Source organism: Triturus cristatus, chromosome 9 (genome assembly GCF_964204655.1).
Source record: "Triturus cristatus chromosome 9, aTriCri1.1, whole genome shotgun sequence".
Lineage (NCBI taxonomy): Eukaryota > Metazoa > Chordata > Amphibia > Caudata > Salamandridae > Triturus > Triturus cristatus.
In genome coordinates this window covers 1108805981-1109094338 of record NC_140592.1, presented here as the reverse complement: position 1 = coordinate 1109094338, position 288358 = coordinate 1108805981, and the positions used below count along the sequence as shown (strand labels likewise).

Below are 288358 nucleotides of genomic sequence, written 5' to 3'. Positions count from 1 at the left end.
GTGACAGTGGTGATAATAACGACATCGATGTCTACAAAATAGCGCTGAAAGCCCTGGAAGAAAATTTTGGAAGAAAAATAAGCATAGTAGTAGAACCACACAAATTTTTTTCCCAAGCTCAAAAGCAAACTGAATCCATTGAACAATATGTATCCAACTTACGTAAACTTGCAGTGAATTGCAATTTCAAAGACCTGAGAGATGAACTCATTAGGGATCAAATGATCAATAGATTGTATAATCTCAAGATTCAGGAAAAATTGCTTGGTATGAAGAATCCTTCATTAGAGAAGTCAATTTCTACAGCAAAAAGAATGGAGAATACATCTAAATACGTAAAAGAATTAAATGAAAGTTCTACGAGTACAAATGTGCAAGATGAAGCCATCCACAGTATCAATAATCCAAACAAACATTACAATAAACAAATCCAGCCAAAGGTCGACGAGAGAAAGTTAGATCAAACCAGATCTAAGTCAAGATACTGTTTTAGATGTGGTAGTCCTAAACATACTGCTGATGCCACTCATTGCCCAGCCATCAGGAGCAGATGTTATAGATGCAAGAAAATTGGGCACTATTCTAGACTATGCAAAGGGCCTAATTTTCAAATGAACAAGAAAGCTATTAACTTCGTAAAAGAAGATGAAGTCTCAAGTGAAAGTGAAAATGACGATATAGAATTACTAATGATTGATTCTTCACAAGTCTGCAATTGTGAAGGATCCAAAGACTCTTATCGTCCTCCCAAGTATCTAGTGAAAATTAATGAGTCAGATGTACATATGTGGGCGGATTCATGTTCTCCTTTTTCTATAATTGATAAATCAATTTGGGAAAAAATAGGCTTCCATCCAAAAGATTTGATACCCACCGATGTCACACCAGAGGGTTACTGTGGCAATAAACTACCTGTCATTGGCTATTTCTCAACTGAGATTAGTTTCAAAAACAAGAAAACATTAGCCAAATTATACATTGTAGAAAAAGGAAAATCTCTTTTGGGATGGAAAGAACATCGAGCTTTAGACATCATCTTAAATCCCAATCATCCCGATCAAGTATTGAACATAATTCCTTCCAACAACAAATGGGTTACCAAGTTTCCAGATCTCTTTAAAGAATCTTTAGGATGTCTTAAAAAATGTAAACACCCTATCATCTTAATGGACAGTGCTGTACCCAAAGTACACAAAGTAAGGAACGTGCCAATGATCTTGAGACAGAAATTGAAGGACGAATTACAAAGACTATGTAAGGATGGCATAATCGAGCCGATAGAGGCATCGGAATGGTTAAGTCCGGTAGTTTTGGCCAAGAAACCCAATGGCAAGATCAGAATGTGCATTGATTTGAGGGACTTAAACGAGTGCATATGGATTGATCGTCATCCGCTTCCTAAAATAAATGAGATGTTAGCCAGCATTGAGGGTGGCACGCATTTCACCACATTAGACTTATCAAGAGCATACCACCAAATTCTTTTAGATGAAGGAAGCAGAAATCTCACTTCTTTCATCACTCCTGAAGGTGCATTCCAGTTTATACGGATGCCATTCGGTCTTGCTTCAGCATCCGCAGTCTTTCAAAGAGTAATGCAAACGATTTTAGCGGGGCTTAAGAACACATTAGTATTTCAGGACGATGCATTGGTTTGGGGCAGTGATAGTGCTCAACATGATGTCATACTAGAATCAGTTTTGTGCAAACTGGATAATGCGGGGCTTACGATAGGTTTGGAGAAATGCAAATTTTGTATGCCTGAAGTGGAATATTTAGGGCACACCATAACAAAAGAAGGGATTAAGCCTAAAATTAGTTTAATTGGTGCCATAGAAAAAGCTCCTTCTCCAACAGAAAAGACCAGTTAAGATCTTTTTTGGGTCTTGTTGAGTACTACTCTAAATTTGTTAGCCATTTTTCTGACAAAATTCAAATCCTAAGAAATCTTATGAAGAAGGGAATAAAATTTAACTGGTCTAATGAGTGCCAAACAACATTTGAGAGCATAAAAAAAGCCATTGCAAAAGCAGTTTGTTTAAAACCATTTAATCCTAATGACATGACTATCATATCCACAGATGCTAGCAATCATGGTCTGGGTGCTGTCCTCATCCAAATACTCGAGGGAAAAGAAAGAGTACTAGCATTTGCTTCTCGTACTTTAAAGGGTGCAGAACATACTTTTTCCACAGTCGAAAAAGAAGCTCTTGCTTGCTGGTGGGGTGTCCAACATTTTCGCATATATGTTTGGGACATTAGATTTACGTTAAGAACTGACCATAAACCATTGGTGAGTCTTTTCTCTACAAAAGGATCAGCTAAAGCAACTCCCAGAATTGCCAAATGGTTTTATCGACTTCAAGAATACTCTTTTGATGTTAAATATGTCCCTGGTGTAAAAAATGTAAATGCCGATTGTCTGTCTAGATTGCCGATTGATAATATTAGTGTGAATGATGACGATGAATGGATGATAGCTGACATTAATGACATGTGTAGTGCTATATCTGAAGAGGAATGGATATCTGCTGCCAAAGATGATATCACTATTAAGAACCTCATGGAAGCTCTTACAGACATTCAAGGGTGGAAGTTGCATCCGGAATCCTTAGAGCCTTTCACACTTATATGGTCTGAATTTACCATTGTAAAAAATTTGGTGAGAAGAGGTTGTCGTCTAGTAGTTCCACAAAGTCTAAGAGGTAGACTGTTAAGTCTCATGCATGAGGGTCATTGTGGCATGTCTGCTTTGAAAAGACGCATCATGGAAGATTTCTGGTGGCCAGGTATGGATACTCAAATAGAAAGATTTGTATGTGATTGCGTGGCTTGTGCCTTGAGTGACAAATCACATACCACCCAAGAGTCCACAATTGATCCTATACCTTTACCTGAATCACCCTGGGAAAAACTAGCCATTGATATATGTGGTCCATTTGAAACTCTTGGTACCAGTGACAGATTCGCTATTGTCATGATAGATTATTTTTCAAAGTGGCCTGAAGTAACATTTGTAAAAGAAGTAAAATCCAGTATTGTAATTGCATTTTGCGAAGATATTTTCAGAAGGGAAGGTTGTCCAGCTGAAATTGTCTCAGACAATGGTTCGCAATTCATTTCAGCTGAATTTAAACATTTTCTAAATACATGGGGAATTAAACATACCAGAACTCCGTTGTATCATCCTAGGGGAAACGGTCTAGTAGAGTGCTGGTAGAAAGTATACAACTTGCTAGCAAAAGTGGTTTAAATTATAAACAACAGGTGAGAAACATGTTATGAAGTTATAGGACTACTCCTCATTCTGTCACCAAAGAAACTCCTTTCAGCATTCTCAAAGGTAGAATACCTTGCACAGTAGCTGTACCGGCGTGGAAGAAGAGAGCACGCAAGAGTGTGGTAAATCATGATGATATTAGAGTGCGTGTTAAGAAACATCAGGATTCTTATGGTCATAGACACAATTCTCAGATTCACAAGGTTCCTCGATTTTTTAGGACAGGAATGTGGGTTAGAGTCTATATAGGTGACAGATCTAAAAAAGGCACTTCTAAATGGTCATGTCCCAAGGAGATTGTACATGTCAAAGGCAATTGTGTAAAATTGGCGGATGGTAATTGGTGGAATACTAGAAAGATCTCCATATGTAATTCCACTGAACAAAATGAATGGCTAAGATGTACATCTTCTAAATCCATTCGCGGAAAAGATGGTGATTCCACTTCTGATATGGATTTATCACGAAAATGTATTCTCAATCCTGTTAGTACTCGTCAATCTTCTCATACGATTGTCAAACCTAGATTTCTTAATGATTATATTTGTGATTAGTATTTAGTGCTAATTACATTTCAAGTTAATGTTTTTATTCTTGCAGGGGGTATGTGCATAGTTAAGTTTTTTTTATTATTGTTAGAAGGGAGATATGTTATAACCATACTTTGATGAAGTGTTGTCTTTCAAGTATGTTGATTTCCTAGCAACTGCACATGGGGGAATTCTAGAATGTAAGCGGAGAGCAGCGGAGAGCAGTTGTACTGGGAGCAGTGCTGGGTACATCGAGGGCCTTTTCATCTTACTGAATAAACTCATCAAAATATCACACGGTGGCATGACTTCATTTCTACACCTTTATGCACCGCAGCTTAATGGTATTGCGGAACGCATGAACAGTATGGTGAAGGCCAGTGTTCAGAGAGCTTTGAAGTCCAGAGTACCACTTAGAGGAGTGCTTATGGACATGTGGTGGGTGTATCGAACTGCTCCCAATTGTATCACGCACAAGTCACCTTTTGAGTCTGTGAGGTGTTGAGCAGCCACTTCCAAGTTAAACCCCTCAGTGGTTGCCTGTCAAGTGTGCTTTTATCCTGGACAGAGAGGAGGTGGGTGCCAGAATCAGGTCCTACCAGCAGAGGTATAAGCTGGAAAGGAGACCGTCACTGGGCATCTAGCGCTTGCAGCGCGCACACGCTCATCTGTTGGCTGCTCTTATTGATTTTAAGCTTCCTTGTTGTTTATTTTGGTTCATTCTCATTTTCGTTATTCCTTGCTTTTATCGCGGGGTTTCCCTTCCCTGGCCCTTATCTGCACTGTAAAATCATCAAAACACGCACCGCTGTTTTGGCGGGCCCGGGCTCACGGGGCTCCCGCGCGCACTTTGGCCGCCATCTTGGAGCGGGTTGGGACGCTCCTGCAACATCCAGGTGAGCGCTCTAGTGCTCCGCCTGTCACTCCTATATAACATCACTTCCGCAGCGCAGCGGTCACGCGCAGCGGTGAAGCGCCTTCACTACGCCTGAGTCTCGCCAGAGTCCTGCCCGTCTGCGTCCGTCAGCGACTCGGAGGCGACGGAGCGGCGGGAGACTCTGGCCAGACCTGGCGCCCCGCTAGGATGATTTGTTACTCTTCATCCATTCTTCATGCTATGCGGACTTCCTCTCGCTCCTGTCGGACAACATTCCCGGGACGCTACAAGGGGAAATGATGGTGCCCGGGTTGTGGCTGGTCGCCTACTTGGGCTCCGGTGGCCGCCCGCCGACCAGATGAGGCTTGTGCTATCCATTCTTGCCTTTTGCTTAACACCAGATCATTAGGCAGCCATGCCTTGGACATCTATGATCTGTTGGTCAGGGAAAGCCCTTTATGCCTCCTACTGATCGAAACTTGGTTGGGTGAGACGTCTAACCCGGACATCTTCGCGGCCATCCCTCCGGCCTATAACATCTTCCGGCAGGATAGGGTCAAGGGTAGGGGAGGGGGAGTAGCGGTGGTGGTGAAGAAGAGTGTCTCCTGCTCTCTTCTCCCCCTGAATCCTCTCTGTGGTTCTGAGGCTCTTGCTTTCTCGCTTAGATTGTCCCCGCACCAAGCACTGAAAGGGCTACTGGTATACAGGCCTCCAGGTCCTGTGGGTTCCTTTTTCGAGGACCTGCAGATGGCCTTTTCCGAACTGGCCCTGTCCACACAGCACTGCTTGTTGGCGGGTGACTTTAATTTCCATCTGGATGTGGAGGACGACTCAGACGCAATCAGATTGATGGACATTACGTCTCCGCTGGGTCTCGCACCCTTTGTCACGGGCTCCACCCATGAGAGGGGTCACACTTTGGACCAAGTGTTTTCTTCGACTCCTCTTGTCGACATCGATACTGTGCCAGTGCTATGGACTGATCACAGGTTGATTAAGTTCTCTATACCGGAGGCAGTGTTCCCACATAGCGACACCCCTATACAACCTAGTTCAGTCTCAAGGGCACTGCACAAAGTGACGCCTGAGATGCTGGCGCAGGCGCTGGTGGACCATCCGTGCTCCCTCACGGGCGATCTGGAGCGGGATACCGAGGCCCTGCAGACCTGGCTGGCAGAAAGGCTGAACGATCTCGCCCCTGCAGTTGCCCCTCGGTCCACGGCCAAACGACTATCCGCGCCGTGGTTTACAGAGGCGCTTCGCCTATTCCGCTGCCAGTGTAAGGTTGCGGAGAGGGCCTGGCGCTTCCAATATGACGAGGAGGCTAAACTAGCCTATAGGGCGGCAGTGAAAGTGTACCATCGTGACATCTTGTGTGCGAAGAAGGAATACTTGGCCAGGAGGATAGAGACGTCTATGAACTCCTGTAAGGAGATCTTCACTGTGGTGAGGGAGTTCACGACCCTGAGATCCAACGCGCCCCTTCCAGCGTCATCTGACACATGGGTCTGTGATCTTGCTAGCTTCTTCACTGAGAAGATCAAGGCCATCCAGGCCTCTTTTCCGGAGAGGTCTGGTGAGGGGGGGTGCAGCATTGGGGTGGGATCTGTTTCATCGTCCATGCCAGCTGTTGTGCTGGAGGAGTTCCCCGCTATCTCCAACGAAGCTTCCCTGATGCTGCTAACCAATCTTAAATCTGGTTCGCCATTGGACCCCTGCCCGGCCAAATTTTTGGCCAGGGTGGCATCGGTGGTGAACCCATTGGTTAATCCTCTCCTTAATGCCTCCTTGAGGGAGGGAAGGGTCCCATGCGCATGGAAGAGGGCGATGGTGATCCCCCTCTGAAGAAGCCTGGACTAGACGCCGAGGTGTTGGCCAACTACAGGCCAATCTCCCTTCTCCCGGCCCTAGCTAAGATCACGGAGAAGCATGTCCATGGCATCTTGTCTGGTTTCTTAGAAACCAACCATCTCCTGCATCCATCACAATCCCGGTTCCGTCCCAATTTAAGTACTGAGACGGCACTGCTGGAGGTCTCGGAGGTCATCCGGGAGACGCTGGATGTAGGAGGCAAGGCCATGCTTGTCATGCTAGACCTGCCGGCGGCCTTTGACACCGTCCCCCATGAGGCGCTTCTCGCCAGGCTTTATGACATCGGTCTTAGGGGGACGGTGTTCAAATGGTTTACATCTTTTCTCGAGGGCCGCCGCCAAACAGTCTGGGTTTCCCAAAGCACCGCAGAGATTCCGCCATTGGGAGTCGGAGTTCCACAGGGATCTGTGTTGAGCCCGACTCTTTTTAATATCTTTATGGCCCCTCTGGCGGCATTGGTGGAGGCTTTTGGGGCCCAGATTGTATCCTACGCAGATGACACTCAACTGCTCTTCACATGCGGGAAAGATCAGGCATTCGATGGAGAGTGTATTCGGGGCTGTCTGGGGATGGTCTTTGACTGGTTCCAGCTGAACAGCCTTAAGGCCAACTCCAGCAAGTCAGAGATCCTGTTCTTCGGATGCACCACCGACCCTGAATGGCAGGTCTGGTGGCCTATGGATATGTGTCCCCCTGCTCAGTCTTCTTTGGTCGCCAAAAACCTGGGAGTTAAGCTGGACAACAAGCTTACGTTAAGATCACATATCCTTGGTTTGGTCGGCACCTGTTTTGGCATTTTGAAGATGCTCCGCAAATTTCTACCATTGCTCTCTGAGGAGCACAGGCTCTAATAGGCTCTAGACTGGACTACGCCAATGTCCTCTTTCTGGGGCTCCCGGACTACTTGGTCCAGCGCCTGCAGGTGGTGCAGAACGCTGCGGCTCGCGCTATTTTTGGACTCCATAGGCGAGCGGGAGCCTCGGGGCTGGTGCAGGCGCTGCATTGGTTGCCTATCCGGAAACGGATCATGTTTAAAACCTTGACCCTGATGCATAAAGCTCTGTTTGGCACAGGGGCAAAGTACTTGCAGCGGAGGTTGACTTTTTATCGCCCAGCCCGCTCTCTACGATCAGAAGCTCTATACCTGGCCTTGGTGCCACGTGTAAGGAAAGCCCGTACTGGGGGGCGTTCTTTTAGTTTGAAAGCCCCCCAGCTTTGGAACTCGCTGCCTCTGGTTCTACGGAGCACGTCTAATTTGCTTCTGTTTAGGAAGAGCCTTAAGACCTGGCTTTTTAATCTTTAGGTTTTTTTCTTCTGACTTTTTCCGTTTTGTTTCCATGTTGTTATGTTATTCTCGCTGAGCTGCAAGTGAAAAGCGCCGGGACACTCTGTCGGAGTAGCCGTGCGCTATAGAAATTCTATATAACATAACATAACATAACATAACATAGGTATCATGAGAAAAACTCAATAAAAGGCAAGAAATGGAAAGTGGGAGATCACATTCTGATAATGAAACCAAGATGGAAGAGGAAGGAAGTAACTGAGTACATGGGTCTCTTTATCATCACCTCTATCAGGAGAAATGTGGTGACAGTCCATACTGGTAGCACGTTGAGCATGTCCAGGCTGTTGAGGTACCTGGGTAACAATTTGCCTAGAGATGTGGGGATAAGTCCTCCTGATGATCTTCCCTTGAAGAGGGCTGGAGGTCAAGTTGATCCCACTCATTCTGCCCCAAGGTCCAGAAGGGTGCCGTCTCATTTAAGCGATTATGTTAGCATTTTGGGCTGGACTGTTCCCATTGGGGTAAGGTTAAGAGTGATTTCATATGGCTGGGTCCAAACTGAGGTGCCATGGTGGGCAAAAAACAACGTATTGGGATAAGGCCCGAGCAATTGCCAGTGGCTGAGATGAATTCAGGCATTCTATCCATCCCCTTGCTGTTGTTGCAGTGGATGCCCTAAGTGTGATGGGTATTGTTAGACGTGGGTCCCATGCTCACTGCACCACTGGATTCAAGCTAGCATGGCTGATGAGGGGTGATGCCTCGAAACTGGTCCCAGGATGCTTGTTTCCAGGCCAGGGAGCACCTGGCTTGTCAGTTTGGGCTGGACTGCTGTTATGAGGAGCAGGGTCAAGAAAGATTTGCATGTGGCGGGGTACAGACTGGGGTGGCGTGGTGAGCAAAAGAATGATGGATTAAACTCAGATCTTTGTGACTGGGAGTGAATGTTTGCATTGTTCAGCATTCGCCCTTTTGCAGGGTCATACCACAACATTTTGCCTTCCTTTTGTATTTTTTCTGACCTGTTTTTGTTGGTTTTATGACTCTGGGCACATTACCACTGCTGATCAATGCATGTGCTCTCTCTTGTAAACATGGTAAGATTGGTCTACACCTGTTTGGCATATTTAATTACATGTAAGCCCTTTATAGCCCCTGTTTTCCCGCCACTGCGTCCTCTGCGTCCCCTGCGGCGCCGCCCCCCGCTCGCCCATTCGTCCGCTCCCTCCTCCCAGCTGCCTTCTCCCTCCTACCTCCCCTTCTTATGGCAGCCGCTGTGCGGTGAGGAGAGCGACCCTTGACACTTTCATAGTCAGGTCGCTACCCACGCCGCACAGCAACACCTGTGTGTCTTGCCCTTAAGCCCCAGCTGCCGCTGCTGAGGAGAGTTCGAGGCCCACCTCCACCCGCAGGCTACCACGTGCGCCTCATCCCTGGTGGCCAGTGGTAGGCCGTAGGTTTGTTTTGCTGTAATTGTTTTGCTTCTGTCTTATTCGTTTATTTGTTTCTTTCCTCCTTGTTCCTTGTTTTATTTCTGTGCCCTGTGCCCTTTTGCCTTCTGTTTCCTTCGCCGTTCCTGCCCCTGTTTTCCCGCCGCTGCGTCCCCGCTCGCCCATTCGTCCGCTCTCTCCTTCCATCTGCCTCCTCCCTCCCACCTCCCCTTCTTATGGCGGTCGCTGCGCCGAAGGCGTGCCTAAGGCAAGCCCGTCTGGAGCATGCCCAGCGCCAGAACCCCTGGCCCATGCGAACGCCACAACGCCCTTCTCCACTACGACGCCAACACCCTCCACGCACTCAACACCAGACGAGCGCACACCTGCTTCCTGGCCGCCCCGAAGTGCACCAAAGGACCCTTCTCCTGCCGAAGCTGCAGCTTCACCAGTCTCCGAGCCACCAACCCGCCCACCAGGACAGGACGCAACCACCTCAGATGCATACTACTGAACACCCGCTCCACACGCAAACACACCGTCGAACTCTGGGACCTGCTCGACACATCCTCCACGGACATCGCCTTCTTGACAGAGACCTGGATGAACGATTCCTTGGCACCAGACATCGCCATAGACATCTCGGACGGCTACAAGATCACCCGCAGAGACCGCACCAACCGAATAGGAGGGGGAATCGCCATCATCCACAAGTCCACCCTCAAGGTCTCGACCAACTCCGATGACACCCTCAGCACCGCCGAACACCTGCACTTCCAGATCCACACTAATCCCAACACCACCCTCAGAGGAACTCTGATCTACAGACCCCCCCGGACACTGGCCTCAGTTCAGCGACTCCATCGCCGACTTCGTCAGCACACACGCCATGACCTCCACAGACTACATCCTCCTCGGAGACCTGAACTTCCACCTCGAAAACAACAACAACACCAACTCCACCACCCTGATCGACAACCTCGCCAACCTCGGGCTCCGACAGCTCGTCACAACGCCCACCCACTCCGCTGGCCACACGCTTGATCCCATCTTCTCCGCAAGCTCCCACGTCTTCTTCAGCCACACCACCGAACTCCACTGGACCGACCATCACTGCATCCACTTCACCTTCCAGAAACCCACCACGCACCACCACACCCAACAGATCCCCCGCCGCTGCTGGAGCAAAATCACCGAAGAACAGCTAAACACCGCCCTCGCCCGAAGCCCATCCGCCGACCCCACCGCCAGCAACCTCGGGCGTTGAATCGACGACTGCGCCAACACCCTCGCCCCGATCAAGAAACCCTCCAACAGACACACCAACAAGAATGCCAGTTGGTTCTCCGCAGACCTCCAGAAATCCAAACAAACCTGCCGAAGACTAGAGAAGAAATGGTACCGCGAACAGACACCGGAGAACCACGCAGCCCTCAAGAACGCTATGCACCAACACCATCACCTCATCAGTTCTGCCAAAAGGACCTCCTTCAAGGACCGCCTCGACAACAACGCACACAACAGCAAAGAGCTCTTCAACATTGTGAAGGAACTCTCCAACCCCAGCTCCAATGACATCCCACCATCGCAAGACCTGTGCAACTTCCTGGCCACCTTCTTTCATCACAAGATCACAGACATGCACGACAGCTTCGACAATCAGACCACCACGACAGCCAACGACACCTCAGACCCCACGACCACCACCCACTACGACCACCTGCTCACCTGGACTAACATCAACGATGACGACACCATCAAAATCATGAACACCATCCACTCTGACTCCCCGTCAGACCCGTGCCCACACCACATCTTCAACAAAGCCAGCGCCACCATCGCATCCCATCTCCGCAAGGCCATCAACATCTCCTTCGAGACCGCGACCTTCCCGGAGAGCTGGAAGAACGCCGAGATCAACGCCATGCTCAAGAAACCCAAGGCAGATCCGAGGGACCTTAAGAACTTCCGGCCCATCTCTCTGCTCCCGTTCCCGGCAAAGGTCATCGAGAAAACCATCAACAAGCAGCTGACCCGCTACCTCGAGGAGAACAACATCCTGGACCCATCCCAGTCTGGGTTCCGCAGCAACCACAGGACCGAAACTGCCATCATCGCCGCCACCGATGACATCAGGGCCTTGCTGGACAACGGCGAAACCACAGCCCTCATCCTCCAGGACCTATCAGCCACCTTTGACATGGTCTGCCACCGCACCCTACGCACACGCCTCCACAATGCAGGGATCCGAGACAAGGCTCTGGCAGAACCCAGAGCTTCTGCCTCCCCCCTTTCCGTTCCGAGGCCTCCAAGATCATCTGTGACGTACCCCAAGGATCATCCCTCAGCCCTACATTGTTCAACATCTACATGGCCCCGCTCGCCCACGTCGCCAGACTGCACGACCTCAACATCATCTCCTATGCCAACGACACATAGCTGATCCTCTCCCTCACCAAGGACACCCTCACTGCCAAGACCAACCTCCACGAAGGAATGAAAGCCGTCGCCGAATGGATGAAGAACAGCCGTCTGAAGCTGAACTCAGACAAGACGGAGGTTCTCATTCTCGGCTCGACCCCCTCAGCCTGGGACGACTCCTGGTGGCCGACTGCCCTGGGAGCAGCACCAACGCCCACCGACCACGCACGCAACCTGGGGTTCGTCCTCGACACAACACTCTCCATGACCAAGCAAGTCAACGCCGTCTCATCCTCCTGCTTCAACACCCTCCGCATGCTCCGCAAGATCTACAGGTGGATCCCCACCGACACAAGAAAAAGCGGTCACCCAGGCCCTCGTCAGCAGCAGGCTGGACTACGGAAACGCCCTCTACGCGGGAGCCCCGGTCAACCTGCTGAAACGACTGCAACGCATACAGAACGCCTCGGCCCGCCTGATCCTCGACATCCCTTGACACAGCCACATCACACCCCACCTGAGAGACCTGCACTGGCTGCCCGTCAACAAGAGGATCAGCTTCAAGCTCCTCACCCACGCACACAAGGCACTCCACGACACCGGACCAGCATACCTCAACAGACGACTCACCTTCTACACCCCGAACTGCCAGCTCCGCTCCGCCGACCGTGCCCTCGCCACCATCCCCCGCATCCGAAGAGCGACCTCTGGCAGCAGATCGTTCTCCTACCTCGCCGCCAAGACCTGGAACCCCTCCCCATCCTCCTACGGCAGACCCAAGACCTACTAACCTTAAGGAGGCTACTCAAGACCTGCCGTTCGAGCAGTAGCAGCGCCCCCCCCCAGCACCTTGAGACCCTCACGGGTGAGTAGTGCGCTCTACAAATTCCTTGATTGATTGATTGATTGTTATCCCACATACCCAGGACCTGTAAATTAAATGCTACTAGTGGGCTTGCAGCGCCGCTTGCGCCACCCAATGAAGTAGCCTTTCAAGCCGGTCTCGGGCCTCTACCGCTGCAGGGCCTGCACACACAGCTTACTGCCGCAGTGAGGTGGCATGTAAAGTGGTTACCATGTCTGAAACGCCCCTTTTACTACACATGGGTCACCTCTAGGTTAGGCACTAGCTAGCCCTATGGGCAGGGTGCCTTGTAGGTAAAAGGTAGGACATGTGCCTTAACTGTGTGGCATGTCCTGGTAATGACAAACAGCCAATTTGGTTTCTCACTGCTGTGAGGCTGCCCTCTTATAGGTTTGCATTGGGGATGCTCTGATATGTGCTTCAGTGGTAATTTCTGATATGATAGGGGTAGCGTGACCATGCTTGGTATGTTTGGAAAAGTAGTGATAAATCCTGCTTATTGGTGAAAGCGGATTTGTCATTACTATTTTAGAAATGCCACTTTTAGAAGTGGGCATATCTGTGTGCATACAAGTCTCTGTACCCTGCCTGGATGTTTATTCACTGTCTGGGTTTGGCTGAGAGGAGAGAGGGGAAGTGCATTCACTCTAGACAGTCACAAGGGGGGTGGAGGTGTGTCCTGCCTTTCCTGGGTGACTCAGCACTGGGCTGAAAACCTTGGCTGCATTTAGAGTAGCAGGAGGAGTTTCCCTTGAACCTGAATAGGCCTGGTCTGCATTTGGAGTGGTGGGAGGAGTTGCACCTGCACCTGAATAGGGCTGCGCCTGCCTTCTACAATGCTGTCTCCGCCCCCCTGTTGTGTGTCGGGGGCCTGCGATGTGAATGGGGGTGTTGTGCACTTCTATACAGTGTTTGAAGTGCCCCCTAGAACAAAGACCTCTTGACGATAAGTACAGGGGCTGTGACCCCATGAAGTAGAGACACTGCAAGGAACTTGTACCAGAAGCTGCTGGTTCTACAGGCTGCACCTACCAGAGTAGACTGCTGTGCTACCAGGAGGAACCACCATTGGGACAGCTGGCTGTTGTGCTGGTCTACTGCCTACTGATTGTTCGGTGGTAGAAGTGACTGCCACCTTGCATCTGCCCTAATTGTGCTGACCTCCATGCCTTCACCAGACTCACTGATCGTGCCCCAAGTGTTCTCCAGAGAGCATTGCGTATGCGCCTGTCTCTACTTTCAGCGTGTGGTGAAGCACTGCTCAACGTCTTGGAGGTATGAACATAGGGCATTTGTAGCACTTTGCTTTCGTTGCCTTAAGCGAGCGCTCATTCTGCCGTGAAGCGCGTGGGGAGCGCTTGCTCTTCGGCATCGGCGCTGCACTCTCCAGCAAGAGAGAGACGCTGCTCAGTAAAGCCCACCCCAGGGAGGGGAGTTCATGCCAGAACTTTATGGGTAGGGCCTTACCGCCGGAGGACAGACTAAGTCAGCCTGGATCCCTGGCAAGGCAAGTCACATCTGCCTGCACATTGGAAGAGTCAGACCCCGCTGAAGCCGACACAGTTAGGATGCCGCCTGCATCCCTTCCCCGATAGGTACTGTGGGGGGGGCTGAGCAAGAGGCGCTGTTGTCCTGCATCACGTCAGAGGCAGCCTAGCCTCCCATTTTTTTTTAAGTATATGACCAGGAGTGGTTCAGTCCTCATTTCCGCACAGGCAGCCCCTCGGTTTTCTTTGTAAAGCCGCACTGCGGGGGGTGGCAAGCCTGACCAGAGAACAGCTACACCGATGTGCTGCAGCTGCCTTTCGGACATTCTCCTGGTGGGGAGGATCGAGGAAGGGTTCCCCTGAGGTGAGGGTGCCCTCCCCCCCTTTTTGTCATACACATACTTGGTCGCATTGTTTTTACTGGCATCTTGGGGTAAACCTCGACAGGGGCACCCGCTCCTCATCTGGGAATAGGAGGAGTATTGGAGGTCCTGATCAGGAGCGGTAATTGCCACATTCCCTGTAGTAGCTAGGCAGATGGCTCAGTAGCCTATGAGACCAGGAGCACCATATACCACATAGTAGGAGTGCAGGTTGTTGTGGCTCCTTGTGGTTGCCTGACCTGACTTTGTGATCCCCACGCTAAGGGGGATATATGGTGACTGTTAGGTGGCCTGTGTTTCTGAACAGGCACTTCCCTGCCTGTAATGTTTACGCTAAGGTTCATAGGGGGATCTGTTGATATTTTATGTGAGTGCCCCTAACCTGACTGCTTCATGCTTATGCCCTGTTGGGACGATGTATGTTGTGTTTCATTGCCAGGATGTGCACCATATGTATAGTATTGAGTGATAAGGTAATTTTCCTCATCAAATGTTCGATGTGTTCATGGCGATACTAGGGGATGAGGTGTTTCATACATATGGTGATTTTCTAATGTGTGCTTGGGTTTTACATGTCCTAACAGTGAAAAACTCCTTCAGTTGTTTTTCAATGTAAAGTCTATTTCTCCCATTGATTAACAATGGGTTACCTTATTACATCTAATATGTGATAACTTTGAATGGGAGTAGGTAGAGATATGTTGTTTACACTTGAATTGCAAACTAAAACCCTCTTTGATGGTGAAGTTGGATTTTAATTTACAATTCTGAAAACGCCACTTTTAGAAATGTTCTTGTCCTAACCATCTGTGCCTTCTGCCAGAATCCTTGGTCACATGACCGTGAATGACTCTTCAGTTGGGGGTTTTGTATTTCTCCCAGAGAGTGACACACAGGGGGAATAGGTGTGGGCAGGATGGGCCATCCTAACAGGGTGACTGGGAAGGGGCTGAAACCAGCTCCACTTGCCTTTCAAAGGGCTTTACTTTGTAACCACTCAAAGGAATCTGACACCGGTCCTGCCTGCCTGTCACCCCAAGTTTGGAGCCTTGGTCGAGGAAGAATTTTCCAGAACCAGATGTGGGGCTAGAACAGGGAGTCCCTTTCACACAAAAGGCTGACACCAGATATAAATATTGGACCTTCAGACCCACTCTTCCTGGACCTGTGGAAGTTGCAGAAGAAGGACTGCCTTGCTGCCAGAGGTCTGCCCTGCTGCTTGAGGACTGCCTTGCTGTCTCAGAAGACTAGACCTGTTTACCTTCATCCCAGGCTGACCCGAGTAATTCTGAGAGGCAGTTGGCTGACCACCTGCGCGAGCTACAGGGACACAACAAGCTTCAGAAGCCTTTCTGCAAATGCCCAGTTGACCTGTTGCAAACTGACCAGCTTGGATCTGCAACAGGACCTGCCCGAGCCCTGCTGGCCTCTGCTGGAGTGAGTCCCTAATCCCCAAGAGGTGCCTTCCCAGGTCCTAGCTGGCATCAGAGTTTACTCCTCTGCAAGAAAAGGTGAAAATTCTGATGTTTGGGCTCCTTGCGACTGAGAACAAGCCCGTTCGCACTACAGTGACCACCAGCGATGACCAAGAATGCGAGAGCCACACTTCGCGCTACAGCAACAACAGCCTACTGTGACCACAAATGCAAAGCAACAGTCTACAACGCTGAATGGCCTTTCAAGCTACAGTGAGGACAGCCCATGCCATCTGGGCTACTCATTGTGTTACATCAACAACCGTCCGCAACGCTCTACTGGATCCTCGTAGCCCTCTTCACCATGAACCACACTCCTAATACTGGACTCAGAAGGTAACTCTTTAATGGGACCAAATTGGTTCCTCTATCCAACCCACACTCCATAAGGGTGGCCTGAACTTGTGACTTTGTGACCAGATGACTGCAGGTGGCGCTTTATGCTTTTAGGTGCTATTTTCATGTAATACTTTAAAATTGGATATCTCCCGATCTACTGATTGGATTTTTGACTTTCTGGTATCATTTTATTTTTTTAATTTCTTCTATTTTTCTAAATTGGGATTTTTCCTGTGTTGTGTTTTCACTTTATTAGTGTGTGTATGCATGCACATGTGTGTGTGTGTGTGTGCACATGTGTGCGTGTGTGTATATATGTGTGTGTGTGTGCATGTGTGTGTGTGTGTGCTCTGCATGAATACTTTACGCATTGCTGTTGAGTCAAGTCTGACTGTTTTGTGCCAAGCTACTAGAGGGTTAAGCACAGGTCAATTTGGTGACTTTTGTGGCTCACCCTGACAGGGATTGTGAATGTTACCTGAGTGGGGCTTCCACCTCCCCTCAACCATTTCTTACAATAAATAAAATACTTTTGGGAATCCCCAGTGATGTAACCTTTAAAATATTTAATGAGAAAGATCATTTGAATCCCAAATGAAAGATAGCAAAACAACCAAGATTTCTAGTAGTGCATGTCCATCATCAATCCCATCAGTAAATGTAAATGTTACAGCAAGGTGTCTGATCCCTTTCTGAAGGCCACCAGGCAAACAGGGGAGGGGAAGCAAAACTTTACACAAGTTGGACAGTAGTCTTCCACTCCAGTGACACAGATGAAAAGCTCTGGTCGCAACTGCTGAATCACAAAACACTGTATGTTGCCCCACCACTCTGCATGCTAAATCCTTGAGATTTCCACACACAATAATAAGGGGAAGGAGGCCAGTCCTACTTCAACCTCCCATATCATAGACTTTACACACAAAGAGAAGTAGGAGTAATAAAATATCACTTTTTAGAAGAGTTAAGAGACAACACAGACTAGTTAGAAAAACTGACCTCACCCACAAAAATGTGTTGCATACTTCATTATAGGGCTGCTAAACACACCTCTGCGCAAGCCAACAACAGAGGTGGAGCATTAGGGTGGGGAAGACAATACAAACATAAAGAATAACGGGATCCAAAGCAAAGTGCAGAAAAACACTGTTAAAACTAACTCAGGGATCTACAAATGCCCCTTTATTAATGGACATACTGGTTAAGGTTAAAATGGTTTCTATCAACCTGTGGATGGTGGTATGTTGGTCTATAATGGACCACCTACCCCTTCACTCTGCAAGACTGTCAACATGTTTCAGCCGGATGCTGCGTCTTTACCTGCTTTCATCAGGATTAGATAGATCCCTAAATTACTCCCCCTATCTCCGACCTTAAGGAGAAGATCGGAGTCACAGCCTGTGTCAGTACGCAGGTCGTGCAGCTCTTGTAACCACACTACGTGAAATTACTTTAAGGAGCAGACCTGAGTCACAGCCTGTGTCAGTACACAGGTCATGCAGCTCTTGTAACCACCCTATGTGAAATTACTGAGTTCCACTGGAAATCGTGTTTGACCTGGTGGGGGAGGGAGAACGGATCCCTGTAGTCACACATTCATCAAGGTGAGTCCGTCTCGGAAACTGTGTCCCTCTCAGCGCTGGGTAAGGCATCAACCGAGTTGGTGGTTGTCAATCGGAGGGAACTTTTGTGGACGACAGCGAGGCCTCCTCCTGGGCGGTTGGGGCGGTCTTTTCTCAGGCTCTTGTATTTGTCGGGGAGGGTGGTTGCGATGTCGGGTGCAGAGCTGGCCTTGCTCCAGGTCACTGTGAGGAAGGTGACATCAAGCGTGTGAGTGTTGAGGAGGTCCCAGATTTCTACGGTGTGTATCTGTGGGGAGCGCACATTGAGGAGGATGCAGCTCAGTGGTTTGTGTGTGGTGGCATCCGGTGGACTGGGGGTTGCTGCTGGGGTCCGGAGGTGGGTGAAGGTGCGGCGGCAGTGTCGGCAGGAGATCGGGCCTTGGGTGTTGTTCGGCATGAGAGCTGTCAGTTGTTGTTGCTGCGTCCGGGGCTGAGTGAGTGGAGAGTGCTGGGGTCATAGCGGTGGGGGTTCGGGGGACCAGGGTCCCTGGCCTCAGTCGGGTCGCAGACGGGCGTAAATGGGCTTGCCTTTGCGCAGCTTCGGGGTGCCAGCGGGTGCCATTAAGTAGGGGTCACGGAGGGCGATCAGCTGGAGGCGGGAGTGACGCGCTTGGGGGAAAGGCCTCGGGGGCATCAGTGGCGGGGAGCGTGGGAAAGGGAGTGGGGAGGGATTGGTCAGCAAAGAGGAAGAGGTAAAAAAGAGAAAAACGGCAATAAGAGAGAGGCAAAAGAGAAAAGGCAATAAGAGAGAGGCAAAAAGAGAAAAGGCAGTGAAAAGAGAGGCAGAAAGAGAAGAATGACAATAAAAGCAAGGCAAAAGAGAAAAGTCAGTGAAAGAGAGGCACCAAGAGAAAAGGCAGTGATAAGAGAGGCAAAAAGAGAAAAACGGCAAGGAAAGAGACGCAACAGAGAAAAAGGCACAAGGACTGAGAACAGAGCGGAATAGCAGAAGAGCAGGCTGCTCTACCACTAGATCACCAGGGATGAGGCGCATGCAGGAGCCTGGGGTGGAGGAGGGCCACGAACACCTGCCTGGAAGGGGCTCAAGGTCAGAACCTTAACGGTGGAGCTGTGCAGGGGAGAGCTGTGACACTGACCAAGGAGGTCAGAGGTCTTGCTCTTCTTACCATTTAGCGGCTGCCATTAAGTAGGGATCGGGAGGGCGATCAGCTGGGAGGTGAGAGCGATACACTGGGGGGAGAGGCTACAGGGGCAGCAGCAGGGAGCACAGTAAAGGGGGCGAAGAGGGCTTGGTCAGCAAAGAGGAAGAGGTCAAAAGAGAAAAACAGCAATAAGAGAGAGGTAAAAGAGAAAAGGCAATAAAAGAGAGGCAAAAAGAGAAAAGGCAGTGAAAAGAGAGGCCGAAAGAGAAGAACGGCAATAAAAGCGAGGCAAAAGACAAAAGGCAGTGAAAGAGAGGCAAGAAGAGAAAAGGCAGTGAAAAGAGAGGCAAAAAGAGAAAAGCAGCAAGGAAAGAGAGGCACCAGTGAAAAAGGCTCAAGGACACAGAGCAGAACGGAATAGCAGAAGAGCAGGCTACTCTTCCACCAGGGATGAGGCGCAGGCAGGAGCCTGCAGGTGTAGGAGTGCCTCGAACACCTACCTGGAAGGGGTTCAAGGTCAGAGCCTTAACAGTGGAGCTGCGCAGGGGAGAGATGTGACACTGACCAAGGAGGTCAGAGGTCTTGCTCTTCTAGCTGTGCAGCGGCGACCTACTGGGTCACAAAACACTGTATATTGCCTCCACCAGTCTGTATGCTAAATCCATGACAGAGACAGTAGTACTCTGTCTTTTAATAGTACTCTGTCATTTAAATAAGAGCACACTTGGTGCTCCCCTGAAGGTCACAGGAGAGGTCCAGGTTCTTGCTCATGTCAAAGGACAGGCTTAGGCCTTTGAGCACACACTTGATGAGCGTGATGCTGGGGTAAAAATGCAAAACCAGGATACCAGATAGTTGCAATCAGGTACTCAGGACAGGGGAACACGTCTCCACAAACAGGACATCCCCTTTCCAATAAAAGGCAACAGTGTAAGCATCCCTTGCATACACGGGGCAGGCACAGCACAGACAAGAGCAGTGCAAACATCTCTACAGAAGTGGCAGCAGGATTGTGACCATTCCTCTCACAAATAAATACAGGTACAACATTAGGCAGCAGTAACACAAGCTTACCACACAGGTAAAACAGAAATAGAGCAGGCAGGAGAAAGCCAATCCTGGGAGCAGGGTCTACTTTGTGGGGTCTCCAGACGCCAACAGTGTGTGCAGGTACACGTGGGTGCAAGGCCTGTTTAGGGAGCTAGTCAGTCCCTGACAAGGTACGCCAGAGAGAGGGTATAAGCAATGTTGCACTATGAGGTCTTCCTGTCTCAGCAGTGTGTATTGAAGGGAGATTAGAAGCAGAGACCCGCTGAGAGTGTTGGGGAAGGGGGCTGCTGCTGGACCCTCTGTTTTTGATTCCCCAGAACACCTCAGTCATCCAGAGCTCTTCTGTAGGCAATCCAGCCCTTCATACATTTTGCACTGGCTCATTGGAGTACCTCAGCCTACACTGAAAAATACTCAGCCAGATGTTGATGACCTTCAACTACTCATCATGTTTCATCTACCGACACTCATGGGACTCTACTAAACCTTTGCATTACTTCAGACCTGCGTTAACCCTCATCCAGCCCATAAAGATTCTCTGCCAAACCTAAAAGATCCTAAGCTAGTCCAAGTCAACCTCAGAGAACCTCTGCCAGTTCTGAGGCACTAGCAGTCAAACAAGGACCAACAATCGCCCATCAGAATTGAAATGCTCAGCTTGCAGCCAGCCGTTGTTGTCCATAAGCCACCCTAAAATGTCCCTCAGGCACACTCTGCTCTGCCAGTGCTCAGAGTCTGTGAAGCTCCCTCTGCTTATCATCTGCCTTTCCTTAGACAATCTCAAGTTGGCCTCAGTCAACCATCTATTACCCTATGATGACCCCCATACGGGCCAAAGACCACCCTCAGATACCCTTACCTAACCATGAGGCCCCTTAGCTCTTCATCACATTCCATAAGGTGGCCCTCACTGACTATCCGCTGGCCATCACAGACCAGCACTATTCGCCTGCAATTATAGACCCTCACCAACCTCTCACAGACTTTCACACCCTGCCAGACACACTTACACACCCACTCATTCTTCAATATGCCTTTCCCTATTTATAATAAACATATTGAAACTTTACAGAAACACACAGACACTGGATGATGTCATCAGTGATGTAATCAGTAATGTCATTTGAGATGTCATCAGTGATGTCACTGACCATGTCATGAGTGATGTAATACGTGACGTCATCAGCAGTGCATTGCGGGGGCGCGAGTTATAGTTAGCTGAACTAACTATAACAGGGGAATTTCTATGATTTGTACGAGTGAAATGTCCAGCTAACTATAACACCCCTGAAACCTATGATTTTTTCCCGTGAATTTCTAAGGTTTTTTAAATGCTAATTCCTAACTATAACGTGCCTGAAACCTATGGTTTTTTAAGTGAATTTCAAAGGTTTTAAATAATAATTTCTAACTATGCCTACAGAGATAGGACATGTGAAGAAAGAAGTAAAAACACACAGAAAGAAGAAAAAGAAATGCAGAAAGAAGCTACAGAAGTCCTCAAAGACAAAGAAAAGTGCCAGAAGAAGGAAGACGTGCAGAAAGAACAAACAGAAGAGAAGAAAGAGTCTTTGTTGCAAAATCATCCTGTACCCTCAACTTTTTCAGATGGGTACTGGTGGTAACTGACTCTGACTAACCAGTCCTAGAGCCAGCGCTATGCTAAAAGACACTTAGAATACAGTTAAAACACCTACATACACTAGGGAACACTATGAGTTGGGGTACCCCTGTTATTAGCATGACCTCCTCTGTAAGTCCCTAGTACATAATAGGGCAGGGGTATTAAAACTACCTCTTCAAACGCGCCACAGGGCGCGTTTGCACACTGGTGAAGGGAGGGTGGGCTGAGCTGACATGTACAAACACGCCCTATGGCCCTTTTAATTTGGGGAATAAAATCACCTTGAATCCTGAGTGTCCCTTGGGTACAACTATCCCATCAGGTATCTCTAGTTAGCACCACAGAGCTGCCTTGCAGAGAAAATGGGCATGGCCTGGACCACCTCTCTGCAACGCAGCACAGTTGTGCTTACTGGAAGCACCTGGTGGACTAGTTGGCCCCCATGGGCCCTCAGGATTGAAGGGGAATTATTTCCCCAACTTAAAACGCGCCACAGGGCGTGTTTGCACATGTCACCTCAGGCCCCGTCCCTTCCCTTCACCACTGTGTAAACCCACCCTGTGGCCGTTCTAAGTTGAGTGATTAAGTCCCCTTGAATCCTAAGGGTCCCTAGGGTCAAACTACCTTACTAGGTACCTCCGGTAAGCGCCACAGAGCTGCGTTCCAGAGAGGTGTAAAAAGGGGCGTGGCCTCTGAACACCTGTCTGCAACGCAGCTCCCTGGAGCATACTGGAGATACCTGTTGAGCTAATTGGCCCTCAGGGACCCTCAGTATTAAAAAAGAGTTAATCCCCCAACTTAACACGCGCCACGGGGCGCTTTTGCACAGTGGTGAAGGAAGGAGGCGTGGTCTTAAGTGACATGTCTGCAAACACACCCTGTGGCTCAGTTTAAGTTGGAGAATTAATTCCTCCTCAATCCAGAGGGTCCCTGGGGGCCAACTAGCCCACCAGGTAACTCCAGTATGCGCCAGAGAGCTGCCTTGCAAAGAGGTGATCAGAGGCCACACTCCTTTTTACAACACTATGCAACGCAGCTTCGTGGCGCTTACTGGAGGTACCTGATGGGCTAGTTAGCCCCCAGGGACCCTCCGCATTGAAAAGGAATTAATTCCTGAACTTAAAACGTGCCACAGGACGTGTTTGCACACATATCACCTCAGGCCCCGCCCCCTTCCTTCACCACTGTGCAAACGCGCCCCGTGGCACAATTTAAGTTGGGGGATTACCCCCCCTTGAATCCTGAGGGTCCCTGGGGTGCAACTACCCCACCATCTACCTCCATTAAGCGCCACAGAGCTGCGTTGCAGGGAGGTGTAAAAAGGAGCGTGGCCTCAGAACACCTCTCTGCAACGCAGCCCCCTGGCGCATACTGGAGGTTCCCGGTGGGCCAGTCGGTCCCCAGGGACCCCCAGTATTCAAGGGGAATTCGTTCCCCATCCGCAAACGTGCCAGGGGGCGTGTTTGCAGAGTGCTGAAAAGAGGGGGCTTGGCCTCCGAAGCGATGCCGGTATTTCTTAATTTTTTTTTTTTAAAGGGGTCCTGGATAGCCCCCCTTCTTTTTCTTATTTTTTGGCCCTGGGGACCCCATCCCCCAGGGCCTGCCCCCTAATTCTTTTTTTTTTAAATTTACATTTGGGAAGGGGGCCGCGTGGCCCCCCTCCCGAGGCCTTAATCAGCCCCAGGCACCCCATCCCCCGGGGCATGGCCTTTTTGTTTTTATTTTATTTTTTTGGAGGGGGGCTGCGTTGCCCCCTTCCTCTGGCCACTAAAGGCCCCGGGGACCCCATCCCCTGGGGCCTGCCTTTCTAATTTTCTTTTTTAAATATTTTTTTTGGGGGGGGAGGGGGCCACATGGCCCCCCTCCTGGGCCACTAATAACCCCGGGGACCCCATCCCCAGGGGCTGGCCCTCTCCATTGGGGACCGTGGGGGGGTCCCCAATCCCCCCACGGTCCCGCCGGCTCCCCGCCTCCTGCGGGAGCCGGCATTGCTTTTCCACATGGGAAGCTGCTAACATGCAGCTCCCCGTTTGGAAAAGCAATTTGGTTTGAATTTTGAAAGAGAGAGCAGGTTTCCCTGCTCTCTCTTTCAAAATTCAAACCAAGTTTGCTATGGCAGGGCGGGAGCCGCAAGGCTCCCGCCCTGCCATAGCAAACAGCAGTGTCCCGGGGGTGGGCACCCCGGGACACTGCAGGAGCCGGCCCTGGGGGGTGGCGGTCCCCAGGGCCATCATTGGCTCCGGGGGGGGAGCCACGCGGCCCCCCTCCCACCAATTTAGAAAGCCCCGGGGAGTGGTGGTCCCCGGGGCTGGTGGGTCCATCATGGACCCCCCCCCAATTTACATATTTAGAGCCCCGGGGAGGTGGCGGTCCCCCCCACCACACAGGGTATTTCTTTCTTTTTTTTTAAATACACAAGCCCCGGGGGTGGCAGTCCCCAGGGCTGCGGGCGGGCCATGAGCCCCCCCCACGCAAATATTGTCACAAAGACCCGGGGGTGGCGGTCCCCGGGGCTGGGGGCCCCTTTGGGCCCCCAACCCAATAGTACCATAGCCCCCGGGATTTGGCCCCCCGGGGGCAAATTAGCAACAAAGCGCGGGAGCATACGCTTTGTTTTTTTTTATCGCAGGATCCGCGCACCCAGTGTGGATTTTGCCAATTTAAGAAAAAGTAATAATTTTTTTGGGGCCCTGGGGGTCCTTGTGGGACCCCCTAAGCAGGCCTAGGGGGTAAGGGTGTTTCTACCCTGCCCCCTTTTTGCGTTCTGAGTGTTTTTTCTTCTCTTTTCTTGTGCCTCGGTTCTACCGAGGCACAAGATGGCTGCCAACACTTCCTGGTTTGGAGTGTTGACAGCCAATTAGCATACAGCTCGTGCTCGGCAGGGTGCGCAGATCCACCGCGCCCATAGATATATCTATGATTTTACTTTTGATTTTCTCAGGAACTACTGAACGGATTTACACCTTTTAAGCAAAAGGCACGAGTGTGAACCAAGGGCTACCTTTTTGCCAAATTTGGTGTAATTCCGTTCAGCAGTTCGGGCTGTAGCTGCGACTAACGGTCCCTATGGAAAATTGCATGGGGAAAACATGTTTTGGGACCCCCCTTTTTTCTCGGCCCCTGCTTGACGAATCACCCCGAGACTTTCAGGATAGGAGCGGATCGGAGCAGGCCACGAGTTTTGAAAGTTTTGTGAACATTCGTCAACCGGCGCCAAAGTTATTCCAAATAAAATGTTGCGGATTTCCTATGGATAATAGGTCCTAACTCTAACTACCTACTGGTGACCGCCAGGAGGTAATATATATATATATATATATATATATATATATATATATATATATATATATATATATATATATATGTGCATACACCATTGCACTTTTAATTTAAGTGCAACTTGTTAAAACAGTATAATACCAAGGTTAATGAGGTTAATGTGCCTTCTGTACAGCACTGCTTACAACCTGCAGGTCACAGGTTCAAATCTTAGTACGATGTCCAATTGGGCACTTCAAGTTTGTTTGTGTTACAATTCATTTATATAATGGTTCTTACCAATGGAAAATGCTGTGGCGCTTTTGCGGTCAGGTTCCATACTACTCCTTGGGAGTGCCACGTATAGAAGGGTGTGTCAGCCACATGGCTATATGGGTAGTGTACATGGTGTGCAGGAGTGAAGGTCTTATCTTATTTTTGTCACTTCGCCTATGATTGAGCATGGAGTAAAATGTAGCAAGGGATATTTTTTTTAAGATTAGGAGACAGTATCATGCAAGCTGTCAGGCGTACAGTTAGTACAAGGGGTCACCTAAACCGATTACAATCCAGGAATAAACATACATCTGTGTTCTGTGTTCAACAGAGATCATGTTCAAACAGGATATAGGCAATTTAATTATATTTTAGCTCTAGTGGATTAAAGTATATTAAATATAGCAAAAGTAGAACACTATGGGCCAGATGTACGAAGCGTTTTACCGGTTGTAAACAGCCCATCGGACCCTTTGCGACCAGTAAAATGCATGTTGCCATGTACAGAAGGCAAAATGCGACTCGGTAACTTGTTACCGAATCGCGGGCCAGATGTACCAAGCATTTTACCGGTCGCGAGCGGTAAAATAAATTTTGCCTTGTACAAAAGGCAAAATGCGACTCTGTAACTTGTTACCTAATCGCATTTTGCTTTTCAATCCTGTATTAGGAAGGGGCGTGTTTAGGGCGTCCCTTCCTAATATCGAATAGTACTGTTATGTATGAATGTTTTGTGACAGGGAATGCGGTCGCAAAACATTTGCAGTTACCACCAACTTCAAGTTTATGGTAACCCATTCGCAAACAGGAAGGTGTCCCCAAGGGACCCATTCCCCTTTGTGAATGTGGGCGACGCCATTTTTTAAGAGCAGGCAGTGGTCCCACTAACCACTGCCTAGTCCTAAAAAATTAAAAGGTAGCTTTTCATTTTTATTTTTGAAATACATCCCATTTTCCTTTAAGGAATGACAGACATGGTGGTTTGCTGACCCCAGCGGGCCATCATCCCTGTGATTGTAGCAATTCAAGATGTGTCGCAAATTGCGACCAACCTCATCTATATTGATGAGGCAGGTCCATTTGCGCCCCACTGCGAATCGCTAACAGTGTCAAACACACTGTTGTACATTGCAGTTTTTCATTTCCTAACCGAGAATCGCTAAAGTTTGCTTTTAAGAAATTGCAAACAAGCTTTTTCGTACATCTGGCTCTATGTTAATAATTTTGCAGTGACCCAGTTAATGTAAACAGATTAATTACAAGCTAGTTATAGTCACCGTAGTAGAGTAGGCATAAGGAGTAGCACAGTATTTTACAGGAGAGGATGAGCAGTTCAGACAAGACATGGACAGATGAATTCGATTTTAATTCTTGTGGGCTGAGTGGATATATCTTTTCAAGACGTCTAAAGTTTAAAAGAATGTCCATTGGCCTTGTTCATGCAAGAACTTTAATTTTATTTGAGTTCTAGATTGCTTCATCAGAGAAGGCATAGTAAGATTAGCCTAATACTTTACAACTTTCCCTTGTGGCCAGATTCACAGCGGTAACAACACTTTAGCATGTTTCTGTCATGCTTGTTGGGCACGCAAGCGATCGGCGAACTTCTGAAATGGCTGTTCTCGCGACACACACATGCGCAGGTGACGGCAAGCAGGTTTAAAAGCACGCTACTCCCGAGTGAGGTTGCTTTGCGTTCCAGCATCACATATAGAGTTCCTCTTCGTGGTCCTCTCCTGAAACTTACGGGTCCAAGTTACATCGATCCAGCGTCAGTGACGTCATCCTTCGTCCGGCTTCCCTCCTTGATGAGCCGTCGTCTCCTGGTTTCCAGTTTCCCTCTTCTGCGCTCCAGGCAGTCTTCCTGTGTTTGTCTCGACATTGGCATGTAAACTCCAGCACGCTGTGCTACATCTCTATCCCCTGTGAAACGATTACCGAAAGAAAGAACGGCTGTGATTAGGTTCTACGGTAACAGCGCTTCCTGCGCTGAATTGATTGTTAATACTGCAATTTTAATTAATGCAAACTCCGTGTCTGTGGAGATCTGTTTTTTTCTAGTTTTGTTTAGTGCTGAGTATTCCTGATAGTAAGGAAATTCCCAGTAGGTCTGCCTGCAGTAAGGTGGATTGCCTACAGTTGCCTATAAAGGATGTCATACTTTTCAAGATGTTTCTAAGGTCAAGATTCATATAATTTCAAGCCATCATTTATTCATAGGTGGGTTAGGTTGTGGTTAATCCTAATTTTTCCTTCACTTGACCATTCCTCTGACCTGTTGTATTCACACCATACTTTCATCCTGTCACAGCCCAGAACACCCCTTTCCTCACACCCGGTTCCAGAGTTAACGGAAGAAGGGAATTATTCAGGTAGTCTAGATTTAAGTAATTGAAAATATTGTAGACCATAGAACTAGTAGTTCCTTGTGTACTTACCATGTTCTGTCCTTTTATTGGCAGATATTTCTCCTGGCTGACTGGTCCTGTGACTGTCCTTGAGTAGGGTGCATTTTTGGGATCCTTTTCCATTCCTTGTTTATTTTTTCCCTTCTTCCCTGGGTTACTGCTGGTACTTTGACTCTGTTGGGTTTTACTGGTGACCCAGGGAAGTAGGGGACCTTTTCATCCTTTGCATGGCGTTCCTGCGGAAACATGAGTAGAATCTGAAAGTTTCACAGTGGTCCAGGTTAGGCAATCACAGACTGTACATGCTCTGAGAAGTGCCCAACAGAACAACCATGGAGAAACACATAGGACTGGCATTATAGAATCCGCCATGATATAGACTGTGAGGGTCCACCCAGAAGTAGCAGAAGAGTAGAACACAGGTTTGGCTGTGTGCAACCATCTTTTGTATATGCTCTGAGAAGTTCTCCCAGGACTGACATTTACAAGCCTTATGCAGCCAGACATGGTATTCGGTCTGACGTGTCCAGCCTGGAGGGCCAGGCACATCCAACCAAGGTTTATCAGCTTAGGATCCACCGAGGAGCAATAGAGAGCAACTCATTGGAATGGGCAGTACACTCCAACATTCTATCTACTACAAACCATTAAATGTCTATTGTTTATAGCATAATGGTAAAGCCAGGCATGGTGCTGGGCATAACACCGGAGCCAGAGCTTGTGCCACAATGCACTCCCTACATAGTATGGTTGCCCAGTAGGGTCAATACCCATCAACAAAGAAATAAATCCCATTATGACGAATTTAATGGCTTGAAAATGGATGTTGTTTCTACTCATCAGTCACTTAAGAGTGCTGGGCAAGCTAACCTCTGTAGGGCACAACAAAGGGAGAAGGGGTGCAGGGTGAGATTTCTGATTCTTTAGTGTTAGGACTGAATATTATGTTTACCCTCAGTGCACCACTGGCCTATGTGGTATCCTGGGTTTTTATTTTAGCCCTTTCCTGTGACCTGGAGGGGGCACAGCAATCCAGTGGCTTAACAAGGGCCTCTGCAGTCCCCCCAGTACAGGGGAGGCCCTGTAACCTGGCCTGAGAGCTCCTACGTGAGTCCAGAGGGGGGGGGGGGGGGGCTCCATGTACTGTGCAGGGGGGGCCCCCAAGTTTTGTTATGTCCCTTCAGCAATCATACACTTTTTGTACAAACAGCGGACTATTGCCCCTGTCATGGGTTTAGTACCCACATTGGTAGTGACAGTGTACCATATTCTGTGAATCCAAACTTGTGACCAGACCTTTTTATCTGCGTCACTGGAGAGGAGGTCTACTGGCACATTTGTTTAAAATTCTGCATCTATGTGCTTACCCAGATTCTATCGCTAGCATCCCAAGTATTTGTGTGTGTAGTCTGCATGGTACATGTGTGGTGTGCAAGTCAAGGAGGGCTGTGGGATCCATTTTGAATGCCCCAGGCATGGCGTTTTGCACAAGATGGATGTGCAGTGGTTTACCCAGACTGTGGAAGTGTATTGCTGACATTCGTGAAGCTGGAAGGAGGACACCAAGACACTGAAGTGAGTGTAGAAGAGACAAGGTCCCTTTAAAATGTGATAAGTGTTTTGTTAAGCAAGGAGCAGCTACTGCTGCTGCTTAGTCTTCCTGGAGCACTGACATTTGGTAGATGGTGTGGGAGCGAAAGTTGGGAAGGTTCTGTTGTGCAAGGTGAAGCGGACTACTTGGGAAAGTCCCAGCCTTTTATCTCTTGCTATAAACTCGTTCAGTTTTACTGATGAAAGCCAGATGCAGAAAGTTGACACTTCTTTGTGACTCTATTGCGGGTACTACAGGCTAGAGACTATCCTGTAGTAAGAAGACTTTGTCTGGAGAGCAGTCTGAAAAGTGCACTTGAAAGGAAAATCACCTCAAACAGGTTCTGAAAACGGCAGACGTTTGATACACTTTTCCTATCTACTTTTACTGTATAAAGGTGGGACCCAGTGGCCCACTTGTTGTTTCAGTTCCCTATTCTATAAGACCAAGGAAAGGAGTGCTCCTCAGAGTAATCAGAGGAAAGCTGAGCAACCAGAGCTCGTGTCTGCCTGACTGCCAGCTTGCCAGAGGCAAGGAGACATCACTTCAGTTTTCCTTTTTTTGAAGAGTTCCTCACCTTCCCTGAAGCAGTTAGAAGCAAGTCTACCTGCTCAAAGATGGAAGGAACCTGCCAACACTGCATGAGGAGTGACCATCCAAAAGGAGCGAAGTGCAGCATGACCCCAGTGCAGCAGGTCTACAGAAAAGGATGACTGCAAAGAGTGAGCAGTGTGCCTAATGTTGGTGGGCACCAGCCTCTTCATTGTAATTCCTGTTGAGAATCATGTAGCAGTGGCATGAACTGAGAAACTGGACCCGGATCATGAAGCTGTGGCTTGATCTGAGCTACTGTACCCAATTGTGAAGCTGTGGTACGACCTGAGTCGTGCACGACCTGAGACCTCGACATAACCTGAGCCATAGTCCCCATCCAGGCAATGAGGCCTACACAAGGCTTAGCTTCTGCTTGAGTCTGGCCTGTGGGTGGCTGCATCAATCCAGACCTGACAGCCTGAGTGGAGCGATGGAGCACAAGCCAGACCAGTCATGAAGGTTCCAGCTCCAGCACCCCCCTGAGCAGCCATACCCGTCAGCTGAAGCCACCGCATCGTCACTCAAAAGACCACCAGGAAGACTAAGGAACTGCCATCTCAAATCAGACTGGTAGAGGGAGAAAGGAAGAGCACAAGAAAAGCAGAGAGGCTGTCAGAGAGCAGTGACGAGTCACACACTCAGAGACTCATTGGGATACATAGGTAATTTCCAATTCTGCTTATCTGAGATTGACTCAGGAAGTGAACAGCCTCAATTAAATCGGGGAAAGGGCCAATAGCAGGAAAAAAGCACAAACAACCTCAGGTGCTAGGGGTCTAAATTTCAACATGTGTATTTACAAATGTGTAGTATTTAACTCTATTGCACAATAGTGTGCAATAAAGTACTTACTTCATGAAAGTCAAGCACTGGCTTGAACAATTATTTGTTATACTAATGTGTGTTTGTTGAATGCTGAGCTTGAGCGTCCCCATGCTATCTCCTCAAGAAGCCTGTTAAAGATTGTGATTGCTACTAATGAGAGTTAAGTGCTGAAGGGTTAGTGTGAGAAATTGTGCTATGAGTTGCAAAGGATGAGAGTCCTTCACAAGTAATTAGTCCACAATTATATTTTCACTGGAAATTATGTACCTTATTATAGCACTTGAAAGTAGCAAAGCAGTGTAGTCCACAGCCTACTCAGGGGAGGTGGTGTGGGTTAGTAACCCAAGATTACTGGTACATAGCAATAACACCCAATAAATTGTTGTCCTGTTAGAGCTCTTTCTGTTGGAAAGGAAAAGTGTTTTTACTACACACATATGGATCACTGACACAATATCAAAGTAAACGATATCGTTTGTCTGAAATATTGTGTTAAAAATAAGTTTTTACCGGGGCATGGCCTGAAAACAGGGCTGACAGGATGTGAGCCCTTGAGCTCCCGGCCAGCCAAAATAAATATTACTAATAAATACTGCCTGCATCCTAAGAGAAATTGCCGATCTGGTGCGGCTCGGCATGAGACATACCTACTGTGGAGATTATACTGTGCAAGGCTGATATCGATTGTTCCTGTCCACTGAGATATCGATCATTCCTGTCCAGTGGTCGAAGTGGGGAAAAAAAGTAGGGGAACTGTGGGTGGAGAATCAGAGGGCGGGAATAACCCGAGGATGGGGTCAGTGGGCGGAGTTGGAGGTGTGGCCAGGATTGGCAAAACATCCCAATCATTAGTATTTGTTTGGCATTTTACTGACCAGTTACAGCTTATTATGTTATGTAATTCAACCAATGGACACACATCATTATTTAACGATTAATATGAGTTATTGACATTAAAATAAATTCACAAAGAGGGATATGTTTCTAATCACAGAATGTCCGAAATATGCTTAAAAATGGAAGCACAAGCCATTTGTTTCCGAGCCACAGAGTTTCTGTCATCAGCAATGTACACAGAGACAATCAATTTTCGTGTGTAAATCACTGTATAGGAAATGTTACATAACACAAAGGACCGCAAAATATAGGAGTCACATGACAACCGTATTAGTAGGCAGTATAGTTTAATAGTGATTGATCTGGAGAAACATAAACTCAGAATTTAAAACTTAATACCATGATTGGGGGTTCTCTTTAATAATCATTATTGATTTATATCCAAATGAACACTTTTTGCAACATTAGGATAATCTAAGGCTTAGGGAAACAACCATAAAGCTCTAGTTTATACCTTGCAGTTTGCTTGCAGCTCTTAGATGAAAGTTAATAGCTCACTGTTCTTTGTGAGGATTTTAAGTTATAAACTGCAAGTAACAAAAGGATCTTACTGACAAAAGCAGTAACCCACTGACCTATTTACAGTATGTGCACTTTGTGATGTGCATGGTATATTTTCTTTGCAGCAGGCACATTAACCCTCTGCGCTATCTTTTCATGAGTCAAAACTTCCACTAGACAAAACTCTGATCTCGCTCTAGGAAGAAGTTTATTCACCGGAGTTATCATGACATTTTTATTATTGCCGAAAATTGTTGTAGGCCAGGAAGGAGGCAGCAATTCCTTTATAACCATAATTTACAACGCCCCCACTCAAAGTCATCACCCGTTGCAGTCACACCGGTCGCACCGCCCTGGAGCCAGCTCTTCTCAGGGGTCCTGTGACCTCAGTGACAGTCACTGTTGCTCTAGGGTGTGCTACTTCGTAGGCCCACAAGACTGGAGGTGAACTTCAGTATGGATTGTGGTGGGCAAGCCTTCAAGGTGAACTCACACTTGCCACTGCTAGGGTCCACCTGCTGGTGCTAAGACACCAGGGCTTTTCGGGTTTTGCAGGGCGTTCTAAGGTCTAGCGTGGGAATGTGCTCCCTCAGGAGAGTGATCTGGTGGACTGGTCATGAAGGCTGAACCTGGTTCACTAGTTCTAATTTCGGCAGCTCTGCCCCCAATGCTACATCCGCTCCCTCACTGAACACCATACTGCCCCACTGAGAGAAATTCACACTGCCTTCAACCACAATCCAATTTGACCTGCTATAAACAACTGGATGCGACTCAATTTATATTACGCACTAGGCAAGAGCAATATGCTGCCTAAAGGAAAAAGTAACAACATCCTGGAAAAAGCAAACACTCATAGGGAATGAAAGATTAAATAAAGCATGTGAAATGTAAGCAGAAACAACATGGTGAACTTTAAGCTTTTACAGTCATTATGCAGAAATCAACGAGTATTTTTGCCTGAAAACTACAGGGCCCAGAAAGGATCCATTTCAATGTCCACTGCTTATATGCTTACAAAACATAAGCAGTATGGTTTAAAAAGACCACATTCATGAACACAAAGCCACCGTATACATTTTTTTTCCAATCCACCCATCAACCACGTATTGCAGTACCTCCAGGTTTGGCGCACTTCCCCACCAGGGGAAAACAGCGCTTCACTGGCAAATTCAGTAAAGGGACGCTGATGTATTTGGGGTTTGAATAAAACCAATCTGGCCACTTTAGAACACTCCGTCTTGTCTTTTTTTAATAGATTTTTATTTCCGAGGCTGCACTTTGGAATAGAAAAATGTAAAAACGGCATTTCCAGCAAAAGTTTTCTTTTTTGCATCCATTTGACAGGAGAACAAATGAACGACAGGAAGAAAGAGAGGGTGAGAACCATTTCTTGAGTCATGGTTTTCGGTAAGTGAGGAGGAGTTAGACATACAGAGAGGGAATAGGAGTAAGAAAGAGGGTGGGTGACGGGGCAGCTGCCAGCGGCGGAGGAGAAGCGGACACCTTATTTGTCTTGTCTGGGAAGGAAGCAAGAGAAGGAGACCTTTTCCTTCCCTGCTCCCCGCCCGTACCCGAACAGCCACTAAGGCCCTGGATATTTCTTAGTCCCGGGACGCACGTACAAAATAAAAAAGTTGGGGAAACGGAAGCTATAGAATTAAAGAAGTAGGAGCAGCCGTGCCCTGCCGATCCCGCCAACTTCGACCACTTTTCCTGTCCACCGAGAATGACACTGGCTGTGACTGGGCCTGGAATGAGGCCTATGCCACATTGCACGGTGGTCTACCGCGGCACGTAGCGGACGATGGAGATCGTTGCTTAGACCCTGCCGGTGGTCTCGGTAACCAGCGGTGGCCCTGACGATGATACAACCTGTCCCCGGAGCCCTGTTGGCATAGGACGGCGAGGTGAGCAGGCTTGGCATGGGCAGGGCTGCCTTTCCGCATTGGCTGGGAGCACCAGTGGTTGCGGTGCGGCCCTGCCTCCACTTCCTTGGCACGCTACAAGGACTGCCCTGCAAGAGGGGGCACCTGGAGAGAGCACCGGTTGGTGCCCCTGGAGGGCTGCTAAGTCTTTGTCGACTCGCCGTGACTCTGCTGGTGCCTGCAGTCTGTACTGCTGCTGCTGAGCTGGCCTGCCCTCTTTCCGCTGCACCACGGCTCTTCAAGAGCGTCAGCGACGGGTGTGTCCCTGCGGATTGCCGAAGCGCTGCGGGAAGCAGCACAGGTCCTCCACGCCTTCTGTATCAGGCCTACTGCTGTGCAGGAGATTTCACCAGTCTAGTGCCTAGGGGGGCCCCACCACCTCTCCCAGTCCCAGCGGAGCATCGGCAGACACACCTGCAGTGGACCCCTTGTTTGCTTCTCATGGGGGTCTGTTTCATATATGCCCTACAGGAGATTGGCTTGTCTCAGGCCTGCCTTGTGTCTACTGGGGCCCATCTGGGTAGTGACATTGACAAACTTGGGGCCTGTCCCCCCTGCACTGAATCACCTTTCGGAGACCTCTCTGCTCGACTCACCTGGCCTTGTCCTGCAAAGCCTCACGCTTTCCTCAGGGCGCACATCTGAGTAAATAGGGGCACACTCTGTTCCTTGCCCTCTGTAAACCACCCACGTTCTGATTGGAGTGCAGCTGCACTGTGCAACATCCCCGCTGCCAGGAGGACCCGTGCGGAGAAGCGCGGTAGTCAGGGTGCGTCACAGTTGGCGGGATTTCAAATACACTCAAAACTGTATGTGCTTTAGTGTTCTCTTTATTTTGGTTATTCCTTTTTGGGTTTAAATAAACAATGGCAATATACTGTTTCATCTTCTTTCTTTCACTTCCCAGGCTTCAAGGTCCTTCAAGATTCAACCACCTGGTCAGAGCGTGCCCTCGAACAAAAGAAAAGAAAGGCCAGGGCAGGGGTAAATCCTTTTGAATAGTTTATCCACAATATATAGGGATAGAAGCGATCCGTTCCCAAAGACACCTACACCCCTGTATGACAGCAAGTAAAGAATAGCTTCAGGGCAGAAAAGAAAAAATTAGAACAATGTAGAGGACTTAGTTAACTTCATGAAGTCCTTGTTATTGGCAGTCGAGATTAAAGTGCCCACTTTAATCTGATAGTTCACGTTCCCGTTTAATGTGTGCTCTATTTTCACAAAGAAACAGAGGGAAGAGAGAGACAAAACCTTAAGTCCCTCTTTCACCCTGTTAGATTTTGGGGTCTCTAGTTGGAAGAGGTAGGTACCTTTGACCAAATAGGGACCCTTGCGTCTAGTCAAGGCAAGGGGCTACACTCCTAAAATAACCCCTGCTCGCCCCCTTGGTAGCTTGGCACAAGCAGGCAGGCTTATCTCACAGGCAGTGTAGAAAATAGCTCAGTTCTCTCAAGTTGTAATGCAACACTTTACTCTCAAAGTACCTTGGATGCATAACGCAATGCAAACAAAAAGGTCACAGGGAAGGTGATGCGTCGGTTCCTTACACTCAGGGGAGTGGATGCGTCAGTTCCTTTTTTTATTTTATTTTTTGCATCTTTTATATAGCGCGAACTCGACCCAAAGGTATTGGAGCGCTGTACATGAGCACCGTATTTACATTACATATTCAGGCAAGGGGAGATTAAGTGATTTGCCCAGAATCACAGGATGCGGACGCGACCCCGAGGCTCGAACCCTGGTTTTCCAGCACCAAAGTCGGCAATCTAGCTGACGGACCACATCCTCTCCCTTACTGCTGGGCAGGGGATTTGATGCTCGCTTCCTTACTGTGTGGAGAGGTGATGCGTCGGTTTCTTTCTGCCCTCCGGTACGATGCGACAAGATGGCACCTCGATGCGATACTCTTCTCCGGTGCGATGCAACAAAATGGCGTCTTACTCACGAGGCGACAATGTTGATGCTGTCCGTGCACGCCCGTCGGCCGTGCGGCAACTCAATGATCTTTGGAGCCACGACAGGCCCTGCGACACGCTTCTCTGGTGATGTGACGGCAAACTCTGCGGCGGCGCTTCGGTGATACGATGGCGGCAGCGGCGGCTCACTTCCTTGGCGATGCGATGGCAACTGCTGTGGCGACGACACGCTTCTTGTTGTTGAGTCGCGCTTCCAGCTCCCAGCGACACGCAGTCTCTCAGAAGGCCCAGCACAACAGCAGGCACTTCAATTCCCAGCAAGGGAATTCAGGGGGGAGCTTGTTGGTGAAGTCTTGTATCCCTGAGACTTCAGTCAGGAGGCAAGCTCAAAGTTCAAGCCCTTGGAGATTCTTCTTCAAGTTGATGAAAAGCACACTCAGTTCTCTTCTCTTTTCTTTGGCAATGAAGCAACCACTGCAGGCCAACCCCCAAACACACAGCACAGGAGTAGTCTCCTCCTTCAACTTCCTGGTTCTGCTCCTCAGCAAAGGTTTGTCTTGATTCCCAGAAGTGATCTAAAGTTTTGGGGTCTGGGTCCCCCTTTTTATACACCAAAGTCCTTTGTCTCTGAAGGCAGAGAGTGTCTGTACCTAGTCCAAACCAGTTCTGTTCAGTCCTGGAGCAATATGTTTAGAAGACTCCTTCTCTTCTTTGTCAGAGTGGGCCAGGGTCCTCAGACATACCACAGGAGGTGGAGACAGCATTGTGGAAGGCAGGCACAGCCCTATTCAGGCCCAGGTGTTACTCCTCCCACCACTCGACATGTGGATGGGTCTATTCAGCCCTGTGCTGACTCACCCTGTCTCCTGGAATCCCCCCAGCCCTTGTCATTCACGAACCAGACATGGAATACACAACCTAGCTGAGGCAGGCTTGGAGGGTTAGGCAAGAAAGTACATACTTTCTAAAAGTGGTATTTTCAAACACAGAATGTTGAAACCAACTTTACTAAAATATGTATTTTATCATTCTGATTTCAGGCATACTAATAAACTCAAATTTCTACCATGTTCCCTGGGTCGGTTAGGATTATAAGGTGTTATAATCAAACTGCCCATTCTGGCCTATGGGGACTGGTAGCCTTGCAATAGTGAAAAACGAAAATGGCTGTAATTTACTATTAGGACATGCCACACACACCAGGAAATGTCCTACCTTTTACCTACAATGCACCCTGCCCCTGGGCCTACCTTAGGTGTGTCTGATATTCAGAAAAGGGAAGGTTTGGGGACTGGCAAGTGGGTGCACTTGCCAAGTTAACAGGCAGTACCAGACTGACACAGGCTCTGCAATAGTAGGCCTGAGACACACTTTACAAGCTGCTCTGGTGGGTGGCACAATAAGTGCTGCAAGCACACCAGCAGCATTTGATTTGCAAGCCCTGGGCACACGCCGTGCACTGTACTAGGGTCTGACAAGTAAACCAAATAAGCCAATCATGTAGTCACTAATCCATACATCAATTTAACATAGGGAGCACTTGCACTGTGGCACTGAATAGCAGTGGCACAGTGCCCAAAGCATCTAAAACAGCAAAAACACCAGATCAAAAGCAAAAAATGGAAGGGAGACCCACGCCAATGGTGCCAGGTCTAACACGTGTACCCTCCAGCTGAAATGTGGGGAGAACTACCCTACCTCTTGGGAGTTCTCATCACTAAGGCAGAAAAATCTGGACAGACCATCAGCATTGGCGTGTTCTGTACCAGGGCGGTGTTCCACCGTGAAGTCCATCCCCTGTAGGGAAATGGACCACCTCAACAGCTTTGGATTCTCACCCCTCATCTGCATCAACCATCTGAGGGGCCTGTGGTCTGTCTGAACCAGGAAGTGAGTCCCAAACAAGTATGGTCTCAACTTCTTCAGTGCCCAGACCACAGCAACTGCCTCACGCTCAATTGCACTCCACCTCTGTTCCTGTGGAAGTAACCTCCTACTAATGAAGGCTACAGGTTGGTCTAGGCCCTCCTCATTCATCAGTGACAGAACAGCCCCCACACCATGCTCTGACGCGTCTGTTTGGACAATAAACTCTTTTGAGAAGTTGGGTGCCAGGAGCACAGGCGCCGTGCACATGGCAGTCTTCAGGGTATCAAAAGCTTTCTGACAGGTGTCAGTCCAGTTCACTTTTTTGGGTTGCTTCCTGGAAGTTAGCTCTGTCAAGGGGGCCATGATGCTGTCATATCCCTTGACAAACCTCCTGTAGTACCCAGTGAGTCCTAAAAAGGCTCTCACCTCTGTCTGGGTCTTGGGAGGTTCCCAAGCCAGGATGGTCTAAATCTTGGGCTGTAGGGGCGCCACCTGGCCGCTCCCCACCTGGTGTCCCAAGTACACCAAGGAACCCTGCCCGATCTGGCACTTACTCACCTTGATCGTGAGGCCTGCTCTCCGCCGTGCCATCAACACTTCACACATGTGGTGCAGATGTTCTTCTCAACTGGCGCTAAACACTGCAATGTCATCCAGGTAGGCGGCACTGAACTCTTCCAGTCCAGCCAACACCTGGTTGACCAACCTCTGAAAGGTGGCAGGGGCATTCTTCATCCCAAAGGGCATAACCTTGAATTGGTAGTGCCCATCTGGTGTGGAGAATGCTGACCTCTCTCTTGCCCCATCAGTCAAGGCGATCTGCCAGTACCCAGACGTTAAGTCAAACATACTGAGGAACCGGGCAGCCCATAACCGATCAATCAGCTCATCAGTTCTGGGGATGGGGTGCGCGTCAGTCCTGGTGACTGAATTGAGCCCTCGGTAGTCCACACAGAACCGCAGTTCTGGCGTGACACCTGGTGCGGCAGCCTTTGGGACCAAGACCACTGGGCTGGCCCAAGGACTGTTAGAGGACTCAATCACCCCCAACGCAAGCATCTTGGAGACCTCCTCCTTGATGCAAGCTCTCACCCTGTCAGTCACTCTGTAAGTTTTGTGCTTAACAGGAGGACTGTCCCCAGTGTCCACATCATGGACGCACCAATCAGTGGCACTGGGAATCAGGGAGAACAGATCAGAAAACTGTCCCAGCAACTGGTGACAGTCATTCTGTTGCTCAGGGGTCAGGGTGGAAGAGAGGTTCACACCATCCACTGTCCCATCTTGCTCGTTTGCAGACAGGAAGAGGCTCATTCTCCTCCTCCATTCCAGCATCTGTTGCTAGGAGCATGCCCACTTCGGACCTCTCTAAGTGGGACTTCAGGCGGTTGACATGTAGGACCCACAAAGGGTTCCTTGGAGACCGCAAGTTCACCAAGTGTGTGACATCACTCTTGCGCTCCAGCACCTCAAATGGTCCGGTCCACTTATCCTGGAGCGCACAGGGCTCCACTGGGGCCATGACCCACACTTTCTAAACAGGCTGAAGGTCAACCAGAGTGGCATTCTGGTCATAGCACTGCTTCATCTCCTCCTGGCTGGCTTCCAGATTCGCCTGAGCGAGTTGTCTGAATGGCCTAGTCTGGTTCCTGAAGGCCTGCATGTAGCTATATACATCCTGGAGAGTTTTCCTGGGAGCTTGCTCCCATCCTTCCTTGACAGACTCAGAGGGCCTCTCACTGGGTGACCATAGAGAAGTTCAAAGGGGCTGAACCCTAGGGACTTCTGTGGCACCTCACGGTAAGCAAAGAGAAGGCATGGTAAAAGGACGTCCCACTTACGCCTCATAAGTTCCTCAAGACCCATAATCATGCCTTTGAGGGTCCAGTTGAATCTCTCAACCAACCCATTACCTTGGGGGTGGTAAGGAGTGGTGAACTTATAAGTTACCCCACACTCCTGCCACAGGGACTTCATATACTTGGAAATGAAGTTTGTACCCCGGTCTGACACCACCTCTCCGGGGAACCCCATGTGGGAGAAAATCCCCATCAGTGCACGTCCCACCACGGGAGCCGTCACTGTCCGGAGAGGGATGGCTTCCGGGTACCGGGTGGCATGGTCTGCCAAGACCAGGATGAACCTGTTGCCCATGGCTGTCTTGGGATCCAGAGGCCCCACAATTTCAAATGCCCACCCTTTCAAAGGGGGTGCTGACCACAGGGAATAGCTGGAGAGGAGCCTTGTGCTTCCTCCCACTCTTTCCACTTGCCTGGCAAGTCTGACAGGTCCAGCAATAAGTGTTTGAACTTTTGCGCATTTGGGGCCAATAAAAGTGGGTGACAAGCCTTTCAAAGGTCTTGTCCTGCCCCAAATGTCCTGCTAAAGGCACATCATGAGCCAGCCCCAGTAGGAAGGCTCTGTAGCGCTGGGGTACCACCAGCACACGGGCTGACCCAGGCTCAGCAACCTTAGGCTCACTATACAGGAGACCATTCTCCCAGTAGATCCAATGTGATCCAGACTGATCACCTGCTGTCTGGTTTGCAGGCTGCTGCCTCAAACCCACAAGAGGAGAGCACTTCTTCTGCTCCTCGCAGAACTCTTTCTTGGAGGGTCCTCCTTCCTGCTGCCAATGGGTCAGCTCAGGCAGGTCCCCCAGTTCAGCTACCTGTTCCCCTGTAGGTTCGAGGACATCCCCCTCAAGGTCTGCCTCCTCCTGGAATTGTGGGGGCAGGTTTTCCGTGCCCCAGGCCTCTTCTCTTCAAGGCTGTTACCTGGGCCACTCTTTCAAGCTCCTGGCCCTCTTGAACACCCTTACTGGCTGCCATAGACTGAGTGGTCACGCATGCCCACTTAGGCAAACCCAACATCTCTAAATGAGCACTTCGCTCCACCCTAGCCCAAGGGGAGCTCTCCAAATCATTACCCAACAGACAGACAATCAACAGGCATGGCTGGCCTCACAGCTACTTGAAGAGTCCCTGAGACCCCCCCCCACACTCAAAGGGAACCTGAGCCACCTTGCAGTGGCTCTGTGTGTTGTCAGCGGCAACAACTGGGTAAAATGCATTGGGGATTACCGGCTCTTCAGACACCAGCCGACAACTGACACCTGTCACACTGGCTCCGGTGTCTCTAAGAGCTTCTACCCTATGGCCAATGATGGTCACCCACTGCCTGTATTTCTTAGTGTTATCAGGCAGCTGGGTCCTGGGGACCACCTCACAGTCTCCTAAAAAGACTAGGGATATTTCTGTCGGACCCCACCCACCTTGGGCACCCATCTCCTCCCCCAGGGCTATACTAGCCATCTGCCGGGGCGGTGCACCAGTGGGTGCTGTCTTCCCATACTGGGGACATCTCACATCATAGGAACAGTGGCCCACTAGACCACACTTAAAACAGGTCTTGGGCCCCCTGTGAACTGGCTTTTCTGTCAGACCCCTCCCTTATTCTTTGGGGGAGGCTGGGAACCCTTCCCTTGGTTCCCTTGGGGATTACTTTGGTGCCCTTTCTGGAACTCCCTCTGTTTACCCTTGTCCCCCCCACTCTACTGCTGGGGACCCTGCCCACCTTTGGCGAAGTCTCCCACATGATCCTTTTGGACCCGGGTGCTCACCCAGCGGTCCGCCTCCTCAGCAAGCTTCCTAGGGTTAGTTAGCTTACTATCAATCTGTCAGGATCTGATCGTATCGCGCCTACCGCAAAGAAAGGACCACATCAGTAGATGAACTACACCTCCCAGAAGGCCATCCTTCTGGGAGGGATCCAACACATATAATCACGTACTATGCGGAGAGCGTTGTACGTGATTCTCTTTGGCGGTTGGTTTTTCCCATTGTCAGAGCGGCTGCTCTGACCGTGTCCTGCGAGATACCACGCCTGGGGATTGTACCCCGTTCTCTGCTGAGACGCGGACGGAGTCCTGAGGAGTACCGCGTTCTCCGCTGAGACGCGGACAGATATCAGGACATTACCGCTGAGGCTCCCGCGAAGCCGTCTGGCGCGTTCCGCTCGGCTGAGCGCGAGCGCCTTTCACGACCTGCAGTCTCCGAGGTCGGCTGTGCAGAGTATCCATGCCTCCCCGAAGGCTGCAGCGGAGACAAGCGAGCAGGATCCGGCTGTTCCTCGAGGGGAACTACATTCCGAGACTTTGATAGCTATCGGAGCTGAATCTCAAGTACCGGTAAGCTCCCCGGGCAGCCAGAGTGGATGTCCGATTACAGGAGCCCGTAGTGTCTTTTCTTTTCGAACTAACTCATCTGGGAATAGGGAACTCTTGGCTGGGACAGCTGTGCATTCCCAGGAGTCCTTATTTTGGCATTCTAGTGCCAGTACATTGGGAGAACAGTGGCTTGTGGAACTTGTTGATGCTCTTTTGATTTTACAAGCGAACTGTGCCTGAATACTGAGAACCTTTCCTTGGTGTTGGAGTTGGCCCATTTTCGTAGTTTTGTGGAAGAGAGAGTGGAAGACAGTGGGTATGTATGGGGTATGTCAGTGGCAGTTTACCATCATGGTACCGTTGTATGGAGCCTAATCATTTGTGTTCGCCCTTTAGGTGTGTGTACCTTTCCTATGGTGAGAGACGTATCCTGCCAGAGTGAGGGAAGGAGTCCACCTCGGAAGCACTCCCTTTTAGGTATGGTTGGGACGCTAGTGAGATTTACATTGTTGTAAATTGAAACCACGATGTGATTAAGCATTTACTAAAGACATGAATTCTCCTTCCTTAGAATGTCTCTTTCGTTATGTTGACTAAAGTTTGGACTCCATTTTGTATTGTCATGTCTCCACGTGCTCAACACGAGAAGAGTCCTATCTCCGTGTTAGTTGCTCTTGTAATCTGCCTAGTAACAGTCTATAAATAGTTCCTTTGTCCGCCTGGCGCATGCCCAGGCTTGACCACATCTGTTATCAGTTAGTCCTTCCTTGACCATGTTTTCGCGGGCTCAAGGAGTATGTCAGCTCCACCCACATATTGATCTTGTATCGAAAATGTCCATAAAAGGTAACATTCCTTGCCTCATGTTGTATCCTCCCACTTATGAGCCCCTCTGTTGTGTATAAAAGGGGACCGTGTACGCAAATTCTTTGTGCTACTCTATGCAATACTGAAGGGTATTGTATGGATTGTAGGACCACCCTTAAGGGTTAATAAACTTTGTCTTTGTACTTTGCAGTTTCCGTGCCAACTTCCTTATAGATTCCATTGCAGGAGAGCGAACCCTTGTGTCCTGCGGGCCTAGCTGAGGCCTGTATTCATCAATTGGCGCCCGTCACGTGGGGCTCATCGGCGACTCGGATGCTCGAAGGATTGGTCGCGACGAAGGTGAGGAATTTGGCCGGGGATGTGATCACTGCCAGAGGCACTTTAGTCCTGGCATCCCGAGGTTTTTCTTCCTTCCCTTCCGACCTGACCATCTGGGTGGCGCCAGTCCTCGACTGAGACCTCTTCTGTCGGTCCTGCCGTGACAGCCGTTTGGGCGAATTTTGGGAGCTTGGCAGTTGGAATCTGGACTCTTGATTGGTAAGAACCGTTGTACGGTACTTGCTCCGAGTTTTTGAAGCCTGGTTTGGCTATTTGAGTTTGATTTGTGATGACCGGTCATATCTTGTATTGATTATTGTGAGAATATATGCGTTGCAACACATATAGGCAGGTAATGTGGAGATATTTCTCCGGAACTGTGTAACTTTGAACGGCACAACGTTTAAGTGCCATTTTTTGATAATACTGCATATTCTGCATTATTTTTGAGCATGCCTGCTTTTAGCGCACTCCGTAAGTGGTGCTGCTACTTTGGAAACCGGTTAAACCTCGAGGACTCTGCTCCAGCTCCCCCAGAGGGGACTCCTAATAGGGATATGTATGTGAAGCATGGTCTTTCTTCCATAATGTACAGCACAGTATGGAGGAAATATACCAGAAAGGATCCTGAGTTACGGTGGCCGTTGTATGGGTCGTTTGATATGCGTAAGATTGAGTATGTGGAACAGTGTATGTGTAAGCGGCGTGCTCGTCAAGACATGTTTGAATGTGTGCGATTATGGGTGAAGGAAGTGCGTGAGCGAGAGAAGCGTGAGAAAGCGCTGTTTGATAAAGAGCAACGGAAGAATGATCATGTGAGAGCACAGGAAGCAAAGCGTCGGGAGGAAAGAGAACAGACGGAGAGGCAAGAGAAAGAGCGTAGGTTACAAGTCTCGGGTCAATATGCTGTTCGTCAGTCACTTTATCCTGTCCTTGATAATCATGACGATGATTTTTATTTATTAGATCGTTCTCCACCTCCTTATGTCGGCGCGTCTGCCCCGAGGCCACAAGATTCTGGATCGGGTTCGGGTAAGGTGGACACGCGGTCCATGTTATCGGCTGACCGAATGGGTGAGCTTCGGCAAGTTTCCTATCGTGCACTCAAGGGCAAGTTATCCCTTGCTGAGTTGTTGAATTCTTGGGAGTTGTGGCAGGATAGAGAAAAGTTGTATTTTCTGGGCCACTTTTCTGAGGAAGTGATTGCTGCTTTCCGGAAATATTCCAGTGTCTTTGAACCTGACGATGTGGTATTAGATGCTAAAGCATTGCGTAATGGTGTTTTCTCTCCCTCTAAGGCGCCTGATGCGGTTCGGCGGCTGTTTGCGTTACGGGACGCGGTGAGGGACCTTAAAGAGAAAGCACGCCAACAAGCTGAGGAGGAGAAGCAGTCGGATTCGCGTACCGGAGATGGCCATTCATCCACCTCTCAGTCAGATAAGAGCGACCTAGTGCATGCCAAACCAATGCGAGAGGCGGCGCCTTTGTATGTTCCTCCTAAAGGAGCGGGGACTAGCTCGGATATTACCTCCGCCGATGCTAAGGGATATTTTGTGTATAATTGGGTTTATACTCCCTGGCACAGGGCTGACGTCATGGCGTTAAAGAATGCGTTGCCTGATCCCCGCAAGAATCCAGCGGCCTTTTACGAAGAAGTCGAGGGGGCCTTGAATTCTTGTACTATGACCTTAGCAGATATAGATTTGTTCTTTGGGCTTATTTTACCACCAGATATGTGGCGATCTGTGCGGAAGGTGGATGATGTTGCCGTTTTTAAGGCTCGGTGGTCTGAGCTTGAGGATGAGGATCGGGAGAGGAAGCCCGCGCAGAAACCACCTCAGATTATCTTAGATCTCCCTGCTGCTATTCTGGCTAAGTTGAAGACAATCATTCCCCCTAAAAAGATTGACTGGAATATGCTAGCCTCGTGCAAGCAGAAAGTCGATGAATCAGTTGCAGATTTCTTTACGCGCTTTGAGGAGACGTTTCATGATTTTAGTGGTCAGTCACTTACGGATGATACGGGTCGACACCTCTTTGCTGATAAATATGTGGCGAATTTATTACCGGCGATCGCAGCCCGCCTAAAAGCGAGTGAAAGTTCTTGGTCCACTGCGACCCCGACAGCCCTCCTGACTATAGCTCAGTACTATGAGCGCCAGGAGCAAGAAGCGAAGGGGCAGGAGGAGAAGAAATCGAAGGATTTAAAAACGAAGGTGATGTTAGCACAAGTATATGGTCCGCCCCGACGGGGTGTAAATAGAGGTAGGGGAGGATTTTATGGTCCTCCCTCGGGCCGATCTGATTTGAACAGGAATCAATGTGCGTATTGTAAGCAATCGGGACACTGGGCCAGAGATTGCCCGGCGTTGCATGCTTCGCGTCAGGGACACAATCAGGGTGGCCCGAGAGGTAGAGGGGGTTTCTCGAATTTTAGAGGGAATTCTAACGATCACGCTCGTTTTGACCCTGCCGGGCAGCAACGAGATAGGCCTAATGTTTTCGATCGACAAAACCAGTATCAAGTGTCGGGGATTGACCGTTCTGGGTACCATGATTCTCTGCATGCATAGGAATGCGTTGGATGGGGGTTGGAATCAGTTGAGGTGCCGGTTGATCAGAAGGGTCCTTACGTATCAGCTGAGGTTTTGGGTTCTACTGATCAGTTCCTAGTGGATACAGGAGCGACTCGTAGTGCGCTGTCTAAACAATTGGTTCCGAGGGCTCCCCCATCTGGCTTAATGGTTACATCGGTAGGGTTTGATGGTACACTCTCCCGAAGCCCTCTTTCACGGCCCCTCACATTTCAGGTTGATTCTTTTTCTGCACCCTGTCCGTTTCTGCTTGCCCCGAACACGAAGGACAATATTATGGGCCTTGATATGTTGAAGCACTTCAGAGCTACGATCCGCTGCTCCCCTGCTGGAGTGCGGGTGATATTAAATGACAATTACCCCCTGTCTGAACGGATGTGTGTGGTTGCAGAAGATGCTGTGTTAGCTACCCTCCCTTGTGCTCTGTGGGCCACCTCGGATACTGATGTGGGACAGATGGTGATTCCGCCTGTTCACATTAGTGTCCAGGAGGGGGCGGTGTTACCACGCCTTCCACAGTATCGTATTTCGCAGGAGGGGGAAGAGGCTCTTATACAGATAGTGCAGTATTTGATTAAGGTGGGAGTAGTGGAAGAAGTTCCCTATAACGTCTGTAATAGCCCGATTTTACCCATTTTGAAAAAGGATACGGATGCTAAAGTCTATCGGTTTATAATTGACTTGAGAGAAGTGAACAAGATCGTGATACCTCAGTACCCAGTGGTTTCTGATATCACGACGTTGCTTACTTTGGTCCCGCCTACGGCGACCACGTTTTCAGTTATTGATTTGAAAAATGCCTTCTTTTCAATTCCTATTCATCCTGATAGTCGATACCTTTTTGGTTTTACTCTAAATAATAGGTCTTACCGATTTTGTAGAATCCCTCAGGGCTACACGGAAAGCCCTAGCATTTACAATCAAGCTTTGAAAAGACAATTGGACTCCTTTGTTCTGCCCGAGGGTGTCGCCCTCATTCAATATGTCGATGACATCTTGCTGGCGGCTGACACTCCGGAGTTGTGTGAAACGAGTACGTTGTCTTTGCTTTCCTTTTTGGCATCCCACAATCACAAAGTATCTCGGAAAAAGTTACAGTTCTGTAGACCAAAGGTGACTTATCTGGGTCACCTTTTGTCTAAGGAGGGGCGTGCACTCACACCAGATCGTGTCCAAGTAATTCTGGACACGCCGACGCCGTCCACGCAGAAGGACGTGCGTGCATTTTTGGGTCTTGTTTCGTTTTGTAGGCAATGGATACTAGGGTTTTCACACATAGCTAAGCCATTGTTAGCCCTTTTGACAAAAGACACACCTATTCCGCTTCCTTGGACGAATGAGTGTGACACTGCCTTTCAGAAATTGCGACAGGCTCTCTGTTCAGCACCAGTGTTAGGGACTCCTGATTATACCAAACCTTTTTCGCTGTATGTGCATGAGAAAGATGGATGTGCATTATCAGTTTTAGTGCAGATGCATGGCGACAAGCAGCGCCCTTGTGCATATTTTTCGGCTGTACTTGATCCTGTTGCCCGAGCATTGCCTGGTTGTTTTCGCTCGGTTGCGGCGACAGCTGTGTCAATACGCCAAAGCGAGGGAATTGTGTTATCTCATAAGCTGTTGGTATTAGTCCCCCATGCTGTTGATGCCCTGCTTAATCAGACAAAGACGCAGCATTTGACCAGTGCCCGTTTAACGGGATATGAGCTGACGCTTTTGGCTCCTCATATTACGTTAAAGAGGTGCGTGACGTTAAATCCGGCCACATTGTTGCCATACCCCGAGACTCAGTCTGAAGCACGGAAAGCACATGATTGTATTCTTGTGACTGAGGAACAAACAAAGGGTCGTATTGATCTCCAGGATACGCCCTTTCCAGATGTAGATGGAGAACTGTGGGTGGACGGGTCATGCCTGAAGCTACCAGATGGTACGACTTCAGCAGCGTATGCAATTACCACATTGCAAACAATAGTGGAGGCAGCACGCATACCACAGAAATCAGCTCAAGCAGCGGAACTGATAGCATTAACGCGAGCATGCGAGCTCAGTACAGGATTGTGTGTGAATGTTTATACAGATAGCCGGTATGCCTTCGGAGTAGCGCACGATTTCGGCCTGCTCTGGAAGGATAGAGGGTTTTTAACGTCACATGGAGTACAAATAATGCATGGTGAGTTAGTTCATAATCTTTTAACTGCATTGACATATCTGAAGAAAATTGCCATTGTTAAATGTAGCGCCCATAGGAAAGTAGTCGATAAAGTTGGAGAAGGGAATGCGTTAGCAGACCGGGTGGCACGGGAGACTGCGATGCAGCCCGGTGCTACTGCCATGTATGTAGTGAAGTCGCAAGTAGAAAGATGGCATGATGCGAAGGAAGAAGTGCGAGAAATACAGAGGACCGCTTCTGATAAAGAACGGGAGCAATGGTCCAGTGAGGGAGAATTGGATGATGAGGGTTGCTGGAGAAATAAGCAGATGGATAGATGGAAATTACCCACGGCTTTTGTACAACCTATGGTTCAGATGGCACATGGGCTAGCACATGTTGGAGCTTCCGCAATTGTAAAATTGCTTACCCAAGTCTGGGAGCATCCAGAGATTGCTAGCACGGCAAAGAGGGTGGTGCAGACCTGTATGATCTGCCTGAGGTACAACCCAGGAAAGGGTACTCGAACTCCAGCAGGAGGATTTGTAACACCTACTGCACCCTTTGAGGTTCTGCAGATGGATTACATCCAGCTTGAGCGCTGTAACAATTCGAAGTATGTTCTAGTAGTGGTTTGTGCCTTTAGCAAATGGGTTGAGGCATACCCTACGAAAGACAATACTGCAATGACTATCGCCAAGATGCTGTTGAAGGAGTTCTTCCCTCGATATGGCGTTTGTAGACTTCTGTGGAGTGATAACGGACCCCACTTTATAGCGGATGTTATAAAGTATGTTTTGAAGGGTCTGGGCATCACCCAGAAGTTCCACGCAGTATTTCACCCTCAATCTGCAGGACTAGTCGAGAAGTATAATGGTACACTGAAGCTCAAGATCGCTAAAATCCAAGCTTCGACGTCTTTGACTTGGCCAGATGCTTTACCGCTGGCGTTATTGTCAATTAGGTCGGTACCGCACTCTCGAACCGGTCTTACACCGTACGAGATTGTCTTTGGACGTCCAATGAATATTTGGGGTCCACCAAAACCCAAGACTGTGTATGATGTACCTTGTGTAATGATGAATGATTATCTGGCACAGTTAACGGATAACTTGGTTTCTATTCATCAACAGGTCCGGGAGGCGCTCCCTGATCGGTCCACCGGTGAAGGACATAGTCTCCGGTCTGGCGACTATGTCATGATAAAAATCTTTGACAGGACAAACAGCCTGGAGCCGAGATGGGTTGGTCCTGAGCAAGTCCTACTTGCAACGAGGACGGCTGTGCGAGTTTCCAACAGAAAGAATTGGATCCATTCCCTGCACTGCCGCAAAGTACCGCCCGGATTGGTGGAGCCTGCTGTATTGACCGATCAACGAGAGATTCTGACCACAGAGAAAGGCCGTGCTGTGGAATCGAACGACGCTGAGGAGCTCTTTCCGGACCACGCGACTCCTGGAGGAAAGCGATATCATCTGAGGCCAAGAAAGTGAATCCTTCAAGTATCGGGACATGTTGTCAGAACGGCCCTTGGGTTAGTGAAACGGAGAGCCAATGAGGCAAGGGGGGGGGATCAGCCCTGCATTAGTGTAGTGACACCCGTCTTGGCCCGTTGGTGAAGAAATCGACCGCTGCCTAAGGGGAAGAGTTCTGACAAACCTTTTAGTTTCAGGAAGATATTGATTCTTTATCTTGACATGGAGAAAAAGAAGATCCTTTGTGCAACAGGTTTTATGCTCACAGTAGCTATTGTTGGGATAACCACATGGTTTGTGGAGGATGTGACTCCTGCTCGAGAGTTACTTGTGTTGACCACTCCAGTGCCTGAGGAGCACTACTTCTATACCCTTCCGTATCAAGAATTGAAGCATCGTCAGTCTTATTTGAATAACACTTTCATCCAGATGTTGCATCATACCCACGTTGCCACGAATGCTACGAACTGTTGGATATGTGGTATGATGCCAGCTCATCAGAAGAAAGGAGGAACGCCATTCATACCTCTTCCTTTCTCTCATAATGGCTCTTGTAGAGCATGGTACACTTTGCTTTTTGCCACCCGGAAACCCACAGTGGGACGATTACTCTTCAGACTCAATAAAGAATGTCATCAGGATAAAGATGGATATCCGCAAGCGAATGGGACAATTTGGGAATGGGAAGAGTATCGACCAGACAATGAATCGATTCCTTATATTTTCACGAACACCAGAGACACTGTGGGAAAAGACAAATTTGTGATTCAAGTGGCACAAGCTCAAGCGGACCTGTGTGTCCAGAGTGTGGGTTATATTCCTGTTGGTGTTAGTGATTGTATTACCATATTAAACATCGACGGGTTGAATAACACTACCTTCTTAGCATCCCATAATACATACTTCGTATGCGGAAATAAAGGTTATTACCGTTTGCCAGCCGGTTGGTCCGGAGTATGTTATGTAGCATTTCTATTGCCTCCTGTATTTTTGGCACCTGCATCCTATCATAAGGATTTGAAGTTGTTAAAGAATGTGACTGTAAATAGGTATAAACGTACTCTATCAATTGATGATGTGGATCAGACTGACACCAGTCTGCAGCAGAACATTTATTTTAATTTAGGATTGCTTTTCTTCGTTGGAGCTGCCCTAAATAGTAGGAAAGTTCGAAGATTAACAAGAGTGGTAGAGGCTGTGACAAACCAAACCGCTGCTGCTCTTGGGAATCTTACGGAAGAATTGCAGATTACCAGAATTGTTGCATTGCAGAATCGTATGGTGTTAGATGTTATGTTAGCTGATCGAGGTGGAGCTTGTAAAATTATCGGGAGTAGTTGCTGTGTGTTTATCCCTGACCACACACCGTCAGTCTATAATGCAATCAACAGGTTGCATAAAATTGCAGCTGAAATCCATACAGAAAACGGCACTTGGTCCTTTTCTGGATGGTTTTGGGCATTGATCACTGCTTGGGGTTGGAAGGTTTTAACTGGTCTCTGTATAATTATAGCAGTTCTGTTTTCTTGCTGCATCTGTGTCCAATGTGGTCCTTTGCTCTGTTCCTTATGTGTATCATTCTGTATTCCCGATAAGAAAGCTATTGCCAATGTCACTTATCAGAAACGTTTAGCTAAGGAAGTAGAAGGAATGATGACAATTGACATATACGATGATTATCCTAACAAACCGGATGTCTTCAGTAAATGCTGAAAGGGTCGTCTGTTGTAAATTGAAACCACGATGTGATTAAGCATTTACTAAAGACATGAATTCTCCTTCCTTAGACATGTCTCTTTCGTTATGTTGACTAAAGTTTGGACTCCATTTTGTATTGTCATGTCTCCACGTGCTCAACACGAGAAGAGTCCTATCTCCGTGTTAGTTGCTCTTGTAATCTGCCTAGTAACAGTCTATAAATAGTTCCTTTGTCCGCCTGGCGCATGCCCAGGCTTGACCACATCTGTTATCAGTTAGTCCTTCCTTGACCATGTTTTCGCGGGCTCAAGGAGTATGTCAGCTCCACCCACATATTGATCTTGTATCGAAAATGTCCATAAAAGGTAACATTCCTTGCCTCATGTTGTATCCTCCCACTTATGAGCCCCTCTGTTGTGTATAAAAGGGGACCGTGTACGCAAATTCTTTGTGCTACTCTATGCAATACTGAAGGGTATTGTATGGATTGTAGGACCACCCTTAAGGGTTAATAAACTTTGTCTTTGTACTTTGCAGTTTCCGTGCCAACTTCCTTATAGATTCCATTGCAGGAGAGCGAACCCTTGTGTCCTGCGGGCCTAGCTGAGGCCTGTATTCATCAACATGAGAGTAGACAGAGCATTGTACCCTATTAATATTTGCTTATTTTGTTGCAGGTCTTCCCTCTTCCACCGCTGTTCCTACCCTAACCATATCCCTCGCTTGACTGCCTTTATACTCTGTGATCTTATTTCATCAGAGTGTGGGGAAGTCAGGAGGTGGACCCCTTTGAGCATCGCCCTGATCCTGGGGAGCTTGGTTGATCGTGACACAATCAGGTGCTGGTGTAGCTCTGGCAAACAGTTATTGGACAAGTGCTCCCATGTAAACAAATAATAGAGCGCCTCAAAATTATCCACTTTGCTACCCTTCACCCAACCATCCAATGCTCTGCAAAAGAAAGACACATATTCCACCCAAGTGGTAGACTCCAGTTTTTTGCAATTCCTAAACCTTTGTCTGTATAACTCTGGGGTCTACCATATCTGGACATTAGGGCTCCCTTCATGTGGGCATAGGACACCTGCTCCTCTGTCTCTAAATCTAACAAAGTGTCCCTCCCATCACTAAGAAAGCGACCCCACAACCTCGCTCCCCAATCCTTCTCAGGGACCCGGTGGGCCAACATTGCAGCTTCATAAGTTCCAAACCATTGACCAATATCCTAATTTTTGTGGAAATCTTTAACTACTTCTTTGGGGATGTAGGCTTCTTGCTTCTACAGGCACTGGCGGTGCGCTGCCACCAGAGGGAGGAACCTCTAAACTTTTGGCCTTGAGTTCCAATTCCTTCAACCCTCTCTCATGTTCAAAACGCATTTTCTTTTCCTCTAAGGCTAACTTCTTCATTTCTAATTCCATCCCAAGCTCTATTTTCTTGCTCTTTATGTCTTTCTGACCCCCATCTTGAGCCTAGCTAGCTTCAACTTGTGCACCCTCTCCCTCTCTCTGTCCTCCAGCTCTCCTGGGGACAGACCCTAGGAAGAAACACTGCTGCCTGCCCTGGAAGGTACTTTCTCCCCAGTTAGGCCCACTGGCCTCTCAAGCTGCCCATCTAAATCCTCTGCCTCCACCACTGGCTCCTCAGGATGCTCACTGGCATCCCTAGGTACCAACCAGGCCTTTCCTGGTGAGGCCTTTCACAGAGATTTTAAATTTCTTGCACAAAGCTTTAAGATTAGGCACAGTGTAAGCATCAATTCTCTCTTCTTCCAATTCGATGTCTACAGGTGCTATGGATGTTGGCTTACTCATGGTGGAAAAGACTGGCAGTTCTCAAGAATCAAAAATAGAAAAGAAGTTCCAAGGAAAAAACTCTACCAAAATGTATGTGGTTGCGTTATGGTCTGCCCTCACTAGTAGTGTACACCAATCACTGTATATTAGTCACAAATGCAAGTCCAAATCCCCACCGCTGACCACCAATGTTAGATTTGGGGTCTCCAGTTGGCAGAGGTACCTTTGACCAAATAGGGACCCTTGCGTCTAGTCAGGGCAGGGGACTACACTCCTAAAATAACCCCTGCTCGCCCCCTTAGTAGCTTGGCACAGGCAGGCAGGCTTATCTCAGAGGCAATGCGTAAAGCATTTGTGAACACATACAGTAATCCAGTGACAACACTACAGATGGACTCCACACAGGTTGCATTATAAAGATAAGTATTTTTATAAAGACTTAACACAAGACCAAATGACAAAAATCCACAGTACTGTACTCAAAAATAGACTCTAAAATAGTAGAAAATAGCTCAGTTCTCTCGAGTTGTAAATGCGACACTTTACTCTCAAGGTACCTTGGATGCGTAACGCAATGCAAACAAAAGGGTCGCAGGGAAGGTGATTCGCCGGTTCCTTACACTCAGGGGAGTGGATGTGTCAGTTCCTTACTGCTGCGCAGGGAAGTTGATGCTCGCTTCCTTACTGTGTGGGGAGGTGATGCATCGGTTTGTTACTGCTCTCCGGTACGATGCGACAAGATGGCGTCTCGATGCGATACTCTTCTCCGGTGTGATGCGACAAAATGGCGTCTTGGTCACGATGCAACAACGTTGATGCGATTTACAAGCCCTGGGCACACGCAGTGCACTGTACTAGGGTCTGACAAGTAAACCAAATAAACCAATCATGGAGTCACTAATCCATACATCAATTTAACATAGGGAGCACTTGCACTGTGGCACTGAATAGCAGTGGCACATTGCCCAAAGCATCTAAAACCAGCAAAAGCATCAGAGGCTACAGCAAAAAATGGAAGGGAGACCCACGCCAATGATGCCAGGTCTAACACCCCCACTTTTCCCAGATCTGGCCCCGTACCTGGCTAAGCCACCTTTCTCCCGAAACGTGGCGGGTCTGCGAGTCTGACCTGAGTTTCTGCTGCAGTCTTCTGTTACAGTCCCACAGCATAGACGCCGACCCCGACGTACTTTCCGCATCTTCTCGGGTCTCGCGTTCTTGAGTGTTGAGCTGCCATTCAGGTGCAGCATGCCTCGGAGTCGCGAACCCTCAGGCTGCTCCTCTATTCTGGAATTCTCTGGACAGAAACCAAGTGGGTTTTGGTTCTGTCCTGTGTCCTCGGGTAGTTGTCTTCAACTTCTGTGTCTTGCCGACCATTTTCTCTTCCACACTCAAACGCTCTTCTTCTGTATCCTCCTCTTTAAAGGGCTTAGCCTGTTCCGTGATTGATTCTTGGGCTTCCATGTGACCAGCCTCAGAGGGCTCAATGTCTCCCACGTGAACATACTCATAGGTCTCCTGGGGTGCAGGGTAAGAATTGTCTACCTGTCTGGGAGAGTTGTTGTTTGGCTGCAGGGACAAAGAAGATTGCTCTCGTAAGGAGGTCTGAATGACATGCCAAGGAATGTCTTCTTACTCTAAATCCTGCGTACTCATTCTACACATCCCCTCCCTAAAATGTTCCCGCTCGGGGAAAAGAAGCATCCGGGAGAGGAAGTCAGCATTGGCATGATCCTTACTCTTTTGATGACAAACCTCAAAGTGAATGGGTTGCAAAGACAAAAACCACCAGAGGACCCTGTGATTATTACCCAAGGTCTGATTCATCCAAGTCAAGGGGGCATAGTCAGTATATAGAATGAAGGAGTTGCCCTCGAGGTAGTACCTCAACTTTTCAATAGCCCATTTAATAGCAAGACATTCTTTTTCAATTATGGAGTATTTCTGCGCAAGGGGAAAGAGTTTACGACTTATGAAGAGAATAGGTACGTCTAGTCCCTCATTATTGGATTGTGAAAGAACAGCCCCAACCCCAACTTCAGAAGCATCAGTCTGAAGAATTAATGTTTTAGAGAAGTCAGGAGAATTAAGAATGGAGCTAGACGTAATAGCCTTTTTAAGTCCCTGAAATGCTTCTTTAGCTGTCAGGGAAGGATTCTGGAGAATCTGTTTTGAAATACTCTTTTTCAAAAGGTCCAGAATATTGGGGTATGAATCTACTATAATAAGTTAACCAAGAAGACCCAGAAAAACATGCACTTCTTTACGGGTTTTGGGAAAAGGGGTGTCGGCAATAGCCCAAACCTTCTCCTCCTGTGGTTCACTCAACCCGTTCCCTAACATATAGGCTAGGTATTTTACCTTAGTGAAACCGATACTGGATTTTTTTTGCACTGACATAAAATTGGGCTTGTTGTAATTCATACAGTATAACCTGAAGGTGTCGAAGATGTAACTCCCATGTTGAACTAAAGACCACTATATCATCCACATAGGCAGATGAGTACGCTTGATGAATCTCTAGTACTTTATTTATCAACTTCCTAAAGGTTGCTGGGGCGCCATGGAGGCCAAAACGTAGAACGGTGAACTCAAAAAGATCATCTGGTGTGGAAAAGGCTGTTTTATCCTGATCTTTCTTTAGGGGTACCTGCCAATACTCTTTTGTTAAATCCAGTGACTGAGAATGTATTTACCCTTACCTAGCTTCTCAATTAGTTTATCTACCCTGGGGAGAAGGTAGGCGTCACACTTAGACACTCAATTATCTGCCCTGAAGTCTATACAGAATCAGATTGATCCATCAGGTTTAGGGACAAGTACTATTGGTGAGGACCAGTTAATTATGGATGGGGGAATCACTAACATCTGTAGCATAGAGGATATCTCTTTTCTGAATGCCTCTCTCCTGGCTACAGGTATCTTGTAAGGTTTTTGCCGTACAACTGTCCCTCTCTCTGTAGTTATGGCATGTTAAATTAAACATGTACGACCGGGTAAGTCTGAAAAAATCATTGAGAAGGATTGTAAGACAGAGGCATGAGAATCTTTCTGTATTTTGTGGAATTCGTCATTAATAAATAGCTATTTAATGGTACTGTTTTGAGGGATCTCTTTTTGAAGAAAATAGCCCTTTTTGGTGGGGTTCCCAACCACTTTTTAAGAAGGTTTATGTGGTATGTTTGGTATTTCGAAGGGTTAGTTCTTATTTTGTGGGTGTTTTTTTCCTATTTTAACTACAGTTTGGTACGGGCCCTTCCATTCAGCCTTCATTTTTTTATTAAAGATGGGGAGCAGGACAAGGACCCAGTCATTTACTTGATCTTCTCTCCACTTCTTCCCCCATCATAGAAGTGCTTTTGTTTAGCTTTACTTTTCTCAAGTTGAGTGTGAGCTGAGTCCCTCAACTTACTAATACGAGACCTTAATTGTTGGACGTATTCTAAAAGATCCTGCGCTTCCATTACCACGTCCTTCTCCCAGGCTTCTCTTGTCATTTAAAGAAGGGTTCTGGGCTGTTTACCATATAAAAGCTCAAACGATGACCAACCCAAGCTGCTCTGAACTTACTCTCAAATGAAAAACAGAGCATGGGGTAGGAGGAGGTCTCAATTTTTTCCTCTCCCATAAGCATCTTCCAAAGGGTGAGTTTGAGAGTGCCATTATAATGCTCCACCAATCATCAGTCTGGGGGTGGTATACAGATGTTTTGATGTGGGAGAGGCCTAAAGTGGTATATATCTCTTGCATTAGTCTGGAGAGGAAAGTGGTGCCCTGGCCAGTAATAATTTCCTTAGGAAATCCCACTCTGGAGAATATTTCAATGAGGACATGGTCTTTGTTTTTTGTAGTGGCTGATATGAGGGGAATTGCCTCAGGATAGCGAGTAGCGTAATGGGCAACTATAAGGATATATGAATTACCACTCTTGGGACTAGATGTACGACCCTTACAATTTGTGAGTTGCAAATTGCGTCGCTTTGCGACTTGCAAAATGTAATTTACAACAGTGGTTCAGACACTGTTAGCGATTCCTAATGGGGTCACAAATTGCCTGCCTTATTAATATTCATGAGGTGGGTGCAATTTGCTACCCCATTAGGAATGGTTAGCACTCCCATGGATGGTGGTCTGCTGGGGTCAGCGGATCACCATGTCTGCGATAGCTTTTTAAATAAAGCAGTTTTTTTTAAACGCAGCCTGTTTTCCTCAAAGGAAAATGGGATGCATTTAAAAAAAGAAACATTAAATGTTTTTGTTTCATTTTTTAAGTGTAGGGAGTGGTCCGTCGGACCACTGCCTTCTCTTAAAAAATATTTTTGCACACACTCACAAAGGAGAAGGTATTCCCTGGGGACCCCTTCCTGTTTGTGAGTGGCTTACCACCAACTTGAAATAGGTGGTAACCTGTGAGTGTATTGCAACTGCAATTGCGGTCGCAAAACAATCATACATTAAAGTGAGACTTGCTTTTAGGAGGGGACGCCTTTGGCAAGCCCCTTCCTAATAGCGAGTTGCAAACCCTATTTTACGAGTCGGTAATAAGTTACTGAGTCACAAAATAGGGTTTCTACATTGGGCAGACCATTTTTTCAGTCACAAAAGGCCCAGTTTCCCATTTTCTAATGCAAAATATGGTCCTTGGTCTTCTGAAAGGGCCCAATCAGATCCATGCCAATACACTCAAAAGGTTTGCCAATTATAGGTAATGGTTGGAGAGGAACAGGTGGAGGCCTGTATGAATTTTGTATGCTGACAAACCTCACACTCTTGACAGCATTTATTTATTTTGGCATGAATATCTGGCCAATAAAGATATCTCCGAACCATTTGGGATGTTTTTTCTTCTCCTGTGTGTCCAGCCAGGAGGTGAGAATGAGAAATAAAAAGGATTTGTTCCCTGAATTCCTTTGAAACTAGGAGGTGGAGATCAGCCCCAGCTTTCCCAACCTATACAAAATACCCTTTTTAATGATAAAGTGAGGAAAGTGAGAAGGGGGCTTTTCCTCATTCTCCCTAGCTTCCCTCCAGGCATTTTGTAAATTTACATAATTTCTTTGGGCTAAACCATTGTGACACAGTGTTTTATTTCTCCTTCCTCTTGAGGTTTTAATGATTGAAGTTGTTTCTGAAACATGGACAGGAATTCTGTATTGTCTGTACCTAACATTAAATCCTTGGGGAGGTTTTGTAATAACCCTACTTCTACCTTTAATTCTTTCCCTGTTTGGGTAATCACTAATACTTTAGCTACCAGATACGTTTTTACATCTCCGTGTACACACCTAATATCTACTTTTCTATAGGGAAGGATCTGGGAGGGTTGTACCAACTTTTTTTTATAACTGATTGACTACACCCCGAGTCTAGAAAAGCAGTAATGTTCCGGTTCTTAATAAAAAAGACTTACTAAGAAACAATGACCCAGCTATTGAGTGTTAAGGAGGCCTGCGTGGTATAAAGCTGATATTCATGGGTTCCTCTGTAGACTTCTTTTGAGGGCAATACCAAGATATGTGTCCCCACTCACCGCAGACAAAGCACTTGGGACCTTTAAAGGTGGGTTGCACTGGTCTAAAGATTCTAGGTTTGAGACTTTCTGTGGGGCTTCGAATAAGTTTCCTATCAATTTTAATCTTACTGCTGGTAAATCCTCTGGGTTTTCTCTCTTGTTAACCAAAACTGGAACTTGGTTCAGTTCTAGCAAAAGTAGTGGCCGTTTCTACGGCTTGTTTAACTGTCAACCCAGTATGTTGTCTTAACCACTTCTGTGTCGCAAGGGGTAGGGCCTCCAACTATTGTTCTAAGTATATCGGATTCATGATCTCCTTTTTTGTGTTCTCCAGGGGTTTGAGCCACTTATCGGCAGCCAATTTCAACTTAAAGAAAAGGGTTTTGGGGTTATCCCCTGGCGCTTTTTTAAACTTCAACCGGTACGACTCAGCGTCCAAACCTCAGTGATCCAGTATGACAACTGGCAACCTTGATTTCTTCATATGATGTGGTGCCATATGAATTTGCTACCTGGTAAGCAGCTTGTGCTTCCCCTACTATCAAGAGGGTGACGAAAAAGGGCCATTTATCTGGAGGCCATGCACAAGCTTTAGCAGTGTGTTCAAAGTTTAATAAGAAAGCATCAGGGTCTTCCCTAGGTACGTACAGGAGGGAAAAAGGTTAGAAGTTAGTTGAAATTGGTCCTCTGCTACTTTATGAAGACTTTCTACCTGGCCCATCATAGAATCTTTAAATATCTCATGATCCGCTTTGGCAGAGGACATGTTTCTCTCAAGCGCCTATTCTAACTTACATTGGCTCTGTATTAATTGCTGTACAACGTTTTCCATTTTTATCAATGGATGGTGAAATTGCCCGCATTCTCCACCACTTGTCAGTTGACTGGATTTCTAATACACTATATTTTTACCACAAAAGAGCTACTCCTAGTGTGATAACCCAAACGAGTTACAAGAACGTCGTAAGTGTGGGCATCTCACAAAAAGATACGGACTGGTCTCACACACCACCTGGTGTCATGCTTCATCATTGACCAGTCCTACCAAATTTTGGTAATGTGTAACCACTGCGGGACCGTATAGGTTTCGGGACACATTGACCACAAGTTACAAGGAAACACAACTGTGGTTTCTCCCCCGCCCCTTCCCCCATGGGACAAGTTGTCCAAATTACTAGGGCTTCACTATTGGAAGCAGTTCTAAGACGGTGAAGTGTGACTAATGCCACACTCCCGCAGTGGTTACACATTACCAAAATTTGGTAAGAACGGAGCCCTTTATTCTTTATTTCTAGGTCCTGATGAATGCCACGGACCCTTCCGGGCGATTCAGGCAGAAACATGTCGACCATCCATTAGACCATTCACTAGACGGTTGGGAACAATAACCGTCCCAATCACCGTCACACCTTTATTTTAATATCATATAGTTTTCATTTCACATTAAAAAATTGCTACTGATTACTATAATGATTTTTAACTTCACTCACATAGTCACGGGCCCCCACTCAATCACTTAGAAGTGCATCCTTGTCGTCAAGTGTATGCCCGCCCTCCATCAAACGAAGGTTTTGGAGGGCGAGGACTGGTCAATGATGAAGCATGACACCAGGTGGTGTGTGAGACCAGTCCGTATCTTTTTGTGAGATGCCCACACTTACGACGTTCTTGTAACTCGTTTGGGTTATCACACTAGGAGTAGCTCTTTTGTGGTATATATATAGTATTGGAGGCTGCTGCTCCTAGAACCCCATGCCTCTTGTTCCCTCCTCCACACATCTAGTGGAGTTCTCTTGTGATTGGATTTCTAATACACTCACAACTATATGTGCTTTAGTGTTCTCTTTATTTATGTTATTTCTTTTTGAGTTTAAATAAATAATGGGTAATATAGTGTTTCTTCTTCTTTCTCTCACTTCCCAGACTTCAAGGTCCTTCAAGATTCAACCACTCGATCGGAGCGTGCAATCGAACAAAATAAAAGAAAAGCTTGGGGTAAGTCCTTTTGAATTATTTATCTCACATTATATAGGGATAGAAGAGGTCCATTTCCGAAGACACTTACACCCCTGGATGACAACAAAGTAAAAAATAGCTGCAGGGCAGAAATGAAAAAATTAGAACGGTGTAGAGGACTTAGTTAACTTCACAAAGTCCTTGTTATTAGCAGTCGAGATTAAAGTGGCCACTTTAATCGATAGTTAACATTCCCGTTTAATGTAAGCTTGCTGTTTTCGAGGGAAACAGAGGGAAGAGAGTGACAAAACCTTAAGTCCCTCTTCCCTCCCACTTTCCAGAGATTTTACCCTATATCTGGCTAAGCCACGTTTCTCCAAAAACGCCAACTCCGACATACTCTCTGCGTCTTCTCGTGTCTTGCGTTCTTGAGTGTTGAGCTGCCGTTCAGGAGCAGCATGCCTCAGCACCGCAAACCCTTGGGTGGCTACTCTATGCTGAAATTCTCAGGACAGAAACCAGGTGGGTTTTGGTTCTGTCCTGTGTCCTTAGGAAGTTGTCTTCAACTTCTCTCTCTCGCCAACTATTTTCTCTTTCACACTCAAACGCTCTTCTTCAATATCCTCCCCTTTAAAGGGCTTAGCCTGTTCCGTGATTGGTTCTTGGGCTTCCATGTGACCAGTCTCAGAGGGCTTGACGTCTCCCACATGACCACTCTCGTAGGTCTCCTGGGGAGCAGCGTAAGAATTGTCTACTTGTCTGGGAGAGCTGTTGTTTGGCTGCGGGAGTCAAAGAAGATTGCTCTGGTAAGGAGGTATGAATGACATCCCAAGTAATGTCTTCTTCCTCTAAATTCTGGGTACTCACTCTACAGGGTGGTATCGATGTAAGCAGCATTACGGGCTTTGCCTAAGCCAGAGAGCAGGTGCGCTTCCCTGTCAGGCCCAGTCGCAGTGGCTCGCATATCTCCCTGGTTCACCTGTCCAAAAGACAAAGTGACGACAACAGTCCTTTGCTCCTGGGGACCTCTCCAGGGCCCGAACTGTTGGCAGCTATCCAAGGCTCCCAAATGGCACTCAAACATAAAATAGAGACAGTATCATTAATGTTAATCTCCTGTGAGCGGACCTGAGGAAAGTTGCTGACCAAGTCAAGTGAAAATAGGTTAGAACCGTGAACGAGCACATGTAGGAGAAACATTTATTATCCATTGGAAGCAAACAGCTTTAAATGTAGTTCAATTAATAACGTATTACAACATAAAAATAAAAATATGAATTGTAAAATATTTTAATTAAATTGTCCGAAAAACGCAGAAACAACTTTTAGATTTGAAACCATTTACAGTATTAGTGTCAACAGGCGACTCAGTTTCACAAGTTAGTTTGCATTTGTTGGCTTCAAATTAAAATTGTAGTGCATTCTGGGAGTTGTAGTTCTAATTCACTTAACCATTTATTAGTCTAACACAATCTCATCTATATCACTGTACTTAACTTCACATTCCAATACTGAGTTTAATTCATATTGAAATATTGAGGTTTGCTATATTCACTACTGAGTTTTTGTCAAGTGTTCTGTGGCAATGGTTGTGCCTAAGAGTGTGATATGAGCGAACTGTACTTTTTCCCAGTTAGCTTCAAAATATTTATTTGCTACCGGTACTGAGCCAAGATGGAGCTCTATCTGCCAGTGGTTCTTGCCCTGCTTCATACGGTGCCGCAATCACATTACCACCATTGCTCTCCCTTTCAGCTGTATTAATGTACTAGTCCTTTCCCTTATTGTGTTGTTGTTCCTTATAAACCATGTTTGTCAGCTGCTGTGCACGAAAGGCTGAACAGCCGAAAATGTTTGAATAAACCAAAGTAAAATATAAACCCTGTGAGCACTGTACAACGGTTATCAGAAGCTTAGAGCAGCCAGACTAATAGGCTGACTGTACTGTTTGGATGGTCTACCTACAGTTCAACTAAACACACAGATTGTACATATTACACCTTTCAGATCAGCTACTTAGTGCATAGAGATACACAGAAATACAGGCAATGATGTTAGTATTACTATTCTTAATGTATACATAAATACATTATGGATATATAAATAAATTATACACATCTACATAATGCATATGCAAATACATACAAATCATTTGATAATCATCAGAAACAATACTATTTTATTGATGCAAGTGAAGTACTCAGATACTCATTTTCAAACCATCCTCAAATCATCAGAAATAGTCACACCTCGTTAAGTAATCAGATACTCATTTTCAAATCTTGCTCAAGTCATCAGAATTAGTCACACCTCGTGAAGTAATCAGATACGCATTTTTAAATCATCCTTAAGTCATCAGAAATAGTCACACCTTGTGAAGTAATCAGATACTCATATTCAAATCATCCTCAAGTCGTTAGAAATATTCACACCATGTGAAGTTATCAGATACTCATTTTCAAATCATCCTCGGGTCATCAGGAATAGTCACGTCTTGTGAAGTCCTCAGATGCTCATTTTCAAGTCATCCTCCAATCATCAGGCTCAAGTTTCTAAACTTTGCTGATGACTTCAAGAGATTGATGATGTCTGAGGACATGAAAATGACCTCTACAGTAGTCATTCAATAATTCTAGGATGGCTTCTAAAGTAATCCTGCTTGACCGGGTAAATAAAACAATCAATAGTTGCAGTTAAATGGGGGTCTCCCGCATTTTACACAAAGCGCTGCTCTCAAATCCTGCTCTCCCTCATTTCCATCCACCCGAAAAACTACAGAACAGAATGGAAGAATGCTTTCTCCGTCTAGTGAGCATGGCACCGGATCAACACACTGCTCAGCACAGCAGCTCTATCCCCTCGCCCTTGGTCACACTGGCACTGTGCTTCCACTTCCTCTCTGATGCAATGCAGGTAGATAAAAGAAACAGAAAAGGGACGGCACCAAACAAACAGTGCAAGAATTAACTTGTCGGCCATCAAACATTTGCAAAGGCAACCTGTTCCTAACTTATACATACAACCTCTCTGCAGGTGTGCACACCACCTTTAGAAGCCTTTATTTTTCTTGTTTAAGCCAACTATTGTAGAAGCAGACGAGACACTGAACACATTTTAATTTGTGTTGAAAGTAAAACATTTAAGTGGAGTTTTATATAGCGCAAACTTGGCCGAAAGACATCAGAGCCTGCTTTACGTGAGAACAAGATATTTTTACACTTGAGAGCCAGATGTTGCAATTTATTTTTAGGAAGAGGGAGGCAATGTGATTTAATCGGGATGTTGAACAGAAGTCGGGATTCGAAACACAAACTTGTTTCAACACTTCACTTATTCTTTTAATAAAACTGCCAGACATATTATTGTGGAACTGTGCATTCCTTTACTATAACAGTCACATACATATTAGTTTTTTTTAAGAGTATCTAAAATGATTAGTTTAAAAAAAAAAAACACAAACAGTTTATAAACTTCTGATACTTTATTATTAAATGTTACATGTTTTCCAGAATAGCAATGCATTTAAGGCTCTAATAATGTCAATTGATCTTAATAATGAAAATATATACACACACGCATGCACGTTTGTTTGTTAATACTGTGATATTATTAACCTAGCCATGCCATTCAGTTTAGCATTAAAAGTTTGGACAACATGCTTTGCACATACATTTTTTTAATAGTTCAATAGTAAGCACATAAGGTTCATAGTCGTATCAATCTCTGCATACTAAATAATTCAAATCAGCATGCAACACTTGAAAAGAAGAATGCGATTAGTAGTCTGGAAATATTAATTAAAGTCCAGTAGTATTCATATTCACTAGTTGTCCTGCATGGTAAATGGAGACTATACGATTAGCAAATAAGTATTTGATTAGTATTGTGTTAGTGTTCAAGAAGTATCACTCACATTTCAGCGGTCCTCAAACATTAGGCTTCACAAAAAGAATACTACTGAATACTAAAATTTACCTAAAATAGTCTTCAATTGCTATAAAAGGGCAGGTTAACCCCTAAATGTAGTATTCAACTTCGGTATGGGTGAGTGGCCGAGCTGGTTTTCTGATTACTTCTTGGTCCAGCATCGTAGGTCCTCCCACCTCTTATGACAATGAATGCTGCACAGCTTGTAGACCCCAGGGTCCGCACCTTCTTGGTGATGGCCTTCCAAATGGTCTTTTTCTCTGGGCTCTTGACCTGTATGGATAGAAAACATTTAAGGAAAAAAGATTTGTTTTATGACTTTTTATTTATCTGTATTGATATAACCCAATTTTACTACATCAATCACAAGGAACACTTTGAAATGTAAGAAAATTGAGCTAAAGTGTCAACTCAATAATTAAAGTAACACTAAATTTTATCATTCCTCCATTTAAAAGCATTTAGAAGCATCATTTTGTTCACAACTCCTAGTTTGGGTGACAAGGAATTATTTTTAAGAGTCAAATACCTCAGTGCTTCAACCCAAGCCTAGCCCATAAAATTGCCAGACCCTGCTTTCTACAGCCTGATTATCATGATGTCAAATTAACACCGCCTTCCCGTAGCTTTCAAAAAGAAAATATGAACTTCTGCTCATTTGAAAAGGAACTCAAGGTAGTGAGCTGCTCTGAAGATACCTGGAAGCTACTGGTAGCTCCCAAATGAACTGGTTGGAGACATCTGATCTAGACTGAGTGATTTGTGGGATAAAACACATAGCAAACATCATTTTAATTTGGTATGTAAAAACTTATATATATATATACAGTTGTAAAGAAAATATAATGTGTTTTCTAATTGTGCATGATGTGGAATTTCTATATGTCAAATTTTGGCAATGTGTAACCACTGCGGGACCGGGAGCGGACGTATAGGTTTCGGGACACATTGACCACAAGTTACAAGGAAACACAACTGTGGTTTCTCCCCCGCCCCTTCCCCCATGGGACAAGTTGTCCAAATTACTAGGGCTTCACTATTGGAAGCAGTTCTAAGACGGTGAAGTGTGACTAATGCCACACTCCCGCAGTGGTTACACATTACCAAAATTTGGTAAGAACGGAGCCCTTTATTCTTTATTTCTAGGTCCTGATGAATGCCACGGACCCTTCGGGGCGATTCAGGCAGAAACATGTCGACCATCCATTAGACCATTCACTAGACGGTTGGGAACAATAACCGTCCCAATCACCGTCACACCTTTATTTTAATATCATATAGTTTTCATTTCACATTAAAAAATTGCTACTGATTACTATAATGATTTTTAACTTCACTCACATAGTCACGGGCCCCCACTCAATCACTTAGAAGTGCATCCTTGTCGTCAAGTGTATGCCCGCCCTCCATCAAACGAAGGTTTTGGAGGGCGAGGACTGGTCAATGATGAAGCATGACACCAGGTGGTGTGTGAGACCAGTCCGTATCTTTTTGTGAGATGCCCACACTTACGACGTTCTTGTAACTCGTTTGGGTTATCACACTAGGAGTAGCTCTTTTGTGGTATATATATATAGTATTGGAGGCTGCTGCTCCTAGAACCCCATGCCTCTTGTTCCCTCCTCCACACATCTAGTGGAGTTCTCTTGTGATTGGATTTCTAATACACTCACAACTATATGTGCTTTAGTGTTCTCTTTATTTATGTTATTTCTTTTTGAGTTTAAATAAATAATGGGTAATATAGTGTTTCTTCTTCTTTCTCTCACTTCCCAGACTTCAAGGTCCTTCAAGATTCAACCACTCGATCGGAGCGTGCAATCGAACAAAATAAAAGAAAAGCTTGGGGTAAGTCCTTTTGAATTATTTATCTCACATTATATAGGGATAGAAGAGGTCCATTTCCGAAGACACTTACACCCCTGGATGACAACAAAGTAAAAAATAGCTGCAGGGCAGAAATTAAAAAATTAGAACGGTGTAGAGGACTTAGTTAACTTCACAAAGTCCTTGTTATTAGCAGTCGAGATTAAAGTGGCCACTTTAATCGATAGTTAACATTCCCGTTTAATGTAAGCTTGCTGTTTTCGAGGGAAACAGAGGGAAGAGAGTGACAAAACCTTAAGTCCCTCTTCCCTCCCACTTTCCAGAGATTTTACCCTATATCTGGCTAAGCCACGTTTCTCCAAAAATGCCAACTCCGACATACTCTCTGCGTCTTCTCGTGTCTTGCGTTCTTGAGTGTTGAGCTGCCGTTCAGGAGCAGCATGCCTCAGCACCGCAAACCCTTGGGTGGCTACTCTATGCTGAAATTCTCAGGACAGAAACCAGGTGGGTTTTGGTTCTGTCCTGTGTCCTTAGGAAGTTGTCTTCAACTTCTCTCTCTCGCCAACTATTTTCTCTTTCACACTCAAACGCTCTTCTTCAATATCCTCCCCTTTAAAGGGCTTAGCCTGTTCCGTGATTGGTTCTTGGGCTTCCATGTGACCAGTCTCAGAGGGCTTGACGTCTCCCACATGACCACTCTCGTAGGTCTCCTGGGGAGCAGCGTAAGAATTGTCTACTTGTCTGGGAGAGCTGTTGTTTGGCTGCGGGAGTCAAAGAAGATTGCTCTGGTAAGGAGGTATGAATGACATCCCAAGTAATGTCTTCTTCCTCTAAATTCTGGGTACTCACTCTACAGGGTGGTATCGATGTAAGCAGCATTACGGGCTTTGCCTAAACCAGAGAGCAGGTGCGCTTCCCTGTCAGGCCCAGTCGCAGTGGCTCGCATATCTCCCTGGTTCACCTGTCCAAAAGACAAAGTGACGACAACAGTCCGTTGCTCCTGGGGACCTCTCCAGGGCCCGAACTGTTGGCAGCTATCCAAGGCTCCCAAATGGCACTCAAACATAAAATAGAGACAGTATCATTAATGTTAATCTCCTGTGAGCGGACCTGAGGAAAGTTGCTGACCAAGTCAAGTGAAAATAGGTTAGAACCGTGAACGAGCACATGTAGGAGAAACATTTATTATCCATTGGAAGCAAACAGCTTTAAATGTAGTTCAATTAATAACGTATTACAACATAAAAATAAAAATATGAATTGTAAAATATTTTAATTAAATTGTCCGAAAAACGCAGAAACAACTTTTAGATTTGAAACCATTTACAGTAGTAGTGTCAACAGGCGACTCAGTTTCACAAGTTAGTTTGCATTTGTTGGCTTCAAATAAAATTGTAGTGCATTCTGGGAGTTGTAGTTCTAATTCACTTAACCATTTATTAGTCTAACACAATCTCATCTATATCACTGTACTTAACTTCACATTCCAATACTGAGTTTAATTCATATTGAAATATTGAGGTTTGCTATATTCACTACTGAGTTTTTGTCAAGTGTTCTGTGGCAATGGTTGTGCCTAAGAGTGTGATATGAGCGAACTGTACTTTTTCCCAGTTAGCTTCAAAATATTTATTTGCTACCGGTACTGAGCCAAGATGGAGCTCTATCTGCCAGTGGTTCTTGCCCTGCTTCATACGGTGCCGCAATCACATTACCACCATTGCTCTCCCTTTCAGCTGTATTAATGTACTAGTCCTTTCCCTTATTGTGTTGTTGTTCCTTATAAACCATGTTTGTCAGCTGCTGTGCACGAAAGGCTGAACAGCCGAAAATGTTTGAATAAACCAAACTAAAATATAAACCCTGTGAGCACTGTACAACGGTTATCAGAAGCTTAGAGCAGCCAGACTAATAGGCTGACTGTACTGTTTGGATGGTCTACCTACAGTTCAACTAAACACACAGATTGTACATATTACACCTTTCAGATCAGCTACTTAGTGCATAGAGATACACAGAAATACAGGCAATGATGTTAGTATTACTATTCTTAATGTATACATAAATACATTATGGATATATAAATAAATTATACACATCTACATAATGCATATGCAAATACATACGAATCATTTGATAATCATCAGAAACAATACTATTTTATTGATGCAAGTGAAGTACTCAGATACTCATTTTCAAACCATCCTCAAATCATCAGAAATAGTCACACCTCGTTAAGTAATCAGATACTCATTTTCAAATCTTGCTCAAGTCATCAGAATTAGTCACACCTCGTGAAGTAATCAGATACGCATTTTTAAATCATCCTTAAGTCATCAGAAATAGTCTCCCCTCCCAGATGCGTCAGATCCCCTCTGAAATCCTATTTCGCAAGGCCCTCAAAACCTGGATTTTTAATGCGCCTGACACGTTAGTCCTAAAACTAATCTAACCTAACTCTCCTTAGTTCTTTCTGTCAGCACTTTCCTTTTTCTTTTTCCAATGACACTTTCACCACTAGCGCCAAGATGCTCCTTGGAGTGTAAGTCGCGCTTTACAAAAACTACATCATATCATCATCACCTTGTGAAGTAATCAGATACTCATATTCAAATCATCCTCAAGTCGTTAGAAATATTCACACCATGTGAAGTTATCAGATACTCATTTTCAAATCATCCTCGGGTCATCAGGAATAGTCACGTCTTGTGAAGTCATCAGATGCTCATTTTCAAGTCATCCTCCAATCATCAGGCTCAAGTTTCTAAACTTTGCTGATGACTTCAAGAGATTGATGATGTCTGAGGACATGAAAATGACCTCTACAGTAGTCATTCAATAATTCTAGGATGGCTTCTAAAGTAATCCTGCTTGACCGGGTAAATAAAACAATCAATAGTTGCAGTTAAATGGGGGTCTCCCGCATTTTACACAAAGCGCTGCTCTCAAATCCTGCTCTCCCTCATTTCCATCCACCCGAAAAACTACAGAACAGAATGGAAGAATGCTTTCTCCGTCTAGTGAGCATGGCACCGGATCAACACACTGCTCAGCACAGCAGCTCTATCCCCTCGCCCTTGGTCACACTGGCACTGTGCTTCCACTTCCTCTCTGATGCAATGCAGGTAGATAAAAGAAACAGAAAAGGGACGGCACCAAACAAACAGTGCAAGAATTAACTTGTCGGCCATCAAACATTTGCAAAGGCAACCTGTTCCTAACTTATACATACAACCTCTCTGCAGGTGTGCACACCACCTTTAGAAGCCTTTATTTTTCTTGTTTAAGCCAACTATTGTAGAAGCAGACGAGACACTGAACACATTTTAATTTGTGTTGAAAGTAAAACATTTAAGTGGAGTTTTATATAGCGCAAACTTGGCCGAAAGACATCAGAGCGTGCTTTACGTGAGAACAAGATATTTTTACACTTGAGAGCCAGATGTTGCAATTTATTTTTAGGAAGAGGGAGGCAATGTGATTTAATCGGGATGTTGAACAGAAGTCGGGATTCGAAACACAAACTTGTTTCAACACTTCACTTATTCTTTTAATAAAACTGCCAGACATATTATTGTGGAACTGTGCATTCCTTTACTATAACAGTCCCATACATATTAGGTTTTTTTAAGAGTATCTAAAATGATTAGTTTAAAAAAAAAAACACAAACAGTTTATAAACTTCTGATACTTTATTATTAAATGTTACATGTTTTCCAGAATAGCAATGCATTTAAGGCTCTAATAATGTCAATTGATCTTAATAATGAAAATATATACACACACGCATGCACGTTTGTTTGTTAATACTGTGATATTATTAACCTAGCCATGCCATTCAGTTTAGCATTAAAAGTTTGGACAACATGCTTTGCACATACATTTTTTTAATAGTTCAATAGTAAGCACATAAGGTTCATAGTCGTATCAATCTCTGCATACTAAATAATTCAAATCAGCATGCAACACTTGAAAAGAAGAATGCGATTAGTAGTCTGGAAATATTAATTAAAGTCCAGTAGTATTCATATTCACTAGTTGTCCTGCATGGTAAATGGAGACTATACGATTAGCAAATAAGTATTTGATTAGTATTGTGTTAGTGTTCAAGAAGTATCACTCACATTTCAGCGGTCCTCAAACATTAGGCTTCACAAAAAGAATACTACTGAATACTAAAATTTACCTAAAATAGTCTTCAATTGCTATAAAAGGGCAGGTTAACCCCTAAATGTAGTATTCAACTTCGGTATGGGTGAGTGGCCGAGCTGGTTTTCTGATTACTTCTTGGTCCAGCATCGTAGGTCCTCCCACCTCTTATGACAATGAATGCTGCACAGCTTGTAGACCCCAGGGTCCGCACCTTCTTGGTGATGGCCTTCCAAATGGTCTTTTTCTCTGGGCTCTTGACCTGTATGGATAGAAAACATTTAAGGAAAAAAGATTTGTTTTATGACTTTTTATTTATCTGTATTGATATAACCCAATTTTACTACATCAATCACAAGGAACACTTTGAAATGTAAGAAAATTGAGCTAAAGTGTCAACTCAATAATTAAAGTAACACTAAATTTTATCATTCCTCCATTTAAAAGCATTTAGAAGCATCATTTTGTTCACAACTCCTAGTTTGGGTGACAAGGAATTATTTTTAAGAGTCAAATACCTCAGTGCTTCAACCCAAGCCTAGCCCATAAAATTGCCAGACCCTGCTTTCTACAGCCTGATTATCATGATGTCAAATTAACACCGCCTTCCCGTAGCTTTCAAAAAGAAAATATGAACTTCTGCTCATTTGAAAAGGAACTCAAGGTAGTGAGCTGCTCTGAAGATACCTGGAAGCTACTGGTAGCTCCCAAATGAACTGGTTGGAGACATCTGATCTAGACTGAGTGATTTGTGGGATAAAACACATAGCAAACATCATTTTAATTTGGTATGTAAAAACTTATATATATATATACAGTTGTAAAGAAAATATAATGTGTTTTCTAATTGTGCATGATGTGGAATTTCTATATGTCAAATTTTGGCAATGTGTAACCACTGCGGGACCGGGAGCGGACGTATAGGTTTCGGGACACATTGACCACAAGTTACAAGGAAACACAACTGTGGTTTCTCCCCTGCCCCTTCCCCCATGGGACAAGTTGTCCAAATTACTAGGGCTTCACTATTGGAAGCAGTTCTAAGACGGTGAAGTGTGACTAATGCCACACTCCCGCAGTGGTTACACATTACCAAAATTTGGTAAGAACGGAGCCCTTTATTCTTTATTTCTAAGTCCTGATGAATGCCACGGACCCTTCGGGGCGATTCAGGCAGAAACATGTCGACCATCCATTAGACCATTCACTAGACGGTTGGGAACAATAACCGTCCCAATCACCGTCACACCTTTATTTTAATATCATATAGTTTTCATTTCACATTAAAAAATTGCTACTGATTACTATAATGATTTTTAACTTCACTCACATAGTCACGGGCCCCCACTCAATCACTTAGAAGTGCATCCTTGTCGTCAAGTGTATGCCCGCCCTCCATCAAACGAAGGTTTTGGAGGGCGAGGACTGGTCAATGATGAAGCATGACACCAGGTGGTGTGTGAGACCAGTCCGTATCTTTTTGTGAGATGCCCACACTTACGACGTTCTTGTAACTCGTTTGGGTTATCACACTAGGAGTAGCTCTTTTGTGGTATATATATATAGTATTGGAGGCTGCTGCTCCTAGAACCCCATGCCTCTTGTTCCCTCCTCCACACATCTAGTGGAGTTCTCTTGTGATTGGATTTCTAATACACTCACAACTATATGTGCTTTAGTGTTCTCTTTATTTATGTTATTTATTTTTGAGTTTAAATAAATAATGGGTAATATAGTGTTTCTTCTTCTTTCTCTCACTTCCCAGACTTCAAGGTCCTTCAAGATTCAACCACTCGATCGGAGCGTGCAATCGAACAAAATAAAAGAAAAGCTTGGGGTAAGTCCTTTTGAATTATTTATCTCACATTATATAGGGATAGAAGAGGTCCATTTCCGAAGACACTTACACCCCTGGATGACAACAAAGTAAAAAATAGCTGCAGGGCAGAAATTAAAAAATTAGAACGGTGTAGAGGACTTAGTTAACTTCACAAAGTCCTTGTTATTAGCAGTCGAGATTAAAGTGGCCACTTTAATCGATAGTTAACATTCCCGTTTAATGTAAGCTTGCTGTTTTCGAGGGAAACAGAGGGAAGAGAGTGACAAAACCTTAAGTCCCTCTTCCCTCCCACTTTCCAGAGATTTTACCCTATATCTGGCTAAGCCACGTTTCTCCAAAAATGCCAACTCCGACATACTCTCTGCGTCTTCTCGTGTCTTGCGTTCTTGAGTGTTGAGCTGCCGTTCAGGAGCAGCATGCCTCAGCACCGCAAACCCTTGGGTGGCTACTCTATGCTGAAATTCTCAGGACAGAAACCAGGTGGGTTTTGGTTCTGTCCTGTGTCCTTAGGAAGTTGTCTTCAACTTCTCTCTCTCGCCAACTATTTTCTCTTTCACACTCAAACGCTCTTCTTCAATATCCTCCCCTTTAAAGGGCTTAGCCTGTTCCGTGATTGGTTCTTGGGCTTCCATGTGACCAGTCTCAGAGGGCTTGACGTCTCCCACATGACCACTCTCGTAGGTCTCCTGGGGAGCAGCGTAAGAATTGTCTACTTGTCTGGGAGAGCTGTTGTTTGGCTGCGGGAGTCAAAGAAGATTGCTCTGGTAAGGAGGTATGAATGACATCCCAAGTAATGTCTTCTTCCTCTAAATTCTGGGTACTCACTCTACAGGGTGGTATCGATGTAAGCAGCATTACGGGCTTTGCCTAAACCAGAGAGCAGGTGCGCTTCCCTGTCAGGCCCAGTCGCAGTGGCTCGCATATCTCCCTGGTTCACCTGTCCAAAAGACAAAGTGACGACAACAGTCCGTTGCTCCTGGGGACCTCTCCAGGGCCCGAACTGTTGGCAGCTATCCAAGGCTCCCAAATGGCACTCAAACATAAAATAGAGACAGTATCATTAATGTTAATCTCCTGTGAGCGGACCTGAGGAAAGTTGCTGACCAAGTCAAGTGAAAATAGGTTAGAACCGTGAACGAGCACATGTAGGAGAAACATTTATTATCCATTGGAAGCAAACAGCTTTAAATGTAGTTCAATTAATAACGTATTACAACATAAAAATAAAAATATGAATTGTAAAATATTTTAATTAAATTGTCCGAAAAACGCAGAAACAACTTTTAGATTTGAAACCATTTACAGTAGTAGTGTCAACAGGCGACTCAGTTTCACAAGTTAGTTTGCATTTGTTGGCTTCAAATTAAAATTGTAGTGCATTCTGGGAGTTGTAGTTCTAATTCACTTAACCATTTATTAGTCTAACACAATCTCATCTATATCACTGTACTTAACTTCACATTCCAATACTGAGTTTAATTCATATTGAAATATTGAGGTTTGCTATATTCACTACTGAGTTTTTGTCAAGTGTTCTGTGGCAATGGTTGTGCCTAAGAGTGTGATATGAGCGAACTGTACTTTTTCCCAGTTAGCTTCAAAATATTTATTTGCTACCGGTACTGAGCCAAGATGGAGCTCTATCTGCCAGTGGTTCTTGCCCTGCTTCATACGGTGCCGCAATCACATTACCACCATTGCTCTCCCTTTCAGCTGTATTAATGTACTAGTCCTTTCCCTTATTGTGTTGTTGTTCCTTATAAACCATGTTTGTCAGCTGCTGTGCACGAAAGGCTGAACAGCCGAAAATGTTTGAATAAACCAAACTAAAATATAAACCCTGTGAGCACTGTACAACGGTTATCAGAAGCTTAGAGCAGCCAGACTAATAGGCTGACTGTACTGTTTGGATGGTCTACCTACAGTTCAACTAAACACACAGATTGTACATATTACACCTTTCAGATCAGCTACTTAGTGCATAGAGATACACAGAAATACAGGCAATGATGTTAGTATTACTATTCTTAATGTATACATAAATACATTATGGATATATAAATAAATTATACACATCTACATAATGCATATGCAAATACATACGAATCATTTGATAATCATCAGAAACAATACTATTTTATTGATGCAAGTGAAGTACTCAGATACTCATTTTCAAACCATCCTCAAATCATCAGAAATAGTCACACCTCGTTAAGTAATCAGATACTCATTTTCAAATCTTGCTCAAGTCATCAGAATTAGTCACACCTCGTGAAGTAATCAGATACACATTTTTAAATCATCCTTAAGTCATCAGAAATAGTCACACCTTGTGAAGTAATCAGATACTCATATTCAAATCATCCTCAAGTCGTTAGAAATATTCACACCATGTGAAGTTATCAGATACTCATTTTCAAATCATCCTCAGGTCATCAGGAATAGTCACGTCTTGTGAAGTCATCAGATGCTCATTTTCAAGTCATCCTCCAATCATCAGGCTCAAGTTTCTAAAGTTTGCTGATGACTTCAAGAGATTGATGATGTCTGAGGACATGAAAATGACCTCTACAGTAGTCATTCAATAATTCTAGGATGGCTTCTAAAGTAATCCTGCTTGACCGGGTAAATAAAACAATCAATAGTTGCAGTTAAATGGGGGTCTCCCGCATTTTACACAAAGCGCTGCTCTCACTTCCTGCTCTCCCTCATTTCCATCCACCCGAAAAACTACAGAACAGAATGGAAGAATGCTTTCTCCGTCTAGTGAGCATGGCACCGGATCAACACACTGCTCAGCACAGCAGCTCTATCCCCTCGCCCTTGGTCACACTGGCACTGTGCTTCCACTTCCTCTCTGATGCAATGCAGGTAGATAAAAGAAACAGAAAAGGGACTGCACCAAACAAACAGTGCAAGAATTAACTTGTCGGCCATCAAACATTTGCAAAGGCAACCTGTTCCTAACTTATACATACAACCTCTCTGCAGGTGTGCACACCACCTTTAGAAGCCTTTATTTTTCTTGTTTAAGCCAACTATTGTAGAAGCAGACGAGACACTGAACACATTTTAATTTGTGTTGAAAGTAAAACATTTAAGTGGAGTTTTATATAGCGCAAACTTGGCCGAAAGACATCAGAGCGTGCTTTACGTGAGAACAAGATATTTTTACACTTGAGAGCCAGATGTTGCAATTTATTTTTAGGAAGAGGGAGGCAATGTGATTTAATCGGGATGTTGAACAGAAGTCGGGATTCGAAACACAAACTTGTTTCAATACTTCACTTATTCTTTTAATAAAACTGCCAGACATATTATTGTGGAACTGTGCATTCCTTTACTATAACAGTCACATACATATTAGGTTTTTTTAAGAGTATCTAAAATGATTAGTTTTAAAAAAAAAACACAAACAGTTTATAAACTTCTGATACTTTATTATTAAATGTTACATGTTTTCCAGAATAGCAATGCATTTAAGGCTCTAATAATGTCAATTGATCTTAATAATGAAAATATATACACACACGCATGCACGTTTGTTTGTTAATACTGTGATATTATTAACCTAGCCATGCCATTCAGTTTAGCATTAAAAGTTTGGACAACATGGTTTGCACATACATCTTTTTAATAGTTCAATAGTAAGCACATAAGGTTCATAGTCGTATCAATCTCTGCATACTAAATAATTCAAATCAGCATGCAACACTTGAAAAGAAGAATGCGATTAGTAGTCTGGAAATATTAATTAAAGTCCAGTAGTATTCATATTCACTAGTTGTCCTGCATGGTAAATGGAGACTATACGATTAGCAAATAAGTATTTGATTAGTATTGTGTTAGTGTTCAAGAAGTATCACTCACATTTCAGCGGTCCTCAAACATTAGGCTTCACAAAAAGAATACTACTGAATACTAAAATTTACCTAAAATAGTCTTCAATTGCTATAAAAGGGCAGGTTAACCCCTAAATGTAGTATTCAACTTCGGTATGGGTGAGTGGCCGAGCTGGTTTTCTGATTACTTCTTGGTCCAGCATCGTAGGACCTCCCACCTCTTATGACAATGAATGCTGCACAGCTTGTAGACCCCAGGGTCCGCACCTTCTTGGTGATGGCCTTCCAAATGGTCTTTTTCTCTGGGCTCTTGACCTGTATGGATAGAAAACATTTAAGGAAAAAAGATTTGTTTTATGACTTTTTATTTATCTGTATTGATATAACCCAATTTTACTACATCAATCACAAGGAACACTTTGAAATGTAAGAAAATTGAGATAAAGTGTCAACTCAATAATTAAAGTAACACTAAATTTTATCATTCCTCCATTTAAAAGCATTTAGAAGCATCATTTTGTTCACAACTCCTAGTTTGGGTGACAAGGAATTATTTTTAAGAGTCAAATACCTCAGTGTTTCAACCCAAGCCTAGCCCATAAAATTGCCAGACCCTGCTATCTACAGCCTGATTATCATGATGTCAAATTAACCCGCCTTCCCGTAGCTTTCAAAAAGAAAATATGAACTTCTGCTCATTTGAAAAGGAACTCAAGGTAGTGAGCTGCTCTGAAGATACCTGGAAGCTACTGGTAGCTCCCAAATGAACTGGTTGGAGACATCTGATCTAGACTGAGTGATTTGTGGGATAATACACATAGCAAACATCATTTTAATTTGGTATGTAAAAACGTGTATATATATACATACAGTTGTAAAGAAAATATAATGTGTTTTCTAATTGTGCATGATGTGGAATTTCTATATTTCAAATGAAATTCATACATATACATAGAAATATCTCAAAATACTCATCAAATAAACTGTAGGGCTTGAAAACACACAACACATGCTAATGTTGTTGTTTTCTCTAATCATACACTTCTTAAAAATTCATCCCATCATTGTTCTATGTAATGTAACTCACAGAAGACACTTCACTACAATCACTACACTGCACTCAGGAACTCAAAGGGACATTCTAGCCTGTGTTAAAAAAACAGACAGATTTACACTTTGTAAACATGTACCTGCTCCTCTGGTGAGGCATAGAACTGGCTGTAGAGGGACAGGACATCCATTGCCAGCAATTGCATGCTCCTCAGGTGGGAAGGCTGGGGCCTTGTCACCTTCTCATCCTGGCATAGTGGCTCCTAGAGGTCGGAAACAGCAGCAAAAGGTGAGGAGGTCTTGTTGGCTGTATTTTGAAATGCTGAGTACATGTACACTAGAGAAAATAATGGGCGACCCGGTGTCCCTCAGAACCTGGGTATAAGAATTATGTAAAAAGAATGGTTCTGTCGGGAATTCTCAATTTCTTTAGAATGTTCATGACACATATAAATTACATGTAACACATATCAATGAGCAAGAAAAAGATAACACACACCAATAAGAGATTTCAATTGGTAATTTAAAGGAATAACAAATATTCAAGGCTGTCGTGATGCATAAATTCAATTGAAAAAGCGGGATATGAGTGACTTGTGGTGAAAAAGTGACATGTGGTGATAAGTGATATAGACAGTACACTACATATAGTGCAAAAATGAATGTGCAATCAATAGGTAAGGGTGCAATTTCTGTTTTGTCCTTATGATTTTTCACATATACTTCGCGATCCTTTATGAATTAAGCTGTGATCAGAAGCGTTGTGCAGACATATAGGATGCGTCACCGTTTCGATCCCGTGTGCTACCCTTGCCACAGTGATGATTTTGCCTAAATTTCTATAGGTCTTTGTGAATCTTCTGCTTCCCCTTACTTCCGAGTTCAAGTGGAGACTCTGCTTGAAACTGGTATCTCTTGCATGGGCAGGAGGGCAGCCTCGGGTGGCATGGGAGACTCGTACGCTCCTGTTCGAGCAGGGCAATATGGGTGCGCCTGACATGGAATTGTACTACAGCTGCGCGCAGGCCCAATTTGGGTTTCCCTGGGTGTACCCGACCCTCTTTATGGCGCATACCACCCCCGAAAGTGACCTAGCGGACCCAGTCCCAATACACATGTTGCTGTTCCGCCCTCAGAATCGTCTGAGATCAGGAATCAACGCGGTGGGCTGCACAGATTGGGCCTGGCAGCAACTTTGCCGTAGGGCACAGCTAGACACTTTATTCACACCGTTGGTGCCGCTCACCAGACACCCAGCACTGCCTTTTTCGAATGAGGCAGGGGTCTGTCAGCAACTGCGCAAGCTTCGGTTGCATATGCTGGGCCACGCTTTCCCGGATGGTGTTTTTATTGAGTTGGACGCCGCACTGGGGGAATGAACATACTGGCCTCCTCGACAGATTGACTTACTTTCAACTACGGGCAGCTCTTAGAGCGCTATACACCTCGTTCCCGATTGCGCCCCTACTTTCCACGTTTTTGATGCTTTTTTAACTAACCCCTCGCCCCGTAGGCTTATATCACGCATCTATTCGGGCATGCAGCGTGAATCTCCAGTTAGCATTCCCCCCACCCAATGTGAAAGGGAGGAAAGCCTGGGAACCCCATTTGAGGAGGGAATATGGGCATACTGATGCGCACAGTCAAGAGATCTGTCACCCAATTACAGACTGTGGCTTATCCAGTCAGTCAGTCAGTAGGTCTTTATTCGATTCACATCATAAAAGACATTCTACACATATTAAAAACAGTTCATATATAATACAATTCATATTGCAATACAAGATAAAACTTCTAAAACCTTTAAAATATTACATAGAAACAATTAAAAAAAATAATCACAAGCATAATAAAATACAATGTGGGACACGCCAATTAACCTAATAGTTCATAGAATGGTGCTAGTTAATAGCAACTAAAGCCTTACAGATCACAAATCACGACTTAAGTTTCCTTGCCCTAAGGATCCATGCCCAACTAATAAATTTGGCAACACCTATTACTACAGGTTTTGATGTATCTGTTTTCAAGATTCTGCTGGCAACCTGTGCAGAACGAGTGCTCATTAATCTGCAGACAGGTCGAAGCCAAACGCGTCGAGGGAGTAAATAAATTGGGCAACAAAAAAGGAAGTGGTCCATGGTTTCAATCATGTCTACGCAGAAGGGGCACTTATCGCTACCAAGAGGACTCCAGCTTTTAGTGAGTCCTCGCAGTGGTAGGGCGCCCACTCTAAACTGGTGATACAGTTTACGATCAAAATACTTCAAAATAGTATCCCAGTAACTTTCATAGACACACTCGTCCTTAAAGACTAGGAATGTGGCAGTCATCGTGGTGCCTATGAGGGAAGCACATCTCCTGTTCTTAATAAAGCACCAATAGGCATCCTTAAGGACATTTTTCGGCGGAAAGACCACAGTATCTGGGTTAGCCCATAGGTCACGCATCCCAAGATCAATCAACAGGGTTTTAATACTAGACAACCAGGGTATCCTGTGCGAACCCTCCAGCCCTTTGACCTCCAAGAGGGCTTTTGCGTAAATCTATAGTTCAGGAGTAGTCCACAGGCGACGCCAAAACGCCAATGGTCTATACCCTGCACAATCCTCTATAGGCTGGATACCCAGATCAAACAATAGGGGGATGCGCGGAGTGGATTGCGGGAGCCCAATAGCTGACCGGAGAAATTTATTCTGGGCGGTCATCAACTTGGACAGGTTACTAAAGCCCCAGATCTCGGCACCATATAAAATGGCAGGCAGAATCTTGGAGCCATAAATCTTCATTAGGGGAGCTATTGGTTTTGTTAAGGAATGTTTATGCTCTTTCAGCAAAGCTCCACCTAATTGGGCATGTTTAAGAGCGAGAAGATCCAGCTGGTGAGACCAGCTGAAAGTCTCGCTGAAGGTAACCCCTAGATAAGTAAACACAGCCATTTGGACCAAATTGACACCACCCAGACACACCTGCGCCTTAATACGCCGGGGTCCACGAAAAACCATAAACTTGGTCTTCCCGACATTTATCTCCAACTCATGTTCGCGGCAAAAGGTCTCGAAGCGAGACAGGGCTAATTGCAGACCCTGTCTCGTCTTCGAGATCAAAAGGGTGTCATCCGCGAACATGAGTAGGGGAATCTTCATTCCAGCCAGGGTGGGTGCATCAGTAGGGTTGTTGGAAAAATAATTTATGACCCTATTAATGAATAATTAAAACAATGTAGGAGCGAGCACACACCCTTGGCGAACTCCTTTAGACACTTTAAAACTGTCCGTCACCTCCCCTGGTTTGCCCCAACGAACACGGGCATACGTATTTTCATGCATAGTAACCAAAAAAGATACCAATTCTTTTGGCATGCCCATCTCCGGAAGTGCTTCCCATAACTTATCCCTCGGCACAAGGTCAAACGCGGACCTTAGGTCCACGAAGGCCGCATACAGCTTACCAACCCCCAGAAAAACTTCCTTCCAATAAAGGAGTACTACCCTGAATGCTTGGTCCAGGGTCCCAATATGTGAGCGAAACCCTGCCTGAAGTGGGGACAGTACATCAAAATCAGACATCCAGATTTGAATACGACCCAGGAGAAGACGGGCTATAATTTTTTGTACTGCGTCAATAAGACTAATAGGTCTATAGTTGCCCGGGGCAGAGCGATCACCTTTCTTATAGATCGGCAATATCTCTGCCCCAAGCCACGAGTCAGGGACAGCAGCACCACCCGCTAGGGCGTTTGCCAGCAATGTCAAGTACGGGCTCCAAACATCTTGCTCCTGAATGAATAGATCAGCAGGAATACAATCTGGACCCGGGGCTTTACCACTCTTGATCGATCTTAGCACTAACTTAACTTCACAGGGGGAAAATTCTAAAGGATTTTCAACACCAGATGGACAAAAGGTGTGATTAGCCATCTTATCACCAACCTTAAACTGTTCCTCGAAATACGCAACCCACTGTTGTGGCTCAACTTGATTAGTGGGACGAATATCCGAGGGGCAGTTACCCCATTTAAGAAGATGCCAAAATTGGACCATGTTACGGTCATGACAAGCCTGATATAAATCCCTCCAGCGATCCTCATCCCAGTTTTGCTTGGCCTTAAATTGGGCAGTTTTATATACAGATCTACATTTTTGTATAGTAGGGGGAAAACCAGTTTTGATGGCCTGTATCAAAGCACTTTGGGCCTGTCTACAGTCCTTGTTGAACCACGTGCGGGGACTCAACTCTTTTCCTTTACCGGTGACGGGATGAATCTTTACAAAAAATGATTTGAGTTCGGCAAAGAGCATATTGTGGATATCCCGTATATTGTCCTTAATCAAGCATTAAGACTTCATCTGATTAAGTAAGAGCAGAGTATTGTTAATTAATTTTCTAATGGCTGCCCGTGAGGTTTCACAAGTGGCGATTTTCGTCCATCTCACCCTTCTAAGATCGTTTGTGAGGATAACATCCATAGGGGTACGGCCATCAAGAGAAGTAGGGGGGACAGCAAAGCTGTTATCCTTAATACACAATGCAAGGGGATTGTGGTCGCTCTCGACTCTACTTACTACCACCATATCGTCTATGAGCTGCCACAGTTCCAAGTTGACTAATATATAGTCAATTCGGCTCCCAGTTCTGCCATTGTCAAAAGTCGTCCTCCCCAACCTATCTGATTGTGTTCGCCCATTAACTGCTCTCATGCCCTGGTTTAGACACAAGCCTTTCATAAAGAGGGCAGTTTGAGTCCATTTACTTACAGGTTCCAGCTCCAACAGGGGAACACCATTCAATCCATTTCAAATTCCTCCATAGACTTTGTACGACCCTTGTAGGATGTGCAGAACGGGGCTAAGCAGGGATGCAAGATGCTTGTGCTGCGCTGCGCTGCGCCTAAGGCCTCCTTCCGCGCCGCCTCGCCGGATCCGTTGGCACCTACCTACTCTCAGGATCACTGCTGGCAAGTGGGTGGCAACTCCTCTCAGCCAATCCTGGCGCTGCAAGCAGCGCCAGGATTGGCTAAGGGCCCGGTTACTCTCCGCCCGCCTGCCCATTAGGAGACCGAGGTTTGAGCCTTTGCTCAACCCTCGCTCTCCTAATGGGCATGCGCCAGCCTGTGCAGCCACTAGTGCGCATGACTGGGCACGGAGAACATTTCTCCAACGGTCCCCACTCATGCGCACTTGTGCATTGTGCACTACTGCTGCATGCCTCTGGTGACGTCTGACTGACAATGCATGTCAGTCAACATGACGCCGGACCGCCCACCCCCTTCAGACTCTGAAGGGGGTGGGCGGTCCGACGTCATGCTGACTGACATGATTGTCAGTTCTCCCTCGCATCTCTGAACTTAAGTAAACTGAGAGTTTACTCAAGTTCAGAGACGCCGAGGGAGCAGCTGCGGGCGGGGGGGCAAGGCCCCAACGCCCCAATGGACGCACCGCGCCTGATCTATACCTTGCCCAAGGTTCAGAAGAGATTGGACAACCCTCCGGGCCTCCCTATTGTTAGAATCCGGGTTCTCTGGTTGGCACAGGTAGGTACTTGTGACAAGCAGGGAACCTTTCCTCCAGTCAGGGTAAGGGGTTACACTCCTAAAATAACCCCTGCTCACCCTCTAGGTAGCTTGGCGCGAGCAGACAAGGCTTATCTCACAGCGTTATAGGTTAAGCATTTGTGAACACATACAGTAACCAAGTGACAACACTACAAATGGACACCACACAGGTTTTTATATTAAAAACAAGCATTGGCATAGCCAATAGGTCTCGCCTTTGGGACCTTATAAGTGTTTAGCCATGCAACAGTTGATGTTGTTGCACCATGGATATTGTGCTACATAACTAAATACTTATAAGGTCCCAAAAGCAAGACCTATTGGCTGTGCCAATGCTTGTTTTTCTTTTTGTACAACCATTTCTGACTGATGAAAATGGGAAATAAATTTTTTTATTGTTGCCTGAAAATTGCTGGAGGTCCAGAATGCAGCAGTAGGTGCTTTAAAACCCATAATATACTTGCTAACACGGCGCCCAGACAAGCTATGGGAACTTGTGTGTGAGGGGCAGAGAGTGTACTTGTACCATATTAGGGGGTATGAGAGCAGCAGTCCACAGCTGGGCACCTAGTTGACCAATTCCTGGGGGCAGAACAGCGGAATGGTGTGGGATAGTTAGGAAACGCTAAAGAAACGGAAATTGCAATCTGAGAAATGTTATTTAGAAATGCCAAGGAAAGGGTAGAAACAAAGAAAGTCTGTACAGAACAGGGAAAAGCAGTTGGGAAAATATGGAAACGTGTACGTTTCTCTTTGAAAAACAGCAGTGTTTCACCGTGATGCTGTGAAACAGTAAAGCAAGGCAGACCGCATAGCACAGTGCTTAATTTTCGCAGTCAAGTCAGACCCCAGTCTTCATTGGACGGACTGACGCTTCTTGGCCTTCTCTGCTCCGAAGAGAGTGATCGTCTTTTCAGTGCTTGGTTTTAAAACGCAGCACTGACAACGAGTGGTTTAACACTCTAGCGTGATGCTGGAAGCGACGTGGCAGAAAAGTGCTGGCTTGACACTAGTGTCCAGCTTTAGAGCATCTGTACGAGGTGAACAAAAAATCTTCAAATAGATTTAAGCCACTGATGGAAGGGCGAAAAGAAACGGAGGGCCACAGAGCAGGGTACAGCAGCACAAAGAGAAGCCTTGCTCAGTAATAGAGTGTGGATGGAACAGGAGTTGTTTATTTCTGTTGAAGAAGAACAAGCAGGAAGTGGGATAAGGGAGGGGGTGGCAAATGGTGATCACTTTCGCGGCCGCTTTGATGTTCTCAGTGGCCGCGCGGCTCACTGAGAACATCAAAGCGGCCGCGAAAGTGATCAGGCAGGCTGCCAAATGGTGCGCGCGCCCGGCACACATGCACTGCATTTGGAGGCCTGAAAAGCACTCGTTTGCACTTCCAAATCCCCCATTTACAAAAGCTCTCGCGAGAGCAGTGCTAAAGCGCTGGCTCAGGCGAGACCTAATAAGGATTCTTTATATAGAGTTACCACAAGACCATTAAACGACAAAAATACACAATACTGTTACTTTAGATGGTAGAAGTTTGCTTAGTTCTCTTAAGTTCTTAAATGCGACACTTTAAGTCAATGTACCTTAGATGCGACATGCAGGGCAACGAAAGTGTTGCAACGATGCTGATGCGATGAAGTTTTTGGTGCAAAGAAATAAAGACGTGAAGATCTTCCAGATGCGTTACGCTTCTCCGATGTTGCGAGAAGACTCGACTCGATGCGTTAGCTACAGCGGCGTCACCCTTTACGCGATGCGACGACAGCGGCCTTTGCAGCGGCACTCTTCTCCGACGTTTGCGAGACGCTTCCGTTCGATGCGATGCTGCAGCGGCGACACCCCTTTACGCGATGCGACGACAGCAGCTCTGACGGCGGCACGCTTCTCTGTGGATTGCAGGCGCTTTTCTTGATGCGGTGCAATGCGACAGCTACGATGGCTGCGATGGCGACACGCTCCTTCCTCGATGTGAGACTCTTCTCTTGATGCGGTGCGATGTGTCAGCTACGATGGCTGCGATGGCGACACGCTTCTTCGGCGTTGCGAGACACTTCCTGGACGATGCGAGACGCTTCCGCTCGATGCGTTGCTGCAGCGGCGACACCCTTTACGTGATGCGACGACAGCAGTTCCGACGGCGGCACGCTTCTCCTTCTTGAGTCGCGCTTCCTGATCCTTGCGACACGCAGTCCCTCAGAAGGCCCAACAACAGCAGCAGGCACTTCCAAAGAACTCTGGGGACCTGGGGGGTGAAGTCCACTGGCCCTGGGACTTCGTTCAGGGGGCAAGCTCAGCACAAGCCCTTGGAGATCTTTTAAGCACAAGTTGAAATAAAGTCTTTGTAGCAAGGCAGCAAGGCAACCACTGCAGGCCAATCCCCCAGGTCAGGGACAGTACTCCTCCTTACAGCTTTCCTGGTTCCTTCTCCTCAGGCAGAGGTTCTTCTTGTCAAGCAGGATCTAATTTCTTGGGAGCGGGGTCCCAATACTTATACCTCTAATTCCTTTGTTCCTCTGGGGTAGAGGGGCCTTTGCCCAGTCCAAACCAGTTCTTTGTTGACATGACTCTGCCTTTCTATTCAGGGTGCAGGGCAGAGATATCAGCCGCTCCACAGGAGGTGGAGCCAGCATTGTGGTGGCAGAGCACAGCCCTATTCAGAGTCCAGGTGCACTCCTCCCACCCATCTGGATGTCAATCTCTCTATTCACCACCAGGCTACCTAGCCCTGCCCCTCTGGGTTTCCCCAGCCCTGTCACTCACACAAACCAGACAGGCAGATACACATCATAGCAGAGGCGGGCTGAAATGGTTAGGCAAGCAAATACCAACTTTCTAAAAGTGGTATTTGCAAACACAGAATATTAAAATAAACTTTAATAAAAGATGTATTTTATTATTCTGAGTTCAGGCATACTAAACTCGATTTTCTACCATGTTCCCTGGGTCTGTTAGAATCATAGGTTGTAACAATTCTAACAGCCCATTCTGGTCTATGGGAACAGGTAGCCTTGCAATAGTGAAAAACGAAAATGGCTGTAATTCACTATTAGGACATGCCACACACATCAGGGCTTGTCCTACCTTATGCTTACAATGCACCCTGCCCTTGGGCCTACCGTAGGGGTGACTAATATGAAGTTAAGAGAAGGTTTAGGGACTGGGAAGTGGATGCACTTGCCCAGTCAGCATGACAGTACCAGACTGCACGCAGGTTCTGCAATGGCAGACCTTAGACACATTTTACTAGGCCGCTTCTGTGGGTGGCACAACCAGTGCTGCAAGCCCACCAGCAGCATTTGTATTTACAAGCCCTGGGCACTCCTGGTGCACTTTACTGGGGTCTGACAGTAAACCAAATAAGCCAATCATGGAATCCAACCAACATATACATTTTAAATAGGGAGCACTTGCACTGTGGCACTGGTTGGCAGTGGCACAGTGCTTTAAGCAGTTAACACCAGCAAAACACATGAGGCACAGCGACAAAAAGTGGAAGGGAGACTCACGCCAAGGTGCCAGGTCTAACACCTATTGTATCTGGTTGCGGCTCTATTCTGGAGCCCCTGGGCCAATATGTCAACCATTTTATCAAAGACTTTGTCCCTCTCACTGAATGATTAATCTCATAGAAAACCATCCATTTGACCCCAATTGTGAGATTTTGTGTACATTGGACGTCGAGTCCTTGTACACAAATATCCCACAAAGGGACTGCTTACTTGTCATGGAGTTGGTCCTCAATCACAGACCCCGGCCACACACATTCCCCACTAACTTTATCCTACAACTTCTGGAGGTTTGTCTCACCAGAAATTTCTTTCTCTTTGAGGATCAATTCTACCAGCAAGTTAAAGGTACCTCGATGGGCGCTATTTTTGCCCCTAATCTGGCCATTCTCTACATGGACTCTCTTGAGGTCAACCAAATACAAGCAGACACTAATCCCTTTCGCTCATGCATTGGAAAATGGAAACGATACATAGACGATATCTTTATGATCTGGCAGGACAGTGAGATTATTCTTGAATCATTTCTCCACTGGCTTAACAACAACTGCGGTGCCTTGAAATTCACCCTTACGACAAAACATCCATCTCATTCCTTGACCTAAAAATTAAACATAATGAGGGCACGCTCATAACAGGGTTGTTTCGTAAACCAACGGAACGTAATACCTTATTGAGCTATGATAGCAACCATCCACGGGCACTCAGAGATTCACTTCCATTCTCTCAGTTCCTACGGATCAGAAGGAATTGTTCTCTAAAGGATGAAAATTTCCTTGAAGCCAAAACACTATGTACCAAACTGACCAGTAGAGGCTACCCCAGCAGACTTGTTTGTAATGCAATGAAAAGAGCATGGTACTGCCCCGTGAGGTTCTACTGGAGCCAAAAATAAAAATAAACTCTAATCGTCTGGTCTGCGTAACTACCTTCTCCCCAGTCTCAAATGCAATACGAGAAACTATCATAAAAAATTGGCCGGTTCTGAATGCTGGAACCCTCAACTTGGAACGTCCTATGTTCGCTTTTAAGAAAAGCAGAAACATCAGGGATCATCTTGTCCGTGCAGCATTACCCAGCAACAAGAAAAGCCACCCTACATTGAATGATCTCTGGTCCCTTCCACCTTTAAAGGGTCACTCGAAATGTGGTAACTGCGTGGTATGTGATTTCACAATTGAGGCTAAAGAGTTTGTATTCAAAGATATCAAAACTGAATTGAAAATGTTCACAAACTGTAATACATGCAATGTGGTGTATGCTGTCTTCTGCCTGTGCAACAAAATATACGTTGGACAAACAACACAAAAGATCCGTCTACAAATCTCCCAGCACAGGAGCAGAATCAGGTGCAAAACAGCGAATGCACCCTTGGATGAACATTTCAAACAAAATGGACACTCTGAAAACGATATCCGTTGGATTATTATCACTGTGGTGAAACTACCTCCTAGAGGAGGCGACATCTCCAAAATATTGAACAAAGAAAGCTTGAATACTGGATTGAACCGCCTTGAGAACTGGACCTCATTGATATGACATCATTCCGATGTGTATGACAGATACTGTTAATGTTCTCTAAATTGCCTAACAAGATATTTTACTTTGCAATTGTAAATTATATGTCATCATAATTCTGTTTATAAACTACAGGTCACTCTCCTCTATGCACAACCAACACTTCCAATATGGCGTCTTCACCTTGTCTCTTGCAAAAGTCCTTCTTCTATTAACACTCATTTGGGTCTTGTCCCGTAGTCCCTTACCAGTTTCTAGTACCTTCCCACCTGACCCAATTGCTCCAATCACTGCTCCCGCAGGATTACAAAAGTTGGTCATGTGATGCGCGCTCTGGAATCACACCCGGAAGAATCCTGCTATTCAGCAACTTCGCTGCAACATACTGGTAAGCACTGGCCCCGCTTCCCCCATTTATACCTCCCAATTGCTGACTGCACACTAACTTGCCTCCCCTTCCATAGGCGACTGAGCCGTTAGAGTACACGAAGGCGACTCCCCCCGTATCCGTGCTGGAATTCATCATATCTGGTGAGTTTCTTTCCCTTCACTCGGTCCCTCAACCATGTAGATCTGCGTTAAAACTTAGTTTCTTCCTTTAAAAAAAACACACAAAAAAAACGTAGTTTCTTCCTTTAGGAGCCGCCATTATAGCAGCCCTCGTCTCTCCGCCTAAGTTCCCTCATTCTGGAATTGCGTTAAGACATGACTTTACGAGCCCCAGTACATGCTATTCTCCTCACGTTAGCGCCTCCCCCTCACTTCTGATCACTTTTAACCACGCCATCCCTTATACTTAGGTACTGTACTCTATATGCACTGGCTATTCTCCATAATCCTATTGATGTTAATGTCGTCATCTCAAATTTATACTGTACTGAAGATTTTTATTTAGCAAGCGATTGAGACTATGTATGCAACTGGCTATTCTCCTTAACCAAAGTGATTCTAATGCCGCCATCTCGAATTTTCACCGTACTGAGTTTCTTTATTTAGCATGTAACTGAGCCTATGTATGCAACTGTCAGAACGTTACAATCGTCCAATTGTTTTCGAATTTTCACCGTACTTAGTTTCTTTATTTAGCATGTAACTGAACCTATGTATGCAACTGTCAGAACGTTACAGCCGTCCAATTGATTTTGAATTACTGCCTAGATGCTACCTGCGCACTATTTCGCCCTCCCACACACCTTGGTTAGACTCAACATCACCGCCAATACTATCGCACTAAGACGCTTGACTAATTATGTTACCAGGTCCTACTCAGCCTTGCTGCCTCCAATGTATAATTGAGTAACCTCCACAGTTTAAGCATGTTCTACAACCCTCCACCGTCACGATTTTAACCTATCTCGCAGTAAGTGCGCTCGCCTTGGCTGACACTCCCTCGTACGCTTGTCTGTGCGCTTAACTATTAAGCATGGCTCAACGTCTTGTCTAACTGTTCGTCTCAATGCCCCATCGTGGCCTTACCTTACTATGTTAACCACCACACCTTGTCTACACACCGTATTATATATATGGTCCATATACCACTTGAGCACACCAGCCTTTTTCACGTCCCATACTGCTCACAACCTACCTCTTCCCATGTTGCTCTCGTATCTTAATGCATGCTAATCAGAACTTCTAGAGTCTGAAGTGCATGCTTCTGTCACTGCGTTGCCATAATTGAGTTTCCTATGTATTTGTAATCCTCCTAACTGTTTTTGCTTATGTATCATCCTTCCTCTCTTGCTCCCCCAGGCTAATGAGGCTCTATTTAACAGGCATGTTATCAAAGTCCTGAGGATGATCCGCTCATCCTTTAAACGGATCGACACGCTGTCGACACCCTAATACACCTTATACGCAAAAAACCTTTTGTTCATTCCGCTGTAAAGGTGTTTTGTAGTGATTTGTTCTTGTAACACTGTATATACTCCTTGTGTAACAAACCGGAAAAGCTTTGCCTGAGCCCCCTGTTGTTCGTTTTCTCCCTTGTTTATGTACTCTACTGGCTAAGTAGGACACAGATTTGTCCCATTTTATGTATTGTTTTGTATGATTATATCCTAAACCTACAAGTAAATATCAGACCTCTGTCCGGCTGGACAAGTCCACTAAATATAGCTATGATTGAGTCTATATTCATTCCTTTGGTTTCCATTTCACTTTATGGGGACCACTGTTGATGAAAACACTAGTGGGCCTGCAGCACTACTTGTGCCACCCACACAAGTAGCCTCAAAAGGGAAACTCAGGCCTGCCATTGCAGGACCTGCGCACAGTTCGTTAAACTGCCATGTTTTTCTGTCAAGTGCTCTCACTTGCCAGACCTTAACCTTCTCTTTCTATGCACATCAGACACCCCTATGGTAGGTCTAAGGTACCCCCTGGACAGGGTGTAGTGCATGTGAAAGATAGGAAATGTACTAAGGTGTGTTATGTCCTGACAGTAAAATAATCTGCATTTCGTTTTTAACTGTTGAAAGGCCAGCTTGCCCATAGGACAGAATGGGAAGGCTGTGTAATATATTTTCCAGCCTATCTTCCCAAAGCCTTAAGATGGAAAGGTGAAGTTTAATATGCCTGAACTCACAGTGTAATAACACATATTTTTATGTAGGTGGTTTTTGCATTGTGTGTTCAGAAGCCACTCTTTTAGAAGTGGCTGAGTTTATGTGCTCTGACATTTCTGTGTGTCTCTGCCTGGCTGTGGATTGACTGTCTGGATTTGAAAGCGATAGGATCTGGGGAATGTCTTGACCCCGGGGAGAAAGTGAGACTGCAACAGGCTGACCTGCATCTGAAGTGTAGGGGGAGGAGAAGCCCCTAGAGGTAAAGAGGTCTTTGTTGCTGCTATAAAACAATTGGTTCATCTCCTGCTGAGTGATTGAGAATCCAGACCCCCACTAATCAAAGGAAGAAAGGTGTCACTGGCAGGGAGGCACCCAGAACTGGTTTGAAAAGGGGTCCGTGCCACCTGAAACACAAAAACTTCAAAGCCATTGAGGGATATAACTATGAGAGCTGAAGCCCCTGAACTTTTGAGAATGGCTTGATCAAGTTTGAACAAGACTGGAGCTACTTCGTGGTCAAGAGGACCTTTGCCAAGAAAGAAACAACTGAAGAGAGTGAATGATAGGACTGACCATTGCTGTGTGTTCTGGGGCTGTCCTGCAGTTTGCAGTTTTAACCAGGGAAAGGCTAAAGGGACTTTGCTGTGTGCTGTGTCCCCCTACTTGAATGACTTTGCTGTGTGCTGTGTCCTGAAGTAACTTATCCCCAAGGGCCCCAGGTGAGCTGGCTCCCTGTTCGGAAACACAGGAACATAAAAGTTGCCATGAGAGTCTCAGCGACGCTGTGAGTGCGTGCTTGTTGCAACTGAGACCCTCGTAAGGCGTGCCCTGTGATCGTGGACACCTGGAGTCCAAGCAAGGATCAGCGACTCGGTGTGCCTGTGCTTTGTGTAGCCTGAACCCCTTTGTGAGGATTGTCCAGTGATCGTGTGCACCGGAATCCAAGTCAGTCTCATCGATGCTGTGTGAGGGAGCGCTGGGCACCGTGAGACCTTCGAGAGGATTTGCCTTGTTATCATGTGCACCGGAATCCGAGTGAGTCTCATCGGTGCTGAGTGAGGGTGCGTTGTGCACCGTGAGACCTTCGTGAGGATTTGCCTTGTAGTCGTGTGCACCGGAATCCAAGTGAGTCTCATCAACGCTGTGTGCGGGTGCATTGTGCACCGTGAGACCTTTGTGAGGATTTGCCTTGTTATCGTGTGCACCGGAGTAAAGTGAGTCTCAGTGACGCTGTGCGCGTAATCTTCGTGCAGCCTGAGACCCGTGTGTGGAGTTCCCACTGATCGTGCACCCAAAGCATAAGGAAGACTCAGCAACACTGTGGGCGTGTGCTTTGTGGCAGCCTGAGATCTTTGTAACTGAAGCGGCCCGGACTGGCATTCCCGGAGGAGCTGAGTTGCCTGCCCAAGCCGGCGTTGCCAATTAACAAAGCTGAATTGGAGGCCCAGCCGCTGGACTGGGAGAGGAGAGTGGGTTTGCGCCCCCCAGGTAACGTGTATCGACCCCTGGGGCAGGACGCGGGCTCGGAGGGAGACGCCCTTGGCCTCTCTCTCGTGTTGGCAGCACGAGCCTCTGCTTCGGCTCGCATCGCGGCTCGTATTGCTAAGGGAGTGGCAGTACAGGGGCCGGAGTGCAGAGCTGCACTTTTGGATTACATGGTACCGTGTTGGGGGCAACTGTTCAGAGGCTGACTGCAAGTCAGAAGGAGAGGCAGAGAGACCGCCCTTGCCCGATGATCGGGCCTGAGTGTATTACGCATTATTCCATTTCTGCAGAACGGAGTACCTGACTGTTGTATTACACATTGCATCATTTCTGCATAACGGAGTGCCTGATTAGAGTATTACGCATTGCATTATTCCTGCATAACAAACTACATGATTAGTGTATGACGCATGGCATTTTATCTGCATAACAAACTACCTGATTGTCGTATGACGCATTGCATTGTTTCTGCATAACAAACTACCTGATTAGCGTGTTGTACATTGTATTGTTCCTGCATAACGAATTACCTGATTAGTGTATTACGCATTGCCTTATTTTTGCATAACGACATACCTGGTGGTTGCATTACGCATTGCATTATTTTTCCTTGCAAAGTGCCTGATTGTTGCGTTACGCATTGCATTCTTTTCATTGCAGAGTGTCTCATTGCTGCATTATGCATTACAGTATTTTTACATTGCAAAAGTGCCTTAGCATTACAAACTGCATGATATGATATTAGGAGTACAGAAGAATGTTTAGAAGTGCTCAGTGATATCACCAGAACTTACAAGGGCTAGCTGGCCTAACAACCGGCCAGGAGAAATATTACACAACCTCATATGTTGGATTTATATCGTGTGGTCTTATCGTATATCTTTTTACATAAAGTGTATACTCGTTTTTATAAAACTCGTGTGGAGTCTATTTGTGTGTCATCATTGGAATATTGTGAGCGTGGTTGCAAATACTTTACACATTTACCTTGAAGATAAGCCTGGCTGCTCGTGCCAAGCTACCGAGGGGGTGAGCGGGGCTATCTAAAAAGGTTACCTTCCTTTCCCTGACGATGGAACGCGGGTCCCTACTTGGTCTAAGGTACCTACCTCAGCCAACCAGGGATCCCAGGTCTAACATGGATAAAATGTTGGAGTGCAGGTTGGAGCACTCTCCGCTTTCTGCTTTGCTTGGGTATGTCAAAAACCTCCCAGCAGAAGTAGGCGATTGGCTACTATGTTGCTGTTATTAGCCAAGAGGCGTGGACTATCCGTTGGGGAGGGACGAATGGCTTAGGGATGTTGCTTTCTGCCATCACCAATTATCAGAGTTCTGGGAACTTATGCAGATACAGACTCGCCCTCATGTCATTTGGGAACCATTACAAAGTTTTTTACAAGCGCACTCTGATGATCAGCAGTTGAGGTGTGAAAGGCTATGCTGACGTGCGCGCTGTTGGTGGGAGACCGCCCCACACGCCAGAATACCCATCTTCCCAATTTAACTGTAGAGTTACCCTTCCCTTCCCCCTCTAGCTTCCCTTTTCTTCTTCCTCCTCCTCTTCTCGCTGCACTCCATTTGAGATTCCTTTCTCTACTCTATTTCTCCTCCTTTTCTTTTGTTGCTGGCCTGCGGCTGCTGTCACCCGGACTGGTACACAGACTGGCAAGACCATATATTACCTCGGAACTGCAAATGTATTGAGGAATGACAATTTTTTCATGCAGTCTGAATACTGTATAACATGTACAGCCTTGCACCTTTGTGTTTCCCCTATGTTCACACTTTCAGGGCAGTGGGCTGCAGCTTGTATCTGTTAGAAATCTATAAATAAAGTTTTTTTTCTAAAAAGAAGATTGAGTCAGCGTGGGTAGGAGAAGCCCAGCTGGAAGAAAATCTGAAATCTGAGTGGCTGCCATGGGGGCCTGGAAGACGCCGGGCCAGGTGACAAGCAAGACAACAAAAGATGCTGCGATGAGAAGAGCTGAAGCTGCTGTCAGAAGGTGAACAGCATTCAAAGCAGGAGAAGTCCAGAGCTCAGGTGAGTGGGTTTGGGTGATGAGGCCAAGCACTCGGTCAAAGCCTGGGGGGTTTAAATAGATAGTAGGTGCAAAGTGCGGTGCCGATGAGTCATCAGAAATTAGATTGGGGCTGGCAAGAACCAATCTGCCAGTCATCAGTAATTACCGATCAGTGCCTCATCCATCATTACCGGCAGGAAACAATCAGTGAGTCACCAGCAATGACTGACAGGAAACAATCAGTGAGTCATCGGCAATTACTGGCAGGAAACAATTAGTGAGTCATTGTTAGAATTGGGAATCTCTGGTTGGCACAGGTATGCACTTGTGACAAGCAGGGACTCTTACTTATAAGTCAGAGTAAGGGGATCACCCTTTCAAAAAACCCCTGCTCACCCTTTAGGTAGTGTGGCGCAAGCAGTCAAGACTTTTCTCAGGGCGTCATAGGTTAAGCATTTGTGAACGCATACAGTAATACAATGACACACCACAAATGGACACCAGTCAAGGTTGTATAAAAATAGGTTTCTTTATATAAGGCTTAGCACAAGACCAGAGTAACGAGTAAAAATGACCACAGTATTATTTTAAAGTTCAATGTTCTTGTAGAAAGGCTTAAAATACAATAATAGGCTTCTTTTAGTTAAAACACGCTTCTTTCACATAAGTACGCTTCTTTCAAGGCTCTGTACGGTTCGTACCTGGGTGTGCGACTCGTTGACATTCAAAACAAGGGATGTACGAGTCTAACAATCGTTGCGGAATCTGGGGTCCGTGGCATGCATGCTGCGGTGCGAACAGAACAAAGTACCTTGGTTTTGTAGAATCCGCGAAGGACAGTGCGGGACAAGTCGATGGGTCCGGGTCATAGCTCGGCAGCGTATTCGGATGCTGGTCGGGTCGCGGCGTCGGTACGCGGCGTTGGTATGGGACCTTCAGGGATACGTTGCGGATGGCCCGGATCGGCTTGCAGAGTCCGTGGCGTTCGGCGTTCGAGCCGTACCTTCGGTGCGGATAGGCGGCGACACTTCTCGGCGAGCCGTACAGTGTACGGGGAGGATCTGTGTGATGCGGCTTCTCGGCTCTGAGCACGGCACGGTGCAGTACGTCTTAGCAGCGTACGGACCGTACCTGCGGGACAACGAAGCTTGTGTCTGAGGTGTACAGGATTAGGCAGCCAGGGCTGTACGACTCAAATCGGCGGGGAAGGTTAGGTGCGATGCGGCCGGGAGGGATACAGTGCGTACTAACGCTTTTAAAACAGCGTAGGCACACGGTGCCGGGCGGCAAAGACACGGCTTCGCGGCGGATGGGGTACGGGTCGTACTGGGGGCCAAATCCAGCAGGAAACAAGCAAGAATTGTCCAGGCAACTCAATTTGGGAAGGAAGATGAGTCCAATGGTCCTGGGAATCAGTTCAGGGGGCCAGCTCTTCTTCCAAGCCCTTGGAGATTTGTTGAAACAAAGTGCAAAGTCTCTTTTAGTCCTTTCCTCTCCTTTCTCAGCAAGGCACCAACTGCAGGCCAATCCCCCAGGTTTAGGGAAAGTTACTCCTCCTTCAGCTTCTTCCAGGTCCTTCTGGTCAGGCAGAGTTCCTTCGTGGTTCAATCAGGATCTGATTTCTTAGGAGCAGGGCTCCTACATTTATACCAAGTTTCTTTTGTCTTTACAGGCCAGGGGGGCCTTTGCCTAATCCCAGTCCAGTTCTTTTCAGTGAGGAGCACTTTGTTGTTGGGACTCTGGCTTCTTCTTTCAGCAGGCAGGGCAGAGACATCAGACGCTCCCCAGGGGGTGGAGCCAGCATTGTGGTGGCAGAGCACAGCCCTATTCAGAGTCAAGGTGCACTCCTCCCACCCATCCTGGTGTAATCTCTCTATTCACCACCTGGCAGCCCCAGCCTGTCTCCTGGAACTTCCCAGCCCTGTCACTCAAGCTACACACAAAGAAGACAGCCCCTCCCAGCAGAGGCGGACTGAAATGGTTAGGCACGCAAAGGCTAACTTTCTAAAAGTAGCATTTGCAAACCCAGGATATTAAAATAACCTTTGCTAAAAGATGTATTTTATTATCCTGAGTTCAGGCATACTAAACATGAATTTCTACCATGCTTCCTGAGCCTGCTAGGATTATAGAGTGTTATAATCTAGCAGCCCATTCTGGCCTATGGAGAGCAGGTAGCCTTACAATAGTGAAAACCGAAAATGGCTGTAATTCACTATTAGGACATGCCGCACACTTCAGGGCATGTCCTACCTTATCCTTACAATGCACCCTGCCCTAGGGCCTACCTTAGGGGTGACTAACATGAAGGTAAGGGAAGGTTTGGGGACTGCCAAGTGGGGACACTTGCCCAGTCAGCATGACAGTACCAGACTGCCTGCAGGTTCTGCAATGGCAGACCTTAGACATATTTTACCAGGCTGCTTCTGTGGGTGGCACAACCAGTGCTGCAAGCCCACTAGCAGCATTTGGATATTCAAGCCCTTGGCACCCCTGGTGCACTCTACTAGGGACTGATAGTAAATCAAATAAGCCAAACATGGAAGTCAATTCACATAATATATTTTACCATAGGGAGCACTTGCCCTGTGGCACTGGATGGCAGTGGCACAGGGCCCTGAGCAGCTAACACCAGCACAAAAATACATTGAGGCACAGACAAAAATGGAAGGGTGACCCACGCCAATGGTGCCAGGTCTAACACGTGTCCCCTCCAGCTGAAATGTGGGGAGAACTACCCTACCCCAGGGAGTTCTCATCACTAAGGTGGAAAAATCTGGAAAGACCATCAGCGTTGGCGTGTTCTATACCGGGGCGATGTTCCACCGTGAAATCCATCCCCTGTAGGGAAATGGACCACCTCAACAACTTAGGATTCTCACCCCTCATCTGCATCAACCACCTGAGGGGCCTGTCTGTCTGCACAAGGAATTCTTTGGAGAAGTCAGGAGCCAAGAGCACGGGCGCCGTTCACATGGCAGTCTTCAGGGTGTCAAAAGCCTTCTGATAGGTGTCAGTCCATATCACTTTTCTGGGCTGCTTCTTCGAAGTCAGCTCTGTCAAGGGGGCAACAATGCTGCCATACCCCTTGACAAACCTCCTGTAGTACCCTGTGAGTCCTAAAAAGGCCCTCACCTCTGTCTGGGTCTTTGGGGGCTCCCAAGCCAGGATGGTTTCAATCTTGGGTTGGAGGGGCGCCACCTGGCCGCTCCCCACTTGGTGTCCCAAGTACACCACTGATCCCTGCCCGATCTGACACTTGCTTGCCTTGATCGTGAGGCCTGCCTTGCGCAGTGCCATCAACACTTCCCAGAGATGTTGCAGGTGTTCCTTCCATGTGCCACTGAACACTGCGATGTCATCCAGGTATGCGGCGCTGAACTCGGTCAGCCCAGCCAACACCTGGTTGACCAACCTCTGGAAGGTGGCAGGGGCATTCTTCATCCCAAATGGCATAACCCGGAACTGGAAATGCCCATCTGGTGTGGAGAATGCGGACCTCTCTTTGGCCCCATCAGTCAAGGCGATCTGCCAGTACCCAGACGTTAAATTAAACGTGCTGAGGTACCGTGCAGCCCCTAACCGATCGATGAGCTCGTCAGCTCTGGGGATGGGGTGCGCATCAGTCTTCGTGACTGAGTTGAGTTCTTTGTAGTCCACACAGAACCGGAGTTCGGGTGTTGCACCCGGCGCGGCAGCCTTTGGGACCAAGACCACTGGGCTGGCCCAAGGACTGCTGGAGGACTCAATAACCCCTAGAGCAAGCATCTTTGAGACCTCCTCTTTGATGCAGGCTCTGACCCTGTTAGTTACCCTGTAAGCTTTGTGCTTCACAGGTAAGCTGTCTCCTGTAGCCACATCATGGACGCACCAATCTGTGATACCAGGAACCAGGGAGAACAGGTCAGGAAACTGCCCCAGCAGCTGGCGGCAGTCATCCTGTTGCTCAGGGGTCAGGGTGGGTGAGAGGTTAACTCCATCCACTGACCCGTCTCGCTCTGCGGCTACCAGGAGGTCAGGAAGAGGCTCAGACTCCTCCTCCATCCCATCATCTGTGGCCAAGAGCATGCCCACTTCGGACCTCTCCAAGTGGGGCTTTAGTCGATTGACATGTAGGACCCTTAAGGGGTTCCTAGGAGACTGCAAGTTCACCAAGTAGGTGACAGAACTCTTGCACTCCACAATCTCAAAGGGTCCTGTCCACTTGTCCTGGAGTGCACAGGGCTCCACAGGGGCCAGGACACATACCTTTTGACCAGGTTGAAGCTCAACCAGAGTGGCATTCTGGTCGTACCACCGCTTCATTTCCTCCTGGCTGGGTTCCAGATTTGCCTCAGCAAGTTGCCTGAAACGCCTAGTCTGGTTCCGAAAGGCCAGCATGTAACTATGTACATTCTGGGGAGGTTTCCTGGGAGATTGCTCCCAGCCTTCCTTGACCAGACTAAGAGGTCCTCGTACTGGGTGGCCATACAGAAGCTCAAAGGGACTGAACCCCAGAGACTTCTGTGGCACCTCACGGTACGCGAAGAGAAGGCATGGTAAGAGGACGTCCCACTTACGCCTCATGGGCTCCTCAAGGCCCATAATCATGCCCTTTAGGGTTCGGTTGAATCTCTCAACCAACCCGTTTCCTTGGGGATGGTAAGGGGTGGTGAACTTGTAGGTCACACCACACTCTTGCCAAAGAGATTTCATATATTTCGATATGAAATTGGTCCCCCTGTCAGACACCACCTCTAGAGGGAATCCTACTCGTGAGAAAATTCCCATCAGTGCCCGTCCCACCACGGGGGCCGTCACTGTCCTTAGAGGGATGGCCTCAGGGTACCGGGTGGCATGGTCCACCAAGACCAGGATAAACCTGTTGCCCAGGGCTGTCTTGGGGTCCAGTGGCCCCACAATGTCAATCCCCACTCGCTGGAATGGGGTACTGACTACAGGGAAAGGTTGGAGTGGAGCCCTCAGCTTCCTTCCACTCTTACCACTTGCCTGGCAAGTCTGGCATGTCCTGCAGTGAGTGTCAGAACTCCTGCGCATTTGCGGCCAATGAAAGTGGGTGACAAGCCTTTCGAAGGTCTTGTCCTGCCCCAAATGCCCTGCTAACGGAACGTCGTGAGCCAGCCCCAGTAGGAAGGCTCTGAACTTCTGGGGTACCACCAGTGCACGGGCTGACCCAGGTTCAGCAACCTTAGGCTCTGAGTACAGGAGGTCGTTCTCCCAGTAGATTAAGTGAGTACCGGACTGATCACCATTGGCCTGGGCTGCAGCCTGCTGCCGCATACCCACTAGAGAGGGGCACTCTTTCTGCTCCCTGCAGAATTCCTCCCTGGTGAGGCCTCCTTCCTGCTGCCAATGGGTCAGCTCAGGCAGGTCCCCCAGTTCGGCTATCTGTTCCCCGGTAGGCTCCAGGGCATCCCCCTCAAGGTCTGCTTCCTCCTGGGCCGTGGGAACGTTAGGAGCCGGTTTCCCGTGCCTCCTGTGCTCTCTCCCTAAGACCGGTTCCTGGGCCTCTCCCTCAGGCTCCAGGGTCCCTTCAACACCCCTACTGGCTGCCATCGACCAGGTGGTCACGCACGCCCAATCAGGTAAACCCACCATCCGCAGGTGAGTTGTCTTCTCCACCTTTTCCCAAGGGGAGCTCTCAAAATCATTCCCTAGGAGACAGTCTACAGGCATGGCAGTTCTCACAGCAACTTGCAGAGTACCAGAGACCCCCCCCCACTCAGAGGGAACTTGAGCCATTGGACAATGACTCTCTGTGTTGTCAGCGTTGACAACACGGCAGAATGCGTGTGGGACCACCTGCTCTTGAGACACCAGGTGTTGCTTGACAGCAGTCACACTGGCTCCTGTATCTCTAAGAGACCCCACCCTTTTGCCATTTATGGTCACCCACTGCCCATACTTTTGAGTATTGGGGGGCAGTTGGGCCTCAGCGACCATCTTACCGTCTCCTAATGAGACTAGGGTCATCTGTATGGGATCCCCCTCCCCTTGGACATCTACCTCCCTCCCAAAGGCTACACTAGCCACCTGCTTGGGGGGTGAAGCACCAGGGGGTGCTGGTTTACCAAACATGGGGCACTTGGGATCCATGGAATAGTGCCACAGGTTGTTACACTTGTAACATCTGGGGGGCCCTCTTTGAACAGGGTTACCTGTCTGGCCCTGGTCTGCTTCGGGGGTGGGATGGCTGAGAACCTTTCCCTTGGTTCCCCTGGGCATTACTTTGGGGCCCTCTGTAGAACTCCCTCTGTTTACCCTTGTCCCCCCCCACTCTTCTGCTGCGGACCCTGACCACCTTTGGTGGAGCCTCCCACGTGACCCTTGTGGACCCTGGTGCTGATCCAGCGGTCCGCCTCCTCAGCAAGCTTCCTAGGGTTAGTTAGCTTGCTATCGATCAGATGCTGGCGTAGCTCAGGAAAACAATTATCAGACAAGTGCTCCCATGCAATTAGATCAAACAGCCCTTGGTAATCATTTACTTTGCTACCCTTCACCCAACCATCTAGCGCTCTGGAAAAAAAAGTCACATATTCTACATAAGTGGTACCAGGCTTCTTGGTGCATTCCCTAAATCTCTGCCTGTACAATTCAGGAGTTAACCCATACCTTGTCATCAGAGCTTCCTTCATGTGTGGATAGGATGTGGTGACATCAGAGGGGAGATCTAGCAGTGTGTCCCGCCCCTCACTCTGGAACCTTTCTCCACAATCCCGCTCCCCAATCTCTCTCAGGGACCCGGTGGGAGGACATGGCTACTTCATAGGCCCTGAACCACTGCCCAATATCATCCTGCTTGTAATACTCTTTCACCACATCTTTAGGAATGTGCACCCTTGACTCTGTTAAATTGCTGCCACCAGAGGGAGAGTGGTCTAAACTCCTGGCCTTGAGATCCAACTCCCTCATTTTTACTTCATGCTCCATGGCCAGCCTTTGTCTTTCCATTTCCATTTGAAGCTTTGCCATCTCCACTTCATGTGCTCTTGCAGCAATCCTGTCGGCCATCTCCTCTGGTGACAGGCCTCTGGCAGGCTCAGAAGCACCTTCTGGGGTTATCACCTCCAGCACATTCTCTGGGAACCTGGATTCGTACCAGGCCCTCAGCGCCTTTGTATACTGCTCCTTGTTTTTCAATCCAGTTTGGTTAATTCTGTACTTGGAGAGGTATCCTTTCAAGACTTCACTTGTGCACCTCATCAGTGCCTTCTCCTCCCAATCTATGTCATCAACCCCAGAGAATATAGAGGCCGCCCTGCTTCCATTGACTGAGCTAGGCATGGTTTCTTAAAGTGGAGATTCTTCAGCAAAAACAAAAATCAATACTGTGTGGCTGCGTTATCGGTCTGAACTCACTACGTACATGAATCACAAATGCAAATTCAAATCCTCACCGCTGACCACCAATGTTAGAATTGGGAATCTCTGGTTGGCACAGGTATGCACTTGTGACAAGCAGGGACTCTTACTTCTAAGTCAGAGTAAGGGGATCACCCTTTCAAATAACCCCTGCTCACCCTTTAGGTAGTGTGGCGCAAGCAGTCAAGACTATTCTCAGGGCGTCATAGGTTAAGCATTTGTGAACGCATACAGTAATACACTGACACACCACAAATGGACACCGGTCAAGTTTGTATAAAAATAGGTTTCTTTATAGAAGGCTTAGCACAAGACCAGAGTAACGAGTAAAAATGACCACAGTATTATTTTAAAGTTCAATGTTCTTGTAGAAAGGCTTAAAATACAATAATAGGCTTCTTTTAGTTAAAACACGCTTCTTTCACATAAGTACGCTTCTTTCAAGGCTCTGTACGGTTCGTACCTGGATGTGCGACTCGTTGGCATTCAAAACAAGGGATGTACGAGTCTAACAATCGTTGCGGACTCCGGGGTCCGTGGCATGCACGCTGCGGTGCGAACAGAACAAAGTACCTTGGTTTTGTAGGGTCCGCGACGGACAGTGCGGGACAAGTCGATGGGTCCGGGTCGTAGCTCGGCAGCGTATTCGGATGGTGGTCGGGTCGCGGCGTCGGTACGCGGCGTTGGTGCGGGACCTTCAGGCATACGTTGCGGATGGCCCGGATCGGCTTGCAGAGTCCGTGGCGTTCGGCGTTCGAGCCGTACCTTCGGTGCAGATAGGCAGTGACACTTCTCGGCGAGCTGTACAGCGTACGGGGAGGATCTGTATGAGGCGGCTTCTCGGCTCTGAGCACGGCACGGTGCAGTACGTCTTAGCAGCGTACGGACCGTACCTGCGGGACAACGAAGCTTGTGTCTGAGGTGTACAGGATTAGGCAGCCAGGGCTGTACGACTCAAATCGGCGGGGAAGGTTAGGTGCGATGCGGCCGGGAGGGATACAGTGCGTACTAACGCTTTTAAATCAGCGTAGGCACACGGTGCCGGGCGGCAAAGACACGGCTTCGCAGCAGATGGGGTACGGGTCATACTGGGGGCCAAATCCAGCAGGAAACAAGCAAGAATTGTCCAGGCAACTCAATTTGGGAAGGCAGATGAGTCCAATGGTCCTGGGACTCAGTTCAGGGGGCCGGCTCTTCTTCCAAGCCCTTGGAGATTTGTTGAAACAAAGTGCAAAGTCTCTTTTAGTCCTTTCCTCTCCTTTCTCAGCAAGGCACCAACTGCAGGCCAATCCCCCAGGGTTAGGGAAAGTTACTCCTCCTTCAGCTCCTTCCAGGTCCTTCTGGTCAGGCAGAGTTCCTTTGTGGTTCAATCAGGATCTGATTTCTTAGGAGCAGGGCTCCTACATTTATATCAAGTTTCTTTTGTCTTTACAGGCCAGGGGGGCCTTTGCCTAATCCCAGTCCAGTTATTTTCAGTGAGGAGCACTTTGTTGTTGGGACTCTGGCTTCTTCTTTCAGTAGGCAGGGCAGAGACATCAGACGCTCCCCAGGGGGTGGAGCCAGCATTTCGGTGGCCGAGCACAGCCCTATTCAGAGTCAAGGTGCACTCCTCCCACCCATCCTGGTGTAATCTCTCTATTCACCACCTGGCAGCCCCAGCCTGTCTCCTGGAACTTCCCAGCCCTGTCACTCAAGCTACACACAAAGAAGACAGCCCCTCCCAGCAGAGGCGGACTGAAATGGTTAGGCACGCAAAGGCTAACTTTCTAAAAGTAGCATTTGCAAACCCAGGATATTAAAATAACCTTTGCTAAAAGATGTATTTTATTATCCTGAGTTCAGGCATACTAAACATGAATTTCTACCATGCTTCCTGAGCCTGCTAGGATTATAGAGTGTTATAATCTAGCAGCCCATTCTGGCCTACAGAGAGCAGGTAGCCTTACAATAGTGAAAAACGAAAATGGCTGTAATTCACTATTAGGACATGCCACACACTTCAGGGAATGTCCTACCTTATCCTTACAATGCACCCTGCCCTAGGGCCTACCTTAGGGGTGACTAACATGAAGGTAAGGGAAGGTTTGGGGACTGGCAAGTGGGTATCAGACTGCCTGCAGGTTCTGCAATGGTAGACCATAGACATATTTTACCAGGCTGCTTCTGTGGGTGGCACAACCAGTGGTGCAAGCCCACTAGCAGCATTTGGATATACAAGCCCTTGGCACCCCGGTGCACTCTACTAGGGACTGATAGTAAACCAAATAAGCCAAACATGGAAGTCAATTCACATAATATATTTTACCATAGGGAGCACTTGCCCTGTGGCACTGGATGGCAGTGGCACAGGGCCCTGAGCAGCTAACACCAGCACAAAAATACATTGAGGCACAGACAAAAATGGAAGGGTGACCCACGCCAATGGTGCCAGGTCTAACAGTCATCAGCTATTACAGCCAGTGAAGGGATTCAGTGGCATACAGCAGTGTAAATACATGAATGTCTTATAGGAAATTGTTCTTCTTTTAAAGGTCAGAGGCATCTTAGGGGGCAACAAAAGCACTGGTGAAAAAAAGAACCACAGACGTATTTGCGTGTATGCTACCATTGCTATTAGAGAATTCCTCCTCCAAGTAATGTCTTAATAGGGGGGGGCACACTAGGAACAATGACAGGAGAGAGCGGTGGAACAGGACAACTGGGTCATGACAGTCACCCCTTCTAAGGCCGACTGACAAGGTGGGACTTCATGCGATATAAGGCATGAAATTGTTTTATTAAATGAGGAGCATGAACAAAAGATGCAGGCTCCCACTAGTTTTCTGAAGAGTCATATTCTTTCCAAACAGTCAAATAATATAAACATCCCTGTATCCTTTTTGCATCAAGAATGCGTTGTACTTCATATTCAAGATGACCCTGTACTGATATTGGAGGAGGAGGGGAATCAGGTCGAGTAGCGGGGTAATGGGGTTTTAAGAGGGAAACATGGAATGCTGAATGCATAGTGTATTTGGGGGGCAAATGCAACTTCACAGAAACTATGTTAAGTATTTTTAGGATGGGAAACGGGCCAATAAACTTAGGTTGTAATTTCCGTGATCTTTCCAACTTAATATTTTCATGTTGATAACCAGACTAAAACCCTACTTTGTATGGAGGGGTAGCGCTACCATGTTTATCTGCCTGAAATTTCATAACCTGCTTAGCTTTTGTTAACCAATGTTTAGCATCTTCTTGGATTTTTTGTAGAGTCTGAAGGCACTCTGTAACAGCTGGAACTAGAGATGTGTCTGGTATGATTGTTAGTGCCCTAGGGTTATAACCAGTAAGAAAAAAAAAGGCGAGCAATGTGTGACTGAGTGCACTGTAGACAAATTCGGCCAAAGGGAGGATTACGTCCCATTGACTGTTGGTGGAGGCTAAAAGGCAATGTAGGGTTTCTTCCCAAGTTTGATTTACCCTTTCAGTTTCTTGTCAGATTCGGGGTGGTGATCCAGCGGATTACCAGCTCGGGTTACTCACAAACCATATAAACTCACCTGGGCCCATAAACATTCACACAAATAAGCTAGTAGTACCGCCGGAGTAAATTTTGTTTTACCTGCAAGATTTAGTTATCTTTACTCAAATCTTACCGATCCAATCTACTTGACAATAAATTTCCTCCGGTCAATGAATCTAGTAGCTAGTAGCATAGATACAAATAAACATTTAAGGGTTTCTCCACTAATCAGACTCAAAGAGTTTTAAAAGTTTTATCTAATCAATAATTTTGTGAGTCAAAGATCAAATACATATTAACATCAAGTTTCATTTTGGAAAGAAATCAAGTTTAGTTCAATAATAAGTCTCAATAAAATATTGTGATGACAGTACCTGTAAAGGAAGAAAAGAGAGAGCAGGTACAAGGACAGTTTTCACAGAATTATATTTACCTAGGGTGATAGATGAACCCAACTCCTTGGAAAGGGTCACGTGGATTCCACAGGGCAGGTGGAAGACAGAGGATCAGGACAGGTTCAAGACCGGGAAGGTGACCTCTTCTAAGTGCAACACCAGCGTCGCACCCCTCTCTGGCACTACTCTCCTCGATTTTCTCTACCACAACTCCCCTTCTAGATGATTGGTTTATCGATCAGTATTTTGGTCTCTCGAGCAGGGTCTCTGGCATATGCAGGGTCTGAGACAGCGTCTCGGACAGCGTCTGTGGCAGCATACATGTCGGGGCTGTGTCTGCTGTCTGCGTGACGGGTCTGTCTACTAACTAACTAACCTACATCAATTATCCTATGCTGTGTTCGTGTACCACCCCCAAATGTTTCAATATTGTGTTTTCCCCTATTCTGATTGGACAGGGCAAGGAGGTGAGTTCATCACACTATACTAAATGTAATATTTTACTTAAGGTTCTTTGTTCTATGTTCCCACCCCTTAATTTACTATCCCAAAGCTTTATTCCCACGTGCATTTCGTATTATGATAAATACAATTTATAGAATTTGTAATATTTGTTGCTCTTGTCCGGGTCGATGGGTTAAGTTCTCATGGGATTTCTTCCCAGCTTGACCTTGGCTGGGTTTCAATGGTGTCATCATGGTTCCGGGCAGGATTCAGTGAGCATGCGCACAAACCAAATGGGGTAGGGATTTCAGTTACCCTCTGAGGCCCAAATATGAACTAATAATAAAGTCAAAGGAAAACATGTTAGAATACGAAAATAAATGAATTCACTGTATACCACCTATCTCTACTCTAATCCCATTTACTTTATTTATCTCTTTCGCATTAGCAATTAGTAGAACTTGCAAGTTTAGTTTTAGCAGAAACATGCGTATTAACATGTGAGTTTCAAGCTGCCATTTTAAAAGCTATTGCGCAGCTGCAAAAGTTTCCCTCCAAGCATAGAAAACGGCATACTATGTAGATGCAGTAGACGCATGCGCAGTGAAATTCCCGCGTTTTGGCGGCCATTTTAATGACACTCAGATTACTGGTTAGTAATACACATAGGCAAGCCTCCCCTAGATACTGTATAACATGTGTAATGCAATTTATTTGTATTCACGAACAGATTGATTAAAGTGTTACATGTTATTTGAGAGGATTACTTCCGAGCAAGTTTCTTCTTTAGGAAACCTTGCTCCATCAATCCCCTCTCTGATGGCATTTTATGCCATGGCAAATTTTCTACTACTAATTCAGATGCCAACTTTAGCACTTTTACATTTCTATTTCTTCTTCAACTCTTTCATTTCTTTCTTTTTCCCTTTTGTTCTGTAAACCCCTTATTCTTTTGTAAAAATCTCCCTTTATTTCTTCCAGTCGTATTTCTTCGTATTTTCTTTTCTTTCCCTTTTCATTCACTCCATATTCCTTTCTTTTCTTGCAACATGTATGCCAAAACATAATTGCTAAAACTAATAGTTATTCCCATTATTGGTATTATTATTTGACCTAACATACTTTTACCTATATTAGAAAACCAACTACCTATAGTAGAAATGCTATTTGTTAATTTCTTCCATACACTGTCAACTTTCAGTGGTTTCAAATCTTCATCTAATTTCGTAATATTTTTAATATATCCTCCAATTCCAACACTTTTATCAGGAATGTAAGTACAACAATGTTGCGCTTTCAACATTTTACAGACTCCGTCCTCTTTTGCCAATAATATATCAAGAGCAAGTCGATTTAGCAAAACCATAGATCTGATCGCAACCAATTCTGTATTGATAATTAAGAACCCTTCAGCAGTGTCACTAGATAACCGATCCACTACGGTAGAAAGCTGACAAATTTTACAAGAATTCAGAAATACTCCTACTGAAGGTATCAATGCACCGAATATATGAATATATAGAAGTCCGATTGTGGACGAAACACGTTGGCTGTTGCAAAAAAATGTGTGAATAAAGGATGAATTTAAATATCAACAGAACATATCGACTCTTTCTTGGGAAAACAATTGTGTTATAGATTTATCTTATTGTGGACTGTCTACATTTAGGTGCCGATTCCGATTGGGTAAAATTATTTCCCGTACGACTCGTATCTGTATTTTTTTACGTACGAGTCGTACAAGTCCCGTACAAACGGCGAAGTACGATTCGTACCGTAAAAATACATACGAATTGCTTTGGGAAAAGTCTACGAGACGTCCCCAGACAGATTTACGTACGAGCCGTAAAACTGAAGTCCGAGTGCACAAGTCCGATCCGTACCGGCGTCCCGAATACACAAGCGTATGGAAAACGTCCCGTACGGAGCGAACTTTGTACGACCCCTACCCCGGGTAAACTTGGGCCCGGGGTACGAGTTGTACGGACCCCCACCCCACCCGCGCATGTACGTGCCGTACCCCAGCACCCGCGTATGTATGTGCCGGACCCCCCACCCCTGCACCCACGCATGTATGCGCCGTACCCCAGCACCCGCGTATATACGCGCCGTACCCCCCCCACCCCAGCACCCGCGCATGTACGCACCGTACCCCAGCACCCGCGTATGTACGCCCCATACCCCCCACCCCAGCAATAGCGCCCCGTACCCCAGCCCCCATGTATGTCCGCACCTCACCCCCCACCCCAGCACCCGCATATGTACGCAGTGTACCCCAGCACACGCGTATGTACGCGCCGTACCCCCCCACCCCAGCACCCGCGCATGTACGTGCCGTACCCCAGCACCCGCATATGTACGCCCCGTACCCCCCACCCCAGCCCGTACTTGGACGCACCGTACCCCAACACCGTACCCCAGCATCGCGTATGTACTAATCGTACAACACCATTGCATATGTGATCACTGTACAACAACATAGCTATGGACGCACCTTACATACGCGAAAATGACTGGTACTGAACCAGGACACTGTAAAACAGCACAAGGAGGGTCAATTCGACTCGCACAACACCACAAAACACGTCTACAGGACAAAAAACAACTAAAAGACTGACCTGGCACATCCAAACAGGCAAACAGAGGCCCAAACTCACAACCACCTCTTATAACACACCCACCAAAAGTTCAAACCCAGCCACACCCACAAATGGACCAATAAAAAGGGCCCACAATCACAAATCCCCCCACCCCAGCACCCGCGCATGTACGTGCCGTACCCCAGCACACGCGTATGTAAGCGCCGTACACCCCACCCCAGCACCCGCATATGTACGCCCCGTACCCCCCACCCCAGCCCGTACTTGGACGCACCGTACCCCAACACCGTACCCCAGCATCGCGTATGTACTAATCGTACAACACCATTGCATATGTGATCACTGTACAACAACATAGCTATGGACGCACCTTACATACGCGAAAATGACTGGTACTGAACCAGGACACTGTAAAACAGCACAAGGAGGGTCAATTCGACTCGCACAACACCACAAAACACGTCTACAGGACAAAAAACAACTAAAAGACTGACCTGGCACCTCCAAACAGGCAAACAGAGGCCCAAACTCACAACCACCTCTTATAACACACCCACCAAAAGTTCAAACCCAGCCACACCCACAAATGGACCAATAAAAAGGGCCCACAATCACAAATCATGAGCCTTTGCAACAGACCCACTGCTGACAGACATCACACACAAACAACTGCACCCACACACCTTAACTTACACACCTTCACACAACCTTCTTCACACAGACCCCCTCTACACATACACACACACCTACACATTCACACCCACACACCCACAACCATCCACACCCACACCCCACACCATGCCCACAGACAAGAATCTAAAGTTCACAAGGGAGGAGCTGGACATCCTTGTCAACAAAATCATCAGAGTCGAGCCACAGCTCTTTGGAACATTGGTCAGACAGACCAGCATATCCCAAAAAACTAGCCTGTGGCAGAGGATCGTCGATCGGGTGAATGCTGTTACGCCCATCAGAAGGACCAGGAATGAATGTCAAGCCAGGTGGTACGATCTGCGCAGGGCAGTCAAGCGCAAAATGAACGAGGAATACGCCCAGAGTAACATCACAGGAGGTGGGCTGCCCCGCAGACCGGTACATTACCATCCCTGGGAGGAGAAGGTGATGGCCCTGCTTCCGCCGGTGGGAGTACACGGAGTAAAAGGAGTTCGAGAGCCTGGTGAGTACACAAACAACTCATGTAACATGGGGGGAATGGCATCCACACCCCAACTACAACAAATGCACTCACCTACCCCCAAACCCTCACCTGACACAACCACACTCTAAACAATGCTCATGCCACTAACATGAGTATGCCCCATTCACAAAGCAAGGCCATGCCATGTCCCAGCCTACACAAACCACATACCCAAGACAGGATGTCCGGGATGCTGGGAGGGTGGGGATCACTAAACATATTGTACAACTCAGAAACAGACACCATTGCCCTCAGCCCATATGGCCCAGGTACATACTCATGCACCATGCGCAATGCACAGGGACTGGCAAAGTACTGACAAGGTAGCTGACACTTGGCCCTGCTGTAGGCAGCACAAGGCCCTCCTGTGACAACTGCAAACTTGAACACAAACACAACAAGCTCAGAAATCTAGGACAGGAACTCACACTCACTGACATGGCAGCATGCGCCATGGTGAGACAGATACATCACCTGGGAGACCCACTGCCAAATCACACCACACCCACCAGCAGGCCCTGTCAATCAATCAACAATCGATCAGGGTACTTGTAAGGCGCGCTACTTACCTGTCAGGGTCCCAAGGCGCAGAGGGGGGGTGGTTCCACCACTGCTAAAAAGAGCCAGGTCTTGAGGAGTCTCCTGAAGGCAAGTAGGTCTTGGGTCAGTGGTAGGTGGGTTGGGAGGGTCTTCCAGGTCTTGGCGGCGAGGTAGGAGAAGGATCTGCTGCAGGCGGGCGTACGTTGGATGCGGGGGAAAGCTGCGAGGGCGAGGATGCCGGAGCGGAGCTGGCGGGTGGGGGTGTAGAAGCTGAGTCTGATGTGCAGGTAGGCTTATCCGGGGGTGTGGAGTGCCTTGTGTGCGTGGCTGAGGAGCTTACAGGTGATCCTCTTGTCGATGTGGAGCCAGTGCAGGTCTCTCAGGAGGGGGGGGATGTGGCTGTGGCAGGGGGCGTTGACGATCAGTTGTGCTGAGGCGTTCCCGAAGTGTTGTAGCCGCCGTTGGTGTGTGTATGGGAGTCCTGCGTAGAGTGCAGTGGTGTAGTCCAGTCAGCTGCTCACGAGGGCCTGTGTCACTGTTCTACTTGTTTAAGTCGAGATCCACCAGTAGATCCGGCGGAGCGCGCGTAGGGTGTCGTAGCAGGAGGAGGAGACGCCGTTGACCTGCTTGGACATGGAGAGGGAGGATGCGAGGAGCAATCTTAGGTTGCGTGCGTGTTTGGTGGGTGTCGGTGATGTCCCCAGAGCGATCGGCCACCAGGACTCATCCCAGGGTGAGGGTGTGGGTCCCAGGATGAGGACCTCCGTCTTGTCCAAGTTCAGCTTCAGATGGCCGCTCCGCATCCAGTCGGCGGTGGCTCTCAGACCATCGTGGATGTTTGTCTTGGCGGTGTGAGGGTCCTTGGTGAGGGAGAGGATGAGCTGGGTGTCGTCGGTGTAGGAGATGTCTTTGAGGTTGTGGTGGCGGGCCACTTGTGTGAGGGGGGCCATGTGGATGTTGAACAGCGTCGGGCTGCGGGATGATCACTCACCCCTTACACAAGCACACGCCCCCGGGGCAGCCAATGGAGTCACACACTCTCACAATGGACATGTGACACAACAAGATCAAGCCACAGCCAAAAAAGCATCCAAGGCCAAATGCGACATGTCAAAGACCCTGGATAACATTTCAATCAGTCCCCTGCAACATACCCATCCACAAGTGAACATTGATGTGAATGCTAGGCACATACAACTACCTGGAGGAACTGTGGCAACCAGAACATGTATGAAACATGGATGTCGCATGAAACAGCATTAACATTGTCTCTCTCTCACACACAGGGCAACGTCATGGATCCCCCCCCCAACACTGGGGGGGAACAATCACAGGCCCAGGCTCGGTAGGAAGATGATCCCACCATCAGCGACGACTCTCAGCACTCTGTGGATGACCCCAACCAACCTGGACCCTCTGGTGCCCAAGCCCCTGCAGCACCTGCGTCAGGTACATCTGTGCCAACCACCACCCCCATTCTTGCCACATCCCAGGAGACACCCAGGAGCCCTGCCCGCACAGAACAACTGAGCCAGTCTGACCTGGAGGGACAAGGTTCTCCGGCCACCCAGGAGGAGGCAGACAACCCTGCAAATGCCATCCCTCAGGAGTCCCGTAGACCCGATGTGCCCACAACGGCTGGCCAGGCTCGTGTGGGCAGGGGTGGTGGGAGTGGAGGCAGGTGGAGGCGCGAACCTGACCAGCCAGCTGAGGGAACTGGTATGTCACACATACACCACATCTTGGAGACATACCGGCGTGACACCAGGGGCATCAGCCAGGTAGTGGGGACCCTCAACGAGATTAAGAACCAGCAGGCCGTGCAACACGCCAGTCAACAACAACACCAAGGACGGATGGAGGCAAGACTGGCTGAGCTCCTGGCGGTCCAAACGGACATAAGCCGTTCACTCCGTCGGATCGCCGACAACATGGGCAACCCTCCCTGTCCCACCAGGAGAAGACCAGCACCAGCCACAGGAAGGGAGGAGGAGGAGGATTCATCCGACGGAGCGTCCCAAGCATTGTCAAGGCCTGCATCTGAGGGTCCCGCAAGGAAGGTGGGTCGTCCACGGAAAAGACCGTGAGAGGCAGCGGACCATCCACATCTCCCAGGTCACCTGGCCTGGCACCTGGCCCTCATGCGCAACAGCAGCACCTCATCCAATGACATTCTCTGCCACATGGACTTGCTGGTCACAGTCTGACCAATGATGACCAACACTGTGGTCTGGACTCTGATGACTCAAAATGACAAGGATCCCATCTCCCCCTGTGAACTTTGGATTCCATGCGCACTGTATAGCACCTATTTGTCCACACTAAACAGGCCCCCCACTGAGAATAAATCTTAATTTCTACAATTACATGTTGCATTCATTTTGCATGAGTACACAAGCTATGTGTGGGGAAATGTCAAACTATGCATGAGTGTTGAACTAACTCCAGCCATCCATACGCTGGAATCTGAGTCTGTGACAGGACACACATGGGTCACAATGTATCATACTATACAGACATGAAGCACAATACTCACCCGTGATGGCCTCAAGCTGCTGAGGGGGGGCATGCATTACTGTGCGGACAGACCAATTGGGAAGAGTATCCTGAAGGCGTAGAGGTCATGGCTCATGTGGATGTTGCCGGGGAGGGAGTAGCAGGTATGTCTTGCCAGGTGGGAGAACTATGTCCTGCATGCTGGAGTACGGTGGATGTGAAGAATGGTGGCCAGGGCAAGGTTGGATGCACGGAGTTGGCACAACGGGGTCTCAGATGACAGACGGCCAAGGTTGGTTTGAGGTCTGTGGTTGTGGCCTGCCTCCTGAGTGTGGGTGAGGAGTCTGAAGGTCATCCTGCAGCACACAGTGATCCATTGCAGCTATCTCTGGTGGACGTTGATGTGGCTGGGGCACGGGATGTTGAAGCTGAGGTGTGCACATGCAGCCTGGAGGTGGACAAGTTTCCCGGGAGTTAGGATGTACTTGCTCCTTAGAGGGCGGGGCAGTAGTTGACATGGCTGGTGTCGTGGGCCTGGGGGATGGTCTGTCTTTCCCTGGAGTGGATCTATCTGTGGATCATGTGCATCATGCAGAGGGTGTTGCACCCTGAGGTACAGATGCTGGTGATTAGCATGGCAAATGTGAGTGAGAAATCCATGATGCACACCATCTTGTGTGTGTGGGCACTAGGTGCATGTGCAGGGCTCTTGCGGGTGGGATACAAACAAGCAGCTGACCCACCTGTAAGGGGACAATCCTCAGATGATTACCTCAGTGCTGTACAAGTCCAGCCTCAGGTGGCTGATGTTCAGCCATTCATCAATGGATCTCATGCCTTCTTGAATGTTGGAACTGGCAATGGCTGCGTCTTTGGTGAAGGTGAGGAGCACCTGGCTGTCAATGGCATACGAGCTGATGATGAGGTGCTGTGCGCATGTGATGCCGGTGAGGGGGACCTGGACACATTGAAGATTGACACACTGAGAGATGATACCTGGGCCATGTGCCAGATGATGCCACTATACTACATGCTGAAGGCTTGAGTCCCACTCCCATGGCCTTGCTGGTGTACGGAGCCGGTGGGGAGTAGGAGGGACATTACCTGGTTGGTGTGACAGGGCCTGGAAAGGCGGGGCAGCGCTGTGTAGGCAGTTGGAGTTGCACACTCATCATGCAAAGGTGTCGTGTGTGCGCCTAGGGTATGCCTGAGAGCAGGCGGTAGCTCTTCGGATGGACAATGCTTGGAGGGTGGCTGCAACATCAGACTGTAGTGTGATGTGGGTCATGTAAGGACATGAGGGTCGTGCAATGTGCACGTTGCATGCGCTGACGGTCCAGCCTTTGGCACTGCGTGGGCGCAACAGTGGCACAGACAAGCTGATGCCAGCCAAATGAATGGGTTGAGGGAGGAAGGGGGGAGCATCTTTGAGGTGTGTGTGTTGCCGAATCTGTACACTTTGTGTGCCCTTGCTGCAGGGGCCGCAGCAGCAGGCGGCATGTCCTGGAAACTATGCCACAAGTTGCACACAACGACAAGGATGTCAGAAAGGACTACTGCAACAGGCGTATGTAAAGAAAGGAGTGTCCAGTTTCCCATGGCACACCCAGAGACAATGGATGCACAATCACCAAAGATGACTGACACTTGATCATGAAACTGAAGGACGAGCTGCGCACAGGATACACACCCTCAGCAGGTGTTGACGGCCCGTTGTGGTCACCAACATGCCCAAATACATACACAACCATGGACATCATGCACAATAGAGATTTTAATCCCTGAAGAACTGCATGCATGTTGCTAAACTACACATAGACTCATATGCACAAACTTTGACAACTATGCCAGAGATGCCGCATGCAAAGTGGCAAGAGACCTGCATTGACAGAGATGAGTCACCTTGGAGGGTGAGGAACACCTTTATTACTCAGGTTCACACCTCGGGAAATGCATCAATATGAACAGACTCACAGGTCATTTTACTGAACATCTGGGACCTACCCTGACACCCCCTTCACCATACAGATGCTCTAAATCCATTGAACTGGCACACAAGAGAAGGGGGTGAGCCAAACACCCCCTGCTGCACACGGAGGGGCTGCAATTTCCCATTGATTCTCTCATGGGGATGTCCCACACTATGTCCACCGGTAGCATCCCGTGTGTTTCAGAGGGAAGTTGTACACACATTGATGCCTTCATCAGAATCCACAGTCCCATTACAGATGACTGTTGCGAAGGGTGACTATCAATACATGGGAGTCATGCAACATGTCATGTGCCCCATGGTGAGTCGACATGTATGTATAGTAACACAACATGCACAGGAGCAGTGCCCACACATTCCAAACACCTACCAACACCAAAATGCCGTGCAGCAATCCTTAACCAAAAAGACTTTTCACCATGTCCGTGCATGGGAAGCTGATTCAGCACACGTTGCAATACTCATAAGGAATAGCGTGAGGCCAACGATGACACGAGCAGACAGCATGCGAAACGACCTGGGGATGACAGACACACAAGAAGTCAGGGAAAAGATTGTCATCCGCATGCATGGTCATTTACTCTACAGGAATAAGTGTGTCACCATGCTATATTAAAATTGAGTGTCTAAGCTAAAATGTGTGGAAGAACATCATCACTCAAGTGACACATCTGAACACACCTCTAAGTCACTTAGCATACAGTCAGCTGGACACACACATTGCAACACATGCCACACAAGGCTCCAGGTGTGCATACTCAGATCCATGGACTCCCCATTATTAGAAGAAGTTGCGTATGAGCTGACTCCGGATGTCGTCGTCCTCCTCCTCCTCATCCTCACTTGCCTCGTGACCAAGCCCTTCATCATCCACGGGTGGATGTTCCTGCTCATCCGGATCCAGGATGAGTGGCACAGCCTTCTCCACTGCCATGTTGTGCAGCATGCAGCACACAAGGAAGATCTTGCAGGCCTTCACCGGTGCATATGGGAGGGACCCGCCTGTCTTGTGAAGGCACCGGAATCTGCTCTTCAGGAGGCCAAACATCCTCTTGATCACTCGCCTGGTCTGCCCATGTGCGTTGTTGTAACGGTGATCTGCAGCTGTTCTGGGGTTGCGGAGAGGCGTCATCAGCCATGGCATGTTGGGATAGCCAGAGTCCCCTACATGGAAACATCATGTAAAGAAGTGGGTCAGGAGATGTCGTAAGATACAAAAATAGCGCTATACAAAGGACAAACAGAGTATACCCACCAACAAGACATGCTCGTTCGTTGTGCAGCTGCAGCATCATTTCTGGCACCCTGCAATGCCTCATGATGTAGGCATCGTTTGCTGACCCTGGAAAACGTGCACAGACATGGGAAATCAGCATGTTAGCAAGACACACCACAAGGGCATTTATAGAGTGGTAATGTTTACGGTTGCGATAGGCGACCTCCTGTGCTTGTGGTGGTACAAAAGCCACATGTGTCCCATCAATAGACCCAATTACATGGGGCATCCCACCCAGGGCATAGAACTCACCCTTGACACCTGTCAACTGCTCACGAGTTGGAAAATGGATGAATTCATCCAGGTGCTCCAACATGGCTTCTAAAACATCATGCAGGACACGGCTGAACATGGTCTGTGACATGCCACTCACATCAGCTATGGTGAATTGAAACATACCGGTGGCAAAAAAACGTAGGGCTGCCATCACTTTCATCTTGGGGGTCAGCGCAGTAGGATACCTGTGTTGCGGTTGGAGGTGTTGTTCAAGCTTTGCGGTCAAGTTCTCAATTAACTGTTGCGAGAAGCGGTAACGTCTTATGCAGTCACGTTCCCTCATGGCACCCAAGTCTGGCATTGGTCGGGAGAGAGGCGGTGCCCTGCAGAAAATTGGAAGGAATAACAAAGAGTGAGTACATAACAACATCAATGTCAATGAACTGAGCACATGCTCAACTGCTACTACACATCTGCTAAATACAGAGCCTGGTCTGTGCAATACATCCAGGACACGAATGCCAGCCAGGTGATACTCCTACGACAAGCCAGCTACACCCGTTGATAGTCAAGTTCTACATGACATGCCCTGAAACTAGTTGTGGGCCAGTGTAAGTGAACAGCCAGAGACATCACAGGAGTGACATACATCCACATATCTGCATTTGAAGGATGTCATCTCATACAGACTGCTGGCGGCAAGCTAGACGCATAGGTCACATGTAATTGAAAATGTACAGATCACACACATAGCGATGAAGGGGTACACGTGAAAAACGAAAACACAGACATGGATACGGCGCAGATATGTCCTCATGTCAAAAAATCATCTTTGAAGCATCTAGACACACGTAACGTGTGAATCCACATGTGGCATGGTGTGCGTATATGTGTGCCATGCCCATCTACACACAGACACATGTTGGATGCAGCAACAGCAGGCAGATGCAGTTGACTGAACTCCAACAGCAAGCTCATGGGAACACATGACACACACAGGACATAGTCACATCGGGGCACGCAGGGACTTAGATGTCAGGTGTTAGTGTCCCTGTCCCTGGCATCAGGGGACAGTTGCGGGTGTTGGTGACTGTGCCATACCAGTGATGCAGTGCTTGACACGTTTGTACTACATGCACACATGTGCAAAGTGGGAAGGGGAAGTGTGCCACATACTGCCCCATCACACATGACATGTGTACACAGGTCATCACACATCTATTGTACTAAAACATGAGGAGACATGTGCCATATCACTGCCTGACACACCTAGGCCCTGCACATGAAGGACTGCAATGACAATGACTTGATGTACAGCCGTGCACGAGTCTGACACCTCCATTCCTTTCGTGTGCGCCTCCTATCACCAGTGTAAGCTGTGAAACGCACCGTACACACGCTCTGAGGGCGTGTGAACGGTCCGTATCATTACATTGGTGTTCCCGCCGGAGTACGGGTGTGTGTACGGACCGTACACACGTACGTGTACTACCAGTGTGTACACGTACGTGTACGGCCAGTGTGTACACTGCAGAAGTACACGTATGTGTACACACTGGTCGTACACGTACGTCTACACACTGGTCGTACACGTACGTGTACGACCGTAGTACACGTATGTGTACACACTGGTCGTACACGTACGTCTACACACTGGTCGTACACGTACGTGTACACACTGGTCGTACACGTACGTGTCAAACGCACTGTGCAACTGGTGCCGTAGGGGTACATGTGTAACGCACCATACCTGTGTGTGGATTGCTAAATTACATAGGGACACATGAAGGACAAGTATTAGGGCCTAAATGCATGCTGGTTGTCATGGATACCGATTTTCAAGTTCAAATTTTTCCATCAGGTGGCCTGTAAAAGGCAGTTGGCAACTAAATACAATGTTGCAAAGTGGTTGTTGACTTCACATTATGCTCAAATTTTGAACCATACAAAGGCACTCACTGGTGTATGTTTAAAGGGATTGGAGGAAACGTAGGATGCAAATGAGACTGACCAATCACTCTGTACTCCTGTAAATGAAACAGCCCAGCAAGGCAGATATAAGTCAGCCAGAACGCATGAGAGGGCACATGCCTGCACTACCTTTCACTCGACACCACTGCTGCTGCCTGTGCTTCCTCTGGCACCATGTCAAGGTCTGTGGAGAGGGCCCAGCCATTCACCCAGGAGGAGAATGAGGCATTGCTGGATGTCATCCCCCCACAGTACACCAGCCTGTATGGGAGACCAGGGGAGCAGGTGAGTGCTGACTCCACTACCTTTGACTGTGCACCTTTTTTGTGACTGTCTCTTCTGGCATTGTGTCCAGGTGTGACAGACATGCAATGTTGTTTAGAGTGGGTCCCAGGGGGGGGGAATGGCTTGTGTCTCCCATGCAGAGCATGATGTAGTTCCTGTGTGCACTCCTCACTTGCATTGTGCTTACTTTGACATTCACTGCATAGTGCATGGCACATTCAGCCTGCCCAATCCTTTGGCCCATTTTTGTTCTATAGTCCAGAGGTGATTCAGTGGTTCCCCGGTGTGACAGGTGACTGTACCCACAGATGTGTGTGAGTTGAGTGGAGCTGTGGTGAGAGTGGTGAGAGTGTCAAAATGATGTGTACGCCCCCTGGACATTGATGTGTGTGAATGTTCCTTGTCATGTGGGTGAGTGTCTATGTGGAGTGTTGCACCACAGCTGCATGGAGGAGGCAACAGCTCCACCCATCTGATGCGAGAAGTAAGCCGTGCGGAGTGTCTGACTTGCTGAGCTATCACCACACCTGTGACACCCCACAGGCAAGTGGCACATGTGCAGAGTGAGGTTTGTATCCACTGTTGCCAATGCCAGGTGATTGATCTGTGCCTGTGTGTGTCTGTGTACTCTGCTGAGGTTGCGTCAGTGGCCTGGGGCATGTGACTGCTTGGAGGTGCTGTCCATCAGCCTGGTGTTGCATGTGATGCACAGTGTGTGCCATGATCAGGGAGTGTGTTGCACCCCTCATGCCACCTGTGTACTTTCAATGCCATGTAGTGCATTGGGGCTTCCACAGAGGCTAATGTCCCTATGACAAAGGTGCTATTTGGTGCCAGCATACTATGCCCTGTTCAACATATCAAAGATGTTCAAATGTGTGTCTCTGTGACATGGAGCAGGTGTAGTGATTTGTCTCACTTTGTCATCCTCACAGGTAACTGCCTACGCCAAGGGGGAGATCTGAAAGCGGGCCGTCAGGGCCGTGAGATCGGTGGAGGGTCACAGTCGGCACCTAGCCCAAGTGAGGAAACGCTGGCAGGACATCCGGTGCTGGACCCGGAGGATCGCCCGGTGCCAGCTGAAGGACTCACCTCCACGCAAGCACGGCGGGCGCCGATGCCTGACCCACCAGATGAAGCGTGTCCTGGCGGTGGTCTTCCCTGACTTGGATAGGCGGTTACATGAGTTGCAGCAGCAGGAAGTGGGTAGGTACATGTGTGTTTGTTGTGTGTCACCAGCAATTGGAAGTGCTCAGTCGCCTGGATACACTGCGAGGGTTAATTTGTGCAGGGCATATCCTGTTCCCCAAAGTCAAATGGTGCTGTTCTTCCTCCCTTTCCCTCCTTGACATGTGTTCCCTGGTCTGTGTGTAATCACTATTGCACATGGTCATCTAGGCTGCCAGTTAATCCAAGTGCACATTGCTTTCTGCATCATGTGGGGGGGGGGGTGGGGGTCTGAGACATGTGTTGTTACCTTGCCTGTGCCCTGTCCTGTTCAGTCATTTGGGGGTCCATATTAGTTGGCACTGATGCTGAGTCTCAACATAGGAGTGTGAGTTTTCAAATGAACAGACTTGCAGCATGCATGACCGATGTTGTGGCCTCAGACATGATGTGCATGAGTGGGAGATATGCATAGTGCCGGGACGGTATCTCATGTTACAGTCAGATAATTCCAGGACCATGGAGCAGTGTGCCCACTACAGTCCCCTAAGACACCCTTGCCTCGGGATCATGTGTGTCATCCAACACTGTGCCCATTCTCTGTGTGTTCAGCATAGTTTGGCCTCTGTGGCATTGTTCCCTGACCTCATTTGTATTTATCTAAAGTGTGCTACATGTGCCCATTGTACAGGCTGACCCCATTTTGCTTGTGCATCCTCACACTGGGCAGTGCCTGTGTGTCTATGTACAACTATCTGTTGATGGTTGTTTGTCACAAATATGTGTTGGCAGCCTCACAAGGTGATGTGGAGTACATTTAGGAATTCTTGATGCACATTTTAGTAAACCCAGATTAAGAGGTGTAACTTCTTGATCGGTCTCAATTACATTGTCTCAGGTATGGGGGGTTTGTGCGGGCAAGGCCTACATGTCCAAACCTTATGTCTCCTGGCCAGGTCTGATCTGTGTGTGATAATTGTCTGGACAGACACTCAACATGCAGTCACCCAGTCATGTTGTGCAGTGTTGAATGTTTGTGCTTTGCAGCATGTGTCAAAATTTAAAATACATGGCTCATGCTCATCCATTTTTGCCACCAGTGTGTGGTCGAGATGCTACGTAGTTTGGTCTGTGTGTGCTGACATCTGTGTGGACATTCTTGCTTGCCATGAGGGTGTCTCCTTAGTGCAGGTGCTCCTTATCCCGACACATTGCAGGCCCATTAGCTAATGCATTGTCCTGTGTTTGGACATGTGTGCCACTCGACATGACAGGCAGTGGGTCAGATGTGTTGCCAACTGTGTCATCATGGTACGGATGGCCATGTGACAGGTGGCATGATTCAAGTTGTTAGTCAAGAAGTATTGTACCTTGGCACTCACTACACTTGTCAACATGTCTCAATTTTTCATATGCTTCACTTTGCTAGTTTGTTGTGAAGGACAATAATGTGCCTGCATGACAGATGTCTCCCAGGGAAGTGCAAAAGAAAGAACCTTTACACTTTCCGTGGACACGATGGCACATTTTAAAGAAAGGCACAGTTCGATCACCACTTATTTTCTGATTATACATATCCATGTTCACACAGTGTGTTTGCATTTGGGTAAGTCCTTGGTTGTTGCTGATACCAACTTACGAGTGTCAAGTCATCCAGACCACCGTGGTGCCATGTATATGTACTTACTGATACCCCATTTCTTCTCTACAGTGGCTTATTTGAATTCGGCTGGCAGCTCATACAATGACTGTGTAAATGTAGTTTTGTGTGGCTTCTGTTATACAGGCAGATGTGTGTTATGTTCACAAAGTGGCACATTCACACATTCTAAACATGTACATTGTGTAAAGTGTTGTGAGTCCCAAGGAATCGCAATGTTTTTCGTTTGGGTTTTCAAAGTACTCACAGGTCTCAGAGTGTGGGGACACCTTCAGCATTGAGGTCTGTTATTTGGCCTTGGGTGCACCAATACTGTTTCGTTCACAGTGAACAAGAGGTGGCATGCCTTCATAGTCTTGCTGTGCTCAACTGTTCCCAGACACTAGCTTCTCAGTATAATTCGATATCAAGTTATTTGCTGTTGTGTCATAATCTCCATTGTTTCCAAGTGGCATGGTGGGTCAACCAACTGGGGAGTGCAGGGTTACATATGTGCGGACTTTTCTAGATGTTACTCATGATGCATTTCCTGATATGCACTGTGAACATTTTTTTGGGACTCATGTGTCAGATGTATACAGGTGACTGATTATTTTCTGTATCTTCACCTTGCCCACAGCATCATCGGAGGACACCGAGGGAGACACCTGCACGGACGTGGAGGAGGGATCCAGCACCGCTGCCACCACTGCTGGCGAGTCTGCGGGAGCAAGTGGCACGGAGGGCGAGGGGAGTCAGGCGGAGGACCTGTCTAGTGACAACACTGACTACGACGCTGATGGGTCCGAGGCTGAACTCCTCGAGGGGGCGGAGGCTGCTACAACACCTGGCAGCAGCACGACATCTGTCACCACCCCCTCCATTCCCATCACTACCCTCCCAGTTGCTCATGTCCCTTTTGTCTGTGCTAGGCAACACCGTGTCTCCTTCGTGCCAGGCACCGCACCCCCTGCCCCTGTCCCCTCTGCTGCCCTCACTGCAGAGTCTGTAGACATTCTGCGGCAGTTGCAGGTTGGCCAGACATCGATGCTGAATGTCCTCCATGGCCACACCAGAATGATGACACAGATGGTGTCGTACATGGAGGGCATGTCATCAGCGATGTCTGACCAACGGATGGTGCTGAGGTCCATGGACTCTTCACTGACGGCAGCAGTGAGTCTCCTGCAGCGCTTCGTCCCCCCCTACCCCTGCACCATCCACACTTCCCACTCCCATGCCTGTCCCAAGCACACACAGACATTGCCAAGCACGCACCCCACCAGACACAGGCAGCACACCAACACGTAAGGGCAAGCGCACTCCTCCTGGCACGCACACTCAGGGGGATGAAGGCACACCCACTGGGTCTGGGGCACACAGGCATACACGCAGCCACAGTCCGAGTCCGCTTGCCGCACTACCCAGTCCCTCCAATGGCACTCCCCACGGCTCCCCTACCACACAACCTGACAAGGAGGCCTACTTGGCTGTGCTGGGCCTCAGCCCCTCTGGCTCTCCAGCCCGCAAACGGGAACGGCACTCCACGGTTAGGGGAGTTGAGTCCCCCACCCTGTCCACCCCAAACCCCAGTAGCGCTGCACCCCATCACTCCAACCCCCCCCCCTCCTTTGAGCCTGTGTTTTCTTCGGGTGCAGGGGATACGCTGGACAACCTGGAAGCAGTGTGCAGCGCCGAGCTGACCTCCACCTTTGGTGCTGCCCCACCCCCTATAGTGGAGGCGTCCGTCCCTGCACCCACTACACCTACCCTTACACCTCCTGTCCCTGCGGTGCCTGGTCCTTCCCCACATGATGCCCCCCCCCCAGTCGACGAACCTGAGGGTTCTAATGTGCAGGCAAGCTAGGGGAGACGTGTGGCCATGTGTCCCCCCCCAAGGACTTCTGATCTGGACTGGCCATGTGCCTTTGTAAATAGTGTCCTTTTATACATTTTCATTTAATGCTGAATAAAGCATTTTCTTTTCACTTTGAACACTATTGCATTTCAGGTATTGATGTGGGTGCTGATGGTCCAGGAGTTGGGGTTGTGGTAATGTGTTATGTTTCAGGAAAAAGTTGTAGGCTGATGCTCATGGGGTGGACCATGGTATCTGCGTGCCATCACAAGGTCTCTGCAAAGTATCTTTGGTCGTGTGTGCTATTTGTGTTTGGAGACATTGTCCCAAGGAGTGTTCCTTCCTCTGTGGCACCTGACATCTTCCCTGCAGGGAGTTGCACATTTGTTGTGCTGACCTGTGTCTACATTTCCTTTGTTGGTGATGGATCCCTTCAACTATGGTCATGCCTGCTCAGCAATGTCTCCGGCTGCATCGTCTGTGCCATCCTTGCTAGTCACTGTACTTGTGTATTGAGTATGTTGTAATGCCTTAATGGCGACATTCACCATTTTCCGCAATATGCATGTGTGTTATCCTAGCCTAGCACACAATTGGTACTTGTTCTGCAGGGTATTTGGGCACCTGACTAACAATTGTGGGCATTGTATCTGTGAGAACTCCACCGTATTCCTTTACATGAGAGACAAAATCTTGGTGGCTGTCCCAGCACCTGTACATTCCTATCAGTCCTGGGATGTGCGTGACAGTGTGTGTTCCCTTTGGCTCTCTTAGTTTAGTGGGCATTGACATGAGTATACAGTCTTGTGGCATGATCTCTGTGTGTGTATTGTGCTGCATCCGCGAGGGGTGGGTATGCATGTGTCATTTGTCCTCACACCCACATGTGTTGTGTCATGCAGTGGGGGAAATACATCCATCCTCATGGGAGTGGGACACTGCTGTCAGTGATGTGTTATTATGGCACTATCAACATAGTCGAACATTAGGGATGCGTACATACACCCATAGAGTTCTGGTCATCTGATCATGATGTACACACCCCCATGTCTCTGTCCACTGCTGGTATTCCTCTGCACCCACCCCTCACATGTCTCTGTCCACTGCTGGTATTCCTCTGCACCCACCCCTCACATGTCTCTGTCCACTGCTGGGAGTGATATGCACCCACCCCTCACATGTCTCTGGCCACTGCTGGGAGTGATATGCACCCACCCCTCACATGTCTCTGGCCACTGCTGGGAGTGATATGTACCCACTCCTCACATGTCTCTGTCCACTGCTGGGAGTGATATGCACCCACCCCTCACATGTCTCTGGCCACTGCTGGGAGTGATAGGCACCCACCCCTCACATGTCTCTGTCCACTGCTGGGAGTGATAGGCACCCACCCCTCGCATGTCTCTGTCCACTGCTGGGAGTGATAGGCACCCACCCCTCACATGTCTCTGTCCACTGCTGGTATTCCTCTGCACCCATCCCTCACATGTCTCTGTCCACTGCTGGTATTCCTCTGCACCCACCCCTCACATGTTTCTGTCCACTGCTGGTATTCCTCTGCACCCACCCCTCACATGTCTCTGGCCACTGCTGGGAGTGATATGCACCCACCCCTCACATGTCTCTGGCCACTGCTGGGAGTGATATGCACCCACCCCTCACATGTCTCTGGCCACTGCTGGGAGTAATAGGCACCCACCCCTCACATGTCTCTGTCCACTGCTGGTATTCCTCTGCACCCACCCCTCACATGTCTCTGTCCACTGCTGGTATTCCTCTGCACCCACCCCTCACATGTCTCTGTCCACTGCTGGGAGTGATATGCACCCACCCCTCACATGTCTCTGGCCACTGCTGGGAGTGATATGCACCCACCCCTCAAATGTCTCTGTCCACTGCTGGGAGTGATATGCACCCACCCCTCACATGTCTCTGTCCACTGCTGGGAGTGATATGCACCCACCCCTCACATGTCTCTGTCCACTGCTGGGAGTGATATGCACCCACCCCTCACATGCATCTGTCCACTGCTGGGAGTGATATGCACCCACCCCTCACATGTCTCTGGCCACTGCTGGGAGTGATAGGCACCCACCCCTCACATGTCTCTGTCCACTGCTGGGAGTGATAGGCACCCACCCCCACGTATCTGTCCACTGCTGGGAGTGATAGGCACCCACCCCTCACATGTCTCTGTCCACTGCTGGGAGTGATAGGCACCCACCCCCATGTCTCTGTCCACTGCTGAGAGTGATAGGCACCCACCCCCATGTCTCTGTCCACTGCTGGGAGTGATAGGTACCCACCCCTCACATGTCTCTGGCCACTGCTGGGAGTGATAGGCACCCACCCCTCACATGTCTCTGTCCACTGCTGGTATTCCTCTGCACCCACCCCTCACATGTCTCTGTCCACTGCTGGTATTCCTTTGCACCCACCCCTCACATGTCTCTGTTCACTGCTGGGAGTGATATGCACCCACCCCTCACATGTCTCTGGCCACTGCTGGGAGTGATATGCACCCACCCATCACATGTCTCTGGCCACTGCTGGGAGTGATAGGCACCCACCCCTCACATGTCTCTGTCCACTGCTGGTATTCCTCTGCACCCACCCCTCACATGTCTCTGTCCACTGCTGGTATTGCTCTGCACCCACCCCTCACATGTCTCTGTCCACTGCTGGGAGTGATATGCACCCACCCCTCACATGTCTCTGTCCACTGCTGGGAGTGATATGCACCCACCCCTCACATGTCTCTGTCCACTGTTAGGACTCCTAGGCAGACAACAAACCACCCACCCGCACCCTTGGTGCTGTACACTGCTGTCCTGGCCATGAACACACCCCAATATACTGGTTATATGCTGCACCAGGCCCTAAGCCAACATTCGTGGCGTGTGTACGCCTTGTATCACTAATGTACTGGTGCTCTAGAGGTACAGGTGATGCGGTCCGTACCCCCGCTCTGAGGGCGTGGGTACAGCCCGTACCACCATTGTAGTGGTGATGTAGGGATACGCGTGGTACGGGCCGTACACATGCTCTGAGGGCGTGTGTCCAGCCCGTACCACGCATACCCCTACATCACCACTACAATGGTGGTACAGGCCGTACCCACGCCCTCAGAGCGTGGGTACGGGCCATACCACCATTGTAGCGGTGATGTAGGAGTACGCGCTGTACCCACGGACTCAGAACGTGTGTCCGGCCCGTACCACGCGTACCCCTACATCACCACTACAATGGTGGTACGGGCCGTACACACGCCCTCAGAGCATGGGTACGGCCCGTACCACCATTGTAGTGGTGATGTAGGAGTACGCGCCGTACCCACGCCCTCAGAGCGTGTGTACGGCCCGTACAACGCGTACCCCTACATCACCACTACAATGGTGGTACGGGCCGTACCCACGCCCTCAGAGCATGTGTCCGGCCTGTACCACGCGTACCCCTACATCACCACTACAATGGTGGTACGGGCCGTACCCACGCCCTCAGAGGGTGTGTCCGGCCCGTACCACGCGTACCCCTACATCACCACTACAATGGTGGTACGGGCCGTACCCACGCCCTCAGAGCATGTGTCAGGCCTGTACCACGCGTACCCCTACATCACCACTACAATGGTGGTACGGGCCGTACACACGCCCTCAGAGCATGGGTACGGCCCGTACCACCATTGTAGTGGTGATGTAGGAGTATGCGCCGTACCCACGCCCTCAGAGCGTGTGTACGGCATGTACCACGCGTACCCCTACATCACCACTACAATGGTGGTACGGGCCGTACCCACGCCCTCAGAGCATGTGTCCGGCCTGTACCACGCGTACCCCTACATCACCACTACAATGGTGTTACGGGCCGTACCCACGCCCTCAGAGGGTGTGTCCGGCCCATACCACGCGTACCCCTACATCACCACTACAATGGTGGTACGGGCCGTACCCACGCCCTCAGAGCGTGGGTACGGCCCGTACCACCATTGTAGTGGTGATGTAGGAGTACGCGCCGCACCCACGCCCTCAGAGCGTGTGTCCGGCCCCTACCACGCGTACCCCTACATCACCACTACAATGGTGGTACGGGCCGTACCCACACCCTCAGAGCGTGTGTACGGCCCATACCACCATTGTAGTGGTGATGTAGGGGTACGCTTGGTACGGGCCGTACACACGCTCTGAGGGCGTGGGTATGGCGCGTACACCTACAACACCACTACAATGGTGGTACAGGCCATACCCACGCTTTGAGGGCGTGGTTACGGGCCATACCACCATTGTAGTGGTGACGGGTACGCGTACGCGGGGATTAGTGGACATGCCCCCCGAAGTGACCAGACCCTGGAGGTAATGTATGGACAGTATATGGTATTTTTAAAATTAGGTAGAGGTTATGTTTCCTGCCCCTCGACCCCCCTTTGCCCCTGGGTGTTGTGCTGACCTTCTGCGGCGTGCGCGGCGGTTTCGGTGCACCAGGTCGTAGGCTAGGAGGGCCGGGATGACACGTAGGATGGGGTCCATGGCTGTCTGTCGCGTACCGCTGCTCCTTCTTCGCGTCGTCCTCAATTTCCCGGGAGTTTTTGGCTGCCATAAAAAATGATCCGTGTGGAGTGACGTAGGCACGAATCGTACTTGCTGGTCCGTAGAATGCTGCCTGACTCCGTCCGGACGTCACGTACGCGATGTCCCGGATCGGAATTGTGGGTATTTTTTCGTTGCACGTAGTTTTTTACGAATCGTACGGAAATGGTATTTCTGTACGAATCGTACTTGCTGGTTTGTAAGGAGCATTTCCCGGGTACGAGTCGTACGGAGAATACGATCCGTACGACCATTCGTACCCGGGTTTTACAGGATCGGAATCGGCACCTTAATATTTATAAGTGTGCTGAGCTGTTTTGTTGTACATGTTAAATTGTGCTTGTGTGCTTCAGCTATATCTATTGTCTTCATTGTTAGAAAATATTCTCCCATCAATTGTGAGTCCTAGTACTAAGAACTGGGTTCATGCTCTTTCTCACAGGAACCTCAGAAAAAATCACATCTACATTAGAATAATAATATTGTAGTTTTCCTGTTCTATAAAATAAACTTGTTAACACACTACAAGATATACCATATGTTAATTGAATATGATGATATGTCACACCTTCTGCTACTGATGCCTGTAACTTCATAAATACAGAACAATCACTAACTTCCATAGTGTCCACATATTGCACTAATAATTTGGTAAATACCTTTAAAGCAGTGTCATTGTCTGTCACAGTGTGTGATATGTCTAACTCATCCGGTGCTTCTAAATCTACTTTGTCTCGTCTTGTCTTGTTCTCATCTGGTGCTTCTAAGGCTACCCTATTTCTTTTAATGTTAGCTACTTTCTCATGTGTGTGCGTACTATTCTTTTCTACTGTAGCCATTATATAAGGGATGGCAACTGTTAGTGCTAACCAAATTAAAGTTCTAAAAATATGCTACATATACATATTCTACAACATTTCTTTACACAATTGGGTTTTCCAGCAGCTTTATTGTCAGCCATTTTCTTTTGAACAAGAAGATTTATCTTCTTTTAATTAAATATAATTTGCAATGGGATCTTTGGGTAAACAATTTTCTTTTCAAGTTGGTCTCACTTCTTCGTCAATTTGCTCTGTATTTAATTCTTCTTCATCTTCTCAATAACATACGTCCATTAAGGACCTTTGAATTTATTGTTCAGTATTTTCAATCTTGTGCTTCTTCATTTGGAATTTTCATTTAATTGTTCATTCGGACTGGATACTTCATTTACTTGATCCGGTTCCTCATTTATTGTCTTGAGTCGGTATCTAACTCTTTTGATAACACTAGGCCGATTATCGCCAACACTAGGCCGATTATCTCCTTTTCTGACTCCTTTGGCTTGCACTGCACTTTCACTTTCTTCAAGTGTTCTTTTGTTTTCATTAGTTTGTAGCACAACTTGGTTATTTTCGTTTTCGGGATCTCTCTCTATCTGACCTTGTCTAGGACTTATTTCTTTAGTGTCACCTGCCTAGATGCGTTCTTCATCCCTAATCTGACCCTGTTCAGATTTTATTTCAATGTGTTCTTCTTCTTCTCCCTGAACTTGTTTTTCTTTCCTGTCTGGTCCTGATCAGGTCTTACTGCACTATTACTTTCTGCCGCCTAAACACGTTCTTCTAAGCCTATATGTCCCTCCTCAGACTCAGGAGCTGTGGTTTCAGTTTCTTGCATCTGAGTAGATTGTTCTCTCCTTGACTGGTCCTGCTCAGGTTCCCTAACTGTTGTATTTTCACTCTCCTGAGCGCGTTCTTCATCTCCTATCTGGTCCACACACTTTTCCTGACTAACTAATCTGGTTTGGCTTCTTGTTCTTACAATTACTTCAGGTATCTCTACTATTCGAATCCAATCATCCTAACTGGTGCTTGGTTGTTCTTGGTCAGCCACTTCAGGATCTGTTACTCTGGATCCTTCAGCTGTACAACCTTCAGCATTCCCAACTGCTTGAGTCAGTTGAGGTCCGTCTTCGTCAGGTGCTGGTACTCTCTTGGTATGGCTTGCATGAATCCAATTAGGCAAACCTGCACATTTTACTGCTGTCGTTGTGACCAATATAACCTGATGTGGTTTGTCCCACCTTGGTGCTAGGCACGATTCTCGAGTGTGATTCTTCACAACTACCCAGTCACCGGGGTTTAGAACATGCGCTTGGTTCGGCTGCCTGGCGACTGCGTCTTCTCCAACCTGGTGAGAGATAGAACGCACTTGGTCAGCCAACTCTTTGCAATATTCTAGCACCAAATCATCAGATATATTCAACAGCTTGTGTCCTGGTATGCATGCTTGTCTCATTGCTCTTCCCATGAGTATTTCATGGGGACTCAATCCTGTATTCTTGTCTGGAATACTTCGGAGTCCCATCAGAACAAGAGGTAAAGCATCAGGCCAGTTCAGTGGGGTAGATGCACACACCTTTCCCAATCTTTACTTAATTGTGCCATTTACTTGTTCTACCACTCCAGAAGCCTCTGGGCGGTATGCGCAGTGCAACTTTTGTTCAATTTTGAAAGCTTCACAAATTAACCGAATTATTTCATTATTAAAATGAGACCCTCTATCTGATTCAATAGTTACTGGAAAACCGAAACGAGGAATTAGTTCTCTCAATAGGAATTTGGCCACTATCAGGCTGTTGTTTCTTCGGGTTGGGTATGCTTCCAACCACTTTGAAAATAAACAGACTATGACAAGTACATATTTCAAACCTTGACAAACAGGCAATTGAATAAAATCTAATTGCAGTCTTACAAAGGGACCTTCTTACTTTCCATTTCTCCCCATACTGACTATGGTTTTTTTGCCTGGATTCATTTGTTCATCATGTTGAGCATCTCTGGCAAAGACTCTCTGCAACAGTCGTGAACTTTGCATTAAACCAATCTTGTCTGAAAAGTCTTATAATTGCATCTCTGCCTATGTGGGTGTCTCCATGATACATCCAAGCCATTGGTGCAAGCATACAGTCTGGCATCACTGGTCTGCCATCTAAGTAAACCCATACACCATCTTCTGCCCTTCTCTGACAACCAACTTTCTCCCACTCCTCTCTTTCTCTTGTTTCCACCTCATCTTGTAGCTCTCTTACTTCTTTCCATGTTTCTAATCCTGAAAGTAGCATTAGTTGGCAGCTGAATCCACATGTTTCAATTTTCTTATTCACTGCCATTTGATATTTGGTGCAGTGTTGGGCAACCTGATCATCATATTGGTTACCTGCCGTCACATGGTCATTTCCTGACCGATGTGCAGCACATTTGACCACTGCCACTTCTTTTGGCAATTGTATTGCCTCAAGCAATTTTTTAACAAAATTTCAGTTTTTAATGGGAGATCCAGAGCGCTGGCCAAAGTCGTGCACAACCCTGTAACCTTACTATCAGTGTAAATGGTTACTCTCCAATTTTTCCCATTTTTGAAAGCTAATTAAAGATATCAATTTGGCTACTTGTGCAAACTTGACTCCTGGTAAATAGGATGCTTCAACGATTCCTGCCAATGTACACACAGCCTAAGCAGTACTTAGTCCACCTTTCTCATGGCGGATACATGAGCCATCTACAAAGAGCTCATATACAGCATTCTCCAGGGGTTCCTTATATGTCAGGACGGGGGTTGGTACTGAGTTCTGTCACATCAAGACATTCATGTTCGACTTCATCCTTCACTTCTTCATTGTATGGATCTGGTAACAAGTTAGCTGGGTTAAGAACAGTACATCTGACTATGGTCACGTTTTCAGCCCCTAGTATAATTTGTTCGTATTTTGTCATTCTGCTATGGGTAAGATACTGAGTTTGTGTTCTTGTTAAAAGAATTACAACTGCATGTAGGACGTACACTTTTACAGGGTGTCCCACCACAATGGACTCGCTCTGTTCCAATCTAACGCACGTTGCAGCTACTGATTTTAGACAACCAGGCAATGCAGATGCTACAGGGTCCAAAGTAGCAGAGAAATATGCCACTGGACGTCGCATTAGACCATGTCTCTGTGTTAAGACTGAGAGTGCACAGTTATCTCTCTCACAACAGAACAGTGCAAATTCTTTTGAATAGTCAGGCATACCTAAAGCAGGTGCTTCACACAGACATTTTCGTAATTTCACAAAGGCTTTAATGCTTTGATCATCCCACTCTATTGGGTCCTTTGCTCGCTTCTTTGTCATTTGTATCAGGGGTTTTGCCAATAGGGAAAACCCTACAATCCATTGTCGGCAATATCCTACAACACCAAGGAACATCCTTATTTCTTTTTGGTTTTGTGGCAATTTCATTTGACTTATTATTTGTATTCTCTCAGTGGTTACTTTTCTTAGTCCTTTCTGTATCTGATGTCCCAGATTTTTTTTTTTTTATACAGTTGCTCATAGTACCGCCGAAAAGCAGTGTTAATTTCCAACTAGGTACGCATCACCTCACTGCCCGGGGTAGCTATGTGAAGAATGGGAGACACTGGAGGTGCATCTTTAATTATCCTAGCAAGCAAGGGACCCGCTCTATCCGCATTCACATGATGTTTCTGTGTGTATAATCGATAATCTAGGACGCGGAGCTCTTCCAACAGCTCAGCGTGCGTTACGTGCAGTTCCTGCAACTCTGCTTTGCTCGCGTCATTTGTTACCACCTCCTGTTCCAGCTTGCCCAGCCTATCTTCTACTTCCGCAAGCTTGTCAAGAAGGGTCGCACATACACCTACGTTTGTACTGATCTCCACCCCCCGCATCACAGTTTTAAAGGCGTCCCATTCAATCTGTCGTGTGCTAGCTGTGTCTGTGTTCTCAGTAAAATAGTGTGTTATGGTCATAGAAAGAGCATTGCGGAACACCGAGTCTTCCAGTAATGAGGGGTTTAATCTCTATGACGGGATGGGCATCGGGACCTTCCCCCAAAGTAATGTGGCCTCTACTTGATTATGATCCGAGTACAATTTGCCCAAGTGTGTGGTGTCTATCACAGTGTCCAATAACTTCTGCAAGCAAAATATTCTATCTATTTGAGTGTGTAGGCCATGAGGTGCAGAAAACAATGAGTATTCTCTGTCTATGGGGTGCTTCTCCCTCCAAATGTCTCCCACTGCCCAGCCTCCAGCCCATGTCTGGAGTGCTTCTGCCTGCTTCCTACTCCCCGCCCCCTGCAGAGGAGGGTGTGATCTATCCAGTTCTAAATCCAGCACTGCATTAAAATCACCTCCCAAGATCCAAGGATATCCTTCCCAGCCCACCAAGGCATTACTAAGGATTGCAAGAAATGTGTCCTGTTCCGTGTTCGGGGCATAAATACTCCCTACTACTATGTGTTTCCCGTCTAACAAGCCATGCAACAGCACATATCTCCCATTGGAATCTGCCCTTTGTTCTAGAATCTTGAAGGGGGTGCCATTTCTGAACCATATCGCCACCCCTCGGGCAAATGCGGACTAAGAAGTAGAAAACAACTGGCCCCCCATTTCTTTAGTAGCTTGCAGCTTCCGCCTGTATTAAATGTGATTCTTGTAAAAAAGGCTATATGTGCCTTCCTACAGTTTAATTGTGCCAGAATTCTAAGTTGTTTGTTTGTCGATCCCATACCCCTCACGATCCACAATGTATATTTATACCCATTAGGTTGCGCCATCAGATTTCCAATATAGTTCCCCTTACACTGAGCACCCAGTACAGCACATGTAGCCGAGCCCATAACCCCCAATAAACTTCCCAATACTAGGTTCCCCACTCAACATAAGAGGACCAAACCAACAAAACAAACTCAACAAGAATTTTGTAGTTTCCATAACTAAGTGCAGTTGCCTTAGGGGCAGTGGCCACCACCCACCTCTTAGCACCTTCCACACAACACTCAATAGTCAGACACATTAGAGCCTCAACCATCACCCTTTTTTTGTCATAGAACCATTGTTATAGACATCACGACCAACCAACTCGTCAACATTGCATAGGTAACCACATAATTGGCATATTCAGCATAATTTGTATCCATATATATACTCATCTGACAGTCCATTTCAGCAGCAGGAGAAGAGCACCTCCGTCACCCCAGATAATCATTGGCAGTCTGAGGGGTGACCAGGGGGAACAGTGCCATACTATTCTCAGAGTCAGATTGTGCATTCAGATCTTCCGAAGAGTCCACAGTTTCCGCCACCGATTGTGCGTCGTGGGCTGCTAATGCGACCGCCGTCAGGATCGCATCCTTTTGATTGTCTGATATCTGCTCTTGTGATGGGTGCCCTCCTCTACCGGTACCAGCTTGGCTTCTTTTGTCAGGTCTCTCTCTCCTCCCCCGCTGCAACTTTGGTTGCTGTCTTCAGCTGGATTGTGAGGAGTGCTGTGAGCCCGGTGGTGACAGAGTAATTTCTAGCCAGTCCGCTGCTTCCTCCGGGCTGTCGAAGAACAGGGCCTTTTGATCATAGAGAACCTTGAGGCGAGCCGGGAACAATAGGGCATACTTCAGTTGATGTAGCCGAAGTTTCTTTTTGACATCTTGAAAAGTAGCCCTCGCTCTCTGTACTGCCAAGGTGAAATCCGGGTAAAGAGAAATTGTTTTGTTCTCAAATGTTATCGGAGCCTTCTCCCTGACCGCACGCAAGATCGTGTCCCTATCTTTATAGTTCAGAATCTGCGCTATTATCGGCCTAGGCAGTGCCCCAGGGAGAGGAGGCCTGGCGAGACTCTGTAAGCACGTTCCACACTAAAATGTTCTGTGAGCCCCATCGTAGCTACCCGTTCTCGTAGCCACTGCTCGACAAAAATGGGTTGGGTGGGACCCCTCACATCTCTCCGGTATTCCCAAAATGCGCACATAGTTGCGCCGAGAGCGCCCATCTGCGTTGTCCACCCAATCCTGTAGACCTTTCAATTAGCGCTGTAGTTGCTCTATTTGAGAGGAGTGTATCGTCTGTTGGGGTATGAGGTCATCTAGTGCTAGTCTGTCATTTTTGACTTTGTCCGCCAGTTTTGTGTGATCTGCTTTCAATAGATTAAAACTGGTAGTCAGCGTGCCTATTTTCGTTTCCATGACAGCCCTGGAGTCTCATATTTCTCTCAATATTAAATCCAGCTTGCCTTCAGTACTAGTGGGCTCTGTGGGCGGAATCACATCTAGGTCCAGACTGCGCACCTGTGTGTCGGGGGGGCGAGCGTTCCGATTGTTTGGCCTTGGGACGCCCCATATCATCAAAGGGGTTAGGGCGGTGTACGCCTCAACTCTCACACCCCAACACCACTTGTAAGACGCTACTTGATAGCCCACAGCAGTTTCACAGGATTATATCGCTTGGCACACAGCTTCTCAGTATAGGGCCCACCTTGCTGCCGTCTCACCAAAGCGTTTCGCCGCTTCCCACGTTCAACCTTATCCTTCACAGGCACAGTCTGCTTCCACCTCACTCGAACAATGGCACAGGCACATCTCACGCAGTTAAGGCCCAGACCAGAGTATCATCCAGCCCGGTCCATCCCTAGGTCGCAATGTACCCCTGGGCAGGCAGCTGCGCAGAAAGGTGGGGGATCAGCCTCAGAAGGAGATGTCCAAATACCTGTCAATATAAGCCTGGGAGCGCAGAACCTGTCAGTCCGTCCGTGTGGCTCCCCAGCAATCACTGTTGTTCTTCCCTCGTCCGGGGGGCTAAGTCCTGGTATCCAGCGCCTTACCATAGGCATCCCCAATAAGCTTCCAGTCGCATCTCTCTCGTGCTGCCCCAGGCCACTCTCACTACTCAGGCTGCCCCGCACAACCCACCTTCAAAGGCTGTCAGCCACTGTGCAGCGATTTAAAACCTCGGATTTGCCTCAATGTTCGAAGCACACCTCAGTCCCAGAGCGGTCCGATTTCCCGCAATTTCCGACCAGGGCAGGTCTTCGTCTCCTGGACTGCCACAATGCAATCCAGTTCTGGGTCCCACACACGTCCCTCTCACCAATTTTGCCGACTGTGAGCTGGTCTCCTACGTCTGTCTGCCATTTTGGGCCAAGTCCAGGTCTGTTGCATCTCTATATTCTGCAATACCACCGACTGTAGCCCCCAGCCCTTCTCATCAGCAGCTCTTCAAAGGGGAGGGAGGTCGCGCTCTTTATAATCGATCCAACCCGCCGCCTCCGGTTCCTGGGGCCCCCGTTTCTCTACCGTAGCACTCCGCAGCTTCCACGGCAGCGCGGGCATGGCCTTAGATGCCGCCCGTTCTCCAAGGGCAAAATCAAGCCTCAAACAGCCCGATATCCGGGCCGCCGTGGTCCACAGATCCTCCGATTCCTTGAACGCCGGGATTTGAGCGCCGGTGGTCCAATGTCTACTGGATAAATGCCCCAGTGTCAGGGTGGGTTACGGAGCTCCTCTAACTTGTGTCCGCCATGCTCGACGGTTGGCTACGCCCCCCTATCTGATGTCCCAGATATTTAACTTTTGTTTGGCAAAACTGTAATTTCTCTGGGGACACTTTATGTTCGCCTTTGGCTAGATGGTTTAATAAAGCAATGGAATAAGTAACACAATCATCTCTTGTTATCGATGCGACCAACAGGTCATCAATATACTGTACCAGGACTGAATTCCTAGGCAGCACTAATGTTTCAAGACACATTTTCAAAATTTGATTGAAAATCGAAGGACTTTCAGTATAACCTTGAGGAACGCGATTCCAAACATAAATTCGATCCTCAAATTTTAAATAAAATAAAAACTGACTATCAGGATGTAATGGAATCGAGAAAAAGACATGGCACAAATCAATTACGGTAAACCATCCTGCATTCCATGGTATCTGGTACAAAATCACTGCAGGGTTAGGTACTATAGGGCAACATGGTACAACAATCTTGTTTATTTTGCGTAAATCTTGCATTACCCTATATTTTCCATTAGGTTTCTTGATGCCCATTATTTCTTTTAAAATGCCTTGCTCGACCATTCGTTCAATTTCTGCTGCAACACCAGCTTTTATTTCAGGACTCATTTTTTATTATCGAGTATTTGGGTAAACTGCTGCTTCCCTTATAGTCACTTTTATGGGATCTACATTTTTCATTAATCCCACATCTTTCCCAGTAAAATCCCACACTTCAGGATTTACAGTCGTTTTGACCTCTTTTGGTAACTCATCTTTTGTCATCACAGAATATAATTCATCTACTTCTCTTCCTTGTTTTGCTAACATGATTTTGTATACTCCGTCTTCGTCTAGGGTCTGAATTGCAACACCTTCCGGTGTGCAAAATATGGTGCAATTCATCTTGCACAATAGGTCTCTGCCTAATAAGTTCACAGGACTGGTGTCACACACTACAAACTTATGCATCTCTTTAAATTTGCCAATACGTACCTCCATTGGTTTTGTAATTGGGGTCCTAATTTGTTTATTAGAAACGCCCACTACTTGGATCGCTTCTCCCGAGAGGGGTATGTTTGGGATGTCTGCTGTTCTCACAGTAGAACGGGTAGCACCAGTGTCCAACGAGAAGGTAATGTAATTTCCTTCCACCATACCATCGATATATGGACCTGACTGATCTACCGGCAAGGATGCACCAAATACGCACTCCTCTTCCTCCCCCTTTAGGCACCGTCGTAAGGTGCTGTCATCAAAATAAGAATCCTGCAAAAGAAATTGCGATGTTACAAAAATGTTCTTACCACTTCCTTGGCTTGACTCACAAAATTTGGCATAGGGGCAGGTGGCAATTGACTCTGTAAGTTTACAACCTGCTGCGGTTGACTCATTATCACCTCATTCTGCATCTGTGGATTTAAAATTTGAGTTGGGCCATTATTATTCTGTATACTTTTACACTCGTTTTTCCAATACCCCAATTTTCTGCACCCATGACAGGGAAACTTTTCTTTGCCTCTTCTCTGCTCATCCGGCCTTTTGGTTTACCCCCACTATTTTCACCCTGACCTTGCCCCCTTCCTGTATTTCCTGCCTGATTCTGTAGCTGGAGTTCTTGCTGTTCTGCTAATTTCACTTGAGCCCACATCACTTTCTCCTCTAAATTCTTTCGTCTATTGTCAATTTCATCTCACAGTATTTTGCATACTTTAGGATCTCATCTATGAGCTTCGCTTGCCAGCACAGATTGTGCTGCTTAATCATTTGGGATATCTCTTGTCTTAACCCTGACACAAACCGATACACAAAATGAGTCATGTCCTTATCTCCGATATTTTCAAATCCACTATACTGCTTGAACACCTGTAAAAGGCGCTCATAGTAAGCATGTACAGACTCATCCTTTTCCTGGATTGTTCAATATCTGTTTCTTTTGGGGGACTTTTCCCTTTTAAAAAAAATGATTACTTGGTTATATTTCTTCATAACCTCCTCTTTCGGGGCTCCTGTTTTCTCATTTCTTGGGTACTCATCACTAGGCCAATCAACTGTAATTTTACATTCAGTCCACAAATCAGCAGGCACCACTATGTCAAATAAACCATCCAAATCCTTCAACAAAACCTTCGAAACCTTCACAAACCTCTCAACTTGCCTGTACCATTCCACTGGTTTTTCTCTCAATTTAGGGAAATCATTTGTAAATGATAAAATATCCTGTCGGGTCCAAGGGACACGTACATATCCCCCTCCTGGAATCTCTCTCATTGGATACAATCTTTCAGCCTTCTCTGTTTCTTTCATCAAATATTCAGATGTCGATCGATTTGTCTGTGCTTCCTCCTTTTTCTTTGTCCATCTAACTTTTCATCTATCTAAATCTCCCCATTTTTGCAATATTATCATCAACTCCTTTATCTGCAATTTTCTTCCCGACATATTCATGTTTTCCTAATCCTTTTCAGAAAATTCTGCTCTATAGGGTTTCTGTAACACCTTGGATCTCCCTATTTCAATTCCCATTTCAGATGCCAAATTTGTCAATTTTTCATGAAATATTTTTGTATTTCGGGTTATGCTTCTGCAAATGAACAGTAACTCTTCTTCACTATAGTTGTTTAACCTATCCAATCCTACATTTCTAGCTATCATTTTTTCTAATTCAACTTTTAATTTGAAAATGTGTAATAATTTCGGTGGTGTGTTTGGTTTCTCTATTTCCTGTGCCCATCTTTATATTTCTTCTGGGGTTACTATGGTAGCAATTTTCATTCCTGTGGATGTCCCTTCTTATGAGCAACCTAGAGTGTCCCTTCTCGGTGTGTCATTTATTTGCCCTCTTATCGGTAAGTCCATTAATGAAATCACTGACTCACATTCGTTAGCTTGGTCATCAATTATTATTTTCTCTTTTCTCGGTTCAATGATGGGAGTAGTCATGATGGGTGTTTTAGGACAATTTGATTTTTCCCCATATAGTGGGACTACAGGACCTATAGTCACTGGTATAGTCAAAGCTACAGGATGCGTGCTTAAATGGGTAATTTTCTGTATTAATTCACTTCTATTTTTTTTATCGCTTCCCTTTCTCTTTCTTGAAGTACCCTTTCCATTATTTTCTCATGTACAATCTGTGGAACTAAAGGTGTATCTAGAACAGGGGTAGTTCTATTTTGTCTTTCTTGATAAGGCAGAGGATTTTTCATTAAAATATCTTCTAAATAATCACCTTCTGAGTCTCCACTACCTGTCATTTTTAAGTGCTTTGTTTCTCTGTGCATTTACTTCCAACCTGTTCCTCTGTCGTTAGTACAGGATATAATCCTTCAGCCACCATGGCTTGTCTCCACTGTTTCATCTGATTATCTCGGGTTTCACTGGGAAATTTTGGATATTATCTACTCAGGGTTCTGTTACTTTGTGATCTATCACGCTCAAATGTTTCAGTTTCCGATTCTTCTAATGCTTCGTACTGGGTCAATCTAGGCCTGGGTTCTAATTAATTCATTCTAGTGCGTAAGTTATGTAAGACTCTCTCGTTAAATGTTCCAAATTCGGGAAAGGCTAATATTCCATCGTCTTTTGTGTACTCTATCCAATTTTCTAACCATACACAGGTATGATAGCCTCTTTCCACCATCATGTATGATGCAGGCGTTTTCGGGGGAGGGATAAGAATTCCTTCTCTAGTTTTAATGGGTTTATCCTTTTTAAAATAATTTTTAATTTTCTGCATAAATGACATTTTTCTCTTTTCTCCGTACATTGCGTGTGAATTCTGGTTAAGATACTGTTCGTAAGCAAAACCAATAAACCTTCTATCTGGACGGGTCCCTATTAAAGTCGGATCGTACATACAAGTTCCAGTGTCTAATATCATTCCTGGGGACTCTATGGTTATGACCAATCAAATATCAGCTCTTACTTTAATGATTCTCCAATTCTCCAATACCAGTGTGGCTTCTTATTCTCTTAACCAATCGGATTCTGTTTTCAAATGTGTTTAGCCAATACTATCGCGGCTCTCTGTGATGTCAGTATCGCTCTTCACTACTGACCCCTCCTTCACAATATTTCACGTCAGTCACACACCCGCTGTTTCAACCAATCCCAGCACGGCTCTCTGTGACGTCAGTGCAGCACTCGCAACTGACCCCTCCTTTACAAGGTAATGAGAACTTATTTTCTCACAATTTTATGTGCAATTTTCATTAATCAACAACATAGAAACATTCGCTACTTTGTCTGTTCCCCTAAATTCAAAGAATAGCCAATCCTTTTACTGCAAGCAAACTCTTCCACCTACTCTTCACACACTACGAGTAAAATCTTTCCGCTTACTCTTCGCTCAAGCATCAAAGACCCTGCTACTCCTTTGGTATTACCATTTCTAGGTAATATAAGACCAAAGTTTCACCAGCGAACTCTTTTGCTACCAATTACTCTCACTTTTATACGAAAGAAAAGAATCCCTAAATAAGTGATTCTAGTCCTGTATAACTTTCAGCACCTTCTAGATCCAGACAAGTAACCGCACTGCAGTGTAGCTTCCATTCGCCACCCTCTATTCAATATTTCCGGGAATTTCCAGACAACATAAAACATGAACGAAAACGAATAAACGGGTGTTAATGCATAAATCAATCATTCAATCCACAATATTCTTCTACCTAACTAACTAGTACCCTAACCATAGATCTGCTACCAAGAAAAACTAATCCAGCGGATTACCAGCTCGGGTTACTCACACACCATATATACTCACCTGGGCCCATAAACATTCACACAAATATTCACACAAATAAGCTAGTAGTACCGCCGGAGTTAATTGTGTTTTACCTGCAAGATTTTGTTATCTTTACTCAAATCTTACCAATCCAATCCCCTTGACAATAAATTTCCTTTGGTCAATGAATCTAGTAGCTAGTAGCATAGATAGAAATAAACATTTAAGGGTTTCTCCAATAATCACAGACTCAAAGAGTTTTAAAAGTTTTATCTAATCAATAATTTTGAGAGTCAAAGATCAAATACATATTAACATTGAATTTCATTTAGGAAAGAAATCAAGTTTAGTTCAATAATAGGTCTCAATAAAATATTGTGATGACAGTACCTGTAAAGGGAGAGAGCAGGTACAAGGACAGTTTTCACAGAATGATATTTCCTTAGGGTGATAGAGGAACCCATCTCCTTGGAAAGGGTCAGGTGGATTCCACCGGGCAGGTGGAAGACAGAGGATCAGGACAGGTTCAAGACTGGGAAGGTGACCTCTTCTAAGTGCAACACCAGCATCGCACCCCTCTCTGGCACTACTCTCCTCGATTTTCTCTTCCGCAACTCCCCTTCTAGATGATTGGTTTATCGATCAGTATTTTGGTTTCTCGAGCAGGGTCTCTGGCATCTGAAGGGCCTGAGACAGCGTCTCGGACAGCGTCTGTGGCAGCATACGTGTCGGGTCTGTGTTTGCGGTCTGCGTGATGGGTCTGACTACTAACTTACTAACCTACATCAATTATACTATTCTGTGTTCGTGTACCACCCCCAAATGTTTCAATATTGTGTTTTCCCCTATTCTGATTAGACAGGGCAAGGAGGTGAGTTCATCACACCATACTAAATGTAATATTTTACTTAAGGTTCTTTGTTCCCGCCCCTTAATTTACTTTCCCAAAGCTTAATTCCCACCCGCATTTCGTATGATCAATACAATTTGTAATATTTGTTGCTCTTGTCCTGGTCTATGGGTTAAGTTCTCATGGGATTTCTTCCCAGCTTGACCTTGGCTGAGTAGAAGGCTACTGGGTATAGCTGACCGTCTTTTTGATCTTTTTGAGACAATAATCCCCTTATGCTTTACGATCCATATGGAATGTCTTTGTGTCTCACCTGTGCCCGTACTGAATTGTTGCAATACTGTTGGGGTAATTTCCTGCTAAGCCTGCTACGAGATGAGTGGTGTTTTTGTTTGCAAAAATCAATAAAATTATTCCACAAAAAAAAATAATCCCCTTATGGCCACCTGGGAAGTATCCGCTTCCACAAAGAAGGTTTGGTCTGGGTCGGGATATTGTAAGACTGGAGCTGTGGTGAACCTTTTCTTCAACTGTTTAAATGCTTGAGCTGCTGCAGGAGTCCAGATGGAGGGCTCTGCCTTTTTTAGAAAGCGAGTGATGGGGGCAACAGTCACGGAGAAGTCATGAATAAAATGCTGATAAAAATTGGCGATACCTCAGACTCACTGCACTTCTTTAACAGTTGTAGGCTCAGGCCATTCCAAAATAGTGTTCACCTTTCTGGGATAAATAGTGATCCCTGTTGGGGAAAGAAGGTAATCAAGAAATTCTTTTATGTGAGCGTGAAAAGTACACTTCTCTAGTTTGGTAAATAAGGAATTCTCTCTGAGTCTTTGAAGGACAGCCCGAACATGTTGTAAATGTTCTTTCACAGTCTTAGAATAAATTAGTATATCATCAACATAGACGACTACACATACAACCAGGAATTCTTGGAAGACTTCATTAATAAAATATTGGAAAGCCGCTGGAGCGTTACACAGGCCAAAGGGCATACCAGTGTATTCAAATTGACCAAATTCATTTTGCAATGCTGTTTTCCATTCATTGCCCTCTTTGACACTTATTAGATGGTACGCTACGTGGAGGTCTAGCTTAGTATAAATAGTTCAGTGTCTTATTTGGTCTAACAATACAGAATGAGAGGCAAAGGATATATTTTTTTTATTTTGGCTTTGTTTACTGTCCTATAATCGATGCAAGCTCTGAATACTCCAGACTTTTTGGCACAAAAAAACACAGGTGAAGAGATTAGAGATGTGGAACGTTGAATAAAGCCTAATTGTAAGAGCTCATCTAAGTATTTTTTCCAGATATTGGGTCTCAAGTTCTGTGAGTGCATAGACCCTACTATAAGGCAGGGAAACTCCAGGAATTACATTTATGCAGCAATCTAAAGATCAGAGAGGCGGTAGCTGAGTACAGGGATGAAGACATCCCGATGATCCTGATAGACACTAAGCAATTATGGGGTTAAGTCAGTTGGTGAGGTTGACGCACAATGTAGAGGTGAAACCCAATCCACTGTGGCTTGTTGGTAGCAAGTACTTTGGCAATATGAGGAATCTAAAGTCACCTTTTTTTAGTACCCAGTCAGTCACTCAATCAAAATACTTTTTTTAGGCTCCATTTGAGCCATAATGGTGTGCACAAAATCCAATTAATTGTCATCAATTTACCTATAAAATCGTAAATAAATACATATTACTTTCATTAAAAAATAAGGAAAATAAAATAAAACAAATTACATATCCTAAGTGCTGTTAAAATATAATTTAAAACAGTGTATATCATTTCGTTGTCCAGAGATAGTAAGTAGGCCAGAGTGATCTTGTGATTCCTGATTTTTTTGTGCTAATAATAGCAGACGGAGGAATTACCTTTTCTGAGGGGTATAAAAAGTACAAAATAAAATAAAGTGCCTAGTGCTTTGATGTGTAGAGCCATCATAGGGACATCATAGGGTGAAGTAAGGTAAACCACGTGCCTTGGATAGGAAATCTTCTAGAAAATGTATTCTTTTAAGACATAATATGGTCAGCAGACGTTTGTGCCTCTCATTTACACTTAACTGTAGATAAAATGCGGGCTGTGCTTGGGGTTGGCGGTATATGTCACCAGAAATGTGTTTCTGAGAACAATGATAAAAAAGTGTATTCATTCTTTTGTAGGAAACATTAGTAAGTATATCTAGGTTAGAGAAATACTCAGGAGTGCCCATCTTAAACAAGCATTTGCAATGTAATAGGTCTTGCTTTTACGCGGGTTTGAGCTATTGGTATTGTAAATGGCAATGCCTTTTATTTATGTTTCGGTTTCTAAAACATAAATAAAAAGCATTGTCATTTACAATGCTAATAGCTGAAACTCTCGCAAATGTGAGACCTCTTCCAGTTCTAATGGTTAAAAAGTTACTAAAAATGCAGCGACACGTGTTGCCGCGCAGTGGAAAGCTTTTTGCAAACTTTGACTGGCAACCCTTCTGTTGCTTACTGCTATAATTAGATGTTAATTTGTTACTAATGAGGTACAAGCTATGCCCACAGAGTGCTAACAAGTGTAAAAATGAAAATAAATTGAATAATACTATCTTAAAACGTGCCACATTAAGCCGCATAATTTGCCTTTTTTCTTGCTGCCTTTTCTTGCTGCATAATTTACTCAACCCTGCTGCATAATGTGGCCCTCCCCTGCCGCATAATTCCAGTGGCCCTCATTACAGTTACAAAACCTCAGAAAGAATGAAGGCTGGATTGGCATTCCTCATGTATGGAGGGTGTGATCTGCAGATCACGCTAGATGTCATTTGCAAGCGTTTAACTCACTGAGCCATATTTGCGCACGGGTAGGAATGACGAGTTGGATGGTATTTAAACCTTTTAAATTTAGCTCCTGTCAAGTTATGCATAGCATAACATAACAGGAGCTCACTCCAGTACAACCAAATGCTGGGGTCACTGATTACCTAGTTTTAATTAATTGTCCCTTCTGCTGCTCTTGCTAGTTGTGGACTTCCAATCCAGTAGGACTTGGTTGTATTCAAGAAGTGGGATTAATTTATTTTCACACCCACTCCTCCTTGTAATTGAACCAGAGTCCGGGACTCAAAAGTCTCCAGTCACAATCCCGTCGTTCACTTTTTCCACTTCTTGAATACAACCAAGTCCTATTGGATTGGAAGTCAACAGGCCCACATTGACACATTAGAATTTATGGGACCTATATGCAGACTGGCATAACGAGGTGGAGGACCAGAACCTCCTGAGAACATTTGATAGTTTCATCACCAATATTGATGAATTGTTGGGAGACACCAAGTATTTTTTGCCTGAAGAAGGTGGTTGGAACAGTTGATACCACCGAAACGCATCACACTTTATTCTAAAGCACTACATTGACATGGTTTGGTCACCGAATTATGTATTGCGGATAACTATGTGTTGACCATGACATTTCTGTTTGATTAGTGCGCTTAATGACAGTAATTCTTTTTTGTCCCATTTTTAATTTTTAACTTTAGGAGTGTTATTCTGTATATGCAATTTGTCATATGTGATTATGATATATATTGCTTTTATGTTTGAATGGTTTTAATGCACCTCTGTAACAGGTTTTTACAGTTATTAATGAACTTGAGATTCATTAAATGAAAACACTTTGTATGTAGCTTTGGTGATTTTGCAATATTTACTTTATAATATTGTGTGGTGTTGATATGGGTGAATGACCGTGTGCTCTTGAAGAAATTCCAAAGGGAAATTGGTACTTTGACTTGAAGTCAGTTTGGTGTCCTGGCCCTTTGGTATAGGAGGACCCCTTTCTCTTTTTTAATAAGATGAAAACAAAACAGAATATTCACAGTTGATGGGCCAAGAGCCAGGAATGTGAGTGTACGTGTCCCACGGGGCACCGGCACAGGGCAGAGACCGACGAGAGGGCGCTGGCAGTGCACGTCACAGGCAGCATGGTGCTGCAGAGGAAGGGAGTGTGTGACAGGCAGGAGGTGCATGGGTGCAGTGCACAGATGACATACACATGAAGCATAGATGGTCTGGACCTCCAAAAGGCAAGTACCGAGTGCAGGGGTGACTATCCATCCACACAGCCCGGAAGTAGGCAGTGGACTGTCACATGCACAAGAAGGGTCAGAGCTGACTGCATTCCACACCGACCGGAAGCACTCCCTGACTCAGCTATAAACCCGCAGGCTGTCTCATCTCGGCGACATGTATTAACTCACTGAGCTATTTTATTACTAGCAAAGAGCAATAAAAGTGAGATTCTGAAGAAGAAAAAAACAAGCAGTCTGTGCCGCTCTCATACCACCTCCCCGGCTCCCTGTCGGCAGTCTCCTCCCCAATAGCCCAGAGCAGCCACTCAGAGCCGGGCAGACTATGCCGCCGCTGCTTCTAATCAGATGTTGGCAGCTGAAGGAGACCAAGGAATGTGACCTGACACGCATGCGTATGATGTAACTAGCGACCGGGCATCGTGTGCATGTAACATTTAAATGACTGCGCATACTTCTGCACAGACACTCTACCATCCTGTGCCAGCTCTCTACTCCTACTCAGCACAAACTACTTTAAAAACAAGCATTTGCAATGCAATAGGACTCGCATTTACGCGAGACCTATTACATTGGAAACGGGAGTGCGGGCGTGCAAAAAGGCACGAACGGGAGTGTGGGGGCAGGGGGCCGAGAAGTCATGGACTGCGGGAGGGGAGGGGGGAGGCACAGGAAGAAAACAGTGTTTAAAGTAAAGGGGCCAGTAGCCATGGAAGGATACAAATGACGACATGGCCGTCATGAGGAGGGACTAACAAGCCTAAAACCAATGGGAAGGCAGCACTTAGGCCCTAAGCCAATGAAAAAGATGGGAGAGAGGGCGGAGCTTACACAGAGATTCCACGCCATACTGAATACTGCATGCCTCGCAAAGCGAGCAGTGTGCGCTCGCTGCCGCTTTAGGCTCGACCCAAAAAGGTAGATTTTATGTACTTGAGCCTGGGAACCTCAAGGCAGTTATCTACATTTATATAATCTCTCAATATTTCTCTGGAGAAGTGGGTTTCTAAGAGTTTCCAAATTCTTGCCCAAAACAGGTTCTAGTTTTATATATTCTTCTAAGTGACCCAGCCCAACTTCTTCATGACAGAACGATACAGAGATACATTGCAGCACTGCCAGCAATCTCCTGATAAATGTGTATTGTATTTTTTGCAACGATTGGCAGTTTATATATCCCCAGACATCAGCACCAAAAGAAGCAACAGACAGACATTTACTTTTAAACACATAATTAATTGGCTTATGCCCTATTCTTTTGGAGAATCTAAAAACGGCTTCTATACACCTTTGAAATTACATTGCTCTAACACTAATTAAAAACTTCCAATTGGAATCCATATGAAAAGGCACACCCAAATACAATGAATGGGGAATTTTCATAATGTCTTCACCTCCTAACATGAACTTTCTTGTCTTAGCTTTAGTGGGGCCACACTTCATAGCAAATGATTTATGGCGGTTGGTTTTAAGCCCTAAATCAGTTATAAAAGAATTAAAAGCATCAAGGAGGGATTGAAGTTAATTTGCTATTCTTGCTATGAGAACAGCTTCATCCGCATATTGGAGAACTGGTATTTGGCATGAATAGACCCTTGGGATATCTTTCCCCTTTGTTAGATTTGGCTTTTTCAGCGGGTTTACCACCAGCATTTTTGCTTTTTGGCCTCCTGTTTTTGACTCTGTTTTTGTTGGTTTTAGGACTCTGGGCACTTTACTACTGCTATTCAGTGCTAAAGTGCATATGCTCTCCAGGTACATTTTGTTATGGATTGGTGTTTCCATGATTGGCATATTTTATTTGCTGGTAAGTCCCTAGTACAGTGCACTGCGTTTGCCCAGGGCCTGTAAATCCAATGCTGCTAGTGCGCCTGCAGCTCTGATTGTGCCACCCACATGAGCAGCCTGTAAATGTAACTCAGACCTGCCACTGCAGTGTCTGCACGCAGTTTGTAACTGCCATGTTGACCTGGCAAGTGCACACACTTGCCAGGCCCTAACCTTCCCTTTTCTTATATGTGAGTCATCCCTAAGGTAGGCCCAAGGTACCCCTGTGGGGAGGGTACAGTGTATGGAAAAGGTAGAACATGTACTGGTGTGTGTGACATGTCCTGATAGTGAAATACAGTGCATTTTGTTTTTCACTTTTGAAAGTCTATCTTTCCCAGAGGATAGAATGGGACTTTATTTATAACATCTTATACATATAACTTTGCATTGGGACAAGATAGAACGATGGAGTTTAGTATTCCTGAACTCAGAATATAAAAATGCATCTTTTAATAAAGATGATTTTTATATTGTGTGTTTGAAAATACCACTTTTAGAAAGTGGGTATTTTCTTGCTAAGCCATCCTGTGTTCCTCTGCTGGTTTGTGTATTGACTGTCTGGCTTTGGAGTAACAGTGGCTGGGGAGGTGCATTCTCTCAGACAGCCAGAGGGGGGATTGATGTGTGTCTTGCCTTTCCTGAATGAGTCAGGGCTTGGCTGAATAGACCTGGGCTGCATTCATATTAGGGGGAGGAGTTCTCACTAGCACCTGAATAGGCCCAATCTGAGAGTGGTGGGAGGAGATTTCCCCTGTACATGAATGGGCCCTGTCTGCCTTACACAATGCTGTCTCCACCTCCTGCTAGGCAGCTGCACCAGAGAGGACAGAACTGGTTTTGGTTGAGAACAGAGCCTCTCTGCACCAAGAGAACAAAGGAATTTGCTGTATAAATATTGGGGACCAGACCCCAGTATTATAGATTACTGCTGAGCTAAGGAACCTGCCAGGAAAAAGAGCTGGAAAAGCTGTCAGGAGGAATTGCCACTTTGCTGCATCCTCTGCTGTGTTGGCCTGCCGCTTGCTGCTTCTGTCTTGGACAGGGAAAGGACTGGATTGTACTTTCATCATCTTGCTGTTAGAGTTTTCTCCAAGGGATTGAAGTAGAGCTTGCCTCCTGTTTGAAGATTCAGGGAGATCAAAGACTTCAGAGAACTCACTGGAATCAAGGAACCTGCCAAGTAGAAGAGCTGGAAGAGCTGCCAGGAGGAGTACTGCCGCTTTGCTGTGTTGTTGCTTTGTTGAGTTGGCCTGCATGCTTCTGCCTTGGGCAGTGAAAGGAATGGACTGAACTTTCTTTACGTGTGCTAAGTATCTCCAAGGGCTTGAAGAAGAGCTTGCCTCCTGTTCTGAAGTCTGAGGGACTGCAAATACTTCACCAACCTCTGGGTACCGCTTCTGGAAAGGCTGTTTCAGTTGCCACAGAGAAGTGAAAAGCAACTGACTCCGTCACTGGCTCTGTGTCCTGAAGGCACCGTAGAGGGCACTGCAACCCTGGTCTCACCAATGACGACGACTGCCGCCGCCGAGCCGCTGCTTGCATGGTGACCTGTGGGCACCCCACTCCGCACTGCCTCGCTTCACTTCGCTGCCCTGGTCTCACCGACGTCGCCGTGGCTCGCTGACCGATACTTCTGTGACCACATCCTGGCTTGGGGGCACCGCTCATGAGTCACATGACGCACAGCCCTGTCTCACACCGCAGTCCAGACCGACAAACGCCAGCTTCCCGCAACCAGCTCTGTCACCTGCATCGTGGTCTGTCAGCACCGCAACAAGCACCGCCTTCACTCTGCATTGCAGCCCTGATGTCACCAATGCCCCCAGACGACCGTCACTGAGCTGCTGCCTGCACTGCAACTTGAGGGCACCGCATGCTGCTCCTCTCCGCTTCACACCGCAATTATTGCCACGACCGGGCCGCACCAACATGTCGGCCACAACACAAAAGGTACTGTTCACGAGTCTGTTGACTCCTTTGACTGATGCGGTCAGATGGAACTGTTGGATTCTGTTGTGTACAGCACCGCGGTAGCACTGGATGGAGCTACCGACTTCAATGAACTGTGTTTTTGAAAATATTCTTGCAAAGTGCATACTTTTAAAGTACTGTATATTGGATTTTTGGTCTTGTTTAGGATATATGAAAATATTATATATTTTTCTAAACTGGTGTGGTGTCCTTTTGTAGTGTTTTCACTGTATTACTGTTGGTTATGTGCAAATGCTTTACACACTGCCTCGCTACCAAGGAGGAGAGCAGGGGTTATTTTAGGAGTGTAACTCCCTTACCCTGACTAGGAAGAAGGATCCCTACTTGGAAAAAGGTGCAAACCATTGCCAACTAGACCCCCATTTCTAACAACCTTCTTACACAGATGCTCGCCCAACCCATGAATATAAAGTAGTTAGACAAATGGTGCCAGCACGCCCCCCTGTCTAACCCCAACAGTAGAGGGAAATTCCTCTGTTAGGTCACCATTCCTATTATAACGGACTCTTACTGATGTCTGGTCGTGGAGCATAGTGAGAAGTGTAATAATGGCTTCTTCGATCCCCATATTTGACATGAGTGCCCATAATCTGGGACGATCCACTGTGTCAAAGGACACATGTAGTATGAAGTACCCAGTCAATCTTAGGGTTATAGCAAGATCTGGGTTAAATCCATCATTATTTTGCTCACCACACCACCCCAGTTTGGACCCAGCCATATGCAAATCAGCCTTGATCCTATTCCTTGTGGGAACAGTCCAGCCCGAACTGTCAAGCCAGGTCCTCCCTGGACCGGAAACAAGCATCCTGGGACCGGTTTTAGGGCATCACCCTTCATCAGGCAGGCTAGTTTGAACCCAGTGGTGTAGTGAGCACGGGACCCACGTCTGGGCATACACTTCCCACTTAGGGCGACATATGCAAAAGAAACAATTGATGGACGGAATGCTGGACAATGCAAACATTCACCCCCAGTCACAAGGATCTGGGTTAAATCAATCCTTCTTTTGCTCACCACACCACCCCAAAAACAATGGTTTTAGGCCCAGATCTCTGTACTGGGGTGAATGTATGACATTGCTCTGCATTCTGTCCATCAATTGTTCTTTATGCAATTTGCGACCCTATTGGGAATCACAAACAGTGTCTGGGATACTGTTGTACATTGTGATTTGCGACTCGCAAATTGCGAGTCGCAAATCACATTGTTCGTACATCTGGCCCTAAGAGCAGCTTTCGATCTTATTCCGTGCCCAAAATTATGGCATGTTCTAGTAAATCTGGGATTTTCAGGCAATCTTGTTCAGCTCTTAAGTAAATTGCATGAGAACAACTTTGCACAGGTTTGTTGGGGCCTGAACGCATCGCAATTAAACGTAGAGTGCATCAGGGATGTGTTCTTGAACCCACATTATTTTCCTTGTATGTGAATGATACTGTTAACATTTTGGAAAATTGTGGAAACGACTCCCTACAGTGAATTCATACAGGAAATAACTACACCAGTGTTTGACTTTGTTAGTTTTGCTTTTCTTAAACAAAACCAAATAAACTAAAACAGGATGGAAACCAAAAAGCAAACTAAAAAAGAAAAGGTCAACCATAGTGAAAGAAACCATTACTGAAGAGCCAAAATAGTTTGAAGTCCAGTGTCCAAAATACAACTGGCATTAGAAAGGTCAATGCGTCTCGAAAATAGTCCACAGATTGCATGGTAGACACACACTGGAGAAATTAGGTTATCGGTCTCTTGCTGGTCTTTCTATCCTCTCCTGGTAGTTCGTCCCCTCCTGAGGCGGGGGGAGTAGATCCACAGTTGTATGGACTGGGAAGGGTGCAACTGTTTCCTCTTGTGGCAGGGCCTCCCTTTCTGTGACTGTGGCAGATGTACTTGGCCCAGAAGTTGTTGGAGTACAGAAATGGGAGGTGCTGGAAAAGCCCTGCACATGTGTGTAAATGTCATGTAGCATCCTAGTCAGGGATACCAAATTGGAGCTCAGTTACTCCATCTGTATGTTGTACTCCCTCTGCAACTGCTTCATGCCCTGGAGCGCTGTAAGTACCTGGCCCATCATGTCTTAGGACAGATGGATGGATCCCAAGACTTGGTCGATGATGTCCTGGGTGACAGTGAACCCAGTGGCCTAACTATCCTGCTCTCAGAATTCCTCCCACGACCCCTACCCCCACTACCCTGTGCCCTTGACCCAGTGTGTCCCATCCCACTGGCTCCTGGCTAATCTGACGGTGGTGGTGCTGTTGTCTCAATAGCAGGCAGGACTGGGGGGCACAAGATCAGTCTGATGTTGATTTGAACACAGGAAGTGGAGGCATCCATAAGCTGAAGTGTTGTAACAGCTGGGGTGGGTGGTGTAGGTGTGGGCAGAGTGAGACTCCCTGGAGCAGTCTACCCAGGCAGACCAGATGGACCAGGCTGCTCATCTTCATCTAACATTTCAGCAGTGGATTACTCCATGGAGCCTTGATCCTGTTCTGGAGTGGAGGTATCCTCATTGGCAGATGTTTGGCCATGTGCTCTGGCTGTTGGACCTGTTATTAATGACATAAATTAAATAGTTTGTAAAAGTGTGGATTACACGTCTAATGGGTTTTAAGCAACAAATGTAACAACCTTAAAAGGAAAAGCAATTGAATATCATGATTATACCTTTCAGTGGTATTGTAATTAATTACACATAGAGTTTAAATTTCAGACAAAACTTCTTCAACTACACAGGTAAGATGTCCTGATATGAAAAAATAAAATTAGTAACTATACAAGAAATCTAGCAACCATTCAACAGAACACAGTAAAGAGAAGAAATGTGAAAATAACCATTCCAAGGCCTAGCAGGCTACATAACAGACATTTACACAACTTAGAAGGATGTTTGGCATTAGTCATCATATAAACAGTCCTGAGTAAATTGTTCACATATACCACTTAAATTCAACATACAAAGTTACATATCTTAACATTTTTTGGTCAACACACTTTGATTTGAGAAACTAATTACATCAATTCAATGACATGACAAGAAAAGGAAAACATACAAAATTCAACACAATCAATTTTCAAAAGATCGCATTAAATATAGATTGATCATTAAATGACACTTCACCATTTGTGAAAATATGATGGAAAAGAGAGAATGAGCAAATTTACATTGCAATATTATTTTCACACAACAGAAACAAGGCATCATGGTAGTTGTAGTTATTTCAATAAAACACTTGCAAAATTGTAACTTGAAAAAAAACATACCTAGAGAAAATCTGCAGTAAACATAGGACAGACCGATACTATATGAAACACATATATGTAATTTGTTATTTAGTGTATAAACACTTACAAACACTGTTGGACTTGGCCCTTTTTGTAGGGTCATCCCTGAACTTTTTGCCTTCCTCCTATATTTTTTCTGACCTGTTGTTGGCTGTTTTATGACTCTGGGCACTTTACCACTGTTGATCAGTGCTAAAGTGCATATGCTCTCCCTATTGTAAATTATTGTATGATTTGTGATTTCACGATTGGTTGGTTTGGTTTACCTGTCAGACCCTAGTACAGTGCACCAGGAGTGCCCAGGGCTTGTAATCCAAATGCTGCTGGTGGGCTTGCAGCACTGGTTGTGCCACCCACAGAAGCAGCCTCTAAAAGTGTGCCTAAGGTCTGCCATTGCAGAGCCTACGTGCAGTCTGGTACTGTCATGCTGACTGGGCAAGTGCACCCACTTGCCAGTCCCAAAACCTTCCCTTTTCTTCATATCAGACACCCCTATGGTAGGCCCAAGGGCAGGGTGCATTGTAAGGATAAGGTAGGACATGCCCTGGTGTGTGTGGCATGTTCTAATAGTGAATTAAAGCAGTTTTTCACTATTGCAAGGCTACCTGTTCTCCATAGGCCAGAATGGGCAGTTTGGTTATTACATCTTATAATCCTAACTGTCTCAGGGAACACGGTAGAAATTCGAATTTAGTATGCCTGAACTCAGAATGATAAAATACATCTTTTAGTGAAGTTGGTTTTAACATTCTGTGTTTGAAAATACCACTTTTAGAAAGTAGGTATTTTCTTGTCTAACCATTCAAACCTGCCTCTGCTAGGTTGTGTTTTCCTTGTCTGGAGTTTGAGTGACAGGGCTGGGGGATTCCAGGAGACAGGGTGAGTCCGCCCAGTGGTGAATAGAGAGATCTGCATCTAGATGGGAGGGAGGAGTTGCACCTGGGACCTGAATAGGACAGTGCCTGCTCTCCCACAGTGCTGGCTCCACCCCCTGTGGTGCGTCTGATGTCTCTGTCCTGCACTGTGAAAAGAGAGAAGGAATCATGTCAACAAAGTGATCCAGGGCTGTGCTTTCCCTCCACAATGCTGGCTCCACCTCCTTTGGGGCGTCTGATGTTTCTGCCCTGTACTGTGAAAGGAAAGAAGGAGTCATGTAAACAGAGTGCTCCAGAACTGGTTTGGACTGAGCAAAGGCCCCTCTGCCCTCAGAGGACAAAGGATTTTGGGGTATAAATATTGGGACCCTGATCCTGGGAAATTAGATCACTTTGGGAAAACAAGAAGAACCTCTGCTGAGGGAGGAACCAGAAGAAGCTGAGGAGGAAACTATCCCTGAACCTGGGGGATTGGCCTGCAGTGGTTGCCTTACTGCCAAAGAGAGGAGAAAGGAACTTTGTGTGTACTTTTGCTCAACTTGTGAAGGATCTCCAAGGGCTTGGAAAAGAGCTTGCCTCCTGCTGAAGTCTCAGGAACAACAGACTTCACCCCACAGCTCCCCAGAGTTCTTTGGAAGTGCCTGCTGCTGTTGTTGGGCCTTCTGAGGGACTGCGTGTCGCAAGGAGCTGGAAGCGCGACTCAAGAAGGAGAAGCGTGCCGCCGTCGGAGCTGTTGTCGTTGCATCTCGTAAAGTGTGTCGCCGCTGCAGCCTCGCATCGAGCGGAAGCGTCTCGCATCATCCATGAAGTGTCTCGCAATGCCGAAGAAGCGTGTCGCCATCGCAGCCATCGTAGCGGACGCATTGCACCGCATCAAGAGAAGAGTCTTGCATCGAGGTAGAAGTATGTCGCCATCGCAGCCATCGTAGTTGTCGCATCGCACCACATCAAGAAAAGCGCCTCGCATCCACGGAGAAGCGGGCCACCGTCGGAGTTGCTGTCGTCGCATTGCGTAAAGGGGTGTCTCCGCTGCAACATCGCATCGAGCGGAAGCGTCTCACAAACGTCGGAGAAGAGTGTCGCTGCCAAGGCCGCTGTCGTCGCATCACGTAAAGGGTGTCGCCGCTGCAGCTGAAGCATCGAGTCGAATCTTCTTGCAACATCGGAGAAGCGTACCGCATCTGGAAGATCTTCACATCTTTATTTCTTTGCACCAAAAACTTCATCGCATCAACATCGTTGCAACACTTTCGTTGCCCTGCGTGTCGCATCTAAAAGGTACATTGACTTAAAGTGCCGCATTTAAGAACTTAAGAGAACTAAGCAAAATTCTACCATCTAAAGTAACAGTATTGTGTGTTTTTGTCGTTTAATGGTCTTGTGGTAAATCTATATAAAGAATATCTATTTTTAATATAAAACCTGTGTGGTGTCCATTTGTAGTGTTGTCACTTGGTTACTGTATGTGTACACAAGTGCTTTACACACTGCCTCTGAGATAAGCCTGTCTGCTCGTGCCAAGCTACCAAGGGGGTGAGCAGGGGTTATTTTAGGAGTGAACCCCCTTACCCTGACTAGAGGAGAGGGTCCCTATTTGTCACAAGTGCATACCTGTGCCAACTAGAGACCCCCAAGTCTAACAAACACCATAACATCATGTGAAATGTAATGGAGATTGAAAGCTGTAATCTTGTATACAACACAATACAATCAAACAAAGAAGTCAAACAAAATTTAACTGATATATTTAGGTTTCTATGTTAAAAGAAGTGTGCAGAACACATTAGCAACAGCTAACTGCAAAGCAAACAGAACATTTAGCTTTAGTGACTGTTAGACCTGGCACCTTGGCGTGGGTCTCCCTTTCATTATTTGCTGTTGCCTCATGTGTTTTTGCTGGTGTTAGATGCTTTGGGTACTGTGCCACTGCTGTCCAGTGCCACAGTGCAAGTGCTCCCTATGGTAAATTGATGTATGGATTAGTGACTCCATGATTGGCTGGTTTGGTTTACTTGTCAGACCCTAGTACAGTGCACTGAGTGTGCCCAGGGCTTGTAAACCAAATGCTGCTGGTGGGCTTGCAGCACTGGTTGTGCCACCCACAGAAGCAGCCTGTAAAAGTGTATCTCACGTCTGCCATTGTAGAGCCTGTGTGCAGTCTGGTACTGCCATGCTGACTGGGCAAGTGCACCCACTTGCTGGTCCCTAAACCTTCCCTTCATATCAGACACCCCTATGGTAGTCCCAAGGGCAGGGTGAATTGTAAGTATAAGGTAGGTCATGCCCTGGTGTGTGTGGCATGTCCTAACAGTGAATTACAGCCATTTTTGTTTTTCACTATTTCAAGGCTACCTGTTCCCCATAGGCCAGAATGGGCAGTTTGATTATTACATCTTATAATCCTAACTGACACAGGGAACTAGGTAGAAATTCGAGTTTAGTATGCCTGAACTCAAAATGATAAAATAAATATTTTAGTGAAGTTGGTTAACATTCTCTGTTTGAAAATACCACTTTTAGAAAGTAGGTATTTTCTTGTCTAACCATCCAAGCCTGCCTCTGCTAGGTTGTGTATTCCTTGTCTGGAGTTTGAGTGACAGGGGCTGGGGGATTCCAGGAGACAGGGTGAGTCAGCACAGGGCTGAATAGAGAGATCTGAATGTAGATGGGTGGGAGGAGTTGCACCTGGGACCTGAATAGGGCTGTGCCGTCCCTCCACAATGCTGTCTCGCCCTCTTCTGGTGCGTCTGATGTTCTTGGCCTACACTGTGAAAGGAAAGAAGGAGTCTTGTCCACAAAGTGCTCCAGGACTGACCAGAACTGGTTTGGGCAAAGGTCTCTCTGCCTTCAGAGAACAAAGAGAAACTGTGTATATAAAGGGGGACCCAGACCCCAGAACTTTAGATCGCTTTTGGGAAACAAGAAGAAACCTTTGCTGAGGAGAGGAACCAGAGAAACTGAGGAGAGACTATCCCTAAGCGTGAGGGACTGGCCTGCAGTGGTTGCCTGACTGCCAAAGAGAGGAGAAAGGACTTTTGTGCTACTTTCATTCAACTTGTGAAGTATCTCCAAGGGCTTGAGATAGAGCTTGCCTCCTGCTGAAGTCTCAGGGACAACAGACTTCACCAACCAGCTCCCCGAGAGTTATTTGGAAGTGCCTGAAGTTGTGTTGGGCTTTCTGAGGGACTGAGTGTCACAAGGAGCTGAAAGCGTGACTCACGAAGAAGAAGCGTGTCGCCGAACTGCCGCTGTCGCTTCACAACACGAAAGCACCTCGCATCACCGGAGAAGAGGATCGATGTCGCACCAGATGCCGCTGCATCATCGGGGAAGCATGTCGCTGCCGCAGCCGCTGTCGTCACATTGCTGGGAAAGCGTGTCGCAGCGCATCGCCAGAGAAGAGAATCGACTTTGCATCAGACGCCGTCGCATCACCGGGAAGCGTGTCGCAGGGCCTGTCGCGGCTCAGAAGAATCATTGAGTCCCTGCACGGCCGTCGGGAGAGCACGCATCATGTTGCATCAAGAAGAAGACACCATCTTTGTATCATTGTACCAGATCTTCGTCGCATCGCCACAGAAGCGCAGTAAGAAACCGACGCATTACCTCCCTTCGCAGAGAAGAACCGACGCATCCCCTATGCATCAGTAGGGACCCAACGCATCACCGTTCTTGTGTGTAAGGAACCGACGCATCACCTTCCCTGCAACACTTTCGTTGTATAGCGTTACGCAACCTAAGGTACATTGAACTCAAAGTGTCGCATTTTTATATCTTCAGAGAACTGAGCTATTTCTACCATTTTGTAAAGTATTGTGGATTTTTGTCGTTTGTGGTCTTGTGTTAAATCTATATAAAAATACTTATTTTTATACTACATCTTGTGTGGTGTCCATCTGTAGTGTTGTCACTGGGTTACTGTATGTGTTCACAAATGCTTTACACACTGCCTCTGAGATAAGCTTGCCTGCTTGTGCCAAGCTACCAAGGGGGTTGACAGGGGTTATTTTAGGAGTGTACCCCCTTACCCTGACTAGACGCAAGGGTCCCCATTTGGTCAAAGGTACCTACCTCTGCCAACTAGTTACTGTCTCCACTCCACCAGGGATTTCCTGTCAAGCCTTCAGGGTGTAGTATTTGCAAGACCTTCTCCTCCCACGGAAAAGGTTGTAGGGCGGGCTGGGAGAACCACCACCAGTTCTCTGGGCCTCCAGGTAATGCTTGGAGGACAGGGAACACACTCTCCCCTCATGTCGTTCCACCTCTTCCTAATGTCCTCCTGTGTGTGCAGGTTGTTTGCTACAGCATTCACTGTCAACTATTGTGGCCTAAATTTGCCTTCGTTGAATTTTGTACTTGTACTTCAAACAATTGCGTCTCTACTCTAATCATTTCATCCACCATTACTGCCTACTCTCCCTCTGTAAAACGGGGATTATTCGTCCCTACCATTTTAATGTAATTAAATTAAATGAATTTGTGAACCGATAAGTATAAGAAAATTTAAATTGTGAAATGCACAAGAAACAGAGGGAGCAAAAAAAAAAAAAAAACCCTGAATACTCTGACAAAACTTCTCCAGGAGAATGTTGTGCTGTCCTGGAATGGCAAAGGATCAAGGTCTGAAACATAGTGTGTTTTATTAATCAATCAAATAAATTGCATTTGTTGAATGCGGCTTGTCACCCGACAGGGTATCCAGGTGCTTATTGCAAGTCTCAATTGACGAGCCAGGTCTTGAGCCCCTTCCTGAAGTCGGTTAGCTAGGGAGGTGAAGGGTGTTCCAGGCTTTGGTGGTGATATAGGAGAAGGAGTGTCCTCCGCTGTGGCATCAGCGTATGCAGGGAATCTGTTTGAGAGAGAGGTGTGCAGAGCAGAGGTTCCTCGGGGGTTGGTGGAAGTGCAGGTGGTGATTCGTGTAGGTCGGTCCTTGTTCATGGAGGGCTTTGTAGGCATGTGTCAGGATCTTGAAATGGCATCTCTTCTGGGCCGGGAGCCAGTGGAGGTCTTTCAGGTGCTGGGTGATGTGGGTTCCTTTGGGCAGGTTGAGGATCAGTCTGGCCACTACATTCTGGATCATCTGGAGTCTTTGCATGAGTTTGGTGATGGTGCCTGCATACAGTGCGTTGCTTTAGTCCAGGCGGTTGGTGATCAGGGCCTGAGTTACCATCTTCCTCGTGCTGATGGGGAAAAACCTGAAGATTTTACAGAGCTTCGGGAGCTTGTGGAAGCAGGATGAGGAGACGGCTTTGAGCTGACAATTCATGGAGAGTTCGCTGTTGAGGATGATGCTGAGGTTTCAGGCATCGTCTTTTGGCATGGGTCCAAGTTCCGAAGGCCACCAGGAGTCGTTCCAGAGGGCGGTGTGTTTGCCAAAGATCAGGACTTTGGTCTTGTCCTGTTGAGCTTCAGGCAGTCATCCTTTATCCAGGATGAGACGTTCTTCATGCAGGTGTGGAAGTTAGTCTTCATTGAGGTGGGGTCGACTGCGAGCAAGAGCATGAGCTGGGTGTCCTCGGCATAGGTGATGATGTGATGTTGTGCGATCTGATGCTGTCCGCGAGTTGTGTCATGTAGACGTTGAAGAGGTTTGGGCTGAGGGATGAGCCTTGGGATGGTGTGCTTGGCTTGGGATGTGAAGGGAGGAAGGCGGAATCTCTGGGTGTGTCCCATGAAAAAGCATGCCATCCATCTGAATACATCATCTTTGATACCAATTTGGTGAAGGCAGTCGATGAGAGTGTGGTGGGAGACAGTGTTGAAGGTTGTGGAGAGGTTCAGCAGTATCAGGGCGGCTGATTCTCTTCTGTCGAGTAGGGTGCAGATGTTGTCTTTTGCCGTGATCAGTGCAGTTTTGGTGCTGTGGTTGGCTCTGAAGCCTGATTGGGAAGGGTTTAGTAGGTGGTTTCTCTCCAGGTGTTTGGTGAGTTTGAGGTTGATGGCCTTTTCCAGGACTTTGGCAGAGAACAGGAGCAGTGAGATGAGATGGCAGTTCTGGAGCTCGCTGGGGTCTGCTGGGGGTCTTGAGGAGAGTCTGACCTCAGCGTGTTTCCAGGCTTTAGGAAAGGTGGCTGTGATTATTGAGGCATTGAGGATTGTGGTGAGTCGGGGGCTAATCTCATCGCTTCAAATGTTGAAAAGTTATGAGAGCAGGGGTCGGTGGGTGTTCCCGAGTAGATGCTGTTCATAAGAGTGGTTGGGTTTGGTGTACTGAGTTGTTCCCATGTGGTGAGCGGGTAGTTGGTGGTGGTGGTCGATTGGGAGCTGAGGAAGTGGAGGGTTGGATGTTGATGTTTTTATAGATAGTTGCTTTCTTATTGTGGAAGTGGTCGGTGAGGGTGTCGCAGAGTTCCAGTGAGGAGAGGATAGAGTTTTCAGTGGTTGGTGGGCAGGTGAACTCTTTGACAATGGTGAAGAGATTCTTGGCTAGGTTAGCGCTGGTCTCAATCTGGTGGGTCAGGGCCTCCTTTTTTGTGGCTTTAATCTGTCGGTGGTAGTCTTTAAGGCATGCTTTAAAATTGGCTCAGTTGGTGTGCGCCATCTTAATTCCAGTTGTTTTCACCTGCGTTTAGATATTCTGAGTTCCAGGGTGTATCGGCTGGCTTGTTTGGAGGATCTGTGCATTTTACCTGGTTTGGTAGGAGTGACGTGGATGGCAGTATTGGTGATCCAGTCGTTGAAGTTCTGTATAGCCTGGTCCAAGTTGCTGGTGTCTTTGGGCTGTGTGGTGCTGAGGGTGTGGGTCCATTGCTGCTGAGTGACCTAGGCCCAGCTGTGGAAGGGGGCATGTTACATTCTCCCCTACTCTTTTTTCCCCTGCATGGAGCATGGAACACTGTACCTGCGTTGTACGTTTGATGTTCCATGTTCCAGGGTTGACAGTTATGCTTGGACTTCGTTGCATTTGGTCATGCTGTGCCTCTTTCCAATGCAATCTCTAATAAATTTGTTTATCCTACCTTCTCATTGGGTCATCATACTTTACAGGGCGCTGTATGATGGAGTGGTCTGACCAGGTGAGTTACGAGGTGTGGCTGTATCTGATTCTGTTGCTGGATGTGAAGATGGGGTCTAGCATGTGTTCTGCTTTGTACGTGGGGTCAGTGACCAGCTGCTTGAGGCCGATGTTGTCCATTCTTTCGAGGAGGTCGGTGGAGTTGGTGTCGGTGGAGTCATCCAGGTAGAAGTTGAGGTCGCCCAGGAAGATGTAGTGTATGAATTCGATGGCGAATGGGGTGATGAATTCAGTGATGGCGTCGATGAGACTGGTTTGTGGTCCTGGCAGTCGGTACACGAGGGTGCCCCTGATGTGGTGGCAATCTTCAGGGATGATGCATGGGGGAGCCAGGTCTCTTTAATGAAAGTCACGTTGGGAGTGAAGGCGGAGATGGTGTCCCAGACTTCAGGGGCTTGTTTGCAAAGCGATCTGGCATTGATCCAGGGCTGGTGTGGTGCTAGTTGGTGTGATAGTCATAGCTGCCGTGGTGGAGGTGAACCGGCAGCAGAAAAAGGTGAAGGCGCCTGCTGTGGAGCAAGGCGATGCGAGGCTGCAGTTGTTGTTGCATCCAGGGCAGGAAGGTCTGTGGGAGAGTGGATGGTCAGGGTTCCTGCTGCTGTTCGCGATTCAGGCACGGACAGGAGCAGACCGGCTTGCCTTTGGTATGCCTTTGGCACCAAAGACACTTTTTAGTGGGGTATGCAGGTGCAAACAATTAGGCAAAACACAGCAGGTGTGTGAGGCTAACATCCATCCTTCAGCCACAGGAATAGTCCAATGTTTACGATGCCCCACGATGGAATCACTCCATCAGCAACCCACCACTAGAACACCAACTGTGAAATTTAAATAGTCTCGGCGCAATGGTTTTGTGCGTGTGAAATCTGAGCCTAACTATAACGTCCCTGCACATATATACATACACACATATATATATATATATATATATATATATATATATAGATCACTGACCTTATTTATACTTACCTGCATGGTAAAGGTATGCATGGTAAAGGCAGATGCATGGTAAATGCATGTGTTGTAAAAAAATGTGTGGCAAAGACATGTGTGGTAAAGGCCTGCGTTGTAACATTGTACAACCCTGAAGACCGACCATTGTAGCCTGGCTATGACAATTAATAACCTGCAATTCGACTTGTCAAAATAAAACATTTTACCAAGTCAGTTACCCCTATGTAGGCATTATAAGACCTAACATTTGACTAATGATTGAGAGCTACCCCTCTAACCAAGAGGACAGGGTTTATGAACCAAGGCCCTAAACTTCAGTCTAATCATGGGTCACCCAATAAATTTTGTATAAACAACTGTTCAGAACTTCAAGATAGACTTCCTAACCTAAAAACATGGGCGCTATCTTGGTATCAGACAAAACTACTCCAACTACCATACCTATATAGATACATGTCAAGGATCGTATAGTTGAACAAATTATGTATATTTGATGGATATTGCATGTACTTCAAATGTATACTGTTCGGAAAAAACATTTGTTGGCATTAATAACATTAATCAAATAGTCTTTTTTTAAAGTAAATGTTTGTCTGTTTCAGAAGTTTTAGATCACAAGACTGAGTGATTCCTTATTACCTGATCCCCCTCAGGATCCAGCTGTGAAGAAATATACTAAGTAAGTGTTAAGTATAAAACTAGCGATGCCTTTGAGAATTACATTCATGGTATGAATGCAACGTGAGAGATGTGGTTTTCTTGATATTCATGGGGTGAATTATAGTGCATACATTTTGGAACACTATGGAAGAACAATATAGATAATGTGACATTACATGACATGTTAGGGGTTGTAATGTTGTTTTTCTATGTTTGTTTCTGGTATTACCATTTTTAATAATATTTAAGGGATTGTACTATGTGCTGATGTTTTCTTTTTTGTTTGTTTTTCCATGTTTTTAGTCATATTTTATATTATATGATTCAAATATTCTATAATATACATATAAATATTTATGAAAGTCCTGAAGAAAATGTTCCTCTCCAAACGCATAGACGAGGAGTAATTTACATGATCCGCAAGCACTGAATGATTTTATGTGAAAAATAAATCTCATGATTGCATAGTGACGGCAAAGGTGGATATATATTTATTTAATGGCTAATGATCTTGGCCTGATTTCTAAATTCTTCCTTGTTACTGTGACATATGTTCTTTATGTTGTAGAGGGTTTTTATAATAATAATACATTATTTGATATTCATTTGGTTGTTTCGCTGTGTTCTTATGATTTCTGTGTAAACATATTATGCAGTGAGTTGTAATAGTGTGAATTCAAGTGGCAGTACAACTTTTCGCCTAGGGGATCATTTGCTTTTGTCTTAGCTTGGCTGTCAGAGGCAAATGGTAGTTGACACCTAGACAGTGTCCTTCTTCGTTTCCCCAGTCAGGTAGGCACCAATCTGCAGTAACCCATGCAGGACATGCAGCAAAAGTGGCGAGCAGGAGTCTGTAATCTCGACGTTTTTAGCTTTGTCACGTTTGGGTAATTTATATCAAATAAATTTGAGTTTTTAGAGTATTTAGTTTGAGTAATTAGCCTCTCTGGATAAACCTTTCAAGTGATAATGAGAAGCGTTATTTCTTAACAGTTCGCGAGTCGGAGCTGAATTCAGTAATTAGAAAATACTTCTTTCAAAAGTGCTTGACAGTAAGCGAGTTGGGAAATCTCTCCGCTCACGATTAAACTTCTGAACAGCAGACGAGCTAAAAATAACTCTTTAGTCAGCTTGTGTTTACAAGTTGATTTCCGAAGTAGACCATTACAAAGAACGGGCACCAATTAAAAGGGAGTTAACTGACGTGTGTCGGAAATCCTTTCTGCTTGCTTGAAGGAATAAACTTCAGTTTAACAAGGCCAATTACTAACGCATGTCGGAAATATTTTCCGCCCACGTTAGAGAATTAACTTTCTAAGGGATCTTTAAAAACTAGCTGAGTTATTGCTAAGCAGGCAATAGATGTAGGAGAAACGAAGGAAAGGATTATTACAAGTTTAAAGAAGCATGTTCCTCAGTTTGTAGGTAAGGCGAAGATAAGACATCATTCTGACATCATCGAGAAATCAAAGTAGGAGTTGAATTCCAGATTGAAGTCGCCTTCTTGGAGACGATTCTTGGCTCTTGAAGACACGCAAGTACCTTGAGTGGGAAATGAAATAACACAGTTAATTACTAAGAATTTTCAGTGTTGATATTACAAAAAAGAAAAGATTAATTACAGAAGAGAAGCAACAGTCAAAACAAAATTGGGTAAATACAATACATTAATTGAAAATATAGTAGAATTGTGGAATTAAATGTAAGGAGATAATGGAGAAGAGTGTGATTGTAATTTAATTCAGGTTCCTTTTGAAAGGAAGGGCTGAATCGTAGAAGGAAGAAGCCAGAGAACATATACAGAAAATAATTCAAGTTTGGTTGACTGTCTCTTCTCACTCCCAACCCCCTTCCTCCCCTGAGACTTGATCTGTCAGTTGTGAGTTATTAAAATCTGTCAAGAAAAGTTCTTGGAGGGGTACTGTGACCATCGTTCTGCTGCTACCATGTAAAATACTGAAGAGCATTGATCTGATAGAGTGGAGTGCCCACGTGTTTCTTCCACCCACGCAGCATGGCAGAGGGTATGGACCTAAAGAAGTTAGGGGAGGTACTGAGGACAATCCAAAAAGAATTAATGGCAGTTAGAGAGGAGAATAAAAGTCTGAGACATGAGATAGTCACCTCAAGAAGAGAAACTTCAGCTCTTACAATAAAGATGAGTAATTTAGAAGCAGGCACAGGTTTACATTTTTCATCAACTGGGGAAGTAGGCACACCATCCACACCAAGCACAATACCCACGGTCACGACACAAGTTATACACTCTTTGTCTCAAGTAATTCCCTTCGCTTCTCCAGAGTGTTTCAATGGAGATCCCCAAAAGGCACAAATCTTTTTAACCCAGTGTACTCTACATTTTATGTGTCGTACCGCAATTTTCCCCAATGCACAGTCACGAGTGGCTTTCATATTGTCCTACCTTAGTGGCAATGCTGCCTATAGGTCAATGCCCCTAGTAACAAGACACAGTTTTATACGAACATGATTAATTCAAGAAAGAGTTTCTTAGAATCTTTGACCGACAAAAAGTATCTCAAGCAACAGATAATGAGCTTTTATAGCTAAAACAGGGAAATCGAGACTTAATAGCATATCTAGCTCAGTTCAAAAAACTAGTTGTGGAAACAGAATGGCCTGAGAGTAAGAGAAAAGCTGTTTTTTATAGAGATCTGAAGGATGCCCTTGCCCAAGTCCCTAATAGACCTACAGAAATATCAGCATTGATTGATTTGGTGCTGGAAATTGATTTTCGCCAAAGTGAAAGAAAGGGTTAAAAAAGGCGAGATTTCATCCAAGTGTGTCCAGATTTGATTGAGTTAAGACTGAGAATACAAAAACGTCACAAGGAAGTCAGCATGGAGTGGAGCCAATGCAAATAGATACAGTCAGAGGCCCATTTTTCCTAAGAAGAAAAAGAGAGAAGACAAAACAAGCAATGTCTTTATTGTGGTGCGAGTGGGCATTTTGTGTTGAACTATCTTAAGAAACCTAAAATATCTGTTAAGGAAAACTTGCAGCACCATCAGTAGAAGGAGTTGGGCTGATGGATGCAGATTTAAACACAACTCCCCAAAATCATCAATTGGCCAACACTTTGCAATCTTCCTCTCCTCATTTGATATTGTCCATGACCCTTGATTCGAGAGAATCAAGATTGAAGAACGTCGCTGTCATGATTGACTCAGGAGCAACAGGAAACTTTTGTGACTTGAAATTTGCAGAGAAAATAGGTTTAAAAACAATTTGGAAGGCTAAAAGAGAACCAGTTCAAGCTGTGGACAGATTGAATCTATCATCCGGGCCAATTGTAAGTCAAACGGAACCAATAGAATGAATATCTTCTGAAGGACATCATGAGAACATTCAGTTCAACCTAATAGATGCCCCCCAATTTCAATTGATACTGGGTCTACCCAGGCTCACTGAGCATAATCACACAATCAACTGGAGTCCCAGATCTATTGCCATGGATTCAAAATACTGTAAAGAGCATTGTTTCGGAAGAGAAGAAACCAGTCTTGAAAGAACACCTGCAACTTTACCTTGTACTGGCGAAAAAACAGTATGTGTGATTCAGACTACAGAAATACCTCCTGAAAATGCAGATTTTCAGGACGTATTCAATGAAGTGGAAGCAGAAAAATGACCCCTTCACAGGAGTTATGATTGCAAAATAGAATTGGAGCCTGGTTCCAATCTACCCTGTAGTAGAATTCACGCCTTGACAGAAAAAGAGGACCAACATCTGAAGGAATACATTCAGAAATATTTAGAAAACTGATTCAATCGACCCTCCGAATCCCCAGTATCTTTACCTCTATTCTTTGTCCTAAAGAAGGGAGGCAAGCTTCTAACTTGTATTCACTACAGAGCAATGAATCGAATCACAATTAAAAATCGGTACCCACTCCCTTTGATTTCAGTTCTTCTGGATCAGGTGAAAGGAGCGCAAGTCTACTCTAAACTGGATTTGAGTGGCGCTTATCATATAATTGGAATGAAAGAAGGCGACTAGTGGAAAACGGCCTTCTGGACCAAATATGGACTCTATGAATATCAAGTAATGCCTCACGGCCTGTGCAATGCCCCAAAGGCATTTCAATATTTCATAAATCATGTCATGAAGGATTTCATCAATCAATGCACGATTGTATATATTGACGACATTTTGATTAACTCCAATTCTGTCAAGGAGCATGAAAAACATTTGAGAGGAGTGCTACAAAAACTAAGACAGAACATCTTGTTTGTGAAGTTGTAGACATGTGTCTTTAATGTGAAATCCATGGAGTTTCTTGGATTTGTCTTCTCTCCAAGGGAGTGACCATGGATGAAAAGAAGATAAAAGTAGTCACAGAATGGAAGTCTCCCAGAAATGTGAAGGAGATTCAAAGCTTTGTTGGTTTTGCCAATTTATATCGAAGATTCATACAAGATTTCTCCAAATAGTTAATTCCTCTTACACGTCTCTTGAAGAAAGAAATTCCATTTGAGTGGTCAGATGATGCTGAAAAGGCTTTCTGATCTTTGAAAAAGGATTTCACTTCGGCACCTATTTTGCTTCATGCTAACCCATTAGAACCGTTTTTTGTTGAAACTGATGCTTCTGATTTGGCCTTAGGTGGAGTGTTGTCCCAGAGACACAAGGTGACAGGACAATTGTATGCTGTGGCCTATCGATCACGAAAGTTAACCCCACCGGAAGTAAATGATACAATCATAGAGAAGGAATTGTTAGCAATAAGGGATGCCTTTATGGAATGGAGACATTACCTAATGGGAGCTAGGTATACGGTGACCATTACACCGAACATCGAAATTTGAAATTCTTAAAGTTAGCAAGAACGTTAACTCCAAGACAACTTAGATGGACTTTGTATTTCGCCGATTTTGATTTTGTCATAACTTATTGACCAAGCTCGAGAAATGGAAATGCAAGAGTTGGCACTGAAAACCTGCAGAAGAAAATCATGAACCAAAAAATACTCTCGGAAATAACTATCACTGAAAGCAGTCTTACAAGGAACCATAGAAAAGGCTGTTCAAAAGGTTATGACTGAGGAAGAGATGAATGAATGGGCTAGTCAAAGTTCTGATAGAGAAGTTAGAGGAAATTTACCATTACTAGAAGGTGCCCTATGTTTACCAACTCAAGAACTACGAGACAAGGCCCTATACGAATGCCATGACAATCTGTTGGCAGGTCATAAGGGGGGGAAGACTACAGAATTAGTGAAAAGAAAATTTTGGTGGCCAGGTTTGACCAAAGACGTTCACCAGTATGTGGACACTTGTGAAGTCTGTGCTCGGGGAAAATCGGAGAGACATTCACCTAAGGGGTTATTACAACCTTTACCTAATCCTCCTCATCCATAGCACACTATGACCTTAGATTTGATAGTCGACTTACCCTCAAACCAAGGTTTTCATACTATCTTAGTATGTGTAGTCACTTTCACCAGGATGGCTCATTTTATCCCTTTAAAAGGGGTACCCTCTGCAAAAACATTAGCCCAAGCCTTCATTCAGAACATAGTTAAAACACATTAAATTCCTAAAGTAATAATTTCAGACCGAGGAATTCAGTTTCTGTCACACTTCTAGAAGGCCTTTCCAACAGAATTGAATATAGAAACTAAGATTTCCACTAGTTATCATCCCGAATCAGATGGACAGACAGAAAGAACAAATTAAGAATTAGAACAATACCTGAGGTTATTTCTGTTAGACATAGAGGGCGATTGGTCAGAGTTTTTATGGGCAGCAGAGTTTGCACATAATAATGCCAAAAATGTATCCACTGGTTATACTCATTTTTACCTGAATTATGGCCGGCATCCCAATTTTACTATGACCTTTCAGGAAGTAACAGTTCCAGCGGCAGAAGACTAAGGGCATCATATGACTCTTGTACATCAATTGGCAAACAAGAACTTAGCCAAGGCAAAAAGAAACCTACAATTTCTATGTAGATAAAAAAAGGACCCGATTTAAAAGTTTGGCTTAATTAAAAGAACCTTAGATTGAAAGGAAATAGGAAATTACAGCCCATGTTCGTGGGTCCCTATTCAATCGTTAAAAAGGTAAATTCAGTGAATTATAAATTGAAGCTACCACACCATATGAAAATTCATCCAGTGTTTCAGGTCTCTTTATTAAAAAAAGTTACTGATGGATTAAGGATTACTCTGCCATCCAAACCTGTGTAAACTGATGAAGGAACTGAATATGAATTAAAACAAATACTTGATTCAAGGTTAAGTAGAGGGAACGTTTATTATTTAGTAGACTGGAAGGGATATGGTCCAGAGGAAAGATCTTGGGAATTGCATTCAGATGTACATGCCACTCGTTTGGTCAAGGCCTTTCATACAAAATTCTAAAGCAAACCCTGGCAGGTGAATTCCTCCTTGAGAGGGGCAACTGTCAGAACCCCACAGTCTTTGACTACAATCAGAAGGAGTATACTTGCCCTTAGGTAGGCATCACAGCTATCAGAAGAAGTGTAGAATACCTAAGATGTCTGCCAAAAAATCACAAACAGCTTTACATACAAGTGTTGCCACCTTAGAGACAGAATTGGAATGTCCAGTGCGCTCAACCTCTGAGCTGCGCACTTCACTGAAGAATTGATGTCTTTTAGAAGCTATTTCCCTTGCTCCGTGAAAGTTTAGTCAGGGTACTGGCATCTTTAATCCCAACGTTTTTAGCTTTCTCACGTTTGGGTAATTTCTGAGAGTATTTAGTTTGAGTAAGTTGCCTCTCGGGATAAACCTCTGAAGAGATAATGAGAAGCGTTATTTCTTAACAGCTTGCGAGTCGGAGCTGAATTCAGTAATTAGAAAATATTTCTTTAAAAAGTGCTTGACAGTAAGCGAGTCACGAAATCTCTCCGCTCATGATTAAACCTCTGAACAGCTGAAGAGCTAAAAATAACTCTTTATTCAGCTCGTGTTTACAAGTTTATTTCCGAAGGAAGGCACCAGTTTAATGGTAATTAAGTGACGCGTGTTGGAAATTCTTTCTGCTCGCGTGAAGGAATAAACTTGAGTTTAACACGGCCAATTACTAACGCATGTTAAAAATATTTTTCGCTCGCGTTAGAAAATTAATTTTCTAAGGGATCTTTAAAACTAGCTGAGTTATTGCTAAGCAGGCAATAGATGTAGAGGAAATGAAGGAAAGAATTATTTCAAGTTTAAAGTAGCATGTTCCTCAGTTCGTACGTCAGGCAAAGTTAAGACATCATTCTCACCTCATCAAGAAATCGAAGTAGGACTTGAATTCCAGATCGAAGTCACCTTCTTGGAGACGATTCTTGGCTCTTGAAGACACACAAGTACCCTGAGTGGGAAAAGTGTTAACACAGTTAATTACTAAAAACTTTCAGTGTTGATGTTAGAAAAAAGAAAAGATTAATTACAGAGAGAGAAGCAACAGTCAAAACAAAATTGGGTACATACAATACATTCATTGAAAATATAGTAGAATTGTAGCATTAAATGTAAGGAGATAATTGAGAAGAGTGTGACTGTAATTTAATACAGGTTCCTTTCGAAAAGAAGGGCTGAATCGCAGATGGAAGAAGCCAGAAGAGATATACAGAAAGGAATTCAAGTTTGGCTGACTGTCTCTTCTCTCTCCCAATCCCCTTTCCCCACTGAGACCTGAAGCTCCACAAAAATGACTAAGTCCATGTCACGACTCGTGACACTCACGACTATCAGAAATCCCACTCATGCTGCACCCTCTTGAAATCCCAGAAATCCCACACCCTCAGATTCTCCTCATGATTTGCTCCAATCCCTTTATATTGAGCTATCTTGTTTGTATTAAAGTATATGAATCATAGTTATGATGTTCATGTTTATTTCATGATATTGAATATGATTGTAGAATATTGCAAATTGCTGTAAACAGGTTCACTAATCTATGCTAGCAGTAAAACGTTTCCTAGTAAACAAAAGAACTGCCAGGCACAAGAATAAGCACATGGTTAATTACCAACGTAGGCAAAAGCATGTTTCAAACTGTAACAATTTGCATTCATGTGCTGGAACAACATGAGGAATACTATTCATGCTAAAACGTGTGAGTGAATAACCGGTACACATTTGCATTCGCATTCACGTGCTGGAACAACGATTAGGACTCACACGGCATACGCGAGCGGTTGAAAAGTATTTAAACTGCTCGCGCACATCGTTCAGTGCTTGGTCTCGACGTACGAAGCCCTTACCTGTTTCTCCAGCATCTGGTGCGGTGCGTCTCCAGTCCCTGGCTGTTTCTGACATCGGCTGCTCTTCTTGGCTTCTCTCTGGTTACTGGGGTGGCGTTTCCTTTTCCTGTGCAGCTGGGAATCTTCTTCCGCTTCCGGTTCGCCGATCCTGTTAAAGCAAAACAAACAAAAGAGATAAGTATCACGTTATTACAAGGCCTGTATATACTACCTGAAAAAGATCGGTGAGTTTATTTTCAGATTTGATTTTCACAATAACTTTGAGTTGTCGCGGAACAGGAGTGCTTGTTTAAAAATTCAGAGGACTTGATAATCAAGAGACATAAGGACAATCTCTGAACTTTGGCAGATACAGAACCAACGCAAGGACATTGCTCATAATAAGACTATAAAGCGCTTATTATGAACCTAACGTATTCAGTGGTAAGAGGGATTACCACTTATCATAGGTAATACTGTATTATAGAATGTTCAGAAAACTCGAGAACTGTTACATTTGCATCTAAACTAAAGGAGGTTACTATTATTATGATTTTTCTCTTTTCACTGGACAAAGAGAACTTAGACAACAAGTTATAGAGAATATTCCTTAAATTGTAAGGAGCAGCTAATAATGTTTAGTTAATAATACTGATATGTGAATACTTATGTAAAGAACTTGCAAACCAGATATTCTTTATTTTATGACATACCTCACGTATGGTATGTTGTTTAGATAAAACTCGGATGCTACCAGTCCAGGGACTACTTACCATTTACGCAGTACGAAGGAATTAACGAAGACGCAGCAAAGTATCCAAAGTGTCAGCATCTAGAAAAGAGTCTCTCTTTTGTCCTTTAGATTCCCATCCCCCTTTCCCCTTGGGGACCTTCCAGACTTCAGAGAATTCACTTATCTGTGCCGTTTGGGGAGTTTCTGGGGAGATTGGGGTTCGGTCGTTGTTAAAGAAGAGCAAGGAGATCAGGTGAGTGGCTTGCTTGACAGTCCAAACATAGACATTTTCACCAGGCAAAGGTGCCATATTATCCCTGACCAGCAAGGAATCTTCCCTAGGTACAAGTTTATAATTTCTCTCACTTAGAGCTTTCATGCCAAAGGCAATGGCTTCACCGGGACCTCGTCTGATAACTTGCCCTGCTGAGAAGTTTTGACATCCATTTCAGAGACTAAGTCTCAGGATAAAACTTCCTACTGGTTCGAAACTGGTTTCTGTATTCGGCCCATGCTTCATCACAGTCCAATTTTCAACTGTTTATTGAGGTCTTGAGATGACACCACCCTTGAGCGCACAGGCATGAGGTCAGTCACAACAGTTTCTAAGCCACAACATTGAACATTTGATTGGTAACATTCCACGGATCATTAGGTGTGCCAGCCATCTGTGCACAAAAGATCAGACAGAGGAAGATATTCACGCTTAAAATATTACCTATAATTCCCCCTTCTAAAACAAAGACAGTTGTCTAAAAAAGAAAGCAGGAGACAGGAGGGATATAGGATGTGAGACCAAAAAAAAAGAAAAAGAAAAACGAGAGCAAAGACTAGGAGGCAAAATTACAGAGATAACCAAGGTGAAATACAGTAATAACTAATCTTTGAATCTAACAGGTATGTTGTGGTGACAAGAACTCTTTTGCATGGGTAGAGAAGATGGGCCACCAAGGTATCCTTCTTTACCAGGCACATGACTATCAGTCTCTTCTAAGGAGATCGTCTCGGCCACATTAGGATTTATCCACTCAACAGCATTGTCTGGCTTCACTTTCACAACCCCAGAAATATTCCAGCATTGGCCACCACTCAGTCTAACTGCACTACCACAAATCTTTTCCAGAATAGGATCACAGAAATGCTTCTCCCTTTTTTTTTTTTACAAGAAAAGGTTTTTTATGTGAAGAAAATCACCTTTTTACAAGAAAACCGTCTTAGACCTTCTTGCTTTGATCATACCAAAATTTCTGTTTGTCTGGGCATATAACACTGTTTTTCTCACTAATGAATCAAGTGCTGCCAAAGATACTTAATTCTTGAGCCACTTCAATAGCCATGCTGGACAGAATTCAGTTGGGGGCTTTCCTTCCTCTCAGCAACGCAAAGGTAGAGGAATGTGGAGGTGTAGTTCTATAAAAACGCGATTATGTTAGTGACAGCACAATTGTTACCCAAAGCTCAATTAAGGCAGACAACCACAACTCTCTTAGTGCGTTCTAAAAGACCTTTGGTCTGCAGGTTGTATAATGAACTTTTGAGATGTTTAATCCCACTTCTCTTGAGGAAACTTTCCACCTCTCTTCTCAAAAATCGAACTCCATTGTCGGACACCAGAGTATCATGGATTCTTTCCCTAAAGCACACATCTTTCATGAAGTCAGTAAAAGTTTTGGAACTGGACTCACTGACAACCTTATTTTAGGCCACTTGGAGCCATATGTAGGTAATTTCTATTTACCGATTCCTAAATACCGAATTTTACCGATTCGGTATTTAAGAATCGGTAAATAGAATGTAGGTAAACAATCGGTAAATTGTACCGATTCGATAATATTCGTTATTACCGATTCGGTATTTACCGAATCGGTAATAAGGAATACCTTCCCATTCATTCCTATGGGCCTGGAGGCCCATAGGTATGAATGGAAAGCCATTCACTATTACTGATTCGGTAAATACCGAATCGGTAATAGGGGGAGCATATTCAAGGGTGGCAGGGTGTCACATGGACAACCTGTTGCACCCCTGAATCGTGCATATGTGCACATGTGGCGCACATACATGCCCTAAGGTAATGTATGTCTGCCACATGGCACTTTTAACAAAGCACAAAATTGCTTTTGTAAAGGTATTCGGTATTTACCACCAACTTGCAGTTGGTGGTAAATAACGAATCCTTAAACCAAAAATGCACTCACTTGAGTGCCCCCTACATAGGATTTAAGGATTCAGTAATTTACCGTTTCCTTAAAATAACGAATCGGTAAATTACAGAATCCTTAAATCCAGCCTCCTACATCGCAAAGGCCTAAATACCGGTCAGTAACGGGAAATGTACAGATTTTCGGCCGTTACCGACCGGTATTAGCCCACCTACATATGGCCCTTAGAGTAGTATTTAACCATGAACAAGATGAAGCATGTGTGATGAGATTAAGGGTTAAAAGTACCTATTACGTCAATGCCATTCTTTTTCCACGGCCCAAATGGTAAGTCAGTAGTTTTGATACCTGGTTTGAGTATATTACACCACCTCTCACCACCTCCTCAAAGTCTTTATCCATGTGGAGCCACCAAAACAACTCACGTTCTAATGTTTGGTAAGGGTGGACCCTCAGATGCCTGTCATGTGTTCTGTTGATTAACACGGGTCTATGACTAGATGGGGGAACCAACTTGTCTGACCTCACCACCAAACCATCCTCTACAGACAGTTTGTCAGCTTCTTTGGCAAAAGGTCTACATTTTTCTTTTTAGCCACCTTTCTTTCATATGATATACAACCTGGACTAGTGAGGATTTATCAGAGGGCAAAATCCTCCAGTCTACCTAAGAACATGTACATACATTTTTGACCTCAACTGAGGAAATCAAACAATTCTCAAGGTAAGAATCTGATTCAACATCCTCAACCTCATTTTCCCCAGTGTCACATTTGAGCGGGAACTTGGATATGTAGTCTACTTCTCTGGTATTTCTACCACCAGAAATATAAACAATATCAAACTGATATTAAAGAGGTTTAGTTGAAGGTATGTACTTTTTACATTTATGCCTCCCAAAATGTAGCCCAACAGTTTATGATTGATTCGGAGTGTAAAACGTTTGGTAGGAGTTCTTTTTCAGTACCAGAGTAGTAAAACTCTGTACTTTCAGGAACTCTTGATGCAAAGCCCACTGGGAATTCCTCATCCACTGTTTTATGAGTAAGAATGATACCCAAGCCATAACCACTCGCATCAACAGTCAAAGAACATGTCAGTGTGGGATCATATAGTTGCAAACGTTTTACATCCACAAGTGGTCATTTGATCGATTTAAAAGCATTTTCAGACTTCTTATTCCGAAAAAAGTCACATTTTTCTTCAGGAGATTGCTGATCTGTCTTATTTTAGAGTCATAATTGGGGATAAAATGAGAATAGATTTCAATCAAACCTAAAAAAGACGTAACTTTGTCTTGTCAGTGGGTGGCGATGCTTCAAGGAGAGCATTGACTGCCCCTAGTTTCAGTTGAATTCCTTCATTCAAAATGACTGACCTAGGTATTCCACAATGTGATTTAGAAATTCGCACTTTTGTGGCTTCAGAACTACACCACGTTCATTAAAAATATGCAATACATTTTCCAAAATGCAATCATGTACTACAAATTCAGAAGCAAAAATAAGTGCACTGCCCTGAAAGATAGCCACAGCTTTGATGTCCTTGAGCATGTTACACATGACCTGCTGAAAAACTGAGACCACAGAGCCAAACCATAAGCATGATGCAGTACTGATAAGTACCTACAGGGGAAACAAAAGCTGTTAGGTGACTAGACTCAGGAGGGAGTTCAACTTAGCCAATGCGTAGTTAAGTGTGTGAATCACTTTGCACCAGTAGTCAAAGCCAACAATTCTGTAATCTTAGGCAAGTGGTGAGAATCTGTTCAGATTTTTTGTTTAAGCTTCTGTTTTTTCTACCAGTGACTGTTTAAATTGAACTCTTGGTTTTTGTTCAATTTGTGCTTTTAAAACTGTTGTTTTTGCTCACAGTGACTGTTTGAATTTCTCTACTAGTTTTCTCTGTACTGTGATTAGGACTGCAGGGACAACTTCCCAGCCCTCCCACCCCTTGTGTTTTTAAAATGTAAAAATGCAACCAACACCCCAGAGGCTAAGCAGAGTGGGTTTAAGGGACTGCTTGGTTTGCTTTATGGTCTAAACTGTCTTTGGAGAGTGTATGTAGCACTCCTCATTTTTGGCTAGAAAAGGTGAGTTGTTGAAGTGCGCGAAAATCACTATTTTAAGTGGTTTAGATTTGGCCCTTATCTGCAGCATAAAACAGGGCCTGCAAAGTGTGGATTAAGCCTGTCAGTATCCAAGAAGAGTCTGACATTGGGAGCATCTCCCTGTCCCTTGGCCATCAGCATGTGCTTTCCTGATTTGCGCTCTAGCTCTCAAGCAACCCTGAGCCCTCCTCCTCTTACACGAACTTCAGAGGCCCTTAAGGTCTGTGTAGGGAACCCAAAGACAGCCAACTCCATCATGCAGCCCCAGCCTCTCTGTGCCCTTAACTGCCCAGTGAGCAAATAACAGAGAAAGTGGTAAGAACACAGACTTGTACTGTGTATTCTTCACACTTTAAAACTGCTGTTGATTCTACCCATGACTGTTTCAATTGAACTCTCAGTTGCTGTCCAATGTGTGCTTTTAAACTGTTGTTTTCTCTCTCTCTATATATATATATATATTATCTACTGGCGGTTGCCAGTAGATAGTTATAGTTAGGACCTATTTCCCATAGGAAATCCGAAACATTCTATTCCCAATAAGTCTGGCGGCGATTGACGAATCTTCGCGAAAGTTTCCAAACATTTGGCCAGCTCCGCTCTGCTCCTACCCTGAAAGTTTCGTGGTGATTCGTCAAGCGGGGGCCGAGAAAAAAGGGGGGTCCCAAAACACGTTTTCCCCATGCAATTTCTCATAGGATCTGTTGTCGCAGCTACAGCCCGAACTGCTGAACGGAATTACACCAAATTTGGCAAAGAGGTAGTTCTCAGTTCAGACTTGTGCCTTTTGCTTAAATGGTGTAAATCCGTTCAGTAGTCTGAGAAAATTAGGGTAAAAAAGTTAGTGATATCTATGGCCGGGGAGGATCCGTGCACCCTCCCCGCACCCTCCCCGAACCCTCCTGAGCACGAGCTGAATGCTAATTGGCTGCCAACACTCTGAATCAGGAAGTGTTGGCAGCCACGAGGCACAAGAAAACCAAAAAAAAAAAAAACGCAAAACGCGACAAGGGGGCAGAGCAGAACTAACTATAACGGGGGAATTTCTAGGGTTTTGTACGAGGGAAATGTCCAGCTAACTATAACACCCCTGAAACCTATGGTTTTTTCAGTGAATATATTATATATATATATAAATTCACTGAAAGATACATAGGTTTGAGCGACGTTATAGGTAGAAATTAGCATTTAAAAAACCTTAGAAATTCACTGAAAAAAACACAGGTTTCAGGGATGTTATAGTTAGTTGGACATTTCACTCATACAAAACCAGAGAAATTTGGCTGTTATAGTTAGCAGAGCTAACTATAACTCGCGCCCCTGCAATGCACTGCTGATGACGTCACGTATTACATCACTCATGCCATGGTCAGTGACATCACTGATGACATCACTGATGACATCATCCAGTGAATGTGTGTTTCTGTAAAGTTTCAATATGTTATATACACACACACCAAGGTGTTTTGAAGAATGAGTGGGTGTAGAAGTGTCTGAATGGATGATTTAGTAGGAGCGTGACTGATTGTATAAGTGACTGATTAAGCGTATCTTAGTGAATGCATGGGTTATTGAGTAAAATGTGTAAATGTCTGTATCAGTCTCTCAGTTGGTGTATAAGCGGCTGCATGGGTTGATGAGTAGCTACATGACTGTCTATTTGGGTTATTGATTGGTTGTCTGAGAATCTGTATGGCGGAGGATGGATGAAGTCCACTTGTGTCCTGAGGTCCTCAGGACACAAGGGGACCTCATCGCCCCACCAGCAGTGCACCAGAAGCCGCGTTTGCAGTGTGGTGTAAAAAGGGGCGTGGCCTCGGACCACCATCTGCAATGCAGCTCTGTGGCGCTTACTGGAGGGTCCTGGCGGGCTAGTTGGGTCCCAGGGACCCTCAGGATTCAAGGGGATTTAATCCCCCAATTTACAACGCGTAAGGGTGTGTGTTTGCACACTTGAATATCATACCCCGCCCCCTCCGTGCTCCACTGTGCAAACACACCCACTGGCGCATTGTAGGATTAAGTCCCCTTGAATCCTGAGGGTCCCTGGGGGCCAACTAGCCCACCAGGTACCTCCAGTAAGTGCCACAGAGCTGCGTTGCAGAAAGGTGTAAAAAGGGGCGGGACCTCGGACCACCTCTCTGCAACGCAGCTCTGTGGCGCATACTGGAGGGACATGGTAGGCTAGTTAGCCCCCAGGGACACTCAGGATTCTAGGAGACTTAATCCCCCAACTTACAAAGCGCCACGGGGCAAGTTTGCAGAGTGGTGCAGTGAGGGGGCAGGGCCTCCGGTGAGATGCCGGTTTTGGTTTTTTTAAATTTATTTTTTAGTAGGGAGGCTGTGTGGCCCCTCCTATTTTACTGTTTTTCGGGTCCTGGGTACCCCATCCACCAGGGCCTGACCCCTTTTTTTAACGAAAAAACAATTTTTAAAATGGGAAATATTACACTCCAAGGCGCATATCGCATAGCACGCACTAGTGCCTGTGCTATCTCGCGCTCTCCAATGAATCTGTCATTGCGCACAATGTATTGCATATTATATTTCATGCCCCGGTTCATCTTATATCACACTTTTTGGTGCATAGTTTATACCATATACTATATCTAGTTTTCATTTTCAATTGTGCTCTCAGGACTATGTTCTATATAACACTGCGTCCACCTACCCTTTTCACAGGCGTTACATTTTGCGATGGGGGTTGGAGGGTCAGGGGATGTTTCTGCCAAGTGAGCCCGGAATCACAGTCACAAACGTTCCCTTCTTCCTGAATAAAAGTGAGATTATGCTGCATACTTGTTCATATTTTAAGTAGTTCGCACAGACACACATTTTAAAAACAATAAAGTTCCTAATACCCACCTTCTCTGAACAGTTAGCTTGCTGCCCCATCCACCTCCTCCCTATCCTCTGTTGTCTGAATCCATGGACTAGCCTCCTCCCTCCTGCCATGCATGGTCTGATGTGCTGCCACTGCCCTCCATTTAGCTTGATGTACCAGTCCACTCCTCCTGCCCTCCATTGCCCAATTCTATGGCCCATCATTGACCTCCTGCTTAGCCTCTGTGCTTAGCTGGCTGCCCCTATTCTCCTTCACCCTGCCCTCCGATGTCTTTGTGCATGCCCCTGCTCCATCCTTTTTGCCCACCATGTTCCATGGACCTACCACTCCTATCTACTCTGAGTGTTCTGTTGAGCTGCCACTCCTCTCCCACCTGCCTAGCATTGTCAGATGACTGTAACCTGTCCCTGCCACCTCCACACTGCCTGTCCACATGCCATACCCCTATCCCCTTCCTCCTGTCCTCCATGGTCAATTTTACTGCCACACCCTTCTGCCCTCCCTTGTCTGTTGTGTTGCAACTGCTCCTCCTGCCTGCCCCGCGCCGTCTGTTGTGAGGCCCCTTCTCCTGAACTCTCTTGTCTGTGCCCAGGTCCTGACCCTCCCTTCGATTCTCCATGGTCCTTTGTGCATGCCCCTGCACCCTCCTTCTTGCCCATCATAGCCATTGTGCTGCCACTAACCCTCCCACTTGCCATGCATGGTCTTCTGCGCTGCCATGGCCCCTCCCACCTTCCCTGTGTGGTCAGCTAGCTGCCCCTCCCACCTTCCCTCCATGGTCTGTGTGTATGCCATCATAGTCTCATTGTTGCTCTCCATGGTGTCTCTTGTTTCTAGTGCCCATCCTGCCTGACCTCCATGGTCATCTTGCTGCTCCTGCCCTGCCCACTTGCCCCCAGCCCTCTGTTTCCATGTGCAGACCCCTATTCCCTCCCTCCTGGCTTGTCTGTTCCATTGTAATGCCCCTGATCTGTCCCTCCTGCCCTTTATGGTCTGTTATGCTGCAGCTTTCTCTCCTGTCTGTCCATTATGGTCAGCTAGCTTCCATTGCCTCTTTCCCCTCTGTTCTCTGTTGTCCATGTGCATGGTCCTGTCCCCTCCCTATTGCTTTCTATGGATTGTTGTGCTGCACTCCCATCCCGCATGCCCTGTGTGGTGTATTGTGCTGCTGCAAACCCTGATGCCTGCCCTGTAGGGTCAGTTTGGTGCACCTCTCCATGTCCCTCCTGTCCTCTGTTATCCGAGTCCATGTCCCTACCCCAATTCCTCCTGCCTACCATGATCCAATGTACCATACTTGCGAACATTTTGAACTTGGTAAGAGGGAGATTTTGAAAAAAAACTGGGGTATAGATTTTCCCCCTTGAGTTACATTGAAAAAGAGGAGATTGTAGACTGGAGACAGATCAAATAAAGCCCATTTGAGCTTTAAAACAGTGGACGTTTCCTGGCTGAAATAGGTCTGTTGGCATGTATGGTTATACTACCACATCCTCTTCCTTCTGCCCACAATGGTCTATTATATTGCCACAGTCTCTCTTGCCAGTCCTGTATTGTTGGTTTGTTGCCCCTGCCCCCCTTTCCACTGCCCTCCATAGTCTGTTGTGCTGCCACTGCCCTTCCTGCCTGCCCAGTGTGGCCAAATTGTTGCCTCTGCACTCTCCTACCTGCCTTCAATTTTCAGAGTCCGTGCCCCTGGCCTCTGCCTCTCAACAGTATCCCAATGAACAACTAGATTGCTAACATTCTATATTTATTACAAAAGTGTGGAACGCCTGACGTCATCTTGATGTAATCAAAACTGTAATACCTAGAGCATTTCCTTTAGAAATTACATATTTGCATCAAAATTATGGTTAGTGCTCTGAAAAACTAAAATGACGACATATTTTCAGAGTTTTCAAATAGCTACAAAGAACTTTTAAATTATTTGTAATCTTTATGTTTTTTTATCCAGTTGACCACTTGAATAAATGTTGCACCTAGGGGAGATGATGTGGTGTTACTTCCAGAGCTGCAGACTTTGCAACTGGGGAACCAGGTTGGAGTTTCTCCTTCAGCTCAACTTTCTGTGATTCTGGTCAAATCACTTAATCTCCCCATTAATAGAGAAAGAAAGTGTAGCTGACCATGGTTAAGCACATCACATTTCAGAGTCACTTAGTAAAGTCTTGGTTTGTGCACGCGACGTCCGGAGCATGCCACACTTATGCTCCACTGCAAATACAGATAAGAAGCCGTTGAGGAATAAGGACGGTGCACAATGTAGCACAATTTACGAATTTTCAGTCTTGTGACAAAATCTTTATTTTCTTTTAACAGTACGGCACAGCCAACGCGTTTCGTTCCTACGGAACTTCGTCAGAGCTGAAAAGAATATATATACAAATAAAAACCTAACAAGAGGTAAGACACACAAACACTATCACTATTAAACATGTAAATTTAAACATATACATTGACACACATATAGTACTCTAGACAATAATCAACATCAGGATGGTTGGCGAACACATAAAAGTAAATATAAAATTCTGACATATTAGAAAAACATATTTTTAAGGGACAAGGGAACCCAAAGAGGTAGTTGAGGACCTTGGGTAATAGTTCAGTACAAACAACAATGATCCTCAAATAGTTGGAATAATGATTAGATAAATATAGTTCAGAATCAATGCTATATTCTGGAAGTCCAGCCGGACAACCGATTTAATTTTTCAAATAAAAAATGCACAAATATAGGAACAAAGTACTTGTGGGACACAGTCCTGTTGAGGAAATATGAATTTTGTGATCAGTTATGTCCCCTATCGTAGACCCCAACGGCTCCATGTGCATGCTATAAGTACATGTATGTTCCCTCCAGTTTCAGTTATGAAGACGCAAATACATGTGCGTCCGCCGTCAACATGTCCTCTTTCAGATCCGCTATGAATGGGTCAGATATTCCATTCCTAAGTATGAAAGGCCACCGACTTTATGTGGTTCACTTTCCACATTTTACAGACTCAGGCGAGTAGGCCCTGAATTCTGCCATCAAGCCTTTTCCTGCCTTCTGCCTCTGAAAGCTCCAGTCCGAGCCTGCATCTGTATCCATGAACTTTGTCCTACTCCCTGCGCGGCTAACGGTGCCTGATCCAGCCTGTTGCCTGCCAAAAACTGTATTTCACCTTCAAGATTATCTGCTCCGCTCCTCATCCGATGCATTCCTGTCTAGTAGTTTAGGTAAACATTCTTCCAGCTACCGTGCAAAGGGCCAGGCCTCACTGTCCTCATGCAAGTAATTCATAGCCCCTGTTACCATGGAAGATTCCTGCCCCCTCGCATCTCATGTAGACACTTAGACGCTTGTACACGCACTAACAGTCAGTATAGAATAGATTCCGTCCGAGAGACTTTTCCTTTTGGATAATACAGTTCTTTAAACATAAGATATCAGATATGATTTGGGATTAGGTTGACATGACCCCCCAGACTTCTGTCTCCACATGTAGAGCTAAATGTCAAGTCCCCTTCACCCTCTAGTTGCACGTCAATCACACGTCATGCGGCTGCGCGCGCATCTCTGCCAAGTATTTCTGCTGACATTGCAGGATTCTCTCATGTATCCACCCACTTGTGACATCATGTTTAATGACGTATTTAGTTACACCTATGTTTACGCCTTTTTCATTACGTATGTGTATTATATCTGTATTATCAGCTGTTACGCCTCTTGCATCTGTCTTAATGTAATGCTTTCCATATAAATACCATTTCTTGTCAATAATGTATGGCCTTCCTTCCTGAACCTTCATGGTGATGGAATTTGAAGCCTGCAGTTCGAATTGTAATTCCTTTGTAGAGGAATAAAGCCTTTTAGAACCTCTAATACCACGGATTCTGCCTCTTATATTTACTGAGTTATTCTTACTAGACTTTACCGCATAAAAAATAGTACCGGTAATGAAATATTTACCACATAAATTGGCGCCCGAACAGGGACACTTTCTCATCTCACGCGCCGGAGGTGCGTTGCAGGCCCGGCCTCCTGCCACAGCTGGACAGACAAAAACGCGTACCTGCAGGATTTCCTGTATCTCCCTCCGGCCAAGCGGGGGCGACTGAGGCTGCGATCAACACCCAGACGAGGCGGTGAGAAGTGCGAAGTATCCCGACCAGAGCCTAGCTGAGAGAGCAAGATCCGAGGTATACAGAGGCCCACCAGGTTCCGAAGTCCCGAGTCCAGTCGAGTCGAGTCCAGTCCGGTCCAGTTTCAGTTCAGTTCCGAGGCCTTCCGTTCCGCGCTACCCGGTGAGTACCATTGTCGGGGAGGCATTTAAACGTGCACATAGTCTGTGCCGGTCAAGACGGGTTTGGGTACACAAATCCGGTCTGCACTGTTTCAGCAGTGTATCTGTACTGTTTAGCAGTATATCTAGTATGTCTTGCATATAATTCAGTATTATCTAGTATCAGTATTATGTCAGTAACTAGTTTTCTATTAGTTATCATCGTTCGTTAAACTGTTAAATGTTAAATGTTTTAATACGTTCTACATATTGTGGTGTGAATGATTGTTCATTATTGTGTTTATTGTATTAAGTGTGTTCAAGTAATAAGGTCTAAAAATGCCGCTCTTTTCGAAATTAAGACAGATCAAAACCAGAAAAGGTGTACTCGAAGAAGCTGTTCCCATCCCACCTAGGGACACTCCAGGGTACTTTATGTATCATAAGCATGGCCTAGATGCCGTGTTATTTCTTGATTTATGGGTGGACTACACCAAAGAGTTGCCAGAAAGTCAGAGGTGGCCCGCAGCGGGGACCTGGGATGCAGATTGCATCATGAGAGTAGAAGAAGGATTATGGAAAAAGAAAGCCAGACAGTCACAGAAAGATGCCATTGAATTATGGCGTAAAGAATCATATAGACGTACAGAAAAAGCGCTCAGACAAGAAGAGAAAGGTAGGGAGAATTCAAATAAAGCCCGAGAAAATCTATTAATTGAGGAAGGTACCCGAGTAAAATCAGAACAAGTAGATAGACAAAGAAATACCCTTATGAATGGTATGTATCCTCTTTTGGCCAAAGGGTTACCTCAGGCCACCCCGGAAATACCGAAAAACTTGACACCCCCATTACTCCCGATAAAAGCACATCCTAAAACAGCAAAAGACGTTTTCCTTTCCTCCTATTTAGATGACGTAGCTCCCGAGTATGCTAATACCATACCACACACACCGCTTGCTGATAGTGTTCAACGCCAAGATCATCCGCCTGTATCCCCGCAACAACAAACTCCTACGCCCATTCCCACAGGTCCGTCCGTTTCTACTGTTTTTCCCGCATCTACAATTTCTATCTTACGTCCAACGAATCCTTTCTTGCCCAGCACCTCAGATGGTGCTACAGGAGGTGCGACAGACATGTTTGCCACCCCGCCACGAAATAAACAGACCCTTAGAGATTTAGCACTCCAACGTACACCCCAACTAGCGACATCCGACATTTTTAAAGAACATCTTGTGGATTGTAGATACGATCCAGTGCCAGGTAAACAGGACAGATTGCTACTATCATCACTACGTATAAGACGAGCTACATTGTATTTAATGACGATACCAGGAATGGTTGAACATCTAGACAATATATATCACTTTGTCCAAACAGGGCGAGGCCCAGAAAGTATTAACGAAGCTATAGAATACCAGAAAGTGGATGTACAAAGACAACTACTACGTTTTTTCATAAACTGCGTGATCAGGAACCAAGACAGGCCTGAGGCAGATCATGATACCATGCAAAAACTTGCCAAATGGGGTCAGAACATATCAGACGAGAAACATGATAAACAGTCATGCATAGTAGTTATGTGCCGAAAGATCCGCAAAGAAGTAGAACGAATACATAAAGAAAGACGAGAAGCAGACGGAATTGAATCAGAGGGAGAGGAGGAGCAAGAATCAGAACAATTAGATACGATAGCTTACGTAGGTAGAGGAAGACCCCACATAAATACTAGAGGCTTTAATGATCCGATACGTCCGATACGTCCAGAATGTAACAGACATTTTCAAACCCCTATGTTAAAAACAAGGTCCCCTGAACACTTATTCCAAGCCACTGATAAATTACTCCGAGATCGAAGGGGGTACCATATGCTCGATTCCATGGATGAACAAGAATTAGCCAGGTCAGCAGTACTATGGGCCGACTGTCCCGACAAATACAGTGAAGATGCACTAGCACACACATTTCTGAATCTTACCCCATACGAACAGCGTTTAGCTAGTATATACATGATTCAACACCTCCTTATATTATATAAAAGCCAACACTTCGATCCTGGACCCTTACCTGACATATTGACCGAATTACTCACGAATAAATGGAGAGGGTCAGGTACTGATCTAATTAAAGAAATACTAGAATTTCGAAACGAGTATATAGTTTCCACATACCCAGAACACGTTCCAAATCCCACTATGGGAAGAAAAATGTATCACATAGATAGACAGAATCCGTTACGCGAAGTACACCCAATCAGAGGTGAAGATAATAACTTTACACGCGTGTTTGTGTACACGCCTATAACTAAAATTGAATTATTAGAAATGAAGAAAGTAGTACCCAGCCATGACAAGGATCCAGCAGGTTTCCACCGTGAGATAAAAGACATGTTACTCATGGGAGAGTATACCTACCCCGACATCATGAAAATATTGAAAGTGTTAATGCCTGCCGGTGTTTACGAGAAACTCAAAGAAAAGGAATGGGAGGTGGGAGACCAAAAGATAGATTGGACAGCATTAGAAAACGAAGAAAAGGCCCGAGCTGCAGGATCAGGGCTTGGGGAAAAGACTACAGCACTACCAGGATTATTAGTGCAGGTACTGCCACGTTTATTAACTACGAAAAAGGAGGACTGGGGTGCAATCTCAGCCTGTAAACAAAAGCAAGATGAAGACACTAGTGATTTCTATTCCCGATTTGAAAAATGTTTTGGTATTAATAGTGGCATAAAAGCAAGTAGCGAGTCATATCCACATCTGTTTGTGACAAAATTAGTTGAGGATTCCCTGCCGCAAGTTAAGAATAGAGTATTGAAATTTGAGAGTACCTGGCAAGGTAACACCCCGTCACAGATGTTACAGATGTTACAATATCACCACAATAGAATTAGAGAAGAACAAGAACATGAACAAAGACGTATGAAAGATACGAAAATGAAAATGCTTGTTGCTCAGTCAGTTCCAGCTGATGGTCATAAAAAAGGTGATTCCGCAGGTCCGGTGAAAGGGACATGCAACTATTGTAAACAACAAGGTCATTATATACACGATTGTCCAGTCTTGAAACATAATATTGCCACAGGTAGAACCCAGGAAAGACCACGTCCACCTAGACAGGATCAGAATCAACAACAAATCCCTCAGCATGCACAATCTAGGCCGGCTCCGCAACAGCCAGCTCCGCAACAGCCAGCTCCACAACAGACCGTAGCACCACCACAAGTGCAGCCTATTGCTGCCACACAAGCAACAACGCAACAGATGTACCAGTATGCACAAAATGACTATCCCGATTACCAGCGATACACATGAAATAGCCTAGAGAGGGAAGTTGGCTTACCCCTTATTGAGGTTCCTGTAGATCAAGAGGGACCTTATGTACATAGTGAACTATTAGGGGAAGACAGAAAGTTTTTACTTGATACAGGGGCAAGCAGAACAACTATACGACGCAGTGAAGTTCCAGGGGCACCCCTCTCAGGCTCACAGAATATTTCCCTTGGATTCTCAGGAAAGCCTATCATTAATGAAGTTACGCAACCCCTTCCACTTACGGTTGGTCCATTGACACGAACTACAGATTTATTGCTTACTAAATCATGTCCAGAAAACTTGTTAGGTATAAAAACATTGAAAGCTCTAGGAGCTATAATATGTTGTTCTCCGGAAGGAGTACGATTATTTTTACGTGACTTCAAAGGTCACTACGTGTCCAGAGACATGGATCACCGGCTGCAGAATTTGCCTACACATCTATGGGCACAAGGCCCAACTGATGTTGGTTGCATGAACATTACACCATATCGAGTCACACTAAAAACAGGAGTAGTACTACCACGAATGCGACAATACAAGTTACCACCAGATGCTGTTGTGGCTTTGCTGCAAATCATTGACGAGCTCATTGCACAAGGAGTGGTTGTAGAAACCGACTCCAATGTATGTAATTCCCCGATAATTCCGATTCTTAAAAGAACGGATCCAAAAGCACCACCAGTATATCGATTAGTTATTGATCTGCGCGAATTAAATAAATGCATTGTACCACAATATCCTGTGGTCCCAGATATCTCTTCATTACTAACAGCTATTGACTCAGAAGCAACGTTCTTCACTGTAATTGATCTCAAGAATGCTTTCTTTAGCGTCCCAATAGATCCGGAAAGTCAATATTTGTTCGGATTCAGTTTGAATGGACGAAGTTTTAAATTCACACGCGCACCCCAAGGATTTACAGAAAGCCCCAGCATCTATAGCCAAGCACTGAAACGAGAACTTGACAGTATCCACATGCCAATTAACACTGCCTTGCTTCAATATGTCGATGATCTACTGATCACCGCCCGAAGCGAACCTGAATGTGAAACAGCGTCACTGACGGTTTTGAAATTTCTGGCAGACAAGGGGCACAAAGTGTCCCCTTCTAAGCTGCAATTCTGTGTCCAGCAAGTTGTTTACCTTGGGCACTCGCTGTCCAAGGAGGGAAGACAGCTTACACCTGATCGCATCCAGTTAATCGCTAATATGCCACCACCCAAGACACAAAAGGAGGTGCGGGCTTTTATAGGTCTCACTTCATACTGTAGGCAGTGGATCCCTCAATATGCATTTCTAGCAAAACTACTCATCCAGTTGACAACACAGGAGGCAGCCACATCGACTGTTCTCCCTTGGACTCAAGAACATACACATGCCTTTGAAAGCTTAAAGAAAGCTTTATGCCAAGCACCTGTTTTAGCAACACCATGTTACAGTAAACAGTTTACACTCTTTGTTATAGAACGCGAAGGTACTGCCTTGTCAGTACTCACTCAGGAACAAGCAGGATCACACAAACCATGTGCTTATTTCTCTAGTACATTAGATCCAGTAGCTCAGGCTCTTCCTGCGTGCCTGAAATCAGTGGCAGCAACAGCTTTAGCAATCAGACAAAGCGATGCCATAGTGTTAGGACATCAATTGACAGTACAAGTACCACACGCAGTAGAGGTTCTCTTGAACCGCACACAAACACAACACTTGACTATAGCGAGACTCACCGGTTATGAATTAACATTGTTTCAGCCACATATAGAAATCAGACGTTGTAATACGTTAAATCCTGCCACACTTTTGCCAGTAAATGGAACAGATCCATTAGCACATGATTGTATTGAAGTCATTACTATCACGACGAAACCCAGACAAGACTTGACAGATATCCCTTTATCAGACCCAGACTTGACATTGTATGTAGATGGTTCATGTATGAGAACAAGTACAGGAGAGTTAGTGGCCGCTTACGCAGTCACAACAGACACTGAAGTCATTGAAACAAATTGTATTAACACTTTGTCAGCTCAAGCAGCAGAGCTCATCGCTCTGACACAAGCCTGTATTCAAGCCAAAAATAAGAACGTCAACATATACACAGATTCACGTTATGCATTCGGAGTCGTCCATGACTTCGGCGTGCTGTGGCGAGAGAGAGGTTATTTAACTTCTCATGGTGCCCACATCCAACACGGACCCCTCATTCAAGCCCTATTAGATGCGATTCATTTACCTACTGCAATATCGATTATGAAATGCAAAGCCCATACAAAAGTTACCGATATCATTTCCCAGGGTAACGACTTAGCTGACAGAACAGCTAAACAGACTGCTCAGAATCAGACTCACACAACTGACACGACAAAGACAATAGTTCTGACACCAACACATTGCATGACAGTTAAGGATCCCGCCCTTGATATAATTGACATACAGACACATGCTACACCAGAAGAAATAAAGAAATGGACTGAATTAGGAGGGATCCAAACGGATCAAGGATGGATGACGAAGGAAAAATCTATATGGTTTCTTCCCGACTCCATGGTTCAAGTCATCATTAACACAATACATAGTCCAGCGCACTTAGGAGAAAAAGCTATGCTAGACAGCATTCAACACATTTGGTTCAACAAACACTTGCGAGCAGCAGCCAAACAGAAAGTACGTACCTGTATGATATGTTGTCAGTTTAATCCAGGTAAAAGCATCCCCGTAGAGCAGGGTGGATTTCAACCTCCCGATCATGCTTTTGAAGTCCTCCAGATGGATTATATCCAGATGGAACGATGTTGAGGATTCAAATATGTTCTCGTAGTTGTTTGTGCTCTTTCCCGTTGGACAGAAGCCTACCCGGTTTCAGATTACACTGCCCCGACTACTGCCAAACAGCTAGTTCGAGAATTCTTCCCACGATATGGTTTGCCACGTGTTGTATACTCAGATAACGGCCAGCCATTCTCATCCGAACTAATGAAACACGTTTCACTTTTGTTAGGTTACCAATGGAAATTCCACTGTGTCCGACATCCCGAGGCAGCAGGTCTCGTGGAACGTCATAATCAAACCCTGAAAATCAGATTGTCCAAAATATGTAGAGAAAAAGGTGTCGATTGGATAGTAGCCTTACCAGTTGCGCTCTTTTACATGAGAATGGTAGCACATTCTCGAACAGGGCTATCCCCGTACGAGGTGATCTTCGGTAGACCACCAAATATGTGGGGGACGCCTATACCTCGCAAAATCACTGATGTTGACTGTAATATGCTGACAGATTACTTGGCTTCCTTGATGTCTGCACTACAATCTTGTCGTTCACAGGTAGCTGCAGCTTTTCCCGATAACACTGAGGTGAAGCCCCATGACGTGGTTCCAGGTGACCTGGTTCTGGTACGGAATTTCGACCGGAAGACCCAACTGGAGCCTAGGTGGAAATCGCCTAAACTCGTTCTACTAACAACAAGGACAGCTGTGAAGATCGAGGGACGTAAAGGGTGGTTGCACTCGAGTCATATCAAAAAATTTTATGGACTACCGTCCGATGTGAACACACAGCCCTGCATTCCCTCACAGACAGACTCAAAGCTCCCCTTGGTTGATCAAACAAAAACGGAACTTTATAAACTGAAATTAAGGTCTAGCAAGTCAGACAATTTGATTGTTTAAGTCCTCTCCAAGGTGAATCGGTTGAATTTGTCTCTGACATGTATCCTCTAGACCGAAATAGAGAGAGAAACCGACAGATGCAGCTTAAAAAGCATGCGTATTGTAAATCACTTCGTAGTCACTGCACAGTAACATTATTAATTTTGTTTTTTCTAAGTCTTCTGATCATCATTTCTAGTATATTGCTGCATATGTATTACCCTATTTCTAAACGTGCTTACAATGTTACTGCTGAACATTCTTTTAGCGAATTACCTCCGCATGAGTTGTCTTATAGATTTGCGCTGCGCAACAACACATTCATTAGTATGTTACATCATTCCCATCAGACCAGCAATGCTACAAATTGTTGGATATGTGGCCGACTCCCTCCCTATCAGAACTATAAGGGAGTTTTGCCCCTCTTTCCATATCCGTTCACACACAATGGCTCCTGTGGAGCATGGTTTAGTTTGATTAATTCCCTAGATTCAAATTCAGTAGCTTATCAAGACAACTGGGTATGGGGAAACCTGAACCTAGTTTTGCTTAAAGTCTGCTACCCTAACAAGGAGGGACTTCCCAAAAGAACAGGAACTGATCTAGAAAATGAAGTATATGGATTAGGTAATTTTACACTTAACCTCCTGATTCTGAATATCGAATCCGAAGCTACACCAATTTTGCCCGCTATGTCAGTATTCCCAGTTAAAGGGGAATTATGTGTAAGAAAGAATGGTTCCATACACATGGGCCATAGTAAATGCACCACTGTAATAAAATTCAGTGATCAAGGCAAATCTACATTTAGAGCTTCCCGTCATTCTTACTTCATATGTGGCCAGACCGCATATATACGTCTACCTCTAGACTGGGATGGTACCTGTTACATAGCATTCCTTCTGCCACCTGTTTTCCTAGCTCCTCCTGATTATCACAGAAATACCCATTTAGTACACAATAGACAGCAGAGAGATCTCCCGATTGTCGATTACACTGAAACGGCATGGGAGCAATATACAGATTTCAATAAAGGTTTCTTTCCCTATATAGGTACAGTCACTAATAGTAAGCTGATATGTAGATTAACTAGAACCCTTGAAGCAGTAGTGAACGAGACTACTTCCGCCTTAGGCAATTTAACAGAAGAGCAGTCTGCTATGCGGATTGTTGTGCTTCAAAATCGTCTTGTCCTTGACGTCATCCTGGCCGATAGGGGCGGAGCTTGTAGGGTCATCGGATCAAGTTGCTGTGTTTTCATACCAGAAAATTCGCCGTCAGTATATAAAGCCATAACTCGCCTTCATAAGATTATAAGCCAGATACACCAGAGTCCAGGCACCTGGACTTGGTCCGGTTGGTTCTGGAGCGTGTTGTCAGCCTGGGGATGGAGGATCCTATCCTTCCTAGGTATTGGCTTTCTCATACTATTCAGTTGCTGCTTATGTCTACAATGTGGGCCAGCGATTTGTGGTCTGTGTGCCACATCGTGTATCCCGCATCCAAGTTTTCGTTCAAGATCCCGGAAGAAGAAAGAAGAACAAATGATGCTATATGAACAGATCAATGGATTGATGAAGATCGATATCTCCTGAGGGTCCGTAGGGGACAAGGAGGGAATGAGGAAATATGAATTTTATGATCAGATATGTCCCCTATCGTAGACCCCAACGGCTCCATGTGCATGCTATAAGTACATGTATGTTCCCTCCAGTTTCAGTTATGAAGACGCAAATACATGTGCGTCCGCCGTCAACATGTCCTCTTTCAGATCCGCTATGAATGGGTCAGATATTCCATTCCTAAGTATGAAAGGCCACCGACTTTATGTGGTTCACTTTCCACATTTTACAGACTCAGGCGAGTAGGCCCTGAATTCTGCCATCAAGCCTTTTCCTGCCTTCTGCCTCTGAAAGCTCCAGTCCGAGCCTGCATCTGTATCCATGAACTTTGTCCTACTCCCTGCGCGGCTAACGGTGCCTGATCCAGCCTGTTGCCTGCCAAAAACTGTATTTCACCTTCAAGATTATCTGCTCCGCTCCTCATCCGATGCATTCCTGTCTAGTAGTTTAGGTAAACATTCTTCCAGCTACCGTGCAAAGGGCCAGGCCTCACTGTCCTCATGCAAGTAATTCATAGCCCCTGTTACCATGGAAGATTCCTGCCCCCTCGCATCTCATGTAGACACTTAGACGCTTGTACACGCACTAACAGTCAGTATAGAATAGATTCCGTCCGAGAGACTTTTCCTTTTGGATAATACAGTTCTTTAAACATAAGATATCAGATATGATTTGGGATTAGGTTGACATGACCCCCCAGACTTCTGTCTCCACATGTAGAGCTAAATGTCAAGTCCCCTTCACCCTCTAGTTGCACGTCAATCACACGTCATGCGGCTGCGCGCGCATCTCTGCCAAGTATTTCTGCTGACATTGCAGGATTCTCTCATGGATCCACCCACTTGTGACATCATGTTTAATGACGTATTTAGTTACACCTATGTTTACGCCTTTTTCATTACGTATGTGTATTATATCTGTATTATCAGCTGTTACGCCTCTTGCATCTGTCTTAATGTAATGCTTTCCATATAAATACCATTTCTTGTCAATAATGTATGGCCTTCCTTCCTGAACCTTCATGGTGATGGAATTTGAAGCCTGTAGTTCGAATTGTAATTCCTTTGTAGAGGAATAAAGCCTTTTAGAACCTCTAATACCACGGATTCTGCCTCTTATATTTACTGAGTTATTCTTACTAGACTTTACCGCATAAAAAATAGTACCGGTAATGAAATATTTACCACACTGTGTCCAATTAGAACAATTACATTAACAAAACAAACAAGGCATTTCAGGCAAGACAAAAAGGAGCTTTTTAGATTATCCAATGTTGTAAGCTTTTTCAAAACAGCTAGTGCATTTTCAACACAATGGATTAACGTGCATGCTATTTTAGAAGGGGTCGACGACGTTTCGATCCTTTCAGAAGAGTACCAGGATCATCATCAGGACATTAATGTGTACATGCCTGATTGTGAACGAAATTGCCTGTGGGGAAAAAACCAGGGTTGATGTAGAGAGGGAAAGAAAAATTTGAGGAAAAAATGAGAGAAGATTTAGGGCGGTCCGCTCATGGCATGTTGAACAAGATTAAATCGCGCAAGGGATGCAGGTGTAGTGCCAAGAATGCATGCGGGTGTGTAGGCATGCGTTGGGTTCAAGAGTCAAAAACTGATCGATCAGTAGTGGGCGCAAATAAGCCGTATAAGTGGTGAGTGACCGGAGAGATAACCGTTCGCGGTGGTTTGCTGACTAATAAAGAGTTGGAGCGGAAAGGGACCGCTTGATGTGAGGACATGCGTCTGAAGTTATCGTTGACTAAACGGACGCGAAGTGCGTGATGAGGAACTACGAACGGAGGCGACCAGGCTGGGTGGAAGGGCAGCAACAGGCGGTGGAGGAGCTATACTCGGTGGTAGTGATGGCGCTATAAAGCAACCAGTCACAGAGTGGAAGGATAGAGTGTTTAGGGGGTGGGTGTGAGGAGCGCGTAACTACAATGAACGTTGGTCTCACCTGGAATCGTGAGAGAACACGAGCCGTCCAGTGACAGGGGCAACTGCGGTAATCAAGTGCAGTGAAGGTTCGCTGGGGAGGAAAGGTACTGTATTAGGTCAGTGACTGGTGAGTGTGATGGTGAACAGCGGCAGAATGATAAAAAATTGCCTAGTATGAGCTAGAAGGCGAATGCACGATCCGGCCGGAGCCACGGCCAACAATGTTCGCCAAGTAGAGACAGGGTACGCTAAAAACGGAGAATGGCGCGTTAGGTGAGTGGTGAGTGTGGTGAACAACCAGGCTGAGGGGGAGCAATATTTACCTAGATAGAAGGATGGTTTATCCACAATTTAAAGGTCCAAGCGATGCTTCAGATAGTAGAGGCGGCGTGACAATGCACTAGGGATAAACGCAAGGTATGAGCACGGTGCTAGTGCGTAAAGCGGAACAAGAAAAGAAGGTAGTGGAAAGCGCTTACCGGGATCCAGCCAGGTCCTGGGGTTACAGTGAACCGAGTGACGGAGTGAGGCGCATTGACTATCAATAAATACTGAGGAGGTGTCTAGGGGACTAGAGCGGGTGAGAACGGCGCCATCTTAGGAGAGAAAAATGGAAAGGGAAGATAGACTGGGAAAGTATCTTGAGGGGATAAGAGAGTAGGAACAGACCAAGCAAATCATATATTACATTTTACAGACAAGCATAATTGCGTGTGATGACCATTACGATTGCAATATGAGGGTAAAAATAGAAACGAGCGAAGTAGTTTTGAAACACGGACATACGGGAACCAGAAGTAGGGAAAAACATGATGTCAGTAGAACTGTAATACGAAAGTGAGAGATGAGTTAGCAGCTCACTACAGTAAGAGCCGGAAGGTGCCGTAAATGTAATTATGCACATGTTTATCCATTGAAGGAAAACATAACAGTTGCGCACTAAGGGTTACAGGGGGAGAAAAGAATATAAGGATATAAGAATATAAGGTGGTATAAGGATGAGAAACAACCGATACGCAACAAACGATACAGAAACAAAATGGAAATGACATTAACATGAGAGTTCATGGTATCAGATGAGGTTAGTCCAATTCTCGCTGCGATTCAGGCCTTGCCTGATGCTGTCAGTGCGGATGATCATTCGGAGTTCTTCTTTGTTCAGGATTTTAGCAATGTCTCCACCTCTTGGCGGCTGTTTGATGCATTTGAGCACTGTTCATTTAATGTCAACATCTTTGTGCCCCATTTCAATGAAATGTTCAACAAGGGGGGCATTTGGGGTTTTACAACGCACTCTGCTTCTGTGTTGGGCAATGCGCAATTTCACCTTCTGTGTTGTCTGGCCGATGTAGATCTTGTTGCATGGGCAAGAGATTAAATAAATAACATTGCTCGTATTACAGTTCGAGAAGGAATTTAGAGTGATAGAAACATTGTTAAATACAAAGTCTTTTCCTTCCATGGTAGTGCTACACACATTGCAGTTGCCGCATTTGTCATGTCCAATGAGAGGGTCTAACCCCCAATGTGCATCAAGAGTGGTCATTGGACGGGGGGGGGGGGGGGTAAAGCGGCTCTTACTAGATGGTCCTTTAGGTTCCTGTTCTTACGGAAGGCAAAAATAGGTCACTCTATTGAGAGATTCCCTGCATTGACCACAGGCCAATGTTGCAAAATGGATTCGCGAATTTGATTGGATGCAGGGGAAAAGGTGGTGACGCAGACTAGGCGGTTGGCATTGGTTTTGACTTTGGGTGACAGTAGGATTTCCCTTGGAAAATACCAAGCACGTTTTTGTGCATTTCGTACCAGTCTTTTGGGGTAGCCACGGGCTCTCAGTTTGTTGGTGAGAGTGAGGGCCTCAGAGAAATAGTCATCCTTGGAGAAACAGTTGCGTCTAATACGGAGAAATTGGGAATACGGCAAAGAGTCTCTGAGTGCTCGGGGGTGGTGACTTTCATACCTGAGTAATGTATTTCTCTCTGTACTTTTTCTGTATAGTTTGGTGAGTAGTTCACCATCGGAATGGTATATGGTTAAGTCAAGAAATGGGATATGTGATCTGTCATATGTGTTGGTGAAGTTGAGGCCAGAACAATTATTATTGAGCCAGTGATTGAATTGGGAAAGTGTGACCTCATTTTGATGCCATATAAGGAAAATATCATCTATGTAGCGCCGCCACATAATGATGCCTGGAAGGAATGGGTTAGTGGCATCAAGGATGGTAGTCATTTCTAGATGATCCATGTAGAGGATCGCTAGATTCGGCGCAAAAACTGCACCCATCGACGTGCCTTTGACTTGCTGGTAATATTCATTCTCAAAGGTGAAAAAGTTACGGGTCAGACATAGTTCAAGCAACTGAATAATGAAAAGTGTGGGGACAGGGTGGGGGCGCGGTCTCGAGTCCAAGATCCCTTGGATCACGAGAAGTGCTGGGATTTGCGGAATATTAGTGTAGAGTGATTCTACATCCATGGTGCAAAGGATTTCAAAGCTGGGATCAAAGGGGGGATGCTCGATGAGATTTATCATCGCCATGCTGTCTCTGATATAGCACTGAGTGAGTGGTACGAAGTCTTTGATAAAGTGGTCAATATATTGACCTAAGGGCTCCAAAATGGAACCGCAACCAGAAACTATGGGTCGTCCCGGGGGGTTGGTCTGATTTTTGTGGACCTTTGGTAAGGTGTAAATGACTGGCGTGCGGGGTGATTTCACGTTGAGGAAAAGGGATTCTTTCTGACTAAGAAAGCCCTCCAATTTAGCTTCTGTAGTGATTTGTAAGATAAGTGTTTGTAGCTCTTTGGTTGGATTCGTGGGTAGTCTACAGTAATGATCTGTATTCAATAATTGGCGTTGAATTTCTCCTTTGTACGCTACTTTTTCTTGAAGTACAATGCCTCCACCCTTGTCGGCTGATTTGATGACTAGGGAATCATTCATTTTCAGGGAAGTGATGGCTTTCTTTTCAGGAAGGGAAATATTGTAGGGAATGAAACGTTTTTTGGATTCCAAGATGGATAAATAGTTCAGAACCAGTTTTTCAAAAGTGGTTATTTCACTAGGAATCATGTTGGTGGAGGGGGAGAAAGTTGATGGAGGTCTAAAAGGAGTGTTAGAGATGGAGGGAGGGGATGGATTTAAAAGGAAAAATGTATGTAGACGTAATCGTCTAAAGAATCTGAGCAGTTCCGTATGAAGTTCCAAAAAATTGGGATGGGTAGTGGGGACAAAGGATAATCCTTTACTGAGTAGAGATAACTCAGGGTCTGAAAGTTCGTGTTGTGAGAGATTAAATATGGGTATGCGTTGCAAATTGTCATCAGTTACCATTGGTAAAAGTTGTGACGAGTTTGGCGCTCCCCCGGTGGGTTGTACCATCTCTGGGCCTGTTTTACACGGCCATGCCTGGGTGGTTCGTTCTGGCCTCGTCCTAAAAAATGACTGCTTGGGACTGGGAAGTTGGGGCCAGGGGTACGGTTGGATGTGCTGGTACCTTCACCTGCGTCGGAGTTATCTGAGGATTCAGCTGATGTGTCTGAAAAACCAACCAGATTGTTGCGTCTGTTGAAACGGCCCCAGGGTCTGCTGTTTTGTGGGTTGGTGTATGACCTATTAGTATAGAAATCTTTTTGCAAATATGGGTAAGTACGCTCAATATTGTATGATCTGATGTCTTTTCTTACTTTAACTGTTTTTTTGTTTTGCTCTATTCTGTAGAATTCGTCGACTGTCTTTTGTATTTGTTCTAGTAATTTCTTACTCTCAGCGATTGGGCACGTTTCCTTAATTTGTTTTTCAATCTCTTCGATTTCTTCTGCTAATTTTTTCAGGGCTTCTGTGGCGGTGTCGATGCCCAGTACCAGCCAGTGTCTAGAGCAGGTAGTGCCTATGTAGCTAAAGCTGTTAATATACTTTGGATTATCAGTGAAGATTCCAGGAATATTACGTACTTGTAACCCAGTGGGGATGGTTTCTGCTTTAAGATATTCGGTGAGCATACGGGTCATGAGTTGGAGGCGTACTTGTTTCTTTTTGCACTTTTCTAATTGATCAGCTGATGATATGTTAGTGGAGGAAGGACCATCTATAGAGTCTGAGAAAAGCGAAGGGCCCTCACAAATTTTTTTGATATAATCGTCGGAATATAGAGGTGCATGGTCAGACATAACAAGGGGTAGAGTTGGGAAGAGGAAACAAGGAGAGAGCCCACTTATTAAGAAAGGGGATAGGTATCCTACCCTTGCAATCCAGCGATTGCGCTTAGCATATTTTTAAGGGACAAGGGAACCCAAAGAGGTAGTTGAGGACCTTGGGTAATAGTTCAGTACAAACAACAATGATCCTCAAATAGTTGGGATAATGATTAGATAAATATAGTTCAGAATCGATGCTATATTCTGGAAGTCCAGCCGGACAACCGATTTAATTTTTCAAATAAAAAATGCACAAATATAGGAACAAAGTACTTGTGGGACACACTCCTATGTCCAATTAGAACAATAATATTAACAAAACAAACAAGGCATTTCAGGCAAGACAAAAAGGAGCTTTTTAGATTATCCAATGTTGTAAGCTTTTTCAAAACAGCTAGTGCACTTTTTCAACACAATGGATTAACGTGCATGCTATTTTAGAAGGGGTCGACGACGTTTCGATCCTTTCAGAGGAGTACCAGGATCATCATCAGGACATTAATGTGTACATGCCTAATTGTGAACGAAATTGCCTGTGGGGAAACAACCAGGGTTGATGTAGAGAGGGAAAGAAAAATTTGAGAAAAAAATGAGAGAGAAGATTTAGGGCGGTCCGCTCATGGCATGTTGAACAAGATTAAAATCGCGCAAGGGATGCAGGTGTAGTGCCAAGAATGCATGCGGGTGTGTAGGCATGCGTTGGGTTCAAGAGTCAAATACTGATCGATCAGTAGCGGGCGCAAATAAGCCGTATAAGTGGTGAGTGACCGGAGAGATAACCGTTCGCGGTGGTTTGCTGACTAATAAAGAGTTGGAGCGGAAAGGGACCGCGTGATGTGAGGACATGCGTCTGAAGTTATCGTTGACTAAACGGACGCGAAGTGCGTGATGAGGAACTACGAACGGAGGCGACCAGGCTGGGTGGAAGGGCAGCAACAGGCGGTGGAGGAACTATACTCGGTGGTAGTGATGGCGCTATAAAGCAACCAGTCACAGAGTGGAAGGATAGAGTGTTTAGGGGGTGGGTGTGAGGAGCGCGTAACTACAATGAACGTTGGTCTCACCTGGAATCGTGAGAGAACACGAGCCGTCCAGTGACAGGGGCAACTGCGGTAATCAAGTGCAGTGAAGGTTCGCTGGGGAGGAAAGGTACCGTATTAGGTCAGTGACTGGTGAGTGTGATGGTGAACAGCGGCGGAATGATAAAAAATTACCTAGTATGAGCTAGAAGGCGAATGCTCGATCCGGCCGGAGCCACGGGCAACAATGTTCGCCAAGTAGAGACAGGGTACGCTAAAAACGGAGAATGGCGCGTTAGGTGAGTGGTGAGTGTGGTGAACAACCAGGCTGAGGGGGAGCAATATTTACCTAGATAGAAGGATGGTTTATCCACAATTTAAAGGTCCAAGCGATGCTTCGGATAGTAGAGGCGGCGTGACAATGCACTAGGGGAAAACGCAAGGTATGAGCACGGTGCTAGTGCGTAAAGCGGAACAAGAAAAGAAGGTAGTGGAAAGCGCTTACCGGGATCCAGCCAGGTCCTGGGGTTACAGTGAACCGAGTGACGGAGTGAGGCGCATTGAGTATCAATAAATACTGAGGAGGTGTCTAGGGGACTAGAGCGGGTGAGAGCGGCGCCATCTAAGGAGAGAAAACTGGAAAGGGAAGATAGACTGGGAAAGTATCTTGAGGGAATAAGAGAGTAGGAACAGACCAAGCAAATCATATATTACATTTTACAGACAAGCATAATTGCGTGTGATGACCATTACGATTGCAATATGAGGGTAAAAATAGAAACGAGCGAAGTAGTTTTGAAACACGGACATACGGGAACCAGAAGTAGGGAAAAACATGTCAGTAGAACTGTAATACGAAAGTGAGAGATGAGTTAGCAGCTCACTATAGTAAGAGCCGGAAAGTGCCGTAAATGTAATTATGCACATAGTTATCCATTGAAGGAAGACATAACAGTTGCGCACTAAGGGTTACAGGAGGAAAAGAATAGCAAGGTGGTACAATGTGGTATAAGGATGAGAAACAACCGATACGCAACAAACGATACAGAAACAAAATGGAAATGACATTAACATGAGAGTTCATGGTATCAGATGAGGTTAGTCCAATCCTCGCTGCGATTCAGGCCTTGCCTGATGCTGTCAGTGCGGATGATCATTCTGAGTTCTTCTTTGTTCAGGATTTTAGCAATGTCTCCACCTCTTGGCGGCTGTTTGATGCATTTGAGCACTGTCTATTTAATGTCAACATCTTTGTGCCCCATTTCAATGAAATGTTCAACAAGGGGGGCATTTGGGGTTTTACAACGCACTCTGCTTCTGTGTTGGCCAATAGGTCGCTCTATTGAGAGATTCCCTGCATTGACCACAAGCCAGTGTTGCAAAATGGATTTGCGAATTTGATTGGATGCAGGGGAAAAGGTGGTGACGCAGACTAGGCGGTTGGCATTGGTTTTGACTTTGGGTGACAGTAGGATTTCCGTTGGAAAATACCAAGCACGTTTTTGTGCATTTCGTACCAGTCTTTTGGGGTAGCCACGGGCTCTCAGTTTGTTGGTGAGAGTGAGGGCCTCAGAGAAATAGTCATCCTTGGAGAAACAGTTGCGTCTAATACGGAGAAATTAGGAATACGGCAAAGAGTCTCTAACCAACAAACTGAGAGCCCGTGGCTACCCCACTCACCTAACGCGCCATTCTCTGTTTTTAGCGTACCCTGTCTCTACTTGGCGAACATTGTTGCCCGTGGCTCCGGCCGGATCGTGCATTCGCCTTCTAGCTCATACTAGGCAATATTTTATCATTCCGCCGCTGTTCACCATCACACTCACCAGTCACTGACCTAATAAGGTACCTTTCCTCCCCAGCGAACCTTCACTGCACTTGATTACCGCAGTTGCCTCTGTCACTGGAACGGCTCGTGTTCTCTCACGATTCCAGGTGAGACCAACGTTCATTGTAGTTACGCGCTCCTCACACCCACCCCCTAAACACTCTATCCTTCCACTCTGTGACTGGTTGCTTTATAGCGCCATCACTACCACCGAGTATAGCTCCTCCACCGCCTGTTGGTGCCCTTCCACCCAGCCTGGTCGCCTCCATTCGTATTTCCTCATCACGCACTTTGCGTCCGTTTAGTCAATGATAACTTCAGACGCATGTCCTCACATCACGCGGTCCCTTTCCACTCCAACTCTTTATTAGTCAGCAAACCACCGCGAACGGTTATCTCTCCGGTCACTCACCACTTATACGGCTTATTTGCGCTCGCTACTGATCGATCAGTATTTGACTCTTGAACCCAACGCATGCCTACACACCCGCATGCATTCTTGGCACTACACCTGCATCCCTTGCGTGATTTAATCTTGTTCAACATGCCATGAGCGGACCGCCCTAAATCTTCTCTCTCATTTTTTCCTCAAATTTTTCTTTCCCTCTCTACATCAACCCTGGTTGTTTCCCCACAGGCAATTTCGTTCACAATCAGGCATGTACACATTAATGTCCTGATGATGATCCTGGTACTCCTCTGAAAGGATCGAAACATCGTCGACCCCTTCTAAAATAGCATGAACGTTAATCCATTGTGTTGAAAAAGTGCACTAGCTGTTTTGAAAAAGCTTACAACATTGGATAATCTAAAAAGCTCCTTTTTGTCTTGCCTGAAATGCCTTGTTTGTTTTGTTAATGTTATTGTTCTAATTGGACACATGACTGTGTCCCACAAGTACTTTGTTCCTATATTTGTGCATTTTTTATTTGAAAAATTAAATCGGTTGTCCGGCTGGACTTCCAGAATATAGCATCGATTCTGAACTATATTTAGCATCGATTCTGAACTATATTTATCTAATCATTATCCCAACTATTTGAGGATCATTGTTATATTAGAAAAACATGACTGAAGCACAACAAAACCCAATAAAGTATAAAAAATGTATCACAAAACATTTAAAAACACATTTGTACTTACAAACTTGCCAAGAACAAGCAAAAAAATATATACAAAAGCAAGAAAACATGTAAAGCACATTTAAAAGATATATATAAGAATGTCATGAAAATATAGAAGCCAAATTACAGGCAAATAGGTGTGATGGGACAGTATAAGCGGAGTACCATATAGACCTGTAAGTGTGCAGAGATAACACTGGAAAGACTGAATCTCTGATGTCCTACATCATTATTGCAATAGATAATAATAAAGACGTTTTTAATAATTGGCCGTTTAACCCTTTGGATCTGAGTGGGATACCATATTCACCAGTGAATGTGTCGGCGGAAGACCGTATTAAATCAAAAGAAATAAATTAATTTTTTGTATGTACGAATTGCATAAACGAGACTGTACCTCTAATATCTTAACAACTTTATCCAAAGCAATCAAACTAGATAACAGTCTCACCTTTTGGTGCAATCGATATGAAAAATCCTGCGAGTCCAATTCTTTGTAATTTCCTAATATTCCAAACAAAAAAATGCGTCGATCTAAGATTGAAGTAAGGGTGGAAAAGCATAAAGTCAAGAACTAACATACGGTCAGTATGTAAATCCCGTCTAAGTATCAATTTCGGTCGCTTCAAACCAACAGTACATATTGGATTGTTAATGTTACTACAAATGTTTGTTAATCACTGCAATTTGATGGTTTCAAATAACAAGAAAAGGACACATTCTTCTACCGACATCAATAGTCAGAAAGATAGGGTATTTATAAACCAAGTCTTACGCACATTATTAGTCAGTGGCCACATTTCTGGCGAATATCATTATACGATGACAAAATACTCTGTGTATTTGCGGTTTCCATAATATATATACATCACAATCACTTTGATTAAAACAAGTTGAGGGAACAAAACAAATGTGTGTTTATAAACGCGCAAAACTACCAATAAAACGCAATTGATTAATATTTAAGACAAATCTATATCCGCTTACCTCAATATATAATAGGGTAAGCGTAATCCCCACGATAGAACAATTATTCGGTCCTACCCAATTGTAAGTTTCTTTTTTGAAGTACAAGACAGAGAAAATGTGTATATATAATATCGCCCAAAGCACAACAGGGTATCGTTAAACATACAAATCAAAAGAATGCATGTATATACACCCCAAATAGGGTGCCAGATGATAGTAGCGTCGTCTTCGAAATGGGTAAAAAGCAAAACGACCGTATTCTAACCTGGTAAGTCTCCCTGGTGGCCATAATATCAGTCCAACCGCAACAGTTCAAGCAAATTCGAGCAATCCGCCATTGCTGCTTTCGCGTTCTAATATCCCGTAAATTACCCGTCATGCCCCTCCCCCGGGTCACTGCAAATACACAAAAAATAAGTGTTTTGCACACTTCTGTCATTGGGCTACATGTGGGCTACATCTGGGTGATATTTGTGCTGCATTTGGGCTCTTTTGTCTCTGGTGGCCATCTTGGGAGATTTATTTGTTATGAAGTTTCCTAATTTCCTCATTTACTACAGTCTCCTCAGTAGGAAATACTTTCAGTTTTTTACTTTGATTCCATCAAGAAGGCATTCAGATGTGTCACACATTTGCCATAAATTCAGAATGTTAGCACTCTAGTTGCTTATTAGATCACTGTAGTAAAGCTACTGCTCACCAGGGAAGTGTGCTGCTGGTATTGAAAGTGCATGTTTAAGTCTGCATGTCAGAATTTTTTTATGAAATAGAAGATTTGAGAAGTCACTCAAAATGTGCCCTAATTTTTCTTTCTGCAGCACTAATCATACTTTCTATGGCAAAATGAACCCCCTCATTTTGTTCCTTTTTAAATTAAATGTATTAAGAGTTACCACTTTATTCCAATCAAAATGGCTTCAGGTGTGCAATACGTTTGTCATAAGTAGGACTGTTAGCGCTCTAGTTGTTCTTTAGAACACTCTGGGAAGCTGCAGTAGAACACAAAGGAATCAACTGACAGTCTCTGCCCTTGTTGGATGTACATGTTTTACTGAGAATGTCAGACTTCATTCTCACATGACTGAGAAAGATAATGTGAATTTACTGAAAATATGCTCTCAGTTTAGCTTATAGATCACCTTCCAAACATCTGTGGGAAAAGCATGAGAAAATAGTTTTCTCTCAAACATGATTCATGATATCACAGCAGAAGTCTTTTTCACATGGTAAAATCACTTTAGAACACACCACAATTCCTAAAATGAGTATGGTACCATCAACAAATGATTTATAATGTAACTAAAGTCTTAAAACCTTCTATTAACTGCAATGCTTTTTAATGAGGTGCTATCATGTATATTGGTCCCAAGATGGCTGCCAACACTTCTTGGATGAAGTGCTGACAGCCAATCAGATCTCACGATGAGCTGTGTGGTTAGGCTCCGCCCAGATATATATGTGATTTTACTTTTGATTTTCTCAGGAACTACTGAACGGATTTACACCATTTAACCAAAAGGCATGACTCTGAACCAAGGGCTACCTTTTTGCCAAATTTGGTGTAATTCCGTTCAGCAGTTCGGGCTGTAGCTGCGACTAAAGGTCCCTATGGAAAATTGCATGGGGAAAACATGTTTTGCGACCCCCCTTTTTTCTCGCCCCCGCTTGATGAATCACCCAGAGACTTTCAGGATAGGAGCGCACCGGAGCGGGCCACGAGTTTTTAAAAGTTCGCGAGGATTCGTCAACCGGCGCCAAAGTTATTCCAAATAGAATGTTGCGGATTTCCTATGGATAATAGGTCCTAACTATAACTACCTACTGGCGACCGCCAGTAGGTAATATATATATTACCTACTGGCATTCGCCAGTAGGTAGTTATAGTTAGGACAAACTTTCCATAGGGAGAGCTTTTTTTTTTGCTTATAACTTTGGCATTGTTTGATGAATCTTCATGAAATTTTCCAAACTAATTCTTTGTTCATATCAGCCGTTATGTTGAAAGTTTGGGGGTGATTTGTCAAGGGGGGTCTGAGAAAAAAGGGGGGTCTCAAAACATGTTTTCTCCATGTTAATTTCCATAGGAAACTTTAGACAAGGCTACAGGTCGAATGGGTGAACGGAATTACCCCATATTTAGCAGGGAGAAGGGTCTTGGTCTAGAAAGCACGCTTGTGTTTATTTGGTGTAAATCCGTTCAGTAGTTTTGGAGACATATCGAAATTTACAGATATCGGTATTTGGGAATTCTGCCTTCTGATTGGCTGAGGGATTACGAGCACAAGCTTGCTGCTTATTGGCTGCGAGCGGTGCGAGCAGGTTGCAACTAGGAAGTGTTGGCAGCCATTTTGTGATTCCGTTGAAGTGAGTAAGGGGAAAAAAGGGCAAAAAGAGTAGGAATGAGGAGGGTAGGAGCGCTGTGAGGTCTGTGGGGTGGTTAGGGTGTGCTACACAGGGAGTGTGAAGTTATGTATTCACCCCTACCGGTGTGAAAGTGCTGTTTTGCCCAGAGTGAGATGGTGCTGAGGTGAGGTGCCGGTACACTCGGGGATGAAACCGTGAGCCGATTGCTGTAAACTGATGTGCTCCTGGCGCTGTAGCATACTGGCCGCTGTAGCATAGCTGTGCAAGTGGTGTTAGTATGGGTTTAGACTATAGCGCTGTGAGCTCTGTGGGGTGGTTAGGGTGTGCTATAGAGGGAGTGTGAAGCGAAGTATTCACCCCTAGCGGTGTGAAAGTGCTGTTTTGTCCAGAATGAGATGGTGCTGAGGTGAGGTGCCAGTACACTCGGGGATGAAACCGTGAGCTGATTGCTGTAAACCATGGTACTCACAAACTTTCTGTCTGGGCCAAATTTAAAGAGTGGTTTGTGGCCGAAGGCCACACTGGTGGGGGTGGGGTCAGTGGGGGTGGGGTCAGATGGGGCAGGGCTAGTGGGGGGGAAAAAAATCACTGCCGTTTCAAAACATTACTAGACAATGCTGTATTTCCAAAGCAGATGTAACTACATGGAGCACATGTTTATAATTTTTTTTTATTAGCAGACAATAGCAATCTTAAGTGGTATGGCATGGCAATTTGCAGTAACCGGATATTCAGCACATGCCCAGAGCAGCACAGGCTTCACAGTCCACAAAATAGGTATGTTAAAGACAAACACTATGAACTTATTTTACATTTCATGTCACCAATTAGTTTTCTGTAATTTGGTACCAAGTTGGAAACGACAAGCGTTAAGAGCTGCTCCAGATATAGGTCTGTAAGCTTATTTCTGAGTTTGCTCTTCAACAGTCCCATTGTGGAAAATGAACATTCGCAAGCATATGTTGACCCAAACATACAAATTACCTTCTGGGCCACTGTAAAAAAAAGAGGAAACTTGTCAGGGGGCACAATTTTCCAGAATTCTTCGGGTGCTTGCCCCAAAAAAGATGCTTCGAGGGCTGAATTGTGCTGCGTCAATGAGCTCTATTTCTGCTTGAGCCTTTCCATGCCAATAAGGGCAACAACGTCAATATTTCGTGCACTCACCATCCAGGGGTTTTCAACCAGCCTTAACAGAGGGGTGAGGGCTCTGAATTGAGCAAATCGTCGTTTCATCTCCCCAGAAATTTCCTCAAGACATGCTCAAAGGTCTAGGTTTGACAGAATTTCTTGTGCATCTGGAAACCTCTGCATCACAGCCAACAGTTTTGGGAAGTGGGTGAAGTCACTACCATCCAGTTGTTCTTTGAATAGCACAAGCTTATTTTCAAAAGCATAAATACCATTCATGAGGGAGCACACAAGCTGTTGTTTACCTTGCAGGGTCAAATTGAGAGCATTAAAATGTGTGAAAATATCTGAAAGAAAATGGAACATAATAAGCCATTTCACATCAGTTAGTTCTGGGAACGATTGGCCTCTACTGTTCACAAAGAGTTCAATTTCAGGAAGCAATGCGATGAACTGCTCCTGAACCTTCCCTTTGCTTAGCCAACGCACGTCAGTGTGCATCAAGACGTCGGTATATTCCACTTCAGATTCCTGCAGCATTGCTTTAAAAAGTCTATGGTTGAGAGCTTTGGCACAGATAAAATTAACAATTTTCACTGCACCTTTTAGGACATTATTCAGTTCTCCGTGCTTTAATTTTGCACACAATACTTCCTAGTGAATAATGCAGTGGTAGTCTATCACAGTCTGTCCTATGAGCTTCATTTTAAGCATAGATACGAAGCCTCTGTCATGGCCTACCATGGCAGGAGCCCCATCCGTTGTTATGCTGACAAGAGTATTCAGTGGTATGTTATTTGTTTTGAAGTAGTTGCACATGCTGTCTTCTCCTCTTGTGTGCCCTTGCAGTGGTAGAAGGCACAGGAGCTCTTCTTTGGGATGCAGCCATTGGTTCAGATACCTCACCCAAACTTATAACTGTGCCACATCCCCTATGTCTGTGGACTCATCCATGGCAATGCTGAAGAACGGTGACTCTCTCACTGCTTTGATCACCTGCTCCTGGATGTTTTGTCCCATTGCCTCTATTCTGCGTGCACACGTGAAAACCGATAGCTGCAATGCACCGATTTCCTTTAAAATGCTGGCCTTATTAGTGTAGTTGTCAACTAAAATTTCGGCTGCTGAAAGGAAACATTGCTTCACCACCTCTGCATCTGAGAATGTTTTTTTATGTTTGGCAAGCAAGTAGCATATTTTGAAAGACGCTTCTGTTACAGCCTCAGATTCCTTCATCTGGCAAAGGAAGATCTTCTGCTGGGAAAAAAGAGCTTGCTTCAACGATGCCACTTTTGCAGATCGCAGTTTTGAGTTCAGTGGGAAGTTCGCAGTGTATCCAGAGTGCCACGTTTTGTAGTGCCGTTCCAGGTTATACCTCCTCAGAGCATTTACTTTCTCATTGCAAAGCAAACAGGTGGCTTTTTCTTTTGGACATTCTACAAACAAGTACTCTTCTTCGCATGCTTCCTGGAAGGTCCTGCGTTTGCTCTGTATCGATCTGGGTAGTTTGCAAGGCTTGGAAACTGGGCTGTAGGCCATTGCGGAGCTCTCCAGCTAGTTTGTTACTATGCAACAAGTAACAAGGACCAGGAATCTGATTTTCCACCGGACGAACAATGGACCGACACCGCCCCATGACCGATGGACCCACACGACTGATGGACCGACATGCCCCATTACTGATGGACCGACACTGCGTCACGGCCGCTGGACAGACACCACATCACGACCGATGGACCAACACCACTTCTCGCAACAGATCTGAGAGCAACACCAAAGTAATGTTTTGTTTAAACGCACAAAATAATGGGTAAACCTGTAAATGAAAAACAGGAGGCTTTCCTAAAGCCAGTGGTTTATGCAAGAAATGTGTCACTCAATAGGGATTTGAAATAAATGGCATGCACACACACATATATACAAGCACAAGTTCACCCATAGGCATCTTGGCGCTGAATAACAGATGTTTATTGCTACCCAACTCATTTTATCGACCTCAGATGGAGGAAAGGCACGACCCGCCAGGATTTGAACCTGTGACCATGAGGTAGAACACAGGCCCCTGCAGTGGACGCATTAGTCCACTGCGCCACCAGACAGTACAAGGATACAGAGTAGAAACACATATGGAAGGAGCTAATTTGGACAGCGCTATTTGGTGTGGATTAGCTGTCAAACTAAAGGAATCTGAAAGGCTCAGATACAATGGTCAGGCCTGTAGAGAGGTGATGGGCGAGGGGAGGGGCCAGGTTTCAGGTGGGGGTTAGTAGAGCGGGCGGAGAATCAGAAGGCGGAAATAACCAGAAGATTGGGCCAGTGGGCAGAGTCAGGTGTGGCCAGAAATAGCAAAACATCCTAATTTTTAGTATTTGTTTGGTATTTCATTGCCCAGTTACATTTTATTACGTTATGTAATTCACCCAATGGATACACATGTTTATTTAAGGTTTAATATGAGTTCTTGACATTAAAATACATTCACAACGTGGAATATGTTCCCAATCACAGAAATGTTCCAATTACGGTTAAAAGTGGATTCACAAGCCATTTGTATCCGTCGCATGCAGTTTCTGTCATCAGTACTTCTCAACCCTTATTCCACAAGAGCAGTTAAAACATGAATGGGAAAATACCCTACTTTGCAAATGTTTTCCACATAAATATGGCCCTGCCATATCTGACGCATAATACATCATCTGCTGCTTGATCTGACAATTTTAACGAAACATTGTAGCTCAACTTTGTCCTCTATGCCAGCTGATTTGCTGCATTCTTAAATATCTCCAGCTAGCTTAAAGTAAAAACAAGGATGCAAGGAAAAGCTGCCACGACTTTAATCCATAAAACATTCAACGTCTCGCACAAAGCTACCTTAAAACAGGATCAACCAAAATGCACCCATCAATCAAGGACAATTCACTTCACAAAGAAAAGAGAAATGTCCTATTAGTTTAAAAAAAACTGCATTTACATTTTATAATCATGGCTAGTAACAGTGTTTTCAATATTGTAATACAGCAGCAGCTCACTAATATTACTGCAAGTAATGCCTGTGACACCACTCCCATTTCTCATATGTGAGTTCCTGTTTTGATCTAACATTATTACAATGGCATCTGAGACAGGTGGGGAGAAAGAGAGATGATGAGAGTCTTGAGAAAAGGCGCAGGGTGAAAGAGTCAGGGAAAGTAAGGAAGAGACAATTGGAGAAACAGATGAGAGACCATCACATTGCCTACTAAAATAGGATGCTGTGCTTACCTCTCGGGGTGCGAAGATCAACCTGCGGGTGGAGCTGGTGTTGCAGGGTGATGGAAATCAAGCTGGTCGTGGAGATGGAGGCACAGTGGTGATGGAGCTGCTGCTGCCAAATCCAAGTGGTGAAGAAGGGGCCTCAGGCAAAGAAGAGGCTTTGGGGCAAGAAGACGCTGCGGTGGACGAGAAGAAGCATTAAAGCAGGCAATGTTCCATTCTGTTATGCTGCAGCAACTTCCCCTTTCACAACAAGAGGCAGCGCTGTCTGTTACAAGTAAGGGACGTGTTGAATGCATGCCTGGCTTATAACATGGCAATACTGGTAACAGCAAACAGAAATGGAAAGACATAGGCCACGCGGCCCTTTGAGAGACACCCTAGTTTTTTCCATCCCCCTTAAAGCCCTGGACTTAGGACATGAGAGTACAAGACACAACACGCACGACATCCAAGTAAAAAATTCTCACCATACATCACCTATGCTTGCTCATATTAATGCTGACAAACACGGGTCCTTTTCATGTTAGGAATGAGATAAGGGCTATGGACAGATTTTAATTGTAATTGCATTTATATAGCGGCTATATAAATGCAATTACAATTAAAATATGTCCATTGCTAGTCATGGCTAAACTGACTCTCGCCACACAATGGAAGCAAAACACAAGCTACCATGGTAGCCAAGTGAGACATAGCTGCCCATCAGACAGCTACGGAGCCCCCAACACTGTCTCAATGGCATTGTGGATTGGATTGGTGCACCCAGCAGGAGATGCCGGTTTATGAGGCCAGGGAGTTGGCCTTCCAAGCAGGCCCGAATTTGGGGTATATGGTGGAAACACTGTAACTGAAAGTGCACGACGATTATTGATTTCCTCCGCTGGTTCCATTATGGATTAGCTGCCTCAGCTATACTCAGAATGTCATGTACTGTTGTTGCACTATAAATACTGAAAATGACCGTCTTTGTAATAAGTCCAATGAAAATAGTTTACCCCATAAAAAAGTCTACATATCCTACTGTTAAAAATACCACACACCCTGCCTGGTGGAAGACAATAATACATAGGGATTAATTATTAATGTTTATAAGTTAGGCTTTAACCTGTTAAGCATTTATAATAGCTTTAACACTCAAGCTTCACTGGTAAGCCTGACATTATGTTTTTTACTGTCACTGTAATATACAATTACTGGAAAGAAATTACAAATCGTCACAATTTCTCTTTAAAGCACATTAAGCTCACAGGCATTGAATTTCACAGGCAGATCAACATATCCATGAATCCTTATTAGATGACTTATTTTAAATAAACAACATGCTTTATGAATGCAAACTTTCAACGGTCATTAAGCTGCAGATACACTTGTTTCAGCAGTTCAATTGATCGACTTAAGTACCTTCATGTTTTACAATGTGCAGAGAAAATCATGTCATATAGTGAGACAAGTCGTAATTAGACAGTGTTTGCATGGCAGGCATAGAAACACAGTATGACCTTTACAAAACAGAAGCGGGCACAAGTACTGCCCGCGGTTACACATACCTGCAGCTTAAGTGATGCTGAAGATTTTCCGGCTGCAGCGAAGATTCTCCGGGGCTGCGAGGACATCTACGTCGTCACCACAGACACAGGAAGCTTCTTCAAAGGTCCTTTAAAAGTCAGCTGTAAAAGCGCTAGTTACAGCTGACTTTTAAAGGGCCTGTGCTTTGCGCCGGGTGCCGTGTGTGACGTCACGTCTCAGCGGCCCAGGCCAATCAGAGGCAAGCATAAGCAGAGAAGATGGTCGCAGGAGCAAACGTTGTGAATACGTATTGACTACGTATGCTCCTGCGGCCATCTTCTCTGTTTACAGGAAGGATCTGGCATACTATATGTATGTGTATGCAAGGGTCTGTGGGTCACCAATGAAGGCCGGGCGGGCTGCCAGCGGCCCGCGGGCCATACTATGAGTACCCGTGCTGTAAACTGATGTGCTCTGGGCGCTGTAGCATACTGGCCACTGTAGCATAGCTGTGCTAGTGGTGTTAGTATGGGTTTAGATTATGGCGGGAGTGGGAAGCAAACTACTCACCCCTACCGGTCTGAAGACTCGAATGGAGTGTTTTAGCAAGCAGGAATAAAGAAATAATCGTGAAGAATAAAATGCAGAATGATGCAATGCCACAGAAGACAAATGGTGAAATCCGGTGTGTTTAAGAAAGTGGCTGTGTGGGATAAAGCGATGGAGTCTGCAAGTTATATAAAAAGTGTCTTTATTTAAGTGCCATAAACGGAGCCACTGGTGCAAGAGCTAAGGCATCCAGCTGAGGCAAACTCCAACCGCTTCTGCTGTATTCAAAGCTAGCTAAGCTTCTGCATCAGTCAATTCCACATTAGATGTTACAGTTCCATGTGACATAAATAATACCTATTAGACATGAATGACTGTAAATTGTAGAATGAAAATAAAGGTATGATACGATTACCACACTGTGCCAACCAGTTCCTAAACAATGCCGTGTTTTTTGATCTTGATAGCCTGCTCGTGAGCAGAGGCTGAGGATGAGCTAATTTGTGTGAAAGGGCTTCGTGGATAACAGGCAGGCAGAGAGACGTGTGTACAAAGAGGAGATATGGTTTCAAAATGGATGTCGGGTTTAGGCTAATTTAGCAAGTAAATAGCGTATTTGCATAGGCCGTACATCATCCATCCCTGGTTAGTGTGGAAACGTAAGGGCCAATAATGAAAACACAATTCAAATGCCTAAGCATACTTAGAAAGTTATTATATGAAAACAGTTCAATTGAAGTGTATTAAAAAAATGTATAGGAAAAAGTCAAAAAAGTTGGAAAAAATCAATCCAAGAATGAAGTGAATTGCTTACAAGTCTTGGAAATTGCAGTCCGGAAGTTCTTCAGTGGCTTGAGATGCGTAATGTTCCAAGAGGCGATTGTTGCCATCGTGTGAGAAAAGCGAAGCGATCCAATTCATATCCTCGAAGGGACAGTAATGTTCCTCGGATGTTGGAGCGGCAATTTGAATTGGCAGGCAATCTGCGATGTTGTCAAAGGTTGCACGTTGCAGGAGATCTTTCGCAGCTGCGCAGAAATCCCATTCTGCCAGGATACCTTTTTACGTTGCATCCACCATTGCTCCACTGCCCGAACAATCAAGTTCATGGTTTTCAAGATACTCCATTACCTGCTGGATATCTGGAGCATTTGCTGGGATGTTGGCAAGGCAAAGATCAATTCACCAGTCGATTGGGCAAGTTTTGCAATAAAAAGATGGTTGATAGCAGATTGTATATGTGTAAATAAATGTCATGTTGTAGCTGGCTCCAATAATATATAGAGGTAGGTAGCCGAAAAGTTGTTCCATTTTTTCACGGTATTGATGTAGCTTCGCATAGAGGTGTATTCTGTCGTACATGCTTGTTACCACAGGGAGTGCAGCCATTTTTAACAAGCTTAAATAGTAGTAGGATGGCCGCAAACAGAGCGAGAATCATGGCCACTGTTCCTGTTATTCCAGAGATGATGGAATGAATGAAGTCTGGTATTAGACTAAAAACAGTTTGAAACCCTGTGAGAAGGCTGGAGGAGACAGTGTTAAAAAAGTGTGCCAGACCTTAAATGTCAGATGTGTTGAAAATTGTGTAACAATTCACAAAGTGTAATGGGATGTTCGTATTTAAAAGGGAGTGTATGTTACTTGAAGTTCGTGCTATTTGCAGTCGATAAATTACTTTTGGAGAAGCGAGGGACGCTTCTGTTTGAAACAAAAGCGCTTTCAGTTTGCTCCGTTTAATAAAATCTGTTTTCAAAGTAGGTATTGAAGGCCAAGTTGAACTTTGGGAGTTACTTTGTGTGGGTGGGACTAGAGATTGCCAGAGGAAGTTATCCGGTTTGAAACAGTAAGGACATACGGTATGCCAGCTCACATTGCGTAGCAGTCCATGTTATTAAGAAGCAGATAACTGCCGTTAGAAAGCTGTGTGAATGTTGGTCTGATTGTGGGAGTTGGCGTGCTTTTAAGAAAGCACGCAAGATTGGGGGCTGTAAGCTTAGAAGCGTTGTGCAGTTGGACATTCTTGCATAGTAATGAATGACTGCTATTGTGGTCCCACTTTTCACCTGTGAGAAAAACTTCGGTATCCTCTTTAAGACAGCAATATGTAAATGGGAGAAACCACTGCTCGTAAATAAACGTGCTACCTTATATAATCACATACAACATGACAAACAACATGTACACCTAGCAGACACAATGACACAACGTACTGTGGGAACCGTGGCTAGCCATGTACACAAACCAAACACAGCACCTCTGCCACACAATGCATAATGCGGGGAGAGATGGGAGCAAAGTATGTGCGAAGGTGGCAAGTGATTCTCGATTATAAAGTATACAATGCAAAGTGTTGAGGGGATGTGTCGGAGAGACTTGAGTATGCAGAGCACAGACATGTACATGTGAAGATACACTGATGGTCTATTGAGTGAAGTGGACAGTGGACGCAACCATGATAGTACAGTCAGTAGGGAAGATTACGAAAACATAGCACATATGTGCCCCCTCCCACCCCCCTCAGATCTTTAGCGTAGTGGGCTGCCTCGGCGTACGCAAGGCTAGCGTAGGGGTATAAATGAAAGGCACGTTTCTCTGGGTGTGGTTCTCTTCCGGAATGGCGAACATGTCTGTCAGGTCAGCGCAGCTTACATCGCCACGAGGCTGATGCTGTGAGCGAAGGTGGCTGCGGGAATAATGCTCTGAGCTGGCTGTTACCCAGAAACCGTCATGGCCGCTGCGACGCACATATGCCCCACAGTTCACCTTTCGACATCGCCGTATGTGAAAGAGGACCGACAACGTGCCGGTGGAAGCTCCTGGGCCGAGATCTGCAAGCTGGGAAGGATCCCAAGATCAACGCTGGCTACCGCGATACAGGCAGACAGCGTCCAGCCTGAGGCCCAGCACCGTGGAGTGCTCTGTATACCACTAACACAGTAGTCCAAAAGGTACCAACAGTGGAACGGTGTCTTGATCCCACAATGGACGATGTTAGAACTACATCTGAGAGTGGAGATGAAGGTACTCCCTTAGACCAGGTGCAAGCAACTCTAGGTGTCTTGATTCCTGAATGGATGATGTCCGATATTACCTGCTGCTGGGTTGTCAGAGAACTCCCTCCGTTGAGGTGCATAAGACTCTGTGCTTCCGTAGCTAAGTACTGCACATGATCATTGGGCTTGGCTGACTGCAGTCGGTGGAGTACACCGCGGTACAGCAGGGCCAAACAGTGAAATGGGGTCTTGATTCCACAATGGACGATGTTAGAACTGTATGTGAGAGTGGAGATGAAAGTACTCCCTTCGACCAGGCGCAACCAACTCTATGTCCCAACAGTGGAACGGTGTCTTGATCCCAGAATGGACGATGCCCCATATTACCTGCTGCTTGTTGTTTTTTACAGAACTCCTTCCGTTGAGGTGCATCGGACTCTGTGCTTCCGTAGCTAACTGATGCACATGATTATTGTGCTTGGTTGACACCAGTCGGTGGAGTACACCGTGGTACAGCAGGTCGGAACAGTGAAACGGGGTCTTGATTCTGTGATTGAGGATGTTAAAGTTTGTGATGATTTGTGTGTACCCCCTCCGATCAGGTGCAACCAACTCCGTGCTTCCGAATCCAACGGCACGTGGTTGTGATGCGTTAATGACCACTGCCTCTGGCCTACACAGTGGTCAGCAGGGCTCACAATTCAGATCGAGGGGTGATTGTTTAATTACAGAATCCAGTAGGCAACTAACTACAACGTCTATTGAAATATACACAATAGCCTTTAAGTATACTCGGTTGAAGAGTTTTTTAAGATGACTTATAGGTCTAGTACAATGACCAAATTCTTCTTGTTAGTGGTAAAGAACACTGAATAACAGTGTACACAGTGGACAGCAGAGACAAAATTCGAATTGTTTTGATTTATTTATTGCAGAGTTTTGTGTAATTTATGTTGTTGTATTTTGTGAAGGGGAAGTGAGAAAAAGTATTCATGGAAGACTGTGCTCTCTACTGCCTTCAATTTACACTGCAGACAGCAGTGTTCACAATTCAGATTGAGTCGCTATTGTAGATGACGCAGTCCTGTAGGCAAAAGACATTGCTCCAGTGCGCTTTGTCCGCACCACGCATATGCATCATCGCAGGGTCCGCACACGGTTTTTCTTGCTTCGCGTTCTGCAAACAGGGCAGCTCAAGTCAACGCCACGTGGCTGTGGGCCCTTGCTGACCGCTCGCTGGCCTACACTGCAGATAGCAGTGTTTACAATTCAGATTGAGTCGCTATTGCAGATGATGTAGTGTTGTAGGCAACAGACATCGCTCCTAGTACGGCCCACCTGCAGCACGCACTATCGCTGGCTGTGCACATGCTGAATGCTTTTGATGTGGCTATATGAGTGCACTAGACCTGATGGACCCTTTATGATACAATCTTTTCGTGTATTATTTCAGATCTACTGCCTGTATCTCAGTATACCACAAGTTATGTTTCTTTTATGATAGAATCTTTTCTGTATTATTTCACATCCAGTTTCCCTACCTTACTGCAGCACAAACTATTGACCCTTTTATTATTGAATCTCTTTGTGTGATCCAATGATTACTGTTGTAGTTGATGCTAGCAGCAACCATTCCCTGAGGGCTGGTTTACACTCACCCCACACGCATTCAGCACAGACGTCACTGGATATGTGACCATGGGAATAAAAAGGAGTCGGGCGCACATGCCCGTACCCACTTCCACTATCTATCTGTGTCTGTGTGTTCATTATCTGTGCATGATACTGCCCCTGGGCCGTACCACATTACATTGTGCTGTGGACAGCGTATGCAACCATGTTACCTCTGACAGTGGGGAAAAGTTCTGTTATGTAGCTTTTACATGCATGGCTGTCACAGGTGGAAGGCTTCTTTACAGAGCATGAACATTAATGAAGATAAAAGTTGCATGTTGTGTGTAGTGTCAGATATGTGTATATAGCAAAACGTTTTCAAAAAAGCTCTGTCAGCAGAAGAGGAGTCTCTCATCAAACGCTGTAGAGAGAATGACTAAAATGGGTGTGGTCCTCCAAATGTTACAATGGGAAATGTTATGAACCAATGAAATGCTTTTCTTTAAGGTCACATGGCAATCGCGCACCAAGTGCGCAAGGAGGCCGCATCCGACGCGATTTTGAGAATATATATGTACCATAATATAGGTTTATTGCAGTTACAAAAATATAAATGTTTAAAATATTTTGGATTATCGCTTGTTCTCATATACACTTTAAACTTATTTATAGTTTTGAGACAAGAAAAAAATGAGGGAATGGCGTTCCCTGCGCGACACCATACGTCTATGACGTAACACAGGGCCTGGCAGCGTGCAGTCGTCGCATACGCAACGTGCAGCGGGTGTGACCCCATATGTACATGACGTAAGGCGCGGCTTGGTACTGCATACCCGTCACATACCAAAGTAGCAGCTGGCGCGACCACATACGTATATGATGTTAAAACATTACACATTTTTCAAATTTTTTAAAAAAAGGATGATAGAGTTCCAAAATCTTACCCAAAAAAATAGAAAAAATATAGGTTTTATAAATATGAAATTAACATTTAAAAAACCTTAGAAATTCACTGAAAAAACCATAGGTTTCAGGGACGTTACAGTTAGTTGGACATTTGACTCATATAAAACCAGAGAAATTCACCCGTTATAGTTAGTTGAGGTGACTATAACTCGCGTGCACGCAATGCACTGGTGATGACGTCACATATTACATCACTCATGACATGGTCAGTGACATCACTCATGACATCACTGATGACATCTCAAATGACATCACTGATGACATCACTGATGCCATCATCCACCTGATAATCTGATGCACATACTGATGGCCTAATATAAACTTTGATACACGCACTCTAAAATACAGACTACTATTTTTGAAACCATACACATAACAATGCCAGATACTACATACCACCTACTATTTCCTAGGTCTACATTTACGTCCACTCACTTATACATGCAGTTACTCATCAATACAGTACTAGAATATGCACTCATACACCTATATATACAGTCACAGTCTGCCACTCATCCATAGAGTTACTCACACACCTAGTCAGTCATGCAAAGAATCAATGACATACCCATTTACTCATGTATACAGTTATACACACCAACTGCGTTATTTATACACACACCACATCACTTATTTATGCAGATACTAACAAATACTTACTGTCTTATACAATCACTGATACAAGCAGACACTCTTTTATACACCCACTCTTCAAATAACTTACTCTCACGTATAGTCATTTATATATTTCAACACTCACATATACTGCCTTAAAACATATGTAGTTACTCACACATATATCAGTGAGACATTCATTCACTCACCAACACACCCATACACACACTAACTCACCCATACAGCCCTTCTCACATGTACTTTTGAATCCATACAACCAGTGAATGACCCACTCAGACATGTATGCACAGAGTCACACACACCCCCACCCACCCACACACTCAGGCACTCATACAGATATGATACTCAGACAACAAATCAATAACCCATATAGACACTCATGTAACTACTCACGAACCCATGCAGCCGCTTATACACCAACTGAGACACTATTACAGACTTTCACACAGTTTAGTCACTAACCCATACATTCAGCAACACATGTTCAATCATTCACGTATACAGTCAGTCACGCACCTACTAAATAATCCATTCAGGAACTTGTAAATCCACTCTTTCTTCAATAAACCTTGGCATAGATATAGATTAAAAATATTTAACCTTTACAGAAACACACATTCACTGGATGATGTCATCAGTGATGTCACTGACCATGTCATGAGTGATGTAATATGTAACGTCATCACCAGTGCATTGCGGGCGCGCGAGTTATTGTTAGCTCAGCTAACTATAACAGGCAAATTTCTCTGGTTTTATAGGAGTCAAATGTCCAACTAACTATAACGTCCCTGAAACCTATGGTTTTGTCAGTGAATATATATATTCGATTTTCCTCCAAACCTCCTTTCCACTCCTGGGATTCGGCGAAGGATCTCAGCACCACAGCCAGAAGGTAATCCCAAAAAGTGCTTTATTCAAACCATAGTGCAATCACGAACAGTAGAGGACGGTCTACGTGTTTCGGCTCCCACCTTCTATTGGACCGACAACCTAGACTACAGTCAATCCTGGTATAAAAGTTGCTAAATACAATAAGCCATTTTTAGGTCTCGCCTTGCTATCGCGTAAGCGATCGCAAAGCGAGACTATAGAGGCTTTTAAAAGTGCTCCCAAAAAGCGGATTGCATGGCTAGCACGCGCACAATCACGCGCATCGTGCCGCCATGATGCAATCCGCCTTTTGGGAGCACTTCAAAGGGTCCGCTCCCCCGCCCCCAAGCGCGCGCGCGCCACGCTCCGCCGGGCTTGTCTTGTTTTTTTTTTTTGGTTTTTTTTTAAACCGTTTATTACAAAACAAAAAATATACAAAGATGGGCCTACAACCTTCCGGCCGGCCGCTAGTAAACAAAAGGAGCATATGATACACATTGTAGAGCGCGCGTTGCGGCTAAGGAAGATGCACAGGAGTTAGTAGCGTTGATAGCCACACCATCCGGACCCCACTGTACGGTTTCATTTTAAACTGAAATAACAACCAGAAAAAACAAAAAACCACAAGGCAATCTACAATCAGAAATAGCAGCATGTGCTCCCCCGAGAGGGGGACCCTACCAATCCATAGGAGTATCAAGAAGGGGAAGAGATCAGGATTAGGGCTGGGTAAAACTCAATGCCCGGAACAGGGAAGATGGGTCGGCTACGGGGATGGGGCAGGCGACGGATCGGGCAATAACGGTGGAGTACAGATTCCCCCGCGGTAGGCTTTCCAGGGGCCCCAGACTTTCACCCATGTCCCAGGCTTACCTCTCGCAACATACACCACCTTTTCCCGAAACATGCACCAATCCATATGTTCCTTCCAGGCCGAGACAGTCGGGGACCTCTGAGATCCCCACCGTTGAGCAATATCACGCTTGGCCACCATATATCCCAGAGTCACCCACCAGGTCTGTGGCGCCAAGTAGTCGGTAGGTTCCCACACATTCAACAGGCATCTCCTCGCTTCGGGTAGCGGCACCACATGCGTAACCACACGCAGGACCTCATGCACACCACGCCAGAATCGCTCCACCTCCGGGCATTCCCACAATATATGCAGAAAGGTCCCCAAAGCGCCACACCCACGCTTACACAACCCGTCCACAGCATAGCCCATACGCAGAAGCCTCGGCCCCGTCATGTAGACTCTGTGGAGTATCTTGAGCTGGACGAAGCGAAGGCGGGCCGGTATGGCCACCTCTTTCGGGGAGGCCACCGCAAGGGTCCAGTCCTCGTCGTCCAGCTCCAGTCCATCGGCAACCCAAGCCTCACGAAGGGCAATCAGCAATCCCGTGCGGTCATTGATCAGTTTTTTGTAGATCAGTGAGATCGTGCTGTCCGGAACGTGTCCATCCAGCACTCTATCCTCAAGGGGGGGAACACTCCGGGATGGATGCAACGTCCGGGAAGACGGAGCCCAGTGCATGACGGATCTGCAAATACCGAAAGTACTCCCTGCCATGCAAGTGGAACTCCGTCTGCAGCATCTCGAATGTTTTAAATCCTCCCCTCGTCCAGAGATCCCCCACCTTGCTAATGCCTATCATGTCCCACTTCTCGAAGCCCTTCGAGGTCCACAGGGAGCCCAACTGCTCGGACGCGTATAGTGGTGACGCCCGGGTCAGACGATCCTTCCACCCCATCGCCACATTAGCCGCGTGCCACACTCGCACCATGACACGCGTGGGGCCGGTCAGCCGAGCGTCGGGCGTGCTGGAGTAGAGCGCTCGATTATAGTCCCCACCCGGGAGTAGCATCTTATCCATTTCGAATGCCGGGTTTAAAGCGGGCCCATACAGGCCGTGATTAATCGCAGCCAGCTGGGAGGCCCAATAGTATCGTTTGATATCCGGGAGGGCAATCCCGCCGTCATACCATGGGAGCGTCAGCTTCGCCAGGGCGATACGCGGCCTCCCGTCCCAGAACAGGCGGCGCTGCAAACTCTCCACCTCACGGAAGTAGCGCGCTGGGACGGGGTCCATAGTATTCTGCAAAGCGTAGAGGAAGCGCGGCAGAGACATCATCTTAAACAATGCCGCCCGGCCGAGCGGCGAGAGCGGCAAGCGCCGCCAGCGCGTGACATCTTCCTTCAGGCGCTGGAGGGGGGGAAGCAAGTTCCGATCATACCGGGCCTCCGGGTCCAGAGTAGTGAAGACACCCAGGTACCGGAATCCCTGCGGGGCGATCTGGATCGGACAGCCCCGCGGGAGAATGGGCGCCTCCCCAGAGAGAACATACACGCACGATTTAGCCCAGTTGATGACAAGGCCGGAGTTACGACCAAATGAATGCAAAACATCAACCAGTACTATAAGTGAGTTACGTGGGGAAGCTAGGTACAAGAGGATGTCATCAGCGTATAGGGATACGCGGTCCTCATGCTCGGGGGTCCAACGGAGACCACGGATGGAAGGCTCCCACCGCAGCCACTCGGCCAGGGGCTCCAAGGCAAGCGCAAAAAGGAGCGGCGATAAGGGGCAGCCCTGCCGCGTGCCCCGGCCCAGCTCGAACGGAGCCGATACTCTACCGTTCACCACCACCTGCGCCAATGGGCCCGAATACAGCAATTTGACCCAACTGATGAACCCTGCGCCAAAGCCAAACTTCGCAAGCATCGCCCAGATGTATGGCCATTCAAGCGTATCAAACGCCATGGTGGCGTCCAGGGATGCCAAAATGGCCGGCTCCCGTATGTACTGAACACGTGCAAGCACCCCATGCAAATGCCGCAAGTTAAGAGCTGTGTTACGATGGGGAATAAAGCCGGACTGATCCTGGTGAACCAGTTCGCCCACCACGCCGACCAGCCGATTGGCCAGGACCTTGGCGAGAATTTTAGGCTCCGCGTTCAGTAGCGAAATGGGCCGATAGGATGTAACCCGGTCCCGAGGTCTCCCCTCCTTGTGGATAACCACGATTGTAGCCAGACGCTGGTCCAGCGGGAGGGAGCCCACCGAATGGGCCTCCAGGAACATCGATCGGAGATGTGGTGCCAGCGTATCCGGTCTCAATTTGTACAACTCGATGGGGAGACCATTAGGACCCATGGCCTTGACGGAAGCGACCGAACGTATGGCGAGGGCGATTTCGTCGGAGGTTGGAGCGGCGTCCAACGACACTCTGTCCTCCTCCGAAAGGGAAGGCAGCGCGATATCCCTGAGCAGGGTACGGGAATCCTCTTCAGAGCAGGAAGACACCGGGGAATACACCCCACGGAAATAGTCCGCGAAGCAGGAGACAATTTCTTCCGGCTCAGTGACACACACACCGTCTGTTTTCTCAATCAGCGGGACTACACGACTCGCTCTCTCCTTTTTGTCCAGCCACGCAATCAATTTACCAGCCTTATCACCCACATCATACAATCTCCCCTGTTGCTCTCTACTGAGGCCCCTGGCTGCCTCCGTGACGAGGGCCCTATAGGCCGCTTGCTTGAGTTGGAGGACATGCAATACGGCATCCGTCACCCCGCTTTCTAGATTACCCTCCAACTCGGCTATCTCAGCTTCCACCCGGGTCACCTCCTCCCGCTCGCGCCTCCGGGTGTGGGAAATGAGGGACAGGGCCTCTCCTCGTAGTACTGTCTTGAATGCCTCCCACAGTGAGACAGCCGAAGCCACGGACCCCACATTCTCGTCAAAGTAGCGCTGGAGGGATTTAATCAATTCAGCGCGAATAGTGGGGTCGCGCAAGTACCAGGGATTGATCGGGACCACCCTACCCTCACCCCTCGGAAAAAGGTCCAGGTGTAACAGGAGCGGGGAATGGTCCGAGATACCCCGTGCCAAATGGCGCACCTCTCCCACCCTCCCAACATAGGCCGCCGGGACCAGGACATAATCTAGTCGTGAGAGACTACCATGGGCCCCCGAATGGAAGGTATACTGTAACTACGTGGGATGTTTTAAACGCCAGCAATCCACCAATCCCAAAGTGTCCAATAGACCAGAGAGCCACGCTTGGGCCCGGGGGAGGTCCCTAGGGGGGTGACGATCCACAGTCCCGGAAACCACCGCATTGAAATCCCCCCCCACCACCAGAATCCCCCCCGGAAGGCCAAGGAGGAGGCGCCCCAGGTCCGCAAAGGTAGTCGACTGCAGCCCCGGTGGGACGTATACTGACACAAAAACCACCACTTTGCCCTCCATCCTTCCCACCAAGACCGCGTAACGTCCCCTGTCGTCATGGAGCACCTCATCAATCTCCAGCGGAAGCGAGTTCTTAACCATGATGCCCACACCCCTTGAGCCAGATGTAAAGCCCGAATGGGCCACTAGGCGATAGCCACGCCGATTCATGGCGCAGAAGGAGTTGCCAATGAGGTGTGTCTCCTGCAGAAAAACTACATCGGGCGAGATTCGCTTCAAGAACTGCAGGACCACCCCACGTTTAATCCTGTCCCCCAGTCCATTCACGTTCCAGGACATCATAGACAAGAGCCACCATTCGTCCCCCCGAGAGCACTATAGAGCTAGCACAATGATACCTTTGCCTTGTGGTGAAAACGAACAACACCCCCCCATCCCTACCCACCCACCCCAACAAAACTCCCCCCTCCCTGCACCCCTGCATGAGCCCGAACAGCCCCCCCAACGTGCAGTGTGCCTGTCGCCCCATATATATAATAAAAACTAGCTAAGCCCCCTAGAGGAGGAGGGAGAACCCCGAAGAGACCCCACACAACCTCCATAGGAGGGGAAATTATACAGACAGATGCTTAATCGAGAGTGGCAACATTTTTGTCCAGAGTGAAGCCCAACATCACCCCCTCAGTCCCGATCCAGTGTGCCGTCTCCCCCGCCGCCCCCCCCTCCACCCCCCAGATTACGATCCCCAGACAGAGTGTCCAGCCAGTCTCCGGCCGCTTCGGGCGATCAAAAAAGTGCGTGCGACCCTCTACCTCCACTCGCAGCTTGGCTGGGAAGAGCATTGCGTATTTAAGGTTCAAGTCCCGAAGACGGCGCTTGACGCCTTGGAAGCTCAGTCTCTGCTTCTGGACCGCTGGGGTGAAATCCGGATAAAAGTTCACCTCCATGTTGTCAAGCTTAACCGGCCCCAACAGTCTGGAGGCTTGCAGGATAGCGTCTCTGTCCCGAAAGTTGAAAATCCGGGCAATGAGGGGCCGCGGAGGGGCTCCGACCTTCGGCCTTCCCCCGGGAACCCTGTGGGCCCGCTCCACCGCGAAGAATTTACTCAGCCCCCGTGGCTGGAGATGGGTAGCGATCAGGTCCTCCACAAATAGGTCCGCCGCCGCTTCCTCCCGTCCCTCGGGTACGCCGATGATGCGGATGTTGTTTCTCCGGGCCCGACTCTCGGAGTCCTCCAGGCGCCGATCCATAAGCGCGCTCGCTTGACTAAGCCGGCGCACCTCTGTTTGTAGCGCCGCCACATCAGTAGTAAGGCCCGATGCGGTGTGGGCCAAAGAATCAACTCGGTCGTTGGTCTTGGAAAGATCGGCCCTCACCAGGCCAACATCCACGAGGACCGAGTCGATCTTCTGTGCCAGTGTGTCGAACCGCTGGCCTACCGAGGCCTTCATCTCGGCAATGGCGCCCATGACATCCCGCAGAGTCAGATCCATGGGCAGGTCCGGGGCATCAGGAGGGTCCTCAGGGGATTTGTGCGGTCCGCCGGGAGATCCCTTCTGGAGGGTATAGCGGTCCATACTGTTGGCCTGATGGGTGGTGCCACGCCGGGTCGGCTTGGTCTTTGCCCGGTCTCCATCTTGTTTGGTGGCCATGGCCACTAGTCTCCCGGTCGCACCAGTCACGTCGTGAAGGGCAGGCAATCAGGACCACAAGCTCCGGGGGGGCCACCCCCGATCGGCGGGGTGGGTCACAGCCGGCGGGCAGGCCAAGTCTCCCAGCGAGACCACACCAACACAAAGAGCCCCGCGACCCAGCCCTGCAGTGATTGCAAGGGGGTGCGAAAGCGAAAGCGAAAGCGCGGGGTGCGCGACTCGCCAGGCCCGGCCCGCCGCTGTTGTTCACTTTGTCACTGGGTCACCCCTCAGCGCAAATCCGGGGTCTGGCGAGGAGAAGGCCGCAGACTTCAATCGGTGCTCACTCCGGTGTCCGAGGTCCGATTTGACAACGGGAAACGGGTGCCACCTCAGCTCAGGCTCACCAACACATTCCCCTCATCCGAGACAGGATAAATTCAGGATAGTCGTGGGAGGTTGCGGAGGTCCTCGGGAGCCTCGCACCTACGCGGCCGTCTTGGTTGCGCGCTAGGCTCCTCCTCCTGTCTTGTTTTTTTTAACTTTAAACGCGAGGCGCGCGTGCGGCCAATGCTTGTTCTCTTCAGCTTCTAGCCGGTTGGCTACATAGTAGGCGCATGCGCACTGTGACGTCGCTGTTCATACTCACGCTCTTCGGCGGTTTACTCCGTTCTCTCCCGCTCGCACATCTGCAAAATGGCGGCCGCTGTCTCCGAGGGTAAGAAGATCACCGAGCTGCGCGTCATCGACCTTAAGTCCGAGCTAAAGCGTCGTGGGCTGGACATCACGGGAGTCAAGACCGTACTAATTTCTCGCCTTAAACAGGTGAGGCACAGACTGTTACAGTCCTTATGCCATTGTACAAAGGGTGAGGCCGCGCGTTCGCCTCGAATAGCGGGACCATATGGGTTTTTGTGAGAGTTGCATGCTATGTGTACTTATTCGTTCTGCATTCTCTGTGCGCGAGGCGGCTATAATCCGGATTAATTTTCGGGTCCGGGTGGTACTGGCTATTTTGTTGCAGTCCTCTTACCCTCATGGGTCTCTCGGGCATGATCGCCTCCGCGTGTGATGGCGCTGATCCTCAATGGCAGCCTCGTATCTCACTCCACCGGCCGCCATGTTGTGCGTAGACTTTATAAACGGAGGCGGTGCCCGCTGCCTAATCATCGGCTGAGACTCTGGTATCTTGATTTTTATTATTTACCTATGTTTCATTCTTCCTCTGCCTTTCACTGCATCATTTATTTTTCGCTCTTTTCATTCCTTCGTGTTTCCACCCTCCGTGGCTCTCCTTTCCTCCTCAATTCTCTCCCCTGGAATACCACCTCTCTTCTCCCCGTTGAGCATACATTATTGTAAATTATCATCTGCTGCCTTCACTTCTGTATCTCCCTCGCATTCATATCTCCCCATAGCCGCCTCTCTTTTCCTGCATGCCTCTCTCTGCTCCCCCTACTCCTTTAACTCTCCATTCCAGCGCCTTCGCACTCTAATTTCTCCCTCCCCTCTCTTTTCTCCTCCATTCTCCCCGCACTTCGTCCCCTGGTCTCCCCCCTCCCCCCAGGTTGATGTGCACCTGGTGCCACCTGCGTGCGGAGGGCGTTGCTAAGTGATGCGAATGTCTCCAGGTGAGTCTGCTTCAGACAGAGGAGCGAGCGCAGGAGGATGGAAACAGGTAGGAGCTGCAAAGGCGACCGACTGTTTGTGTGTGAGGGGACTTTGAAGACGGGGGAAGTTATGGAGTTACGACTCCAGGCCTTGCTATCCGCCATGGGTGTGGAGGACGATGGCGCGCTCTGCGCACTAGACTGTCATGGGATATTGTGGGTTCCTCACAGGGGTGTAACGCAGCCCCTGATTGGTAGTGTAATGATGGGCCCTAGGCCCACATGCTAGGTAAAGAAGGACACTGCACACATAGTTGGGGATAGTGGGAATGGCCACGAGCACGTGCGCTCGGCCCCTTTTATTGCCAGCGTCACCTGACACAGTGACGTCTGTGGTGGGTGGGTGTACAGTGTAGTACAGCAGGTTAGAACACTAGAACGTGTCCATGCATGGACACTACATCCCTCCCAATTTTTAATAACAAAACCCAAAGTCAAAGTTCAACCTGGGGGAGAAAGAAAGATATACACAGTTGTAATACAGTGACCAAACTTCTGCAGAATCGCTCACGCTTCAGCTGCTTGGAGTCGCAGAAGATGTTCTTCCTGTCGCGGACGATGCTCTTCCTGTCGCAGACGATCACCAGTTCACTGTGGCACCAGTCATGGGTGCTCGATGGATCTAGTCTGTTTGACGGCTCTGCCTTGAAGTTGTTCTCACAGTCTTTTCTTCGCTTTACTTTCTTGGCGACAAACGCAGTTGAGTTCTTGTGGTTTACCGCTAGATGTTGCCGTTCGTCTTTTGGTCCAGTCCTTTCCTTTATCTGTGGCGTGTGTTCTGTTTTGCAAGACGGATTGGTTGCAAGACACCCCTCTCACCATGATGCCTCTCTCGCAGGTGTTCCCCTGCCACGGGATATCCCTGAGGCCCTCTGACTCGTCCTGAGCTGGGTGTACTGTGTCGTGTTACTCGCACGCCGATCCGTGTGGGTGCAGAGGAGACGACAAGTCTCACCTCGGGTTCTGCAGTCGTGCCTGGAGGGTAGCTGTTGGCTCCTGTCTTCGCACACAATGTCTTCATCCTCCTGGGACCTTTGCTGGAGGGCGGCTGATGACCATCTCTCGTCGCGGGGACGCTCACTCACTGGCATCCCTGAGGCCTCTGCCCCTGGGTCACCACGGCTGGCGTTGTCCAGTGTCCGTGTGACCCCAAAGGTGGGTGTTTCGAATGGTCCGGCCTGCTTACCTCTGCAGATCCCAGGTACGCTGAAAGCATCATCAAACAGATGGTCTTTTCTCCGTGCCACGGGTGTTCTTCAGGACTTGCGCACCGTGTTCTGACGCTTGTCACCTTCCTTGTCTTTGAGGTGTGAGTAGTCTTGCCACTCTTCTCTCTTTCCTCTATTTCTTTCTCCATGAGGATGTCATGTCACTCTGACTTCTTCTTTTGTTGCAGTGGCAACCGTGCCACTCAGATCTCTTCCTTTCCCCTTTCTTTTGGTGGCAAACGTGCCACTCCGATATCTTCATTCTTCGTTTCTTGTAGTGGCAAACGTGCCACTGCGATTTCTTCTTTCTTCGTAGTGGCGGACGTGCCACTCTGGTCTCTTCTTCTCTTCGCTTCACGACCTACTCTGGACCGTTCCTGTTCTCCTCTTATCTGGCCAGGCTTCTCCATGCAGCGCGCGCACTCTGCACGTGTTCCCCCTGGTCTTGTCCTCGTCCGAGAACACTCTCTTCATCTTCCTCAGCATTCCGAGTTAGGGTCGTGACCTTCTCTTCATCTTCTCCTTTCACCAATTACTTTGGTTGAAGTTCGTGGGGCCATGCTCATGGTCCGCTTCGTTCTTCTCCCTTTTCACCAGTTACTTTGGTTCTTCTTGAGCTTCTTGGACCACTTGACGGTCCGCGCTGCCGATCACTGGCAGAACATCTTCGGTCTTGCGTCAGACCTCTTTGTGCAACTCCTGGCGAGTCGGCTTCTTTGGTGCGACCATGTGGCAGGTCGGCTGGGCCTTTGTGGTGCGACCGTTCGGCTGGTCGGCTTGACCTTTGTGGGGCGACCGTTTGGCAGGTCGGCTTGGCCTTTGTGGTGCGACCATTTGGCTGGTCGGCTTGACCTTTGTGGGGCGACCGTTTGGCAGGTCGGCTTGGCCTTTGTGGTGCGACCATTTGGCTGGTCGGCTTGACCTTTGCGTTGCGACCGTTTGGCAGGTCGGCTGGGCCTTTGTGGTGCGACCATTTGGCTGGTCGGCTTCACGAGGTGTGTCGCGTCGTGTGACTACCTTTGTCCGCTGCCTTGTCAGGCGCTGGTGCGTGCTACTCTTCGTACCGTCGTGGTACAGCTTCAGTGTAGCGTTGCTCCTAGTATCATGATCATTTGATGTGGTGGCTTCTTGGCGCCACTGGGTGGGGCTCGGCATCCTTGCCCGCCAGTGTTGGATACTTGCTGTGCCCATCCTCTTCAGTGGGTTCCTCTCCTGTAGGCGCTGCAGTGTACTGTCCACGTCCGGGGTACCTCTGCGCTGAGTCCGTTTGTTCTCTTGAGGGTTCGCTCCACTTGATGCGGCGACAGCGCAGTCCTCGCTGGGGTGGATGTGGCTCGACACCGTTCTTCTTTCTACCTCCTTGTTGCTGCGGGATGGCGCTGCATCCCTGTGGCACACCGTCTCTTCTTCCTGTGCTTCTGTCGCGTTCCTGCGCTTCTGGCACATTCCTGTGCGCCTCCGTCGCTCACCGTCGCATTCCCGTGTGCTCACCTTCGCGCCTCCGTCAGACCTTGCGGTACTTGCCTTGCTGCCTCTTCTCCCTTTCCGTCGGTCTCCTGTAGCTGCTGGACTTCCTTGGCTTGCTGTAGGCTTGTTGGTTTCTGTGTGCTGCAGTACCACCAGTGGCCACTGGGTGGCAGTGTTGCTTTTCCTTGGCTTCAGCAGCAACCATTCTGTACTGCCAGAACTCTATGCCTTGTTTTCCTTTCCACTCCTCCAGGCTTCACTCGTGCTTAGGAGAGCTGGAGGGGAGCTGGAGCCAGGCAGACCAGTGGAGTCCAGATGGGGCTGGAGCTGTGGAGTCCAGGACGTGGCAGCAGGTAAGTCTTTTTACTTTTATTTATTTGAAGGCAGGAGGGGGCACAGGCAGTGTCAATGGGCTGCTCATAGGGGAAGGAGGAGGCATCCCTCGCACTCTGGGGCAGTTCCTACCTCGCTGGAAATGCTTCATACCTTCATGCCACCTGGGTCCCGCAGGGTGTAGGCATTTTCCAATGGCCGGTGGCGGCCACTACTTATTTTGTTGATCGCCCTCCCTGCCCGCGGCAGTTTCCAGCAGTCTTCGCGCGGCAGGGAGGGGGGGGGGGGGGGGGGGGGTTTCTCCAGCACGTCTGTCCCTATGCGGGGTAGGCACCCGCTGTTCTCACTAGTGTTTTCCCATGCGGGGAGCGGGCGGAGGGTTGACGCTGCTGCCGGAGCCTGCCCGCTCCTTTTGGCAAAGTCAGTTGCTCCTCACGGGACAGGGGAGTGGACCGCTAGTCCCTTTCGCCGGCTGGGCTTCCCTTCATCGCGGGTGGGCTCCGCTTTGACATTCAGTTCGTCAAACGGCCTCGGGCCGCACGCCGATTCTTTCTTTCCTTCCCGCCCCCGCAGCCTCACTCGGCCAGCATGCCACGCGGGGAGCGGGCGGGGAAACGGGATCACGATGCAGCGTTTGAGGGTGGGCTCCTCTTTACGCCGGTGCCGCTTCACTTTTCCGTCGCGGGTGGGCACGCTTTTACTTTCTGTTCGTCCCGCCCCCGCAGCAGGTCAAATGTCTTCACGGACCGCGCGGGGGGGGGGGGCTGCTGGTGCCACTTCGCAATCGCGGCGGGGTAGGCTCCCGTCCGCTTTAATTAGTCCGGCACCCGACGTCCTCTCACGTGTGGGGCCCTCCGTCGCGGCCGATGCGGGTGGGCACCGATCGGTCCGCTATTCCCCTCCTCCAGGCAGGTCGCGGCCGATTCGGGTGGGCTCCGATCGGCTTGCCTTATTACCGGGCACTTCCGGGCACAGCGGCAGGTCGGGGTGGGCACCCGACTTCCACGCTTCGACTCAGGGGCACTGTGCTTGCCCGCGGCGGTGCTGTGGGCTCCGACTCGCCCTGCCAGCTTCTCGGCGCGTCGCGCCGTCACCCGGGGGTGTGCTCACCGGGCAGTCCTCTTTCCCCTCAGCCATCGATGGTGCGCCGATCGGGGCTGCACACGCGGGGTAGATTACCCGCCTCGTCGCCAGTGTAATGATGGGCCCTAGGCCCACATGCTAGGTAAAGAAGGACACTGCACACATAGTTGGGGATAGTGGGAATGGCCACGAGCACGTGCGCTCGGCCCCTTTTATTGCCAGCGTCACCTGACACAGTGACGTCTGTGGTGGGTGGGTGTACAGTGTAGTACAGCAGGTTAGAACACTAGAACGTGTCCATGCATGGACACTACAGGTAGGAGGGGTCTATTTATACAGCCCACAGTCGATGATTAGCAGTGAGACATGTGAAACTGAAGGGACCCTCTTCCCATTCTGTAGCCACCCCCCCTTGTGCGTTACGCCACTGATTGCTCGCCTACTTACTCCACGTTTCCCTGATCCATGCCTAGTTAGGGGGTCCAGTGCTTTCCATTGCATTCTAGGACTTGTAGTCCTGGTTTTTCTAATGGGATAAATCAGCCTACAAGTCCCGGCATGCAAAGAAAAACTGGGCTGGAGAAGTTAGTCACCCATGGATGAACCTCGGAATTTGACAGGGCTGCGCCCCAACTAGTGCCTTGTGGTAAGGACGCCAAGCGTCCAGTCCTGTGGCTGTTCTGTTGCAAGTCATTGTCATCAAGTGTGTCAGTCCAGTAGGTTCGATGGAAGCACCCGCCAGCCCCAAGAACCAATACGCCTCATAAAGTGTATGCGTCCCGTGCCCGATTAGCTGCTCCAGTCCACGTTTTTTTTTCTTTGCATTCTGCAAGTTGTAGAAAAGAAAATAGTGGACTGGAGCATCTAATTACACGTGGTCCTGGGAACCTTGGCCACCATGACAATGAGATTGATAAATGATATCCCAGCACCGAAGGGAGATGGTAAAATGTGGTGTGCCCACTCCCTCACAATGAACCCAGCCTGCCATGTTTGCTCGGTTGCACCCCACGCACACTTCCGTTTCCCAATAACAGCACTAAAACTACTGCCAGTCACAACACTCCCCCCACACACACACTTTTATCTCTAGCGATAAGAAAAATAATCTCAACATAAAGCGCTCAAGTATTCCAGACAATGAATGCTGCTAAAGCAATAATGGCTTTCTTTTTTTAAAAGGCGCCTTAAAGTGCTGCCCTAAGCCAGTATACGGTGTACTCACCGCTTTGTGTGCCCTCAGTCAGCCTGTTGAGTCCGGAGGGGGAGGGCAGGTGTTCCTAGCCCTCCCACGGTTGTTTCCAAGAGCATGTGTGTGTGGGGTGTGCCAGCAGGAGGTTAGGATAGGATACAGGTGTGTGCGTAATTGCCAGGGGATTCTCGTTCCATCCTAGACCAATGCATTTCAAGGTGCAGCTCCGCCTTTTCACATTCTAAGAAACTGTTAACATGTTTGTACCTTTTTTTCCTTCTAGTGGTGGGCTACTGTGTACGTGGAACTTGAAGGGCTTTATACCATCACATCCCACGGGGCTGGCAAGTTGCGCAATGCTGAAACCTAAAGGCACACAGATTCTTCCATAGCACAAGCTGCAGAATGTACCTCTAGGCACTTACAAATCGAAGTTCCTCATTAAATGTCATCCAGCCCAAGTGTATATTTACATTAAAAAAAAAAAAACAATTTGGGCTTACATTACTGATGGGGGCACAACGTTCTGCGCTGCGGCACACTTGAACTGGTGGCGTCCAGAGGCGTAGCTAGAGCTTGTGGCGCCCAGGGCTATCCCTCAGATTGCCGCCCCTGGGGGAAAAAGGACGGCAAACACTTGAAATAGGACCGAGAGACACGTAGTATCGCCGCTAATAGTTACCTCGATCATGCAAGTTACATGCACATACATGACACGGTCTAAGGCTAAACAGTTGAATACACCAGTGACTGGCAGTACAAAACAGAACACACAGACTGCATGTTCTATCTGGGGACTCAGAAAAACCGCATGTGACATCCATCAGAGCTGCGTGAACAATTACCTGGTCATCCCCTCAGCACAATGCAAACATGCACATACATGACACTGTTCAGGTATCCATCATCTACAACTGACATTAAATGACCATTCATCATGGTCTCCCCATTAAAGCAGTGCACTTTGTGATCTGCATTGTACATATTCTTTGCAGCAGGCATATTAACCCTCTGTGCTACCTTTCCAGGAGTCAACCCTTCCACTAGACAAAACTCGGATCTCTCATTAATCACCAAAGTTATCATGACATTTTTATTGTTTCTGAAAATTGCTGGAGGCCAGGAAGGTGGCAGCAAGTTTTTTTAAAACCATAATACACTTGCAAACACTACGCACCCACCCGAAATAGGTACCCAGTGCGGTCACACCGTTTGCACCGCCCTAACCTGCTCAAGGTTCATGTGACCACAGTGACAGAGTCACAGTGACTGGATCACCATTGCTCTAGGGTGTGCTGCTTCGTAGACCGGCACGCAAGACTGGAGATGAACTTCAGTATGGATTGTGGTGGACAGGCCTTCAAGGTTAACTCACAATTGACACCACTAGGGTACACCTGCTTGTGCTAAGACATCAAGCCTTCTAAGGTCTAGTAGGGCCTTGTAAGGTCTAGCATGGGAATATGCTCCCTCAGTAGAGTGGTATGGTGGACTGGTCATAAAGGCTGAACCCAGGTCCCCAGTTCTAAATTCGACAGCTCTGGCCATAGTGCCACATCCTCTCCCCCACTGAACACCATACTGCCCCCACTGAGAGAAACTCACACTGCCTTCAGCTACAACCCAATTGGGCCCGCTATAAACACTTGGATGTGGCTCAATTCAAATTATGCACTTGATAAGAGTAATATGCTGCCTCAAAAAATAAGTAAAAGCAAACACTCATAGGGAATGCAAGATTAAGTAAAGCATGTGAAATGTAAGCAGAAACAACATGGTTACCATAACGATCTCTCACTCAATATTCAGAAATCAGCGAGTGGTTTTACCTGAAAAGTTAAGGACATGACTACATGGCCCTGAAGGGAACCCTTTCAATGTCCATTGCTTATATCCTTAATAAACGTAAGCAGTATGGTTTAAAAAGACCACATCCATAAACAGAGCCATGGTACACATTTTGTTTTCCAATCCATCCATCAACCAGGTATTGCAGTACCTTCAGGAATGATGCACTTCCCCACCTGGGGACAACAATGCTGTTCAAAGAAAGACGAGAAAAAAAAAGTAGGCTTCACTGCAAAGCCTGTAAAGTGAGGCTGATGTGTTTGGATGTGAACAAAACCAATCTGGCCACTTTGCAACCACTCTGTCTTACTTTATTTAGTTATGTATTTATTTTTCATATTTAAAACCTTCTATTTCTCTCCATCCCGCTGCACTTTGGAATAGAAAAATGTCAGAAAAAGGGCATTTCCCGCAAGAGTGTTTTTCTTTTTTGGATCCATTTCACAAGGAAGCAACTAAATGAAAGAAGGAAAGATAGGTTGTGAACCGTTTCTTCAAGTTTGGGTTTTCAGTAAGTGAGGAGCAAGAGAGGAAGAGAGGGAATAATAGGAAGAGAGGGGGGGGGGCAGCTGCCAGCACAGAAAAGAAGAGGACATTGCCCGAGTCCTATTCCTTCTCTGCCCGTCCCCGAACGTCCACGAAAGCAAGCCGAGCCCTATCTGAATGCCTTTGTCTGCCCCCAAAATAGTGCCGCCTGGGGCGGACCGCCCCCACCTCCCCCTCCCCCTAGCTACGCCGTAGGTTGCGTCCTGCGCAAACCAGGTAATTGTGCCTTAGCACAATAAATATGCTGTGCCCAGCCCAGCCATGAACTCCTTTGCCTGGGGTCAGTGCATCAGAGAAAGGCAGCCTGGTAGTTTGAAGCAGCTGGTCCTCTGGTCTGCATTTCAAAGGGGGATGGGTTGAGATCCCTCTGCAGGCAGATGCACTGAGTGAATAAACCTACCCGCAGGGGCATGTCTTGAGGGATTCAATGTAAACCCTCCATTTGCCTTTCAAGGTTTACAACCTGACAACTCAAGTCGAGCCTGGGCAGCACATGCTCTGCGAGGCATGCTGTATTTGAATATGGACTTGAAGCTCGGCCCATATTTGTTATGAGCTTGTGTCATTGTCCTTCCTAAATGCTGGCTTCTGATTCGTTAAGAGGCTTTTTAGTCCCTCCTTAGTACCACCTTGTCTTTATTTGTAACCTCCCATGAGGACTGGCCCTTTTACTTCATTTGTTACACAGTACGTCTTATTTAGTCTGCAAGTACTATTTTCTTTAATAAGTTTCACTTACTGCAGACACGGCATGCTTTCCTGCAGCATTCAGTGTGCCATGCGCGATTTCACTTTCCAAGCAGCTTGGGCTAATGGCGGCTGCTTCTTTGAAATGCAATAGGTCTCGCATTTACTAGAGTTTGAGCTATTGGCATTGTAAATGACAAGGCCTTTTATTTATGTGTTAATTATCAAAACAGATAAATAAACGGCATTGTCATTTACAATGCCAATAGCTCAAACTCTTGCAAATGCGAGACCTATTGCTTTGCAATTGCTTGTTCTTAATTTAAGACAAGGATTCTCAATTCATTTGTTTAAAGTACGAGCTATTTATAAAGACGAAATATGCATTTATAAGTAAGCAGTGGTGAACATCATGGGTTTTTGTTTGTTTATGCCATAGATTTCCATTGTATACTGTGATATACAATAAACTCCCTTATCAATGATATTCTAAAGGAAGAAAATACCATCATTCATCCAAGATTTCCAAAATGTGATAGTACAATTAAACTTTATGATTGCGCCAAAGACATATGATGGTAGAATCTGAAATATGTGAACAAAATGAAGCATCAAAGTCAGTAATAATCAATTGGACATAGATAATAGTGACGGAGGAGGGAATGGCGAAACTAACTTTTGTTCTGTCAAAAGTCATTTAGGGGAATACCTAGGATCAATGCAAGAGAACCGCGTTTTTAAAATAAACGCTTTGTGATATTTGAAAAAAATCAAGCAAACCAAATCCCCCCCCATTAAGTCTGGAAAGTTTAAGCTTAGTATAATAAATACGAAATGGTTTATGATTCCAAAGAAATTTGGAAATAACTCTATTTTTCTGTTCCAGGACTTCTCCTCACAGAAATGGAAGGAAAATGTGTTTTTTTGGGCAAAGTTTGAAATTTTAAGGGGATTCTGGGTAATTAAACCTGGTGAGAGGCACACAAGTGACCCCACCCCATACTCCCTCGAGAGACTGGTTTTAAAAAATATGCTGGTTTGGTAGGTTTCCCTAGGTGCCCAAAATCCACAGCTACCAATATTGCAAAAAACACATTGTTTTACAGTGGAATAATGTGATGTGTCTACGTTCCGTTTGGCGCTCTTTCATGTTGCATCATATTTAAGTAAAAATGGGAAGACCCAATCTACCCTTGAGGGCCTGGGCAAAACACCTTGATGCCAATGATAACACTAAATTGTTGATGGAGCCTGATGTCATAGAAAGATCGGATATTCAAACCTTAACAAAATCCAATATTTACATAAATGCTGTAATCTAGAAGGAAACAAATTATGTCTCTATATGGGAGCGTGTGATAAAAAATATACATCACACAGGATATTTCTTGTAGGTTGAGGTACAGTTTCATAGAGGTGGCCATTAACATATGTGGTCTCTTTCCCCCAAAAAAACTCACTCACAAAGCTTTATTTCGACAGTTTGTCATAAAAGCACAACAATACAACACATAACAATCAATAAATAACACATATACAATTACAAGGTAAAAAGTTATTAAATTCCATGACTGTCTAATATCTTAAAAAATTAAGAAGAGTACATTACTGTAACAACTGTTTTCTTACAGATCTTATCCTCCAAGCCCAGCCCAAAAATTTAGCCAAGCAACAGGCATAGAAGGGACGGGCGTCTGAACGTAATATGCGTAAAGCTTCCAGACAGGATCTTGTGCCTAGACACCTACATAAGGGCTTTAACCATCTCGACCTGGGCACAGAATAAGCATAGCACTCAAATAACAAATGGGCTGTAGACTCGACCCTAGAATCACAAAAGGGGCAATAGGGTATAGTTTGGTATGGAGGTTTCCAAGTAGACGTGAACAGACCTAATGGAAGAACGCCCACCCTAAATTTAAAGTATAATGCTCTGTCACCCGGGTTAAGGATTGAATCCAAGTAGGGTTCTCTGCAAGGGATCTCCTTAACCAAGAAAAACTGGGCGACAGATTTACAATGGTTAGGGTTACACAACCTCTCATTATCCACCCAGAGCCAATAGATCTTCTTAAGCAATTGTTTTGAGGGTGCTGTTCTATTTGCCCAGGCATCTCCTAATCCCAGGTCCAAAAGGAGACGCTTAACCTCCCTGAGCCAGGTAACCTTATGCCAGCCAGATAAGGATAGAATTTCGCTAAGGGCATCTGCATAACTACTCAGTTCAGGGACATTCCATATCCTGGCCCATAATAAGAGAGGACGTAGCCTAGCTTGCTCACAAATTGGGCGTGTGCCTGCGTCTAACAAAAGAGGAATAGTAGGGGTGCTATGGGGTAACCTCATAAGATCTTTGTGGAAATTATTTTCGAGGTATGTCAAGGTGTCAACACTCTGTATACCCCACAGTTCAGCACCATACAATGCTGCACTCACCACCCTTGCCCTATAGATATCAAGCAGTGCCCCTATAGGTTTTAAAGCTGAGGCACGATGTTCCTTGAGCAGGGCCCCTGAAACTCTCTTGTGTGTCAGAAACACCTTCTGGTGGTGCGCCTTCCAACTCATATTGGCACACAAACGAATACCAAGGTAGTCAAATTCATTGACTCTATCCAAAGGAACAGAGTCCAAGGTAGGGGGAACAACCGTTTTCCTGGGAGGATTAAGAACGAGGAATTTGGTCTTGCTTATGTTTATAGACAGGCCCTTGGTATCACAAAAGGCCTTAAAGCTAGAAAGCAACTTTTGGATACCTACTGGTGACTTGGAAATTAGGAGGGTATCATCCGCAAACAGGAGCGTAGGAACTTTCCTACCAGCCAAGGATGGTGCATCTGACGGCTGTTGAAGCAGATGCTCCACCACTCCGTTAACGTATAGAGAAAACAGAGTGGGGGCGAGCACGCAACCCTGGCGGACGCCCCTGTCTACGGAGATACGAGATGTTTTATCCCCCTGGGTACCCCATCTAATCTGGGCAAAGTTGCTTTCATGAAACTTTATAAGCAAGGCCAGCAAATAGGGAGGTATGCCCAACCTATCTAAGACATTCCATAGTTGGGCTCGAGGGACCAGGTCGAAGGCAGTTCGCAAGTCTATAAAGACCAAGTACAAGCTGCCCCCACCCAGCACAACCACCTTCCAGTAAATCATTAAAAGACGGAACGTCTGCTCGATAGTACCCATCCCAGATCTGAAACCTGCCTGGAAATCTGACAAAACCTGGTTTTCTTCAACCCACTGCAGGATCCTACCTAGAACCACTTTGCCCGCAACCTTTTGCGTTGAATCAAGCAGGCTAATAGGGCGATAGTTAGCTGGGTCGTCCCGACTGCCTTTCTTAAAAATGGGGACGACCTCAGCACCACTCCATGAGTCAGGAAGAGAACCACCCAACACCGCCTCATTCAGAAGAGCGGCAATTAATCTACTCCACAATGATGGATATTTCTTCAACAAGTCCCCCGGAATTCCATCGGGACCAGCAGCCTTACTAGAAACAATACGACTGATTGCCCCTTCAACTTCCTCTATGCTGAAGGGGGAGGCATTGGTAGAAATCTCAGGTGGTAGGCTGGCATGAAGGCCCGTTTTAAGGATGGGTACCCCACTTTGAACAGAGTACAATTTGGAAAAGTGGGCAAACCAGAGATCGCCAGAAATATTACAAGTGAACTGCGAATCAAGGGGTTTGTCCCTGGCTCTTAGCAGATCCCAGAACCCTTTGGAGTCTTTTCTGGTACTTGCCTCCGCTAAATCCCACCAAAAGCTAAAGTCATGGGCCTCCTTCGCCTCTGCCACAACTTTTTTATAGAGATTCCTCGCCAATCTGATGGTGCCTGGATCCTTGTTTTTAACTGCGGTAATAAGTTCCCCCTTGGCAACCCGACATTTTGAAGAATACCATTTATTTCTTGCCCTGGGAGCACCCTTCACAGAAACCTTTGCGCTGGATTGAGGTATAATAAACAAATCGCTTAGCACCACAATGGTTTCTGTGAATAAAGGTAAAACAGATTGGCTGGAGACACCCAGGGCATCCAGGCGCTGCCCTGCCGCTAACATTGCGGTCCCTGCCTGTGCCATCCTTCCCTCATCCGCTTCTACTTTAGCCCATTTTAGGCGCCTACCACAGGCCGAGGGGACAAGCTCATGGGAGGTTTTCCACTTGTAGGGAATCTTATTTTGACTTCCCACCTGCCAGGGCGGAATCAATGATAAGGAGAGAGGATTGTGGTCACTATCACAAGACGCAATGACCTCCATATCATAATGGAATGCCCACAAATTATAATTCAGCACAACATAGTCTATTCTGGAGGTACGGCCTATCCGGTTGTAAGTGTGCGCACCCAGGATATCCGATTTAGATCGGCCGTTAGTTGGTCTTAAGTCATGTTCCATACAGAGCGCGTTGATGTCTACCGCACTCTGGGTCCACTTGGGAATCGGATCTAGGGTCAGGATGGGAATACCTCTCCTTGTGTCCTCATCCCAAGTATCCAGTATATCCTCCACAGCCAATGGCTCAAAACAGCAATTAAAGTCGCCTGCCAGAAGAACATAAGAGTCGATACTGCAGGCGGCTAAATCGCTGCCCAGACCTGTAGAGGATAATGTGGATGACCCGCCCCTGGCCCCCCTTAGATAAAGGTTAAAGACTTCCAACTTCCTACCCCCTGGGCATAGAATGGTTATCCTCTGGAGATCAGGAGAATGCGTGGGCTTTTGAGTGACACTTAGACCTAGAGCAATGTTAACCCATATGAGAAGGCCACCTGACGGGCGACCTTTACCTCCATTTTGGTGGGAAGCTGGAACAAAGTAAGTCGTAAAGCCCACTCTATGCCTAGGCTCAAGACACCAGGTTTCCTGCAAAAGACAGATGTTGTAGGGGGCCAGAAAGGCATTCCATTCTGGAATTTCGAAGTTACGGGCGAGCCCTGCCACATTCCAACATATGATCTTTATCAAGGGGTCGGCAGAGGTAGTCTGTCTTGGAGGGTCATCTAATGTGGCCAATTTAATCACAGGACCTGCCCCCCCCGCAGCAGATCTATTTGGCCTAGATAATGGCTCAATCTGATGGTAATAGGGAGCCATTGTTACATCAGTCAGCTTCCTAGCTAAAGGAACATGCTGGATTGAGATCGTGGGAAACGGGCAAGGTAGAGCCAGTTGGTCCATTACAGGTTGAGAATCAGAAGAATACAGCGTAATCGAGGCCGCCTCCATAGATGGAACAGACAGCATTCCCTCTGAAGTTGGTGGGCTAACAGCCGAGGGTTCGGTCACACAAGGAGAGGAAGATGGTTCATTATGCCCTAGTACCAGTGGTAAAGGATCCTGGGGAACAGGTTGACATGCCAGTCAATCTACCTCCTCAAGCCCAGTAAACCGATTAGAAGTGGAAAAGACATTCCAATTTATGGGGAAAACTTGGGATTTTTTGGGGTGGCTCCTCCAGTTGCGGTGGTGTACTAGAGACCAGTCCTCATCACGTGTAGATCTAAGACACGGTGGATAAAAGAAGGACAAAGGCCTAGGTATAACGAGAGAACCTTCGCCAATGGGCCAGGAACAGATGTGGTGTACCATGAAAGGATCTTCAAAGGTCACCACTATGCAATCCCCAGCGCTAGATTTCCTTGAGGGGCCCACCCAGGGGGTTCTACGTACCATTAAAATTCTACTTCTCTGACCATTAGGGATTGGTCTATTCGCATTGAGCCAATGGATTGTCTTATTCTTCAGAGACCAATGGTTCTCGTATTGGCCATTTCCTAACTGGGGGACATTCGTCAGCACAACCACATAATCATTAGCCTCTGGAGGGAGATCGATAAAACCCCCTCTAAAGTTATTCTTAGCAGGAGGGCTCTTGGTTGATTGGAGCACCGCTTCCCTAGGAGGGGGTCTATGCAACACACCTATATTAGGTTTAACTACTGGTTGGGGGGTGGGACATTTAGGAGCTTTAGGTATAGAGGCGGTTGAGCTATGATGCCCAGCCGCAGGCCCCGATGTAGGCACCGATCGTGCGATAACTGGTAAAGGAGGGGAAGGTTGTGGAACTTGAGGGATCATATCATGGGGAAGAGGCTCAGCAACAGGAAAACCCTGGTTTTCTAGACTTCTCAGACCGAGAGTGGCCAGAGCAATAATGCTCTTTTCCATCTCGAGTAAATGGTTCTCAATGCGTGAGAGTCTAAGATCAAGAGGAGAAAGAAGTTTCTTAAGGGTTTCCCAAACTAAACTTATAAATTCCCCTTCGTTCCTGTCCCCACTCTCAACATGTATGCCCTCTTCTCCTGCCTCAATAACCAAGGAGGTGGTTAAGGAAGCAGGAGCTGGCTCATCTTTAACCCCCTCAAAATGTGAATGTTCCCCGGTCACACCCCCTCCTATAGGATTTGAGACCGGAGCACTAGTCGCATTCAGATGTTCAGTAATCACAATTTTGGCCTTCTCACGACGGTAAGCAGACCGAGAGGTGCATTTTCTTTTAGCTTGATGGGCTCTACTAAGAGTGTGCCTAGAGGAGAGCATTGCCGAGGTAGGATTATTAGAACCAGTATCTTGCTTGAGAGGGGTTATGGACAGGTTCGCAGCACTATCCTGAATCAGTGGCTCCAATGTGGGGGGTAGTACAGAGAAAGCCGGAGTGTGGTGGACATCAACATGTGTAACTACACAATGGGGGATAGCTGGACGTGGCGGGGTAACCGCTGTGGCTATATTGCCCAGGGAAGATTTTTTCGACAAATCGATTACCTGGGACAATCTCCTAGCGGACGCCAATTCCAGGGAAACACGAGTCTGGAGTTTGGAAATTTCATGGTCTATAGCTGTATTGGTACGAGTAATAAAATCGTCCATAGGACCATTGATAGGAAGACCACCAATTGGGGCCTTGCTCCGTGTTAACCTGCTAGACATAGCTCAACAACCAACAGGGGCAACCCCCAACCTTACTGTGTGGATATGATAATAATAAATTGTATAACAATTACACTCGCACAGACTAGTTTGAACAATACAAAAGGGGGTAGCCCAGACCAGACCTCACAGACCTCGAACGGCCTCAAACGGCCCGCTCTTTGCCCGGTCTTCGCCCCGGGGTACGCCCCGCACGCGTCCCGCTTACGCGTAGGTGGGGAGACAGTTATAGTAATCGAGGAGGGAGTGGCCGGGAAGAGCCAGCAGCTGCAGCAAATAATCAGCAAGGCAGTAGGGCTGCTGGTACTCGCAGTCCCGGGGACCCGTGTGGAAGAAGAAAGTCACCACTCCCGCACTTCTCCGCCCAACAGATACCTCCGGTGAGTTGAATGCTGGTAACAAAGTTCGTGGACCAAGACAGATTCCGAGCGGCTCCCGCGAAGCGGGGGCCGCGAGGCGCTTTATAGTGGGAGGGAGGGGCCGGGAAGAGCCAGCAGCTGCAGCAAATAGTCAGCAAGGCAGTAGGGCTGCTGGTACTCGCAGTCCCGGGGACCCGTGTGGAAGAAGAAAGTCACCACTCCCGCACTTCTCCGCCCAACAGATACCTCCGGTGAGTTGAATGCTGGTAACAAAGTTCGTGGACCAAGACAGATTCCGAGCGGCTCCCCCAAAAAAACTTCTTTCTGTGTTTAGATTGATAATAATACTGTATCTATGTATGTTTAAATGTACATATATTCAGTATGGTAATATTCAGGATTATAATAGAAGAATTGTTTTATGCAAATTAAAGATTAGTCCAGGAAGTTTTGACTTTATCATGTAAACTGGATGCCACGAATTGATAAGTGTATGACGAAAATGGCCATTTACCAGATATGCTTTTTTTAGGATTTTTCTGTTGAGAAATGGTATTTTATATAATATACATGAATGATCATGATCAGTTGATATCCAAATGTAACATAGTAATTGTTGAGTCACGTTTTGTTATGGAGATACATGAAAGTGAATAAATTGAAATGTCTTAAAGAACGAAATAATGTAAATAATGTATATGGATTGATGCAATTGTTTAATTGTTGAACAATACATGAATAATGTTCACTCAGATTTTTAAGTTCTATTTTACAGGGAACTAGTTTTTGAATAGGATGGTGTTGTATGTATGTAAACACATTATTTTGTAAGTCATGATAACGGGTGATATAATTGATTTTTGTAAATGTTCAATATAGGGATGGTAATTATTGTCTATTCCATGTCTTAATAGGGGTCATCCATATAGTACACAATAGTACTGAAGATGGTCTCATGGACGATTGCATAAGAGACCGAAACGTCGACCTAAGACACTTTTTCGAAAGTCTACTTATATAAGGAAAAGTGTATACAAATGTAATACTGTAGGACCATTGAATTGTTATCGAATTTCCTCTTGTTACATTGTATGTGTATACTCATAGTACCCTCTAAAAATTCTTTGAAAAATATAAAATTATTTTTATATACACCCGTGTTTGTATATTCTTTGACTAAATTCCTTATTTGTATTCAGAATTGATTGATATTGTTCAAACAAAATCTAAGAATTAATTTACTAATAAGCAATTGATGAAAGCTTATATTAGAATAAGAGTTTGAAATTGTATCACTGTGTATTCTAAATAAATCCCTTGACGGCACCTTTACCCTTTCATGTTACAGGCACTTGGCCTACCCACACAAGTGAGGCATTGCTTTCTTCCAGAGGCGTCAGGGAATGCTGGGTGGTAGGAAATGTGTGTCTGCCTGCAGATTTCAGGACTTTTCCTTACAGAAATGTAAGGAAAACGTGTTTTTAAGGCAAAGTTTGTGCTTTATATGGGACTCCAGGCAAAAATAAAACCTGGTGAGAGCCACACAAGTCACCCCACCTTGGACTACCCGGAGTGTCTAGTTTTAAAAAATGTACTGGTTTGGTAGGTTTCCATAGGTGCCGGCTGAGCAGGGGCCCAAAATCCACAGCTACCAACATTCCAAATACCACATTGTTTTTCAGTCCAAATATTTGATGTTTCTATTTTGTGTTTGGTGCCCTTTCGTATCTCGGGCACTTGGCCTACCCACACAAGTGAGGCATCGTTTTTCTCGGGAGACTTGAGAGAACGCTGGGTGGTTGGAAATTTGTGTCTGCCTGCAGATTCCATGACTTTTCCTCACAGAAATGCAAGAAAATTTTGTTTTTTTGGGCCTTATTTATTTAATCAGCTTTTTGCATTTCGCCAACACGACATTATTTACTTTTTGTTAGCCTTTTTAAAGCTTCACAGGTTTAAAGCTAAAAAGCCAGGGGCCCGTCACTTTTCTTTATTAAATATTTACTTGCCACGTTTCACTTCACAGCATTTGTTTTTAGCCTAAAAACAAAAATGCTCGCAAATGCACATGCTCGTTCCTTAAGTCACTGCGTAATGACATTTAAATATTAGGTCTTAAGGAAAGGGTGCAGTACCACAGGCTATTACAAGGTGTCCCAGGAACGAGCATTTTGTTTTTTAGGCTTTTATAGCCTTTACGAACTCTATACAGTACTTGAAATGTGCTGAATGCTGGTAATAATTCTTGGACCTTGCTTTATATGGTACTCTGTGTGACTGCAGACTTGATAGAATGTATATAATTCCCATAAGAATTGGGTCTATGTAAATGTATTTCATGGACATCCTGCAATTGTTGAGGCTCTGGGACTATTCTCATACTTGACTCCCCTGGAAATAGCACAATGTTCATGTTACATTGTAAGTGCACGTCTTGTCAATTCTTTCTGCAATTTGTGCAATTACTTCCACCATCATGGCGCTGCTTGGAGTACAGCGGGGCTCCCCTCCAGCAGTGCTTGCGGCGCAGTCTGCGTGCATGCATGTTCTCAGCTTGGACACACAGATGTTTCCCATAGGATAAGCCTGTGTCTGGGTGACCTCCATGCACAGACCTGAATCCTGGGGTCAGGTGGGGGGTGGTGGTGCTTGATTAGTGTAGTAAACCTCAATAAACGAACTGTGATTGGAACTTTGCTGTTCTCTCGATCTGCTCACCTTCAACCCTGTTCCCAGCACCCCCAAAATAAAAAAATATTAAAAGTGCTCGCTTTGCCACAAGTGCCAGGAATCCTGTTCCTTTTGGTAACTGGAGCCTTCGTCTTTTCCTCTTCCCTGGACAGCTCCGAACAGCCTATTCTTAAGGCCTCGTCCCTTCTAGCACACTGACTACCTACCTTACACTATCAGTGGCCCACTCCCCACCCCCACCCCCACCACTATTGCTAAATCTAGCCTCTTTCCACCAGGCTCTGTCAGTCTCTCATTGTTTTATTAGTAAAACAAATATAAGTGCTGAGCCCAAAGTTGTTATTACATGCCCACTGCCAAATGCCTGGGTTTGTAAATGCCAAATTCCTTTCATGAAGGAAAGGCGTGCAGTACCACAGGCTGTGACTAGGTGTCCCTAGTACTGCACCCTTAGCTTCATGAAAGGAATTTATTTTCTTAATATGCTACTGCTGACATAACTTTAAAAGAAAAAAAACATTAGCATTTGCAACTCCAATAGCTCACATTTTCACTAATACCAGACCTATTGCATTGCAAATGCTTGTTTTTATTGTTATTGTTTCAGACGCACTAAGGACCATGTACAGTCAGTACCTAAGATTGCGAAGTGGTTGAAGGATGTTCCCAATATCAGTAACAAGAGTGTGTTTCCAGGATAAAATTGCTATTCCCTAAATCTACTGCTACTCTAAACATTGTAGTTAGGCACACTGCACTTTACACAGTTGGCCTTAATTGATACTGGTTGTTGCTCAGGGTCATAGTAACGGTCACACTTAGGTAATTATTGAATGAGACATTGCACGAAGGCACCAAGCATCTTAAATTGCAGTAAATGGGCGGTTATGAGATAAGCAGTCTATTGATTTTAGGTAATAACGTTGGAATTGATTGGTTTTATAAAGGAATGTTTATATTGCAATTATATGGTTCGCCTAAATGATTTGTTAGTTATGATTAATATTTTATATTTTTTTATATGCTAAAATGCTATGGTTTTAAATAACTGAAAACATTTTTTAAAAAGGTACTTTCTTGAAAGGCAAGCTCGTGTTCCTTCCCTACATAGCGCAAAATACCACAATGTTGCCAAGGCGCAGTAACCAGCATGTGTTAGTATTACACAATTTATGGAACTACACTTAATTAGTTCGGTAAATAGGTTAACAAGAACTGGATAAGAAAAACGTGTTATTTACAGTGCTTAAAAGCGGCAGATCTTCAATATTTACTGTTACATATAATGTATTATTTTTTTCCATTCTTTTCACATGCGATATCAAAGGAATTAATAAAGGTTTGTGCCCTTCCTGCCTGGCCCAAAATTGCAGCAGGTCCGGTCCCCATCGTCCATGAGGGCCGACCTAGTGCTTTTCAGCTGGTGACCGCAGAGACGGGGGAGGTGGCCCCATCCCTGCTGAGTGCACATCCTTATGGTATGAGCAAAAATTGTAAATCCCACGTTTGTTTTCTATCTTGTGTGTTATTGGATGGAAAGGTAGTACCTATTGAGGAAACAATACACAGGTTATATAATTGTTTTCACATAAATCAGAATAAAAACTGCAGCTCACGGTATCAGTTGTTTGTTTATAAACTAAAAAAAAAAAGACTACATCCCAAAAAAAACCCATTAAAAATATGAGTTTAAATGTGAACGTCCCTAAAAAAGACTGCGTCTCACTGTGTTGCCCAGGCTGGTTTACAGTGGCTATTCACAGGCGCGATCCCACTACTGATCAGCACGGGGGTTTTGACCTGCTCCGTTTCCGACCTGGGCCGATTCACCCCTCTTTAGGCGACCTGGTTATTCTGTGCTTCCACAGAATCACCATATCGATGCCGAACTTAGTGTGGACACCCGATCGGCATAGCACACAGCAGCCCAGAACTCCTGGACTCAAGCGATCCGGCAGCCTCAGCCTCCCAAGTAGCTAGGATTACAGGCGCACGCCACTGCGCCCAGCGTAGGTACAGACCAGAATTGCAATACTAGAGTTTTCCAAGCAACTAACGTCACTGTTATTTCACGGTCGCTTATTGGATATCTCCTAACTAGCCTTAGTAGTAGTGTATCCAAAGCCTACATGTACAGTTGCGGCCATGTTTAAGAAGAGTTTCGCGCACCAGAATCCCAGCACCGCCCATTCTCCCACCGGGCGACGGTTTGTTTACCTGCAAATGAGGAACACAAGACTGTCAAACCTGCCTTACTAGAAACGAGGTGAGTGGTGCAAGTTACTGACAGCTCTTCTAACATCAAACTATAGAAACGGCCGTGGTGTTATCCGAACAGAATCAATGATGCACTTACTCAACTCCACCCAGAAAGGGTCCAGAAAAACTACAGATTCCATGCAATGTTACAGGCTGAGTTTTGCACACAGATTTAACCGTATAAAAGAGTGTCAGCTTTTCTCATCTTTTTGCAAATAACGTATTATGCTGATGAGTGACGTTAAATTGATTTATAACGCTAAACGGACACTCTCGCATCAAAATGCTCTGTGTAAAAACGGCATTTGGTCTTTGGGTGTGGCCGTTACTTGTGCCAAAAAAACACCTTAAGAACAGGTTGACTGCAGGATGATTAGCTTCTAATATTCCATGGTTTCTGTAGTACAAAACAAAACCCACCAGATCTAGCTTCTGCCGGAAGCGACGCCGCGCTGCATGCTGGGACGGGAGAGCCTTGGGTTGACTTTCTGATTGGCTGAGGCTCGCCTCTTTCTCGAGCTTTATGGAGTTGAGTGAATGGCGGGATAAGGCTGACAGCGCCGCTGTGTGACCCGAAGCATCATGAAGCTGCAGTGTGAGGTGGAGGTTGTTAACCGTATGCTGCCCACCTTCGGCATGAGGAACCGAGGCAAAGGGACCCGTGCCGTCCTGTCCATCGGCAGACAGCATCTCCAGAGCACGTCCGGTGGCAGGAGTGCTGCTGTCTACTTGATGATCTGCACTCTTAAAGATAAGGCGGGGTCCAAGTACAAGGTAAGGGCTTCGTCCAAGAGGCTTGGGTCGGCTGCAGCATGTGCGGGGGTGGGCGGTGACCCAGCGGAGGCATCGTGTGCGTTTACCAGAAAAAGAAAAACACTGACGAATGTAACTTGCACCTGTCTGTACACGGATCAGAAAAGTCACCCTTCGTTTATAAGACTAGCTCGCTGATTACCATGGCTGCAACTTGAGCGTGAGAAAAGTTAGACCATATCTTTCCGATAGGAATGTGTTTCGGGTGTAGATCTTGGACTGTAAACTTTGTGCTCTTGGACGCCTTCTTAATTTAGTGTAAACACTACTATCCTGTTTTATAAACTTGAAGCTACATAACTGCCAAGTTTTTGGTTTGCTTTTATGTGACGCGTTGACACTTTACTGCGTGCCAACAGATTATTTCTATGTAATTATATACATTTCTAATATATCCCTGCTGCGCAACATAATGGTCTGTAAGTAGCCTTAATACAGCATCAGTGACGGTTCCAGCCTGATCTAGTCTACACGATCTTTTGTATTGCATCAGATATCGCTTTATTTCTCCACACCTGTACCTATCTCAGTAACCCACCACTACGTTCTCCGTTCACTCCTGCAGCTATGGATACTCTGAAACCCTCATACATATTAAACGCAAAGCACATTGTGGTCAATATTTATTCTCTTCGTCCTACCGTTTTGTTTTTTTTTATAGGAAGAACATACCTTTTAGTTAAGGAGATGGCCACGTTTCTCCACAAGTAAAATTGTAATCCAAAATTATTTTGTGGGCTAATCTTGCTCGCACTCTTTAAAAATAATAATAGTGTGAATGGACAGTGAAGTGTTCATTATTTGTAAGGGTGGTGCATTAATTCTCTTGGGCATCCCTTTCTTGTATGGATGCTGAAGTTGTTTCCAGTTTAGTCTTGTTTTGAGGGCTTTTGGTTTCGCGCTGTCCAGGTTGATAGAAGGCAGTTTGTTCTCCAGCATATTTGGAGAGAATAGCAGTTTAAAAGGCAGTTATTTTGAACCGAGGCTTCTATATGAAGGTGAACGTTATTCACTAGTTGTTCAAAGTGATGCCCATTTGTTGTGAATAATACAAACACAAGGAGATGATGGACGGAGCGTTGAAACTCTTCAGAAACTCGCCCCCCACTCACAGATCTGGGTTGAATCCATCATTGTTCTTTAGCTCACATCACCACCTCAGTTAAAACCCAGCTATATGCAAATCAGTCTTGAATCTGGCCCTCATGGGAACAGTCTAGCCCGAACTGCCAAGCCAGGTCTTCCCTGAACTGGAAACAAGCTTCCTGGGACCGGTTTTGGGGTAACACCACTCATCAGCCAGCTAGCATGAATCCAGTGGCAAAGTGAGCAAGGGACCCACGTCTGGCATACCCTGCTGACTTACTGCAAACAAAGCAATCTGTCCATCAATTGTTGTTTTTGCATTTGTCATCAGAGTGGGACGGGTATGCAGAGACGTGGGTCCCATGCTTTTCATGCTACTGGAGTCAAGCTATCCTGGCCGATGAGTGGTAAAATCCCGAAACCAGTAATTGGATGCTTGTTTACAGTCCAGGGAGGACCTTTCCTGGCAGTTCGGGCTGGACCGTTCCCATTGGGTGCAGGGTCAAGACTGATTTGCATATGGCTAGGTTCAAACTGGAATGGCATGGGGAGGAAACAAAATGATGGATTTAGGCCCAGATCTCTGTACTGGGGTGAATGTATGACAGTGTTTTGCATTCTGTCCATCAATTGTTGTTTTTGCATTTGTTGTGAATATGCAGGAAAGCCTTTACAAAGCCTTCTTGCAAATGAAGAGCAAACCTGCCTCTCAGAATTGAAGAGCAGCCTTCTTGCATAATATACAGATGTAACAGAACAAGCCAAAGAGGCGCTTCACCCTGCCAGTCCTTACATCAGTCCTGATGACTGCTCTCTACAGATTTAGCACTTGGCGTGGACAATAAACTGCCCAACGGCACCTATATTACTGTGTACTAAGAATTTATTTTCAGTTTTTTTGCCAGCTGATGTACTCTGAACATTTCGCCTAATTGTCGACACATCCAGCTGTAGACATCACTACCTACATTTGAGTGCAGCCCTCCGCTGAGCGACCTACAGTGAGAGTGAAAGATGAGTGTAAGAGAGAATATTTGTTAGAGGGATAAATCTAGGATTGTAAAAGCGGGTTGGTCAATGCCCAGGGTTTGGACCCAGGAGAGGTAGACGGAGAGAGAGGCCTGACAGTGGAATAAGCCAGATAAGAGAACAACATTTTGTGACTAACAGTCACAGTGTAAACCTACATTTGGGCCCTTAAAACCCCCATGTATCTGTTACCGGATTCTAAGCCTGTTGGTGTATTTCTTCATTATAAGGAAAGGTAATTATAAGGGACTTTAGAGAATGTGAGATGTGAGCAGAACAGAATTGCTTTTAAATAGTAGTTTGTATTGACCAAGCCAATAGTTTCAGATTTTGTTTAATCCCAATTTTTTTTTCTCCATTTCGATTAACACAGAACAAGTACAACACAACAACAGCAGTGCAAGCTTCCCGCATGCATAGAGCAGGTACATGTTTATCAGCAATGTACAATTCCTTACATGTGCACAGCAGGAGTACAAGCTAACCTCACACACAACTGATGTAATTGGGGCACCAGCAGTTTACGCTTCCAGATGCACATGGGGCAGATGCAGTAGAGAAACCGCCTGTGCAATATTTAGTACAGACATGGTACAGATAGCAGCAGTGCCCACTTTCTTACAGCCACAAACACATGTACAGTAGGACTTCATGCTTCTTCAGATCAGGGTACTCTTCGACTTTCCCACACACGTACTGCACAAGTGTCAACTGGATATGCTTTGCTCACATAGAAGAAGCCAGCATCAGGTCAGTCGTCCCACAGAACATTTGCATCCTAGGGAGTTTCAATTGTGAGGGTGGCCTAGACACAAAGGAGAATGAAAATTGAGTTATTTTTGAAGATGTGTGTTATTTCTAAGTTATATATTTACTAAGGTGCTAACTTAATGCCTAGATTTAATTTATAAATGGATGCAGCAGTAGACAAGTGCTGGTAAAATACTATAATATTGTCCATACTGTCCCAGGAGCTGAGAGGAGGCGACATTTGTGGTCTGGGCCCTTTGACTCTGCCAGTAAACTGATGGAACACTGACAAGATTCAGATAGGTTCTGGGCGCTGAATACTTTGGGGGTGATATGGATTTGTCACGTTTAGTTATTTTATGTTATGTATTCGTATTTAGTTCAACATCCACCCGGAGTCATCTAGGTGCTTTTGTGATAAGGAGAGGAAAATTAACCCAACTAGTTATTGAAAAGCCATGTTTTGAGAACCTTTCTGAAAGATAATGGATCTGATGAGAGCTTGATGTAAAGAGGAAGAGAATTTCAAAATTTGGAGGCTCCCACCACGAAACTTCTTCCACCCCAGGAGGAATGTTTAAACCTGGGGACAGTCACATTTCTGGCAGAGCTGGAGCGGAGAGACCTCTCCGGCTGGTACCAAGCAAATCTGTGTTGGAAGTATTTCGGACCAGAATAATGTAGTGCATTAAAGGTGATACATACGTCTTTGATCTTCTCTCTTTGTTTAACTGGAAGTTAATGACGTTTCTGTAGGACAGATTTCGCCGATTGAAATTTGGGAATTCCTAATAACCTGGCTGCTGCATTCTGGAGAGCCTGAAGCTTGTTCGCATACTGCAATTGTATGTGAAGATAAAGGCCATTACAATAGTCTAGTATAGACATAACTAAAGCAGTAACCACAGTTGTTTTGTAAATGTAAAAAGATGCAGATATAGTTGCATTCACTTGATCTCCTAGAACAAGCTTGTTACACGTTAGGACACCCAGATTCTTTACCTTCGTAACTGGAGAGTGTAGGGGTCCTAATTCCAGCAGCCAACATGCTGGCATCCAAAAAGAGGTGCCCTTCCCAAAGAGAAGAACCTCTGTTTGGCTGGAGGTCAGTTTTAGACAGTGTTTGTCCATCCAGTCGTTGAACGCTAGCAGAGCAACTCGGTATCGAAACATGCTGGGCGGAGGGGGGCTACAAGTAACAGGAGGAAAGTTGAAAGAAGACATGGGGAGCTCACGTCAGCTTGTGGAAATGCCCAAAGCCCTCTCTCTCTGCACATTTTAACAACAGACTATACTGGCTAGAGAGCAGCAGGGTAAGTGCCTTGGTATTGTTCTGTGTGCAAGCTGACATGGTAACATGGTCATATCAGGAAGGTTCAAGGTTTCTTTGAAAAATGTTTAACTTGATGAAATTGAAATACATACTTGTATAAAACTGGTTTATGTATCCCGTGTACCGATTTTGATGTGTTTTAGCAGGATTTAGATCCATGGTCTGTTAAAACTATATATTTATTGGCTTAAGCCTTTCAGGTCTAGAATGAGCTGTAAGGGCAGAGCTGATGGCAATGAACAGCAGGAAGAGAAAATGTCTGTTTAAAACATGCCTACGCTGATTGACAACATTATATATCAATTTAAGTCCTTTCAATGGAGGAAATAAAATGTACTTTACATCATAAGCACTGCATTTGTTTTAGTGAACAAATTAAACCTGGCTTCTTTAATTACTGCAGATTGTAGTGTAAAGGGGGGTGCCAGATTGCCAGACACGATTATTATAGTCCAGGACTTTCATTTAAACAGTAAGTTGTCTTAGTTTGATTTTATTGGCTTAACATATGCTAAGTCAAAGATTTTAAAGGGAAGCCAAGAGCAGAATACAACTTTGCTGCTTATGGAGCCTGCTATCTGTCTACCCTGAGTGAGCCATATGTTAGCGATGCAGATATTGAATTGCTGTTCTGTAAATTCACAGTTATATCCAAGAGGCGAAGTATGCTCTGGGCATATTGGTGGCACTGTATTATTACCTATAGATGATCATTCCCAAGAAGGGACAGATATAATGTACAGAGTAACAGTATTCCATCATTTAGTAGAAGTGGTTTCCAGCTAGAGGCCAGAATTGAATGGGCATTGACTATCCAATTGTGATTTCCTTTTCTATGGACTGAAGAATAATCCTCTGCAAAGGCCAAGCGCCGCCTATACACATGTCCTCCCTCCCCTTCCAGTATACTTCTGCCTATCAGGGTATCTGTTTTTCTAACTTTTGATGTAAGCACAGGTGCCTATATGTCGTCTTAGTGCATGGATGTCTGTACGTATGTTGATTTTTAATTTCACTGATGTCTTTCATTGTGAAATGTCTGACCAGCCCTACATGTTGTGTGTCGATTATGAGTCTGTGGAAACGTGCCTCTGTAATGTCTGTGCGCGAGTGCCTGACTTTTTGTTGGCATGGTAGTCTAAGGTATTTGAACCATTGTGTGCATGGATGGCCGTACTTATCTCAGAGTTAATTCACAATTGCACAGTCAAGGGCTTTGTCAGTTCATGTTCCTCAAAGTTTTGCAGTTTCTTATCTCCGATTACCATCGCCTACCAAGCTTTTCACTCATAGTTGGGCAGTTATAACATACCGTACAGCTCATTGATTTGATATTGCGCGTAATGGGAAACGCGCAGGAACTGCTTTTATTTACTGTGTTTTTGTAGTTACAGGAGAACATAGACCAGCTTTTTACTAAGTTTGTGGAGGAAGGTAAGGCCACAGTTCGACTGAAAGAGCCTGCAGTGGACGTCTGCCTCAGTAAGGTACAAGTTCTGAATCTTTTTATTCTGCAACGTTCTTGTTTGCTTATGACTGCGCACTTGTTAACACTGGTCAAGTTATTTTCATCTTGATTCAGTAACGTTCTTGTATCGTATTGTGGCGTTTGCGTAACACTTTGTACACCTGTTAAAGCCCGATCATTTTCTGTGTGTTTGGGCAAGAGGCTACACACACCTTTATTTCTGCATGGTATGTAGACTGTGGGTATCTAGGGTTGCAAGTGTGAGAAGCATTGGGTGTCATCCAATATGCCTGCTTGTTTTTCATTAACATTTTTGCCCATTTTTTAAAGGAATTTATGTCCCCCTGTTTTGATTACCACAAAACGAATGAGATTTCAGCCAGATTAGCTCAGTTAGGCAGTAGTTCTTAAATGTATTTATTTCTAAATTTAATGTGGAGGTGCAGCTAAGCTGGCTTCTCTTACAAGTAGCTCATGAGCAAATGGTAACTCTCCAGCTGCCTAGAAGTCATTTCTTTAAGCGCAACATAGCTAACTAAATTAGAAGCAATTGTTTGGTTGAATTATATGTATATTAAAATTGAAAAGCAGATATTCGAGACTGCAATTTGTTTTCATGAACTCCTAATCTAATGTTTGGAGAAAAATGGTTGAATATCCGAGATGTATATCTATATATTCACTGAAAAAACAAAGGTCTGGCGACATTATAGTTAGGTTCACGTTTACCCACACAAAACCAAAGAAATTCAGCAGTAATAGTTATACTGATAGCTATACTTCTGTTCAGAAACGAAAATACGTGGCCTAAAGTAATTTAACGGCACAAGTTATTGTTTCTTCAGATAAGTATAACTGTCACTGCTGAATTTCTTTGGTTTTGTGTGGGTAAAATGAGAACCTACCTATAACATGCCTGTAACCTTTGTTTTTTGTTCAGTGAATTTTTATATTTTTTAACAAAGTAATATACAATTCCCGTATGCATATACAACCACCGCTGTGCACAGCTTTTGGCTGCAATGGGTTGGGCTGTGGTGACTGGCCTACAGCCAGGCCCTAAGGCAACCCGTTGCATGCTCCCAATCCCACGCGGGGCGGGGGTATGGTGTCTGAGTTGCAGAAGTTTTTTTTTTTTATCCCCCTTATTGAACTTCGAATCCACAGGTATTCGCATATCCGCAGAGGATCAACGTCCCTAGATAGCTATATTTGTCTTTCTTTAATAACTCCTAAACTACTTCACCAATTTACACCAAATTACAAAAAGGCTACTTTATGGACTAAGAGCTAGCTTTCTGTCAAATTTGGTGTAAATCCGTTCAGCAGTTTGGGCTGTAGTTGTCTAAAAACTGCAAAATCCCCATAGACCTTGCATGGGGAAAGACTGTCTTTGGACCATTCTTCTCTTCCACTGCTTGCCGAATCACCCCGAAACTTTCTACACAGTACCAAAAGTGAGTGGCGAACTACTTTCAAAAATTTTGTGAGGATTTGTCTAACCGAACCAAAGTTATTCACAAAAAATGCTTAGTCTATGGAAAACTATAACTGCCTACTGGATATTGCCCGTAGGAAAAATATACGTTTATATATGCATAAGTCCGCTTCCGTCATGCTGCCACACAAGGTTATCTCATAGTGCTGGGCACAGCCCCCGGTTTAAGCAATTAAAAAGAACTCTGTCAAAGACTACTCATGGGCACTCAGGATGGGTGAATATATGCAGCCAACTCCCTTGATCACGCATCCTGAATGCACGTGACTCTTCTTTGACAGAGTTCTTTTGAACATATATAATATATCAAAACAATACCCTTTCAGGCCTAGAGTGACACATAAACTATGCACAAAAGAAGCAGAGAACTCTGGGTAGTTCTCAAGTTTAGGTGGAAAGCAGCTCCAGTATAGAGCACTCTCAACACCAGCGACACTCTAGATCTGCTCACCTCAAATGTCTGCTTTTCTATCAAAGTCTTTAAGCATAGGATTAGCACAGTGCCATCCACGCCAAGATAGAAAGGGAAAGTCTTTTGCCATTTCTACAGCAAAGTCTTTAAGCATAGGACTAGCACAGTGCTGTCCATGCAAGTTGTAAAATGACAAAAGCCATTGACCACTCCAGGCACAGTATTACAGCTTTGAATTGGTAAAATGCCAACCTGAAATTAGTAAAAGCAACCCCTGACACAGTGTTTCGCTCTACTTAGAGCTCTATAGAGGTATATTTTTGTCCAGACTTATACTGGGTGCTCCATTTTGTTTGGACAAAGCTATACCTCTCTGAAGAGCTCTAAGTAGAGCGAAATACTGTGTCAGGGGTTGTATTATCCCAAGGACCTGTGAGGTTTCCACACCATTAATTTAGATTTTGAGTGTTTTACCTCTAAGCCCCTTACTGAGCAAAAAGCTGGGAAACTATGCAACAAAAATTGAAGGCGTTATGGAGTTCTAGATATAAGGAGCGTGTCGTCATTAAACATGAGCATCAGAGTAGTAATACCTGCAGATTTAGGGGCATAATGACTGCTCTTGGTTAATCACTCTACTGCTCCATTAATGTACAAGCTGAACAGCGTGGAGGCTAGCACGCATCCTTGCCTAACTCCTCGGTTTATTGTTATCCTAGATGTAAGATCCCCACCCATATTCCACCTGACTGTTGCAAATGTATCCATGTGTAAGATCTTTAGAATCCTTAGATCAGTAGAAATCTCATATGATTCTAGTACCCTTCAAGGGTTTTCCCTAGGAACCAAGCCAAGCGTTGCTCTCCGATCTATGAAGGCGACATAAAGAAGGTCCTGCCTTATGGCAACATACTTCCAGCAAATCGTCCAGAAACGGAAGACCTGGTCAAGGGTGCTAACCTTGCTCCTGAAACCAGCTTGGGTATCTGAAAGGATGCGGTATTCTAGCATCCACAATTGGAGTCTTGATAATACCCATCTAGTGCCTGCACAGTTTCTACTAGACCAAGGACAACAGGGACTCCATCATTATCCCGAACCTCATGTACTGTATGAGCTGCTGTAAGGTAGTCATTCATCTCGGTTACATCATTGGACCACTCCCTATATAGATCTGCAAAATGGCCTACCCATGCTTCTGGTTGAACCACTTTGAGATGATTTTCTATATAGTGCGGGTCTGAGCAGCTACCAGTTTTCATAATGTCTTAATAGTCCCATTCTGAAGGGAGACAGTGAGTTCCTCCCACTGGTCTATGTCCCAGCTCTTTTTTGCCTTGATCAAGGTTGCCCTGTGCTCTCTTCTAGCGCCACTTATCACCCTACGATCACCTTTTTTACTGCTTTTAATACTGTTGTTTTTGCATGCCTGCATTCACGCATATGCCACCCTGGAAAATGTATTGGCCAGTGGCCCCTCTGTCCTTCCTTTGTGAAGAAAGCTTTTAACAGTTCCAAAAGTTCACAATGGTGGTTGACAAAATTAATCCTACCCCTGTCAATCCACTCAAGTGGGGCCAATTTCTCTGCAACTAGATTATTTATTTGGAATTGGACTTTGGGGTTATCTGCTATTGATGGCCATTTCACATTCCTTCTTTTATTACTAGTTTCAATCATGCTTATAATATTACTGTATGGTACGTTTTGAGCTCAGAAATGGTCGAGCTTGAAATTGAACATGGAGTGCTTCGTGGTCGCGGTCTGATCTGGGTATTACCTCTGTCAATCATAAAGGGCCGGAGTGTACTATTCAGAAAGATATAATCAATATGACTTATATACAGACCTCTTCTAAAGGTTGAGCATGGCTGAAAATCAGAAGGGGTGACACCGCTCACAACTCTTCAAGCCTTTTGTCACTAGTGACTTGAGCAGAGACCTTGGAATGCTTATTTACGATGTCCACTGGAGAAAAGGACATCGCCCTATGGTCGTGTGATAATTCCATCTGATCCAGAGAGAGGGCCAGCAGGGATTTGTGTGTTACAGTCTCATGCAATAATTTTTAAGATGGCTCTGTTGAAGCTGGTCATTCATGTCCGACAAATAATCTGCAATACCCGACTGTAAATTTTGAGGGAAAGAATGTAACTATATGTTAATAATGTCAATATGCCTGGCCCCCAGAGCAATGCCTATTGAGACAGCTATATCCATCAGGTCACTGCACTTTAACAGGAGTCTCTTTTTTGTTGTTGTGAACAAGTCTATCCTCAACCAAATCAGCAGCCCTCCAGACGCTCTCCCAGCAGGTGATGGTACAACTTTGTTGGTGAATGTAATATACCCTGATCAATAATATATATGTGTATATATATATATATTACTCACACACATATAGTCACTGAAAAAAAATGTTACAGGGGCGTTTTAGTTAGGCTCAGATTTTACACTCGCAACCATAAAAATGTAGCAATTATAGTTACCTGAGCTAACTATAACTTATGCCCCTGCAACGCACGGCTTATGACCTCTCGTATTAGATCACTCATAACATGGTCATTGACATCATCCAGTGAGTGTAAGTGTTTCATAAAAGTTTCTCAAACTTAGAAGATGCATACCAAGCTTCTGCATAAGTTAAATTAATATTCTTACTGTAGTACTAATGAGTGATACTATTTCTAACGTATGATATCTGATCTATAATCCTGTTATTAAAGCAGGTGTACTATTTATCAGTGTACTAACCTCTACACTGACACATGTCCTCTGCTGATGTATGTGTATGGTATTGCTTTGCGACAGTCTAAGCTGGTTCATTGAGACTTCAGTCCACAGTGATGGCTGATTATAGTTCTGTTTTATGACATACTGACCAGTTTCCTTAGACCTCTCTCCTTTGTGATGAATGATTGCAGTAGTAGAGTGCAATACATTAATCTGTTCACTAAGACCTTTTTCTAGGGCAGGGGTACTCGCAAACTTTCTCTTGGGGGCCAAATTTACAGTGTGGTTTGTGGCCGAGGGCCGCACCTTGGGGGCGGGGTCATTGGGGGAGGGGGCGGGGCTAGAGCAACAACAAAAAACTGTGACCATGAGGTGGAACACAGGTCCATGCAGCGGACGCCTTCGTCCACTGAGCCACCGGACCCGGCATACACATCTCTCTATCTCCCTCCCTCCCTCCTCTGTCTCCCTCCCTCCTCCGTCTCCCTCCCTCCTCCGTCTCCCTCCCTCCGTCTCCCTCCCTCCTCCGTCTCCCTCCCTCTCTCCCTCTATCCGTCTCTCCCTCTCCCTCTGTCTCCCTCCGTCCTCCGTCTCCCTCCGTCCTCCGTCTCCTTCCTCTCCCTCCGTCCTCCATCTCCCTCCCTCCTCCGTCTCCCTCCCTCCTCCGTCTCTCTCTCTCTCCCTCCCTCCTCCGTCTCTCTCTCTCTCTCTCTCTCTCTCTCCCCCTCCCTCCTCCGTCTCTCTCTCTCTCTCCCTCCCTCCTCCGTCTCGCTCTCTCTCTCTGTCTCTCTCCCTCTCTCTCCCTCTCTCTCCCCGTCTCCCTCTTTCTCCCCGTCTCCTTCTCTCTCCCTGTCTCCCTCTCTCTCCCTCTCTCTGTCGCCCTCCCTCTGCCTCTCTGTCTGTCTCTGCCTCTATCTGTCTGTCCCTGTCTCTGTTAGTCTCTGTTTCTGTCTCTCCCTACTGCCCTCTGTCCCCTTACCCGACTCTCACACCCTGCTGTTCTCTTGTCATTCTTTGTCACCTCTCCCCCTCCCCCCCCCCCCCCCCCCTCCGCTTGTGTGGCAGCTGAGGCAGCTTCCCTTCCAGGGCACACACACAGCCCCACCCTAGTACTTCACAGGTCTTTAAGAGACCATTTGCATGATAACGAGGCTTTGTTGTATTTCACCTCTTAGCGCCCCAGCAGCTCCACTCCGACTATCGCTTGAATCCCCGGGCCCTCACAGAGCAGCAGAGTCTGTGTTTGCTGACACTGTTAGGAAAAAAACCAAATACCGGTACGATGTCTGAAAGGTCCGCGGGCCGCCAAGAAAGGCTTGCCGGGCCGCGGGTCGTACTATGAGTACCCCTGCTCTAGGGCATAGTTCTCCAAAGTCCGTCCCGGAGGACCGAATACATGTCAGATGTTTTGCATTTCCCCATTTGGATAAATGTAGTTATCTTCAAAATATGGCATGGATCCTGCCCTCCAGGACCGACTTTGGAGAACCCTGCTGTAGGGTGATGGCTCAATGTAGTAGACATTTACAACAGATTCACCTTTCTGCTCACACCTTTCTCTAGGATAAAGAATAATTTTACTAGTGGGTTGTCTGCTAAGACCTCTCTACTGGTTGTGTGTTGCAGTGATTTGTGGGCATTTGCACTAAGACCACTTTCCAAGTTAATGAATGGTGGTGTTGTGGTTTGCAATACACTAGCCTATAGAGATTGCCACTTTACTCTGGCCACTTGTGTTTAGAGTAGTGGTTTAGAAAAGACAGGACTATATGCTGAGAACTGTCTCTTACGTAATAAGTGAGTGCATAAGTTGAGGTTACAGTGAGCTCTGGGCTGTAGATCTCTCACCTCTGTCTTATTTAAAAAAATATAAATGGTATTTTATGTATTTTAAGTTTACTTTGTTTGATGTCATTTGAGATATCATCAGTGATGTCACTGACCCTGTCATGAGTGATGTAATATATGAGGTCATAAGCAGTGCATTGCAGGGGCGTAAGTAATAGTTAGCTCAGGTAACTATAACTGCTGAATTTCTATGGTTTTGTGTATGTAAAATCTGAGCCTAACTGTAACGTCCCTGTAACCTTTGGGGTTTTCAGTGGGGAGGGGGAAAAAGATGTACATTTTGCTTTGAATGTTTTGCAAAACAGTATTTGCACTACGTTTAAATCAGATTTTTATACTAAATGCCTTTTTTTATTTTTTTATTATAATATCGTTTTTTTACTGCTTGTACCTTAAAATACAGATTAATTGCATATTTGAAGTGTTTTTTAACAAAGTTTTTTTAGCTATTTATTATGGTGCTGTATGTCGAATGGCCATCTATTTCGATATGGTTAAAACGTATGTCTTCTATGTCCATTGCAGTTGTAGGCAACCAATCACGTTGTGTGTTACTTTGCACTTTAAGTATTGGCATACTACTCACAAGGCGCTATGTGAACAAGGCCTCTGGTAGGCTGAAACGCGTCATGGCAGGCATGCTGAGCTTTGAATAAAATACTCACTTGCACCTACAGCTGGGTCTGTTATCGTCTGTTCCGGTTTCCAAAGTAATTGAGGATTCCTGGGATCTTTGTGGCGAAACTCGCGACATTTAATTCACCGGGATTGCTTCTCCGGTATTCAACAGACCCCTCCTTCGGACGTGGGCCAAGCAGCAGGAAGCAATTATTTTGGTGCTCCGGAAATGATTCAGTGTTCCTGTCAGGACTAGCTGCGGCAGCCCCTGGACTGCGCCTATCTTTCCCGGAACCAGCAAGGAGAGCGGCGCTTCGAGTCGGATGACCCTGGGTGCCAAGGAACTCGCTGTGGTAGGGATTTGTTGTACTGTTTGGTGAAGGAGTGTGCGGGTGGTGGACATCGATATTCATTCGCGTGTCCATTACCTTGGTGAGTTCATATTTGGTGAATCAATCTCCGCTACAGCGTAATGTCTGCAGACGCCTTGAAGAGTAGAGAGGAGGCGGCCATGGATATGTTTGATGACTCTCCGGCCGGCGAGTCATCCGCCACTATGCATTCTATGACTGTGCAAACTGGTAGCCCAAATGTGCGTGACATGTTTAAGAAACTTGAAAAACAGATGAAGGCTGAACAGGCCAAATGGTGGGAGCACCGCTCCTTAACCAGATATTTGGAGGTTGGGCGTATCCCCCACGGGCTTTGTATTATGCTGGCGCCCAGTTATGAGCATCCAGATCCTAACATGCTCAATGAATGGGCCGAGTGTAATTTAGAGTCCTCGCGAAAGCTGGTAACTATTTTGGTAAAATACGCTGAAAGTGATTGCGCGTCTTTACAAATAAAAATAGATGAACTGAACGATGAAATTAGCGCTGTGGAAACTCCGGCTAATTGTGCCAAATATCAGGAAGACATGCTAGCTAGGCTACATAAAGAAGAGGCGGTGATTTAAAAAAAAAAAACCAAAGGCATACAAATTCCAACGAGAGTAAATCGATTACCAGCAAGGCCGCGTATTTAATTTAGCTAAAAAGTTTGATGCCATTAAAGCCTCCAAGAACCCAATACAGAGCCTGCCTGCAGAAGCCAGCACAAGCACTAATGTAACTCCTCAACTGACTTCCTCACTATCCGATCTCAGTTCGTTGCCTGATAGCGAGTCGGATACTGAACAAAGCAGAAAGGTGGCACGATTGGGGTTTACAAAATTTTCCCTAGCACAAGAGGTGGACTGCTTGCGACAGGACCGTCGAGAAACCTTGCGACCCAGGAGGACAAATCCAAACAACGCCAAAGAAACAACCAAAGGCGCAGGCAACGACGCAAATCAAACCACAGATGAAAAACCAATACCAACAAAAGATGGAACAGGAAATGAGTTCTCCCAATGGTGAGATCGACCAAGAAGGGTCAACATTGACGGTAATAAATCTCACCGATATCCATCTTAGCCAAGCTGAGTTGCGAGTCTTATCCCTTGGTCTCACCTACAGCCCAGCAAGTAACTTCAATCATGCTAATACACTGATAGATCTGTATAAATACACTCGCAAATTGAAACTCCACAAATACTTTTTGTCTAACAAAGTGGCACATAAAACTGTCACAGGACTGGCCTCTGATACCATACAAGTTTTAAGTGCCAATGAACTAGAATTGTTACAATATTTACAACAATTGAACAATGAGATCTCAGGTCCGGGTATCCATGATGAACAGATCAATTTGAACATGCCTGGCAATACTAATTTCAAATCAAAATCTACCTTTACACCCCTGATGTTACATGACAATATTGACATATTTCATGAACTTTCTGTTGCAGAACTCAAAAAACTTTTTACATTGCCACAACGCGACACAAATATAAGCATTCATTACTTAACTGTTATATCCAGCTTATCAAAAAACTCCAGGCGAATGAGAACATCATCATTCGGCAGTCTGATAAAGGTGGAAATGTAGTGTTGTGGCCCAGGGATATGTATCTAGAGGAAGCCTATAACCAGCTAATGCTACAAGAGGCGTGACCTAGCCTCTGTGAAACAGGCACAATTTGATTTCTATTCACAGCTGGTGGACTGGAGAAGTGCAGGATTGCTTAGCCAAGACAATCTGAAATTTCTTAAAAATGAACATCCAGTAATCCCGGCAATATACTTCATCCCTAAGATACATAAATGTGCTAATAAACCCCAGGTTACGGGATCGAGAATCGGCCCGCGATAATGGACGCAAACCTGCCTGCGAACATGAAGAGTGCTGCCTGCATCTAAATAAAAAGAAAAACGCGACTCGAGATTTCCGTCGACGTAAGAGAGCAAGTACCCACAGGCAACGGTTGCTGCCCCACGTTGAAGCAATTAACTGGTAGCCTTTGAAATTGACACATTCTACCCCTTCTACTCCATCGTACAGTGTCCTACATTAAATACTCCAGCCCTGAGGAAGACCTTCCATGAATTTATTTTGCCCGTACCTGAAGGTCGAAACGTGTCGACAAAACCCCCCCCCCCTTCCCTCACTTATTTCTTTTCCCCAGCACAAGGTCAAGATTTTCAAAATGTTATAACTGTTTGAAGACAACATTAAATCTGTAGGCGAACTTATTGAATGAGGTTTACTGTGACACACGTTGTATCAATGTGGACTCTGATCCCTCTTTTTCTTTGGACCATGTATTTAGTGATGATTGAGGAATAATGTAGTAATATTTTCCCGTCATACGCTATTGTATTGTGTAAATAATATTTAGGACCAAGAAGATGCTAGAAATTGTTTTCTATGTACAGATTTAAAGCTATCTTGATTGTATATTGATGAAGAGTTTATAAACAATGTACATAACCTGTAATGAGACTTATTAGGATGAAATGTTGTTGATAAAACCTAAAACAAAAAAAAGTGTGAATATAACAAATGTATACATATGAACAATATTTGTGAATTAAAGTAAATTCACTTGCTTTAAAAAGTATCAATTTATTATTTGATTATTTGTTTGCCCACAGAGTCATAGGATTAGAATCGTTTGAATGTAATACAGTTCATTCTAGTGAACAGACACTCTGGTAACGACAAGTACCTGGGTAGTAATTGAATATATTGAATTTATGGTCGTAGGTGTAATTTTGCTTATGTAACTTAATAGACCCCCTGGCAGGCCCATAATATTGGCACGCAATGGACTGTTAGAAAATACTTATATCTACATCGATGCTTTCCTTCAGGAACATGTGAGGGCTTTGCTCGCTTGCGTCCAAGACACGGGCGACTTCCTGAAGAAATTGGAAGGGGTAGTTTGGGATTCCTCCTATTGGCTGATTACGTTGGATGTGACATCCCTCTATACTAGCATATACCATCAAGATGGTTTAAATGCTATTAATCATTATCTAGGAAAGAGGCCCATCCATATGTTCAATCACAACAAAATGCTGATCGCGATGATTACTACATGTTTGAATAACAACTTTTTCATGTTCACTAATCAATTCTTTCAGCAGGTCAGAGTCGCCGCCATGGGGGCCTGTTTCTCTCCTAGTTATGCCTGCCTGCATATGGGCAGATGGGAGGAGCAGGTCCTCTTTGGCGTACACCATGACATTTTCACCAGACATGTAATACATTGGTATCGTTTCATCGATGGTATCTTTTTAATCTGGCAAGGCACCAAACAGCAGGCCTTAGCTTTCATCGACTTGATCAATGTGAACAATCTCAATCTTCAGTTTACAGCTAACCTAAGTCAAGATTTTGTCTGTTTTCTAGATGTAGAAATCTTGGTCAAAAGTGACAAAATTGAGACTCGGTTATTCAGAAAGCCCACTGCGGGCAACACAGTCTTGCATGCCGCCAGTCACCATCCGGCACACTTGATACGCAGCAGCCCATATGGTGAGATGCTGCGCATCAGGCGCATTTGCAGTGCTGATTCTGAGTGCTTTTTAACACAGGAGGCCAGTAAAACTAGATTTTTGGCCAGAGGATACACAGCTCCCATGATCACTAAAGCCAACCACATTTCTAATGAAACGGTCTTGCAAAATAAAACCACCATTGCTGGGTCGGTGCAAGTTAGGGAGCCCACTAGACTTATCCTAATATACAATCGCCGGCACCAGGCCCTTCAGAAAATCTTTAAGAAAAATTGGAGCCTGATACGGAATGACCCTGTCATTGAGGATCTAATGGCAGCCAGTCCTGAGATTACATTCATGAGAGCACGTTCCATGAGCAATGCTGTAGTGAAAACTAGTCCTGAGTTACTCATTATTAAATCATGGCTCCACTCTAGTAAGGGTTTCAGAAGATGTACCGGCTGCAAAGCCTGCAGACATGGTGTTAATAAAACAGAATATAAGATTACTTTCTGTGACACTCCAAGACCAATCTATAGGATGTTTACATGCAAGACTGATTTTGCTATCTATGTGCTGGAGTGTCTGTGTGGCCTGCAATATGTTGGTAGTACCAAGTTGCAGGTCCACAAATGGATACTCCAGCACATTAGGGCAATCAATGGAAGCGACGCGTCCTACCCAGTCGCTCGCCATTTCATGGAACACCATGATAACAAGAGTGAGCTTCTAAAATACTTTGTCATAGATTCAGTGTTGCCCCTCAGACGTGGAGGCAACCGTGAAGCCCTCTTGCGAGCTCTTGAGACAAAATATATTCTGGAACTTGATACCAAGACTCCACTGGGTTTAAATTCCAGCGAAGATTTCTATACATGCCTGTAAAAGGGCTCCCTATGTTACACTATTGCACTAATTCTTCATATCCTTAAACGCCGGCCTAGCCCCTTGAATCCATAGAATTTCAAATTGCTAACACCACTCTTTTAGTATATGCACTTTTTGCACTCTATTTTTGCACTGACACTTTCTATCTGGGCATAGTTTAATTTTTGTCCACTAGGGCATATATTGATGTTGGTTTTCTATATATCAATACGACTGCAGCACCCATAAAATTCTTTAGCAGTTTCTTTCAGATACAAATACTCTGGCACATGCATCAACGTAGGCTTTTGCTATTCCTTAATTGTGATTATTAAGGAATCGCAATTAAGGAATTGCAAAAGCCTATGCATGTAGGAATCGCTATAAAAATAGCGATTCCTACACATTCCTTAATTGCGACTCGCAGATTGCGAGTAGCAATTAAGGAATGCCGTCCCATTCATTCCTATGGGCCTCCAGGCACATAGGAATGAATTGGAGATTGCATGAGCAATTTGCAAGTACCAGTAGGTACTCGCAAATTGCTCATGCAATTTCAAGGGTTTTCAAAATGACACCCTTTTGCACCCCTGAAATTGATCTGTGCACCGATGTTGCACACACACATGTCCTAAGGGCATGTGTGCGCAACATGAAACTTTGAAAAATGCACAAAAGTGCATTTTTCAAAGTTTTTGCAAATTACCATGAAGTTCAACTTCATGGTAATTTGCTCCACCTATTAGCGAAATCGCGAATTTTTTTACTTTAATGCATTGCATTTAAGGAATCTCAATTTGGGATTCCTTAAATGCAATCGCAATTTAAGTAATCGCAATTTAGAGATTCCTTAAATTGCGATTTTTGCATTTGGGATGAGGCATCCCAAATGTAAAAATACTGGTCGCAAAGGGGCAGATTCTGAGAATCTGCCCGTTTGCGACCGGTTTTTCCCTTGATGCCTTTGCCTGACTGTGATTTAAGTAGATATTGCATTCTGTGAAGACATGATTTGTGACTAAACTGTTTTACCATGTACTTGTAAAACTGTTTGATACGTTGGTCTCCCTTTCTTGTGTACTATAAATGGATGATAATCATTTGGTGCCCTATTGTTGAGGGGTGGGCCATTAATCTTGTTAACATATAGCCTAAGTCGTCCATTCATGGGAATTTCAACCCATTAGGGTTACATTTTGCTTTGAATATTTTGCAGAACAGTATTTGCAATACGTTTAAATCAGATTTTTATACTAAATGCCTTTTTTTATAATCTCGTTTTTTTTTACTGCTTGTACTTTAAAATCCAGATTAATTGCACATTTTAAGTGTTTTTTAACAAAAAGTATTTTTTAGCTATTTATGGCCATCTATTTCGATATGGATAAAAACGTATGTCTTCTATGTCCATTGCAGTTGTAGGCAACCAATCTCGTTGTGTGTTACTTTGCACTTTAAGTATTGGCATACTACTCACAAGGCGCTTTGTGAACAAGTCTCTGGTAGGCTGAAACGCGCCATGGCAGGCATGCTGAGCTTTGAATAAAATACTCGCTTGCACCTTCAGCTGGGTCTGTTATCGTCTGTTCCGGTTTCCAAAGTAATTGAGGATTCCTGGGATCTTTGTGGCGAAATTCTCCACATATATATTTACACACACATGTGAGTTAGACAATTTATGGTTGTGTGGGAGGCATTGACCACTGTTAGATTTAACAGGAAATGTGTCTAGGGAAGGAAGGGTGAGTAAGTTGTATGCACCTATGTTAATGCTGCACCTGGATTATTGATTTGTGCCTGTATATGATGGAGGAAAGCTACAGGCACTTAGCCCAGCTCTGAGTGGTAGCATATGTAGATTAATAATAGATGTTTTTAAAACCTGATCTGGATTAGCTGTTTGATGCTGTTCTACCTATTATCATGCCACTGTTCATGTAACATTGAACTTTAAGAACGTATTCCAACTTTGAACGTGTGCTCTTGTTTATAGGCAAATGCAAACATTTTGAAGACCTTCCTTTCTGCAGTAAGACTGGCAAACCAAGGATGTGATGTTGAATCGTTACCTCTATCTTCGCTTACACCAGCAAAGACCTCCGAAATAGAAAAGCCTAGAACCAAAATGATCATTACATCCAAAAGAGATTACCCTCTAACCAAAAGCTTCCCCTACTCCTTGGAACACCTTCAGACCTCGTACTGCAAGCTTGCAAGAATTGACATGCGAATGTTGTGTCTTAAAAAACTTCGAAAACTTGATCTGAGCCACAACCACATCAAAAAACTGCCTGCAACAATTGGAGATCTTACCTGCCTCCAGGAACTGATCTTGCTTAACAATCATTTAGAGTCCTTTCCCGTAGCATTGTGTGTATCTACATTACAGAAGTCTCTGCAGTGCTTAGATCTCAGTCAGAACAAACTTAAAGCACTTCCCATTCAGTTTTGCCAGTTGCAGGAACTTGTTCACTTAAAACTAGATGACAACGAGCTTATACGGATTCCGTTCAAGTTCGGGCTGCTTTCTAAGCTCCGTTTCCTGTCAGCAGCCCGCAACCGACTTCCTTTTTTGCCTCAAAGCTTTCAAAAACTATCTCTTGAAAGTTTGGACCTCTTTGGGAATGCATTTGAACAAGCAAATCCATTAGTTCCCAGCATTCAGCTGACAATACCATTGACATTATTGGAATCTGCAGCCAGAGCAACAGTAAACCACAGGTAAGAATTACTAGCTTTATTTATTGAGGAGGTCTATAGAACTGTACAGTTAAACATAAAACATGTTGTCATGTTAAGGCAATACAAAAAGAATGCCACATTTAAAGATTCTGCATTTTTAGTTTTTCTTGGAAAAAAGCAATACTTTTGAAGGTTAGAGGTAGCAGCAAACAAGGTATCGATGTGTCTCAGGGAAAAGGTGCCACAAGGGAAGTTAAGAAGGGTGTCGGAACACAAAATGTTTGCAAAGGGAGCATGAGGAAGGCAGTGGAGGGTAGCATTATACCAAGCATTTTATTGTAGGTGAGGCCATAAGTGATGGCAGGGCAACTCTCATGCATTTTTATCCGTTGAGAAGAATGCTGGCAAAATAAATTTGATTTTCTCCTTTGCCGGATCTTCCCTTCATAAACCTTAGAAAATCTCCCTATGTACGTGTCCACAGAGCTTCCTCAATACAATTTTTTATTTTTTTAAACATGCCTATCAGAAGAAGAATTCTCTCAATTTTTTTACTAGAATCGAGTAGAAGATAATTGTGTGACATGTGAAAATATTTGTCTATAATGCCCACTAAACTTTCTCCTACCCACCCCCAAAAAAATACAGGGGATAGTGTACATATGTTTAACTCTTTATCTTTCCACTCATTGAGGCAAGGGTCCCTGAACACAATGGATTTTGTAAGCAAATGTGTCTGCATTAAAACCTTCACTATCAAATTAATGTTTTTTCAGCTGATTGCTTTTTCTGTGGTTGTCTTCCTGATCTTTTACATCATTGAGGAGTGTGACTTGTGTGGAGATACCACACAAAGAGATTGAGAAACAGATTAAGCTTGTCTGAAGAGTGCTTCTCGAGAAAGTAACTCTTTCTCTGGGCCTGACCACTGCAAAAGGGCTAATAGAGTTGATTACTCCACTCATCTAGTGGGACCTAATCTAACACTGGGCCATTCAGATAAAATGTACCATCACTGTCGAACACAGCTCATGTTGCGGCCATAGACATTGAGTGCCTTAACAGCTACCCACTCAGCACATCTCGCCATAAAGTGTTTCGTCTTAAAATCTGGAATAGTCCGTGTGCATCAACATTTAAAAACCCTTCATTGTTGATTCCTGGGTCAGCATTGTTCTTGAAATGCTTTACAATCCAGACCATAGATGTCCGTGCACTGAAAAGAGGATCGAGAAGGTCTGTCTGCTATCTGAAAATTAGGAGTTCAGTAATAAAGGCTGTAGGTATCCAACCGCTGCCTCGTCAAGAGGATGGCCCCCTGCTTCCTCAAAATAATCTACAATGCGTAGTGGTACCTCCGCCACTCCCACCACCATTAGTGTCTTGAGGCAGACATCCCACAGAAAGAAGTGACATAAATGCACGACCCTTTCTAGATAAGGTTATTCTTCTTGATCCACTCAACCAACCAGACCTAGGTTGACAAAGATTTAGCACTCTGGATACAGACTGCAGTCTCGAATTTACATGCATATTCTCCTTGATCTCATAAATACTTGGTTTGATTATCTTGTAATCTTCCATGGGGTTATAAATAGAGCAGAAAGTCTAGCCTAGTGCCGCTTGGCTCCCACAATCACACATCTTAGTTACTTTTAATACCTTTCAGCCTTGAATGTTAGCAAAACATCTAGTGCTGCCTGTACAACAGCTAGCCAGCATAGAGGTATATTTTGCACTACCCTCCATAAGAATTAAAATAAGACAACAGGAAAAGAAATAAACTCCCAGGCACAAGAACACCTTATTCAGGGGGGTGAATCCTTCTTGATTCCTGAATAGTGTAGACATTTCCATAAGGTGCCATTCCTCTTCATCAAAATTTAAAAAAAAATCCCCAAGAACAAACTCAGATGAATGAACTTTTTTTAGGAAGGAAGAAATGGCTAAAACCTGCACCTCCACTTTAATGACTGTGCTCCCAAGCCCAGGGCTTGATCTCTTAGATTCCATGGACCAGAGGCATATATCGGAGGAACATTGTTTTACTTGTCGATATAATAGCGGGCTGAAAAAAAGTGAGGTTAAGGTTTTGCATCACTGAGAGGTACATAGTATTCCACCACACCCATTATTGCTTTCAAAGTTCAGAACTTACTTTCATGTTATTCAAATAGTTCTGTTCTCATTCTTCCTGAATTCGAACTTGCCAATAGAAAGGCCTCTGAATACTTGAGATATCAAAAGAACCATGAAGAGACTTGATGAAAACTAATGTTATACTTGATTCCAAACAGCTGCATGTGAATTATGTATCCATGCACAAAAGCTTGTTATCCTCAAAGCAATCCAAAATCTAGGTCGTTCATATCTATCTTTACTACTTATCAAAAAGAAAAACAGAGCAGTTCTGAATAGATGAAAGCCTCACTCCGTAAAAGGAAAAATATCCCCTTATGAGTGACAAAAGTCCCCAAGGTTTGCGGAGTGCACCACACCTTCTCCAAACAGTACTGCACTGACTCTAATTTTTTATGATTCTTAAAGATCTTATAGTGAAGGGAAGTGGTATAGTACAAGGCCTCCATTATACATGTCTTTGAATACATTATAAGCCCACCCAGCACATACATTAAACCACAAGTATAGTTTAAATTGTTGGTTGGATTATTACTCTGAGCTGCTCATCAAAATGATATGATCAACTCACACCACTGTGCGTTCCGGTAGTGGGGCACATGTAGAAGTTGATACTCACGAGCATTCTTTCCACTATTCTAGAGATGGGAGAGTGGCTTCAGTTAACGTGGGCTTTTCAGCCAAATGTGTTTCGTATTGTTAGAAATACCTTTTGATTGGCTTTAGTAAAACAGAAACAAAATGTTATAAGTCGGTGTTTGGATTAATTGAGGCAATGTATGTGACAAACAAGTTAGGAATAACGGCCTGTCACTAACAAAATGAGCTTTAAGACAACTAATGTTCACTTTGACATCAGAATGTGTAGTTATCCTCGTCTTCTATTCGGCAGCAGGTGTTTTTGAGTGCAGTTTTGAGCTCTTGAATAGAGTGGGTGACCCAAATTCCATATGGTGGGAATGCCAGTAAGGATAGCCTAAGAGGTAAATGGTCCAGAACTTGGAGGCTGTATACAGGTACGCTGGTTTAAAGTAGCCTTGTTTAAATGGAAGTCTGTATTTTTGTGGACAAGAGATTTACCCAAACTCTGGAAAGCAGAACCAATAGCCCTTATTGCGCAACTGTTTTATTCAGAGTGATATTTAATTTTATATATCTGCATCGTCAGTATGTACTCCTAGGTAGTCAAACAGTGCAGAAGTGTGTTGATGGCTTTTCAACCTAATGTAAGCATGTAAAAGGTCATCCTCAGCACTAAACCTTTTCAGAGTACATCATTGGTTGTTGAAGAAATTTAAAAGAAATTAAATGCAGAAGTTGATATGAGTAATGGACTACTGGTTAAGTGGACACTAAACTCCAGCAGATAACCTGAGGTGTAAGCAGAAGTGTCCGGATAACCAGCTGCTCAAATAAAAAATTAATAAATAGCAATTAAAAAAAAGGTTTCAAGTTAGAAAGAAAAAAAGTTCACACTCTTAGATGAAAGCAGAAATGAGTAACACAGAGGGTACTTGTGTATTTGTAGGAGCAGTAATCTGAATTATGCTGACGTATACCAATAGGCAGGAATGAAGTCCAGCAAACAAACAACTAAATTCCTTACAAAATGAACAATGTTTTACAAATGTTATAGTTCCCAAGTACACTGAATGTAAGGAGTAGACAAAATAATTCAAGACAGCTAGGTACTGCACTGCACCGTCACTGTGACTGAATGTGCGCATTGTGGCCGCAAGGCGTGCACGCGGGTTTTGCAAAAACACTTACACGAACAAAGATTTCCAAACATTAAAATAATTGTGTTTTGCTTAAATTGGAAAGTATGCGGGGGGGCATCCATAGCAGTGAGCCTTCGCCTTATCCAGTTTAAATAGCTCCATCGGGTCTATTTTACAAAGGGTCAGGCTCTGGAGGGCGGGATTGGTGGCCTCCCCAGTGTGTACTGCACTGCCCTAGCACGATTGTGGCGGGGAGTTTTGTCGTGCCTCCCTGAGGTGCTGGGATGGGACCTCCCCAAATCTAGGCCTGCTGCATGTGATGGACGACTTAGGAGGGAACATATACAAGCTCCATCTTATGCTACTGGGGTTCACCTTGGCTAAGAGGGACATCGCTAAAGCATGGAAGGCTCAGAGGGCGCCCTCGGTATCAGTTTGGAAAACTGGCATGGCTTTTTGTGTATGGGGTTAGAAATCCCTATCTTTGTGGCTAGGGGGTGCCCACTTAAGCATTATAAAATTTGGCGGCGATGGGCAGAGTATCGAGACCTGGAGTTGGAACCCGTTTCAGTAGCCAGGCCCACAGACTTGGCGTCCCTCCCGGTATAGGGGATATGTAATATTGCTTGGTGGATGTGGGGGTACAGTATCTGGACAGCTGGGAATGTTTTCTCTGGTGCTGCTTTTGGGTAGGCGTGGGTGTGATTGGGGGAGGAGGTTTAGGGGGTTTGTTTCTCTTTATTTCTTAGGGTACTATTGCAACTGTTTTGCTCTCAATTTGTCCTATTTTGTTCCAGAAAGTGTCAGTCATTTCTGTATACATCTTCTTTGCATGAGTGACTGGATGGCAGTGCTCTGCAATATCTTTGTTATTTGACAAATAAAATCTGTTTGAAAAAAAATAAAAAAATTGGAAAGGATGGGTTAAATTCACAAGAATACTGAAGAAAAAATAAGCTCGAAGAAAGACTTGAAGCAATTCATGTGCGGAAAAAACAAGAGATCGGACCATGGCAAATTAATTCTAAAAAGGCATTAAAGTGTTTGGAGTACATGAAAACAACTCATATCAGGACAAAGATTTGGTGATGCAGCTAATAACCAATGAGGTGCTATATAAACAAAATGATTATCTCAACAGAATCTTGTATCCTGAGCATCGTTTTGTCTGATATAAAGTCATTCCTCTTTGTGTTCAGGTCTTCCTCAAGTGATGCAACTAGTAAAGCATTAGTGACCATGCACTTGATTCAGTTCCCCTGCCACCGAATCCAGGCTTCAATCGTATTTAGATATTTGACCAATGTTGATTAAATTAGAAGAACATCTGATGCAGAAGATCACATAACTTGAATTATAGTTGGAAAATTATTTCAGCTGTTTGCTTTTTGTGTGTGTGGATCTTCATATTAGATGTGAAACCTCAGGGGACATAGTTACTGGTTGCTTTTAGTTGCAAATAATGACATGTAGACCCCTACAGTTCATAATTGAGGCGGTATTATTTGGAAAATTACAGGCATGTACAACACGATTTTAAGTATTGCTGCCACATTTGTATACCAACTGGTGGATCAACGGCAAGGCTGGCATCTTTCGATCATCATTGAAGAGGACGCTAACACGGACGGTCCTGTCCTCTTATCGGCACAGGAGCCTTTGCACTTCCAACTGTCCCCGATCCAGGAGGGAACAGTTGTCACATAGGACTATTACAGATCCTTACTTTATTCTAACGTTTTAATGATATACTACTATAGACGATCAGGCTGACTTGCAAAGCCCTGATGAAGTCCACACCAGTTGGAGACGAAACCCGTCGGCTGACTGGCTGTTTTCATTTATTGAATTCGAAGAATATAGAAACTGTTTATATAATATCAACAGTGGATGGACATAATCTTTCTTGGTGTCGGTGGTGCATTCCACATTTGTGTGGACCTTCAAATTGGATGTGAAACCTCCGAGGATATAGTTACTGGTTGCTTTTAGTGATAAATAATGACTTCTAGTCCCCTACAGTTCATAATTGAGGCGATATTGTTTGGAAAATTACAGGCATGCACAACACGATCTTAAGTTTTCCAGCCACATTTGAATACAAACTGGTGGTTCAACCGCAAGGATGGCATCTTTCATTCTACACATTCCACCGTTTCTTGATTATTTTTGCAACTTTGTTGGAATGCAAGCATGGCATAATGATGCAAGCAACCCTTTCAGCTAATTTCTTGCATAAGGATTTCTCTTGAGAAATACCAAGCCCTTGTTATCGATTTGTTTGATTAATTCATGTGGGTATCCCCAGACCTGTTGATGACAGCACAAATTTCTACCACATGGTATGGCAATGCTGGAAAATTATTCTGTTGTGGAGTGAAGTAGTCACTACCCTTACATCTATAACAAACAGGGCAAACTCGCTATTGCAGGAAACAGCATTGCTACATGTCCCCGTGTAATTTCGATCAAAGCATTTGGGCGTCTGCAAACAAATTTGCTTATTACTACCATTGCAGCATAGCCTAAGGAATTGGCCCAAAAACTAGGCCATCTTTCAGGCCTCTAGGATGGTGAGACTAATATTTTATCAAGGTATTCTTTCTGTTGGTTTGTTAAGTGGAAGTTTGAAGTGAAAACTGCAGCCAAAGAGGTGACTTTACACTGTTAGTAACAGTGGGCTTCAAACAAAAATATTTAATGGACAGAGCAATTTGTAGTAAAGAGTCTCCAATTTAAGTGGGTATTGGAACTGGACCCGTTTTGGTGTCATATAATTGTTGATTTACGATAACACCTTGTTCTTATGATATGCGTGTGTAGAGCAGTCATCCATAATAATTGGAAGTTCGGTGGCAAGGTCCAAGAGCATATTTTTCATTCAGACAGATAGTCTGAGCTATCCTTGACAGATACCGTGCGACACCCATTCAGGTCGTACATTTGGGGAAATAGATACATGTGATTGATTGTTTTTATGCAAATGGTACAATTCTGATTTGAACCAGTTGATTGATGAGCCTTACATTTCAGTAAAGTGCTCTAGCAGTACAGTTCTTCTGAGAAGAACATGTGATGGATCATAGAGCTCAAAAGGATGTCGCCCGCATAAAGGGACATAATATACGAAGTTCCAGAGGTCTTGACTGTGCTGGAGGCACTCTAACATCATGCAAAGATCAAAGATTCCATAGTGATTGCGAACAGGAGGGAAGCTTGCAGACATCCCTGTCGGGTAGCCTACTGGACCCTCCAGCTACCTGATATCATCCTTCCAGTATGGACCTTGCAGGCAGGGATGATTTTACCTTATCAGTTGCATAATACCAGGGAACAAAAACTGTATCCATATCCGGTTTAGAAACCACTGCTAAGAGAGCCTCCACTGTCGAGAAGGTGGAGAAAGGGTTGGAGCCATCCCAGCCCGCCATTGTATAACTCCAACAGGCGGGAAGCCCGTAACTGCTCATGGCTTGTAAAATGCCAACTGCAGACAATCCGCACCAGGGGTCTTACTACTTGGCAGCAAACCAGTTACTGTATTGATCTCATTATGTATAGTCTCCATATCAAGTTCTTCTTGGTCTTCTAATGAAAGAGTGGGAAGATGGGCCACTTCTAAGAAGGGCATAAGAGCTTCTGCACATGTCTGGGCCATACTACTCCGCAAAGATATTTATGTATTTTTTACTGTGTATTGTGCAGTTACCCCTGCTCTACCTATAGGAGCCAGGCCACCAGTTAGCCAAGTTTACTTCTCTCCTACATTTGTGTTGCATATATTTGTAATTCAGGCATTGCGCGCTATCTAATAGAGCGGCTCATGTCTTCCAGTGCTCTGTGATGTTATCCATAAAGGAGCTCTATTGCACTACCTTCATCTCCTGGTCCTTCAGAAGGTGATTGCCGCTCTCTCAAGGAACCTACTTACATCCTTTGTACTGTCTTGACACGCTCCCCTGATCATCACCTTGAATGCAAAATAATTTATTACAGCATTTTGCAGCATATACCTTAATGTCTGGTCCTGCAGTATTACAGGCTTTTGCTTCCATGACTGAATGCAAATGAGATATTCTAAACCTTTGTTAACAGTATGGGACAATGGTCACACAGTCATACCTAACATTACGTGAGCTCCCAGTCAAGTGCATAGTGGTGAGAATATAGTCTGCTTTGGTGTTGAGCTGTTCAACTGCTTTATGATGAGAATATTCTCTAGTATCTGGTGTACATCCTTGCAGAGTTCTATCTGCCCACCAGTGTCTAAAGTCCCAGGCTGCTTTGGCCACATGAGTTCCCATGAGTGAGGGGAAAAACATATCCAGTTTCATATCAAGTACACAGTTGGTGATCTCCACAGATCAGGTGGACTGTCACTCTAAATCTAGTGTCACCATCCTATTGGGCAACCTCATTATATGTATTGCATTCGAAAAGTAAACACAGAGCATGCATGAGTGGATTTGCTTTTGACGCCACCTGAGAGAAAGACATACAGCAGTTCATTAGTGCATTGGAAAATGGTACTCCTGACCTCACCCATGTAAGTGTTGCCCCTGGCACTAGATGAGAACTGCATGGCAAATACCTGTCCTCCATTTTTGAAACATTTGTGGCTCCCCCTCACCCTTGTGGATGTGGAATCACTGTAATAAGGAATGTATACTGGTTACATTTTGGGATTGCCATCATCTTCGTTACAGGGATCCTATATTGCAGGTATTCACCCAGTCGGGTCAAGTTAAAGGTTGAAATATCACCTGCTACTCACGGTGCTGCAGATAAATCTCTGGGGTTTTGTCGAAACCCTAACACACACATCAGGCCCACAGAATCCCAAACAGCAGGACGTTCAATACCATGAGGACCAACTCTCCTCACCACTTACACTCCAATGGCAAAAGTACAACGAGCTTCCGCAACATACCCAGCAAAAGTCTAAGAAAAGGTAATCCTACAACTATAAAAAAATAAAGTTAGAAAAAAGAGTGAACTTCCTTGAAATGATTACCAGGGAAAGGTTGAAAGCAGCAATATCAAAAGATATGAAGGTCAAAAGATGTTTAGTGCTGTACAGGGGACCAGTGCCCCATCTGTCCAGGCTTCATGGAAAAAAGGTTGCATTGCCCAGTGAATATTAAACCTTGACCAGGCCAGTGCCCCAAACTAAAGGAGTCTAGCCACTGTCATCTGGGTGAAACAGGGCATGGGAAGCAAGTTAGTTGAGGAGTCCTCTACAGCAGAGTCAAAGCTTCAGAAATGTGCCTCAGCAGCCCCAGACTGATCGGCGAACAGATATGGCTTTGCTTCGTTCAGTTGTGTAACAACTGCTGCTATTGCCTCCACCGTTTACACAGGGGTTGGTCTGCCCCCACCCCTCCCAAAAAAACACCAAACCATCTCCTCTTGGGTAATGTTTGTTGGCCTGTATCTGTTCCTCTGAGATGGTGGCTATGATGCATCCCTCTCTGACAGCACCTGTGTCCATAAAAAGGTGTATTTTCCCACCCATCATGACTGTCATCTTTGAAAGGAAGCAAAATATTCATAATGTGAAGTTCCTGAAGGTGGTACGTTATTTTCTTACTCCACCTCCCTGGAGTAGTCTGGGAATATCATAACAGTAGCATTTGTGTAGGTAGTGGGCCCAGATTTCTTGCCCATTGAAGGATTCGGTCTCTATAGTGCAAAAGGCAGCAATCACAGGCCTCTGTCAACTTCACGGGGACAGGAAGACTGGAGCTCTAAGCTCGCTCAGTGGTAAAGAAGCTCTTGTGAGTCTTTAATGCCATTAACTAGGTGAGACCGTGTTTAAGCAAGAACCTCATATTAGGCCCTTCCGCACACTCCGCTGCCTAAATATACATAAATTGTTGCCTGACCTATTTTTAGTACACTCAGCCCTGTTCTCCAGGTAGTGGATATGCTCAGTCATGTCTTCCTCCACCTGTAGCTGCTGCAACATTTCATGCCTAAGTGTTGGAATATTCTCTTCCACGTCCTTCACTTTTTTGTAATTTGTATTGGTCTGAATGCACAAGTTAACATGGACTACCAGAGATTCCATTGTACTTTTTTCCTCCATCCCAGTCCTAGTGGCCTGAATGGCTCGCAACGTATGGTTGAATTCGCTATCTTTTACAGCAGTCTGTGGACCTGGCACCATAGTTCCTCCATCTTGCAGCACAATTCTTGGTGCAGTATTACACAGTTGCTGTCACTAAGACATGGGTCCTTTTCATCCTGGGGTTGCCTGTACTCTTCTGCAGAGACAAAGAAGAGTTTGTGCCACGGGTTATTCTTTTGCCAGGAAGTGATTGCAGGATAAAAGGGGTTGCAATTGCGGGGCCCTGAGTTTGCTGAGGTTTTCAGAGCAGTGACAAATCTTGGATAGCTTATGTAACACTACATTTCCCAGACCGTAATTCTCACCTGTGTACCTACACACTAGCCCTAATGCCCAGGGGCTTGGAGAAGGCAGCACTTAGCAGCAGGGAAAGGTGCACCCAACAAGTACAGTCAAGTACAATAGTTTAACAGGCACGGTTTAGACTTCTTACTTCTTCCATTACACTGTCCAGGCTCACAGAACCTGTCTCCAGAGGTTCTCTGCCTAAGCGCTGCCCCATTCCTTACAGGGCAATTATCGATGGGGCGGGTGACGTAGGGTGGCCTCCAGTAGGCTCACCAACTTCTCTATGCGGTAGGCCTAAAACCCAGGAATGTGTAGTTCAAATTGCTGCCCAGGGGCCTGGCAATCCAAGCACAAAGCAGCACCAACCGGGGGATCCAGCTATCTCCGCCCACCTAAGCGGTCTAGTCCACACAGCTGCCCAAGACCAGGCTCTTCAGAGGAATTGGGCTTGCACTGCAACTGAGCGACTTGTGGCATAACACTCTAGGTGAGTTCAGGGGTTTCCTCCCTGCTGTATAGTCTAGATACCTTGGTATTGACGTGCAGGATGTGATCACTAGAGGAAGGCCAAGTCGGAAGCTGCTATGCCACACGTCCTCTATCCATGATAGTTTGCTTCACCCTTATCATCCCAGCTTAAATTAGACCGAACAAAAGCTCTTTCATTTTGAACAGTGGCAAATTCTCTGGATTCTCAAAAGTAAGAACTTCCATCTGGTACTGTGGAGATAGAAGGGCAAAGTGTGGAGGGTGGTGTCCGTAGGCAATGAACTGAAAAGTTTTCTTTGGAGGGATTAAGAATTGGCTCTGTTAGTGATTATATAAAAATTCTTATGCTGAGGACAGAGATGTGAGCCAAAGTCAACATATGCTTAGACAAATTAAAAATAGGAATATCCATATCATTAGGGTTTAAGTCATTTGAGGTGCTCAATGTTAGCCCTTTAGTCTTGTCTGATGTTCTCCTAGCTCAAATTCTTGCTTCTGTTAACCCTTCCCTGTTCTGCCATGGCTTAAAGAAGGTTGATTGTATTCGGGGAAGGGTGTGCCTCTCAGTTCTGTACTGCTTCCTTCTAGACGATCTGAGTCACTCAAATCTGCAGAATATTCAGAGAATGCTCCCACTCTGATTTTTGTATTTGCCTCAGCTGGGATATGTACCCGCAGTGTGTTGGATGGTTACTTTGTCTCTTTTTGGTTTAGCTCAAAGTGGCTTAACTCTTAAGATTCATTTTCCTGACTTGTCCTAAGTGGGCTTCGCATTTAGAAGTGTGTTAGTTTCCTGAATGGCCATTTGTAATTCTGTTATTTCTGCCAGTTCCTTTTTATTCTGATGTATGGCTGTATCAAATCCAAGTCAAGGCAAAAGTGTGGGGATACACCACACAAAAGATGGTCATTTTTAAAATCCAGGCTAATGAATGTCAATGAAGAATTAGGGTTTTGATGTATTGATCATAATGCATGGCTGGTGGTAGGTATAATGCTTGGAAGGAGAATATTTGGCTATCATGGGCATAGAGGTGATAGTTGGAAACTGAGGAAGACGATGTCACTGAGAGTGGTGGTCTATAATGAGAAAAGAACGGGGCTTTACACTGAACATTGAGGGACACCCACCGGAAGGGAAGTGAGTGCTTATGCCATTGAGTCCCATGCCACTGTAGGAGTGGCATTGGAGGTAGAAGGTGACCTGGTGGTGTGCTAGGACAATGATGTCTACTTTGGAGAGGAGGTAGTGTTGGGTGATCCAAGAGTGTGAGAGACAATTTGACATGTAGGTTAGAAGTGGCTCTCTTGGTTGTTGATGTTGCCTCTATTTCTGGCACCTTGTAATGTTCTTAATTCCAATCATGTAGGAAAGTACCCCTTTTTTGACATGATCACCTCCACTTTTTACCTGTTAATTGATGTGATTTCGACTGAAAGTGCACTGGGTTTCTGCTAACCAGGCACCCTTGGCAACTGTGCAGTTGTTTCCCCCAATTGGCAAACCCTTTAGCATCCTCTCTAAGCCCCAGTCAATGGTGCCCCTGGTATCTGGGACTGAGGTAGTAAAGAGGGTCCCTAGGGGCTGCAGCATGAATTTTGCCCCCCTAAGGAACCAGTCACCAAGCACAAGCAAAGCCATGGTGCAGAAAAAAGTGAAAACACAACATGCCACACATCCCTGTGTGCCATGTGCCCACCACTGCAGGTAATATTTGTAAGTCACCCTTATAGCAGACCTAACGGCCCTATGGAAGAGTGCTGCATATTACATGTGAGGGCATACCTGCATGAGCAGATATGCCCCTGTGCTGGTCAGTCCTATCACTGCCAGTACAGGTGACGTGGAAGCCATTTTAAAACTTGTTGGACACCGGTGAAAACGTGTTTCCCAGCTATATGATGGCTTCACTGAAGTTAGGGGTGTTAGGTTTGAAACCAATCGTATTGAAAAACCCACACTAATTCCAGTGCTGCATTTACCAATACATGCACTCTGAGTGCACCTCAGAAGTGCGCCTGAAAATCTACCAGCCTCTGGTGTGCTCCCTGACTTGTTTTTGCCAGCTTGCCACCCGATACATTGTTTTGACCTTCTAGGGTGAGATTAGTTTGCTCTCAGAAGACCCAGAACAAAAGTCTGTCTAGGAAGAGGATGTCACACCCCCTCTGACAGGATGACCTGCTAATTAGCCTTCCTAGGCCGGCCATCTTCAAAGATCTTCTGCTTTTGAAATGTGAATCTGGCTTCACAGGAGAGGAAGCCAACAACCCCTCCCCCCCCCTTCCCCTGTCCAGAGCCCTTTGGCACCTGGACAGTCAGGAAAATTAGCTAGTAAGGTAGGCATGCCACCCGGCAGATGGGCTAAACTGAGGTGGACAAATCTTTTCAGAAGTGGCCATCTTTGTGTTGGCACACTTAGGAACTCTGGGACAGGGTTGTGCCTACTTCCCACAGAGAGTTAGGTGAACCCAAGGGTCAGTAGGCAATTGGCTACTACCCTACACTCCCCTAAAACGCCTACATTCTGTAGGGATACCCTGGCTCTAGAAAAGCAGATCCCGACGACCTACAAAGAAGGAAATCGAAGAGCCGCAAAAGCAGAAGACTGAGGAGATCAACTGACTTGGCCCCAGCCCTACCAGCCTGTCTACTATTCCCTGTCTAAACTGCTCCAAAGACATCTCTTCCTGCAGCTGTCAAGCCTCCAAAACCTGGGAGGACTTCCTTCCTTCAATAAAGAACCAAGACCTCCTGTGGAACAATGGAACTGTTCCCTGCATCCTGCAGAAAGTCCAAAGAAAGGACTCTGGAACCGCCAAAACCCGATGCCTGAAGCCACCACTGCACCCATCGCTCCAAGCCAGAGTTGAAGTGGGCCAATGGGGCCATTGAGGTCCCCCAGCATTCCAAAGCACGCACGCAGCTCGCAGGCCCCACTACCACGACTGCTCCCAGTAAGAAAACCAAAAGCCTAAAGATACCTCTCACCTGTCGCTCCTGGGCTGTTGAAAAGAGGACCAAAGGTGTCCCTACATCTCAGAGGATCATGAGGCTTGAGCCCCTCTGTTGGCTCAGCCTGACTGGTCCCCTAGTCAAAGACTGCAGCCTCTTTTCACCGCAACCGTTCTTCATAGAATAACATTGGGCACCCAACGCTGCTTTGCACCGGGCCGCCTACTGCCACTGGTAGTGTTCTGCTGGTGCTGCCTTGGACCTTGCCCACCACTTACCTTAACTCCTGGAGAAGGGTCCCGTAAGTTGCTGTACTATACCTGAATGCAGCATTAACTTTTCCTCCTATGGTATAACATTGCAGCTTCCAGAAAGTGTCGACTTTTTGAACAAAAAATAATTCCTATTTAAAAACGTACTTGCCTGAACGATTTTCTTCTAATGCCTAAACCTATGTAAAGATACTTGCTATTTTTATAAATTGGTGTGGATCTCCTTCTTGACTCGTGTCATTTATTGACCGTTGTGTGTATTTTTAGATGTCATGCACTCCTCTGATAAGCCTAAGGCTGCTCGACCACACTACCCCTTATTCGTGATGGGGACTTTGCTCGTTTGGTACTGCAGTACTTTTTAGGTTGGATTCAGACCCACCTCCGGGGAGGTATTGCTTGGGTATCTATTCTAAGATCAGTAATCTGCAGAAAGGCTTTATCAGATGAACAAGTTACTTAACTTTGGTAATACCCTATCTGGTAGAGACTATCTAGCCGCAGATTCCTTACTGATCCTCGCATCCTCCCGCTCCCCCAAATGGTTCAGTATGGTCAACCTTCTGTGAGCCTTAGCAATCCACACCAGTATGTCAGCATTCTTCGTGTCTCTGCTCTTCTGAAGTGTAAAGTTGTGAAAAGACACAGACGTCAACATGCTAGGATGGCACATATATACGTCACGTCCGGCATGGCTTAGCCAAGCGACGCCACATACCGGCATGCCGGGGTACTGCTAGAAAATTTCTGGATACAGTCTGACAGCTGGGGATTATTCTAAGGTCAGGATTCTGTGGCTAGACAGAGTCCCTACCAGATAAGGCCTTACCAAAGGTACTCAATGTGTTCTTTAGCTCATCACTTGCTCTGGCACTTTTCAGTCCTGGTGCTTGCAATTTGGCCCTACTGTACCCTGGCTTGGATATCCACATACCTGCTAAGTCAATAACTCTGGAAGTTCTGTGTCCAGTTCACGAGTGATGCTTCATGAATGAGAATGAGATTAAAAAAAAATCCTCCTGGTAATGACCAACCTAATAAAATGTATACATAGTTTTTCTATAATATGCAAGTTAACCTCAAGCCTTCGGCTCGGGCCTTTAATAGCCGGTATAGCCCGCTACGGCTGGCTATAAGGCTATATTAAAGACCCGCTCCCTTGTTACAGGCCTTCTCCTTTGGCTCAGGCCTTTAACACTGGAGCAGGCCTTTAGAGACCTCTAAGGCCATATTGGTGGTGTTTTATAGAAACCCAGTGAATATTGAAAGTGGATGTATATGTTCAAAAGACAGATTGTTGTGTCTCACTACATCTTCCTGATTGATTTTACTGCCATTTTAAAGGTTTATCAAGTGTTATTCAATAAATATCTAAAATTAATAATTCCTTGTGGTACTGTTTTTGCCCATATGGTTTGAATGAGTTATAAATATGAAAGTTGAATAATATTTTGTTATTAGGTTCATCATTACCAAGGGGACATTTTTGTGATTTCTTTTAAATAACCCTGTCCTCTTGGATCGAGGGCTACTCTTGTTTATTATCACTATGAATTAGAATGCACATCATGATGCAAGGATAACCCAAGCATTGAGACAGCTCAAATGCCAGCTAGCACTCTTTGCCACCAGAGCCTTTGGCCCTTTATTTTTATACTGGCTCATGTTCTTGTTTTATCTCTGATGGAAGAGATAGTTTTGCTCCTTTGTTTTTGTCAGAACAGATTAACTTTACGTATCTGTGTATTTCGCAAGCATGATACATTTTCATATCCATCCCTTGACTCTGTTCTAGGTCCTTATATAGGAATTATCATATATTTTGACTCTTTGCCACTAGCAGAGTGTTTTCAAAGATTTCTAAAATAATTTCAAAGTGCACTTAAAAATAATTGCAACTTTTTTCACTTCCCCAAGGTTCCAAAGTTTGTTTTCTTCATGGTAGAAGTGATACGTCACTGAGTACTGGGGTAGTGCTTAACATTATCAAAGATGAATTTACTGAAAGAGTACAGATATGAATCCGGGCTAGGAAACCGTGCTGCTAATAGTAGAGGAGGTAGGACATGAATTAAGATCATGTATGAAAGTGTGTGAGATGTTAAGAGGGTCACTAAACACTTAGCAATTTAGGGGCTCACCTTAAAGCAAACTCATTGCAATGTTTTGTTGTTGCTTGGATCTTTACAGAATGAAAATGAATAAACAAGTATTGCATAGACAGCAAAAAGTTAACCAGTATTCCCTCTGGGACAGTGTTACCCAGACCAGTGCTCTCGCCTGCCAAGTAGTATCCTCCGACGGTGGATACAGTGGACATATGCCTTTTCTTCACACATTTGCCCACTTGATGTCTTGTTGAAGGACAACGCCTATCTGATGGATGTAGCTTTTATTCAGGTAGAATGAAGTCCTGAGAACTGATTCTGAACTATCTGAAATATGTAAACACTTTGGCAACACAAGTGGTGGGGGTGGGGGTAGTGGTGAAAGGAAAATAAACGGCAAAGAAGGCTTTAAGTAGATAACCGCTGTCACGACTGACACCAGTTCGGTCCATGGACAAAGGGAATGAAATATATTTCTTTCACTTGTAGTAACATTTGAATTTTTTTTGACTGCTTTCTCACAGGATTCCTTTTGGGCCTCATCTGATTCCTGCACACGTGTGTGAAGATTTGGAAGTAGCCAAATCTTGTGAATGTGGGAAATCCTGCCTACGATGCTATATCCAGACGACTGTTACTATGAATCTCCACCACGTATCTCACACAGTGGTCCTTGTGGATAACATGGGAGGCACAGAAGCACCTATTCTCTGCTACTTTTGCTCGCTTACCTGTTATTCACAGTTTCTTGACAAATACCTACAGAGTAACAGGTGACCTTTATGGTTTGTGGTAGTAGCACCTATAAGGTCTTCATGCAGTAGATGAAAACATTTTAAACTTACAGAATTAAGATTCTGCTTTAAAAGGTAGTGCCCCTAGTTGAAAACCAAAGGAATGTATTCGGAAACAATTCAAATTTTTTGTTACATTGTGGTGATGAGGTTGAATTATTGATTTTATCCACACTTTAGAAATTTACTTAATAGGTTAATGATTTGTTTTGTTGTCCAGTTTTTGGTAGGTTCTAACTTGCTCTCTGTGATACAAAATTGACATTTCTGCTTTTCGTAACACACTGTTTATTCTAATGAGCTACATTTGCTGTCTAGAAAAGCAACATCCTTTTTACCTCTGCTCCACTTTTTGTTTTCATTGGAGGTTGTGCTTACTTTAGTAGCTCCACCTCTGTTTTCTACTGTTGGAAATGCGCTGTAGATAAGGAGGTTGTAAGACATCCATAATATTTATTATGAATATAATGAAGGTACTAGGGTCTTGATGAATAAGGTTTCCAGCACCTGTTTAAAGGTAAAGGGCACTATTGTTAGTACACTCCGATCTAAAAGTGTAATATAAAATTCATAAGTACTGAGGGCACCACCTGCATTAATTCTTAATAACGTTGAATTTGATTGTCTAAAACACGCATTCAATATTGACATACCTAGCAATTCTCAAGAGCATGTTGCACTTGAATTACATTTTGTGCCTGAATTTTATAAGCCTCAGTTTTCTAAGAAATATATATTCATGCTAAACCGGAGTACACAGATTCTTAACAAAATTCAATTCATGCTGATTTTCTTTACCAAAAATAAAAATTGTATTTTTGCATTTTAATAAATATTACATTATTTGTTTGTATACATGGTATAGATTATTTGATAACCATGATTTTTATTCTCTTTTAGGCCTTCTTCTCATGACTTTTATTTTCCTAATTGAACACTGTCGCTCTGTTTGCACAACATTCTGCACAACCAAGTCCAGCATGGGTGCGATCTACTAGTGTTACCAACTGCAGGTTGAGGATATGTAGTTAGGATCAGCTAAATATACCTCGGCCTCAGAAGACTAGTTCTTTGGTACTGTTCTAAATGCTTAAATGAAAGAACGTTTAAGGAGGGAGCTTCAGTGTTCTAAAAATTTACCTGTTGATTCTGGGCCAGTTCTTTCATTAACAATGTATAACATGGAATGCAAGTGTGGCTCTTGGCAAAACGCATCTCTGATCCCCATGTTGCCAATAAGCTATACCATGAATCTCACTTGTCTGTTTTGAGAAGACTTTTTGAAGTTTTATATGTGGAGGAGCTTGTATTGTATAAAACACAGCTTCCAGTCCAAGGGTATATTTCTTAACTGGTGTATGTTTCGAATGACTACTCCTATCAGCCCCTGTTCCTGCTGTCTTGTTTGGGTATACCATTCTAGATTTGTACATATACCATAAGCTAGAACCGTACTGCATTAGTGGGTGATGGTTGTTCAGAGAATGGGCACCACGCTTTCTAGATGGTATGAAGCATCCTGTAAATATGGTGCTGAGGATATTCCAGCTCTGACCTCTTTGGTCAGAAATTAGGCATGCAGCAGTAAGCAGCATTACCACTGCATTTCAATGTTCACCACGATTTCTGTTTTGCTTTATCAAATGTAAAAATGACCCCAGTTATCCACCGCATCCCAAATTTCGGTTAGAACAAAGACCAGGCTTTAGTCTTCTGTTATTTGCCTTGGACCTGGAGTGTGTAGAGCCAATCTGCTTAGAAGCCACTTTTCACTTTGGAGCACTCTAGTATTTAAGGCATTAGGAAATATCCTGCCTTTTTTGTTACCACATGAAGTGAGAGGAGGGGGCCGCTGAAGCAGTGTATTATTGTCTTGTTGTGTTTGTGCTACCAAACAGTGCACATAGAGGTCTGGTACAGGGAACCCTCTGTCTGTTAGGCTGAGCCAACATCTCGGGTCATATTAAAACAAATGTTGATAGCTAGGAAGAGAGGTGGAATTCTACCCTTTGTTGTACACCCTAAATATTATATTTAATAGTTTGGCCATAGAGTCTGTAGACCGTTTCCTGCCCAAGCCTTTAGATGTATCAGGCTTCTATTTAACCGTCAGAATCTTCGATTTATCCTAGTTACTGTGAAGGCCCTAATGTTCATTGAGCGAAAGAGCCATGTGGCTTGGATATTTCATATACAACCGCATGTCACCTTGCTAGAGGAGTAGAAGACCTGCACTGTCTGAAAGGGATGTTTTAGGGCAAATACTTGGATTTTTTGTAGGGCTGCCAGGGTTTCGAAGGCAAATGCCAAAAATGTGCACAAGTGGGCAGTCATGTCCGATGCATCCAGTATTGGTAAGGACATATCTTAGTTAAGGACCTGAACATGGCGTTAGTGTAGAATAACAGGATTTTAAATTAAATTTCTGCACATTTTATTTCTCTCTAATACCCTCCTTAGATACATCCAGACAACAGAATTTTACACGTTCTTGGGGTCCAACCGTGCAGCCAAGACATTACCTTTCAAGTTGATCGGTGCTAAATATTAAATAGTCTATATTAAATAAATAGAGTAGCTTATGATTAACAATGGTTGATCTGGAAGGGAACCAGTTCAGTAGTCTGAGCCATATAGGTTTCTTTAGTTTTTCCTTGTATAAGGTAATCTTTGATAATCTTTACAAACCACATTTGTTGCACGCACTTATTTGACTCGACTAGTAATAGAATTGTGGCTGCTTGCATTCTGGCTGGTAGAGAGCCACCTCTTGGGCCAGGAGCAGAATCTGCAACAAGGGGCACTCATATCTACATAGAATGTAAATGTCAGTCTTCTCCACCAGCAATTTTTTTTGCGGTACTTTTATAAGCTTACAGACTTCAATGATATGACCCAGTCTGGACAGTCCTATCTGTTTGAGTTAATCCATAAGTTAATTATAATGCATATGGTTTTATTGCTCTACAGCCTTCAAAACTCTCAAGAGGCATCATTGGTTCTGCCTTAGAGTGTTACACTGATTCCTTCTGTCTCCGTCTCCAGCCCCTATCCTAGAGAGAAGTTTAGTTTCTTTATTTCATGCTCTTCTTTTAATTGTAAGCCGTCACTGTGTATTATACTTTAGCTGCAGCTCTTAGTCTGTTTTGCCAGATCAATACATTTATAGCTTACACCAAAATTATCTTTCATACTTTACCAATGTTGATCTGTAATAAAGCTTTGACTTCAATCAAAATCTAAGCAATGCTTGCAGAGGCCAAGAGTGTCTGATTTTAAGCACTTGCCTGGTTTATTGTTGGGCTTAGCTGGGCTGGTCCGTTTTTATTAGGTCTGTTCCACAGCTATGACTGTCTTTTGACCAGACCAGTTGTTTCCAATTCATAAAGTGGACTGTGGGTCAGACCCTTGCCCATGATTGGGTGGCTTTGTCTTTCTCACTTCCCTGCTTCTCAATCACAGACTTTCCTCCCTATAAATGTTTGTCCCTCCCAAAAGCATTTTGGCTCACATTGCTTCGACCAGAGTTGTATGCTTCCACTAATGCATCAGGGACTATTTTATATTTAAAAAATGTATTCAATCATTAAATATTCAACTCTTAGACATACTTTCATTTTATTCAGTAGACAGTACTTTTTGTCTTAATGCATCATGTCTATTTTTATTGTTTTTCTCAGTGATTTGTGTACCATGCTGCTTCTGTCTTAGTGGAATCACTCGAGAACTCTGACAATAAACAGAAAAAACTCTGATGAAGTAACAAAGTATGATATAAGGAGTTCCCTTTTGTACCTGCATCAGGGTATTCCTTTTTGCCATTTTAGTTTTGACTTCAAACAGTAACGTTCAATACAGTATTTCTGTCTCTCAGAGAGGAAGGTGGGAGTTTAACCCAATTAGCTCCAAGGTGCAGCGGGCAGAAAGCCCACTGGGATGCCAGGAATATTTTTTATAAAATAATATTTGGGTCTGGCCCATCGTGACCTTGTTCCTAACGCCTAAAGCTTCAACAGTCTTTCTGCTCCCCTAGGGAGTAAAGCATTCTCATCCCTGTTTGTTTATAGTATTTACTATTTGCATCTATACTTGTTTAACATGTCCGCTTATTTGTACAGTGTTCCAATAAACCTACGGGTCATGTTTGCACTATATAAAACTCCTCAAATAAATAAATCTCTGGCAAGCCAGAGGAAATTTTGATTCTCCTGGGCGTAGTTGTTACATACGAGCCAGCAGAGTCAGGTTAAATCTGTTTAGTCCCTCTTGTATTGCTGAATTCCTGCAATATTCAGGGTCAGCTGCCTACCAGGTAAACCTGCTAAACCTAGACATCTCTGAAAAGTAGACACCCAGTCCGGGGTAGTGAGCCTTGCATGGATCCCTCAGTGTTGTCTTATACACCATGCTCTACAAACCTCACACTGTTTAAAATCACTAATTTTCCTCACAGTTCTATGACCTAAACTCCTAATCTTCTGGAATCTCAGGAATCCACAAAACTACTTCCACCTAGCATTGTTACACCTTTCCCGATAAAAATTGTATCCCATTTGTCCGGCTCGACCTAGCACCTGTGACACAAAACACAATGTGTAGACATCGACAATGAGGATAGCTGCGGTATTTGTGCCCGGGCTCGGCTGCCAACAAGGGAAACCTACTGTTAAAAATTGGGTCTCTAATTGGCAGAGGTATGCAACCTGTCCAAGTAAGTGACCACAATCCTAGTCAGGGGCAAGCTAGATACACACTTTAAATTAACCTGTGCACACCCTTTGGTATGTAGGCACAAAGCAGGCAGGCTTAACTTAAGAAGCAATGTGTAAAGTACACACTAACACAATGAAAATAGCACAAAAAGTC

The 288358-nt window shown here is 45.6% G+C and overlaps 1 protein-coding gene, 1 long non-coding RNA gene and 1 other non-coding gene across 6 annotated transcripts; 1 reads left to right on the top strand and 2 right to left on the bottom strand.

Annotated features, from left to right (window-relative positions):
- Nucleotides 1-150317: 150317 nt before the first annotated feature.
- On the bottom strand, nt 150318-246320 carry LOC146799462 (uncharacterized). 3 transcript variants are annotated; one of them, XR_014968918.1, is made up of 7 exons: nt 246013-246320; nt 230764-230872; nt 208350-208516; nt 169830-169977; nt 168846-168934; nt 162981-163129; nt 150318-151347 (listed from the first exon to the last, which is right to left on the bottom strand). It is a non-coding gene; the product is annotated as an uncharacterized LOC146799462 (long non-coding RNA). The 3 variants fall into 3 exon arrangements; XR_014968919.1 differs by lacking the exon at nt 230764-230872 and adding an exon at nt 201076-201158; XR_014968917.1 differs by lacking the exon at nt 230764-230872.
- LOC146799463 (signal recognition particle RNA) lies at nt 245043-245342 on the bottom strand. The gene has a single exon (XR_014969380.1).
- LRR1 (leucine rich repeat protein 1) lies at nt 245448-284345 on the top strand. 2 transcript variants are annotated; one of them, XM_085627021.1, is made up of 4 exons: nt 245448-246366; nt 251992-252090; nt 265907-266634; nt 283223-284345. In XM_085627021.1, the coding sequence occupies exons 1-4, from the start codon at nt 246175-246177 to the stop codon at nt 283473-283475; spliced, it is 1272 nt and encodes a 423-aa protein (XP_085483147.1). In that variant the 5' UTR covers nt 245448-246174; the 3' UTR covers nt 283476-284345. The 2 variants fall into 2 exon arrangements, with proteins under 2 accessions (XP_085483147.1, XP_085483148.1); XM_085627022.1 differs by having other exon boundaries at nt 246007-246366; nt 251998-252090.
- Nucleotides 284346-288358: the final 4013 nt, after the last annotated feature.

Bases quoted from the DNA above. Each gene is read 5' to 3' on its own strand.
- LRR1 (XM_085627021.1), top strand. From the start codon at position 246,175: ATGAAGCTGCAGTGTGAGGTGGAGGTTGTTAACCGTATGCTGCCCACC. The intron at 246,367-251,991 runs GTAAGGGCTTCG...GTGTTTTTGTAG, and splicing joins AGGCGGGGTCCAAGTACAAG to TTACAGGAGAACATAGACCA. The intron at 252,091-265,906 runs GTACAAGTTCTG...TCTTGTTTATAG, and splicing joins TGGACGTCTGCCTCAGTAAG to GCAAATGCAAACATTTTGAA.